General features: G+C 44.6%; 2 protein-coding genes across 2 annotated transcripts; one reads left to right on the forward strand and one right to left on the reverse strand.

Annotated features, from left to right (window-relative positions):
* Nucleotides 1–75,989: 75,989 nt before the first annotated feature.
* LOC132821192 (ATP-binding cassette sub-family G member 1) lies at nt 75,990–142,416 on the forward strand. The gene is made up of 14 exons (XM_060833836.1): nt 75,990–76,225; nt 103,954–104,071; nt 109,601–109,733; nt 112,425–112,475; nt 114,468–114,613; nt 117,311–117,434; nt 124,782–124,896; nt 126,355–126,503; nt 128,306–128,407; nt 130,769–130,937; nt 134,420–134,520; nt 135,549–135,707; nt 138,838–138,956; nt 141,776–142,416. The coding sequence occupies exons 1-14, from the start codon at nt 76,006–76,008 to the stop codon at nt 142,002–142,004; spliced, it is 1,935 nt and encodes a 644-aa protein (XP_060689819.1). The 5' UTR covers nt 75,990–76,005; the 3' UTR covers nt 142,005–142,416.
* Nucleotides 142,417–145,502: 3,086 nt separating this feature from the next.
* tmprss3a (transmembrane serine protease 3a) lies at nt 145,503–209,308 on the reverse strand. Its single transcript, XM_060832829.1, has 13 exons — nt 209,294–209,308; nt 206,344–206,482; nt 201,851–201,967; nt 187,479–187,595; nt 185,286–185,409; nt 181,139–181,264; nt 178,905–178,948; nt 175,439–175,604; nt 171,143–171,312; nt 169,369–169,464; nt 165,565–165,707; nt 162,168–162,320; nt 145,503–145,589 (listed from the first exon to the last, which is right to left on the reverse strand). Exons 1-13 carry the CDS (start codon nt 209,306–209,308, stop codon nt 145,503–145,505), a joined length of 1,497 nt encoding a protein of 498 aa, XP_060688812.1.
* Between the last annotated feature and the right edge of the window lie 79,050 nt (nt 209,309–288,358).

Below are 288,358 nucleotides of genomic sequence, written 5' to 3' on the forward strand. Positions count from 1 at the left end.
GTGTGTACGAGTGTGTATAGAAGTGTGTATGTGTGTGTGTAGGAATGTGTATGTGTGTACGGACGTGTGTGTAGGAGTGCGTATGTGAGTAGGAGAGTTGTGTGTGTGTGTGTGTGTGTGTGTGTGTATGTGTGTAGGAATGCCTGTAGAGATGGGACTACGTATGTGTGTAGGAGACTGTATCTGTGTGTGTAGGAGTGCATATGTGTGTAGGAGAGTGTGTGTGTGTGTTTGTGAGTGTGTATGCGAGCATGGGTGTGTGTGTAGGAATGCGTATGTGCGTAGGAGAGTGTGTGTGTGTGTAGGAGTGTGTATATGTGTAGGAGAGTGTGTGTGTATGTGTGTGTGAGTGTGTGTGTATGGGTGTGTAGGAGTACGTATATGTGTAGGAGAGTGTGTTTGTAGGAGAGTTTGTGTGTGTGAGTGTGTGCGTATGTAGAAGTGCGTATGTGTTAGGAAAGTGTGTGTGTGTATGAGTGCCTGTGTGTGTAGTCCGGAGCAGGGGTCTCAATTTCTGCCCCACCACCAAAATGAACCCCTTAGTTCTTGCAGCAGACACAGAGGAATTCGTCAGACAAATGAGACTCTGGGAATTCTTTCACGGTGCCAGCAGTGACCCTAACGAGCCAACCAACAAGCCAGAACAGTCATCACAGGGATCCGTAGAGAAAAGCAACCTAAGGGGGAGTCAAGATGGACCCCACCAGAGGGCCACTGTCCTGGGTTTGACATGTATGCTCAAACCGTCAGGAAATACATAAATGCCAGGTTCATCAGCCGTACCCACAAGGTAGAGCAAAATGTCACCTGTTCACAACGCAATGCCATCCAGGCTCTCAAAACCAATCACAACATTGTCATCAAACCAGCAGATAAAGAAGGAGCCATCGTCATTCAGAATAGATTACTGCAAGGAAGTGTACCCACAACTGAACAACCAGGAACAGTACAGGCAACTACTGGCTGATCTGACCAAAGAGCACACCCATGAATTAAACACATTGATCAAGTCTTTGGATCCAATCCTTCAGAGTTCCCTACGTTCCTTCATCCCACGTACATCTCACGTAGGCCACTTCTACTGCCTTCCAAAGATACACAAAGCCAACACACCAGGATGTCCCATTGTATCAGGAAAAGGGACCCTTGTGAGAACCTTTCTGGCTATGTGGAAGGCATCTTGAAACCCACTGTATGGGGGACCCCCAGCTTCTGTCACGACACTATGGATTGCTTACAGAAACTCAGCACCCACGGACCAATCAAACTGAGAACATTGCTCATCACAATGGACATTTCCGTACTCTACACCAGCATCCCACACAATGACGGCATAGCAGCAACAGCCTCAGTACTCAACACCAACAACTGCCAATCTCCGAACACCATCCTACAACTCATCTGCTTTATCCTTGACCACAGCGTCTTCAGCTTTGACAAACAGTTCTTCATCCAGACACATGGAACAGCCATGGGGACCAAATGTGCACCCCAATATGCCAACATCTTCATGCACAGGTTTGAACAAGACCTCTTCTCTATGCAGGACCTCCAACCAACATTATACATCAGGTACATTGTTGACATTTTCTTCCTCTGGACCCATGGTGAGGAATCACTGATAAAACTACACAAAGATATCAACAAGTTTCATTCCACTATCAAACTCACCATGGACTACTCTCGACTACCTGTCACATTCTTGGACACATACATCTTCATCAAGGATGGAACCTCATCACCACACTCTACCGCAAACCCACAGACAACCTCACAATGCTACACTTCTCCAGCTTCCACCCAAAACATATTAAAACAGCTATCCCCTATGGACAAGCCCTACGCATACACCGGATCTGCTCAGATGAGGAGGAACGTGACGAACACCTGAAAGTACTCAAGGATGCTCTCATAAGAACGGGGTATGATGCTCAAGTCATCGACCGCCAGTTCCGAAATGCCACAGCAAGGAACTGTAATGACCTCCTCAGGAGACAGATACGTAATGCAAGTGACATGGTACACTTCATTGTCCAGTATTTCCTAGGAGCTTAAAAACTACGCCATGTTCTTCGTGACCTGCAACACATTATCAATGAGGATGAGCACCTCGCCAAGACCTTCCCCACACCTCCACTGCTCACCTTTAAACAAACCTCAAACAGATCATTGTTCTTAGCAAGCTGTCCAACTCTCAGGACAACTCCATACAACCCTGTCACGGTGGACACTGCAAGACGTGTCAGAGTGTGGACATGGATACCACCATTACACGTGGGGACACCTCCCACCATATATGTGACTCAGCCAACGTTGTCTATCTCATACGCTGCAGGCAAGGATGCCCTAAGGCATGTTATGTTGGTGAAACCGAGCAAAGGCTATGGCAATGGATGAATGGGCACTGCACAACAATCAACAGACAGGAGTGTTCCCTCCCAGTTGGAGAACACTTCAGTGGTCCAGGACATTCAACCTCAGACCTTCGAGTGACCATCCTCCAAGGCAGACTTCGGGACAGGCAGCAGAGGAAAGTGGCCGAGCAGAGGCTGATAAGTACCCATAGGGAGGGCCTCAACCGGGACCTTGGGTTCATGTCACAATACAGGTGACCACCATTGCACTATACACACACTCCTACATGCACACACACACACACACACACACGCACACACACACACACACAGACATTCCTACACACACACACACACACACACACTCCTACAGACACACTCACTCGCACACTTACACATGCACCCTCTCACAGACTTAGGCCCCTTTCCACTCACAACACACAGAGTTACACTCTCACAGATACTCACAACCCCCGCACCACACACACACACATGCACACATATGTTTGTGGGGTGAATTTGTACTTGCAGAGTTGCATTGTACTTTACTCAAAAACTGTATGATTCTGTTAATGCATTTTTTTTTACATTAGGATCAGTCTAAACATTATGGCACAGACACAGGGGACTAACACCTTCCACACATTATCTAGGCTGACACCAATTGTTAAAGTTCACCTGAGAATGTAACTTTTAAGAAAAGTTTTGCGATTTATATATAAAAGAAGTGAAACTAACACGGTCATTCTAACAAACAATCAAGCTATTTTTCCATGTATAATTTCAGTTACATCACACTGTAAATGTTTGCTATGAAGTGTGGGCCTTACATTTGTATATTCCACAACTACCTGATGAAGGAGCAGTGCTCCCTAAGCTAGTGCTTCCAATTAAACCTGTTGGACTATAACCTGGTGTTGTGTGATTTTTAACTAATACATGAATACATGTATGATGATCAGGGTGGTTGAGAGAGGGAAATGTGGAATGGAATAGATGGAATGAATTTTTCTGCATCAGTTTAAAATAATGAGCTGTGAGTTGCTCAATGGCTACAAAGAAATGTTGTAAATATGTAGATGCGGAGTGTATTTGACACAAATTCAGCCAGGGATAACAAAGGTTGCATTGTGTTTCACTAAGGAATGGGTGTCTTTCTTCATTTACTGCTAAAAATGCCCTGAGGTGTGATTCAACATATCACTCAGCACATCATCTGATCCACAAGAAATGCCAACAGCAACAGAGACTTTTCAATCACCCTGTCAATTTTTAAAAGTTTTCAGCTCAGTCACTGTAATGAAAGCAAAACTCACTTTTGCTTCAATAATCTATTTTTACTCTTTGCTACTAAAAAAAACAGCTAGATTAAAAATTTTATTTGCTTAGGTGTATCTGTTTCTCATTATTTTTCTGTTGTGAATTTCTTATTATTTGATCTTTACTAAAACATCCGAATTCCAATTCCTCTTTCTCAACTCTTTCTCTTGCTCCATACAATTGCTGGCAAATGAGACTACACAAATTTAGGATATCTGGTCAGCATGGACAGGTTGGACCGAAGGGTCTCCTTCCATGCTGTACATCTCTATGACTCTAAGTCTGCTCCACTATTCAATGAGATCATGGTTGATCTGATAATTGTCCTTTTCACCATACACCTTGTTTCCCTTACTGATTAAAAATCTTTCTCAGCCTTGAATGTTCTTAATGACCTATAACTCTGTCAATTGGATGAGATAATAGGATATAGCTAATGATGCAATCTCAATACCCCTCTGCAGTAAAGAGTTCTACAGACTCACTACCAGCTGAGTTACTAAGTTCCTTGTCACCTCTTTCGTAAATGACAAATTCCAATGTTTCATTGGTATGGATTTTGATTCCGCAAACTCACCTCAAATACAATCTGATTACACATTTGCTCTGGAATCTAGTTTTGAATGTGGCTGACATAGAACATAGAAAAGTACAGCACAGAACAGGCCCTTTGGCCCTCGATGTTGTGCTGAAGATTATTCCTAATCTAAAATAAAATAATCTAACCTACGCACCCCTCAATTCACTGCTGTCCATGTGCATGTCCAGCAGTCGCTTAAATGTCCCGAATGACTCTGCTTCCACCACCACAGCTGGCAACGCATTCCATGCATTCACAACTCTCTGCGCAAAGAACCTACCTCTGACGTCTCCTCTATACCTTCCTCCTAATATGTTAAAACTATGACCCCTCGTCCCAGTCAATCAGCATGAGGAAAGTCTCCAGAAATTTCCAGGTGCAATTTGACACTGAGCTGAAAGTGAGGGTGTTGGGATGAATGATATGTATAGGCAGGTGTGATTAATTTAGAAAGAAACCATCACTGGCACAAACATGATGGGCTGAAGGGCCTGTACCTGTGCTGGACTATTCTGTGTTCAATGACATAGCTGCTAAACTGACTTCTTTTTAGGTGGCTAGTGAACAAGCAAGGGAGGATAAACCTACTTGATATCATTCTCACCAAACTGCCTGACATTGGTATATTTTCCCCTGGAAGTATTGGTTGAAGTAGCCACCAGTGAAGAGACAAGGTCCCATCTTCACATATAGGATAGTGTCCACAGTGAAACATGACACCATTACAGTGCTAAAACTGATAGGCTTCAAAACAATTGATCAACACAAGACTGGCCATCTATGAGGCATGTGGGCCATCAGGTGTAGAAAAATTGTACTTCAACACAGGTTTAAATCTCATCACTGATAATAGTACCCATGCCACCATTAATCGTCAAGCTAAGGGATCAAACTTAACTGAATGGAAAGGACAGAAGGGTCTGCTAGGGCTTGGCACCCGGTACACCTGAAAATGAGGTGCCAATCTGGTGAATCTGCAACACCGGACTACATGCAAACCCACCAGCAGAAACTTTGTGATGGATCAATTTAATTGCCGTAGTTCTGTAACATTCAGTTACAGCATTTCGACAACTAATGTGGGAGGGAGGGGTGCTCCACAAACATCCAATCCTCAATGAAGAGAGAGCTTGGCACATCAGGGTGAAAGGCTCAAACCTTTGCATCGAGCTTCAGCCAGAAGGTTCAAGTGGATGGTCCATCTCACCCTCTGTTGGAATTCCTGAGCCATACTAATGCCAGTCTTTAACTCCATTTACGATCAATTCAGTCCATTTAATATCAAGATACGACAGAAAGTGCTGGATAAGAGCATAAGACATTGGAGTGGAAATTAGGCCTATCAAGTCTGCTTCACCATTCAATCGTGACTGATATGTTTCTCACCCCCATTCTCCTGCTTTCTCCACGTAACTCTTGATCCCCTTGATACTCAGGAACCTATCTATCTCCATCTTAAATATACACAATGACCTGACCCCCACAGCCTTCGGTGGCAATGAATTCCATAGATTCCCCACTCTCTGGCTGAGGAAGTATCTTCTTATCTCCGGTTAAAAGGTCTTCCCTTTACACTAAGGCTGTGCACTCGGGTCCTCGTCTCTCCTACCAATGGCCATTCAGTATTCTGTATGTTCCAATTAGATTCTTCCCTCATCTCTCTAACCTCCATCGAGTACAGACCCAGAATCTTGCAAAGGCTATGGACCCTGATGACATTCTGACTTTTGTGACAAATACCTTTGTACTCGAACATGCTGCACCCCAAGCAAATTTGTTTCAGTACAGTCACAACGTTGACATGTACCTAAACATGTAGCAGATTGGTCAGGGGTGTCCTGACACAAAGGCAGAACAAATCCGACTTAGCCAATTGCAGCCCCATCAGTCTACTTTCAAACATCACGCATTGAAAGGGACATTGACTGTGCTACTAAGTAAGACTTGCTCAGTAATGACCTGCTCAATGATGCCCTGACAGTGATGACCTGCTCAGTGATGTCCAGTTTGGGTTTCGCCACGGCCACTCAGCTCCTGACCTCATTGTAGCTTTTGCCAAACTTGGTCAAAAGAGCTGAAGTTTGGAGTTAACATCAGTGACTGCACTTGACATTAAGGCAACATCTGACCAAATGTGGCATCAGTGAGCCCCAGGAAAACCGATTCATTGGGAATCGGGGATAACACATTGCTGGTTGGAGTCATGCCTGATGCAAAGAAAGATAGTTGCTGTTATTGTTGGAGGTCAGTCATCTCAGTGCCAGACATCTCTGTAGGAATTCCTCAAGGTAATGTCCTTGGCCCAACCATCTTCAGCTGCTTCATCAATGACCTTACCTCCATCGTGAGGTCAAAAGTGATGGATGCTCACTGAATTTTACACAATGGTCAGTAGAAACAACACCTCAGATATGGAAACAGTCCATGTCCATATACAGTCAAACCTGGACAACATCTAGGATTGGGTGGAAAAGTGGTAAGTAGCTTTGATGCCACGCTGGTGCCAGGCAATGATCATCTCGAATAAAAGAGAATCTTACCATCATCTATTGGCATGACTCAATCCCCCATTAATAACATTTGGCAGGTTAACATTGCCTAGTAATTGAACTGGACTAACTCTGTGTGAAACTAGAGAATTGATTGTGGGCCTCTTGCTGAGATATTTGTACCATTGACAGTCACAGGTGAGGTGCCTGAAGACTGGAGGTTGGCAAACATGGTGCCACTGTTTAAGAAGGGTGGCAAAGACAAGCCAGGGAACTATAGACTGGTGGGCCTGACCTCAGTGATGGGCAAGTTGTTAAAGGGAATCCTGAGGGACAGGATGTACATTATTTGGAAAGGCAAAGACTGATTAGGGATAGTCAACATGGCTTTGTGTGTGGGAAATCATGTCTCATAAACTTGATGGAGTTTTTTGAAGAAGTAACAAAGAAGATTGATAAGGGCAGAGCAGTAGATGTGATCTATATAGACTTCAGTAAGGCGTTCTACAAGGTTCCCCATGAGAGGCTAATTAGCAAGGTTAGATCTCATGGAATACAGGGAGAACTAGCCATTTGGATACAGAACGGGCTCAAAGGTAGAAGAGAGAGGGTGATGGTGGAAGGTTATTTTTCAGATTGGAGGCCTTTAACCAGTGGAGTGCCACAAGGATCGGTGCTGGGTCCTCTACTTTTTGTCATAAATGATTTAGATGCGAGCATAAGAGATACAGTTAGTAAGTTGCATATGACACCAAAATTGGAGGTGTAGTGGACAGCGAAGAGGGTTACCTCAGATTACAACAGGATCTGGAGCAGATGAGCCAATGGGCTGAGAAGTGGCAGATGGAGTTTAATTCAGATAAATGCGAGGTGCTGCATTTTGGGAAAGCAAATCTTAGCAGGACTTATACACATAATAGTAAGGTCCTAGGGAGTGTTGTTGAACAAAGAGACCTTGGAGTGCAGGTTCATAGCTCCTGAAAGTGCAGTCACAGGTAGATAGGATAGTGAAGAAGGTGTTTGGCATGCTTTCATTTATTGGTCAGAGTATTGAGTACAGGAGTTGGGAGGTTATGTTAAGGCTGTACAGGACATTGGTTAGGCATGCAATTCTGGTCTCCACCCTATCAGAAAGGATTCAGAAAAGATTTACAAGGATGTTGCCAGGGTTGGAGGATTTGAGCTATAGGGAGAGGCTGAACAGGCTGGGACTGTTTTCCCTGGAGCATCAGAGGTTATAGAGGTTTACAAAATTATGAGGAGCATGGATGGGGTAAATTGGCAAAGTCTTTTCCTTGGGGTCAGGGAGTCCAGAACTAGAGGGCATAGGTTTAGGGTGAGAGGGGAAAGATATAAAAGAGACCTAAGGGGCAACATTTTCAGGCAGAGGGTGGTACGTGTATGGAATGAGCTTCCAGAGGATGTGGTGGAGGCTGGTACAATTGCAATATTTAGGAGGCATTTGGATGGGTATATGAATAGGAAGAGTTTGGAGGGATATGGGCCGGGTGCTGGTAGATGGGACTAGATTGGGTTGGGATATCTGGTTGGTATGGATGAGTTGGACCGAAGGGTCTGTTTCCATGCTGTACATCTCTATGACTCTATATAAATATGATAGTTGCAAAAGCAGGTCAGAGGCTAGGAATCTTGTAACAACTAACTCAACTCCTGAAATCTGTCTACCATCATCAAGATACAAGTCAGGAATATGATGGAATACTCCCCACTTGCCTGAATGTGTGTAGCTCCAACAAACACTCAAGATGTTTGACATAAAGTGTCCCATTTAGTTGGCATCCCATTCACCATCAGCAATATTTACTCTATTCATCATTGGCACTTTGTAGCAGCAGTGTGTACCATTCTCAAGATGCACTGCAGTACTCCACTGAGGCTACCTTCTCAGCATCTTCCAAATCCGCGACCCCTACCACCTAGGTGGACAAGGACACTGCCACCTGCAATGTCCCCTCCAAGAAACTTACCCTCTTGACTTGGAACTACATCGCTATCCCTTGATGGTTGCTTGGTCAGAATCCTGGAAGTCAGTTCTTAAGGACATGTCCCCTTGCTGCAAGGCCTGCAATGGTTTAAGAAGGCAGTTCACCACCACGGTGGCACAGTGGTTAGCACTGCTGTCTCACAGCGCCTGAGACCCGGGTTCAATTCCCGACTCAGGCGACAGACTGTGTGGAGTTTGCATGTTCTCCCCGTGTCTGCGTGGGTTTCCTCCGGGTGCTCCGGTTTCCTCCCACAGTCCAAAGATGTGCGGGTCAGGTGAATTGGCCATGCTAAATTGCCCGTAGTGTTAGGTAAGGGGTAAATGTAGGGGTATGGGTGGGTTGCGCTTCGGCGGGTCGGTGTGGATTTGTTGGGCCGAAGGGCCTGTTTCCACACTGTAAATCTAATCTAATCTAATCTAATCTAAAAAAAACCACCTTCTCAAAGGCAACCATAGTTAGGCAGTAAATGCAGGCCCAGCCTTGGATGCCTGTGTCGCATGGATGAATTAAAATAGAAAAGAGAAACTAGCCTCTCACACTGCACAATATGTCACACCCATCACTGAGCTGCTAACAATCTCTATCAATCAGATCTCACGTTGAACCCTCACATCCCTCACCCTTGTTATCTCACACATATAGTATTGTTGCACACTTCACACCCAGACTTACAGATTGAATACACAGCAAGTAGATTGTGAAAGGCATATTATTTAAACACATTGTTGTGATATTACTTTCATGAAATATACAAACACGGGAGGAAATTGTCATTACAGGTTATGAGCAATAGCTGTGTGTTGATTTGCAGCTGAGATGCATGATTAAGAGTCGACTTGTAGCATTGTGAGACTTCAATAAAAGGAATTGAAAATATGTGTTATCATTGAAATGTTTGTGATTGATAAGCTGATGTGAAGAATCTGGCAACACCCCAAGAACCATTCCCGTTGGTACTAACTTGCAATGTATCCCAATGAGGCGAAAGTAAGGACTGCAGATGTTGGAGATCAGAGTCGAGAATGTGGCGCTGGAAAAGCACAACGGGTCAGGCAGCATCTGAGGAGCAGGAGAATCGACATTTCGGGCAAAAGCCCTTCATTAGGAATGAGGCCCAATGCATCCTTATGATCCTTATCGTGATGGTCTCTCCATTGAGTGATCAGTCCTGGAACCAGCAGTGGGACTGAAAGTGTGGAAGCTGATGGTATGTACTGACCAATTCCTTTTCACATTCCATTCCTCGTCAACTGGCAATCTTCTGATTTCCAGCTGCATTGCTGGTGTGAGTTGCACCACTAATCTCCCAGTTCCTCCCCTCACCACAAGCCAGCTATGTGTCAGATACCCATGAGCCAACCAGCCCAAAGGGCAAAACCATAACCTGCTTTGACACCAAGAGCCAGCTGTGTATTCTCTTTCACGCGTCTCTCACTCGATCTTTCGGGGAGATCTTAAAGTTGCGGTTAACACACAGTCAAAGATTTACACAGCACAGAAAGAGACCCTTTGGTCAAATTCATCCATTCTGACCAGATATCCTAAACTGATTCAGTCCCATTTGCTAGCATTTGTCCCATATGCCTCTAAACCCTTCCTATTCATACACCCATCCAGTCTCCTTTTAAATCTTGTAATTGTACCTACCTCCACCACCTATTCTGGGAGCTCACTCTATAAACGCACTACCCATGAAAACCTTGCCCTCAGGTCCCTTTTAAATCTGGCCCCTCTCACCTTAAACCTATCCCCTCTAGTTTTGGACTCCCCTACCCTGGGCAAAAGGACTTGGCTATTCACCTTGTCCGTGTACCTCATGATTTCATAAACCTCTATAAAGTCACCTCTCAGTCTCCAACGCTCCAGGGAAAACAGCTCAAACCTACTCAACCTCTCACCAAAGCTCAAACCCTCTAATCTCAGCAACAGCCTTGTAAATCTTTAAGGAAGAGCAGGGACAGTATTATATATTCTTTCAATCATGAGGCCACATGTTGGGATGCTTGATGACAACGACACAGTATGCAGTACCATTTGTGATTCCTCAGATACTGGAGCTCCCCATGTCCAAATGCAGCAATGATTTGGGGTGGACAAAGTTAAAAATCACACACCAGGTTATAGTCCAACAGGTTTATTAGGAAGCACTAGCTTTCAGAGCGCTGCTCCTTCAACAGGTGGTTCGAGAGCATTGTAAGACACAGAATTTATAGCAAACGTTTGCAGTGTGATACAACTGAAATGACAAATTGAAAAAGACCTGGTTTGTTAAGTCTCTCACCTTTTAGAATTACCATGTTGGGTTCAGTTCTTCCATATGTAAATCCCAGAACTTTTTTTAAAGTTACATTCTCAAGTGAACTTTAACAATAGGTGCCATGTCAGCTCAGTAATGCATCAAGTTGTGAGGTTAAAGTCTGTATAGTCTGTATGTCTGAGTGCCAATGTTCAGACTGATTCTATTTTTAAAAAGGAGATTTATAGAATCTTACATGGATTCATGCAGTTTCTGAGCAAAATAAAATGTATTTCTGCGTGACATTGACAGAGGGTGTGTGACAGAGGGTGTGGTGCATGGGGTCACCTGTAGTGTGAAATGAACTCAAGGTCCCAGTTGAGGCCAGCCCCATGAGCACTGAGTTTGGCGATCAGCCTCTCCTTGGCCACTCTGTGTTGTTGCCTGTCCAGAAGTCCGTCTTGTAAGACAGTCACCCGAAGGTCCGAGGCTGAATGTCCCAGACCACTGAAGTGTCCCCCACTGGGAGGGAACACTCCTGACAAGTGATTGTCGTGGGGTGTCCATTCACCCATTTGCCTCACAATGTTACACTTCTCCAGCTTCCACCCGAAACATATTAATGCAGCCATCCCCTACAGACAAGCCCTACGCATACACAGGATCTGTTCAGATGAGGAGAAACATGATGGGCACTCGGAAGTACTCAAGGATGCCCTGATAAGAACGAGGTACGATGCTCAACTCCTTGCCCGCCAATTCCAACGTGCCACAGCGAGAAACCGTAATGACGTCCTCAGGAGACAGACATAAGCTACAGCTGACAGGGTACCCTTCATTGTCCAGAACTTCCCAGGATCTGAGAAACTACGCCAAGTTCATCACAGCCTGCAACACATTATCGATGAGGATGAGCACCTCGCCAAGACCTTCCCCACGCTTCTACTTCTCGCCTTTAAACAACCATCAAACCTTAAACGGATCATTGTTCTTAGCAAACTGCCTGGCTTCCAGGACAACACCACACAATCCTGTCACGGTAGATGCTGCAAGACATGTCAGACTGTCAACACAGATACCACCATTACACGTGGGGACACCTCCCACCATGTATGCAGCAGGTACTCGTGTGACTCGGCCAACATTGTCTGTCTCATACGCCGCAGGCAAGGATGCCCTGCGACATGGTGCATTGGTAAGACTGAGCAGATGCTATGACAGCAGATAAATGGACACCACACAACAAACAATCACCAGGCAGGAGTGTTCCCTCCCAGTCGGTGAAAACCTCAGCGGTCGGGGACATTCTGCCTCGGACCTTTGGTGACCATCCTCCAAGGCTGACTTCTGGACAGGCAACAACGAAAAGTGGCCAAGCAGAGGCTGATAGCCAAATTCAGTACCCATGGGGATGGCCTCAACTGGGACCTTGGGTTCATGTCACACTACACCACTGCAACACACACACACACACAGACCCATACACTCATACAGACTCTCTCTCACACACAAACTCTCATATGCTCACACATACACACCTCCCACACTCACACCCACACATGCATCCTCTCACAGACTTACATCCCTTTACACTCACAGTCACACACAAACACACACTCTCTCACAGACACTCATAACCTACCCCCCTGACTCAACAAACACCCCCACCCCCACACACACACACACACACACACACACACATAAGTTTGTAGGGTGAATTTGTACTTGCAGAATTACACTTTGTTTTTGCTCAGAAACTGCATGAATCCATGTAAGATTCTGTAAATCCCTTTTTTAGAAACAGAATCAGTCTGAACATTGGGACACAGACAGGCAGACTGTAACCTCACACCTTCAATACGTTATCTGAGCTGACATGGCACCGATTGTTAAAGTTCATTTGAGAATGTAACTTTAAAAAAAGTTCTGGGATTTACATATGAAATAACTGAAACCAACATAGTCATTCTAAAAGACGAGGGACTTAACAAGCAATCCAGGTCTTTTTCAATTTGTCATTTCAGTTACATCACACTGTAATCTTTTGCTAAAAATTCTGTGTCTTATGATTCTGCTCCACAACCACCTGATGAAGGAGCAGCGCTCCGAATGTTAGTGCTTCCAAATAAACCTGTTGGACTATAACCTGGAAATTTGTAAGTTTTCACCAAATGCCGCAAGATGTGGCTAAATCCAGGCCTGGGTTGACAAGGGGCAACATGACACACAAGCATGAATCTTTAAAATTAATGAAACAAAGGCCAGTTTCATAGGTGTAAAGAGAGAGTCAGTGGATAGACTTAAAGATATGGTGTTAAGGAAATAGTGTGAAATATTTAAAGAAACAACTTAAAATTGTTTACCAACAACACATCCCATTGAAAAGCAAAAGGTCAGCAAGTTAGATTAAATCTTTGTGGGAAAAGAAAATTATAGATAACTATATGATGGAACAAGGAGCCTTATAATGCTTGCAAACAATAATACTAAGACAGAATTGGAAGTGCTTTCAAAACCAACAACGGGTAATCAAAAAGTCGGAAAAGTACAGAAATGGTAAGGTCCGAGGGAGTGTTGCTGAACAAAGAGATCTTGGAGTGCAGGTTCATAGCTCCTTGAAAGTAAGTCGCAGATAGATAGGAGAGTGAAGAAGGCGTTTGGTATGCTTTTCTTTATTGGTCAGAGTATTGAGTACAGGAGTTGGGAGGTCATGTTGAGGCTGTCCAGGACATTGGTTAGGTCACTGGTGGAATATTGCATGTAGATTAGATTACTTACAGTGTGGAAACAGGCCCTTCGTCCCAACAAGTCCACACCGACCCGCCGAAGCGCAACCCACCCATACCCCTACAGTTACCCCTTACCTAACACTATGGGCAATTTAGCATGGCCAATTCACCTGACCCGCACATCTTTGGACTGTGGGAGGAGTCCGGAGCACCCGGAGGAAACCCACGCAGACACAGGGAGAACGTGCAAACTCCACACAGTCAGTCGCCTGAGTCGGGAATTGAACCCGGGTCTCAGGCGCTGTGAGGCAGCAGTGCTAGCCACTGTGCCACCGTGCCGCCCGTGTAATTCTGGTCTCCTTCCCATTGGAAAGATGTTGTGAAACTTGAAAGGGTTCAGAAAAAATTTACAAGGATGTTGCCAGGGTTGGGGGATCTGAGCTATAGGGAGAGGCTGAACAGGCTGGGGCTGTTTTCCCTGGAGCATCGGAGGCTGAGGGGTGACCTTATAGAGGTTTATAAAATCATGAGGGACATGGATATGATAAATAGACAAATTATTTTCCCTAGGATGAGGGAATCCAGAACTAGAGTGCATAAGTTTAGGGTGAGAAGTGAAAGATATAAAAGGGACCTAAGGGGCAACTATTTCATGCCAAAGGTGGTATGTGTATGGAATGAGCTGCCATAGGATGTGGTGGCAGTTGGTACAATTGCAACATTTAACAGGCATCTGAATGGGTATATGAAAAGAGATATGGGCCAAGTGCTGGCAAATGGGACTACATTAGGTTAGAATATCTGGTCGGTATGGACCGAAGCGTCTATTTCTGTTGTACATCTGTATGACTCTATGAAAGGCATCAATCTATGAGAAATGCTGGCATCTATTATCAAGAAAGTTTCTTTTAACAATGCACCATGAAAGTCATTGTCTGATCAGGCAATGTCAGTATGGTTTTACAGAAAGTAAATCATGATTGACAAATTTACTGCAGTTTCCAGGAGGTGTAACCAGTCGAGTAAATAAATGGGAACCAGTAGATCTGCTTTAATTCTGCTAGACATGAAAGAGAGACATGCAGATGCGATAAATTTGTTGCAAACGCAGAAATTGCCAGAGAAACGCAGCAGGTCTAGTACCATCTGCAGAGAGAAAGCAGAGTCAGCGTTTTGGGTCCAATGACTGTTTTGCTGTCCAGGCAAGTTAACAAGAAGCAAGTGGAACATAATGTGGGGAAGTATGAGGTCATTCATTTAGGTCCAGACAATAGAAAAGCAGAACATTTCTCGTAAAAGGTGTGTAACACAGATATGTTGATATTCACAAGAACTTGGGTGTACTCAGGCATGGAACACAAAGTTTGCAGGGCGGTTATGCAAACAAACACCAAGGTACAGAACATATTTGCTTTTCTTGCAAAAGGCCCAAATTATAAGACTAGAGTCTTTCTATTCCTTATTATGGCTTTTGTGAAACTGCACCTGGAATACAGGGTGCATCTTTGTTCCTGGCAGTTGAACAAAATATTGGTATTGGAGGCAGCACCGCAAAGTAATTCTGTCTCTGGCGTTGAACAGTTGTTCCATGATGAGTAAATTGAGTTCATATGCTCTGGGGTTTACGGGAACAAGAAGTGGTTTCATTGAATAATGGAGAATTCTGAAGGGATTTGATTGAACGGGTATTGAGAAGTTGTTCCCCAAAACTGCAGAATCTACAGATGACAGGGGCCGTAGCCTCAGGATGAGGCCGGTCAGTTAGGACTGAAATAAGGGCCAATAGATGTCAGGCTGGGAGAGCACAGCAGGTCAGACGACATCCAAAGAGTAGGAAAGTCAACGTTCCACTCTGAAACCCCGAAACATTGACTTTCCTGCTCCTCGGGTGCTGTCTGACCTGCTGTGCTTTTCCAGCCACACACCTATTAATTCTGGCTTCCAGCATCTGTAGTCCTTACTGTCTCCAAGGACGGAGGTAAAAGTGTATTTTTAAAAATTTCAAAGTATTGAGAATATTGTCAATTCTATACTACCGAGCCTCCAACAAGAATATACTTTAGACAGATACTTAGTCTCTGAAGGGATCAAGGGATGTGGGGAGTGTGCAGGAAAAGTGACATTCAGTCAAAGATCAACTCTAAGACCTTAAAACAAAGCAGCAGAATAAGGCCATTCAGCCCATTGAGTTTAATCCACCATTTGATCATTCCTGATGTATTTCTCCATTCCATTCTCCTGCCTTCTACCCATCACCCTCGATCCTCTTATTAATCAAGAGCTTCTCTCCTTGGGATTGTTTGGAATAAAGGAGCAAGCTTGAGGGGTTGGATAGTCTCCTCCTACACTGATTTCCCATGCTCCTACAGTCCAGCGTTCAGGGTGATTCCAGCAGGACTATCTAACAAAGCTTGTGAATGGGTCATACTGGTCCAAATGGAGCCCCAAGACAACCATTATGCTCATTTCCAAGTATAACTCATTAATTACAGGTATATCCCCTTGAGGTGCATTCTGAGTGAATCACAGATGACACATACTGTTGTTCTTTGTTCTGTGGTAGGAGGATTGTTACCTGAAGATTCTGTGAACCCTTCTCTCCCTCGTCCTCTCTCTCTGCTGTAGGCCAAGGTCGGGGCAAACTACTGCATCACTCTCCAGGAGACTGCAACTCATGCAAAGTCCTTGAGAGTTAGGAAAGGTTCAACGGCAAGTGTCACTCTCTGCAAGGAACTTTTTGCTACTTGAAAGCATTGAAAGCACCAGCAAACATTTTGACGAACTCAACAACTAATCAAAGCGGATGGTTGAAACTCACTTTAAACAGTCCCGGTGTGGATCCTTCCCACTGCTGGATTTGTGTTGATGTGAACAGGATGTTCGGTTAGAGTTTACAATTGTGGTACCCATTGACTAACTTACTCCCTATGTTTCTTCAGTCTGGCTTCTGCCCTGCATGAGATGGTATACACCAGACGTGTGCTCGTGGATAGTGGAGAAGACACTGGAGCCATAACTGCACCCATTGAGGCGAAAAGAAAACAGATGCTAAGTGCCTCGATGTCGGCGTTTCCCATAAACTTGTGCCAAGGTTTTGGGAGGACACAACTGATGCTTTATTGTAACAACAGTGCCATCTAGTGGCCAAAATGGAGATGACAAGACCGTAACCCATAGAAATACAAAATCTGGACTAGCTTCATAGAATTAGAGGATCAGAGAACTTTATTGTACAGAAGGAAGTGATTAGATCCATCTTGCCTGTACTGGCTCCCAAAAGAGCTACCCAGCTAGCCCCATTCTCCAGCCCTATCTCCGTAACCCTTTAAATTCATCACTAAAAACTGGAAATGCTGGAAATACTCAACAGCTCAGGCAACAGCTATGGCCAAAGATATATAGCTAACGCTTCAGGGATGTAACTTTTTCACGCATGATGTCTGACCTGCTGAGGTCACCTTCCAAGAGTGAAAAGCTGCTGTGTTTTATCCCGAATGCAAGGCAGTTGTGAGTAACCGAAGGACAAGGCTGCAGCCTTGACACCCAGTCAGCAGTGACCCATGCCTGGAAATTCAATCATCCTTAGCATAGTGGTTAGTTTGCCATAGTCATATGACATCTATCTCTGCTGTAAGTGCCTTTGTATGGAGCCTGTGACAGCCATTAAACAAATCACTTGAAACAACAAATCACAGAATCCCAATATTATTATAGCATAGAAAGAGGCCATTCAGTCCATCGTGTCTGCATCAGTTCTACTACCTAGTGCCTTTACCCATATCCCTGCACACCAAATAATCAACCAATACTCTCCTGAATGAGTTAATTGAACTCCACCAAGTTCAGTTATTTCTTGGATTCTGGATAATCCAAGATGGAGGACGGGAAAAATTTCTGGCTGTAACAGCTGCTCCTGTTTTGAGGTATTTTAGGTGCTGGAGGTGATTTCCTCAAATTCCAGGAGCAGCAAATACTGTTTTATATACTGTTGCATTGTTTTGGAACTTTGGAAAAAAAAGTCAAAACAGCAGCAGTTTTAAGAAGAGAAGAACAGACAAAGGAAGACATGGTGAGGTCACTGCAGGAGAGAGAGAGAGAAAGAAACTGACACCACAGTGTATCTGCACAGTTACCGCCTTTGCTGTTTGAATTCATGAATCGCTGGACATCGGAGTGCACCTGGGAAAATTAACAAACAGTGAAATTCACAACTGATCTTGGAGGAACTGTTTGGGTGAAGTTCACAGCATAGAATCAGATAAGTTAATTGTCTTAAGAGTGGCCTACAGAAAGTCTGCAGTAGTGAGTAGAGTGGGCTCTTTCTTGATGTTTTTGGAGATATGTCTCTTGATTAAACTTAAAATATAAGCTATAACTATTAATTTAAACTGGGGCAGTGTTTGTAGAGGAACAAGACAATGTTATTTTCTGGGTCTGTAGATTATGAAGGAGCAAAAATGGCCTTTAGTACAGTGATATGTACTTCTTGTCAGATGTGGGAGTTTAAAGAGAGTTTAAGGGTTACAGCGGATTATATCTGCAATAAATGCTGTTGGTTGCAAATCATATCAGATCGAATGGATCGATTGGAGAGACAGTTCGAAGCAATAAGGAATTTGCAACAGCAACAGTATGTGATGGATAGCAGTTACAGGAAGGGGGGGAGGGGGGAAGTCTCAGATACAGTCACATAGATGGGTTAACTCCAGGAAAGGTAAGAGAGGTCGGCAGCTAGTGCAGGAGTCTTTTGTGGATATACCCATTTCAAACAAGTATGCGGTTTTGGAAAATGTTCGGGGGTGGGGGTGGGGGGGGGGGGGGGGTGAAGTGGTGATGGATTCTTAGGGGAACGTAGCACGAACAGCCAAGTTTTTGGCATTAAGACCGGCTCTAATGCAGTGAGGGGTATGTCGGGTTCTAAGAGATCAGTTGTGTTAGGGGATTCCCTAGTCCGAGTTATAGACAGATGCTTCTGTGGCCAGCAGAGAAAAAGCAGAATGGTGTGTTGTTTCCCTGGTGCCAGGATCAAGGATGTCGCAGAGAGGGTGCAGAATGTTCTCACGGGGGAGAGGGGCCAGCAGGAGGTCATTGTCCACATTGGAACCAATGACATAGGAAAAGAAAAGGTTGAGATTCTCAAGGGAGATTACAGAGAGTTAGGCAGAAATTTAAAAAGGAGGTCCTTGAAAGTAGTAAATCTGGATTACTCCCAGTGCTATGAGCTAGTGAGGGCAGGAATAGGAGGATAGAGCAGATGAATGCATGACTGAGGAGCTGGTGTATGGGAGAAGGATTCACATTTTTGGATCATTGGAATCTCTTTTTTTGGGGGTAGAAGTGACCTGTACAAGAAGAACGGATTGCACCTAAATTGGAAGGGGAGTAATATATTGGCAGGGAGAGTTGCTAGAGCTGCTTGGGAGGATTTAAACTAGTAAGGTGGGTGGGGCCCAGGGAGATAGTGAGGAAAGTGATCAATCTGAGACTGATACAGTTGAGAACAGAAGAGAGTCAAACAGTCAGGGCAGGCAGGGACAAGGTAGGACTAATAAACTAAACTGCATTTATTTCAATGCAAGGGGCCTAACAGGGAAGGGAGATGAACTTAGGGCATGGTTAGAAACATGGGATTGGGATATCATAGCAATTACAGAAAAATGGCTCAGGGATGGGCAGGACTGGCAGCTTAATGTTCCTGGATACAAATGCTACAGGAAGGATAGAAAGGGAGGCAAGAGAGAAGGGGGAGCGGCATTACAGCTGTGCTGAGGGAGGATATTCCTGGAAATACATCCAGGGAAGTTATTTGGGTGGAACTGAGAAATAAGAAAGGGGTGATCACCTTATTGGGATTGTATTATAGACCCTTAATAGTCAGAGGGAATTTGAGAAACAAACTTGGAAGGAGATCTCAACTATCTGTAACAATAATAGGGTGGTTATGGTAGGGGATTTTAACTTTCCAAACATAGACCGGGACTGCCATAATGTTAAGGGTTTAGATGGAGAGGAATTTGTTACGTGTGTACAAGACTTGTCTTGTGGATGTACCAACGAGAGAAGGTGCAAAACTTGACTTACTCTTAAGAAATAAGGCAGGGCATGTGACTGAGGTGTCAGTGGGGGAGCATTTTGGGGCCACTGACCATAATTCTATTAGATTTAAAATAATGATGGAAAAGGATAGACCAGATGTAAAAGTTGAAGTTCTAAATTGGAGAAAGGCAAGAACTTTCGATAGCTGATTGGGGGCAATGTTCGCAGGTGAAGGGACGGCTGGAAATTGAGAAGCCTTCAGAAATGAAGAGAGTCCAGGGAAAGTAAGTTCCTGTCAGGGTGAATGGAAAGGCTGTTAGGTATAGGGAAAGCTGGATGACTAAATAAATTGAGAGTTTGGTTAAGAAAAAGAAGGAAGCATATGTCAGGTACAGACAGGATAGATCGAGTGAATCCTTAGAAGAGTATACTTATGAGGGAAATCAGGAGGGCAGAAAGGGGACATGAGATAACTATGGCAAATAGAATTAAGGAGAATCCAAAGTGTTTTTACAAATATAATAAACAAATATAATAAGGACAAAAGGGTAACTAGGGAGAGAATAGGGCCCAAAGCATCCAAGGAACAGGACCTGACCTGCTGTGCTTTAACCAGCAACACATTTTCAGCTCTGATCTCCAGCATCTGCAGACCTCACTTTTTACTAGAGAATAGGGCCCATCAAAGATCAGCAAGGAGGCCTTTGTGTGGAGCCACAGAAAATGGGGGAGATATTAAATGAGTATTTTGCATCAGTATTTACTGTGGAAAAGGAAATGGAAGACATAGAATGTAGGGAAATAGATGGTGACATCTTGCAAAATGTCCATATTACAGAGGAGGAAGTGCTGAATGTCTTGGAATGGGTAAATCCCCAGGACCTGATCAGGTGTACCTGAGAACTCTGCGGGAAGCTAGAAAAGTGATTGCTGGGCCTCTTGCTGAGATAGTTGTATCATCGATAGTCACAGGTGAGGTGCCGGAAGACTGGAGGTTGGCTAATGTGATGTCACTTTTTAAGAAGGGTAGTAAAGACAAGCCAGGGAACTATAGCCCAGTGAGCCTGACATTGGTGGGCGGACAAGTTGTTGGAGGGAATTCTGAGGGTCAGGATGTACATGCATTTGGAAAGGCAAGAACTTATTAGGGATAGTCAACATGGCTTTGTGCGTGGGAAATCAGGTCTCACAAACTTGGTTGAGTTTTTGAAGAAATAACAAAGAAAATTGATGAGGGCAGAGCGGTAGATATGATCTAAATGGACTTCAGTAAGGCATTCGACAAGGTTCCCCATGGGAGACTGATTAGCAAGGATAGATCTCATGGAATACAGGGAAAACTCGCCATTTGGATACAGAACTGGCTCAAAGGTAGAAGACAGCGGGTGGTGGTAGTGGGTTGTTTTCAGACTGGAGGCCTGTGTCCAGTGGAGTGCTATAAGGATCAGTGCTGAGTCCTATACTTTTTGTGTCATTTACATAAATGTTTTAGATGAGAGCATAAGAGGTATAGTTAGTAAGTTTGCAGATGACACCCAAATTGGAGGTGTAGTGGACAGCAAAGAGGGTTACCTCAGATTACAACAGGATCTTGACCAGATGAGCCAATGGGCTGAGAAGTGGCAGATGGAGTTTAATTTAGATAAATGCGAGGTGCTGCATTTTGGGAAAGCAAATCTTATTTGGAGTTATATACTTCCTGATAAGGTCCTAGGGAGTGTTGCTGAACAAAGAGACTTTGGAGTGCAGGTTCATAGCTCCTTGAAAGTGGAGTCACAAGTAGATAGGATAGTGAAGAAGGTGTTTGGTATGCTTTCTTTTATTGGTCAGAGCATTGAGTACAGGAGTTGGGAGGTCATGCTGCGGCTGTACAGGACATTGGTTGGGTCACTGTTAGAAAATTGTGTGCAATTCTAGTCTCCTTCCTATTGGAAAGATGTTGAGAAACTTGAAAGGGTTCAGAAAAGATTTACAAGGATGTTGCCAGGGTTGGAGGATTTCAGCTATAGGGAGAGGCTGAACAGGCTGGGGCTGTTTTCCCTGGATTATCAGAGGCTGAGTGACCTTATAGAGGTTTACAAAATTATGAGGGGCATGGATAGGATAAATAGACAAGGTCTATTCCCTGGGGTTGGGGAGTCCAGAACTAGAGGGCATAGGTTTAGGGTGAGAGGGGAAAGATATAAAAGAGACCTAAGGGGCAACTTTTTCATGCAGAGGGTGGTACATGTATGGAATGAGCTGCCAGAGGAAGTGGTGGAGGCTGGTACAATTGCAACATTTAAGAGGCATTTGGATGGATATATGAATAGGAAGGGTTTGGAGAGATATGGGTCAGGTACTGGCAAGTGGGACGAGATTGGGTTGGGATATCTGGTCAGCATGGACGGATTGGACCGAAGGGTCTGTTTCCATGCTGTACACCTCTATGACTCTATGACTCTATCGCCTAACTACTCGCTGCATGACAAAAGTTTTTCTTTCACATTATTATTCTTGCTTTATTTCACAAATCATTTTAAATCTATTCCTTCTTGTTCTGTTTTTTATGTGCAGGACAGAATGTTGCTGGGTATGGAGGGTTTGAGTTTTAAGGAGAGGCTGGATAGACTGGGACCTTTTCACTCGGGCGTAGGAGATTGAGGGGTGACCGTATAGAGGTTTATAAAATCATGAGGGGTTTGTATAAGGTGAAAGGCATGAGTCTTTTCTCTCGGGTGGGAGAGTTCAAAAGTAAGGGGTTTATTTTTAAGGCTAGAGGATAAAAATTTCAAAAGGACATGACGGGCAACTTTTTAACACAGAGTGGTTAGTGTGTGGAAGTGGTGGATGCAGGTACAATTATAAAATTTAAAAGGCATTTGTATAAGTACATGAATAGGGAAGGTTTAGAGGGTATTTGCCAAACGACCAGGCTGGTGGGGCTAGTTTCGTTTGGGAACATGGTTGAGGTGGACTGATTGGATCAAAGGGTCTGTTTCCATGCTGTGCAACTCTATGACTCTCTCTAGCCCACTCAAGAATTTGGAAATCTCTGTCACATCTCCCTTTCAGTCGCCTTCACTCCAAGGTGAATCATTTCACATTCTTGAATCTATCTTCATAACTGACGTTTTTCATTCCTGGAATGATTATTGTGCATCGCTTTCACACTCTGTCTCCAAAGCATTCCCGTCCCTGCTGTAATGTCGTACCCAGAACTATACACAATACTCCAGCTGAGGTCTAGCAAATGTCTCACAAAAGTTCAGCATTACCTCCTTGCTCTTGTACTCTAAGCCCCTATTCAAGTCACAGTACCAGACCATAGGGCTCAAGAGTGTGGCACTGGAAAAGCACAGCAACATCCAAGGAGCAGGACAATCGACGTTTCAGGCATAAGCCCAGGCCTGCTCCTCAGATGCTGCCTGACCTGCTGTGCTTTTCCAGCGCCACACTCCTGACTCTGTTTTCCAGCATCTGTAGTCCTCACTTTCTCCCAGACCATAGGGCTGCTCTCTCAACAGAGAAAGACGAACGATGGTGATTTAATCGGAGGGCCACCGTACCTCAGGCGAGGGGAGAGGTTGAGAAGGAGAGCCTGGTGCAGGGATTACATACTGTTGGCATTACATTGCTTTACAAACCAACCATCCAGCCAACTGAGTTAAACTGACTCCCATGCTCCTATTAATAAAGATGTTGTGGAGGTAGTGGGGTGCACAAGGTCAGAAGTCACACGATACCAGGTTATAATCCAACAGGTTTATTTGAAATCATAAGTTTTCGGAGCACTGTTCCTTCATCGGGTGAAGTGAAGAAAGCTGCACAGGCACAGAATTTATCAGCAGAGAGAGATAGGCCGATTATGTTATTGCAGCCTTTTGGTTTGTCTCCAGCACCACCTTTTAAAAACATTTTGTAATTATCTCTCTGCCTCAATTAATTGGATCCAAGGTCACCCCCTCACTTGTTATTCAGCTCCTGACACTTTACTCACTGTCTGACGCTTTTGACTACTTGCAGAGATTTGTTACTCACTCCACTCACATCATTTGTATGATCTTTTGATCCCCTGCCTCGAAATTCTGCGCCTTTGTGCTTTCCTTCTCTTCACCTGATGAAGGAGCAGCGCTCCAAAAGCTTGTGATTTTAAATAAACCTGTTGGGCTATCACCTAATGTTGTGATTTCTGACCAATTAATAAAAGTCAGGATATTATACTCTGTTTACCTGTCCTGTTATCTTCAATATTCTGTGTGCACATACACCCAGATTCCTCTGATCTTGTATCTTAGAGTCATAGAGTCATATAGCACGGAAACAGATCCTTTGGTCCAACCCATCCATGCCAATCAGATATCCCAACCCAATCTAGTCCCACCTGCCAGCACCCAGCCCATATCCCTCCAAACCCTTCCTAATCATAAACCCATCCAAATGCCTCTTAAATGTTCCACCCTCTGTGTGAAAAGGTTGCCCCTTAGGTCTCTTTTATATCTTTCCCCCCTCACCCTAAAGCTATGCCCTCTAGGTCTCGACTCTCTGACCCCAGGGAAAAAACTTTGCCTTGAATGTCCTAGGTAAAAAGAAAGCAATGAGAGATACCTGAAGTCAGGTCTATTCATCATTCAGAGAGCAGAAAGACTTCATCCAGGTCCAGACAAAGTGAGGGATGTGGGAGCAACCAGTGGATGTGAAAGCAGTGCGTTCTTGTGGTACACACTAAATTGACACTATGCCAGTGCTCGAGGGATAGAATGTGGAAGATGATGGATGGGGTGTAAATAAAGGTGGCTGCTTTGTCCTTGATAATGTGGCGCATCTTGAGTGTTGTTGGAGCTGCACTCATCCAGGCAAATGTAGAGCGTTCCATCACACTTTTGAATTGTGCCTTGTGTGTGCTGGACAGGCACTGGGAGACAGGAGGTTACTTACTTGCTGCAGTTTGCCCAATATCTGATATTCCCTTGCAGCCACTACATTTATCTGGCTGTTTTGATTTTGTTTCTGGTCAATGGTAATTTCCAGGATATTGATCATGAGGGATTCAGCATTGGTAATGCCACTTAGAGTTAAAGACAAATGGCTCAATCCTTTTGGTGGAGGTGGTTAAGAGTGAAGTTGTACGTGTGCATGCAGACACATCAGTTCGAAGCGTTCAGTCCCTCCAGCTTGCTCTGCTATTGAATCAGATCCTGCATGATCTAATCGCAACTTCAACATGACATTCTTGTCTGCACCTGATAATCTTTCGTGGCCTTGCTTGACAAGAATCTACCCAGCTCTGTGTTAAAAATATTCCAGATTCTAATTCCACCAACTTTTCAGGACGAGAATTCCACAGACTTTGGGACCTTTTAAGAGAAAATATTTCACCTAATTGACGTCTTAACTGATGGTTTTTAAATACTGACAATTAGTTCCAGTTTCGCCCATAGAGAAAAACATCCCCCGAACGTGTGCCTTGTCAGAATCCCTCAGGTTCTTATCTTTCTCAATCAGCTCTTAATCCTCTAAACTTCAATAGGTACGAGTCTACCATGGTGAAAGTGAGGACTGCAGATGCTGGAAATCAGAGTCAAGATTAGAGCAGTGCTGGAAAAGCACTGCAGGTCAGGCAGCATCCGAGGAGCAGGAAAATCGACGATTCGAGCAAAAGCCCTTCATCAGGAATGAACCTACCATGTCCAACATTTCCTTTTAAGACAACCTGCCATTTCCAGATATGAGTCTAGCAAACCTTCTCTGAAGTGCTTTCAATGCATTTACATTTTCCTTTAAATAAAGTAACCAGTACTGTACACAGTACTCCACGCGTGGTCTTGCCAGTGGTCTGAATGACTGAAGGATATATTCCCTACCTTTGTATTCAGTTCTCCTCGTGATAAATGATAACATTCTGTTAGCTTTCCTAACTACTTGCTTTACCGATGCACTGAGACTTTGCAATTCATGGGTGAGAATATCCAGGTGCTTCTGCATCTCAGGGGTAAGCAATCTCTCTATGCAGATGATATGCTTTTTAAAAATTCTTCCCGCCAAATTGGACAACTTGACACATTTCTACTTAATATTTGCCACATCTTTGCTCACTCAATCTAACTATCTCTTTTTGTAACCTCTTCATAATTTACTTTCTTTATGTCATCGGCAAATTTGGCAACTGTACCGTCCATTCCCTCATCTAAGTTTATCATTATTTATTGATGTTTCTGTGTGTAATCTGCCAACAGTTGAAGTCCCAGCACACCATTTGTTACATTTTGACAATGTGGAAAAGGTCCATTTACAGAACCATTGGATCAGATCTACGTTTGTGTAGTCCTGCCACATTCCAGTCGTGAGTGATGGTGGACGGTTTAACAACTCACTGAATGGAGAGACTCCACAAATGTCTCCATCTTCAATGATGGAAGAGATCAACACTTCGATGCAAAAGGTAAGGCTGAAGCTTTCGCAGCAAACTTCAGCCAGAAGTGCCGAGTGGATGATCCAGCTCGGCCTCCACTAACGTTTCCCAGCGTTACAGATACCAGTCTTCAGCCTATTCAATTCACTCCATCTGATATTAAGAAATAGTTGGAGCTGTTGGATATTGTAAAGGCTACAGGCTCTGATAACATTCTGGCAATAGGGCCAAAGACTTGTGCTCCAGAAATTGCCATCCCCGAGTCAAACTGTTCCAGAAAATATATCTGACAATATGGAAAATTTCCCAAGTATGTCCTGTACACAATAAGCAAGAGAAATCACCTTCCCATCAGTTCATTCTCAATCATTAGTAAAGTGATGGAAGGTGTCATCAATAATGCTATCATCAGCACCTGCTTAGCGATAACCTGCTCAGTGACACCCAATTTGAGTCCTGCTGGTTCTCCTGCCCTCATTACAGCCTTGGTTTAAGCATGAACTAAAGAGCTGAATTCCAGAGGTAAGTTGAGGGTGACAGTCCTTGACATCAAGGCCTCATTTGACTGTATGTAGCATCAAGGAGTCCTAGCAGAACTGGAATCAATGGGTATTGGGGGCAAACTATCCGCTGGTTGGTGTTATACCTGGCACATAGGAAGATGGTCGTGGTTGTTGGAACTGAAAATGTGTTGCTGGTTAAAGCACAGCAGGTTAGGCAGCATCCAAGGAACAGGAAATTCGACGTTTCGGGCCAGAGCGCTTCATCAAGCTCTGGCCCGAAATGTCGAATTTCCTGTTTCTTGGATGCTGCCTAACCTGCTGTGCTTTAACCAGCAACACATTTTCAGCTCTGATCTCCAGCATCTGCAGACCTCACTTTTTACTCGTGGTTGTTGGAAGTCAGTCATCTCTGCAGGAGTTCCTTAGGGTAATGTCGTTGGCTCCTTCATCAATGACCTTCCCTCCATCATAGTGATAGTGACCACAATTCAGTTATATTTACTTTAGCAATGGAAAGTGATAGGTATATACTGCAGGACAAAAGTTATAGCTGGGGGAAGGGCAATTATGATGCAATTAGGCAAGATTTAGGATGCATAGGTTGGGGAAGGAAACTGCACGGGATGGGCACAATTGAAATGTGGAGTGTATTCAAGGACCAGCTGCTGTGGGTCCTTGGTAAGTGTGTACCTGTCAGGCAGGGAGGAAGCTGTAGAGCGCGGGAGCCGTGGTTCACTAAAGAGGTTGAACCTCTTGTCAAGAGGAAGAAGAAGGCTTATGTTAAAATGAGATGCAAAGGCTCAGTTAGGCACCTGAGATTAACAAGTTAGCCAGGAAAGACCTAAAGAGAGAGCTAAGAGAGGCAGGAGGGGACATGAGAAGTCGCTGGTGGATAGGATCAAGGAAAACCCAAAGGCTTTCTATAGATATATCAGGAATAGAAGAATGACTGGAGTAAGATTAAGACCAATCAAGCATAGTAGCGGGAAGTTGTGCTTGGAGTCAGAGGATATAGGGGAAGTGTTAAATGAATACATTTTGTCAGTATTCACACTAGAGAAAGACAATGTGGTCGAGGACAATACTGAGATACAGGCTATTAGACTAGATGGGATTGAGGTGCAGAAGGAGGAGGTGTTAGCAATTCTGGAAAGTGTAAAAATAGATAAGTCCCCTGGGCTGGATGGGATTTATTCTAGGAATCTCTGGAAAGCCGGGGGGGGGGAGATTGTAGAGCCTTTGGCTTTGATCTTTATGCCATCATTGTCGACAGGGATAGTAACAGAAAACTGAAGGATAACAAATGTTGTCCCCTTGTTCAAGAAGGGAAGTAGAGACAACCCTGGTAATTATAGACCTGTGAGCTTTACTTCAGTTGTGGGTAAAGTGTTGGAAAGGGTTATAAGAGAAAGGATTTATAATCATCTCGAAAGAAATATGTTGAATAGGGATAGTCAACAGGGTTTTGTGAAGGGTTGGTCATGCCTCACAAACCTTATTGAGTTCTTTGAGAAGGTGCCCAAACAGCTGGATGAGGGTAAAGCAGTTGATGTGGTGTATATGAATTTCAGTAAGGCATTTGATAAGGTTCCCCATGATAGGCTATTGCACAAAATGTGATGACATGGGACTGAGGTGATTTAGTGGTGTGAATCAGAAATTGGCTGGCTGAAAGAAGACAGAGGGTGGTGGTTAATGGGAAATAACCATCCTGGAGTTCAGTTACCAGTGGGGTACTGCAAGGATCTGGTTTGGGTCCACTGTTTTAGGTTAGATTAGATTACTTACAGCATGGAAACAGGCCCTTCAGCCCAACAAGTCCACACCGATCTGCCGAAGCGTATACCACCTAGACCCATACTCCAATATTTACCCCTTCACCTAACACTATGGGCAATTTAGCATGGCCAATTCACCTAATGTTTTTGGATTGTGGGAGGAAACCGGAGCACCCGGAGGAAACCCACCCAGACACGGGGAGAATGTGCAAACTCCACACAGAGGCGAGAATTGAACCTGGGTCTCAGGCGCTGTGAGGCAGCAGTGCTAACCACTGTGCCACCATGCCGTCCATATTTGTCATTTTTATAAATTACCTAGATGAGAGCATAGAAGGAAGTAAATTTGTAGATGACACTAAGGTCGGTAGAGTTCTGGATAGTGATGAAGGATGTTGTAGTTTATAAAGGAACATAGATAAGCTGCAGAGCTGGGCTGAGTGGTGGCAAATGGTGTTTAATGCAGAAAAGTGTGAGGTGATTCACTTTGGAAGGAGTAACAGGAATGCCGAATACTGGGCTAATGATCAGATTGTTGGTAGTGTGGATGAGCCTAGAGATCTCTGTGTCCAGGTACATAGATCCTTGAAAGTTGACACCCAGGTTGGTAGGGTTGTTAAGAAGGCATAGGGTTTGTTAGCTTTTATTGGTAGAGGGATTGAATTTTGGAACCATGAGATCATGCTGTAGCTGTACAAAACTCTGGTGCGGCCATATTTGGAGTATTATATACAGTTCTGATCATCGCATTATAGGAAGGATGTATAAACTTTGGAAAGGGTTTAGAGGAGATTTAAGTGGATGTTGCCTGGCATAGAGGGTAGGTCTTAAGAGGAGAGGCTGAGGGAATTGATGCAGTTTTCATTAGAGAAAAAAAAATTGAGAGATGACTTAATTGAGACATATAAGATAATCAGAGGGTTAGATAGGGTGGACAGTGAGAACCTTTTTCCTCAGATTACTATGGCTAACACGAGGGGACATAGCTTTAAATTGAGGGATGATAGATATAGGACAGATGTCAGAGATAGTTTCTTTACTCAGAGTAGTAGGTATGTGGAACGTACTGCCTGCAACAGTAGTAGACTCGTCAACTTTAAAGGCATTTAAATGGTGGTTGGATAGGTATATGAATGAGAATGGAATAGTGTAGGTTAGATGGGCTTCAGATTGGTTTCACAGGTTGGTGCAACATCGAGGGCCAAAGGGCCTGTTCTGATCTATGTTCTGTGAGGTCAGGAGTGGGGACATTCAGTGATGATTGCACAATGTTCAGCATCATTCACGACTCCTCAGATACTAAAGCAGTCCATGTGCAAATGCAACAAGATCTGGATAATACCCAGGCATGGGCTGATAAGTGACAAGTAACACTAATGCCACACAAATCCCAAATAATGACCATCTCCATTAAGAGACAGTCTAACTACTACCCCTTGACATTCAAGGATATCGCCATCACTGAATCGCCCACTTTCAACTCCTTTTGGCAACAAGAGCAGGTCAAAGGCTTGGAATATTGGAATATTGAAATCATCTTCTGACTCCCCCAAAGCCTGACCACCATCTGCAAAGCACAAGTCAGGAATGTGATGGAATACTCCCCATTTGTATGGATGAGTGCAGCTTCAAGAACACTTAAGAATTTTGACACCATCCAGGTCAAAGCAAGCCACTTGATTGGTACCACATCCACTCCCTCCACTACCAACACTCAGGAGCAGCAGTGTGTGCTATCTCGAAGATGGATTGCAGAAAATCATCAAAGATCTTTAGGCATCTTCCATGCCCATGACCACTTCCAACTAGAAGGACAAGGGCAGCAGATCATGGGATCACCACCACCTGCAAGTTCACTGCTAAGCCCCTCGCCATCCTGCCTTGAAAATGTATCATTGTTCCTTCAGTGTTGCTAGTTCAAAAACCTGGAATTCCCTCCTGAGGGAAATTGTGGGTCAGCCCAGAGCATGTGGACTGCAGCAGTTCAAGAAGGCAGCACCCTACCATAAGAGTAACTAGGGATGGGAAATAAATTCTGACCAGCCAGCGAGGCCCATGTCCTATCAGTGAATATTAAAAAAAACTCTTAAGTCCAATATATCCAGTGATTTCTTTCGACCCACAGCAGCCATTAAATGAACTTCAGTAGATTGGTCAACATCATCTGCCTTTCACAAAACTGTATTTACTCTGTCTGAATATCTGGAACTTATCCAAGTTCTCTATTTTAACTCCTTTAATAACAGCTGGTAACATTTTCTCTATGACAGATGTTAGGTTAATGACATGTTTTCTCCTACATTCTGTATCTCTCTCTCTCTTTAAAATAAAGAAGTCACATTTGCTTTCTTCTGATTTGGGATTTTGAAGAAGATTTGTAGCTCACATTGTGGATCAGGCTGGAAGTTTGCTCTCAGAATTGTTCTCACACCTTTCATCACCTTGCTGGATAATATCATCAGTGAGCCTCTGACGAAGCATTGGTGTTCTGTCCTGCTTGCTATTTATGTGCCGTGGTCTGTTGTGGTGGGTGATATCACTTCCAGTTCTGTTTCTAAGAGGTCGGTAAATGGCATCCAAATTAATATATTTGTTAATGGAGTTCCGGTTTGAATGCCAGGCCTCGAGGAATTCCCATGTGTGTCTTTCTTTAGCCTGTCCCAGGATGGATGTATAGTCCCAGTCAAACTGATGTCCCTCGTTGTCTGTGTGTAAGGAGACCATAAGACATAGGAGTGGAAGTAAGGCTATTCGGCCCATCGAGTCCACCCCGCCATTCAATCATGGCTGATGGGCATTTCAACTCCACTTACCCGCATTCTCCCCGTGTGAGACCTGTGATAGTTGGTCATGTCTTTTGGTGGCTAGTTGGTGCTCATGTATTCTGGTAGCTAGTTTCCTGCCCGTCTGTCCAACGTAATGTTTGTTGCAGTCCTTGCAGGGTATTTTGTATATAAAGTTCGTTCTGCTGGTTGATGGTACGGGATCCTATAAATTCATTAGGAGCTGCTTCAGTGTGGTGGTAGATTTGTGGCTGCAAATGTGTTGCTGGTCAAAGCACAGCAGGTTAGGCAGCATCTCAGGAATAGAGAATTCGACGTTTCGAGCATAAGCCCTTCTGAGATGCTGCCTAACCTGCTGTGCTTTGACCAGCAACACATTTGCAGCTGTGATCTCCAGCATCTGCAGACCTCATTTTTTACTCGATAGATTTGTGGGCCCACATGATGTCAAGGGGCCGGAATAGTTTGGTCATCATTTCTGAAATGTCATTAATGCCTGGTAGGGTGGCTAAAGTCCGTGGGTGTGTTGTCTTCTTGTTTGTGTCTGTTGTGTAGGAATTGGCAGACTGCACTTATCGAGTATCCGTTGTTCCTGAAAACATTGTATAAGTGTTTTTTCTTGGTTTCTCATAGTTCCTGGATGCTGCATTGTGTTGTGTCTCATTTAAACAATGTCCTGATGCAGCTCTGTTTGTGGGTGTTGGGATGATTGCTCCTGTAGTTGAGTATCTGGTCAGTGTGTGTGGCTTTCCTGTAAACCCTGGCCTGCAGCTCTCCATTTGCTTTTCATTCTACTGTGATGTCTATGAAGGGAGTCTGTTGTTGTTCTCTTCTTCTTTGGTGAACTTTATATCGATTAAGGATGTTGCTTATGTGTTTGTGGGGTTCTTCTAATTTGTTGCATTTCATGATGACAAAGGTGTCATCCACATAGCAGACCCAAAGCTTGGTCCAGATCATGGGAAGGGCTATTCATTCTAACTCCTCCCTAATGGCTTCTGCTAAGCATCCTGATGTTGGTGATCCCATAGGTGTCTTGTTGATTTGTTTGTAGGTCTTGTTGTTGAAGGTGAAGTGGGTTGTGAGGCACAGGTCTACTAGTTTGAGGATGCTGTGTTTGCTGATGGAGTTGGTACTGCCAGGTGTTTATGTCCTTGGTTTGTCTAGCAGTGAGGCCAGTGTTTCTTTGGCCAGGGTGACGTTTATTGATGTGAACAAGGCCGTCACATCAAAGGAAACCATGACCACATTGTTCTCTATCTTGGTGACATTGGTAATGTAAAGGAATTCCTGGGTGGTGTGGATGGAGTGGCTTCAGTCTTCTACTAGGTGTGCCAATTTGTGATGAAATACCATTGCTAGTCTGTATGTTGGTGTACTGGGAAGTGAGACTATGGTCTGAAGTGGCCCTCTGGCTTTTGTACATTTGGTAATCTGTAGAAATAGGGTGTGTTGGATCCTTCAGGTTTCATTCTATCTTGTTAATTTCAGCTGTCTTGTGAAGTTTCCTCAGGATTTTAATAGAGTTCCGGTTTGAATGCCAGACATGGGAATTCCGAGAGGCCTGGCATTTAAACCAGAACTCCATCAACAAACACATCAATCTGGACCCCATTTACCAATCTCTCAGAAAAAGAACAAGAAATGACATTACCCACCACAACAGACTAAGACAGATAAATAACAAGTGGGACAGAACACCAGCACTTCAACGAAGGCTCAGTGAAACGTCTGAGAACAAATCTACCAGCTCAGTGAGTAAACATACAACCTGATCTTCTGATTTATTGGGACCATCCTTGTAGATCAAGGGTGTTTTGGAAATTTAAAACTCATGCACGGACTTCTCACTACTTACTTCTTTCAAGATCCTAGGATAAAGTCAATCAGAAACTCGGCACTTGCAGCTCCAACAATTTACTCAGTACCATTTCTCTGGTGAATTTAAATTTCCTGAGTTCATCCCTTCCTTCTATATTTGGATTTATCACTTCTTCTGGGATATTCCTTGCATCCTAAATGCTAATGACTGATGCAAAACATCTGCTCATCTGCGATTTCCTTATTTTTAGTGTTAATTTTCCAATCTCACTTTATTAACTTCTCTTTATATATTCATAGAAATTCATACTTTTTTTTAAATTTCAAGCTAGCTTTCTCTTTTACTCTAACCTCTCCTAATTTTTTGGTCATGTGTTTGCTTTTTTATATTGTCCATTCTTCTGATGTAAATGTGTTGCTGGTCAAAGCACAGCAGGCCAGGCAGCATCTCAGGAATAGAGAATTCGACGTTTCGAGCATAAGCCCTTCATCATTCTTCTGATGTGCCAATTACTTTAAAAGTCATAGAAATGTATAGCACAGAAACAGACACTTCAATCCAATTCTTCTATGCTGGCCCGGATATTCTAAATTAATCTAGTCCCATTTGCCAGCACCATATGGCCCAAATTCCTTCCTATTCATGCCTGTTAAATGTAGTTGTACCAGCCTCCACCACTTCCTCTGACAGCTCATTCCATACACGAACTGCCCAATATATGGAAAAATTGCTCCTTCAGTCCTTTTTAAATCTTTCCCTGCTCACCTTAAACCTATGCCCTCTCGTTCTGGACTCCCCCACACTGGGGAAAAGACTGTGGTAATTCACCCTATCCATACCCCTCATAATTTTATAAACCTCTATAAGGTCAGCCCTCAGCCTCCGATACTCCAGGGAAAATAGCCCCAGCCGATTCAGCCTCTCCCTTTAGCTCAAATCCTCCAACCCTGGCAACTTCCTTGTAAATCTCTTCTGAAACCTTTCAAGTTTCACAACATCCTTCCTATAGCAGGGAAAACAGAACTGCACACAGTATTCCAAAAGTGGCCTAATGAATGTCCTGTACAGCTGCAAAATAATCTCCCAAATCCCGTACTTAATGTTCTGACCAATAAAGGCAAGCATATTTCACTATCCTATCTACCTGTGACTCCACTTTCAAGGAATAATGAACCAGCACTCCAAGGTTCGTTTGTTCAGCAACACTTTCCAGGGTCTTACCATTAAATGTATAAGTCCTGACCAGATTTGCCTTTCCAAAATGCAGCACCTCACATTTATCTAAATTAAACTCCTTCTGGTACTCCTCAGCCTATAGACAACAACATAATTTTTATCTTAGCATGATTCTATCTTTAACATTTCTAGTTAACCACAAATAGTGAGTCCATCCATTGGAATTTTTCTTATGTATTGAAATACATCCGGATTACTTTTGGAATGTGCGTGGAATGTACTTACATTTCAATTAAAACTGGTAGTTTGGAATCCAAAATGAGGGCTTTGTTAATAAGGAATAAGGCAGGACAACATTGGTCAAAATATTGAAGAGGCAATTCCAGGGCAAGATTTTTAGGTGTGAATATAAGAAATGGAGCAGAAATCAGCCACTCAGCCCTTCAAGAGAGTCCTATCACTTGATACAATCATGATGGATCTGTTTGTGGTCTCAGTTCTGTATATCCATCCAACCCCAGTAAACTTTGATTCCATTGTCTAACAAAAACCTATCCACCAAACAAAAAAAACTTTGGATGCTGGAAATCAGAAACTAAATAATTAATTGCTGGAAAAGCTCAGCAGAACTGAAGAAAGATCACTGGACCCAAAACATTAACTCTGTATTTTCTCTACAGGTGGCACCTGAGCTGCTGAATTTTTCCAGCAATTTCTGATTTTGCTTTTAAAAGCCGAACCACCTCTGCTTGAACAATATTCAATGACCCTGCCGACATAAAGGTCTGATGCAGTGAGTTCCAAAGTCACGCAATATATTCAGCTTCTTTCTGAAAAGCTCTGACTATGCCTGTAGAGTAAATGGACATCCAGATGTACGAATGCCTCTCTACAAGACCTGCTGAACAGTCTTCAGTTCAAAGGGTCAGTGCCGGTGATCTGGATGCCGACCCCAGCTATCTGCACATAGCTGAAGTTCAATTCCAGACTGGGAGACAGCACCATCCTTCATGGATCTTTTAAAGGAATGTGAACTGTTAAATATTCTGCTGCTTTTGACACTTATAGAAGTGTATGACATTAATTTAATTTCGGTGTGTGCTGTGTGATTCATGTAGTGCCAGACTTTCCAGGGTAAGTGTATGACTAAATAATTTTCCTTGTTTAATCCCATGCTTCTATTAAATGGACTTTTAATGTGAAGTGCTGCATTTTGGAAAGGCAAATCAGGGCAGGACTTACACACTTAATGGTAAGGTCCTGGGGAGTGTCACTGAACAAAGAGACCGTGGAGTGCAGGTTCATAGTTCCTTGAAAGTGGAGTTACAGGTAGACAGGATAGTGAAGAAAGCATTTGGTATGCTTGTCTTTATTGGTCAGAGCATTGAGTATAGGAGTTGGGAGGTCATATTGTAGCTGTACAGGACATTGGTGAGGCCACTTTTAGAATACTGCATTCAATTCGGGTCTGAAAATATGTTGCTGGTTAAAGCATCAGGAATGATGAAGGGCTCTGGCCCGAAACGTCGAATTTCCTGTTCCTAGGATGCTGCCTAACCTGCTGTGCTTTAACCAGCAACACATTTTCAGCTCTGATCTCCAGCATCTGCAGACCTCACTTTTTATTCAATTCGGGTCTCCCTGTTATCGGAAGGACGTTGTTAAACTTGAAAGGGTTCAGAAAAGATTTGCAAGGATGTTGCCAGGGTTGGAGGGTTTGAGCTATAGGGAAAGACTGAATAGGCTGGGGCTATTTTCCCTGGAATCACGGAGGCTGAGGGGTGATGTAGTAGAAGTTTATGAAATCATGAGGGACATGGATAGGGTGAATTGCCAAGGTCTTTTCTCTGGGCTGAGGGAGTCTAAAACTAGAGGACATAGACTTAAGGTGAAAGGAGAAGGATATAAGAGGGATCATAGCAGCATTTTTTTCACAAAGTAGTTGGTGCAAGTATGGAATGAGCTGGCAGAGGAAATGGTGGAGGCTGGTACAATACAACATTTAAAAGGCACCTGAATTTGTACATGAATAGGGTGGTTTTGGAGGGATATGGGCCAGATGCTGGCAAATGGACTAGATCAATTTAGGATATCTGGTTGGCATGGATGAGTTGGACCGAAGGGTCTGTTTCCATGTTGTACATCTCTATGACTCTATGACACATAATCAGAATTTCTGGAGCATACAGATCAACCTTTTCAAAATTGAACGACACGATTATGGACAGCAGTGAAAGGGAATTGAGTGTTTCAGTTTATCTCTCTTCCATCTCTAACACTAATGTTCAAATCATCTCGTGAATATCCTCTCAATCAGTGGTTTCTCTTCCTGGTCCCAGGCTGTTACCTCTGGTGATCTTCACGGACATATCCAAGGCCATTTCCTCTTTGTCATTCATATACTTTTGCTTGCATCATCATTTAAAAGCACAGTGCTAACATTCACCAGTAATTTGTTTGTTTTCACCTGTAGGCTGATGATACCCAGTTCAACATCACCACCACTCACCTCGACTTCTCCACTATCATTAGATTATCTGACTGCTAATCCAACATTCAAACATTACTTCCAATTAACTATTCAGAAGACTGAAGCTATTGTTTCAAGACCCTGATGGAAACTCTGTTTCCTAACGACCAACTCTATCTCTTGCCCTGGCAACAGTCTGAGTTTAAGCCACAGCTTCAAGTCACATTTGATCTCAAATTGAGCTCCTTACCTCTTGTTCATCCCATCACTAAGGCCACTAATTTCAACATTCATAATATCTCATAGCTGTATCCCTTCCCAGCTCACGACTCAACCAAATCCTCACTCAGGCCTTTGCTCCCTCTGGACTAGCCTGTGCCAACACAGTCCTTGCTGATTTTCCACATTGTATCATCCATCACTCAAAGTCACCCTAAGCCTCATCACCTCACAGCATTACATATCCCTGTCAACAGCTTGCTCTGCTTTGGCTCCTGCTCAAACAGAACCTCGACTTGAAATTCTCATCCTGCTTTTCAAATAGTTCTGAGCTGGCCCTTCCCCTACCTCTGTCATCTCCTCCAGCCCAGCAAGCTTCCAAGGTATCCTTGCCCTACTTATTTGGGCCACGTTGTGCTTTCCTGATTTTAGTTACATTGCCATCGCTGTAGCTCCTAAGGTGTAATCTTGTTGCTCTTCTCCTCCTCACTTTCTTCCTTTTAAGAAACTTCTTAAAACCTATCTCTTTGATCAAGCTTCAGTCATATATTCTATCCCAATAACGGGCTCAGAGATAGACCTTGTATTATAATGCACCTATGAAGCAGCTGGGGGTGTAATGTTGTGCTCATAGAAATATCGAAATGTAAATTATTATTATTATTATTATTATTTATTATTATTATTATTATCCATATTTGGCCCTAAAACGTGGTGGTAAGTTGTCATCTTAAATATAGCAGTGTGCTTTGCTCTGCCATCTAAAAGAATGGATAAACGTCAACCATAAAACATGTGACCTGAGGTCACAAGTATAGAATTGTAGAATGCCAACAGTGTGAAAGCAGGCCATTCAGCCCGTCAAGTTGACACGCCCCTCCAAACAGCATCCCACCCAGACCTAGTCTCCAGCGTATCCCTTTGACCCTGCATTTTCCATCCCTCATCCACCTGGTGTGCACAACTCTGGACATTACAAGACAATTTTCCATGGCCAGTCCACCCAATGTGCACACCTTTTGATGGTGGAAGGAAACCAGAGCACCTGGAGGAAATCCATGCAGGCATGGGGAGAATGCATAACTCCACACAGACAAAGGGTGGAATCGAACCCGGGTCCCTGTCACTGTGAGACAACAGCGAGCCACCATGCCTGAAGTAGGCCAGAGTGGATAAAGATGGCCGATTTCCTTCCTAGATGGACATTAATGAACCAGATGAAATTTTACAACAATCTGGTTGTTTCATGATTCTCATTAATGATGTCCTTTCTTTCCTTCCAGTTTTAATTATTGAGTGCATTTAAACTCCCCAATGCTGGGGGGAGGCATGACTTTGTATTACTGATATTTTTGCCAAGTCCAGTAGTGTATCAGTGAATTAGCAGGCCAATGTTTCCAATGACAGGTACTGTCCTTGTGTGGCTGAGTGTAAACTGAAATGGGGAGAGATCCATGCTATCAGAAGCTATGGGAAACATAAGCAAAAGAAATGATTTGAGTTCGACAAAGAAGTGGCTCCTCAATGGTGCAGAAGTCAGCACAACAAATTTATCATTCCATCTTTCTCATAAACCTGTGTAGCAGATGGAATATTTCAAATAGATATATTTTCTTGACAAACTTCAATTACAGAGAAAATGTGGCATAATTTATCAGGTATAAATATCAGGGCTCAAGGGCCTACTATTTCTTTGAACTTGTAGGGCTAATGCTCAGGCTTTGTGCTTATCATCAATGTGGGGGTAATGCCCTCATATTGACATTGACTTTACTACCTCGTGATGAGATGGAAACAGGCCTATCACCCAAAGAGCAAAGCATTTGCCTGTTTCAGGGTGTCTGCCTGTTTTGATACATAAATCAAGATCCTTCTTCTTTAGTTCTTGGCCTGAAAACTGTTCCAATTCGCAACACTTCAACATCAACCACAGGTAAGTCAAGGAGACAGGTCTCAAATCCACCCCAGTCTCAGAACAGATATTGAACCCCATGCGGTGGCATTAATTTAATCCATACCATTCAACTGAGCCAACCAGGTCCCTAAGGAGTCAAAATTGCCAAATTGATTGTTGACATCTGGAGCTTGGGATACTGATGGTAGAGGGTCCAAGTTCTTCCAGTAATATTGTTGACCAAAAATATCTCCCACACTTATTACCTCCTGTTGATGTGCTTTGAAAGGATTTATTAATTTATATTCAATCCGTTTATGAATGCATCTCCGTTGGCCATTAAGTCCAAGAGTGGGACTTGAACATGGATCTTCTGGACTTTGGACAAGGACACCACAAGATGACACAGGATTGGACACCTTATTGTCATTTTAAATGACAAATGGTCAGAATGTGTGCCATGCAAACTGCCTCAATCAGCCCGGTAACTCAAGCAGGACTACAGAGTTAGTGTGGAGTTATAGAGTCATGGAGATGTACAGCATGGAAACAGACCCTTTGTTCCAACTCATCCATGCTGATCAGATACCCTAACCTAATCTAGTCCCATTTGTCAACACTTGGTTCATATTCCTCTAAATTCTTTCTATTCACAGACACATTCAGATGCGTTTAAATGTTGTCATTGTACCAGCCTCCACCACTTCCTCTGACAGCTCATTCCATAAAAGTACCACGTTCTGCACGATAAAGCTGCCCCTTAGGTCTCTTTTAAATGCTTCTCCTCTCACCCTAAACCTATGCCCCCTAGCTTTAGGTTACCTACCGTGAGGAAAAGAACATTGCTTTTTATTCTATCCATATCCCTCATGATTATTTAAACATTTATAAGGTCACCTTTCAGCCTCTGACACTCCCAGCCTATTCAGCCCCTCCCTATAGTTCAAACTCTCCAACCCTGGCAACATCCTTGTAAATCTTTTCTGAACCTTTTCAAGTTTTACAACATCCTTCCTATAGGAGGGAGACTGGAATTGAATGCAGTATTCCAATTGTGCTATAACTAATGTCATATATAGTGGCAACAGGATCTCCCAATTCCTATACTCAGTGCACTGACCAATAAAGGAAAGCATACCAAACACCTCCTTCACTATCCTATCGGCCTGTAACTCCACTTTCAAGGAACTATGAACCTGCACTCCAAGGTCTCTTTGTTCAGCAACACTCCACAGGACATGATCATTAAGTGTAGAAGATCTGCCCTGCTTTGCCTTTCCGAAATGCAGCACTTTACATTTATCTAAATTAACCTCCATCTGCCACTCCTCGGCCCATTGGCCCATCTGATCAAGATCCTGTTGTAATCTGAGGTAACCTTCTTTGCTGTCCACTACAACTCCAATTTTGGTGTCATCTACAAAGTTACTAACCATACCTCCTATCTTCACATCCAGATAATTTATATGAATGACAGACTCCACAACAGGACTCAATATTAGGGTGGGCCTTAAACCAATGTGCTGAGTCAATATGACCCTTTGACATTGCAGCTCTCAAGCTTAATTTAACCGAATCCAGAGCCTCAAATCTTGGTTTCACCTTAGATCTGTTGACTGAAATTTGGGAATTAATCCTGTTTCTTGAACATATTGGCTAAATAAGTCATTTTGAGCAAGTAAAATGACAACGTGTGAGTCACCACGCACTAAGCTGAAGACTGCAGTGTTAATTTTTCAGGCTTGAATTGTCTTCAGTACGACTGTGCAGACATTACTGGTTGGAATTCTGTGCTGACAATGTACACTCATCAAGGAATGACAGGAATGCAGATTGCTGCAATGCTCTTCATAATTATATTTGACAGCTTAATAAGATTTGAGTCAAAAAAGGGTTTCGATCACAGTGGAGTCCACTTTTCTGTTCTGTTTCACTGTTCAATAATAAACTTCCATTCAGCTTGTTATTCTATCATGTGATGCAGGCATCACTGACCATTGCCAATTCCTAATTGCCCTTGAATAGAAGGTCTGGCAAAGCCATTTCAGAAGGCATCTAAGGTTGCTGTAGGTTTGGAGTTACATGTGGACAGAGACAAAGTGAAGACGACAGATTGCTTTCACCCAAGGGCATTTGTGAAGTTGGTGGGAAAGGTGGTGGTGAGCTGCCTTCTCAAACAGTCCATGTGCTGTGGGTAAACCCACTGAGCTGTAAAAGAGAGAGTTCCAGGATTTTAACCCAGCAACACAGAAGGAGTAGCAATAGATTTCCAAGTCAGGATGGTCAGTGGCTTGAAGGGGAATGTACAAGTAGTGGTGTTCTCAAATATTTTTCAGTTCTCAGCTCCTTGCAAAGTCAGTGAATGTAAATTCCACCAGCAGATCCAGTAGGAATTGAACCTATATTCTCAGATCCGGTGGGAATTAAACTCATGCTCCCAGACCATTGACTAAGACCTCTGAATTACTGCCTTAATGGCATCATCATAAAGTAACCATCTTCCTCTATCTCTTGCTCTCTCTCACACGCACTCTGTTACCTTGACTTGGAGCTGCCAGTGTTGGACAACAGTGGACAATGTTAAAATCATACAACACCAAGTTATAGTCCTTCAGGTTTATTTGGAAGCACTAGTTTTTGGAGCGAAGGAGCGATAGCTCATGAAGGAACAGTGTTCCAAAAGCGAGTCCTTCCAAACAAACCTGTTGGACTGTAACCTGGTGTTGTGTGATTGTTAACTCGGTTACCTGGCACTGTTGATCCATTTGATCTGGTCGCTTACTCGGTACTATTCAAATTCAGTATTGCTGCCATCTGAATCCAGGGACTTCGCTTTATGTTATTCCTGAGGATGACGCATTGAAAATGAATTCCCTTGAGGAAGAGGGAGTGACTAATCTCCGTGGAAAAAGAGGACACGGGACAAAGGAGAAGGAAGAATGATGAAAAGTCACCTCAATCTGAGCTTTATTTCTCTCCACAGATACAATGCAGTTTAATACAGCACAAGAATAGGCCTTCAGCCCACCCAGCCTGCACTGGTTTTAATCCTTATTTGGTCCCACTACTTATTGCCCATGTCCAGTTGCTGTCCAACTGTTCGCCTCCCTCTCATGTATCTATTGAGACATATCTGAAGCATTGCTAATGTGCCTGCTTCCACTGGCAGTGCATTCCAAGCACCCACCACCTTATGTGTGGAAAATCTTCCCCATACCTCTCCCCGAAAATTTCCCCCTCTCTCCTCAAACCTGTTCCCTCTTGTCATTGACCTTTCCACCCTGGGGAAAAAGAAACCTTAGACAATTCACCCATCTATGCCACTCACAATTTTGTACACTTTTATTAGATCATCCCTCAGCCTCCATTTTACCAATGAAAACAATCTAAGTTGATCCAGCATCTCCTCATAACTAAACCTCCCCAGACCGGGCAACATCCTGGTAAACCTTATGTGTACCCTCTCCAAAACATGCAAGTCCTTCCAGTAATATGGTGACCAGAATTGCATGCAATATTCCAAATGGGGCCTAAGTAGAATTTTGTATACCTGTAAACATAACTTGCCAACTTTTATATTCAATGCCCTGCTGAGTGAAGACAAATGCCTTCTTGACCACCTGCCTGACTGTCTGAGTATTGCCAACATTTATTTTGTTTTTATCCCTTCAGGTTGCATCGTGCAACATTAGGAAAGCCTTCACAAGCACAAGAAATTGAAATCCCCCCCATCTACTGTTTTGACGAAAGGTCCAAACCTATGTTTAAAATAAACATTATTTATGAGTGCTGGTGCTCTATATTTATCCATTGTTCTCGCCACTCCCTCAAATAATAGGTAAAATCTGAGAGGAAGTTGTAGGAGGAGAGGGGGAACAGAGGCGCGGAAGGAGCAGAAGGGGCAAGTGCTGAAAGAGAAGGGTGAGAAATGAATGGTATTGCTCATCTTATCATGCACTCCATCTGCCATTCTATCCCACTGATCGCACAGTTTTGCCTATCTGCTGTAAAGTCAGTAACCTCTTCTTTCCAAACAATGTTATGTTTTTGACGATAAAATCATTCCTAGATCGACTTAGCAAATGCAATAAAGATGGCGAGCCTGCTTCAGTCTGTATAATATTACTGTTTTTCTTGTTTGTAATTCAGATACTAGCAAAATTTTCACATAGCCAACTTCCACAAACAAATAAGATTGTGATGACTAATCTCTTCAAATGGTGCATGCATCAATATTAGCCAGGCCACTCAGGTAGCAATGTGATCCTCTGCCTGGAAATAGAATCATAGAACCACTTATGATCAACTAGCAGGGCAAACACAGCCTCGGTTTAATTATCCATTTGTAAAACAGCACTGTTCTCCCACAGTGCTGTACTCTGACAGTACACACAGTCCCTGGTTTTGAAAAGGTGTAACTCCTGAATCAGCATGCAAGTGGATTTGTGCACAAGTTGGAACACAATGCAGGACAATTTAAAGCAGCCATTCCTAATTATTGGAAATGTTCATATGTCGGACATTTGAAATTAGATCTCTATTTGGGACCATGTTCATAAAAACAGACATTGGTAAGTCAGACATTCGTAAATCAGGGACCTCCAATGTTTCACTAGAATGTTAAAACATGGGTTTGTGCTCAGGTCTCCTGTTAGTGATTGAACCAACAACAAATTTACTCCAAAGTAAACGACACTGGGGCATCAATGAGGAAGCCACTCCTTTCTATCTAGTGACCAGGCTTCTTTCTAACCCAAACAATGAAACTCCAGGCAATCGATAGCAATAAATGCAAGTCTTGGACAGGACTGGGGAAGAAAGTGGTCACTGGATTAGTAAGCGGGTAAAAACAATGATGGCAGATGCTGGAAATCAGATTCTGGATTAGTGGTGCTAGAAGAGCACAGCAGTTCAGGCAGCATCCAAGGAGCAGCAACTTGACGTTTCGGGCAAAAGCCCTTCATCAGGAATAAAGTCAGAGCCTGAAGGATGGAGAGATGAGCTAGAGGAGAGTGGTGGGTGGGGGGGTGGAAAGTAGCAGAGAGTACAATAGGTGAGTGGGGGAGGGGATGAAGGTGATATGTCAGGGAGGAGAGGGTGGAGTGGATAGGTGGAAAAGGAGATAGGCAGGTAGGACAAGTCCCGGACAAGTCATGGGGACAGTGCTGAGCTGGAAGTTTGGAACTAGGGTGAGGTGGGGGAAGGGGAAATGAGGAAACTGTTGAAGTCCACATTGATGCCCTGGGGTTGAAGTGTTTCGAGGCGAAAGATGAGGCGTTCTTCCTCCAGGCGTCTGGTGATGAGGGAGCGGCGGTGAAGGAGGCCCAGGACCTCCATGTCCTCGGCAGAGTGGGAGGGTGAGTTGAAATGTTGGGCCACGGGTGGTGTGGTTGATTGGTGCGGGTGTCCCAGAGATGTTCCCTAAAGCGCTCTGCTAGGAGGCGCCCAGTCTCCCCAATGTAGAGGAGACCGCATCGGGAGCAACGGATACAATATATGATATTAGTGGATGTGCAGGTAAAACTTTGATGGATGTGGAAGGCTCCTTTAAGGCCTTGGAGAGAGGTCGGCGGATGATTTGGTTTATGCGAAGGTTGGCAGGGTGGAAGGTGAGCACCAGGGGGGGTTCTGTCCTTGTTACGGTTGGAGGGGTGGGGTCTGAGGGTGGAGGTGTGGGATGTGGATGAGATGCGTTGGAGGGCATCTTTAACCCCGTGGGAAGGGAAATTGCGGTCTCTAAAGAAGGAGGCCATCTGGTGTGTTCTGTGATGGAACTGGTCCTCCTGGGAGCAGATATGGTGCAGGTGGAGGAATTGGGAATACGGGATGGCATTTTTGCAAAAGGTAGGGTGAGAAGTGGTGTAATCCAGGTAGCTGTGGGAGTCGGTGGGTTTGTAAAAAATGTCAGTGTCAAGTCGGTCGTCATTGATGGACATGGAGAGGTCCAGGAAGGGGAGGGAGGTGTCAGAGATGGCCCAGGTAAATTTAAGGTCAGGGTGGAATGTGTTGGTGAAGTTGATGAATTGCTCAACCTCCTCACGGGAGCACGAGGTGGCGCCAATGCAGTCATCAATGTAGCAGAGGAAGAGGCGGGGAGTGGTGCCAGTGTAATTATGGAAGATCAACTGTTCTACGTCGCCAACAAAGAGACAGGCATAGCTGGGGCCCATATGTGTGCCCATGGCTATCCTCTTTGGTCTGGAGGAAGTGGGAGGATTCGAAGGAGAAATTGTTAACGGTGAGGACCAGTTTGGCCAAACAAATGAGAGTGTCGGTGGACGGGTACTGTTGGGCACTTCTGGAGAGGAATAAAACGGAGGGCTTGGAGGCCCTGGTCAGAGTGGAAGGAGGTGTAGAAGGATTGGATATCCATGGTGAAGATGAGGCATTGGGGAACGGGGAAACTGAAGTCTTGGAGGAGATGGAGGGCATGGGTGGTGTCTTGAACGTATGTGGGGAGTTCCTGGACTAGGGGGGTAGGACAGTGTCGAGGTAGGTGGAGATGAGCCCTCAGACCCCACCCCTCCAACTGTACCTCCGCCCTCAGACCCCACCCCTCCAACCGTAACAAGGACAGAATGCCACTGGTGCTCACCTTCCACCCTGCCAACCTTTGCATAAACCAAATCATCCACCGACATTTCCGCCACCTCCAAAAAGACACCATCACCAAGGAAATATTTCCCTCCCCATCCCTTTCCACCTTCCACAAAGACCGTTCCCTCCGTGACTACCTGGTCAGGTCCACGTCCCCCTTCAACCGACCATCCCATCCTGGCACTTTCCCCTGCCACCACAGAAACTGTAAAACCTGTGCCCACACCTCCTCCTTCACCTCTATCCAAGGCCCTAAAGGAGCCTTCCACATCCATCAAAGTTTTACCTGCACATCCACTAACATCATTTATTGTATCCGTTACTCCCGATGCGGTCTCCTCTACATTGGGGAGACTGGGCGCCTCCTAGCAGATCACTTTAGGGAACATCTCTGGGACACCCGCACCAATCAACCACACCGCCCCGTGGCCCAACATCTCAACTCACCCTCCCACTCTGCCGAGGACATGGAGGTCCTGTGCCTCCTTCACCGCCGCTCCCTCACCACCAGACGCCTGGAGGAAGAACGCCTCATCTTTCGCCTCGGAACACTTCAACCCCAGGGCATCAATGTGGACTTCAACAGTTTCCTCATTTCCCCTTCCCCCACCTCACCCTAGTTCCAAACTTCCAGCCCAGCACTGTCCCCATGATTTGTCCGGGATTTGTCCTACCTGCCTATCTCCTTTTCCACCTATCCACTCCACCCTCTCCTCCCTGACCTATCACTTTCATCCCCTCCCCCACTCACAATTGTACTCTATGCTACTTTCTCCCCACCCCCACCCTCCTCTAGCTTATCTCTCCCTCCTTCAGGCTCTCTGCCTTTATACCTGATGAAGGGCTTTTGCTGCGTTTGCTGTTGATTTCGCTGCACTTTGGATGCTGCCTGAACTGCTGTGCTCTTCCAGCACCACTAATTCAGAAACTAGATTATTGATGCAGGGACCAAGTCTGAGAGCATGGAATAAAGTCCAACCACAGCAGCTGGAATTGAAATACAATTAATGAATCTTCTGGGTATGGCATAAAGGTGGTCTTTGTAATGGTGACCATAAAATATTATAGAATGCTAAGTAAATGGAAAGTTTCTGCTTCTATATCTTATGGTCTAATGACGTAAGGAACAAGATTCACAGACCTGTACAGGGTTACATATTAGCTTTGATAGGGTAGGGAGAATGGGGGGGTGGTGGGGACTATCTTTCTTCATAGCACTCAGTTCCCTAAACAAGAGGCCCAGGATCAGGAAGGGTGGAGGGTCCAGTGAGAGACATTCACCAATCTTGCTGCCATCTCCCTTCCTCACTCCCACTCCCAACACAAGCCTCTTACGGTGACTCCCTCTTGCTATTCATCACCTGTGTCCTGGGATCTGTGATGTTAACAATCTCAAGGCAGGTGCCTCCCCAGCAGCGTGGTCAGTCCCTGACATCATCTTTTCTAACCTATTCCTGGATCTGTCTAAAAGGCATCCTATCTCTCCAATTAACTCTGACAGCTTCAAACTTCTTGTGAAAAGTTTAAAACACATAAGTTTATGTTCTGAATCCTATTTGTGAAAACTAGATCGAATGGAGGACATTTCCACTTTAACACATATAACCGCCTCCATGAATCAAAAGGATACTCGCCCTGGGCAAAATGGGTCAGTGCTGGACCACCAGCTCTCTGTAGATGGGACTGATATCCTCAGCTCCTTGATCCCAGGGATGGCCGACCTGTGCCCAGTTAAGTGCCCAAGTGGAGATCTCTTCAGCTTTGGGCAAGATCTCAATGCTACCGTCAAATACTACCCAATGTGTCAACACATTTTGGGGGGAAAAGAGAAAAATGTAAACTCTCAAGAATTTACATCCCTCACATCCAACTCAGTTAACATTCTCCACTACAGAAAACTCTAATTTCTGCATTTTTTAAAAAGAAATAAGGGCTCTTTAGATCTGCAGCTGCGTCAAGCTGCACGTACACCTGCCTCTCTGCATTCACAAGGCCTAAGGCCTACATTCAAGGCCACCTTTTATAGTGGACAGCTTTTCCCAATATACTAAACAAATAGTACGAAGGTTTTACCGGGGCAAATTATACGATCCACAAAATCTGATGGAGCTGCAGAAATACATTTGCATTTGGCACAGTCCACAAGTTTGATACTGTCTGATAATTTCTCAGGGAACCAGCTTTCAATTCAAGCTTGTGTATTGAATCAACTCTCGTGCTTTATCCACTGTGTTCCATCTCTCCTATTTATCTCCATCCTGCCAAATCTCCTTGGCAACTCCAGCCAAAGGCATGTCGAGCCAGCTTGGATTAAGAAGCCCAGGGTAAATTGTTCAACTTGTACTTCTATCTTCTTAGAGAAGGAAATCTAGCTGATAATTACCTGCAAACTTGCAGGAATTTACTTGGCTTTTAATTACCCTCTGAAAGGATTTAGCAGTCCATTCAATTCAAGGGTAATTAGGGATAAACAGAAGATGCCAGCCTTGTCAGTATTGCCCCTGTCACAGAGTCTGGTGCTCAAAAAGATCAAGCTTCAAAGGTAACCCGTGTGGCAAGGAAAACAACGATAATTCAGTGTTGTATTCATAAACTCAAGTGACTGATTGCTCAACCTATTTCTGATTAACCGAACATGTACAAACCTGCTCATTATAAATGATTCAGGGTGCAATTCATTTCCTAAGTGATTTGAGGAAACAATTCATGTTCACTTTGTCAGAACGTGTCACGCAGAAGAGGTTATGAAAAAGGCGCAGTGTGTTCATACAAAATGGTCCCTCAGGACATAAATATCATAACCACCAAAGTTTCCGAACTGGCATATCGGGTTTTTCTAGAAAACAGATTAGTGAATTTACCACTTTCTACATAAACTCTTTCGAAATAAAACTAGAGACTCTTTGACAGCGCTACCAGGGTAGGGAGAGGGTGGTGGTTACTATTAGAATGGGGGCCAGGTTGGGACAAGTGTGAGGGGATGCATACTCATAGATGAAAAAGGCAAAAAGAATCCCCTTTGAGACATAGAATCATAAAGATGTACATCATGGAAACAGACACTTCGGTACAACTCGTCTGTGCTGACCAGATATCTGAAAGTAATCTCATCCTATTTGCCTGCATTTGGCCCATATCCCTCTAAACTCTTCCTATTCATGTTCCATCCAGATGCCTTTTAAATGTTGTCATTGTACCAGCGTTCACTACGTCTTCTGGCAGCTAATTCTATACACGCACCTCCCTCTGTGTGAGAAAGTCATCCCTCAGGTTCCATTTAAATCTTTCCCCTCTCATAGTAAACCTATGCCCTCTAGTTTTGGAATTCCCTGTCCTGGGGATAAGACCTTGACTATTCACCCTATCCATGATTTCATAAACCTCTATTTGGTCACCCCTCGGCCTCTGATGCTCCTGGGTCAGTCTTAAGGGACAAGTAATGCGCTGATTATGGTCAATCCCTTGAAATATGGAATAGTTGCTCACCTTGCTTTAAACAGTCTGATTTCATTCCAAGCACAGGCAAACCCCTCTATTGTGTGACATTTTCCATTCATTACTCAAGCTTTGGCTTTTGATTAAGTTAACCATTGCACTGCTAACATATCTACAGTTAATCGCAGTCTTGGGCATTAGGGTATCCCAAACACTTTATTTGATTTCATTGAGGACTCCAACATTTGGGAAATTGAGGAGTCTGCCTTAGGACAATGAATTAGGACTTAAATTGGCTATCCAGCCAATCCCAAAAACCTAATCCTCTGCTCCCTCAAAAATCTGTCCATTGCTTAATTATTCCATGTACATCACTCTATTGCTTCTCTGGATTGTCCATTCCCAATGTTCAATGCCCTCGTGTAGTTTTTTTTCCTATTCTCCCATGTTGTGAGATTAGCTAGGCCTCCATTTATTGCCCATTCCTAATTGGTTTTGAGAAGGTGATGATGACCCATGGCTTTGAATTGCTACAGTCCAGATGGGGTGGGTACACACATACAATTGCTGGAAGATGAGTTCCAAGATTTGGACCCAGCGAGAGTAAAGGATCAGTGATATGGTTCTAAGACAGAATGATCTGAGACTCGGAGGGGAGTTTGCAGGTAGTGAAGTTACTGTGTGCCTGCTGCCATTGTCTTGTTAGGTGGCAGAGGTAAGAAGGGACATTTTCCCACTGTTGTTCAGCCATCTTGGTCAGCAGTCCCCAACATCTTGGAGCAATCTCCATGAATAGTGACTAGCTTCACCATAACCTCTTAGTACATTGCCAACTCAGGATACACTTATCCATTCCAGTGCTGCACACTGGAGTGTGCAGTCTTCCTTTATGTTGTTCTCACTGCCAGGCTGCTTTGCATGTCAGGATAGGCACCCCTCACATGATTTGGTGCACGATCTACCTCTCCTGTTTTCTTCGCACTCACTCACTCATTTCCCACCTCGCACACAGTCTCCCCACCATGCCTTTGCCATCTCATTCAGAACCTACAGCCTTTTCTGGTCCTGCCTTTCTGTACAGGCACAAAGTCAGGCAGCTGGTCATGTTTGATTGCAGTGGTCAGTAAAGGGGGGGGGGGGGTACGCATGTTGCATCATGCTACGTCAATGTCACATGCACGGCATGACCTAGGAGCTACACGGCTAACACATTGCTTGTACTTCAGCCAAATGGCCAAGGCTACAAGTCTAAAGGGAGTAGTCCCCAGTCAATTCAAGGAGGGTGGCTGTCATCAGTCAGCTAATGTCACTTCAGTCAGTCAAGATCAGGGTCCAACCTCAAGCCAGAGACTTGAACGTGGTCAGTCAGCCATTTGGAACTGTCAGAGGGTCCATGACGCTACAATCTGAGGAAAGGCCCATGGTCATTCCTGCGGGTCCAGACATGGAGATTAATGGTAAAGCAGTCAGTGAGTTGGACAGAAATCAGTCAAGGTTGTCCTTCCAAGTCTCTCAGGGGGTGGGCCACAATCAGGATTGTGGGTCTGTTCTTTGAGATTCAAAGTAGGTTATCAAGGGTTGGAGGGAGTTGGGGAAATCAATTGTGGAGGGTCAGGCACTGGATAGTGGGATGAAGAGGGGAACAAACCCTTGTGACACGGGCCAACTTGACATGTACAGAGGAGAGTTGATATTGCAGTCCAGTACAGTACAGACACGGTGTTATCAATTCTAGAAGGAGTGAAAGTATACAAATCCCCTGGGAGGGATGGGATTTATCCGAGGATTCTCTGGGAAGCTAGGGAGGAGATAGCAGAGCCTTTAGCTTTGATATTTGAGTCGTCATTGTCTATGAGTTTAGTACCTGAGGACTGGAGGATTGCAAATGTTATGCCCTTGTTCAAGAAGGGCAGCAGAGATGACCCAGGTAATTATACACCAGTGAGCCCTACTTCTGTTGTAGGAAAGGTTTTGGAAAGGATCATAAGAATTATAATAATCTAGCAAGCAACAATTTGATTTCATATAGTCAACATGGTTTCGTCAAGGGCAGGTCATGTCTCACAAACCTTATTGAGGTTTTTGAGAAGGTGACCAAGCACGTAGATGAGGGTAGGGCAGTTGACGTGGTACACTTGGACTTCAGTAAAGCCTTTGATAAGGTTCCACATGGTAGGCTAATGGAGAAAATGCAGAGGCATGGAATTGAGGGTGATTTGGAAGTTTGGATTAGAAACTGGCTTTCTGGAAGTTGGCAGAAAGTGGTGGTTGATGGAAAATATTCAGTCTGAAGTCCAGTTACTAGTGGTTTTCCACAAGGATCTGTTTTGGGACCACTGCTGTTTGTCATTTTTATAAATGACTGAGACGCAGGCATGGGTGGATGGATTAGTAAATTTGCAGATGACACTAAAGTCAGTGGAGTAGTGGACAGTTTGGAAGAATGTTACAGGTTGCAGGGGGATTTGGATAAACTGCAGAATTGGGCTGAGAGGTAGCAAATGGAGTTCAATGCAGCTAAATGCGAGGTGATGTACTTTGGGAAGAATAATAGGAAAGCAGACTAATGGGTCAATGGAAAGATTCTTGGTAGTGTGGATGTGCAGAGGATTTTGGAGTCCATGTGCATCAATCCCTGAAAGTTGCCACCCAGGTGGATAGAGCTGTTAAGAAGGCATATTGTGTGTTAGGTTTCATTTGTAGAGGGATTGAGTTCCAGAACCGTAATATCATGCTGCAAATATACAAAACGCTGGGTGCGGCCACACTTGGAATATTGTGTATGATTCTGATCGCCCCATTACAAAAATGATGTGGAAGGATCGGAAAAGGTGCAGAGGAGATTTACCAGGATGTTGCCTGGTCTGGAGGGAAGGTCTTATGAGGAAATGCTGAGAGACTTGGGTCTTTTCTCATTGGAAAGAGGAAGGCTAAGGGGGGATTTGATAGAGACATAAAAGATGATCAGAGGATTAGATAGGGTAGACAGAGAAAGTCTTTTTCCTAGGATGATGACGTCAGCTTGTACGAGAGGGCATAACTACAAATTGAGGGATGATAGATTTAAGACAAATGTCAGAGGCAAGTTCTTTACACAGAGAGTGGTGAGGGCATGGACTGCTAAAGTAGTCAACTCAGCCACATTAGGGAGATTTAAACAATCCTTAGATAAGCACATGGATGATTTTGGGATAGTGTAGGGGAACGAGCTAAGAAAAGTCTACAGGTCGGTGCAACATCGAGGGCCGAAGGGCCCGTTCTGCACTGTATTGTTTTATATTGTATGTTCTATGTTCTATGAGTTGAATGGCTGCCTTCTGTACACTGTTATTCTCTGATTCTATGCATTGGAGGCAATAGCCTTATTGTGAGGGTGGGGGCTGGTGTCATCCACAATTCCCACTATCCTGCTCAGGTTCCCGTTCCCCTGAGGCTCCAGTTTAACCTCTGCTACCATATAGTAACAAAGACCACAGTGAAGATATTGATCCAAGTCCTACTGGGTGGGGTAAACCCCCCAGCCTGTACAGGTCCCATCTTCTCTAGAATTGATAGCTGGGGAGCCGGGACATTATGACGGTTGGCGTGGCTCAGCTGTAGGCCTGGAATTCAGTGGGTAATGAAAAATTCTATCACATTATAGTCACTTTCTCCTCAAGGACCTCTCATTAACAAAATTAATAATTAACCTCTTCTCATTGCAGAAAACCAAATCTCAGTTAGCCTGCCCCTGAAATAGTTCCTCGTCGTAGTGCTCTAAAACCACATCTTGTACACAGTCTAGGAACCAATCCACCACTATATGTTTGCTCATGTGGTTTCTCCAGCAGATATATACATTAACATTGCCTATGTTTATTGTAGTACTCCTGGTGTATACATCTCTAATTTCCTGCTTAATTCCACGGCCAATCTTCAGCTAATGTTCAGAGATCTGGACATAATTCCGTTCTGAGGAAGGATCACTGGACCCAAAATGTTAACTTTCATTTTTTATTTACATAACCCCCACTAATACTTTTCACCACTTGTTGCTTCTTAGCTCCACCCACACTATCTGCACGTCTGGTTCCTGCAGCAATACTCTTTTCCACTGCTGCTCTGGTTTCACCTTTCATAAATAAAGCCATCCCACCTCATTTTTCCTTTCTGCTTTCCTTCCATCAATTGAATATCCTTGGATGCTCAGTTCCCGGCCTTGGTCACTGTGCAGCCATGTCTCCATCATTGCAATCATATCAGATCTGTTTTCAACTATTTGCACTTTTAATTTGCTTTCTTTACAGTGAATACATTCAGGTATTATAACTTTACACTTATCCTTTTGACTTTTTAGATATTCCATTTTGTTCTCCATCCCTATTTGTTGTGAGCTCTTGTTTCCTCTGCCTTCCACTTTTGTTTTCTACTTTTCTTTGTTCCATTTCCATCTTTGTTTGCCTCACGTTTGTCCCCCTGCTCAGGTTCCCATTCCTCTGCGGCTCCAGTTTAAATTCTGCTATAATATCGTAGCAAACGCCCCTGTGAGGCTATTGATCCAGGTCCTAGTGGGTGGGGCAAACCAGCCAGCCTGTACAGGTCCCATCTTCCCCCAAATCAATCCAATCCCTCAAGAACTCCCTCCTACACCTTTCACCATTCATTCATTCATTGTTCTGTTTTTCTATGGCAGTCAATCAAACATGTAAAGATGTAAAGTAGCAAGATGCTTATGAGAGTAAGTTTCTGTTTCCAATGAAATGTCATCTTGCCACCGATGTGTCCTCAGAAGGTTTGCTTTTTTGTTTCCCTCACTCTATATGCTCCGGGAAGGACTATTTCTGGCTGGCAGTGATTGACCTGGTGTGGAGTTGACCTTTATATATATGGATTCAGTGGCAGAAACATCTGTACTGGAAATCCCTGGCAGGTGAGCACAAGATGACACCAGTGCAGCGCAATAGAGGTGTAGTGCATGCAGGATAATGTGAGCAGTGAAGGGTAGCATGAAATAACTTGGCAAAGGCTACTGAGGGAAACCTTTTGCAAAACTCACCGAAAGGGAGACCTAGCCAATTTTTTGGTAAACTTAAGAGCATAGGAACAAGAATAGACCATTGAGCCCCTTAACCCTGTTCTGCCATTTCACATGATCATGGAAGATCTGTGGTAAAAACAATGACTGCAGATGCTGGAAACCAGATTCTGGATTCGTGGTGCTGGAAGAGCACAGCAGGTCAGGCAGCATCTGAGGAGCAGTTTCGGGCAAAAGCCCTTCATTAGGAATAAAGGCAGAGAGCCTGAAGCGTGGAGAGATAAGCTAGAGGAGGGTGGGGGTGGGGAGCTTGTAGAGAGAGGAGGAAAACTTCTTCAAGGCAGGCATCCTTGCAAGAGGATTCGCAGTAGGGTTAAAATCAACGAGGTAAAAACAATGACTGCAGATGCTGGAAACCAGATTCTGGATTCGTGGAGCTGGAAGAGCACAGCAGTTCAGGCAACATCTGTAGTCTAACCGCACAAATATTGTGAATATCATGTCGCTAATGTCTTTCCACAAGTGAAGGTCAATTCAATGCTGTCATTAACCTTCCTCAAAACACAGAGGAACATTATTTACTTTGTCAAGACTTTCCCCTTGGTTTTACACCAAGCCCCGGGAGACACTAATTTCCATAATCTAGACATAATTTGCACAGTAATTAAGCATATTATACACTAAGCATAAGGGACCTTATTAAAGGCACAAAGGAACAGGAATGGGCTGCTCATCCCCCTCTCAAACCTGTACATCAGATAAGCAGATCACAACTAGGGCTCAGCTGGATGGGTGCCTCATGAGCAATTCACAGTCGTGCCAACTGTGTGGGTTCAATTCCTGTACCAGCTGAGGTTACCATATCTTCTCAACCTCACTCTTCACCTGAGGTGTGGTGACCTGTAAGTTAAACTCACCATCAGTCATCTCTATCTGTGTTTGACTATCTGTCATGGGAGAAAGCAGTCCTCTGGGACTCCAGTGATTTTACATTTATTGATCTGCGCCTCAACCCTAATTGCCTGGCTCTGATCCACTTGCTTAATGCATTTTAATCTAACAAAAAATTATCAAACTCCACTTAATTGATTCAGTTCCATTTTTGGAAGAGATTTCAGACCTTTTTATATCTTTGTTGCAAAGCAGCTGCTTTTAGATGTCCACCTTGAATGGCCAAGTTCTAACCTTGATAATTTAGCCTCCCCTCCTCATCTTGGATCTGCTCCCATTCCCTTTCCCAAGGAAAAAGTTTTGTTTTGTCTTTTTCCTAGATTCTTTCCTTGATATTAAACAAGTTTGATAGGTTGGTGCAAAGTGGTTTTGGCTTTGCATTGATGCACATTGCATTATGTAAATCAGGGATTGAGTGATTCAAGTTCAAATCTGGCAAACTATATAAGACTGCTGATAAGTGATACAGTCTTCTGCCAGTTCAGCTTTGCAGAAATTGCAAATAACGTCAGTCATCTGCAGAACAAAATTTTGAAATTCCAAATGGACATTAATAAAATGCATTGCAAAATTTCAATATTCCTATGTTTGAGTTGAGCTCTTCCAGACTCATATCACTCTCAGCAATTCCTGAATCTGATGCTTCAAGTATAAGAACCAAGAACAGATTAGACCATTCAACCCCTTGAGTCTGTACTGCTCCCATTCAATAAGATTATGGCTGATCTGTGACTTAACTCCATTTTCCTGCCTTTGGTCCATATCCCTTAAGTACATTGATGAACTAAAATTTATTGACCTCAGTTTTAAAAATTAACAACTGATGTAGAATCCACTGCCATTTGTGGAAGAGAGTTTCAAACCTCTCCCACAATTTGTGTGTAGAAATGTTTCCTAACATCTCTCCTGAATGGTCTGGCCCTAATTCTCAGACTACGCCCCCTATTTCTACAATATCCAACCAGTGGAAATAGTTTATTTATATCTACCCTGTATTTTCCTGTTAATATCCGGAAGACATTGATCAGATCAACTCTCAACTTTTAAACTCTAGAGAAAACAGGCCTAATTTGTGTAATATCAATTCATAACTTAACCCCTGAAGTCCAAGTACCATTCTTATAAACCTATGCTGTACTCTCTCCAAGGCCAGTAAGGTGTAGTAGGTATTGTGCCCAGATCTGCTCACAATCCTCCAAGTGGGGTCTAGCCAGGATTCTGTATAACTGCAGCAAAACATCTGCATCCATATACCTCAGTGACCGAGTGATAAAGGCCAGTATTCCATTAACTTCCTTGATTATTTTATGTCCCTGTTCATGGCATTTTAAACATCGAGATGCCTGAACCCCTAAGGCACTTTGGCCATCCACTGTAATTAACTTCATAGCATGTAGAGAGTAGGTTTTGGGAATGTTGCTATGATAATTTTACAAATATGCGCAGGATCAGCAGCAAGTCCCAAAGCCAAAACTCTCATAATACCAACAGCGTATCCAATGGTATCTGTGAGTGCAGGTTTCCCCTTCATTGAGATGGTGGGAAGGAAGAATAATGAGGCTGCTTCATTCTAAAGAGAAACTCACCTCCTTTTATCAATTCAGAAATTGAGTGCTGTGCGAGATGATCCAATGAGGATTTTCTTAACTTGCGTGCAATTAGAGCCCTTTAAGTTGTAAATTAATTCATACTTGAGGACCTCAGCACTCCCTGAATACTTTCCACTCTGGCAGGTGAGAGAAGTGGCTAGTTTTCTGATAAGGAAACCACAATAATTTGCCTGTTGGTTCAAGGGTTCTCCAGTTGCCACAATCTGGGAGCATGGATGGGATAGCTTAGGGGGGGTCTGCTGAAAGGAAAGAACAGCCCCTACCTTTGCCCCTGACACCTCAATCTGTTCTCCATGAACAGCTCCCCCTGAAGATAACAGTGGCTCAACATCACAACCTGGACCTTCAAGGAGGAGGTCTCAACTGGCAGGTACCAGGACCCAGAAGGCCAGCAGAGTCTGGCACTCAGATAGCCAGGGTCGAATACTGAGATAGGGTAAAACATTCATCCTTGTTTGCCTGTCTGCTTTTAATGAGCTGATTGGTGGGCGATACAGTAATTCTCTCACTAGTATGGACTATGAGTGTTGGGTGGTATGTGTTGGCTGCTATCTAACATGCTTGTCTTTATACTTCTAAAAAAAAGTGGAAAAATTCAGGCCCTTATGTCTAACAGCTGTAATAATCAGAGCTCTGTCATTGTTAATGACTTCTAGGTTCAAGCTCCACTGCAAGAACTCATGCACAAATTCTGGGGTAATGTTCCACTGGAGTGCAAAGGGAGCGCTGGACTGTCAATAGCACTATGTTTTGGATGAGATTTTAAACTGGTGAATGTGAGTACAAAATATCTCTTCCTGAAAATGAGAAGGAGCGATTTCCCTGGTGCCGTATAAGATTATCGATCACTCAATTAACAGGCAATCATATGATTTGATTAGATTTCCTACAGTGTGGAAACAGGCCCTTCAGCCCAACCGGTCCACACCGATCCTCCGAAGAGTAACCCACCCAGATCCATTTCCCTCTGACTAATGCACTTAACACTAATTCAGATTTCTCCAGTTTCCTCATCTCCCCTCCCCCCACCTTGTCTCAGTCGGTTTCCTCTAACTCAGCACCGCCCTCCTAATCTGCAATCCTCTTCCTGACCTCTCCGCCCCCCCCCCCCCACTCCGGCCTATCACCCTCACCTTGACCTCCTTCCACCTATCCCACCTCCATCGCCCCTCCTCCTAGTCCCTCCTCCCTACCTTTTATCTTAGCCTGCTTGGCTCTCTCTCTCTTATTCCTGATGAAGGGCTTATGCTCGAAACGTCGAATTCTCTATTCCTGAGATGCTGCCTGGCCTGCTGTGCTTTGACCAGCAACACATTTGCAGCACTTAACACTATGGGCAATATAGCATGGCCAATTCACCTGACCTGCACATCTTTGGACTGTGGGAGGAAACCGGAGCACCCGGAAGAAACGCAGACACGAGGAGAATGTGCAAACTCCACACAGACAGTTGCCCGAGGCTGGAGTTGAACCTGGGACCCTGGCTGTGAGGCAGCAGTGCTTCTTTTTCATTAAGACTGAACACATCAAACCAGTTAGTTTGGAGGCTGAATTCAAGGAATATATGTATTACAGTTCTCCAAAATGTTGAGTGGGAAGCTGGTTACTTTATGTTCTGTGCAATGAAACAGATTAATCAATAATCTCCCAGTAAAGGATTCTCTCGGAAAGAGTGATCTCAATTTATTTAATTTCACATTGATTTTGAGAGTGACGCACATAAAATATGAAACTGGAGTAATGAACATTAATAAAGCAGATTACATCGGTATAAGGAATGACTTGTTTATGGTAGATTGGGAAATTGGATAAGGGCATAACTGTCGTTGAGCAATGGGAAACAATTAAATAAATATTCCAAAATTCCTTATAAATCCATCTTCGATTGAGAAATAGAAATGAGTTGGCATGATCTAATAGCCCTTACAGAGATACAGCTTCAGGATGACATATTGAGAGTAATCTGGATTTTGCAGCTGCCCCAGGGATTGCAGGCTTACTTCTAGATTTCTTATAGTTATTGCATATCACAGGTGTAAGGTTTTTTTATTTTGAATTATTTTGAATCTTTTACATGAATAAGAAATGTTTAGAGGGATATGGGCCAAGCGCAGGCAGGTGGGACTAGTTTAGGTTGCAATTAAGGTTAGCATAGACTGGTTGGACCGAAGGGTCTGTTTCCGTGCTCTATGACTGAATGGTTCTATTTGGATCTGTCACTGGTGAGGTCACATCTCCTTCATTGTTTTCCATGAGACGTGGATAATGATAGATATACCAGCCTTTGCTTCCCTTCCCATGAACTGAGTGGATTGCTTGAACATTTCAGAGGGCATTCAAGAGTCTACCACTGTGAGTCTGGAGACACATGTAGAACAGACTGTGTAAAGGTTAAAGGTTTTCTTCCGTGCAGGATATAAGTAGACCAGACAGGTTTTTCTAAAATCCAATGGCCATTCAGCCATCAGTAACACAGAGATTAGATTTCAATGGCCAATTGTATTATAGTTTCAGCATCCTTTTATTACTGGGATTTGAACCTGCGTTCTTAAAGCACTAGGCTGGGCTGTTGAATTTTGGGCCACCTGACCTGCTGTGCTTTTCCAGCACCACACGTTTTGATCTCCAGCATCTGCAGTCCTCACTTTCTCCCTGTTGGATTGCTGGTCTAATGATATCACCATGATACTACTACAGCACCTCGTTAAAGCACTTTGGACTACTTCATACAATACTGGTCTCCTGTTTTAAATCTGGAATGGATAGGTTGTCTTATGAGGAAATTTTTCCAGATTAGGCTTGTATCTGCTGAAGTCTGGAAGAGCTTTCCACTATGGGAGAATTTCGGACCAGGTGGTCACCATTTAAAAATAACGGGACACTCACTCAGCGCAGAGATAAAGAGGGGTTTTGTTTTCTGTCAGAGATTGATGCGTCTTTGGAATTCAGAGGTTCAGAGGCCATGGGAGCAGAGGTTTTGAACATTTTTTTTAAGACAGAAGGAGATAGATTCTTGTTAAGCTAAGGGTTGAAACGTTATATGCTGTAGTTAAATGAAGTCTTGCAACTTCAGTCTAGCCTGAAAGGACAAAATGCCTCTTTCCTTTGAAGTTGAAGAAATGTGCTGCTAGCCTTCCTCGAGGCTTCATTGGAAAATTTTGAGAAAATAACTGAATCTTTTGGCACTTGACCCTTTATCACGTATGTTTGATTCAGATGAAATTTTCTATTACTTTCCTAATGCCTGGCCAGCATACTGCATATTCAACTCTCGCTTTGCATTTTGCGATGTATACGTGTCCCTCAGTGAGTCCCTCTAAATCCCTTTTCCATTGATTTCAGTATAATTCAACTCCACTTTCGCCACAATGGATCTTCCACGGTTGTTAAATGCTGGTATTGCCCGTGATATCTTTTGAATACTTAATCTGCTGGTATTTTGACTAACATTGCAGGTGAAAATATCTGTCATTTCTGCTTTCCTTATCCATTTTCTGAGCTGAGCAATTTGCACAGAGCTTTTCCTCAGTTGTTAGTCGTGAACCGACAAACGCAATAGACTACAACTCCACATCTTCGATAAGAACTAAACGATCTTCGTCTGCTTGATCCACTGCTGTCCTTGCAAGACCATTAGTCATTACTTATGCCTTGTTGGAACATAGAGTATTATGTAATAATGCCTCATCAATCTAAGTCTGAATATTTGTATCTGCAATAGCACCATTTTGCAAACGCCATTAATCCTACTAATGTTGCTAATGACATATATTGTGGTTTGAGTTGGAATTTCAATGCCAGGACACCTTGTTCCATCAATTTGCAAAGCTATACACAGCAAAGGCAATGGTACAGTGCGACATAGTTGAGAGGGAGCTGCCCTAGGATTCCTCAACATTGATTCTGGAAACCATTAAATCTTCTGGCATTAGGTCAAACTAATGAGGAAACTTTCTGCTCATTGCAATGTGCTAAAAATGGCTCAGCAGCACTCCACTGACCGAGCTGGTCAGGTCCTCAAGGATATAGCTGCTAGTCTTAGGAAAGTGGTGAGGGAACCAATGAAGGGGAAAAGCAAACTTGAACTCATCATCACCAATCTGCCTGCTGCATCAATCCATGACTGTATCAGCAAGAAAAGTTCTGCCTTCAAATTGCGAATACCCTCCATCATGTTGTATATCCGTGTTAAACTTAACAGACCCAGAAGCTCAGGTAATGGCATCCATGAGGTGCTGTGGGTCATCAAAGCAGCAAAATTGTACTTCAACACAATCTACCACCTCAAGATCTTACATATCCCCCACTTAACCATGACCATCAAGCCCAGGGGATCAGGGCCAAGAGTATGGTGCTGGAAAAGCACAGCAAGTCAGGCAGCATCCGAGAAGCAGGAGAATCAACGTTTTGGAAAGACCTCACTTGTTCCAAGCCTGGGGGATCAACGCTGGCTCAATGGAGAGTGCACTAGAGCATGCCAGGAGCAGCACCAGGCATACCGAAAAATGAGGCATCAACCTGGTGAAGTTACCAAACAGGATTACTTGCATGAGCTGAAAATGTGTTGCTGGAAAAGCGCAGCATGTCAGGCAGCATTCAAGGAGTAGGAGTATCGATGTTTCGGGCATAAGCCCTTCTTCAGGAAGGCTCATGCCTGAAACATCGATTCTCCTGCTCCTTGGATGCTGCCTGACCTGCTGCGCTTTTCCAGCAACACATTTGCAGCTCTGATCTCCAGCATCTGAAGTCCTCACTTTCTCCTAAAATTACTTGCATACCAAACAGCAAAAGCAGCAAGCAGTAGACAAAATGAAGCAATTCTGTACCATTGGATTAGATCAAAGTTTACTAGGCCTGCTAATCCTGTTTGATGATGGACAGTTAAACAACTCACTGGAGGGAGAGGACACTCCACAAATATCCCCTAAATTAATGACAGGGAGAGCCCAGCACAGAAGATGGGCAAGAGATAAGGCTGATGCTTTTACAACTTCCTTCAGCCAGTAGTGCCAACTGGATGATACATCTCGGTCTCCTCCAGTGGGCCCCAGCAGCACAGATGGTAATCTTCAGCCAATTCAATTCGCCCACGAAATGGTTGGAGGCACTGGATACTTCAAAGGTTCTCACCCCTGGGAACCCACCGGCAGTAGTACTAGAGTGTTCCAGAAATTGTTACACCGCACCCTGAGCAAAGTTGTTCCAGCACAGCTACATCACTGGCATCTACCCACCCATGTGAAACATTGCCTAGGTATGCTCTCTATGTAAAAAAAACAGCAAAAATCCTAAACTGGCCAATTACTGCCCTAGTGGTCTACTCTCGATCATCAGTTAAGTGATGGTAGGTGTCATTAACAGTGCTATCAAGCAGCATCTGCTCAGCAATAACCCATTCAGTAATCCTCTGTTCGGGTTCCGCCAGGATCACTCAGCTCCTGATCTCATTACAGCCTTGGCTGAAACATGGATGAAAGAGCTGAATTCCAAAGTGTGAGGTGAGAGTGACAGTCACTTCCCCTGGCAGCTCATTCCATACACGCACAAGCCTCTGCGTGCAAAGGTTGCTCCTTAGGTCCCTTTAAAAGAGCAACAAATACATGAAACACCGCCTCCAGTAATTTCCCATCCACACCATTCAGCATCCTGACTTGAATTATAGAATTCCCTTCAGTGTGAAAGCAGGCCATTTGGCCCATCGAGTCCACACCAGCCCTCCAAAGCGCATTCCACCCAAAATCCCACCCCAGCTTAGCCCTGCATTTCCCATGGCTAATCCACCTAACCTGCACATTTTTGACTGTGGGAGGAAACCGGAGCACCCAGAGGAAACCCACATATACATGGGGAGAATGTGCAAACTCCACACAGACAGTTGCCTGAGGCTGGAATCAAACCCGGGTCCCTGGTGCTGTGAGGCAGCAGTGCTAACCACTGAGCCACATAAATTATTGGACTCTGGTAGCATGGAAGCAGACCTTTGGCCCATACCCCACCTCAGAGGAAGCCCACGAAGGGAATGTGCAAACTCTACACAGACAGAACCTGCCTGGGTGGACACAGCAAACCCAGCTGGAATTGAACCAGGATCCCTGGCACTCTGAGAGAGCAGTGCTAACCACTAGGCCACCATGCCACCCTACCCTGGTGTGGCTCTGTTTACATATCACAGACTGGTTGGCACTGCTGATGAGACGGTGGTCAAGTGTGCCACCCAACCAAGTTCCTCTTTCGCAGAAGACAGAATGAACTCACCCACCTGCCTGGGTGGACACAGCAAGCGGAGATTTTGTTTTGTGTCGGATGAAACCTCCTGCCTGTGCAGGTAGGTGCCCGGTGGGGGAGGGAGGGTGCAGAGACCAAGGCTCCATGGCCTTCTCCCCTGCCAGTGCTCCTACTGACCATCCCGATGCACTGAGGCTCAACAGATGGATTGGAAAGGAGGTACCCCAGGCCGATAGTGCTCCTTCTGCAGGTTCACCTTGTTACAACTTCCAGTAGATAGTCAAGTTTGATCATCTCCTCAGCACTGTGTCAGGGCCATGTCTGCCTCTGGCTGGGCCAACCCACGGACTTCATGAAGCCAGCCAATCTGTAGTAGCAACGGGTAGTGTACAAAGGGCAAGGACTTAATCAATGCTAGGTTGTGACCTGCACTTACTGATAATTGGAACATAGAAAAGTACAGCACAGAACAGGCCCTTCGGCCCATGATGTTGCGGCAAGGAATAATCGTAATCTAAAATAAAACAACCTAACCAACGCACTCTCAATTCAATGCTATCCATTTGCATGTCCAATAGTCGCTTAAATGTCCCTAACAATTCTGCTTCCACCACCACCACTGGCAACGCATTCCATGCATTCACAACTCTCTGCATAAAGAACCCTCCTCCGACGTCCCTTCTATACATTTCTCCTAATATCTTAAAACTATGATCCCTCGTACCAGTCAATCCTGCCCTGGGGAAAAGTCTCTGGCTATTGACTCTATCCATTCCTCTCATTATCTTGTATACCTTGATCAGGTCACCTCTCTTCTTCCTTCTCTCCAGAGAGAAAAGTCCGAGCTTAGTCAATCTCTCTTCATAAGACAAGCCCTCCAGCCCATGCAGCATCCTGGTAAACCTTCTTTGCACCCTCTCTAAAGCCTCCACATCTTTCCTATAATAGGGCGACCAGAATTGAACACAAAATTTCATGTGTGGCTTCACCAGGCTTTTGTAGAGCTGCAGCAAAACCTCAAGACCCTTAAACTCTCTGTTAATGAAAGTCAAAACACCATATGCTTTCTTCACAATCCTATCCACTTAGGTGGCAACTTTGAGGGATCTATGCACTTGAGCACCAAGATCCCACTGATCCTCCACAATGCCAAGATTCCTATCTTTAATCCTATATTCAGCATTCAAGTTTGACCGTCCAAAATGCATCAATTCACATTTAACCAGGTTGAACTCCATTTGCCATTTCTCAGCCCATCTCTGCATCCTGTCTATATTGCGCTACACCTTGCAATAGCCCTTGATACTATTGACGACACCTCCAAACTTTGTGTCATCAACAAATTTACTAACCTACACCTCAACGTCCTCATCCAAGTCATTTCTAAAAACTACAAAGAGCAGAGGCCCAAGAACAGAGCCCTGTGGGACACCACTCATCACTGACCTCCAGGCAGAATACTTTCCATCTACAACCACTCTCTGCCTTCTGTCAGCCAACCAATTCTGAATCCAGAGAGTCCAAATCTCCCTGTATCCCATACCTCCTGACTTTATGAATGAGCCTACCGTGGGGAACCTATCAAATGCCTTGCTGAAGTCCATATGCACCACATCCACTGCCTGACCTTCAGCAAACTGTCTCGTCACCTCTTCAAAGAACGCAATAAGATTTGTGAGGCATGACCTGCCCCTCACATAGCCATGCTGACTGTTTTTAATCGTGCTATGCTTTTTCAAATAATTCACAGAAAATAATTGCAATTCTCAATCCACATCATGAATGGGTTTAAATAAGTTATCCACACCATAGGGTTGATACAGGCTGATCCATTCAGTAGCTCACGTGCAGCCCTGGACATCTAAGGGCATCACAGACCTGTCATTGCTCATTCTCGTGTGGCTGTATGCCACTTGTCCCTCTAAAATGTTGGATGCGGACTGCTCGGAAGTTGTGTAACTAGTTGGCATCAGAGAGTCTCGTTTGTTATTGGAATTTACCAGACAAATCGCTCCACCAACTAAGCACCAGCACCCACAGAATCGAGAGAGAGCTATCGATCTGTCAAACCTTTCCGTGTCCGGGCCGGCTGAGGTTTCCCGTGTTGAGTCAAATTAAGCTGCAAGCTCCGATCCTGGTGATGCCCTTCCGTCAATTCCTTTAAGATTCAGCTTTGCAAACTATGCGCCCCCCCGAAATGCAAAGACTTTAGATGACTTGAAGTTGCTCAGCGGGTCATGGGAATAACGCCGCTGCATCACTAGTCGGCATCATTTATGGTCAGAACTACAATGGTATCTGATCATCCTCAAAGCTCCAGCTTTCATTCTTGGTGAATGGAAACATTCTTGGCAAATGTTTTCATTTTCATTTATCCTGCGTCGGTCTGAGAATTTCACCTCCAGCTGCATAATACGAATGCCCGTGGGCATCCCTCTTAATCACGGCCCCAGTTCTGAAAACCAGCAAAACAGACTGGGGCAGCACTGTGGCTCATTGGTCAGCACTGCTGCCTCGCAGTGTCAGGGTCCCAAGTCCAATTCCAGCCTCGGGTGGCTGTCTGTGTGGAGTTTGCACATTCTCCCCGTGTCTGCGTGGGTTTCCTCTGGAGTATAGAGGCAATCAGGCTGCTTTGAACACTAACTTTTCACAGTAAACGCTGCGGGCTGCCAGAACACTCAGCTAAGAGCATAAAAGGGAGCACCGAAAGGCAGGGGCTGGGACAGGTGGTAGCTCACCTCGCGGTGGACCACCAACCCCATCCCAAGATCCAACTACGAGCTTTATATGCTACTGGAGCTGGAATTACCACGGCTGCTGGCACCAGACTTGCCCGCCAATAGATCCTCATTAAAGGATTTAAGGCGCACTCATTCCAATTCCCGGCCCTCGAAGGAGTCCTGTACTGTTATTTTTCGTCACTACTTCCCCGAGTGGGGGGTGGGTAATTTGCGCGCCTGCTGCCTTCCTTGGATGTGGTAGCCGTTTCTCAGGCTCCTTCTCCAGAATCGAGCCCTGATTCCCCGTGGTCACCATGGTAGGCACAGAAAGTCCCATCGAAAGTTGATCGGAGCTTTGGCAGGCAGAGGGAGACATGCAGCATGTTCTGACCTAGCACACAACGCACAGTTTCGCCCCAATCATACCACAATACACACAACCGACAGCTCCCTTTTGTAAAGAAAGATGGGAATATGGAAGGCTTGGCTTGACCTACTGTTGGAACAGAGGGTGGAGTGCAGGGATGCGTGCGGAGTGTGTACGTTTGTGTGTGTGTATGTGTGAGACAGATTATGCGAGCCACCTCTCTGGCTCTCTCCCCGGCTTTCGTCAGCCACAGTGCCTGGGAAATGACGATCGAGGGTCAAGCCGCAAGGAACTAGAGACAGCAAGAGCTGTGCACCTGCCTCACTCAAGAAGCAAGGACGGTGAGTAGGGAACATTAAGGAGACCCACTCCCATGGTTTGATAATGGACCACTGCCTCTACAAGAGGCGGCTTCTCAGTCTCACTAGAAGAGGAAGGAAGGGACACCAGCCCGGCCGACCCTGCCGTAAATGTGACCCATAAAGGCACGTGTCCACCAGCGGAGCTGAAACAACGGGGGAGGAACTGCTCAGTTTGAAACGCTGGCCCTCATGAAGAAGCCGGCCCACCAAGCGCCCTCCCAAGGAATTGCCAATTCGAACATGGAGACCGACAGTAAAGTCACACGCCCACAACACTTGCAGGTCCGGACAGAAACCTGGGTGATCAGCACCGCAGGGGTGGGGCAGAGCTATCAAGCGGCCAGTTGGCAATGTGAACGAGGAGGGAGTCACATGGGGATGGCCACCCACCACCAGAATCGGGGATGTGGCACACAAGGCCTGCACGGATGGGCAAGCACAGGACGAAGGGTCAGCCTGCCACCTTCCACGTATCGCCCAAGGGAATCAGGCACTGAACTTTGTCTTTTATTTTGCTGGTGGCTGTGGAGGTACGATGGTCTCTGAGGTGGTTTTGCTGAGAAAATAGGTTGCCTGCCCTCCGGAAGTGTCGAGGGGCCTAGGCACAGCTCTCTGACTGATTTTTCTAAAGGTGTAAAAGAATTCAAAAAGTCAAAAAAAAATTTGACCAAGTGTCAGAACTTGACTTCCAAAGCTCTTGGGAATGCCTGAGAGCTCAGAATTGAAGTGCATTTCCCCCTTGATGTCAAGGTCACATTCAACCAAGTGCAGCATTAAGGAGCTCTGGCAAAACTGGAGTCAATGGGAAATAGGAGGAACATTCTCTGCTGTTTGGAGTCATATCAGACACATAGGAAGATGGTGATAGTTGTTGGAGGTCAGTCATCTCATAACAGAAGAACTAAAAGCAGGAGTAGGTCATCTGGCCCTTCAAGCCTGCTCTGCCATTCAATAAGATCATGGCTGATCTTTTCATGACCTCAGCTCCAATTACCCACCTTCTCACCGTAACATAGAGGCACAACTCTCTGGGTGAAGAAATTCCTTCTCAATTCAGTCCTAAATCTGCTCCCTCTAATTTTGAGACTATGCCCTCTTGTCCTAGTTTCATCTGCCAGTTGCAACAGCATCTCTACTTTTATCTTGTTTATTCCCTTGATAATTTTATATATCTCTATAGGATTCCCCCTCATTCTTCTAAATTCCAATGATTATAATCCCAGTCTGCTGAGTCCTTCCTCATAAGCCAACCCCCTCAACTCCAGAATCAACCTAGTGAACCTCCTCTGCACCCCCTCCAGTGACAGTACATCCTTTCTCAAGTAAGGAGACCAAAACTGTATGCAGTACTCCAGGTGTGGCCTCCCCAGCACTCTGTACAGCTGCAACATAACCTCCCAGCTTTTAGCTTTTAACTTTTTTTAGCAATGAAGGACAAAATTCCATTTGTGTTCTTAATTACCTGATGTAGCTGCAGAGCAACCCTTTGTGATTCATGGATAAGGACACTTGGTCCCTCTGCATAGCAGCATGCTGCAACCTTTTACAATTCAAGTAATAGTCATTTTTAGATTAGATTAGATTAGATTACTTACAGTGTGGAAACAGGCCCTTCGGCCCAACATGTTCACGCCGACCGCCGAAGCGCAACCCACCCAGACCCATTCCCCTACATTTACCCCTTCACCTAACACTACGGGCAATTTAGTATGGCTAATTCACTTAACCTGCACATTTTTGGACTGTGGGAGGAAACCGGAGCACCCGGAGGAAACCCACGCAGACACGGGGAGAATGTGCAAACTCCACACAGTCAGTTGCCTGAGGTGGGAATTGAACCCGGGTCTCTGGCGCTGTGAGGCACTGTTACTCCTACCAAAATGGATGACTTCACATTTATTAACAGGCATGTTCTTTGACTTCAGCCAATGGGGTCATAAGGCAGGGGTTACAGCACCCTTTGAAGTTTGGCCAGATCATCTGAAGCATACGCAATAGTCTTTTCAAGGTTTGGTTACTGGCAAATACACAAACAAAAACTCTCTCTTTTGTTCTGGTTGAGTACCACTTAACAAGTTAATGACTCTCCCATTGTTCAATATACAATCCAGGTCTGGGAATTCTTGTTTGCTTTTGACCTGTGGTAACTTTGGACTCTTTGATCTCCATCAAACCTTGCTTGCAGACTCTGTTTAGCCAGTTTTACATTGGGTCGAGTTACTTAGGCTGTTGACTACTTGACCATAATCGTTGATCAGAAACTGAACTGGATGAGTCACATAAACACAGTAGCTACAAGGCCTGGTCAGAGGCTAGGAATCTTGCAGCATTTAACTCACCTCCTGACTCCCCAAACCTGTTCACTATTCAACAAGACTCAAATCAGGAGTGTCATGGAGCACTCCCCACTTGTCTGGATTGATGTCACTCCAACAGCACTAACTCAAGAAGCTAGACACCATTCCCAACAATGCAACCCATTTGACTGGTACCACAAAAACAAACATTCCGTCCTTCCACCACCAACACCCATTTAACAACAAGGTGTACCATCTGTAAGATGTACAGCAGAAATTCAGCAAGGCTACTAAGATAGCATTTTTCAAGCCCATAACCAATACCATCTAGAAGGACAAGGGGGGGCAGCAGACCCATGGCAATGCCACCACCTTCATGTTCCCTTCCAAGACACTCAGCATCCTGGCTTGAAAATATGTCGCAGTTCCTTCAGTATCACTGGGTCAAAATCCTCGAACTCCCTCATGAATGGAGGATTGTAGGATTACCTACAGCAAGTGGACTGCAGTGGTTCAAGTACAGCAGCTCACCATCACCTTCCTAAAGGCAAGTAGGGACTGCAATAAAGGTTGACTCCAGGTAATGATGCCGACGTCCTAAGAGTGAATTTAAAAAGGATAAATTTTAGAGTCAGGATCAGCTACGATCTTATTAAATGAAAGAATGAGCTCAAGAGGCTGAATCACTTTTCCTAACTTCATTTTTTGCCTATAAACAAACATCTGAAACACTTTAATTCCTATCTTTTTTAATTTCAAAAATATATTTTATTATTAAAAAAAAGTTCATGCATATAAACATTGTCACAAAAGCAGTTCAGTTCTGCACAATTGCATATCAAGTAAACACACAAAACATTGGACTTTAACTACAGACAAAACCAAAGACCTCTCTTACACATACAATACTAATATTTACATGCATTTGACGCAGTAGGAGGGTCTGATAACTGAACGGACCCCCATTTGCTTTCAGCAGGTAGACCTCAGACTATGGTCTTTCTCCACTGCGTTTAGTGGTGGACACTTTAACTCCTATCCCTGACCTGAAAGATATCAGGAACAATTGTGAATGGACATTCAGTCCATCTTGGTGACACTGGAGCATTTGTATCTTTTTCCCTTTAAGGTGATAGGTGCTAGTAGACCCATTTATCACTTAACTTAAAATGTAAAACAATATTTTTCTCACATCCATTTGGAACATGTTTGCTATGTCCAGTAAAGGCATGTCACCTTGCTAACTTTGGGGAAATTGGTTGAGTGGCAGATGACAGTAAGTAGGGATAAGGGGAAGTTACTCAGATTGGCAGGATGTGACCAGTGATCATGCATACAGATGTACAGCGGAAACAGACCCTTCGGTCCAACTCATCCATCTCCCACAAGGATCTGTGTTCAGGCCTCAATTATTCACTTTAAGTTCTTGATTGCCAAGAGGATCAAAGGTTATGTGGAGAAAGCCGAAAAATGGGGTTGAAAAACTTACCAGCTTTGACAGAGCAGACTCGATGGGCTGAATGGCCTAATTTCAGCTCCTGTGTCTTATGGTCTTATTATTTATCAATGACTTGGATAATGGAGTACAAAGCCATAGCCAAAATTTTGATGATATAAAGTTAGATGGCATTGCAGACAGTTAGACGCGAGCATAAAATTACAAAGTGATATGGATAAACTAAAAACTGTGAGTCAAATTGTGGAAGATGGTGTTCAATGTAAGGAAATTTGAGGTTATCCATTTTGGACTAAAAAAGAGATAATCAGGGTACTTTCTAGATGGTATGAAGTTAAATACAGAGGATGTCCAAAGATAATTGATGGTTTAGAGACATAGAAGTTTAAAATGTCACATGCAAAAAATAATTAAGAAAGCTAATGGAATGCTGTCCTTTATAGCTAGAGGACTAGAGTACAAGTACAAAGAAATTACACTGCAGTTATACAAAACTCTGATTAGACCTCACTTGGAAATTCCTCTTGCTATAAACAACAATATTCCATTTACCTTCGCAGTCACTTGCTGCACCTATACACTAACTCTTTGTAATTCATCTACCATGACACCCAGTTGCCTTTGTACTACCAAATTCTGCAATTTCTCTCCATTTAAATAATTTTATTCTTCCTGATAAATTTTTGCTCACTCACTTAAACAGTGATATTCTTTTCCAGACTTGCTATTTCCTCTTAACTTACTTTCCTACCTATTTTGGTGTCACCAGTATATTGATATTGATTGTAAATATTTGAGGACCCAACACTGGTAATCCTCTAAATGACAACTTGCGAACCAGAAAAGGATCTATTTATGCTGACCCTCTAAACGAAAACAGAGAACTGTGGATGCTGAATACCTGCAATAAAATCTATAAAAGTAACCCTGAGCTTCAACTTACCTGCCATTTCAACACACCACATTGTTCCCTGGCCATCACATCTGTTTCAGTCTTGCTTCAGTGCTCCAGTGAAGTTCCGTCCAAGCTGGATGAACAACATCTCATTTTCCACTTGGGGACCATACAGCCTCAAGACTCAATACTGACTTCAATAGTATTAGAATCTGAACACTCTCCATGTCTTTTATCCATTCCCAAACCCAAGGTCCAATCATGATATGGGCTGCTTCAACACAGCCAAAGCATCTTTGGCTACTTAATGTACCCATTATCAGTTTTTCTCCTTCAACCATCCCTTTTTCTGCTTAACTTCCTGTTTCTCTGGGCTCCAACTCCACCCATCCATTTACTCCTTTTTCTACACACCCCCTTTCATCAGCATATAACTACCTTTTCTAGCTACTGTAAGGTCTGAAGAAGGGTCACTATACTCAAAATGTTAACTTTGCTTTCTTTCCACAGAAATTGCCAAGTTTAGGTTCGATTCCCTACAGTGTGGAAACAGGCCATTCCGCCCAACAAGTTGACAATGACCCTCCAAAGAACCACCCAGAGCCATTTCCCTCTGACTAATGTACCTAACACTACGAGCAATTTAGCACAGCCAATTCACCTGACCGGCACATCTTTGTACTGTCCAAAGAGGACCCAGAGGAAACCCACACAGACGCGGGGAGAATGTGCAAACGCCACACAGACAGTCACCCAAGGCTGGAATCGAACCTGGGACCCTAGTGCTGTGAGGCAGCAGTGCTAACCAATGAGCCACTGTGCCAACCTAATGTAAAGAGAAAAGCTAAGCTTCAGCGAGCCTGACGCAATTCGATCACACAACCGTCTCATCTGCAGTCAGATGCACTAACGTTGCGCCACAGGCCCACTGTTTCACCTGCTGTTTCTGTATTTGTTTATGTTTACTAGCTATCATCGAGTCATCGAATCATACAGCATAGAAACAGACTCTTCGGTTCAACCAGCCCATGTCAACCAAAATCCCAATGAAACTAATCCCATCTGCCTGGCCACTTGATACACATCCCTCCAAACATTTTCCATTCATGTACTTATCTAAATGTTTTTTAAACATTATAAATGTAGCCACATCCACCACTTCCCTTGGAAGTTCATCCCACACATGAACTATTCTCTGTGTAAAAGAAATTGCCCCTCTTGGCTATATTACTCCCCTCACCTTAAAAATAGTCTTTAAATCCACTACCATAGGGAAAAGACACCTGCCATTCATCCCATCAATACTCCTCAAGATTTTACAAAACTCCATAAGATCAAGTCTCAACCTCCTACATTGCAGTGAAAAAAGTCCCAGCCTATCCAGCCTCTCCCTTTACCTCAAACCCTCCATTCCTGGCAACATCCAGGCAATTCTCTTCTGAACCCTCTTCAGTAATTTACCAATCCCTTCTCTGTGCTAACATATTACCTCCTGCACCATGTTTTCTCATCTTGTGTAGCAACCTTTCATGAGGCATCTTATCAAATTACTTTTGGAAATTAAAGTGTGTCGCATTTGCCATTCCTCTCTATTTACTATGAGTGCTACCTACTGAGTTAAAAAAAACTCAGAGATTAAATATACGTTTAATTTTTTTCAGCTCTATTCAAAATGTTCTTTTAAGAAGAGTTTTGTGTTTAATAACCTTTTACCCATGATCACTGGCACATTGCCTTGGAAATTAATCTGTGATTCATAGATTGATAGAGTCATAGAGATGTAGAGCACGGAAACTGACTCTTTGGTCCAACTTGCCCATGCTGATCAGCCATCCTAAATCAATCCAGTCTCATTTGCCAGCATTTGGTCCATATCTGCCTACGGTACTCCCTTCCTATTCGTGCTCCTATTCAGATGCCCTTTCAATGTTGTCATTGTACCAGCCTCCACCTTTTCCTCTGGCAGCTCATTCCATACACACTCCACCCTCTGCGTGAAAAAGTTCCCCCTCAGGTCCCTTTTAAATCTTCCCCTCTCAAACCTCTCCTTTTAGACTCCCTGACCCCAGGGAAAAGACCTTGACTATTCACCTGTGGCACGTTGGCTCATTGGTCAGCATTGCTACGTCACAATACCAGGTACCTGGGTTTGATTCTAGCCTCGGGTGACTGTCTGTGTGGGGTTTGCACATTCTCCCTGTGTCTGCGTAGGTTTCCTCCGGACGTTCCAGTTTCCTCCCACAATCCAAAGATGTGCAGGTTAGGTGACATGGCCATTAAAATTGTCCATAATGTTCAGGGATGTGTAGGTTAGGTGCACTAGTCAGGGGCAAATGGGTCTGGATGGGTTACTCTTTGGAGGGTTGGTATGGACTTATTGGGCTGAAGGGTCTGTTTCCACACTGTAGGGATTCTATGATTTTATAAGCCTTTATAAATTCACCCCTCAGCCTCCAACACACCAGGGAAATAGCCTCAATTCATCTTGAGCAATATAAGCATTATGACATGTACTTTTTAATATATAAAATTACAGAAGAAGGAAACAGCCCTGGAAGATATAGGGGGAGAAACAAAGAAAATCCAACCAAAACAAACCTGGGAAAGATGGAGGGACAGTAATAGGAACATGGAATGAGAGAGATAAAGAGAGAGAGGAGACAAGGAGAAGAGAGGAAGGAGGGAAGAAGTGAATACTTTAGAGGAGAAAAGAAAGGAGGGATTGGAGATGAATAAAAGTTCGGGGTGAGTGGGGAGAGACAAGGAGGCAGGACAGTAGTTAGGAGGTGGTTTGTTACCGCCCCTTTTGGCTGGTGTTCAGAGTGTGTGTGTGTCTTGCAGAGAAAGACAGATAGGAGAGGGATTCAGGCACACATACACACAGCTCCTGCTCTCTCTGGGTACCACTCCCAATCCTCTCCTCCCTGCATCCCAGACGCAGCGCCAGTCACATCTTTCCTGAACAAGGCGAAGCGAGCGGTCAGCGGCAGAAAAAACAAAACAAAACATCTCGTTTAAACACCTCAGCTTTTCACTTGATCGCTGATAAAAGATAACAACGGTTTGGCAGAGAATAGTGAACGGTTCCGAGAGGGTAAGTTGTGTGTTTTTTTTGCAACGTGTGCACGAGTATTAACTCGTAAAGACTCAGATTTTTGTTTAACCCCCATTAAATAATTGTGTAATATTGACATTGCATGAACCAAAGTATTTGTCGGGAGACAGTCAATTCAAGCGCCGGGATGGTTTGGAAATGTTGCAAATGGCAATTTTCAATGTTTTAATAATGACGCATCCTGAAGGCAGTGGTTGCAATTTAATTCCTGGTCGAAACTACGGAGTGAAATATTGCTAAAAGTTCCCTACAATGGTGAACTAGCAAGGTGAAACAAAAAAAAATGCATATTTTAATAAACTCAGGTTGCCAACGAGAGAGAGAAAGATGATCCCTCTTTATCTCCTGTATGGAAACAGACCTGGAATGGATTTGCAAACATTACCTGTTTAGTTAATCAACCATGATTGCTTGTTTTATTTTTGTTGAGTTGTGTGTTTTGTGTGTGCGCTATTTTTAGCTTTGAAACATGGATATGGGCTCTGCTGTTTTACCCCACGTTTAATGCAGAATAATTGAATGCATTACTGTATATATTTAAACCTTTTGGGGTGGTTGGTAATTGGATAGCCTGCTCCCTCTGGTATTATGCTGCTGTCTATCATCTCGACTGTTTATGTATCCTGTGGAGATTCATCCTGAGCTGCTTTTGACCGAGAGTAACCTCGCTCTTGTTTGATTTCTGGTTGAAGGAGAGGATGGTCGTTGCTGCTTTTCTCTCAATAGGAGGCAGAAGCGGGGAGTTTGTGATTCGCTGAAAGTGTAAACTCTTAACAGTTTTTTGAACAGTCACATCGTTTCAGACATGTCTCATTACATGGAGAGTAATGTTGCAGGGGTGTGTTTGTTTGTCTGTGTGTTGAACTCCCTTTAAAGAGATTGAGAAAACACACCACAGAAAAGCAAGCCCATTAGATAAAGGACACTTCCCCCGGTGCATTTATTATTATTGTTAAATAAACTTTTTTTAAAAAACATGATTCTAACGTGTGCAATGAATTGCTCCAGAGCAATGTTTTGTAGGCGGGACCTTTGAAGGTTTTCTAAAAGACAAGTGGACAGCAGAAGGAGATTGCCTGAGGCAGGTTGTAGATGCTGGAGCATCTGTAGAGTAGGCTACTGCCAGAATAAACTGGGTAGTGACACACCCCTCCCCCAACCCCACCCCATCCCATTCCACCCACAGAATGGGATGCCATTAGCAGCCAAGGTACCTTTAGGGACGGGAGAATTGGAGGGGTAGAAAGGACTGGAAGGTAGGAGGGGCAATCGAGATTCTTGCCTCCTTGTTCCGGAGTGTGCCTGCTTTCATGTGTCCAGATGAATTAAGATGTTCCAAGATCCACAAAAGGATTACTTACTGGAGCAGTAACCTGGAGCCCCAGAGCAGTAAATCGGAGGCACAGGTTCAGAGCTGAAAATGTGTTGCTGGAAAAGCGCAGCAGGTCAGGCAGCATCCAAGGAACAGGAGATTCGACGTTTCGGGCATAAGCCCTTCTTCAGGAAGGGCTTATGCCCGAAACGTCGAATCTCCTGTTCCTTGGATGCTGCCTGACCTGCTGCGCTTTTCCAGCAACACATTTTCAGCTCTGATCTCCAGCATCTGCAGACCTCACTTTCTCCTCGGCACAGGTTCAGATCCCTGGCTAGGGAATGCCAATTCAGGTAATTCACTAAATATGGGATACGTTGACCATGAGACTACCTGACCAATGTCCTCTCATTTCCATTGGGAAAGGAAACCATGATCTTTATCTGGTCTGTCCTACATGTGACTCCAGACCCACAGAATTGTGGTTGACTCTTAACTGCCCTCTTGGTAACTAGGAATGGGCAATTACTGCTGGCCTAGCCAGCTGCATCCTGTGAATGAATAGAAAAAAATTCCACTGAGTTAGTAATGCCCATCCAGGAATGAAATAATCTGATTTCGCCAATGTATGATTCCAGACCCTTGGCAATGTGTTCACTCTTAATTGTCCTTTGAAATGCCTGAACAAGTCACTGCCATTGTTAGGTATTAAAGATAGGCACTAAATTCTTGCCAACCTGTGAATAAAGAACAATGCAGTCAATGGAAAATTTATTTTAAAAACATCAATCACATTTTCTGAAGTGTTGACTCTGATCAAGCCTCTTTGCCTGTTGTTACAGAACAGTGCCTGGACAGAACTAATGACGGACCCCAAGTCAGTCTGTGTCTCAGTAGATGAAGTGGTCTCAAATGGAATGGCCACCCGACAAGCCCCCATCTTCCAGATGCGTTTAAAGAAAGTGGAGAATGGGGTGACAGAGGCCCACCGTTTCTCGTACTTACCACGGCGGCTTGCAGTCACTATTGAGTTCAAAAACCTCTCCTACTCCGTCTCTGAGGGCCCATGGTGGAGGAAGAAGGGTAAGGAAGTACATTGCCTTGAAACATTTAGTGAAAGTTCCATGTTGGGTAAACGCTATGCACCAATGGTGATCAAACATTGTTGGTGATACTGAATTAGAATGAGCCTGTACAATTATAATGCAGCGTTTATGTATAGTATGGGTGTGCTTACATATATTGTTTATACATTCATTGCAGTGCTGACTCAAATATGCAGACTGTTACCCAATTTTATGACTGGGTTTGAAGGCACTTGCAATTATCCTGTCACACCCACAGGACTTTCCAAAAAACACCTCACCAAGGTTCATTACTCCTGAGGTGCAGTGATTGCTGTTATGTAGCCTCATAGACAGCAAAGCAACATTAATGAGAATGATGACTAACGTTAACATGGCTTTGATTGCGAAGAACCGGTGCTGGCCAGCAAGCTCGCAACTCTCCGTCAATGAGTAACAAGGGATTATTTGTCTTTTGCACACCTCCAAATTAATAGTCAAAAAGAGTCACTGGTGCTCGGGAGTGTCAGCTAGATGATGGGTAAGAGATACCCCTCTTGCATATAAGTTTGGCATTTTTGTTTTGAGGATTGTTGGCTGGCTGCAATGTCCTCTAAAGGGAGGGGGTTAGGTCCTGCAAAGATCGACAAGGAATTGCTCAGGTAGTGGGGAGCAAGGGAGAGCCCCTGCCTAAGGGAATGTGGAGGCAAAGCAAGGGAAAGGCCCCACAGTATCGTGTGGTACACCTTCTGGCCTACAAAAATAATCAGTTTGACTTTTACTTTTTCTCTGGCCATTTCCTGATTCCGGAGCATCCCGCATGCGGTGTGTAAAATTATGATCAGTATCCGAACAGGCGCTAATTTGACTGCAGCAGTAGTCATTATTAAAGGAATCAGCTTTGCTACTTTCTCGGGTACAGAATTTCAGAACTGGATAGCTTGAGTGAAAATATTCTCATCTTCCTGCTCAACCATTTCTCAGTGATTTTAAATCTCTGATTCTGGTTATTGACCCACTCACCAAAAAGAATAAGTTTCCTCTAATTACGCTATCAAAACCTCACCTCCTCCTGACAACCTGCACTATGTGACCTTCTATGCGGAATAACTTTTCCAAAGCTATAACAGATGTAGCTGATCCTTAGTACCCCTTGTTTTGACGCTTACTAAACACTTTACATCTTTCTTGAATCACTTTTATTCATGAGATCAGGGCATTACTATCCAGACCAGCATTTATTGCCCATCCCTAATTACCCAGAGGACAGTTCAGGTTCAACCACTTTGCTATGGGTCTAGAGCAACATAATGGCAGATGCCCTTTGCTAAAGGACATTAGTGAACAAAATGGACTTTTCTGAATCAATTGGTTACATGGTCACCATTAGGCTAGCTTTCTATTCTAGATTTGCACTGAATTCAAATCTCAGTACCTACCATGGTATGACTTGAACCCCTTTCCTCAGAACATTAACCTAGGCGCCCTGGATACTAGCCCAGCACTTCACCATACCTGACCAGTGGTTTACAATGTCCTAAAACAACATCTTTAGTTTTATAAAACAGATAACTTCTGCAACAAACCATGACAGAAATTGTTGGAGAAACTCAGCCAGTCTGGCAGCATCACTGGAGAGAAAGTACAATTAATGTTTCACGTTCAGTGACCCTTCTAGAGAAGGGCTGATTCTGGTTTCTTTCCACAGATGCTGCCAGAGTTGAGCAATTTTATTGGTGTGTTTTTTTTCTTTACATTTATGCATAATTGCTTGATTTATCAGGCCAATGAACCAATATGTTTTTTTTAAACACACTATCGATCTGCTGTATCACCTTGAAGGATTTGTGTGAATATCCTTTTCCCTACGACGAAACAATTGTGCTTGACCCAGTGAGGTTTTATTTGTATTTACAGCTATTTATGATTTTTTTTTTAAAAAAAGAACCTGCGAAAATAAAGCGTCTTCTAAAATACAGGGGAGAATTTGAGTCAGAACCAGGTGCAATGCACCATAATGTAACACAGCAGCTTCAGTCTCCGGTTACTGCTGGTCATTGTCTGATAGTAACCTCCAGCTGAAGCTTGGCAAGCACTCAGGAGCTGATTGGTTCTCGCTGCGTTGTTGCCGGGGGGAAAGAATAGCAAGGATATGTATTGAGAGGGATGCCATTTCCTAAATAAACGATAGCGTAGATTTGTGAGCTGATGTTTTCATTTTATTTCTCGAAAGGAATAAGATTAAGCAAGGCAGCGTTAAAAAAAACACAAGTCTATTGTGATGGACTCATAATCGCAAGGTAAAGGGAAACGTATCTCTACGGTACTTTCTCCCCACCCCCACCCTCCTCTAGTTTATTTCTCCACGCTTCAGGCTCTCTGCCTTTATTCCTGATGAAGGGCTTCTGCCCGAAACATCGATTTTACTGCTCTTTGGATGCTGCCTGAACTGCTGTGCTCTTCCAGCACCACTAATCCAGAATCTGGTTTCCAGCATCTGCAGTCATTGTTTTTACCATATTGCTTTATAGCAAGAAGGAGAAAGAGGGATAAACAGAGAGAGAGATGTAGAGGGAGACAGACACTGAGACACAGAAACAGACAGAAAGACACAAAGAGAGAGAGAGAGAGAGAGAGACATGGTGAGAGACACAGAGAGACAGATAGAGGCAGAGAGACAGAGAAATGCAGGGACAGACAGAGAGACAGAGGGAGAGAGATACACGGAGAGAGCCAGGGAGAGAGAGAGAGACAGAGGGAGAGAGAGAGACAGGGAGAGAGATACAGAGAGACAGGTAAAGGCAGAGAGACAGAGAGATACAGGGACAGACAGAGAGACAGAGACACACACACACACACACACACACACACACACACACACACACACACACACACACACACACACACACACACAGCCAGGGAGAGAGACAGAGGAGGGGAGAGAGAGAGAGAGAGAGAGAAGAGGGAGAGAGACAGACACAGGGACCGAGAGAGATAGATGGGGAGAGCCTGGGAGAGAGAGAGAGGCAGAGAAAGAGAGAGAGACAGAGACAGAGACAGAGAAACAGAGAGACAGAGAGAGTGTGAGCAACATGCTATGTTTGGCTTTCAGAATCAGTGGGACTCGGTACCTGTCAAAGGTAGCAGCAGCTCCATTTTCAGAATAGTGACTGAAGTCAGGCACATCGTCAGTTCATTTTAGCTCACTATTGTGCTCAGCTTTTCTCTTGACTACATTATTTCTGCCAGGGTGAATGGCAGTCTGAATTAATTCTGGCATGATGAAGAATGTCACAAAGCAGTTGTCGCACTCCTACCCTTCATGTTGACTTCCTCAATTTTGGACTATATATTTTGTTCTGTTACTAAATTCCCACTTCATGTACAGAGTCCACCTTTGAATCGCTAATGATTGATTCACTTTGGTTGTAAGGAAAATCGGACATTGAATTTTGATTCAACATTCTAATTGTTCCAAAAAAGCACATGTTATTGCTGCATCATTTCATACTATTAGAAGAAGAGAAATGGAACAGTCTCGCTGGATCTTCCCAAAGTTATTCTGCTTCCAGCTTTTTTTGGAACCAAATGAATATTTGATTGTCAGAGATAAAAAGGCAGATAGAAAGATGCATATGTCATGATACTGATTTCACTTTACTTCATTGATACCCTTTAGATCTGCACTTCATTTCTCTGGAACTTTTTTCTCATTTTATCCCGAGCGTCCTCTGCGGACTCCTTATTATGTCCCAGGACCCCTTTAGTTTGCTGGACTTTGCATTTCTTTATTTTTCCAATTTTTTTCCTAAGAATTTGCTCTTAAAAATCTGTACCCAGTGCCTTTGTACCCAAGATGAAGCTGTAATGTGGCAACTTGTAAACTTTTCATTGAACTCATTTGAGTACAATGACAATAAAGCACATTCAATTCAATTCAATTTCTTACCCAAGTAGCCATTCTTTAGACATGAACTGAGATAGTGAATGCTGGGAAGAGAGGGTGGAGGGGGCAGGTACAAAGGAAACATCAGAGTCAAGCATGATCCTATCCTCCTGCACACAGTCACACACAATTACAATCATGCCTACTTGCCACGCCATACACGCATTGTTCCCATGTGAGTGTGGAGAAAGTGAGGACTGCAGATACTGGAGAGTCAGAGTCGAAAAGTGTGGCGCTGGAAAAACGCAGCAGGTCAGGCAGCGACCAAGGAGCAGGAGGATTGACATTTCGGGCATAAGCCCTTCATCAGGAATATGCAAACCTGACCTCACTCATGCTTACAGACATCACCAACACACCTGTTCTTGCGGTATATGAAACTATTAATCTGTGAAACATTTGCTATTGAGCTTGGTCAAAGATTAATAGTCAGGTGGCCAAAAGTTTGAGAAAGTGAGGATTGTTTGGTCAAAGAGGTAGGTTTAAGGAGCACCTTAAAGGGGGAAGGGGAAGTGGAGGAGTGGAGAGGTTTAGGGAAGGGATTCTTGTGTGTATGGCACCAGCAGTGGCAAGTTACATCCACCAATGGTCACATTGGAGGAGTGCAGGGATGTCAAAGGCTAGAGAAGGTGACAGACACAGGGAGGAGTGAGCGCACGGAGTCATTGAAAACCGGAGTTGGAATTTTTTAAATTCAAGGAATATGGAACAAAAACAATGAATGATGAAGGTGATCCACAACTCAGTTGTGACCTAATTGAACAACAGATAATGACTTACTTCTTGTCTGATATCTTTCATAATTATTCATGAAGTTCCTGTATCCCAAAAGCAAACACGGGTGCACACAGTACAGGTGATGGAGGTGGGATAGGTGGAAGGAGGTCAAGGTGAGGGTGATAGGCCGGAGTGGGGTGGGGGCGGAGAGGTCAGGAAGAGGATTGCAGGTTAGGAGGGCGGTGCTGAGTTGAGGGAACCGACTGAGACAAGGTGGGGGGAGGGGAGGGAACCCTTCAACCACAAGGTATGACCGCCTGGGAACCCTTCAACCACAAGGTATGACCGCCTGGGAACCCTTCAACCACAAGGTATGACCTCCACCCCCGGCACCTTCCCCTGCAACCGCAGGAAATGTAAAACTTGCGCCCACACCTCCACACTCACTTCCCTCCAAGGCCCCAAGGGATCCTTCCATATCCGCCACAAGTTCACCTGTACCTCCACACACATCATCTATTGCATCCGCTGCACCCGATGTGGCCTCCTCTATATTGGGGAGACAGGCCGCTTACTTGCGGAACGCTTCAGAGAACACCTCCGGGCCGCCCGAACCAACCAACCCAATCACCCCGTGGCTCAACACTTTAACTCTCCCTCCCACTCCACCGAGGACATGCAGGTCCTTGGACTCCTCCACCGGCAGAACACAACAACACGACGGCTGGAGGAGGAGCGCCTCATCTTCCGCCTGGGAACCCTTCAACCACAAGGTATGAATTCAGATTTCTCCAGTGTCCTCATTTCCCCTCCCCCCACCTTGTCTCAGTCGGTTCCCTCAACTCAGCACCGCCCTCCTAACCTGCAATCCTCTTCCTGACCTCTCCGCCCCCCCCCCACGCCGGCCTATCACCCTCACCTTGACCTCCTTCCACCTATCCCACCTCCATCGCCCCTCCCCCTAGTCCCTCCTCCCTACCTTTTATCTCAGCCTGCTTGGCTCTCTCTCTCTCTTATTCCTGATGAAGGGCTTATGCTCGAAACAGTAATATACACTAAACCATGTTTCCTGTGACTTTTAAGCCATTGTAATTTGGGAGATTCCTGATGTTCTTCCTTTGCATAAGGAATGAAAATATATATTTTACTGCTGTCACTTAGTTATTAAAACAGATTGTGACAACCATATCCTTTAATTTTAGATAGAAAAGAAAGTACACCCCTTTGTTCAGAACCTTTAAATTATAATCTTTAAAAGCCAGCAGACAAGACTCAGTTTCTTAATTTTCAAATTAACATCTAGGACTTTATTTTGCAGACGGAACAATCAAATTAAATTTGCTTTATAGTGCAGATCATAATATTCTGAAAGAAAACCACAAAATTTGTGGAAATTTGAAGTTGAAAACTAGACATTTCGAATGTGGTAACTCTTTCTTGAGAATGGCAATGTTAATTGAATCCCTGAGTAGGGATAAATACAGGAAGTTAGCATAGAAATACAGATGGGAGAGATATAGTGTTTTGGCTTCAGGTGACATGGTGGCTCAGTACTGCTGCCTCATAGTACTAGGGGCCTGGTTCAATTCCACTCCTTGGGCAACTGCCTGGGCTTGTATATTTCCCTCTTTATCTGTGTGCGTTTCCTTCAGGTGCTGCAGTTTTCTTCCTCAGTCTAAAGGATGTGTAGTTTAGATAGATTAGCCATGGGAAATGCAGGGTTACAGGGATAGGGTAGGGTGGTACGTCTGGTTGTGATGCTCTTCAGAGGATCTGTGTGGACTTGATCATCCAATTGACCTTCTTCCACACTGTAGGGAGGCCCAAGAGATTGTGAAAGGGATATGTTTATTTGGGCAGTGTGCTTTCCAAAGTTCCTGTCTCAGCAACATGTATGTTAGGTTCCTCGCTTTAACTTTTCAACCATGAGCCGGTGAGGTTGGACTCTCACGAAACGTATAGATAGACTAGAGCGAGCGATCTCACTCTCGCCTCGGAATCCCTTATGGAGAATCAATGTCCTTCTTGCCAGAAACAAAAACAGAAAGTGCTGGAAGAACTCAGCAGGTCTGGTAGCATCTGTCGAGAAAGCAGAGTTAACATTTCAGGTCGAGTGACCCTTCTTCAGAACAGCCTTTCACCAGGTCTGGTGAAAATCCAGGAGCGGGTACCCCTCCCCCCAACCAGCTGCGATTGTGGCAGATTGAGGGACTGCACTGGGTGTTGGCAACACTTAGCTGATGCATTCTGATCTAAACAGAGGGTGCAATGACCCATTATAGAGGCTGGGGAGTCAGTCCTCAAAGTTGATGGAGTCAACAGGAGACCCTACAGAAGAGTAGCCTATACAGACTGCCATTTTGGTGAGCTGGAGAAAGAAAGAGAGAGAGACAGATAAAAAGAATCTGACCCTCTCTCCCAGCACTGTTTGTAGTGAAACTGAAGAAAAGAAGAGGTTACCACTGCTGGACTCCCATAGCAGTGCTGGAAAGAAGTGGTTACCACTGCTGGACTCCCATAGCAGTCAAGGTCAGTTAGCTAAAGCAGTTGCATGCCCATCCTCTGGCTGATCCAGGGCCATTACCACCCTCTTAAGCCTGGCCTACAACTTGGGAGAACATATCTGGGCACTGACTGTGCCCCTCTTGCTGGTGAGTGATGGGGAACTGAGGAGGCCTCCTGGAATTTTCCAATGTCTTATCAGCCTGGATTGACAGCTTCATCAAGTTAACAAGCCACCCTGCCATTTTTTGGGTGGTGGGCATGGGCTAAATGTTATTTGCGGGGGGGAGGGCATCAGTATTCCATGCCCAATATAGTTTCCAGAAAAATATTAAAGATCACACAACACCAGGTTATAGTCCAATAGGTTTATTTGGAAGTACAAGCTTTTGGAGTGCTGCTTCTCCATCAGGTGGCTGTGGAGCAGGACCATAAGACAGAATTTATAGCAAATGATTACGTGTTATGCAGCTGAAATGATATATTGAACAAACCTAGATTGATGAAAGACTTAACAACAATCTAGGTTTGTTCAATATATCATTTCAGTTGCATACACTGTAATCTTTTGCTATAAATTCTGTATCTTACAGTCCTGCTCCACAACCACCTGATGAAGGAGCAGCGTTCCGAAAGCTAGTGTGCTTCCAATTAAACCTGTTGGACTATAACCTGATGTTGTGTGATTTTTAACTTTGTCCACCCCAGTCCAACACCGGCTCCTCCACACCTAGAAAAACAGACAGCTTGAATTCCAAATGGCAGGCAGAGTCAAGGATTTGACTCCAGCTTACCCCTATACTGACCTATAATTATAGCCCTGGGAGTTAAAGTTCAAGCTTGAGTGTCTGGGATACTTGCCTTGAAATTGCTGTCTGTGGGTGTCCAATTCTTATGACTTCTCAAACACCATGGCCACCTTAGAGACCTTAGCAATATTCACACTCAGTTGGCCTGCACGCCTGTATAATAAAGCAAACCTACATTTGAACTGTGCTAAGTGTAATCATTATTAAAACCATAGCATTGCAAATGAGAGGGATCGGTGAAATGGGATGTTAGCCTTCTGTGTGTGATGGGTGTCTGCACATGGTGCTGTAAAGCATCTGCCTTCACTTTCTCCCAGAGTCGGGGCTCCTGAGATGTCAGCCTATTCATTATCCCTTATCTCTTCCCATTCTGTCCCAGCGAGTATTGTCACCATAAATTACCCTGAGCTCAGAGAAGACATGGCACCTGGCAGACAGACAAGCACGTTCTGTTAACATAGCTACAGCTATTCCGCTCTTCAAGTCTGTTCCACTGTTCTGTTAGATCATGACTTGTCCTTTTAGAGCCTCCATTTCACCATATCTCTTCAACTCTTACTGAACCAAGGACTGATCAACCGTGTTCTTGGAAGCCCCAGTGAGAGCCACACCCTCCTTTCAAAGTTCATTGCTCTCTGTGGGAGTGATTTACTGATTTCTCTTGGTCTTGACATGGAGAAGGTACTTCTCAATTTCCCTCTTAAATTGTTTGACTCTAATATTTTTTCTCCTTGTTTTGATCCCCCCGCCTACAGTGGAAGAACCTTTCAGTTGGCTGGATGGCTGGTTTGATGCAGAGTAATGCCAACAGCTCAGGTTCAATCCCTGCAACAGCTGAGGTTATCATGAAGGACTCTCCTTCTCAGCCTCTCACCTTGCCTGAGGTCTGGTGACCCTCAAGTTAAATTACCACCAGCTGTCTCTCTCTCTCTTTCTCTCTCTCTCAATGAGAGAGTGGCCCTCTGGGACTATGGCAACTGAACCTTTCACTTTCTGTATTCACTCTAGCATTATCAACACAGAAACCGAAGAAATAGCTGCAAGAATAGGCCATTTGGCCCTTAGAGCTTGTACCACCATTCAATATGAACATGACTGATCATGCAATCTCAGGAGCGCACTCTTACTTTGTCTCTGTATTCCTTGATCCCTTCAGCCACAGGGGCCACATCCAGCTCCCTCTTGAATATATGTAATGAATTGTTCCCAACAGCTTTTTTTGGTGGAGAATTTCATAGGTATACAATCTCTGGGTGAAGAAATTCTTCCTTATCTCAGTCCTGAATGGCTTCGCCCTTATTCTTAGACTGCATTAGGAGAGGTTTGTACATGCAGAGCCTAAGTGCATCATTTCCCTTTGATTCTGGAAGCCAAGCGGAAAGGCACAAAGGTGCGGGTGCATCATTAACAGTCGTGCTCCCGCAATGCCCAGGGCATGCCCTGAAGGCCATTCTTTCTTCCTACCCTTTGACCAACTTTGGTGAGAGTACAGCCAGTCTCGTCTCACTTATTTCCTGATGCCCAGCACTGGCAGTTAGCAGTGGAGGTCAACTGAGGTCTCTTATTGCCACATCAGTATGTTAAGTGCCTCAATAAACCTTGGGGTGTTGGCAACCCACCACCCTAACCTTGCCCCATGGATTATAGCTCTGGTGTGGTCAGAGCTGTGGAGGGTGTGGGGTGGATGGGAAAATGGTGGGTTAGCCATCTGAACCACTTACTTGTCCCCTCACTGTAAGCATATTTTCCTGGGTCAGTGTGGGCATGCTGGGTGCTGTAAAATTCCCTCCTGAATTACATGCCGGAAACAGGCCATTTGACACTATCACTTAATTCCAATATTTATCCTCCACTCGAGCACTGCCCCAATCCCAAGTGTCCACCTAGTTCCTGTGTTCCTTTATTCTCCTTCACATATTTGTATTACCTTTTACATCATATTGTCCTGGCCTTTGTTTTAATCTGAGCCCCTGCTATTGCTATTCTTGTAGCCTCATCACTTTATCCCTAAACCACTTACGTTTAATTTTGTACCTGTGCATTCCCTTGCTTGAGCTCCTTAGTCTTGGAAATAATAGCCAGAAGCAGGATTTGAATGAGGTTGTGGTGCTGTGCAGGGAGGGTTTCAAACTCTCTAACCTTAGCAATGGAAAGCCCGGGAGGGGTTTATTTAATATGTCAACTTCAAAAGACAGCTGTTCTGAACAGAGATAAGGCTGTGGGTAAATGTATCAGAGATTAGCTCGTCATAAGCGCCTCAGTGGCATGGAGAATAGGAATCTCTCTGCCAGGCTCTCATGTGATACAAAAATATGTTAAAGAAAGGGTAGGAAGGTTGCAGAATTGTGTGGGTGATAATGATTTCTTTTGGGGCACTTTAATCATCACTGACCCAACAGACTTCCAGATCCCCTTTCTGTTGGTTTCAAAGTCACATTGAGGTTTCAGCTCAGCACAAGTAAAAATTGGAATTGGGATGTTGAAGGGCGTGTCTGGGGGTAGTGAGAGTGACGTTGGTTAATGATGAAGATGCCATTCCACCCTGAACTGCAACATTTCAAGAAAAACTCATTTTGTAAACATAGTCTAAACTAATAAAACTGTTAGTGCCACAAGGAGTGTTTAGAATAGAAATGCAATTACTCACGAGACAGCCATCTTATCGCCAGTTCAAGGAAGACATACTATAAGCAAGTCTGTTTTCCTGTGAGCACCTGCCATGGTATCAGAATGAGATGTGATTGATTACTGAAGAACTATTTAGAAGCACAGCTACTAAAGGTGATATACAGGAATGTTCATAGCCTCCAAAATCTGTTAAAAACCACAGGAAATTGCACAAAGTGAACAAAGAAGCAGAACATTGAGTAAACTCTTTTTAATTAGATCATCTCTGAGTGAGAAATATGGCTGCAAATTTTATTCTCCTAACTCCAGTCAAAATGACAGAAGATGTGAAGCAGAGCTAGCAACATTTCCATTCATAAAGACAAAATTATGATCATATAAGAGATTTAACAACAAATCAGGACAGCTATAAGTAGCTACACTATTATCACTATCTTATGTGGGGAGCTGGTGGTGTTTGGGATAGACTGTTACAAATGGCATTCCAGCCCAAATGCCCCAAGGGCAAACAAAATGGAAAGCAGAACTTTTGAAACTCCTGAAGGCATATTTTGATCCCAAAAGGAGCATAGCTTTTGAATGCTGCATGTTCAACAATAGGCTCCAAGGTAAGAAAGAGGCCATTGATAACTGTGTAGCACAAGTGCTGAACCCTATGAATTTGTTCCACTAGACGATGACCTAATTAAAGACAGGATTGCATTTGGGATAGGAAATCCTGCAGTGTGAGCACGTCTACTGAAAGAAGAGAAATCTATTCTCAGGAGAATGATAAATGTGTGCAGAAGCATTGAGAAGCATTTAAATCATCAGCTACAGTATATTCACAGCAAAGCAGATCAGGTTGATAGCCATTCCAGACCAAAAGGGCAGAACTATCATAGACGAACGACAGGATGCAAATACTGTGGAAGATATCTCCCAAAGAATCAAAGGGGACAAATTGTTTGTGAATGTCAGAATGATGAGTGTAAAATTAGAATAACAATGAAGTGTTACAGACACTGCATTGTCACGTAACATCACAGCTTTCACAGCTCTCTGCAAAATAGATCGAAATCCAAATATGAAGCCCTCAAAAATAATGTTGAGGCCACGTGACAGCTCAGTGCTCATGTCAAGAGGACAGATTACTCTGAAAGTTCATTGCAAATGACAAACATTTGAAGCTCTGGAGTTCTAAATCATAAATGACACACAAAAACCATTCATTTCAGCTGGGACTCATCTAAAGCTGGGACTGGGAACCCTTGATGTTCCAAAATAAATTTGGCGTGTATCTCAGCACAGTAACTTCTGAATGCAAAGCAGACCCTGGAAGAGCAAAATTATATGCTTGCAGCTTTAGGATGGCTTCCTGGACAGTATCATCTTGATGTACAGATCGTTCTGCTGTAACGTGCGGTTTGTCAGCACGAATTGGTTATAACACAATTGATTAAATGTGGACTGTGTTTGGATAACATGAACTTTTGACTGAACGGGTATAGCAATTTTTTTATAGTGCCATTTTCTGTAACAGTTTTCCAGACCACAATTTTCTATCGTGCAAGCTTGCAAGGGAACATAACTGTCGCGTTATTGCAGAATGATCTGTAAATGAAAGTGTGAGAACAAATTTCCAACTCCCTCAAAGCCCATCCGAAAGAAAAGATAGAAGAGCTGGAAAAAAGTGGAGTAATCAAAAAAGTGACAACTCCTACAGAATGGATCAGCAGCACAGTAGAAATGAAATAACCGGGTAAACTGAGACTATGCAATGGTGCACAGGATATAAATAAAGCCCTGAAGAGTTTGCATTATCCCATTCCAATTATTAAAGGAATTTTTTTCACAACTTGCAAAGAACAATTGGGTGGCACTGTGGCTCAGTGGTTAGCACTGCTGTCTCACAGCACCAGGGGCCCGGGTTTGATCCCTACATTGGGCGACTCTCTGTGTGAAGTTTGCACATTCGCCCCGTGTCTGCGTGGGTTTCCTCCTGGTGCTCCGGTTTCCTCCCACAATCTAAAAGATGTGCAGGCTGAGTGAATTGGCCATGCTAAATTGCCCAGGTCAGGGGTAAATATAGAGTGGGGAATGGGTCTGGGTGGGTTACTGTTTGAAGGGTCAGTGTGGACTTGTTGGGCCAAAGGGCCTGTTTCCATACAATAGGGAGTCTAATCTAAAAAGCAATCTTAACTATGTTAGATTTGAAGGATGGTTGCTGGCAAATAAATGTTGTGAAAGCAGCAGCTTTCTTACCGCATTTTGGATGTAGTTCAAGAAATCCTCATGACTGTGCGTGCAGCTTAGCATTTCCACAGCTTCAGAGGAGTATCAACAAACAATGTGCAAAAGTGATCTTTACAGGGGTGAGGCTATTGTGGATGACCAGGTAGTTTAAGGGTGTGGAGCTGACTGTGAACAAAATATAGTGTGACTGCTCAAAACAGCTTGCCAGATGAATCTGAAGCTGAACAAAAATAAGACATTGAAAGGTGTCCAAAGTACATAGGCCATATACTGACAGCAAAAGGTTTTTGCCCAGATCTCAACAAGGTGAGAATTGTAGCAATGACTCCCTGACTAACAGAGGTGAAAGCAGTGTCACATTTTGTTGGATTTGTTAACTATCTAGAAACAGTCTTGGCCATTTTGTTGTAGGAGTGCACACTGTTACTCTAATGCACTGCCAAGGAGATGCAGCAGTATTGAGGCGCAGAACAAGAAGCAACATGTATTAAAATCATTAATTAAAACCTTCTCATGGCAATGATAGAGCTGAAAGTAAAGCTGATGAAAAGGACGAAGTCACCCTATAGTGTGATGCCTGTGAGGTAGGACATGGAGCAACATGAATACAGCAAGGATAACTAGCTGTATCTGCATCCAAGACATTAACACAATCACAACAAGGTGGTGTGTTCAAGTGGCAGGCGGACCGTAGGCGTCCTGCAAAGCGATCGCCCAGTTTGCCGTTCATTTCCCCAACGCGGAGGAGACCACATTGAGAGCAGCAAGTACAATTCACCTACATGGAGTGAAGTGCAGGTAAAGCACTGCTTCACTTGGAAGTGAGCAGGGAGGAAGGATTAGATGGACGAGTTGGGTGGGGACGTGGGGATGTGCAAAACCAATTAGGGTTGATGGGGAGAGCTATCAGCAAGATGGGGGCTCATCAAACCGGTGAGGTTGGGCCTGTTTGGGGAGCGAACATCATTGCCTTTTATTATTCCGTAAACAGCAAGTGGCAGGTGTGGGTGTGTGTTGCTAGTGTGTGGTCTCCTCTGGCTGGGTACTTCCTGGAACTGCCCTGTCCCTCTGGAGTCAGGTAAAGTTCCCTCATCCTCCTGTAGCCTTGCTGTTGGTGAGCACCATTGTCTGTGGTGATGGTGTGTAGGTCTGTGTTCACATCCAGCTGACCGTGAGACTACTGGACTTGGATCTCCATGACAACTGCCAGCCTGTCCAATGAGACAGCTGGAAGCTCACATGCCTGAGGCCACAAAGTCCCAAGCACATTGCTGCAGTCCTGCAGACTTTGTATCGCTTGCTCTGTGCCACGGACAAACCTACCTACTGCTCATGAATCTGTTTATACATTTGTATACTGCCCCTAAGCGCCAACAGCATGGGATGCTCTCCTGCTGGGTGCCTGGTCTCCTGCCATCCTCTGAGTGCCAGCAATCTGGGGCATCTCTCCAATGACCAGCCGCTGAGATATGCCAACTTGCAATGAAGTGTTCTGACTGTAAAGTAGATTATATAGCCATCGAGATGTCACCTGTGCTGATGGGGAGGTAGGAGGCAACTTTGCCTGTTCTCCCCTGAGGCGGTATTACTAAGGTGTCACTTTCTCGGAGAGCTGGAGAAGGGTGTGTCTACTGACTGACCCCTTACAGAAGACAAAGGAGAGAAAATACTATGACCTGGGGGTAGAAGTTGTTGCATGTTACTTATTTGCGGGGACATTGGGGTTTCTGCATCGCTACAGGACCAGTCCTAGTGTTTGTTTGCCAGCTATGTAGTAGTTCAGTGGAAGGATAATGTATGCTAGCCCTGTTAAACTATCCGAAATACAGCTTTAATTGCCATCTGTTCGACCCTGGCTCTAAACCATGTCATGCAGCCAAGTTGCTAGGCAGAGTGTGAAATCTGATTAATTAAATCTACAGAAGCAATTCAGACCAGTTGCAGGCCCGACAACACAATAAGCTTAGAAGCAGCACGTGGGGGTCACAGAATGAATATATAAAGCATCAACAGTGACCTGAAGCAGCTGGGGAAACAAAATGAAAAGGACATTCAGCCTATTTTGTGTTTGTGAAATGCGCATTGTTTACAATCAAGAGGCAGACTGATAACAGGCTCAGGAAGCTCAGATACCTCAGGGGGATGACGTGTTTACTTCACTCCTGCTTTCTTCAAGTGATATGCTCATTCTTGGTCAATGCCATTGTGTAACTGATCCTGATTGACTAGCTGGTCCCACTGCCTGGCCTGAGTTAGTCGTTTTTAACTGAATGGTTGGCCACAGAATCTGAAGAGATCAGTTTAAGATTCCTCCTCCTGATCCCTGCTTCCAACTGGAAAAAGATTCTCAAATGAACGTAGGTTCTGAGTGGACCTAGACTGGCGTTCAATATCCCCTCAAAGGGTTGGATAGTGTGCTGGCTGGGTTTCTAGTTGAAGAAAGATTACTCAGTCAGATACTGGAAGGAGACCATTTCTTGGGCAGTGAGCAAAGGTAGAGGTGAAAGGGGAGTGAACCACTGTCCTTACAAAAATACATCTTTTCACCACTGCTAATTGAAGACTTAATGTTTATATAGTGCCTCCTGCAATCTCAGGACTCAAAATGTTTTCCAGCAAATGAAATACTTTTGAAATGTAGTCACCGAGGTAATGCTATAAGCCTGTCATTCAGATGAGACATTACCTGAAACTTTATCGTTTCTTTTACAAAGGGTCCAACTTTGGAAAAGAGCATCAGAGTTTTTTTGATATCTTGGACAAAATTCCTCATTCAATATTCCTCAAAACCCAGATAATCTTGTCATAACCATTGTGCTATCTGTTGGAGCTTGCTGTTTGCAAATTGGCTGTTCTTTCCCATATTGAATAGAGGCAATTGTAATACTCTATAGTCTGCTGTCTGAAACATCACTGATTAGCAATACTGACAGCTTCATTTACAAATAATAGAAGTTGGAACATACATAGGAAAGGTTCAGAGGGATATGGACCAATTACAGGCAAATGGGACTAGTTCCGTTGAGGAAACCTGGTCAGTATGGATGAGTTGGGCCAGGGGGTCCGCTTTCCTGCTGTATGACTCTATGACTATGACTCTGATAACACATGAGAACAAAGTAATCCATTGTTATAAATCACTTTGATTTGGGGTTGTGAAAGTTCCTATATAAATACAGCTTCTTCTTTTCTCAAGGAACTGATTACACGAGCCAGTATTGTTTGGTGGCCATTTTGAAATCTCAGACATTCAGAGCACTGCAAGTTCTGATATCCAGTGATAGCCAGTGCTCTGCTGTCCAAATCATAGGCTGAATTCTCAGTGAATGAAATTAGAACAGCATCATGCTATTTTTTTCCATTGGCTAAAAGGACAATAATGCATTCAAGTGCCTTTTCAAGAAAGGCCTGCCTTGCTACCACTGCGACTATCACTTTTTCAACTGTAGTTTAAGCCTCTGCTCCTCTCCATTAATTGATATGCACTCTGATCTGAAATTAGGAACATTATTTTCTGTCACGTTCAGAACATATCTTTTTAGATTAGATTACTTACAGTGTGGAAGCAGGACCTTCAGCCCAACATGTCCACACTGATCTGCCGAAGCGCAACCCACCCAGACCCATTCCCCTAACACTACGGGCAATTTAGCACTGCCAATTCACCTAACCTGCACATCTTTAGGACTGTGGGAGGAAACCGGAGCACCCCCACGCAGACACGGGGAGAACATGCAAACTCCACACAGAGAGTTGCCTGAGTTGGGAATTGAACCTGGGTCTCTGGCGCTGTGAGGCAGCAGTGCTAACCACTGTGCCGCCGTTCTGACAGGTGCGGCCTGTAGCCAGGGTTGAAGACACCAATGTAACCTGAAGACACATGAGGTAGCATAGGTGGTAGGTGGGCTGAAGGCCCTGCACTGGGACTCTACTTGAGCTTTCATGCCCTGCAGTGAAATTTCTGCTTCACTGAACACATGGTATTTCTGCCAATAACAAGGCGACATATTTTCACTCTTGCATGCTGAATTCTGTATGTTGACTAAATTAATGGGCATTTTTTTAAAAAGCCTACATTTGAATCGACCTGCTCACAGGTGTTATTACACACCTTTGGGATGGGTGGGACTTGAATTCAGGCCTCCTGGCTCAGAGATTGGGACATTACCACAAGATCCGTAAACAAATGAGCATTGAGAATGATCCAGGGTTTATGCAGTTCACGCACAGATGTCAATAGTGGAGCGACTTTGAAAGTAACACTATTACTGCAGAGAGGTGAGGTTCATTTTAAATATCTACATTATGGGCTGACAATGCTACTTTACCTTGTTCACTTTGAACATGTGAAGAAGGCAGAGAACGATATGTGCAGGGAAATGGGGTTAACCTTGATGAGCATTTCATTTTGGGCCAAAGAGCCTGTCTCCCTGCTCCATGATTCTGTGACTCTCTGACTGTATGTGCGTTGGTCTGTCCTTGTCATCTCAATCTTTCATCTTTCAGCGCTGCGCCACATTGACTTACCAGCTGTGATTGTTTTCAGTGCCCCACTTCTCTCATGTATCCTGTCAGTGAAGCATTTGGGGTGGGACCCTGAAGTGGTCTGACCCTCCCTATTGCCCTGCTGATGTTTGTCGTCTTTCTTGATGGAATCCAACAGGAGTTAGGGTTGGGTGAGATTGCTCGAAGGTGTTGATTCCTCGCTGGGACAGCATGATGGTCTTGCCCCATGAGAGAGTCTTGACCACAGGAGATCAGCTGTTTGTCTAGTGGGGGTAGCATCATGGCACAACTGAATCTTCACCCCCTGCTCACATCTACACATCTACCCACCAAGACAGAGGGAGCTGAGCTCCGTTTGATTCCTGAGGTGACTATTTTCTGCATCCTCATTGTTGCCCACAGCCACAAGCGCATAACTAACACAAACAGGAGGATCAATTCTGGAACTTTCTTGAATGATATGAGGTGAAAACACACAGTTAACACCGAATGTTTTACTGAGTCCTTCCTTTCTACCATACAGCATGGGGAAGCTAGAATTCAGCCTGTGCTGAAAAGAACCAGGTCAATGAACTGCAGTGAACCTGAATCTCCCTGACTGAGGCCTGTAGGGATTAAAGGAACTATGGATTAATTGAATTTTTCAGTATAATCTCTAGCCGACAATGTAAACGGCTGAGCATCACTGACTGCGCAAATTTAGGGCATTTTTATTTTCCCACAAGGCTGCCAAGATTGTGCTACCTCGTGCTCCCACGAGGAGGTTGAACAGTTCATCCACTTTACTAACACCTTCCACCCCGACCTCAAATTTACCTGGACCGACTCAGACTCCCCCCCTCTCCTTCCTAGACCTCTCCAATTCTATCTCGGATGACCAACTCAACACGGAGGTTTTCTGTAAACCGACTGACTCCCACAGCTACTTAGATTACACCTCCTCCCACCCTGCCCCCTGTAAAAATGCCGTCCCATATTCCCAATTCCTTTGCCTCCACCGCATCTGCTCCCAGGAGGACCAATACCAATACCGAACAACCCAGATGGCCTCCTTCTTCAAAGACCACAACTTCCCCTCAGATGTGGTTGACGATGCTCTCCACCGCATCTCCTCCACTTCCCACCCTTGATCCCCGCCCCTCAAATCGCCACCAGGACAGAACCCCACTGGTCCTCACCCATCAACCCACCAACCTCCAGATACATCGTATCATCCTTCGTCATTTCTGCCACCTCCAAACAGACCCCACCACCAAGGATATATTTCCCTCCCCATCCTATCAGTGTTCCAGAAAGACCACACCCTCTGCGACTCCCTCTTTTCAGGTCCACACGCCCCCACCAACCCAACCTCCACTCCCGGCACCTTCTCCTGCAACCGAAAGAAATTTAAAACTTGCGCCCACACCTCCTCCCTCACTTCCCTCCAAGGCCCCAAGGGATCCTTCCATATCCGTCAGAAATTCACCTGCACCTTCACACACATCATTTACTGCATCTGCTGCACCCGATGTGACCTCCTCTACATTGGGGAGACAGGCCGCCTACTTGCGGAAAGTTTCAGAGAACACCTCTGGGATACCCGCACCAACCAACCCAAGTGCCCCGTGGCTGAAAACTTTAACTCCCCCTCCCACTCCGCCAAGGACATGCAGGTCCTTGGCCTCCTCCATTGCCAGACCATGGCAACACGACGCCTGGAGGAAGAGCGCCTCATGTTCCGCCGAGGAACCCTCCAACCACAAGGGATAAATGCAGATTTCTCCAGCTTTCTCATTTCTCCTCCCTCCCACCTTTTCTCAGTCCCAACCCTCAGACTCAGCACCGCCTTCTTGACCTGCAATCTTCTTCCCGACCTCTCCGCCCCCACCCCTTCTCCGGCCTATCACCCTCACCTTAACCTCCTTCCTCCTATCGCGTTCCCAATGCCCCTCCCCCAAGTCCCTCCTCCCTACCTTTTATCTTAGCTGGCTTGGCACACACTCCTCATTCCTGAAGAAGGGCTTATGCCCGAACGTTGATTCTCCTGCTCCTTGGATGCTGCCTGACCTGCTGCGCTTTTCCAGCAACACATTTTTAAGCTCTGATCTCCAGCATCTGCAGTCCTGACTTTCTCCAAGATTGTGCCTGTAACTCCTTCATATTCCTCACACTTCTCATTAAGTATCAGATGTCCTTCCAGACATTTTGACCATGGAAAACCAGTGTTTTTTATTTTTTTCTTGCCCTCTCACTTCCAGATGAGTACTGTATTGGGACATGTTTTAAAGATGCTGAATTGTTCTGGCAGTGTCAAAGAGTCTTGGTTTATGACATCAGACATTCAATTATATAGAGAGAAAGTGAGGACTGCAGATGCTGGAGAAACCAGAGTCCAAAAGTGTGGTGCTGGAAGAGCACAGGCAGCATCCGAGGGTCAATGTTTCGAGCATAAGTCCTTCATCAGGAATTATGTAGACCGAGGCCTTTAAAGAACTCAGCATATCCCAAAAATGCATTACAACCAAATCAGGTACTTTCAGAGCATGGTCACTCTTGGGAGTTTAGAAAACATAGCACCCAAGTAGAACACAGTAAGATCCCACAAAACAGCAATGTTAACAATCGATCAGTTTGCCTGAATATATTAACAAACAATCCAGGTCTTTTTCAACATATAATTTCAGTTACATCACATTGTAAACATTTGCTATAAATTCTGTGTCTTACAAACTTATTCTCCACAACCCACCTGATGAAGGAGCAGCGCTCTGAAAGCTAGTGCTTCCAAATAAACCTGTTGGACTGTAACCTAGGGTTGTGTGATTTTTAATGAATATCAGTGTTAGTTGAAAGACCTTCCAGGATAATGGGGTGCATCTGCCCTGCTGCATTTCCAAAAAAAGTATCACCAGACCTTTTATGTCTGCCTAAACAAGTGACCAGGGCGTCGGTTTTGGTGTCACCCTTGAAAGACAGTGCAGCACTCACCCAGTGTTACACTGACCTGCCAGCCTGGAAATGTGCCCAGATTTCTGGAGTGGGACTTGAACCATCAGCTGTTTTGATTTGAAGGCAAGCGTATTGTTAATCCAACCACAGCTGATACAAACAAATACAGCTTTGTTCCTTTAAACCCAAAATGTGGGACATTATTGGTGAGGGTGGGGTGACTGGTGGGAGGAGGTAGTGTTTGGGTGAGGTTGAGTCTGCTCAACCAGGCAGGAATCAATATCAGCCTGGAAATTTACACAACAACCATCTACCATTTTCTATTTTAATCTGACCTTGTCGGCCCGCATGCCAAATGGGTTTCTTCTTTAAATAGAGACTGAAATCTGACAGTGTCATAGAATCTCAACAGTGTGGAAGCAGCCATTCTGCCCACCGAGTCCACACCAACCCCTCTCTAAAGAGCATCCAACTCCTACCCACCTCCCTACCATAACCCTGTAACCTTGCATTTCCCATGGCTAATCCACCTAGCCTGCACACTATGGAGCAATACAGATGGCCAATCCACCCAACCTGCACATCTTTGGACTATGGGAGGAAACGGGATCACCTGGAGGAAACCTACCCAGAAAGGGGGAGAATGTGCAACCGCTACGCGGTCCCCCGAAGCTGGAATCGAACCCAGGTCCCTGGTACTGTGAGGCAGCAGAGCTAGCCACTGAGCTACGATGCTGTCTCCAGACCATCTTCAGAGGTGCAGCTTGGAAATTACTGCTGATCCCAATGGGCAAAAACCGAATGCATTCATATATAATCTGGCCCAGTCAGCATCTTTACTGTGAGCTTTAACCTGGGGCTAGAGTTACGCTGCCGAGGGGAGAGACCTGTGTGGAGGTACGTTTCCCAGTTTGTCGGACCTACCTCAATAAAAAGGCCAATGAGTGTCACAGACGTCACTTTGGGGATGAATGTGTGGGATAGACCTGCCGATCCAGAATCTAAACTGAAGTGGCCCTGGGCATAACTCCACAGTTAGGCAGACTGGTTAATAGGCCAGCGATTGGTTCTTTAGGACTTTATCCCAGTTTTGTGAAAGTCTATTAGGGTTTCTATCTCCCCCCACCAGCCCCTACTCTCCACATCCTCCATGGCAATCCATACTGATTCATACTCCCCAGCCACTCATCTCCCCTATACAGCCCCCATGCTAATTCATTGTCCCTCGTACACCAATGACAACTCATGGCTCTTCCATGTCCAGTCAGCTAATTTTCAATTCACTTCTGGGGTGTGAGTATCACTGTCTGGGCAAGTATTTATTGTCTATCCCTAGTTGCCCTTGAGAAGGTGGTGGTGAGCTGCCATCTTGAATCACTACAGTTCATGTGCTAAGAGTTGACCCTCAATGCCATTAGGGAGGAAATTCCAGGACAGTGAAGGAACGGTGATATGTTTCCAAATCAGGATGGCGAGTGGCTTGGAGGGGAACTTGCAAGTGGTGCTGTTCCCATGTATCTGTCCGTCCAGATGGAAGTGGTTGTGGGTTTGGAACATACTGTTGAAGGATCTTTGGTGAATTTCGGCACTGCATCTTGTCGACAGTTCACACTGCTGCTACTGAGCGTCGGCGGTGGGAGGGAGTGGATTCTTGTGGATGTGGTGCCAATAATTTAGGATGCGTTGTACTAGATGGTGTCAAGCTTTGGGAGTGTTGTTAGAGCAGCATCCATCCAGGCAAGTGGGGAGTATTTTGTCACACTCCTGACTTGTGCCTTGTAGATGGTGGACAGGTTGGTGGACGGTGACATCACTTCCTCCCCCACTGCTGCACGGACAACAGCCACCACCGGCCATACAGCCTCCGCATTCGCTGCCCAGATAGCCGCCTCCACAATTGCCAGGAAGATCATCGCCAACAGATATGTGGCCGTTACGGGATCCACGGCCACCGGGACCAGCGTCGTTTCTGCCCGATGCGCCACTTCCGCCCCCAGAGTGGCCGTCGTCACAGCCACTTCTGCCCCCAGTGACGTCACTCACATGTTCAAGGACCACGCCGCCCCCAAGTCAATCTCCGCCCCCATGTTGATCTCCACCCATACGACCAACTCCGCCCCATGACTAACTCCGCCCCCACTCCCAGCTCCAGCCCCACACCAGGTCCTAGCTCCCAGCCCTGCCGTATTTTCACTATCCCTCCAGACCTCCCTCTCTCCGAGGATGAACGATCAGTCCTCTGCAGAGGCCTCACCTTCATCCCTACACTCACGGATCAATGAGTTCGACACACGGCTAGATATCGAGCATTTCTTCCGCCACCTTCGCCGCCGCGCCTACTTCTTCAACCAGGATTCTCACCCACCCTCTGACAACCCCTTCTCCCGTCTCCAACACACCCCATCCACCTGGACACCCCGTGCTGGACCCTTACCCACCCTCGATCTCTTCATATCCAGCTGCCACCCTGACATTGACCACCTCAATCTGTCCAGCCCTCTCACCCACTCCAACCTCTCACCCTCACAACGTGCAGCCCTCCACTCCCTCCGCTCCAACCCCAACCTCACCATCAAACCCGCAGACAAGGGAGGCGCAGTGGTAGTTTGGCGCACTGATCTTTACACTGCTGAGGCTAAACGCCAGCTCACGGACATCTCCTCCTACTGCCCCCTTGACCATGACCCCACCTCACACCACCAAACCATCATCTCCCAGACCATCCATAACCTCATCACCTCAGGGGACCTCCCATCCACCGCCTCCACCTCATAGTCCCAGAACCCCCCACCGCCCGTTTCTACCTCCTGCCCAAAATCCAAAAACCCGACTGCCCCAGCCGACCCATTGTCTCAGTCTGCTCCTGCCCCACCGAACTCATCTCTGCATACCTCGACACTGTCCTGTCCTCCTTAGTCCAAGAACTCGCCACCTACATTTGGGACACCACCCACGCCCTCCACCTCCTCCATGATTTTTGCTTCCCCTGCCCCCAACGCCTTATCTTCACGATGGACATCCAGTCCCTGTACACTTCCATCCCCCATCACGAAGGCCTCCAAGCCCTCCGCTTCTTCCTCTCCCGCCGACCCAACCAGTACCCTTTCACTGACACCCTCCTTCGACTGACTGAACTGGTCCTCACTCTGAACAACTTCTCCTTCCAATCCTCCCACTTCCTCCAAACCAAAAGAGTAGTCATGGGCACCCGCATGGGCCCCAGCTATGCCTGCCTCTTTGTCGGATATGTGGAACAGTCCATCTTCCGCAGCTACACTGGCACCACCCCCATTTTTCCTCTGCTACATCGATGACTGTATCGGCGATTCCTTGTGCTTCCACGAGGAGGTTAAACAGTTCACCCACTTTTCCAACACCTTCCACCCCGACCTCAAATTTACCTGGACCGTCTCAGACTCCTCCCTCCCCTTCCTAGATCTCTCCATTTCTATCTCGGGCATCCGACTCAACACAGGCATTTACTACAAACCGACTGACTCCCACAGCTACCTAGACTACACCTCTTCCACCCTGCTCCCTGTAAAAATGCCATCCCATATTCCCAATTCCTTCGCTTCCGCCGCATCTGCTCCCAGGACAACCAATTCCACTACCGAGCAACTCAAATGTCCTCCTTCTTCAAAGACCGCAATTTCCCCTCCGACGTGGTCGACGACGCTCTCCACTACATCTCCTCCACTTCTCGCACCTCCGTCTTTGAACCCCGCCCCTCCAATCACCACCAGGTCAGAACCCCACTGGTCCTCACCTACCACCCCACCAACCTCCAGATGCATCGTATCATCCTCCGTCATTTCTGCCACCTCCAAACAGACCCCACCACCAATGATATATTTCCCTCCCCTCCCCTATCTGCATTCAGGAAAGACCACTCCCTCCGTGACTCCATCATCAGGTCCACACCCCGCACCAACCCAACCTCCACTCCCGGCACCTTCCCCTGCAACCGCAAGAAATGCAAAACTTGCGCCCACACCTCCGCCCTCACCTCTCTCCAAGGCCACAATGGATCCTTCTATATCCGTTGCAAATTTATCTGCACCTCCACACGCATCATTTGCTGTATCCGCTGCACCCGATGTGTCCTCCTCTACACTGGGGAGACAGGCCGCCTACTTGCGGAACATTTCACGGAACACCTCTGGGCCACCCGCAACAACCAACCCAACTGCCCCATGGCTGAACACTTGAACTCCCCCTCCCACTCCGCCAATGACATGCAGGTCCTTGGCCTCCCCCATCGCCAGACCCTGGCCACATGACGCCTGGAGGAAGAACGCCTCGTCTTCCGCCTAGAAACCCTCCAACCACACGGGATGAATGTAGATTTCTCCAACTTCCCAATTTCTCCTCCCCCCACCTTATCTCAGTCCCAACCCTCGGATTCAACACCGCCCTTTTGACCTGCAATCTTCTTCCTGACCTCTCTGTCCCCACCCCCTCTCCGGCCAATCACCCTCACCCTCACCTCCTTCCACCTATCGTATTTCCAGTGCCCCTCCCCAAAATTCTGTCCCCCCCTGCCTTTTATCTCAGCCCGCTTGGCACACCAGCTTCATTCCTGAAGAAGGGCTTATGCCCGAAACGTCGATTCTCCTGCTCCTCGGATGCTGCCTGGCCTGCTGTGTTTTTCCAGCACCACATTTTCCAACTCTGGTACTCCAGCATCTGCAGTCCTCACTTTCTCCAGGGTTGGTGGAGTCAGGATGTGAGTTAGTCACTGCAGTATTCCTAGCCTCTGACCTGCTATAAGCATTAAAAGTACTAAATACAAAACCAATGGTTCTTAGAATAGCATGTGTGGAATTTCTCATGAAAAAAAACACCCATTCACAAATCCTGTTTCTCCAACTATAGAAAATTATCAATCAGACACACCATGACATTATCAATAATGGAGCTTTAAATACTTCCACACGCCTTATTCTTGTACAAGTCAAACATTGTGGCATTGGCAAAAGAGAAAGGAACAGCTCTCTCATCCATCCAGATCTACTGCCCTTGCCCTCATTATACCTACCTGGCTCAGAGCCGAGACCCAGTCAAAGATTATCTCTGTGAGGTTGTTCTGTTTTGACAGCTGGCGAGAATCATTAACTTTGTTTGATTATGTTTTTCTGTGGTTATACGAAGGTGTTGTCAGATGTGCTGAAATTGTTCCAGTATCCATGGTATCAGAGTGATGTTATGGTTTTGCTACATATAGCATACTCTTGTGCTCTATTGGTGTTGGAGAAAGGGTAACTGTCCCTTCTGATGGCTTGTGGACTCTCCAAGGTTTTTAGCCTTGGAGGGGTAGTCTCCCCTCTTAACTATGAAAGACTTTATCTGTTTATATGCTTCTGCTAGAAGATTCTATTACACCAAGCAGTGAGCCTTGTAAGACTCCATTCCGATGTACCAGGCATCAGGAGTGCAGGTGTTGGTCTATAGAGCAAATATTCTGTTGGTACCTGCCGCTTTCCTGTATGTGTAGTTGACCCCTTCTCAAAATTGACTCGGAAAGGCTAGAGAGTGAGAGCTTTCAGCTCCACCGAGGAGCGAGCCTGAAATTGGAGGTGTGCCCATGCACAAATGGTGCCTCAGTCCCAATCCTAGCACCCTGCACTTCTCCATAGGGGGTTTTCCCAGAGGCTGGGAATCACAATTAGCAGAACTACCCAGCTGAAAAGGGTGGGCTGCCCATTAAGGACATGGGCAGCATGGTGGCTCAGTGGTTAACGCTGCTGCCTCATCACATCTGGGACTCAGGTTCAACTCCAACCTTGGGTGACTGTGTGGAGTTTGCACATTCTCCCCGTGTCTGTGGGGGTTTCTGCTGGGTGCTCTGGTTTCCTCCCACAGTCCAAAGCCATGAAGGTTAGATAGATTGGCTGTGGTGTAGTGTCCAGGGATGTGCAGGTTAGGTGGATACGCCATGGTAAATGCAGGCTATGGAGATAGGTTGGGGGTAGGATCTGGGTGGGATGCTCTTTGAAGGGTCAGTGCAGATTTGATAGGCTGATTGGCCTCTTTCAGTACTATAGGGATTCTATGATATCTAAAGGCCTATTGCACACCATTGAGGCTTCAGAGCTTGGGGCAACTGCCTGGAGGCAGTCTCTAGATCTTTCAGTCCGAGTCCAGAATGTCTCCTTTTCAGAACCTGACTCAGTCTGACAGGGCTTCCATTGGAGCTGAAACAGAAATCACTGGGAAAATTCAGCAGGTCTGGCAGCCTCTGAGGAGAGAGAAACTGAGTTAACATTCTGGGTCCAGTGACCCTTCCTCAGAACTGAAGTTCTATTGGAGTTACAGGTCCTGAAGGAGCCTTCACTGGATAATGATTCCACCTGTATTTGTTATCACCCAGCGACCTCTTTCTTACCTCTGACCTTCATCGATCCTGACCATTTAGTTGCTTACTATTTCAGCTCACTGTCTCGCTGTCAAGCTGACACCCTTCCTGCAGCGCTCCAGTGAAGCCCAATATAAACTGGCGCAACAGCACCTCATTTTCCATTTAGACAATTAAAACCTTCAGGACTCAGCATTGAGTTCAACAACTTCACAGCCACAAACAGTCTTCTGTCTTGATTAACCGCCAGCACAAAGTGTTGCGTTGACGTGGTTTTGCTCTCAACAGAGCTGACCAATTTTCAACTATTCACACCTACCATTAACACCTATTCTGCATCTGTATATCTCCTCCACCATTGCTAGCACTCCCTTTTGCATGGTGGCTCAGTGGTTAGCACTGCTGCTTCACAGCGCCAGGGACCCAGGTTCAATTCCCACCTCGGGCAACTGTCTGTGTAGAGTTTGCACATTCTCCCAGTGTCCTCGTGGGTTTCCTCCAGGTGCTCCGGTTTCCTACCACAGTCCAAAGATGTGCAGGTCAGGTGAATTGGCCACGCCAAATTGCCCGTAGGGTTAGGTGCATTAGTCAGGGGTGAATGTAGGGGAATGGGTCTGGGTGGGCTGCTCTTCGGAGGGTCGGTGTGGACTTGTTGGCCTGAAGGGCCTGTTTCCACACTGCAGTGAATCTAATCTAATCACCATCTCGCTCCTTTTCGTCACAGCATTTCCCAGCCCACTTTAGTCCTGAGTAAAGGGTCATATTGGACTCGAAATGTTTCTCTCTCCAAAGGTGCTGCTAGACCTGCTTAGCTTCTCTAGCACTTCCTGTTTTATTTTAGAAAATCTCCAGTATCTGCAGTTCTGTGTTTTTATTTAAGATAACCCCTTGCTGCATGGGTCCTTCCTACACAGTGTTGGCTTGTGACTAACATTCTCCCAGCCTTTAAACCTGACGTCAGAGTCCCAATAACAAAAGGGCAAACTCCTGTAGCTAACTGAGAAAAGTGTCCCATTTGCCAGCCCGAACATTGGCTAATAAATGACTGAGTTATGTTTTCAGCAAAGTATTCATATTAACATTCATGTTCCATATGTTTTTGTTCGCCTCAATAGGTTACAAGACTTTACTGAAGGGTATCTCAGGCAAATTTAGCAGTGGAGAGCTCATCGCTATCTTAGGTCCCTCAGGAGCTGGGAAATCAACGCTCATGAATATTCTGGCAGGTTACAGGTAAGAGGAAATTAGTCCAGCTGCTGAAAAGACCAGCAACCATCTCAACATTACAAATAACAGACTTCCCATGAAACCCATACCTTGGTGACCAGTCAGTTTCCTTTTTGGGAAGTACGTAGATTACAGGACAGGCACGTGATACTCTCAGATAATATGCTCACCCTCGCTCTGGACACACACATCAGGACGAACCACTTGGCTGAGGGTGGTCAGTCCCAGAGTGGACTGCACAGAGGAAGGGCACGAGGGCGTTTAAAAGGGGGGAAGAAATGGGGCGAGTGATGCCCCCAGTTGTCGTACAGACCCTGGCGTACATTACATTACAGCCACCAAGTGTGTAAAACAAAAGGGTCTGAAATGAAAGCATGCAGTAATTTGGCTTGCAGTGGAAAACTTTGTTTTAATTCCTCTTCCAATGGCATCTCTATATTTATAAAAGAATATATGAGTTAAGTATAGAATTGTGACTTATAAACTCTGTACTGTCTGTGCTGATATAATGTGATAGTTCCTTTTCCGTGCTATTCCATGTTATAACAAAATCACGTAATATCCACATCATTTAAACTAATGGGACTGGAATCACATTATAGCCAATACAGGCAAGGAATGTCCGTGTTTTACAACTAATGGTCTATATCCTCCAATCGCATTATAGCCAGTACACGTTGAAGAAATGTGCATTATAGCAGAACCGATTGTTTGACATTCGATATATCTGTGTTACTGGTTAGTGAATGTGTTATGGTACATAGTGTGTTGAACTATACCACTGGTCCTTCACTTCTGGGATAGGCCTCCTAGTCTCCGCTAGCTGGAAAGGTCTTAACCTGGAATGAGATTGGCGATACTCAGCCTGTTTCCAATGGGCTTAGCTCCAAACTTTGAGTTTTCTTCAAGAAAAAGGACAGGCTGTCAAAGCTGTCCATCAGGACACACTCAAGAATGACAAATTTTGAAGGGAGCAACAAATTTCTACTGCATGAACAAAGTGGTCTGATCAGATTCTGTTTGGTTGAAGCATTGCCATGGAGAATGCACCAAGAAACAATTGCCCCCAGTGCTTCTCTTTAATTTAAAACAGGCACAATGCTTGAACTTCTTTCTGTTCCTCTGCAGAGAACAGATTTCTTACATCCTTCAATATAAGCATATGTACCTTTGAGCAAGTGTGATTGAGATAGGTTGAGAGCCTGACTGATAAAGAACCCAGAATTAGTATCCAAAACAGAAATTGCTGGAAAGTCGCAGCAGGTCAGGCAGGATGTGTGGAGAGCTGAATCAGAGTTGAACTCAATATTGAGTCCAGAAAGCTGTAGGGTTCCCAGGCAGAAATGAGTTGCTGTTCTTCCAACTTGTGCTGAGCTTCACTGGAGCACTGCAGCAAGCCTGAAACAGAGATGTTGGCCAGGGATCAGGGTGGGGTGTTGAAGTAGCAGGCAACTGGAGGCTCAGGGCCTTTCTTGCAGACAGAACATAGGTGTTCTGCAAAGTGATCAGCCAGTCAACGTTTTGTTTCCTCAATGAAGAGGAGACCATATTACGAGCAGCGAACGCAGTAGACTAGATTGAGTGAACTGTAGTAAAGCGCTGTTTCACCTGGAAGGTATATTTAGGCCATTGGATACTGAGGAGGGAGAGGATAAATGGAATGGGTGTTACACCTTGAGTGATTGCAGGGGAAGGTACCAGAGGGCTAAGGGCGGTCGGGGAGCTGGGTTGCTGGAGTGGAGGGAGTGAAGGAGGAGTGGACCAGGGTTTCCCAGAGGGAGTGGACCCTGTGGAAGGCTGACAAGGGAAGGGAGAGGAATATGTGTCTGGTGGTGGCAGCAATAACGGGGCTAATGATTTTCTGGTTGTGGATGCAGATGGGATGGACAAGGGGGACCCAGTTGCTGCTGTGGGAGGGAAGAGAGGGGGTGAGGACTGAACTGCGGGAGATGGATCAGACCCAGTTGAGGACCCAGTCAACAATGGTGCTTGGGAATCCTTGGTTGAGGAACAAGATGGACATTTTGGAGGTTCCCTTTTTCGACATTTGCATCATGAGAACATAACAGAGTGGCGCAGCGGGAGCGTGCTGGGCCCATAACCCAGAGGTCGATGGATCGAAACCATCCTCTGCTATTATTCAATGTTACCTCGAACTGATTTCCTTTGGATCGGTGCTCTCTTCTGCCAGCTGCATATCGATGCACTCGCCAAATCCACTCCATGCAAAGTGCGTGGTTTTAGAGGTCTCAGTGACATTCTGTTGTTCGGCGGTTTTGATAGTTAGTGGGTGGCACAGTGGTTAGCACTGCTGCTTCACAGCGCCAGAGACCCGAGTTCAAATCCCGCCTCTGGCGACTCTGTGTGTTAGGTGAATGGGTAAATGCAGGAGAATGTTTCTGGGTGCGTTAGGCTTCGGCGGTCGGTGTGGACTTGTTGGGCCGAAGGGCCTGTTTCCACACTGTAAGTAATCTAATCTAATTACAGAGGCCACATATTCCCCTCTAACAGTGTCAACTGCTATTCTGGCCCTCGGGTTAGCTACTCGTCACTTTTAGTGGGCGGCACGGTGGCACAGTGGTTAGCACTGCTGCCTCACAGCGCCTGTAGACCCGGGTTCAATTCCCGACTCAGGCGACTGACTGTGTGGAGTTTGCACGTTCTCCCCGTGTCTGCGTGGGTTTCCTCCGGGTGCTCCGGTTTCCTCCCACAGTCACAAAGATGTGCGGGTCAGGTGAATTGGTCAAGCTAAATTGCCCGTAGTGTTAGGTAAGGGGTAAATGTAGGGGTATGGGTGGGTTGCGCTTCGGCGGGTCGGTGTGGGCTTGTTGGGCCGAAGGGCCTGTTTCCACACTGTAAGTCTAATCTAATCTAAAAAAAATGTGACAGACAGAGGAACTGTGAGAATAGCATAAAGTCTTGACAGGAAGTAGACTGTGAGGATGCATGGTCGAGGTAACTGGGAATCAGTGGATTTGCAATGGATTTTGGTGGTCAACCTAGGCCCAGAAATGGAAACAGAGAAAAACAAAGGAGTAGTTGGAGATGGACCAGGTGAAGGTGAGAACATGGTGGAAATTTGAAGCGAAATTGATAAACTTTTTCAATTCTGGAGGAGAGAGGGAATCGGCACCAATGATAACTTTGATATACTAGAGATAGAGCTGCGGGTGGAGGCCAGAATAAGACTGGAACAAAAAGACAAGCATCACTGAGGCCCATGGTCACCCTCTGACCTGAAGAACATGAGAGGAGTTAAAGGGCAAGTTGTTCAGAGTGAGAATGGGCTCGGCCAGGCGAAGGAGGAGGCTGTTAGGGGGTGGGGACAGTTCAGGCCTTTGTTCCAGGAAGAAGCAGAGAGCCCTGAGACCTTCCTGGTGGCGGATGGACCTGTAAAGGGATTGTATGTCCATGGTAAGGAGATGGCTGGAGCCTGTGAACTGGAAAGTCTGAAGCTGACAGAAAGCGTCAGAGAAATCGTGGATGTAAATGGGAAGGGACTGGAGAAGGAGAGAGGAAGAAAAAAATCGAGGTAGGAAAAGGTGAGTGCTGTGGGGCAGGAGCAGGTAGAAACAAAGGGTCTGCCCAGGCAGTCCTATTTGTGGATTTTAGGAGGAGCAGTGTGGGTTTGGGATCTATGAGCCTGGATATGCTGTGGGGAAGGGGTGGGGCAGATCACCCAGATGAAATGAGGTTATGACCATTGAGGATAAACTAGCCTGATGTTCCACGGTAGGCTCATGGTCCAGGGGGAGTTAGGAGGAGGTATCTGAGAGCTGGCGCTCAGCCTTCACAAGGTCAGAGTGAGTCCACCACACAACAAAGACCGCACTTATCAGTAGGCTGAATTACAAAGTCAGGGTTGGATCTGAGTGCAGCCAGGTCAGTTGGAACCGGTTAGGGGGGGTGGGGGGGGGGGGCGGAGGGGAACGTAGAGAGATTGAGGCGGCAAATGCCACATCGACAGCTCTCGATGAACAGGTTGGATGCACGTGAGGCCCGAAAGGGGTGTCCAGATGGAGTGTTGGAGGTGAACAAAGGACAGGGAAAGGACTCTTGTCCAAAGAAATAGGCACAGAGGCAAAGGTGAGGGAAGAAGAGTTCAAAGTCATAATTGGTATCGATAAGGTGAGAGGAGAAGAATTGAGAAAGGACACGAAGGGCAACTCTTTTGCATAGAGGGGTTCAAATGTGGAATGAACTGCCAGAGAAAGTGATGTATGCAGGTACAGTTACAATGATTAAAAGACGTTTGGATAAAGTCATGAATAGGAAAGGTTTGGAGGGATATGGGCCAAGTGCAGGCAGGTGGGAGTAGTTTAGTTTGCGATTATGGACTGGTTGGACTGAAGGATCTGTTTCTGTGCTGTGTAACTGGATGACCAAGAGACGGCACAATGCTGACCAAAGTAGGGAGTGTAGAAGTGTTGGCAGCACAATTGCCAAATCAGGAGATTTCCAGGAGGTTTCATCATATGATGTACCTTCTCCAACATCCTTTCTAATTCTCACAATCTGTCCGCAATAAGTCAGTCCCTATGGTGTTTTGCAAACCGTTAACGTATGAAAAAAATTCTTCGCTAGCCATTTGGATAAGCCTTTTCCCCCATCAGCTATAATTTTAGACCTGAATTGCACAAACAATATATTCTATTGCTCGCCAACAAAATCAGAAATTGCTGGAAAGACTCAATAAGTCAGGCAGCATCCATGAAGAGGAAGCTGAACTAACATTTTAGGTTAATTTATTGCTCCTTTCGTATAATTTACCTCTTGATATTGTTCAGGCGATCAGCCTTTAAATTTAGCAATGTCAGAAAATTGACAGCCCTAGATTTGACAGGGAACCTCAGGGGTGATACAGATATATCTACTGCTGCCTGTTCAGGCATGAAGTTACTAAAGCAGGTGCCTTATTGGAAGCAGGTGGAGAGAGTTTAATTTTGCATTTCATTGCTGCTATTCCTGACCTGTGCAAAACAGCATTTTGAAGACCCCGCAAGAGTTGATATTTATTTTAAGTTGTTTGGTGGCATGGTGCCTCAGTGGTTAGCATTGCTGCCTCACAGCACCAGGCACCTGAGCTCATTTCCAGCCTTGGGTAACTGTCTATGTAGAGTTTGCACATTCTCCCCGTGTCTGCATGAGTTTCCTCCGGGTGCTCCGGTTTCCTCCCATAGTCCAAAAATGTGCAGGTTAAATGGATTGGCTGTCCTGACTTGCTCATAGTGTCCAGGGATGTGCAGGCTGGGTAAGTTAGCCATGGTCAGAAAGTGTGCTGGAAAAGCACAGCCGATCAGACAGCATCGGAGGAGCCAAAGAGTCAACATTTCGAACATAAGCTCTTCATCAGGAATGCCGTTCCCACAGGAATGTGTTAGCAGTGGGAAATGGAGGGGGTTACAGGGATAAGGTGGGTCTGGATGGGATGCTCTTCGGACTCAGTGTAAACTCAAAGGATTGAATAGCTTGCTTCTGCACTGTAGGGATTCTGTGATAGTACCTCCTCTATCTTGTTTTTGTGATTAATTCCAGGGAAAGTGGAATGAAAGGTGAGCTCCTGATTAATGGACACCCACGAGATCTCCGATCCTTCCGGAAAGTGTCATGTTACATCATGCAGGATGACATGCTGCTCCCTCACCTCACTGTTCATGAGGCGATGATGGTAGGTCTGCGCTGCTGTGCTACAATAAAGGCAACAAGAGCCCCTCATATTCATTGCATTGAAGTCACTCTGAAAAATATCTCAAGGCACTCTGTGGGTATATTGTTGGCCAACTGAGTCACATGAAATATTAGCGAGTTTGGTCAAGGAGGGCATGTTAAAGGAGGAGAAAAAGAAACAGAGAGGTAAAGAAATTTAGTGAGTAGTGCAGGAATATCAGAGGGAGCTTGGACGGGAGGAAATTACAGACGGTAGTGAGGATAGGTTCCATATAGAAGCAGAGGGAGGTCAGAATGGGAAAAGATACTTCAGCTCGGTCAGCTCCATCCATTAGCCTCCTCCATTTCTTTTTTATTTTCACACTCCAAGGTAGGTAGGCTTTATTTCCTTGTTCCCTACTGACTGGGAATTGTAATTATTGCCCATTTTCACAGAATTAGTCAAACATTCTTTCACTTTAATTGAGACCCTGAAAGAAAGAAATGAAGTCCAAAGTTCAGATTCTTCTCATGGTGCAGGATGTAGCTGGATCCTCATTCAGCCCCTCTATCCTGTACTAAAAGGCAATCCCTCCCTGATGTCACTGCTCTCTAACTGTAAGGTCCTTTACCCCTACTACAATTGCGCGTACCTGATTCTGATTACTCCACCTTTGGCCATGTCTCCAATTGCCTTAGCCCAAAGCAGCATGGTGGATCTGGATGTCCATTCCTTGTGGCCGTAGTGGCTGTGGTTTTATCAAAGGCTTCATCAGCGATGCGTCTGGCCCGTTGCACTGGGCGGCATTGCCGCGGTTTCAGCGGTGGCTATAGCGGTGGTGGCATGGCGGTTCTGGTTCGTTCCTTGTGGCTATGGCGGCAACATGGCGGCTTCAGATGGTGACTTGAGCAATGGCGACTTGGTGGGTCTGGTCTGTCCCCCCTTGCTATGGTGGTGACACGGTAGCTTCAGAGTTGGCTTCAGCGTTGGCAGCGCGGTGGGTGGGTCTGGGAATCCTTGCTTAGGCAGCTTCAGAGTGCTTTCGGCAGCAGCATCCCATCGCATCTCCATAAACCCAGATTGCTGCGGAGGGAAAATAAATGATGAACTTTGTCCGAACTTAGTCTCATTTATTTATTTTTATAATTTCTGTAATTAAAGTGGAGCAGAACTGTGGTGACTTATACACATCTCACTGTATTTTCATAAGTAAAAGTGACAATAAGTTAATATTATAGTCCCCAGTAACATCATCTCTATCACCCTTCTCTCGATCTGCTTTAAAATCTGTCTCCTTGACCAAGTTTTTGTTTACCTGTTCTAAGTTCTGTCAATTTACTCACAGTGTGTGATCGCTGTTAGTTTTATGTTTACCTCATAATCATGAGATTTAGCTTTACATTTTATCTGACAATGCACTTGCAAAATGTCTTATTCAAAGTGCTATACAAGTCAGTTGACTAGAGCAGATCTAAACCTCAACTTCTCCTTCATGCCTTTAATTTTATATCTACATACCCTACAGAAACAATTCTATCCATATCCATGTCACTCGCGTTAAGTGCTTGCTCATAATAAGTTAAAGTATTTTTGTTGACAGAGCAGCATAGTGGCTCAGTGGTTAGCACTGCTGCCTCACAGCACAAGGGTTGCAGGTTCAATTCCAGCCTCAGGCAACTGTCTGTGTGAAGTTTGCACATCCTCCCCCTGTCTGTGTGGGTTTCCTCCCGCAGGCCAGATGAATTGGCTGTGCTAAATTGCTCGTAGTGTTAGGTGCATTAGTCAGAGGGAAATGGGTCTGGGTGGGTTGCTCTTTAGAGGGTTGGTGTGGACTTGTTGGGCCGAAGGGCCTGTTTCCACACTGTAGGGAATCTAATCAAACTTGATGGGCTGAATAGTCTCTTCTGTGCTGTGTGAGTCTGTAATCCACATACATGTGGGGAGAGAGCTCTTTCTGATTTCAGTTCTGAAGTGCCCGATTTTGAGAATATACCTTCGTATTCTGGATTCTCCCAGAATTTATGGAGGGATACAATTGAGCCACATTGCACTGATTTTTCAAAGATCATCCAATTTTGAACAGCAAGAGAAGTATAATCATTTAAAAGCACTAGTGTACCAGCTGGCCTGGCAAACAAGAGGCATTCTTTACACATGCCTAAGGTAGGGATGAAGCTGTTTGCAAATGAGTATAATGATTTTTGTGATGAAGTGTTAGTATTGCTACGTCTGAGCTCTGGGTCCTGCCAATTGCAGAGGTGTGATCCCATCTCTGAGCAGGTTGATTTGAAAATAGCTCTTGAAGGGTTAAAGCCCGATTCAGGTTCTTCCTGAAGTACAAACAGTTCTCAGGTTCTGTTCCTCAGTCTGTGCGGACATTGGTTTTCTACATTGAAGCCACTGTTCAATCTGTTGGGTCTAATTCATGCAACTTTTCTTCATATTACATTGTTTCAACAGCGGGGATTATACTGCCACATTTGCACTCGTGTGGGTATTAATCTGATGTGAATTGGTAGAGCTGAATTTGCTAGTGATAAGCCTTGTGAGGATGCTTCTGGTGGCTAATTTATACTGGGCTGAGTTTCCATCTCCTGCCATATAGCTTCCTCCTCCTAGCATGATGCTGCTCTTTGTGGATGTTGATGGCAAGACTGAAGCTCTTGTCTCAGTTTTACTACAATTTTATGTTCTTTATTTGTTGTCTTTCAGGTTTCAGCTAACCTGAAGCTCCAGGAGAAAGATGAAGGTCGAAAAGAAATGGTGAGTCCCTGTCTCAGAGTTTGAGGTATTTTCTCCGACTGCTTCCACTTTCAAGTTATTTTGCTGATCTTGCCAAGGAGGTGCCAAAATCCAATCAATAAAGCAACAGATTCATTGTGATGGTGAAAGAATCGCAGAAAAAAGTCAAGCATGAAAGAAGGACCTTTGGCCAAAGTTTACAAACTTAGTTTGGATGGATAGATCGAATAGTTGGAGTCTTTTTCCCAGGGTAGAAATGTCAACTACGAGGGGACGTAGGTTTAAGGTAAAAGGGGGAAAGTTTAAAGGAGATGTGGTGGCAGGTTTTTTACACAGAGGATGGTGAGTGCCTGGAATGTGCTGCCAGAGGAGGAGACAGATACAATAGCAATGTTAAAGAGGCAGGGAGACAGATACATGAATAGGAAGGGAGTAGAGGGATATGGATTGTGTAGAGGCAAAAAGTTTTTAGTTTAGAAAGGCTTCATATGTCAGTGTTCCTGACGAAGGGTTTATGCCTGAAACATTGACTCTCCTGCTCCTCAGACGCTACCTGACCGGCTGTGCTTTTCCAGTGCCACACTCTTTGACTCTGTTCCTGTGCTGTACTGTTCTTTATTCTCCTTTGTCCTTTGGGTCCGTCATAGCTCCTCTCTGCAGAATTCAAACCATATAGTTCAGTGTCCTGCTGCAAACGAACCAAACTTTCATTTGCCTGTTGAATAGGTTGGTCTGTCATCTCTAGAAAAGAGAGCACTGAGGGCTGACCTACTAGGGGACTTAACGGTTATGTAACACGCTGATACGTTAGATGTGGAAAGGTACCATGGCTTAAATATTAAGTCTTTGGGGAAGTCTATTGGTAATAAGTTCAAAACAATCTTTCATGGGGATGAGGGTGTCACTGGTGAGGCCAGCATTTCTTACCTATCCCCAATTACCAAAGTCCGAACCAGCCAATCCACAGGGCAGCTAAAGTCAACCACATTTATCTGAGTCTGGATTCAGCAGGTAAGAATTTTTTTTATATTCATTAATGGGATGAGGGCATCACAGTTCTTCCCTAATTACCCAGAAGGTAGTTCAGAATCAACCACAATGCTGTGGAACGGGAGTCACATGTAGACCAGACTGAGTAAGGATGGCAGTTTCCTTCCCTCAGGGACATTAATGAATCGGGTGGGTTTTTCCCGACAATTGATTGATGGTCATCATTCGATTCTTAATTTTTAAGACTTTTTAAAATTGAATTCAAATACCGCAACGTGGTGTTGCAGGATTCAAAGGTGGGTCTCCAGAGCGTTATCTGGGTCTCAGGATTAACAGCCCTAATAATAATATCGCTAGGCCATTGTGGATGACTGAGTTCCTTCGCTGAAGAACGTTAGTGAACCAGATGGATTTTTTTAACAACAAAGCATGTGGTTGTTAAATTCCAGATTTATTTATTGTAAGCAATTTTCACCATCTGCAATAGTTCAATTTACTTGATGCCACAGCACTGGCCTGGCTGTCTGGATTACTATGCAAGTGACATCACCCCCACATCCCTTATGGGAAAGTCAGATGAAATTTGGTTACACCAATTACGTTTACTATGTGATGTACCTGGGTTGTGAAGCACAGAATGAATTAAGTATGGGCTGTATATGCATAGAATAGAATAAAAGATAATGTTGATATGATTAGATTGAGAAGGCTGGAAGGAGGCTTGTGTGGCACATAAACACAAAGTAGCATGGACCATTTGGGCTGAATGGCCTGCTTATGTGCTGTAATTTGATGCAATTTTGTGCCACTACCTTATGTGTCACATTCTGGAACAATTTCAGTTCAAAGTCTCAGTTTACAGGGAGTTCTCTGTGCACCACCTGGTCCGGCTGAGACCGGCCTTCCGAATTTCATCCTTTTTTTGTGACGTTCTTTTCAAAACCAATGCGAAAGACGTGTTATAAGCCTGGCAGCTGCCCTTCTGAGCTGATCTGTTGTGATATCACATGTGTTCCCCGATAGGTGAAGGAGATTCTAACAGCACTTGGCCTCTTAGAATGTGCCAACACTCGGACTGGCAGCCTTTCTGGAGGGCAGAGAAAGCGTCTTGCCATTGCTCTAGAGCTGGTGAACAACCCTCCGGTCATGTTTTTTGATGAGCCTACCAGGTACTTTATTTTTCTTCACATTTCAGTACAAGCTTCATAAATTGTGGATGGAGCAGGCAGTTTTAGACTGGTGTTAATACACAGCCATCGGAACGAACATTGATGCTGAAAATCTAAGCTGTGCTCCAAATACAACCATGAGGCTGGTACACATTGAGGGGGAGAAACATTTAAAATTGAATGGTGCTTCCTCCAGTCACCAGTACTTTGCTCAGTGTTTCGCAAACAGTAATTTACCTCTCTGATCATTCAGTTCATTTCTATCCATGAGTTTTTATACTATGTGACATACCTGCTGTGAATAGCAATTAAAAATTCACTTGAATGAAAAGTGTTCCTGAGAAAAGTTGTTAGAAACATAGAAAATAGCAGCAGGGGAAGGCCATTCTTTCTACCACAGAATGCTGATGGGCCCCGTTCATTAGATATAGTCAAGAGGGAGCTGGATGTGGCCCTTGCAGCTAAAGGGATCAAGGGGGATGGAGAGAAAGCGGAAGTGGAATTGCATGATCAGCCATGATTATGTTGAATGGTGATGCAGGCTCAAAGGGCTGAATGGCCTACTCCAGCACTTATTTTCTTTGTTTCTATTCAGCCCTTCGAGCCTGCTATGCCATTCGTGAGTTTTGAGAAGATTTGTTGCTCAAGTTGAGGCTCAGGATGTAGGTTTGCTCGCTGAACTGGAAGGTTCGTTTCTCAGGCATTTCGTCACCATATTAGGTAACAGGTTCAGTGAGCCTCCAAATGAAACACTGGTGGTGTAGCCCACTTTCTGTTGATATGTTTGTATTTCCATGGGTTGGCGATGTCATTTTTTATGGTGACATCATTTCCTATGGTGATATCATTTCTTGTTTTTTTCTCGGGGGTGGTAAATGGGATCCAAGTCAATGTGTTTGTTGATAGAGTTCCGGTTGGAATGTCATGTTTCTAGGAATTCTCGTGTGTGTCTCTGTTTGGCTTGTCCTAGGATACATGTATTATCCCTGTTGAAGTAGTGTCCTTCCTTCTCTGTATGTAAGGATACTAGTGAAAGTGGGTTATGTTGTTTTGTGGCTAGTTGATGTTCGTGTATCCTGGTGGTAGGTTTCTGCCTGTTTGTCCAATGTAGTGTTTGTTACAGTCCTTGCATGGTATTTTGTAAATGGCATTACTTTTGCTTGTCTGTATAGAGTCTTTCAAGTTCACTAGCTGCTGTTTTAGTGTGTTGGTGGGTTTGTGGGCTACCATGATGCCAAGGGGTCTGAGTAATCTGGCAGACATTCCCAAGATGTTTTTGATGTAGGGGAGAGTGGCTAGGGTTTCTGGACGCATTTTGTCTGCTTGTTTGGGTTTGTTGCTTAGAAATCGGTGGACTGTTTCATTGCGTGCCTGTTCTTTTTGAATACTCAGCAGAGGAAAATCACCCATACAGTGTATTAAAAAAGAACGGGTACCCAATGAACACAGTCCACTGATTTCTGGCAACAAACTCAAATGAGCAGACGAAACTCATCCAGAAACACTAGCCACTCTCCCTTACATCAAAGGCATCTCGGAAAATACTGCCAGACTACTCAGATCCCTTGGCAGCATGGTAGCCTACAAACCCACCAACACACTAAACCAGCAGCTAATGAACTTGAAAGACTTGATACAGACAAGCAAAACTAATGCCATTTAGAAAATACCATGCAAGGACTGTAACAAACACTATATTGAACAAACAGGCAGAAAACTAGCCACCAGGATACATGAACATCAACTAGCCACAAAACAACATGACTCACTCTCATTAGTATCCTGACATACAGATGAGGAAGGACACCACTTCGACTAGGACAATACATCCATCCTAGGACAAGCCAAACAGAGATACACATGAAAATTCCTTGAAGCATGGCATTCCAACCGAAACTTTATCAACGAGCACATTGACCTGGATCCTATTTACCACCCCCTGAGAAAAACAACAGAAAATGACATCACCATAGGAAATTATGTAACACAGGAAATGGTGTCACCACAGGAAATGACATCACCAACCCAAGTAAACCCATACATATAAATAGAAAGCGGGCTACACCATCAGTGTTTCATTTGGAGGCTCACTGAAGATGTTACCTAGCAGGTGACGAAACGTCTGAAAAACGAACCTTCCAGCTCAGCAAGCAAACCTTCATCCTGCTATGCCATTTGTGGCTGATCATCCTGAATACCCTGTTCCTGCTTTCTCCCCATACCCTTTAATCCCTTTATCTCTAAGAACTGTAGCTAACTCCTTGAAAACATTCAATATTTTGGCCTCCAGCACTTCTGTGTGGCAGAGAAGTCCACTTGCTCAGCACTTTCTTCTCTGTCCTAAATGGCCGACACCATATTCTTAAATTGGGACTCCTAGTCAATAGGAAAATTCTTCCTGCCCAGTCCTGTTCGAATGCATCCAGGACTAAATTATTTCATTTACAATTTAAATATAGAGGAATGATCATCAAGTGAAATTCTTCGAGCTGTTAAATGTGAAGATGAGACTGTTTATAGATTTATAGAAAGCAGACTTGTTGAACACTCCCCGTGATTTGTTAGGTAGCTTGGTGGAATGGTGCATCGTAGGTTTGTACTGGAGCGTTGTCACACTGGGCACGGTACTATTGTAGTGACAGTCTAATCTTTACAATTTCCCTTGTCCCACTTTACCATCCATTCCTTTGTTTGCAGTGGTCTGGACAGTTCTTCCTGTTTCCAGGTTGTTTCTCAAATGAAATCCTTGGCTCAAGGTGGGAGAACTGTCATCTGCACCATACATCAGCCCAGCGCCAAACTCTTTGAACTCTTTGACAAGGTAAGAGATGTGTTTTCACTCTTTTATTTGACATAGGAATTCCAGGGAAGATGTCTCTACGGGTAGGAGTGACCAAGACTGAAGGACTGAGCCTCAGAGTGAAGAGTTGCTTAGAACTGAGATGAGGAGTATGTTCTTCAGCCAGAGGGTGGTGAATCTGTGGAAAGTACTGGCCACAGAAAGCTGTGGAGGCTAAGTCATTGAATGGATTTAAGATAGAGATAGGGCGGGTCTTGACTCACAAGGATAACAAGGGTTACAGGGAAAAAAGAGGTTGAGAAACGTTTTAGTCATGATGGATCATAAGATCATAGAAGTTCTGCAGTGTGGAAGCAGGCCATTCAGCCTAGCAAGTCCACACTGACTCACCCAGGCAAATCCCCAGCTTCCCATAGCTAAGCCTCATTGCCTGCACATCCTGGAAAACTGCGGGCAACTTAACATGGCCAATCCACCTAACCTGTACACCTTTGGACTGTGGGAGGAAACCAGAGCACCCAGAGAAAACGCACACAGACATGAGGAGACTGTGCAAACTCTGCACAGTCAATTTAGATTCGAACCTGGGTTCCTGGTACTATGAGGCAGCAGTGCTAACCACTGAGCCACTGTGCCACCCAAATTGTGGGCCAAATGGTCTACTTCTGCTCCTACGTCTAACTGTTGATGACCTTTCTGCACCTTTTTTTTGTGACTAATTAACTGACAAAATATAACTGTGAATGGGCTGTCTGTGGTCCAATTTACATTAAAAGAAAGCGATCATGATTCTCTCAATGACTGTCTTGGAAGTATTGATTCAGATTGTAGTGTTCAATAAAATGTCCACTTTTCTACTGCAGTGGGAACTGGCTGTTCAATCATGTGGCTCACTGTAGTGTGCAGTCAAGCATCCAGTTAGCTAGAGTAAGGGCTCTTGTAGCACAATGGTAGTTTCCCAACCTATAAGCCAGGTGGAGTTCACACTCCCACCTGCTGCAGAGGTGTATCATAACATTTGTGAACAGGTTGGTAAAAATATCGACAGTCAGCAAGAGCCACTCGAGGAATGAGAACCCTGGCTGATTGCTAATGCATCTAATTCAGTCCTTTTCAGGAAGAACTTTCGAGAATTGCTTGGGGCAGCTAAAAATAAAATTCCTAGACCAAAGACAAAAATCTCTGAAAGAGCTCAGCAGGTCTGGCAGCATCTGAGGAGAGAGAAAGCAGAGTTAATGCTTTGGGTCCAATGACATTCTTCAGGTGCTGCCAGATCATGGTGGGAGATAAAAATTCAAAAATAAAATAACGCAAAGAACTGGGGAAGCTGAAGATCCGATACACAGATGGAAATTGCTGAAGAAACTCAGCAGGTTTGGCAGCGTTTGAGGAGAGAGAAAGCAGAGTTAATGCTTTGGGTCCAATGACGCTCTTCAAGTGCTGCCAGATCTGCTGAATTTCTTCAGCAATTTCCATCTTTGTATCGGATCTTCAGCTTCCCCAGTTCTTTGTGTTATTTTATTCTTGAATTTTTATCTCCCGCCATGATTTCTTTTCCAAATTGTCTCAGATCTGGGTCGTCAGCTTACTAAATGGCCCTGTGGGTAGAGGCAGTTTACTGGCTCTCTGTTTTATCACAGCTATTCATAAATTGTAGCCCCTTAACCATAGCTGTTTGAAATACAACAATCCCAGCTTGTGATCTTGAGATTAGCAAATTTGATGAGCTAGGTACTAAGTGTTTTCAGTGCAGTTCCTGTTCTGATTATCTGGTTCATTGCCAGGGATGATGCCAGCAAAAGATAACTGATGCTGTTTTTGCAGGTGATAGCTACTGCTTGGCAGCTGAATCCTATAGCAGTGCCACACTTCAGTGATTCATACCTTGTTGGCATAAGATACACTTCAGAACAAGTCATTACAATTAGGTAGTAATTTCTCAGTAATGGAGAAGCCTTGATGAAGACTCAACGCTCTGTGTGATGGAACCTCGGTGGTTTGACCACAGAGGGGAAGGGATCAAGAAAATCAAAAAGTAGATCCCTGGCTTGGATTTTCAAGGATCTCAATGTCATAGAAAGTAGAGGCAGGAAGGATCTCCACTAGGCTGAGGGTGCAGGAAAGAATGAGTTAACTGAAGATGGGTACCACTTCTTTGAATCCCCCAAATAAAACAAAGAACTGGAAATCTGAAACACAAACAGAAATTGCTGGAGAAATTCAGCAGGTCTGAGATGGCTTTGTGCGTGGGGAATCATGTCTCACAAACTTGATTGAGTTTTTTGAAGAAGCAACAAAGAGGATTGATGAGGGCAGAGCGGTAGACGTGATCTATATAGACTCCAGTAAGACATTCGACAACGTTCCCCATGGGAGACTGGTTAGGAAAGTTTGCTTTCATGAAATACAGGGAGAGCTAGCCACTTGGATACAGAACTGGCTCAAAGATAGAACACAGAAGGTGGTGGTGGAGGGTTGTTTTTCAGACTGGAGGCCTGTGACCAATGGAATGCCACAAGGATCGGTGCTGGGTCCTCTACTTTTTATCATTTATAAATGATTTAGATGTGAACATAAGAGGTATAGTTAGTAAGATTGGAGATGGTACCAAAATTGGAGGTGTAGTGGACAGCAAAGAAGGTTATCTCAGATTACCATAAGACCATAAGACATAGGAGTGGAAGTAAGGCCATTCGGCCCATCAAGTCCACTCCGCCATTTAATCATGGCTGATGGGCATTTCAACTCCACTTACCAGCATTCTCCCCGTAGCCCTTCCTCGAGACAACAAGAATCTATCAATCTCTGCCTTGAAGACATTTAGCGTCCCGGCCTCCACTGCACTCTGTGGCAATGAATTACACAAGCCCACCACTCTCTGGCTGAAGAAGTGTCTCTGCATTTCTGTTCTGAATTTACCCCCTCTAATTCTAAGGCTGTGTCCACGGGTCCTAGTCTCCTCGCCTAATGGAAACAATTTCCTAGCGTCCACCCTTTCCAAGCCATGTATTATCTTGTACATCTCTATTAAGTCTCCCCTTAATCTTTTAAACTCCAATGAATACAATCCCAGGATCTTCAGCCATTCCTCATATGTTAGACCAACAATTCCAGGGATCATCCGCGTGAATCTCCGCTGGACACGTTCCAGTGTCAGTATGTCCTTCCTGAGGTGTGGGGTCCAAAACTGGACACAGTACTCCAAATGGGGCCTAACCAGAGCTTTATAAAGTCTCAGTAGCACATCGCTGCTTTTATATTCCAACCCTCTTGAGATAAGTGACAACATTGCATTCGCTTTCTTAATCACGGACTCAACCTGCATGTTTACCTTTAGAGAATCCTTGACTAGCACTCCCAGATCCCTTTGTACTTTGGCTTTACGAATTTTCTCACCATTTAGAAAGTAGTCTATACTTTTATTCTTTTTGCCAAAGTGCAAGACCTCGCATTTGCTCACGTTGAATTCCATCAGCCATTTCCTGGACCACTCTCCCAAACTGTCTAGATCCTTCTGTAGCCTCCCCACTTCCTCAGTACTACCTGCCTGTCCATCTAACTTCGTAACTTACAACAAGATCTTGATCAGATGGGCCAATAGGCTGAGAAGTGGCAGATAGAGTTTAATTTAGCTAAATGCGAGGTGCTGCATCTTAGGAGGACGTATACAATTAATGGTAAGGTTCCCGGAAGTGTTGCTGAACAAAGAGACCTTGGAGTGCAGGTTCATAGCTCCTTGAAAGTGGAGTCACAGGTAAATAGGATAGTGAAGAAGGCATTTGGTATGCTTTCCTTTATTAGTCAGAGTATTGAGTACAGGAGTTGGGAGGTCATGTTGCAGCTGTACAGGACATTGGTTAGGCCACTGTTGGAATATTGTGTGCAATTCTGGTCTCCATCCTATCAAAAGGATGTTGTGAAATTTGAAAGGGTTCAGGAAAGATTGACAAGGATGTTGCCAGGGTTGGAGGATTTGAGCTATAGGGAGATGCTGAACAGACTGGGGCTGTTTCCCCTGGAGCATCGAAGGCTGAGGGGTGACCTGATAGAGCTTTATGAAACCATGAGGGGCATGGATAGGGTAAATAGATAAGGTATTTTTCATGGGATCAGGGAGTCCAGAACTAGAGGGCATAGGTTTAGGGTGAGAGGGGAAAGATGTAAAAGAAATCTAAGGGGCAACTTTTTCACACAGAGGGTGGTACATTATAGAATGAGTGCCAGAGGAAGTGGTGCTGGCTGGTACAATTGCAACATTTAAAAGGCATTTGGATGGGTATATGAATAGGAGAAAGTGAGGACTGCAGATGCTGGAGATCAGAGCTAAAATATGTGTTGGAGATTATGGGCCAGGTGCTGGCAGGTGGGACTAGATTGGGTTGGGATATCTGCTCGGCGTGGACGGGTTGGACCGAAGGGTCTGATTCTATGCTGTACATCTCTATGACTCTATGACTCAATGGCAGCATCTATGGAGAGAAAGCAGAGTTAATGTTTCAGGTGCAGTGACCATTCTTTTGAATTCCCACCCTGCCCCAGTGTTTGGAGCACTAAGGACAGCATTAAATGGGAACTGTACCAAGTGGAGACATTTAAATGCTGGGTAAATAACATTGTGATGCCTTGAGCCTCATTATTGTGATGGGTATCACTGAGTGAAATCTTGCTTCCAAAACTAGCTGGCTGGTAGGAGCTATCAGAGAGTGCTGTCAGATCGGAAGAACTGGATATGTAGAGCTAACGGCATTTATCACCCACTGTCGTAATTGGAAGTTAAAACTCACACAACACCAGATTGTAGTCCAACAGGTTTGGAAGCAGTAGCTTTCAGAGTGCTGCTCCTTCATCAAGTGGTTGTAAAGCAGCACCCGAAGACAGAATTTATAGCAAAAGCTTACAGTGAACAAACATAGATTGTTGAATGTATCATTGTATCTCTATAATCGTTTGCTATAAATTCTGTGTATTATCTTCCTGCTTCACAACCACCTGATGAAGGAGCATCACTCTGAAAGCTAGTGCTTCCAAATAAACCTGTTGGATTACAATCTGGTGTTGTGTGAGTTTTAATTTTGTCCACCCGAGTCCAACACCAGCTCCTCCAAGTTGCAATTGGAAGTAATTTGTCTTTTTTTAAGAAGGCAGTCATCAGACCAGAAGTCAGGATGAGTTTACTCTTTTGTTACTCGGTAGTTTGCGATGTGATCGTCAATTCTTCATGTAAGCTCAAAGCAGACTTCCAGTTGACTTTACCACCACATTTATTCCTATTATGAACATGATGGTACGACTACAGATTATACTGCTGTACAAGTTCTAATCTTCTAGAGGCTAAATACATGTCTACAGTTCCCTCAGAGACTCCACTAGATATTAGTTAAAAGAATCTCTACACTGTGTATTAAAACTGATGGAAATGATCCCATTCTTGCCCTCCTCCCCACATTCTAACAAGAGCCACCGACCCTACCAAATGTGTCCAACTGGAGTCCATTCGGTATACGTGGAAAGAGTGCACACTCTGAATTACATTAAAGTGAGAAAGATTGTTGAGGGAAAGGTGTTTTGTAGCCACCCTCAGCTGCTGCTTCTTCTTGGCTAAGAGTTTATTTACGGTGGAACTCCCAACTTGTGCTCCATTATAAACCACTAAAACCAACTTAGATATTATAGCATTGAGGCATCGAGAGCAGAAAAGCCAGGAGGTTTTGTTAAACCTGTACAAACTATTGCTACAGCCTGGCTGCAGTATTGTATTCAGTTTTGGGCGCTGCACTCCAGGGAGGCTGCGAGGGCAGTTACGAAGGGTTCGAGAGAATAGTTCCAGATTTCAACTATGTGTACGGGTTGGACAAGCTGTGCTTTTCTACTGAGAGAAGAGAGTTCTGAGAGGAGATTTGATTGAGGTATTCAAAATCCTGAGGGGTCTGCACAGATAGGGCGATGCCTTTTTCACACAGAAGGTGGTGGGGATCTGGAATATACTACCTGGGCAGAATAATTGAGGCAGGAAATTTTTAAAAAGTACTCGGGTAAACATTTGAAGTGTCATAACTGTCGAATCCCAAGTGTGGGAAAGTGGGTCTAGTCTGGGTGGTGGTACATTTTTGTTGAGAAGTTTAGGTTACTTACAGTGTGGAAACAGGCCCTTCGGCCCAACAAGTCTACACTGACCTACAACCCACCCATACCCCTACATTTGCCCCTTACCTAATACTACGGGCAGTTTAGCATGGCCAATTCACCTGACCCGCACATCTTTGGACTGTGGGAGGAAACCAGAGCACCCGGAGGAAACCCACGCAGACACAGGGAGAACGTGCAAACTCCACACAGTCAGTTGCCTGAGGCAGGAATTGAACCCGGGTCTCAGGCGCTGTGAGGCAGCAGTGCTAACTGCTGTGCCACCATGCCACCCACCAAGTATGCCTCTGGAAAGGCACAGCAGGTCAGGCAGCATCCAAGGAACAGGAGAATTGATGTTTTGGGCATCATTCCTGATGAAGGGCCTATGCCTGAAGCGTCGACTGTCTATTTCTTCGGTTGCTGCCTAATCTGCTGTGCTTTTCCAGCACCACACTCCCGACCCTAATGTCCAGCAGCTGCAGTCCTCACTTTCTCCTAGTTTTACATTTTTAGTGGGCAGATTCAATGGGTCAAAGGCTGTACGATTCTATGATTCAGTGATTCTGTGATTTAGTGATTCTATGATTCTGTGATTCAGTGATTCTATGATTCTCTCAGTGATTATGTGATTCTATGATTCAATAATTCTATAATTCAGTGATTCTATGATTTAGTGATTCTCTCAGTGATTCTGTGATTCACTGATTCTATGATTCAGCGATTCTATGATTCAACAATTCTGTGATTCAGCGATTCTATAATTCAGTGATTCTGTGATTCAGTGATTCAGTAAAAATTCTGCGATTCAAGATCCAAGATTCAGTGATTCTATAAAACTGTTCCTGTTAGTGGAAGAGTTCAAGAAACTGAGGGCTTGCTTCAGGGTGATTGGCAAAAGATGCGATGGCAACTTGAGCGAGTGGTTAGGATCTTGAGTTTTGGGGCCTTTTGGTGATAGATCCAGTTGTTGCCGTCAAAACAAAAGTTAGATAATTCTCCAAAAAGTGAAGCATTACAGGAAAAAGGGAAAGGATGAGGAGTGGAACAAAGTGATGTGTTCTTGTAAAGAATGATGGACTGAATGGCCTCCTCCTGTGCTATTCGATGATTCTGAGATTCGCAGAGTAAGATGGAGCAGAATAGCCTTTAATGTTTAGACCACACCGAGTAATAGGGGCTGAGACATGACCCAGTGGATGTCTGCTGTTATTTACATATGTGTTCCCCTTTTGTCTTAATCAGCTCTATGTCCTCAGCGAAGGGCAGTGCATCTACCGTGGAAATGTTTGCAGCCTTGTCCCATATCTGAGGGAAATCGGTCTGCACTGTCCCACCTACCACAACCCTGCTGACTTCGGTATGAACTGACATTATCACGGAGAGTGTTGATTTTCTTCACAATAGTACTGTAGAATATTCCACAACTGCCCTGAGAGGTCAGGTGAAGCCTTGGTTTACATTTTGCTTGAATAGGTGTCACCACTGTGCACCACTAAAGATGGGTGGGTGAGGGTCGGACCTGAGGAAACTTGGAACAGTTAAATATGTGGAACCTGACTCCAATATGTCAGATTTCAATATGCTCAAGGGTCCTATCGCTCCATTGTGGAATGAACAGACTCAAATTAGGCTCTCTTATTACTGAAGGGACTCAGATTAAAATGGATAATTATCACACTCATCACCCAGTGCCTGACTATGCCCGTCCCCAATCTGTGACCACTCTGCTCAGCCTAATCAATGCCAGAGGTGCTAGTGTAGTGATAATGCCACTGGGACTGGCTACCTGAACCCCAGAGCAGTCTCCTGGGCTCATGGAATTGAAATCCACCATGGCAGTTGGCACAAGTTGAAATCAATAAAAGCAAACTGGAATTTCTAAAGAAACTAGCCAAAGGATGGCAATGCAACCACTGTTGATTGTCATCGATAACTGTAGCGTCACTAATGTCCTTTAGAGAACTTCAGGGGTAGAGGATCTGTCCTACATTTGACTCCAGATCCACAGCAACATGGCTGATTCTTAACTGCCCTTATGGTGATTAGGGATGGGAAATAAATGTGATCCAAGCCCCGACACCCACGTCCCTTGAGCGAATAAAGGAAAGAATGTCCCTGCCCAGCCCCAACATCTGATCACCCACATCATTTCCACCCCTGCACTTCAAACACAGCCTCTCTCCTGACTGCTTGCTGATCACAGCCTCCCATGTGTTGTCTCTTCTCTCTCTCGTGATTGTGACCTCTCTGCGTCTCTCAGCATCCCCATCATGGCCTCTCTCTCTCTCTCTCTCTCTCTTCCCTCCCAACCTTCACTTTCTGATGGGGGTCTCCCTTCTCCTTGCCTCCCCCAGCCTACTGCACTCTCTGTCCACCTTTTTTCCCCACCAGCCAGGTTGTCCCTTTGACCAGTGCTGCTGAGCAGGGAAAGATACCAAAGGTTGTTGCTTTTAAGATTCCCTTGTCCCCTTCCCCACTGAGTTCCTCATCTGATTATGTTCTTTCCACCCCTACTCTTCGATAATGTAATTATCAGGACTATAAGATGCTGGAGTGAGATTTTGGGTTTACTCCTTAAGCAAGAGAGATCTGAGCAAACTCAGCTCAGCCAGACTTGGGAAATAATTCCCACTTGGTACTTCAGATGGCTTTGTATTTTGCTGAACTTATTAATGGGAAGAGTTTAACCTTTGGAGAAATAAAATCATTCGGATAGCAACAGTAGCTTCCCAGCAGTCTCTCTGTAAATCTAATCACTTCTGTCACTTGAGATTTGATGGCGACACTTGCTAACACATCATGCTTGTTTCCATAGTGATGGAAATCGCATCCGGTGAGTACGGTGAGCAGAACCCTCGGCTGGTGAAAGCGGTGCAGGATGGGAAGTGTGATACTGACTGTAAGCCGCACGAAAACAAGGACAAGGATCTCAACCCTTACCTCTGGCATCGGCCATCTGTTGAGGTACAGTAACCCCTGACAGTGAGGGCAGATCACATCCCTGAATAGGAACACAGCCTGCTAAAACATTTCGCCCAGCCCTCGCTAGGGTGAACCAAATTTCACACAGCCCTTACCACTTATGCCACGGGAGAGAAGAGTGGTGAATGATTGGCGGGTTGACTGTGGGGTGAGGTGTTGTCGTGGCAACAGGGCCTTTATTTTCCCTTAATTTCAATTCCTCTGCCAATGAATTAAGTATTTATTACCAAAAGGGTTTCACCACCTTTGTAACTCTATACTTGACTGTTCCCCCCGCATCCCATCAATTGACATTTCAGTTATTTCTTGCCTTTGCTGATACTTCCATTCAGTATTGTTTAATGATGATGCAGGAGAGGAGGTAGCAACTATTTCCTGTGCTTTCATTTATCCAGGCAAGAACAATGTCCACACCATGTTGGTAATTACATTTCCATGTAAAATAACATGGAGTCCCCGTGATGACTCACTGCCACACGATATTGGTGCATTAAGGTGCCAACGTCCATGTGACTTAACCTCAGAGGAGCATGATGCCCCATGTTGAGTCCTCGATCTTGAATGAGGAGGTGGATTGGGTGGCGGGGAGAGCTCAGGGACTAATAATTCTGCTGCTGCTGCTGCTCAGCCTTGCTCCGTGAAGGAATTTGATTGGCTGCGATTTCGTTCTGAATGGGAAGGAGTGATCACAACGTAAAACTAATCACTCCAGCTCACACTGAATCATAGGCTCAAACAGAGGGGCTGGTCTGTATCCTTATCTTCCATGGTGGATTTGGTTATGAGGGGGGCATTTAATTGGGGGCGATGGTGGCAGGTGGCATGTTCCTGCCTTCACTTGATTACATCTGTGGCCAGGAAGGTATTGTCACGCTGTCAATAATTTAGGCCCCTTCGCTGGCAGTGGGTGGGCCTGTCATTGCACAGGGGGCGTTTATGCATGCTGGGTTGTTTGTGTCTCCCAGAGAGGGAGGCTGGATGTGGCCAGACTCCATGTTAAAAGGCAGCCAGAGCTCAATTGTGGGAGACGGAGTCAGGAAGAAGCTGAAAGCCAATCCCCCTGTGCTCCCTGCTGAGCTCCCATTCCCTATTTCCTGTGGACCCTACCTCAGAAAGGGCCTCCTGCCATCACTTTCTGCTGGCCTGACCATTCCATGATTCTGGACGTCCTCAGTCACCACTCCTCTGTGGCTTCGGATTGGCTGCAGCTCCTGGCAGGCTCCTAGTCACGGGTCCTGATCCTGTGGAAGACCCTGCAGATGACCCATTATTTGCCCAATTGGCTATTAATTTTTCTCAGGCCTTCTCCAAGGAAGGTGACAACTCTCCAGCCAGAGAGATCCCTGGGGCCTGCATAAAATTCCACCGCTTTTGAGGTGATTGAGAAGTATTGTTAATGTAGAGGAATTCATCCTCGTATTGAGTCTGAGGTCTTTTTGAGAAGCAGAACAGAGGCAACATTTCCGCTATAATCAACTCGCTCAGAGAAAGTGAGAGATTTATTTGTTGCTCAGAACCTGATGTTTTAATCATGTGTTAGACGCAGGTGCAAACAACCTTGCATTAAGAGTAGAAGTCAGTGACACATAGCATGGTAGTACTATTCTGAATCAGAAGGCCTACATCTGTACCTGTAGATGTTTAGTGTGAAACTGAAAGGGAGGTCAACCTTGAGACGTGTCATCTCCTGTCTTGGCCCTTTTCTAACTCAAGAGCGATACCAAAGATCATGTGACAGCCAGTAATAATTAAACAGGGCTGAGGTTCTTCTTTCTGTTGTGCAGGACCCATCTCCCTCAGAGGGTTGTCACAGTTTCTCTGCCAGCTGCCTCACCCAGTTCTGCATTCTCTTCAAAAGGACCTTCCTCAGCATCATGAGAGACTCAGTAAGTACAGTGCTTTCATTTACTGGACTAGAAACAGTGCTCAAAGTTACTGTGTAGTAGCTGTGTCCAGGCTGCAAGGAACAATCATACCCTCTCATATTCGGTCATGATACTGGGGAATACCAGCAGCCTTGTTTCCTTAATTGACTTATCAGTCAATGACAGCATTCTCATTTACTCACATTTCGTCCCTTGGGTCTGTTTCCCCATTCAATTGTGTCACGACTTATCTAAATCTTACCTCCACTTTTAATATCTTTGCCAACAGAATCCATCAAAACATGTTGACAATATGATGACCTGTTCCATCTTCTTCCTCTTGATTGCAGCTTACATCCTCTGTTCCCTTAAGTACACCTGCTCCTCCCTCCACTCCACTATCAGTTAGAAAACCTCCAGCCATTGCAGTGCCTCACCCTCTCAGGTTTGGTTGCATTCAAACAGTTATCCCAACTTCAAACAAGACAAAACACTAGAGTGCATCCAAATGTGTGGGCTGCTGGAAAAATGCAAAGTCATTGTGTCTAGCCCAGGGGATACAATCTTGTCACAATAATTAATTATCAAGGTGACACAGAAGACATGCCAAGGTTCTACATGAGCAAATGTTTGTAATAGAAAATGTTGGCTCCCATTATAAAAGTGTCATTCCAGACAGCAACCAGATATCCTCAATGTAGGACACACAGCCATCCATTACAACAGATTGCATCCCATAAAGTGAAGCTATGCAACTGTGTTATGATATTGTTGTAAGGACTAGATCATGGTGCATATCCACCAACTGTTACCTTAATGTAAAAAGACAATGTACTTATATATGTTCATCAGAACTGGTTTCTTATTCTTTATATGAATAAAGAGGCATGTATTATACAGGTAGCAGAAAAGCAGAATACCTTTAAGACAGCTGATAACAACACTAAATGTGACACTTTGGTATGAGAGGTGTCCATCTTCCTGTCTGTGCTTTCAGTTAGTCAGCAGGTTGCCAGTCTGATAGCTAGTTAGCTATGCATGTATTGTAACATTAATCCAAGTCTGTAGAAACCTCAACAATATATGTAAAACTGAGGTTGCATCTTAGTGTGCAGGCATAATTGTGAATAAGTGTACAGATATCTGACTCAGTTCTAAGGATTAGAACAAGTATACACTATTTCAAATAGGAGGAAAGCCCTTTAGGACTGAGATAAGGAGAAACTATTTTACTCGGAGTTGTGAATCTTTTGGATTTTCTGATCCAGATATTTGTGGAAGCCCAGTCACTTGAGTATGTTTAAAGCAGTGATTGACAGATTTCTGATCATCAGTTAGGTAAAGGGATAGTATGGAAAATTGCATTGAAGTGAGTGATCAGCCCATGAATGACAGGACAGGTTGGATGTGTTGAATGACCTGCTGCTCCTGCACCTCTGCTGTCATGTTACTCATTTCCCTGGAGCGACGGAGGCTGAGGGGTGACCTTATAGAGATTTATAAATTGATGAGGGGCATGGATAGGGTAAATAGACAAAGTCTCTTCCCTGGGGTGGGGGAGTGCAGAACTAGAGGGCATTGGTTTAGGGTGAGAGGGAAAATATATGAAAGAGACCTAAGGGGCAACGTTTTCACACAGAGGGTGGTACGTGTATGGAATGAGCTGCCAGAGGAAGTGGTGGAGGCTTGTACATTTGCAACATTTAAGAGGCATCTGGATGGGTATATGAATAGGAAGGGTTTGGAGGGACATGGGCAGGGAGCTGGCACGTGGGACTAGATTGGATTGGGATATCTGGTGGGCATGGATGAGTTGAACCAAAGGGTCTGTTTCCGTGCTGTACATCTCTATGACTCTAAGTGCCTCACGCTGTAGTAACTGATTGTCTAAATAAACTAAATATGATCAGTTAGTTGGCATCTTGGAAGAACAGACAACAATCACTTTCCAGCTCAGGGGTGCCTTAGATTGTGAGTATGTGGTGTTTGTAATTTATCGATGTTATGGCATCATGACCAATTGTATAACTTGAACAATAGATTGTAGATTTTGAATTTGGTGTAAGGAATACCTTATACTGTATATATAAGATCTCTGCCTGGCATTACCTTTGTCAATAAGGAGGAAAATAGCTGAGAGTAGAGAGGAGAAGGTGAAGAGGATATGTGCTGTCATAAGTTAGGAATTCTTTCCATCGGGATACACCTTAAGCAGTGATTTAAGTCGCACATGGTCTTTTGATGATCATAATCTCAAAATTGGGACTGGATCTCTTATACAGCTCATGAAAACTGTTCAAATTTTTTACTACGATCTGATCAATCTCAAGTCTGACTTTTTTCTTCAAAATGGGTTGATACCACATTCTTTATCATCACCAGGTTCTGACTCACCTCCGCATCACCTCACATATTGGGATTGGTTTGTTGATCGGTTTGCTGTATCTGGGCATCGGTAATGAGGCAAAGAAGGTGCTGAGCAATTCGGGATTTCTCTTCTTCTCCATGCTCTTCCTGATGTTTGCTGCGCTAATGCCCACTGTCCTCACCTGTGAGTATCTTTTCACTCGAGCAGTCGACTGAGTGAGAATTTCTGGGGCAGCTGCTATCTTTCTGTTCAATCCTTCACAGAATGGGGGCATTCCTGACAATTTAGTGCCAATCCCCTTCCAACTGAGTGGCTCCACTAAGGCATTTTAGAGGGAGTCTAGAGAGTCAACTGTGGGCCTGAAGCCACATCACCGGACCAAAGAGGGATAGGTTGACATATTTCCTTAAACTGTATTAACAAATCATCTCCTCTCTTAACGAATCTTATGATTACACATGTCGGTCTTTAAGTCCAGATTCCTTCAATTTAATTCCCCAGATGCTGTGCTGGGTTCGAAACTCATGGGGCTGAATTGTTTTTGGTGGGTGTTAGGACCCTGATATTGGACGTCCCCACCCCGATGGCGTCCGGGTCCTTCCCACCTGTACGAATTTGCCACAGACAACCAATTACTGGGTAAATCTCCCTTTAAACGCAGAACCACCTTCCTTTCAGTTTTCAAATGATCCATTGCCTCCACTGTTTCCGTTTTCAGTCATATTTTTTCAGGTCCTCCTTCCTTGGTAAATATTGATGTAAAAAAAAAACTCATTGGAACATAGGATTTGGGGCAGGATTAGCCCATTTCATCTTTTGAAGTTGCTTTGCCATTTGTTAAGATCTGGTGTAGTCTCGATCCCACTTTCTGATCTGCATCCACGTCCCCCATGACCCTTAACTCCATTATCCATCAAATATTTATCGAAATCAGCTTTGAATAAAACCCTGCCTCCCCCCATTCCTGGGGAATCAAGTTCCACAGACTAATAACCCTCACAAACAAATGATTTCTCCATTTCAAAAGGTAGATCTCTTAGTCTAAAACATTGTTCGAGTTAGTTGAAGGGGTAAATGTCGAGGAATGGGTCTGGGGTGGGTTGCTCCTTGGAGGCTCGATGTGGACTTCTTGGGCTGAAGGGCTTGTTTCCACACTGTAACTAATCTAATCTAGTCTCTTCCACAAGCTGAAAAGTTCTTCAAGTATTCATCTGATCAAATAACTTGTTAAGGAGGGCAGAGTGGTGGACATGATCTGTATGGACTTCAGTAAGACGTTCGACAAGGTTCCCCATGGGAGTCTGGTTAGTAAGGTTAGATCTCATGGAATACAGGGAGAACGAACCATTTGGATACAGAACTAGCTCAAAGGTAGAAGATAGGGTGATGGTGGTGGAGGGTTGTTTTTCAGACTGGAGGCCTGTGACCAATGGAGTGTCACAAGGATCGGTGCTAGGACCACCACTTTTCATCATATATATAAATGGTTTGGATGTGAGCATGAGGTATAATTAGTAAGTTTGCAGATGACACCAAAATTGGAGGTGCAGTGGACAGCGATGAGGGTTACCTCAGATTACAACAGGATCTGGACCAGATGGGCCAATGGGCTGAGCAGTGGCAGATAGAGTTTAATTCAGATAAATGCGAGGTGCTGTATTTTGGAAAAGCAAATCTTAGCAGGACTTATACACTTAATGATAAGGTCCTAGGGAGTGTTGCTGAACAAAAAGACCTTGGAGTATAGGCTGAAAGTGGAGTCGCAGATAGATAGGGTAGTGAAGAAGGCCTCTGGTATGCTTTCCTTTATTGGTCAGAGTATTGAGTACAGGAGTTGGAAGGTCATGCTGTACAGGACATTGTTAGGCCAGCTTTGGAATATTGAATGCAGTTCTGGTCTCCTTCCTATCGGAAAGATGTTGTGAATCTTGAAAGGGTTCAGAAAATATTTACAAGGATGTTGCCAGGGTTGGAGGATTTGAGCTGTAGGGAGAGGCTGAATGGGCTGGGGTTGTTTTCCCTGGAGTGTCGGGGGGTAAGGGGTGACCTTATAGAAACTTATAAAGTCATGAGGGGCATGGATAGGATAAATAGACAAAGTATCTTCCCTGGGGTCAAGGAGTCCAGAACTAGAGGGCATAGGTTTAGGCTGAGAGGGGAAAGATATAAGAGAGACCTAAGGGGCAACTTTTTCACGCAGAGGGTGGTGCGTGTATGGAATGAGCTGCCAGAGGAAGTGGTGGAGGCTGGTACAATTGCAACATTTAAAAGGCATTTGGATGAGTATGTGAATAGGAAGGGTTTGGAGGGATATGGGCTGGGTGCTGGCAGGTGGGACTAGATTGGGTTGAGATATCTGGTCGGCATGGACCAAAGGGACTGTTTCCATGCTGTACATCTCTATGACTCTATGTCTTGCTGTGGATGTTTCTCAACCTCTCTGTCCCAGCCAGATCCATTACTATCTACTTACAGTTTACAAGCAGTATAAGATCGTTGGAATCTTTCTCTTAAGTGGCTGCCACTATATTGTTATACTTTCTTTATCACATGATTCCTACACTGCAAATAGAAGATAACTAGCCCATCAAATCTGCACTGACCCTCTGAAGAGCCACCCAGATCCACCTCACCCTCAATCCATCCCCGTAAGCCCACATTCATCATGACTAATCCATATCCATGGACACTACCAGACAATTTACCACAGCCAATCCACCTAAACTGCACATTTTTGTGGGAGGGAAGCAGACCAGACACAGGGAGAATATTAAAACTCGACATAGACTCCACTCCACCTATGACTGGAATCGAACCTGAGTCCCTGGCATTGTAAAGCAGCAGTGCTAACCACTGAGACACTGTGCCGTCCCACTTTGACAACCTTTCCTCCTCAATGCTACTCTCAACCTATTGTATTTGATCCATTGTATCAGTGAGGAATCACCTGATATGCAGCACTCACCCTCCCCTTGTATTGGATTAATTACGAGACTCATTGTTTTTCAACTGCTTCCCTCTAGGGAAGTCTCCTTCCCAAGACCCTGCTGCGGAACATTTTCTGGGCATAGCAACGTGTTTGGAACAGCATACCACATTCCTGAGTAGAATCCCTGACCCATCAACCTTCAAACTCAGCTCTGTGGCAAAATCTGGCCCCATCTTACAAACTCTATCACAGGACTTTCCACTGCCCTATCAAACCTGCTGCCCTTCCATTCCCTATATCTCTTGATTAGCTGTGACGTACACACCAATTTGAAAACAACTTGTAAAATGATTGCAACCTTTCTGGAAGGGGAATTTGGACTGAGGGTTGAATTATCTTTAACCACATTCGCACGATTCAGCACTTGAATGCTGTTAAGTTGCATCGTCAAAAAACAGTTTGCCCTGGGGAGAGGGATTTGTTGAAATTCCTTTTGCAGCTACCATTGCAGTTCCTCACTGATTAGTGTTTTGTGAATGAAATCATCAAGATGTGCTTCTTAGTGCATCATTATGAAGTAAGACCCTCCTCGACCATTTCTGTTACAAAATGGTTGGTCCTGAACCCTGTCATTAACAATCCTGGGAAACGCAGGGGTTGCAGGTCAGTAACTGAAACCTGAACTAACATGTGGCATTGGGATCAATCTGACTGGGTTGCTTTCTCTTTTTTACAGTTCCACTGGAGATGGGAGTTTTCCTTCGGGAGCATCTAAACTACTGGTACAGCCTAAAGGCCTACTACCTGGCAAAGACAATGGCAGATGTTCCCTTTCAGGTGAGGCCTTGGTGAAAACTACTTATCCGATGGCCTGAAGATTTACTGGTTTGTCACTCCAGTTAGTTACTGTTGTAACTCCTGCTCACATGTACTTCTCTTATCCCGTCATGATTCTAAACACCTCAATGATCAGCCCTCTTCTAATGATTTTGTTTATTCATTCATATGATGTGGCATCACTGACTGGGCTTATATTTATTACCTGTCCCTCATTAGAATTTGAATGGTGATGGTGACACTCCTGACTTCAGTTACTACAGCCCTTGATGTATGTACACACACACACACACACACACACACACACACACACACACACACACACACACACACACACACACACACACACACACACACACACACACACTGATTCATCAGAAAAAGGCCCTATCATATGTGACTACAAAAAGACCAATAGCCCAGATCAGACCATGACAGGGTGTGAGGCTCACACACACTATCAGAGGCCACAGAGGAAGAAGCATGACCACTGAATCTCCTCGTTTTCAAAGCACAGGACTAATAAATAAATGAGTACTTGGCTCATCTTTGCTCATAGAGTGAGCGTCTCACCACAGCTGCCAGCTATTTCTTAAAATAAACCCGACTGAACTATGCCAGAGACATTTTGCATAATTATAATTCCTTGTTGAGAAACATCCAAATTTCACTGTCGACTTTACCTTTCTCTTCATTCGAACCTACTCCCCTCTCATTCTGGTCAGTCTGATTTGAAGCAGATATCATGGACACGGATATGCACTCATATCCTTTCAAGACTGAACAGGCCACATTTATCCCGTTTGTTCTTGTAAATCACTCCTGCTTCTTCCCATGTTCCTTACCTGCTTGATCTCAGCTGGAATAATGCCAGATCTCATGGGATGGGAAGAGAAGGGAAGAACAGGAATGGTGGGGTGGTGGAATTGGGTGGAGCTCTTATCTGTATCTAAAAGCACGGGACAGAAGGGTTAACACATGTGGATGGAATTCTGTTGAGAATTGATTGCTGTGATTTGGTTTTTTAGGTGATGTTTCCTGTGGCTTACTGCAGCATCGTATACTGGATGACATCACAACCATGCGATGCTCTGCGTTTTGTTCTGTTCGCAGCTTTGGGGACTATGACATCATTGGTGGCGCAGTCTTTGGGTCTCCTGATTGGAGCAGCATCTACATCCCTGCAGGTCAGAGGTCCTAGGTTGATACTTTGCAACTGACAATTACTTCTCAGCTGTTCACTGGTGTTCCAGCTTTGGCCCACTGGTTACCGGGGTCCCCACTTTGGCCCACTGGTTACCGGTGTCCCATCTTTGGCCCACTCGTTACCGGTGTCCCCGCTTTGGCCCACTGGATACCGGTGTCCCCACTTGAGCCCGCTGGTTACCGGTGTCCCATCTATGGCCCACTGGTTACCAGTGTCCCTGCTTTGGACAATTGTTTACCTGTGTTCCTGCTTTGGCCCACTGGTTACCGGTGTTCTCGCTTTGGCCCACAGTTACCGGCGTCCCTGCTTTGGGCGATTGTTTATCTGTGTCCCGGCTTTGGCCCACTGGTTACCAACATCCCCACTTTAGCCCACTGGTTACCGGTGACCCTACTTTAGCCCACTGGTTATCGGTGTCCATGCTTTGGCCCACTGGTTACTGGAGTCCCCGCTATAGACCACTGGTTACCAGTGTCCCCGCTTAGGCCCACTAGTTACCGGTGTCCCGACTTTAACCCACTGGTTACCGGTGTCCCAACCTTAGCCCACTGGTTACCGGTGTACCCGCTTTGGCCCACTGCTTACCAGTGTCACTGCTTTAGCCCACCGATTACCGGTGCCCCCGTTTTGGCAATCTCGTTGCCGGTCCCTGCTTTAGCCCACTGGTTACTGGTGTCCCCGCTTTTGCCCACTGGTTACCTGTGTCCCTGCTTTAGCCCACTGGTTATTAGTCTTGTGGCGTTAGCTCACTGGTTACCGGTGTCCTGGCTTTGGCCCACTGTTTATTGGTCTTGTGGCGTTGGCCCACTGGTTACCGGGGTCCCTGCTTTGGCCCACTGGTTACCGGTGTCCCTGTTTTGACCCACTGGTTACCGGGGTCCCCACTTTGGCCCACTGGTTACCAGGGTCCCCGCTTTGGCCCACTGCTTACCGGGGTCCCCACTTTGGCCCACTGGTTACCAGGGTCCCCGCTTTGGCCCACTGGTTACCGGGGTCCCCACTTTGGCCCACTGGTTACCAGGGTCCCCGCTTTGGCCCACTGCTTACCGGGGTCCCCACTTTGGCCCACTGGTTACCAGGGTCCCCGCTTTGGCCCACTGGTTACCGGTGTCCCCACTTTGGCCCACTGGTTACCAGGGTCCCCGCTTTGGCCCACTGGTTACTGGTGTCCCTGCTTTGACCCACTGGTTACCAGGGTCCCCGCTTTGGCCCACTGGTTACCGGTGTCCCTGCTTTGACCCACTGGTTACCAGGGTCCCCGCTTTGGCCCACTGGTTACCGGTCTCCCCGCTTTGGCCCACTGGTTACCGGTGTCCCTGCTTTGACCCACTGGTTACTGGGGTCCCCACTTTGGCCCACTGGTTACCAGGGTCCCCGCTTTGGCCCACTGGTTACCAGGGTCCCCGCTTTGGCCCACTGGTTACCGGTGTCCCCGCTTTGGCCCACTGGTTACCAGGGTCCCCACTTTGGCCCACTGGTTACCGGTGTACCCGCTTTGGCCCACTGGTTACCTGGGTCTCCGCTTTGGCCCACTGGTTACCAGGGTCCCCGCTTTGGCCCACTCGTTACCGGTGTGCCTGCTTTGACCCACTGGTTACCAGGGTCCCCGCTTTGGCCCACTGGTTACCTGGGTCCCCACTTTGGCCCACTCGTTACCGGTGTGCCTGCTTTGACCCACTGGTTACCAGGGTCCCCGCTTTGGCCCACTGGTTACCTGGGTCCCCGCTTTAGCCCACTGGTTACCTGGGTCCCCGCTTTAGCCCACTGGTTACCGGGGTCCCCGCTTTAGCCCACTGGTATCTCTGCCGATCGCCGTCCCTGCTTCAGAGGCCCGGTGTCCAATGCCGAGGGAAGTGAGGAGAGTGGGGGAAGAAAACTGAAGAAAAGGACTGGGCGGAGCAGAGGTGATCCGGGTGGAGTATCCCACTCTGCCACCATCTTTCCGGAAATGCCCTGACTGATTCCTTTTGATTTCAGAAGTCTCTTTCTCTCCCCACCTCACTTCATCTCACCAGCTCTTTTTCTCCATCTCTTTCTGTTTCCTTTTCTTGCTATAATTTTCTCTGTCTCTCCCCATCCCTCTCTTTCTCCCCAACTTTGTTTTCTCTCTTTCTCTCTCTCTCTCTCTGTCTCTCTGTTTCTCTCTTTCTCTCTCTCTCCAACACATCTCAATGTCCTTCATTTGGAATTGTATGTGAAGGTTGTAATGTTGTGGTATTACCATTGGGCTAGTTATCCAGAGCTCCCAAGTTAACATTGTGGGGACATAATGAATCCCGTCGTGACAGATTGTGAAATTTGAATTCAATATCCACAAAGAATCTGGAATTGAACGCTAGTCTAATGAACGACTTGTGACCTTTGTCATAAAAACCCATCTGTTTCGCAAATGTTCCTTAGGGACGGAAACCTGTTGCCCTTATCTGGTCTGTCCTACATATGATCCCAGGCCTCAGCAATATTGACTCTTCACTGCCCTCTGAAATGGTTGTGGCCAGTCATTCAGATCAGTGGGCAATAAATATTGGCACTGTCTGTGACACCAAACACCAAGAACAAATTTTCCATGGATCTGTCAGAAGTTATGCTTCTGGGCTCACAGCATAGATGTAACATCCCCAGTCAGCCACATTTCAAAGGGTTATATTGTTAGAGATTTAAGATTAGATTAGATTCCCTACAGTATGGAAACAGGCCCTTCGGTCTAACAAGTCTACACTGACCCTCCGAAGAGTAACCCATCCAGACCCATTCTCCTAACCTATACTTGCCCCTGACTAATGCACCGAGCACTATGGGCAACTTAGCACGGCCAATTCATCTAACCTGCACATCTTTGGACTGTGGGAGGAAACCGGAGCAGCCAGAGGAAACCCACGCAGGGCTATGGGGGAAGCATGGGATGAACTAGCGAGCTCTTGTGAAGGGCCGAAAAGCCTCATTCTGTATTCTGTTATAATAAATAGCATTCCTTGCCTCGTCATCTCCATCATGTTTCCACTTGTCACCAAAATACTCTTTTTGACCCCTTTTGTTCATGGCAAATACTGCCCCAAATTTAGCCATCAGTTGGTCTCATCATGAATCAACTCGTTTCCTTCTGTCTGCAGGTGGCAACGTTTGTGGGTCCCGTCACTGCCATTCCTGTGCTGCTCTTCTCTGGATTCTTCGTTAGTTTTGACACCATTCCCAAGTACCTCCAGTGGATGTCATACATTTCTTACGTCAGGTAACCCGAACATATTGGGTTTTTTTTTACAAAACATGAAGGGGTATCACCATTGACACCCAAAACTAACGGCTTAGATGGAGTTGGTCTGTTTAAAAACCTTCTGTAAAGTTGGGATGATTGAGTTTGCTCATTTTGAACAGCAAGGTTGCCTCTGGTGGAGAGGCCTAGGCAATAATATACAAGCGCTAAAGATGAGGCTATAAAATGGGCACTAGTTCTGAAATTGTTGAAAGGCTGTTGGGGGGAGGGGGGTGGTGAGATGTTGCCTATAAGTATTTGTTAGAAAGGGACTATTGTTTATCGGTGCAGATGGAGTTTTAAATAATTAACTGCCTGACAGGATCAAGTGATTCCTGTGTTGATTGAGCATGAGTCTAAAGTTGAACAAGGGAGATGCAAAGATACATCAATTATCATTCAGTTATATTCCATTCCCTTTGTGATCAGGAGACTTTGATTGGCTACACAAGGGCTCCTTAGCAATTGGTAGGATCCATTATGTGCCACGATAAAGCATCAGTTAAGTCATAGCAACTCACCACCTAATTGGAAGGTTCTGAATTCAAGTCCCATTCCAGAGACATGGGCATGTACTCTAAGCTGACACTCCCAGTGTATGACTGAGTTCCAGTGTTGGCTGCAATCTCTTAGATGAGATATTAAACCAAAGCTCATTTGCCATCTTCGGTGAAGGTAAGAGTCCCCATGGCATGATTTCAAAGAGCAGGGGAGTCCTCCCTATGGTGTGCAAACACTTCCAGAGGAGGTCACTTCTTGATCAGGAAACAGTGAGAGAGCTAGGGGGCAAGTGGAGAGGGATGCAATTTTTCAATTTAAAGTTGAAAGGCCATAATGTAGTGACTTCTTGGTGTTGCTCTCGTTAGACCCCAGTGTTCTTAACAACTCAAAGTCTCCCTTTTGAACTACTGGGTGATCACTTAACCGTGACTGAGTAGTATTATCTTTACTTTCTGAAACATTTCAGTAGCATTTGATATTTATCCCTTACTCAACATCAATAAGGCACACGCATGGGCCCCAGCTATGCCTTTTCTCACTTGGCTACGTAGAACAGTTGATCTTCCGTAATTACACCGGCACCACTCCCCACCTCTTCCTCCGCTACATTGATGACTGCATTGGCACCACCTCGTGCTCTCGCGAGGAGGTTGAGCAATTCCTCAATTTCACCAACACATTCCACCCTGACCTTAAATTTACCTGAACCATCTCTGACACCTCCCTCCCCTTCCTGGACCTCTCCATCTCCATTAATGACGACCAACTTGACACTGACAATTTTTACAAACCCACCGACTCCCACAGTTACCTGGATTACACCTCTTCCCACCCTACCTCTTGCAAAAATGCCATCCCGTATTCCCAATTCCTCCGCCTCCGCCATATCTGCTCCCAGGAGGACCAGTTCCACCACAGAACACACCAGATGGCCTCCTTCTTTAGAGACCGCAATTTTCCTTCCCACGTGGTTAAAGATGCCCTCCAACACATCTCGTCCACATCCCACGCCTCTGCCCTCAGACCCCACCCCTCCAACCGTAACAAGGACAGAACCCCCCTGGTGCTCACCTTCCACCCTGCCAACCTTTGCATAAACCAAATCATCCGCCGGCACTTCTGTCACCTCCAAGAAGACCCCACCACCAGGGATATATTTCCCTCCTCACCCCTTTCCGCCTTCCGCAAAGACTGTTCCCTCCGTGCTACCTGGTCAGGTCTACAACCCACCCTCCCATCCTGGCACCTTCCCCTGCCACCACAGGAACTGCAAAACCTGCGCCCACACCTCCTCCCTCACCTCTATCCAAGGCCCTAAAGGAGCCTTCCACATCCATCAAAGTTTTACCTGCATATTCACTAATATCATTTATTGTATCCATTGCTCCCGATGCAGTCTCCTCTACATTGGGGAGACTGGACGCCTCCTAGCAGAGCACTTTAAGGAACATCTCCGGGATACCCGCACCAATCAACCACACCGCCCTGTGCCCAACATTTCAACTCCCCCTCCCACTCTGCCGAGGACATGGAGGTCCTGGGCCTCCTTCACCACCGCTCCCTCACCATCAGATGCCTGGAGGAAGAACACCTCATCTTCCACCTTGGAACACTTCAACCCCAGGGCATCAATGTGGACTTCAACAGTTTCCTCATTACCCCTTCCCCCAACTCACCCTAATTCCAAACTTCCAGCTCAGCACTGTCCCCATGACTTGTCCTACCTGCCTATCTCCTTTTCCACCTACACACTCCACCCTCCCCCTGCTCCCGACCTATTACCTTCATCCTCTCCCCCGCTCACCCATTATACTCTATGCTACTTTCTCCCAACCCCCACCCTCCTCTCACTTATCTCTCCACACTTCAGGCTATCTGCCTTTATTCCTGATGAAGGGCTTTTGCCTGAAAGTTTGATTTTACTGCTCCTCGGAGGCTGCCTGAACTGCTGTGCTCTTCCAGCACCACTGATCCAGAATCTGGTTTCCAGCATCTGCAGTCATTGATTTTACCCAAATCATACATTGTTATCTGGGAGAGCTTTCTACGTGCAAACTGGCTGTCACTTTTCCAACATTACAACATTGACCGCTCTTTGAAATGTACTTCACTGACTGTAAAGTGAATTGGGACTTGCTGAGATTGAGGAGGTAGCTGTGTAGGTCAAAGTCTTCCAAAGCTGTAGAAGGAGTGAACTTGATGGGCGAAATGGCCACGTTCCATCCCTGTTGTTTTCGCTAAGTTCTTGCATTGCTGTTCTTCATTCAAACACTGACCTGACCTTTGCCCTCTGATAGATATGGCTTTGAAGGGGTCATCCTCTCCATCTACGGTCTTGACCGTGAAGATCTCCACTGCGAGAAAGACGAGACGTGCCACTTCCAAAAGTCACAGGCAATTTTGAAAGAGCTCGATGTCGAACATGGCAAACTCTACCTGGACTTCATCGTCCTGGGAATCTTCTTTGTCACCTTGCGCCTCATAGCCTACTTTGTCCTGAGGTATAAGATCCGGGCTGAGAGGTAAATCAGGCAGATACCTCTGGACACCAGTGTTAAACAGGTTGGGTTTGTCTCACTACAGTGACATTGCACCTCAGGGAATTTCCGCCATAGATATAAAATGTCTAAACCCCCTCTGGTATCGAGTTCTAGGCAGACCCCAGCTTTGACTCTAATTACCTGGTCATTTCCGCAGTCACAGGACAAGAAACAACTGATGACTGAGGGCCTAGTTCCAAGCATCTGAATTTTGACATGGTGCCAAATGTTCTTGCCACATGTGATATGCTCTGTCAGTTGACTTCTCCAGCAAGTCAGGGCAACTGGAGCTGCATAAGAGCACCCAAGCATTTCGCAATATATTTCTGGCTCTCGAGAGCAAAGTTGTCTATCCTTTTGCTGTCCTGTGCGGGAGAAAGCTCGGATCAAGAGCAGTGGTGGGACAAAGCTGCTGGTCAGCTTTGCTTCAGGGTAATGGGGGGGAGAGGGGTGTGTTGTTGGGAGTGGGAGAGGGAAGACAGGAGATGTTCCTTTTATAAGCCGCACAGTGCTCTCAACCCTGAGTCAGGTCTCTTCATAACTTTCTGGTGCATCTGCCATCTTGAACTTGGCCATCACTGGTGAGCTGATGCAGAAAGAGCAGAGATCCAACTCATTCCCTGAGAGAGCGAGAGAGTCAGTTCTCTGTTTAAATTTCACAATGTGCAGAGACAGGATTTGAAATCTGAGGAATATTAAACTGGGTTGCCAATCCAGTGCTTACAGTTTCCCACTGTGTTAAAATTACCCGTTGGATCTCACCTCTTTGAAGGAGGATTGTGACTAAGTGAGCATTGGTTTCAGCAGCTATTTAATTTCCCCTTTGTCCCATCTGTATTTAAAAGACCTTGCACAATGGGCAATGTTGGAGATGTTTTATAGTCTCCACATGGATTTCATGACCATTGCACTTCCTACCAGACAATGAGCTAAAAATATCGAGTATCTGGTGGATGGGTCGGACAGCCACACTCACTCTGAGTTCGACAAAATCGCGATGTGTGGGGAAGGTTGGGTCCTCTGTATTCTGCCTTTTATTCCGTCTTTCTATTTTGTTAATTGGACAAGCCAAGTCATTCGTCATCTTGGGGCCTGAGAGGGTTTCAGCGAGTAACCTGCGATAGGGCAGATTTAGAGCTGTACAAATGGCCTCTGTTGAAACAAACTTTGTTTAGCTCACAAGCCAGTCTCCTAGTTGGGAAGGTATTATCCAGCATGAGTAAACAGTGGGAGATTCGGAAAGATTCTGAGGTGGTGAATGACATCAACTTTAAGGGTAACTACCTGGTACACATTTGGATATCCTTAAGCAAATTTTCACTGATAGTCCTCAATGCAGGTATGTGTACTCCTCGAGAGGAGGCAATTTCTGGATCTGGAAGCGGTGAGGGAGCTTGGCAGTAAGTAGGAGAGGGGTGAAGTTTTTCAATTAAAAGGTGAAAGACTCACAGTGTAGCTACCTTCCTGGTTTTGCCCTCATTACCCTCTAATTGCTGTTAAAAACCCATAACAGGTATAATATCGATTTTGAGTCACTGACTGCTCACTTATCCACGACCGAGCCATGTTGTCTTTGCTTTTTGAAGCATTTCAGTGGCATTTGACCCAACTGAGTCTATTTTAACTCAGCTTCCAGGTAAAATAGGCTCATGGACACACACCACCCCCTATCCTTACCTACACCGATTGTCATTCCAATCAAAGAACAACTGTTGAGGAGTTCCTGGACTCCTTCTGAATTATTCCAGCCTATTTGAGTACTGCCGAGTATAGTGCAAATTTGCAATCTGTTTCTCAACACTGAGGTGCTTCTGTTTAAAATGTGCTATGTGTTGAAAATGATCATTCTCTATCAAATAGCAGTGATGATGCTCTGACTGGAAGAAGACATCTTGAATTTGGACACGGTTTCTAGATTCTGTGTTTATTTGTGGATAATGGGACCTGGAACAAAAGGATTTAAGACACAGATCTGCAGTGGTCTCACTGGATGTTATAACAGAATGGAGTTGGGGGAGACGTAGAACTACCTAATCCTGCAGGATTCATAGGGAAGGGGAAGGTTCTTCAGCATTAGGCTTTTTTCTTCCGTAACATGGAAGCATCTGGAGTCTGTTATTGTACACTGATAAATAGAAACAGACGTGAAATTTATCCAGTAAAGTGGCCACCATATTTTCTGTCCTTATGTCTAGCAACACTATTTCTGTGAATATCTCAAGAACTTTTTGAAAGAATTTCATTCACAGGATATGGGCATTGCTAGCTGGGCCAGCACTCATTATCCATCCCCAGAACGTTGCTCTGGGTCTGGGGTCTTCATTAGGCGAGATAAGGGCAGCAGTTACCTTTGCGACAGGGCATTAGTGAAGCAGATGAGAATTTCCCGACAATTCCATCAGCATTAGATACTTAATTCCAGACTATTTTTGTGTGTAAAATTGAGTTCAGGTTCCCCTGTGCTGGAATTCAAACCCAGGTCCCTAGAATATTAACTGGGTGTCAATAATGATAATACCACGAGGTCACTGTCTCCCTTCTGGGAAGGCTTTGACGAGCAGTGAACTGTGTTCTTCTGTACCAGGCTGACCAACAAAGGGATGTGTACTTGGAGGTATTCTCTGAATCCACCACTTGGAGTAACTCAGGGTGATATTGATAGTGCTGCTATGTTGCATTTCGAATTGACTGTGTCTCTGTGTTAAAGCAGGGAACCGTGTGAGCTGGGTTCTGTTGCCAACACAAGAGAAAGGAGAGTCAGTGGAATTTTACTTCTTGTCCGGTCACAAGGACCTGTGTGCAAAAAGTGGAATTACAGCCTGCCCCTTTAACATTGGCCCGGTTGGCTGGAATGAAAATCACTTCCTCTTCCTCAGCACTAACGTTAATCTCTGCAGCACAAGACGGAGGAGCTAAATGCAGCATTTCACTCAGGGAGATTGTAATAAAAACAAAAAAAGTGGTGTTTCTGAACAAAACACGGAAAATGTTGGAAATCCTGTTCAGCATTGCAAAGGTAAAGAGCCACCTTATTGTTTTGGGTACAGTATCATTTGTTTGAGTCAGAAGGCTACCCTGCTTCTGTCGTACCCTGGACTAATTAAAGAGGCACAACTAACCCAACGCAACAAAACCTAACAGAACATCAAAGAAAACAAAGTATTATTTCTGGGTCAGTGACGAACTCCAATCTCTCCTGTGCTCTCAGGCTGGGTAAACTTTGTCCAGGGACACCCCCCCAGGCACAGACAGAGCTGCGGAGGGGATGCAACCAGTCAGGCTGAACAAACCCCTCAAAAGGCTGATGCAGCTCCTTACTTTGGCCAGGCCCTGGAGCAGTGAGTCAGGAGGTCTCCTGATCTGTCTGCTCCCCTCTGCACTGGATCTGAAGTATGGGAACAAAGTGCAACTGGAAATGAAGGAGCTGGCCCCTGTATGAAGGCTGTAGGCTCAAGGCTTGCTCCAGGTTGTGATCGCATCACTTTCACTGTTGCTTCAGTGTTGCACGGTTGGAGGGGTGCTTTGTTGAAGGTTTAAACTGGCGTTTGTTCAGCTTGATGCTGATGTTCCTCTGGCAAAAAAAACCAAAGAACAGTACGGCACAGGAACAGGCCGTCCAGCCCACTGAGCCCACACCGACACATGACACCTTTTGAAATTAAAAGCCTTTTGCCTTTATATGAAAAGCAGGAGAAATTCACCCAGTATCCTCAGCGCCCATTCCCCCATTAACCAATTTCAACAACTGCTCTCCTAGAATCATAAGAATCCCTCCAGTGAGGAAAGAGGCCATTCAGCCCATCGAGTTAGCACTGACCCTCCAAAAGGCATCCCCCCCATTTGTATAACATGGCCAACCCACTTTGCCTATACATCACTAGACACCACTGGGCAATTTAGCATTGCCAATCTACCTAACCTACACATCTTTAGACTCCTCGCTAGTAAATTTATGCAAGATAGCTGCTTAATCTGATTGGCTCCAGGTATTGTGCGTATACATAAATTATTTCTTTGGACCTTTGACAAAGGGTATATATGAATTTCCAACATCTGCCGTGTTTCTCTTTGCTGTTTTCACCTGGAAAGGCCCGGGGATCAATTGGTACCTGAAATGGAAGGTCACTGTGCATTGCTGTTGATGTAGTGTTAAGGTTTACTCCAGAACTAACTCACTCCACATTTATCTCAGCTGTAGAAATGATTAAATCTGACATTGAGTGCCAAGCATTCCAATACTGACCTCTTTCACTTCAAAGGCAGCTAAGAGTGGAATAGTGAGGATTTTTTTTCTGGATTACTGTAGCAAAGGATGGGCACAGTCTTCTGTTTATGGTGAAAACTAGTGTGATTCTTGAAAAGTATTAGTCTTTAAAATGTACACCACAGAAACCGGCCATTCAGCCCAACCAGTCTGTGCTGATATTTAGGCTTGACAGCCCTGTCCTACGCGGCCTCACTGAACATCTTTATTGTATCCTATTGTTTCTTTCTCCTTTATTGGGCTCAATCTTGACAAATGAGCAGTAGAAATAAGAATTTGAAAACCTAGTGGACGAATAGATTAACAAAGTTTCTTAGTGTGCTAAGAAAGGGCCAGTTGCAATATTCTAGGGAAAGTGACAGCGGGAAGTTCACCTGTTCCATGGAATTGGGAATGACAATACAGCATACACAAAATACGAAGTGACCATACTCAGTATGGCTCCAGTCTGTCGTCACTGCTAATACAGAACATTGTCGGAGAATGGACAATGCTGAGAACAAGCAAAAATCAATGCAAGTAAAACATTTAATCAAGGCAAAATGTGTAAATACTTTGTATTTTTCTCGACTAGAATGGCATTATTCAAATATTACTTATCATGTCCCTCTGCTTTTGGGGAGAGGATCTCTATTGCATTACTGTAAATAGTTTAGGCACTTAGAATGCAACATACGTTACTTGAATCTCTTTGCACGTTACAATGCAGTCGTGTCATTGTAAACAGAGGGGCTTGCTGCCTTGTCAGGGGCTTGCTGCCTTGTCAGGGGCTTGAGGCCTTGTCAGGGACTTGTTGCCTTGTCAGGGGCTTGCTGCCTTGTCAGGGGCGTGAGGCTTTGTCAGAGGCTTGCTGCCTTGTCAGGGGCTTGTTGCCTTGTCTCATGATAAAGCTGTACCTGCTCGGTTTGATTGTGAGACCAGTTTGAGAGAAGAAGTCCAGCAAAAGTTCTACTGGTGCAACCTTTTTGGCATTCACCAGAAAAACTATAAATATTGACAACTAAAAGGTGATACTTAAAATATCATTTGCATTACCCTATTCTGGAGGACAGGAAGCCATCAGGAATTCCATAAATTGTATGGGCTCACTGTATTAAAGTTTATACATGATAAAAATGTTGATGGGAGGAATGTATTCATGTCACTAGCTTCTAGCAATGGTCTAGCAACATCAGGATAAAGCCTTCGTGAAAATTACTGTCATCGCCATGTGAAAATATGAGTTCATAGGGCTTTCAAAGGATTTTATCAAGGAGAGGTTGGTAAAGAGCTTTTGTGGTTACTTTGAGTATTGTGTGAAAAAAGGACTTCCTGTTAAAGGTTTTCACCTTGCACTCATCAGGACAAATGCAAGAATGCCAAATTTCAGAGGGAGCAACAATTTATACTAATGAGCAAATTACTTCAGATGCTGATATGAAAACAACAAATGCTGGAGATCACAGCGAGTCAGACAGCATCCATGGAGAGAGGACAAGCTAATATTTCAACTCTAGATGACTCTTCAGGTAGACACACCATTGTTCTGCCATTCTCACATTCCAGTCACTTAATCTGAACTATCAACATCTTTTCTGTACCACTACCCTACACCCACCACCACCCACTCCCCCACACTTCACTTCAGCTCTGATAAAGAGTCACCTAGGCTTGAAACATTAGGTGGCTCTCCCTCCACAATGCTGTCTGACCCGCTGTGATCTCCAGCAATTGTTATTTTCAGAACAATTTATACGATAGGAGAACCAATGTCTAACATTAGATATGATTCTGGGATTGATAGCACCTGTTCACTGACACTGAGTGTGTACAGAATTACACCTGCAACCAATTTCAGAATATTAGCCATGGTCACGATGTGGCTTACTAATGCTTGATAGAAGCTGATATATTGATCCACAAGAACATGCCTGTGCAGGAAAGGGAACATTGTGCCTTCTTTGAAGTCAGTTAAAGCATGGGCTACAGTCTCCAGAACTTTACCTCAATAAATCACGTTAAAAATCACACAATACCAGGTTATATTCCAACAGGTTTATTTGGCAGCATTAGTTTTCGAAGTGCTGCCTCCTCATCAAGAACTAGTGCTTCCAAATAAACCTGTTGGACTATAATCTGGTGTTGTGTGATTTTTAACTTTGTCCACCCCAGTCAAACACCAGTACGTTTAAATCAATGAATTAAAGTCAACCTACCATTCAATCAACACTCTTTTCTCATGTTGCTCCCTTTGAAATTTGAAACTCTTGCATGTTTTCTGACGAGTTTAATACAAATTGGCAATTTGTCTCTTTTTTCAACACTGTACAGGTTTTTCTGCTACATGATGATTAAATATCATGCAAACATATTCAGCCCTTCCTCCTGGTGCCACAGTGCTCAGTTAAATCTTTGGACCATAGACTATGAGTGTCCTGAAAATTGATCTTTTATCTCTGGAGATTTCTGGAGCATTGCTGACCCGAGAGATACACATGTGCTCAAATCCTTTATTTGGGCCTCATGTTTTTTGGCCAATGTAGGCCCCAAGTGTTGTCACAGCAACAACGTAAGTCGATGAAAATTATTATTCCTTTGCTGGATCTTCAATTTTAGACGCCAAAAAAAATCTTCATTCATAGAATCTACTGAAGTGACTGAGAGTATTTGTTGAGATGTTGAAGTAAGACTCAAGGAGGCCATTTTGGCCATTTGTGAAGCATGTGCTTGCTTCTTTCAATGCTCTTATTTACCCAGGATCTCTGGAATGTTCCAGCAACTTAGACATCATATCTGTTCACTTTAAGATTCGCATTGTTTTGCCAAACAGCTAGAACAAACCTGGTGACAGAACAGTCTCTATTTTAGACACTTGTGTGAATAATTAATGTACAAAATGTGTTTTTTGAGATGTCAAGTGTATCTCAGTATGTAATTTATATGTCTGGTCAGGGTGGGGGTATTGAATAGATGTACTTATGTTGGCCAGTGATATATTCTGTTTGCTTAAAATGGGAGCAATTAAAAAAAAATCAATGTTTTTAAGAAACTTGTGGCATTTATTTCAAACAATGCTTCTTTTTTATGTTGTTCTTCAGACTACTCACTCGTCATAAAACCTATTGCACCAAAGACCAAGATCAAATGGATATGTTTAACAACACGAACATCTGATTACAATCTGTTCTGATATAACACGTGTTTCTCCAACGCAAGCTGTCTTTAATGTGATTGAAGAATTTAGAATTTGCAGAATATAAACTTTCCTTACCTGTATCGGCTATAATACGATTCTGGCTCCATTAGTTTAAATGGCGCAGATATTGCGCGATTTCCTTATAATGCGAGACTGCACGACAGTTGACTATCATGCCATATCAGAACCGACTCTATTAACATTATCATTCTCTTTTTCCAAGTGCACTCATCATTTAGAGTTTTGCAGCATTTTTACGTTTTATTTCCCTCTCTGTCTCAGGAACTCTTCATTGTGCAGTCTCAGCCAATATGATGTATCCAAACCCTCAGCATATTTTCATTCTATTTACCAGAGATATTACTGGAATATTTTTCTTCAAATCTCCAGAATTTTCAGCATAGTTGCTTTGTTCGAGTCAAGTTTATGCTTTTTTTTAAAGGGGGGACAGCATTGAGAAATTGGGATTCAGCTCTGTGGGAATATTAGAAAAACTGTGATAATTCTCTTCAGAACAGCTTGAGGTGAGGTTTAATAGCAGTTTTCAACATCATGAAGCATGTTGATAGAGAAAGTAAGATGTGGCCAGTACCCCGCCCAGACCCAACCCCCAATGCTATATTTACTGACTAATACACCTAACAATTTAGCATGGCCAATTCACCTCGAACACCTTACTGAAGTCCATAAAAATCACATCTACTGCTCTGCCCTCATCAATCTTCTTTGTTACTTCTTCAAAAATCTCAATCACGTTTGTGAGACATGTTTTCCCATGCACAAAGCCATGTTGACTATTCCGAATCAGTCCTTAGTAATGGCAATGTAATTGTGAGGATGTTGTGTGGCTTGGAGGGGAACTTGTAAGCACAATTTTTCCACATGTCCACTCCCCTTTTTCCTCTAAGTGAGTACAATTCTTCAGTTTGGAAGGCGCTATCAAATGAGCCTTGGGGAGTTAAATTAGATTCCCTACAGTATGGAAACAGGCCCTTCAGCCCAACAAGTTCACACCGAGCCTCCGAACAGTACCCCGCCCAGACCCAACCCCCAATGCTATATTTACTGACTAATACACCTAACAATTTAGCATGGCCAATTCACCTGGCCTACACATTTTTGGATTGTGAGAGGAAACCCACACAGATACAGGGAGAATGTGCAAACTCCACACAGTCACCCTGACAATCAAACCCAGGTCCCTGGCGCTGAGAGGCAGCAGTGCTAACCACTGAGCCAACGTGCCACCTGGTTGTTGCAGTGCACCTTATAGATGCCATGTCTATGTGTACCATGTGGAAGGAATAATACTCTAAGGTGGATGGGCTGGCAATCAGGTAGGTTGCTTTATTTTGGATGACATGGGAGCTACATTCACCCAAACAAGTGGAGTGTGTTCCTTCACTACAGATGGTGGGCAATCTTTGAGGAGTCAGGATGTGAATCACTTGCACCAGAACTCCTTGCTCAGTTACATTTCCGCTGAGTGACGATAATGTTGCTGAATGCCAAAGGAAGATGGTTCGAGATGGTTTCTTGCCTGTTGCTTTTGTGACATGTCTGTAACTTGTCTGTACTGCATGATGTCGATGTGTGAGTGTGCATGTGTGTGTCTCTGAGACAGAGAAAGAGAGAGAAGTAAAATGACCACTGACTACACACTTGTCGTTTTTGCTTTTTGACTATGTTGAAACAATGATAGCATATCTTTCCTTATCCCAAATTCTTTGGCTCACCTGATGAAAATCTTATAATGTATAACATAATATTGCATGGTAATTACATCTTATTTAGAGTTAAAGTGTACCCACGGCTGCCTGTTCAGCTTTCAAAGACGTCTTCCTCCAAGTCTTTTATTGACATTAAATTTGAATGTGTTTCAATGGTGTAAGCTAGAAATATCTGGAGCCCCGAAATCAACCCCCAAATCACTCCACTAATCAGTCCTTCAGTCCTGTGGTAAAAACAAGGGCTGTAGATGCTGGAAACCAGAGTCTAGATTAGAGTGGTGCTAGAAAAGCACAGCAGGTCAGGCAGCATCCAAGGAGCAGGAAAATCGTCATTTCGGGCAAAAGCCCTTCATTGTAATAGAGGCTGAGTGCATGCAAAATGGAGAGATAAATGAGAGGAGGGTGGAGGTGGGGAGAAAATAGCATAGAGTACAATGGGTGAATGGGGGTGGGGATGGAGGTGATAGGTCAGAGAGGAGGGTGGAGTGGATAGGTGGAAAGGAAGATAGGCAGGTAGGACAGGTCATGGGGATGATGCTGAGCTGGAAGGTTGGAACTGGGGTAAGGTGAGGGGAGAGAAAATGAGGAAACTGGTGAAATCCACATTGATGCCATGGGGTTGAAGTGTTCCAAGGCGGAAGATGAGGCGTTCTTCCTCCAGGCGTTTGGTGGTGAGGGAGAGGCAGTGGAAGAGGCCCAGGGCCTGCATGTTCTTGGCAGAGTGGGAGGGGAAGTTGAAATGTTGGGCCACGGGACGGTGTGGTTGATTGGTGCGGGTGTCCCAGAGATGTTCCCTAAAGCGCTTTAATAGGAGGCGTCCAGTCTCCCCAATGTGGAGGAGACCGCATCGGGAGCAACTGTACAATAAATGATAATAGTGATGTGTAGATAAAACTTTGATGGATGTGGAAGGCTCCATTGGGGCCTTGGATGGAGGTGAGGGAGGAGGTGTGGGCGCATGTTTTGCAATTCCTGCGGTGGCATGGGAAGGTGCCAGGATGGGAGGGTAGGTTGTTGGGGAGCATGGACATGACCAGGTAGTCACGGAGGGAACGGTCTTTGCGGAAGGCGGAAAGGGGTGGGGAGGGAAATATATCCCTGGTGGTGGGGTTTGTTTGGAGGTGGCAGAAATGCCGTCGGATGATACAGTTTATGCAAAGGTTGGTATGGTGGAAGGTGAGCACCAGGGGTGTTCTGTCCTTGTTACGGGTGGAGGGGTGGGGTTTGAGGGCGGAGGGGCGGGATGTGGATGAGATGCGTTGGAGGGCATCTTTAACCACGTGGGAAGGGAAATGGCGGTCTCTAAAGAAGGAGGCCATCTATTGTGTTCTGGGGTGGAACTGGCCCTGTCATTAGCGCTTACTGCTACCTCATCTTCAGCCCATTTTCACATGTTTTCCAATTTGACCTTAACATAGCTCACTGAAATTTAGAAACAGAATTTCATTTGAAATAAGCATAGTTCTGACTGAAGCTGAATCTTGAACATGATATGGTGGAGCTGGTGTTGGATTAAGGTGGACGAAGTTAAAAATCACACAACACCAGGTTATAGTCCAACAGTCATGATTTGGAGGTGCTGGTGTTGGACTGGGCTGTACAAATTTAACAATCTCACAACACCGGGTTATAGTGCAACAGGTTTATTTGGAAGCACTAGCTTTCAGAGCACTGCTCCTTCATCAGGTGGTTGTGGAGTATAAGATCATAAGACACAGAATTTATAGCAAAAGATTACAGTGTCTTGCAACTGAAATGATATATTGAACAAACCTGTGATTTTTAACTGAGTTTCGAAGCAATATGCTAACTATAAATTAATAACTATGTAATATCAAATCAAATATTCAAAACAATTCTGAAGATTATCACTTGGTGAGTTTTAACGGTGACTCATCAGGAACCCGTGAAATAGTAGGCATGCAATGTGATGTTGCTAACTATTAGGAAAATGTAAAACTTGCAAATCAAACTAGGTCAGTGTACCTTAATTTGCATCAACAAAACATCTATCACAACTCAGCAAAAGGATTTTTAAATGAGGCAAAAGTGTAGGAACTTTGCTTTGTCAGCAGTATCAAAACGTCAAGTCAGAGATTTAGCACTATGCCTTGGCATGCACTTTGATGTTGAAATTCATTTCCCTAGTTCTGTTCCAGGCAGCAAGTAGACGCTGAATATTTCAACATGGCATACACTGGTAATGGAAGAGCACAGACCCAAGCATTTAATTGATTGAACATTCAGTCGGGATGGCAGATGAGGCCTCTGTTTACCAATTCACCCGAAGGACAGGAACACTAACTGTGTAGCATTCCCACATTAATGTATTGAAGGATTGGTCGCAGTAGTAGAGACTGAATGTTGACCTCTTGATTCAGACGCGTGCGAGGTATGCTCACACAAGGCTAATTCCAATACTTAGGAAGTTGTTTAAAAAATATTTCTTTCAAAAATGTTAACGTCATTGACCAGGCCAACATTTCTTACCCATCCTTAATTGCAGTTGAGAATATGGTGGTGAAAGTGAGGACTACAGATGCTGAAAATCAGAGTCGAGAGTGTGGTGCTGGAAAAACGCGGCAGGTTAGGTAGCATCCGAGGAGCAGGAGAGTCAACGTTTCGGGCATTAGCCTTTCATCAGAAATACGGTGGTGAGCTGATTTCTTAAAGCTCTTCAATTTAGTAGGTAGATCCACATTGCCATTAGAACGCAAATTCTCTAACTTTGACCTAGTCACAGTGAAGAAACAGTAATATAGTTCCAAGTCAGGATGGTGTGTGTGACTTGATTTGGTGGTTCCCATGCATCATGTGCTTTCGACCTTCTTGATGTGGGAGGACAGGCGTTTGGAAGGTGCTGTTGAAGAAGCCTTAGTGTGTTGCTACATTATTTCTTATACATGGTACTCATTGTTAAAAATTACACAGCACCAGGTTATAGTCCAACAGATTTATTTCCAAATGTGTGAGTTTTTAACTTTGTTCACCCTAGTCCAACACTGGCACCTCCATATGATGGTACACATTGCCGCTGTGTATCAGTGATGAAGGGACTGATTGTGGTAAATGAGATGCCAATTGAGCATCCCTATTGGTACTGGGTGGTGACGGAACTGCACTCTGCTAGGCAAGTTTAGAATGCGTCATCACATTCAGGAATTGTGCCTTTACATGATGGCCAGGTTTCTGGGAGTCAGGAGGCAAGTTATCATAGAGTTCCCAGCCTCTGACCTGGTCTTGTCGCCATGGTATTTATGTGGCTGGTTTAGTTCAGTTGGTGGTCAATGGTAATCCCTAGTTTGTTGATGAGTGGGGGATTCAGCATTGGTAATGTTATTGAATGTTAAGATAGTTAAGATCTCAGATTCACATCAACGTCCTTTCATTAGAACTGAAGAGAAATAGGAATATAAGAGTTTTTAAGACTCAGGAAGGAGGAACATGACAGGAAGAACAAAGAAGACTTATGGTACAGTGAAGGCTGACGTCAATTAAGAAACTAGATATTCATGATACTCCAGCCAAGGAGGGTGGTAATGGGTGTAGTGAAGGTTGTGTCAAAATAAGATGCGAATTCCTACATTTAAAAAAAGCTGAGTGCAGCATGAAGAGCTAAGACATAAGAGAATACAACCCGGAAGAATTGAGGATGCTGTAAATCAGAAACAGAAACACAAGTTACTGGAAAAGCTCAGCAAGTCTGGCAGCATCTGTGAAGAGAAATCAGAGTTAATGTTTTGGGTCCAGTGACCCTTGCTCAGAACCACTTTTACTTTGATCCTAGTCAACTGTATGAGATGCCTTGACTTCATAGAAGGACTATTTTTCAGTGTTCCTCTATTAACTATGACACGAACCCGTGGTGGACAGCTAGATGAACCCCCTCTGGGAGATGGATAGGAGTAAGCTGCACAACACAAGATGGTGATAAATTTGTTTTCTGACCTACCATCCTCAACGAGGGTCATTGAGGGTATGCGGGAGTTTTATTAAAAAGGTCAGTCATAGAATATGGATGTTGCTGGATAGGCCAGTTTTTATTGTCTATCGTTAGTTGTCCAGAGGGTAGTTAAAAACGTTGCTGTGGGTTGGGAGTCATATGTCAGTCAGAATAGGTAAACACAACACATTTCCTTCCTTAGCAGACATTAATTAACCAGATGGCTTTTAACAACCAACAATGGTTGCATAGTCTACTTTCATTGAAGTTAAATTTCACCATCTGGTGGGCATTGAACCCATATGCCCAGAACATAAGCCTGGGGTTACTAGAATTTTAGTATAGTGACTTAACTACTGTGCCACTGCCTCCCCATAACTACTAATAGTGAATCCATAACCCAGTTAGTATTCATAGGGTCCCTACAGAATCAAAACAAGCCATTCAGCCCATCAAGTTCTCACCAACCCTCTCACCGACCCCATCCCTATAACCCTCCATTTCCTATGGCCAATTCACCTAACCTGTCCATCTTTGGACTATACCAGAGCAAACCCATGCAGACATGGGAAGAATGTGGAAACCCCACCCAGACAGTCAACTCCAAGGCTGGAATTGAACCCAGGTTCTTGGTGCTGTGAGGCAGCAATGCTAACCACTCAACCACCGTGCCACCCCTTCTGAGCCAAAGGAAAGAAGGAATTATGAAAGGTCTGGATCGGGTGAACAGCTGGGGTCTTTTCCCCAGGGTAGTGGTTCCAAACTAGAGGGCACAGTTTAAGGTGAGAGGGAAAAGAATTAAAAGGGCAACTTTTTCACACAAAGGGTTGTGCATGTATGGAATGAGCTACCAGAAGAAATGATGGAGGCTGGTACAATTACAACATTTAAAATGAATCTGGATAGGTATATGAATAGGAAGGGTTTAGAGGGAAATGGGCCAAATGTTGGGAGATGGGACGAGATTAATTAAAAATATCTGGTCGGCATGGACGAGTTTGACCGAAGGGTCTATTTCCGTGCTGTACATCTCTATGACTCTAAGCCATTTGTCGAGACAATAATAGCAGGAAGGTAGAGAGAAAAGCATTCTGATCAAAGACCTCATATCACAGAGTTGATGCGAGGATGTTGGTGACATTTCCTGCTTGCTTTCTGTCTGTCAGAAGCAGCTAGGACACCAACAGAGATAGTAATAAAATACCTCAAAATGGAACGAAACACAATGGAGTTGTTGTCAATTGCTGTGTGCTAACCAGCGTGTTTTGCTGCCATGACAACCCTCCAATCTCCAGTTGGACTACAATTGTATAACTGAAGAGAGCTTTAAAAGCACAGTTCTTGGAAAGATAATGAGAACATGAATGCAATGCATTTCCAGAGGTGAAGGTTACCACCCAATCACCAGTACCTGATGAAAGCACATGGATTGACTCAGACAGAATGACTACCATTGCTATCATCATTGCCAGTGGAACAAACCATTGGATAACTGACAGAAAACAGTGGTTCTTAGATCTCAAACACTCAAATCTTCTCTAGATTTCATATAGAGAAGCTTCCCAACATCAGTAAAAGCACAAATGGACAACACAAATATCTAAGTTGGATTTATTCCACTTTGGTTTTTTAGCAATGGAAAATTATACCCTTTTGTCAATTTTGAAATGAAATATTACAGATGTGAAATTATTCTGCTTATCTTAGTCAAACTGCGTTTCAACACCGGGAGTATCAATTGACCTCTAATTTGTTGGTCTATTTCTGATGTGCTTCTCTTTAAATACATTATGCAAAAAAACATTGTTATGGTCTCCATGTCAATGCTCAGTTGTAGCTTTTTAAATACATGCCATAATAAGGCATTGGAGAGGAACTCAGTTATCTCAAACACCAGCGAAGGTTATAGAAGCTAGAGAGCTTGGAGAAATAAATGGTGATAACTTGAAAAGTGCCCATATTACAGAAGAGGAGGTGCTGGATGTCTTAAAATGCACGAAGGTGGATAAATCCCTGAGACCTGACCAGGTGTACCCAAGAACATTGTCGGAAGCTGCAGAAGTGATAGCTGGGCCCCTTGCGGAGATATCTATATAATTGATGACTACAGGTGAGCCCTTGACAAGATGGTGAGCTGCCTTTTTGAACTGCTGCAGTCATGTGCTCGAGATAGACCCACAATGCTGTTAGGGATGGACTGTCAGGATTTTGACCCAGAGACACTGAAGGAACAGTGATATATTTCCAAGTCATAATGGTGCGTGACTTTGAGGGGAAACTTGCAATGGTTCCAACATTGCCATTGCCCTTCTCTTTCTGGATGGAAGTTTTAAAGTGTTAAGATTGTGCTGTCTGAGGATCCATGGTGAATTGTTGCAATGCATCTTGTAGATGCTGCACACTTCTGCTACAGAGTGTCAGTAGTGTATGCTTATAGATATAGTACCAATCGAGCTGGCTGCTTTGTCTTGGATGGTGTCAAGCCTTTGAGAGGTGTTGAAGCTGTACCCATCCAGACAAGTGGGGAATATTCCATTGTACTCCTGACTTGTGCCTTGCAGATGGTGGACAGGCTTTGGGGAGTCAGACTGTGAATTACTTGCTTCAGGATTCCTAACCTCTGACCTGCTCTTGTAGCCATAGTATTTGTAGATTAGATTCCCTACAGTGTGGAAATAGGCCATTCGGCCCAACAAGTCCACACCAACCCTCCAAAGAGTAACCCATCCAGACCCATTCCCCCTATTTACCCCTGACTAATGCACTTAACACTATGGGCAATTTACCATGGCCAATTCACCTGGCCTGTACATCTTTGGAATGTGGGAGGAAGGCAGAGTATCCCGAGGAAACCCACACAGATACAGGGACAATGTGCAAACTCCACACAGACAGTCGCTCGAGGCTGGAATTGAACCCAGGTCCCTGGTGCTGTGAGGCAGCAATGCTAGCCACTGAGCCACTGTGCTGTCCATATATGACTAAATCCGTTTAGTTCTGGGTTATGGTGACACTCAGAACGTTGAGATTTTCTTTTAATCTCACTAATGGACATCATTTGTTGCACCAGCATTTACTGCCCATAACTAGTTACTCTTGAGAAGGTAATGGTGAGCTACCATCTTAAATCACTGCAGTCCATACAACTGAATGGCTTGTTAGGCCATTTGAGAGTCACCCACATTGCTGTGGTTCTGGACTCACATGTAGACAAGGCCAGCAGTCTCCTTCCTTAAATGACATTAGTGAACCAGATGGATTGGTACAACAATTGACAATTGTTTCATGGTCATCCTTACACTTCAAATCCAGGGTTTTTTAGACTGAATTCAAACTCCCCATCTGCAGTGGTGGGATTTGAACCCAGGGTTCCCCAGGATATTACCTAGGTGTCTGGATTTTGAGGCCAGTGACAATACGATGAGGCCATCACCTTCCCCATGTAACGACAACATCATAATGAAACGTTAATGTTTGCTCAATGTAAATAGCTCTCTCGCTGCTCACTAGTGAGAATCCCCCCTCACCATTCAATAATTAGTTGGAAAATGGCACCTTCTTGTCCTCAATATTGGGAAGCTCCCAACTATTGATCTCACGCAATTCTCCCAACGTTTTCACCACAGCCCAGGTCACTCAGGAGCTGGGAAGATTCCTGTCTCGCTCATCAAATGCATTATCTGTTTAGCAAGGGGTCAATAATTCCCTTCAATCCTCAGTAGTATGTCATCTTTTGAATGGCGTTTAGATTAGAGTGGTGCTGGAAAAGCACAGCAGTTCAGGCAGCATCCAAGGAGCAGTAAACTCGATGTTTCGGGCAAAAGCCCTTCATCAGGAATACAGGCAGAGTGCCTGAAGGGTGGAAAGATAATCTTTCACTTATCTTTCCACCCTTCAGGCACTCTGCCTGTATTCCTGATGAAGGGCTTTTGCCTGAAACGTCGAGTTTACTGCTCCTTGGATGCTGCCTGAACTGGTGTGCTTTTCCAGCATCACTCTAATCTAAACTCTGATTTCCAGCATCTGCAGTCATTGGTTTTACCATCTTTTGAATGGAAAATGTTCCCATCTCACTGTGGATTGACATCAGAGGCAAATTTAGCTTAAGAAAGCACTTTAAATGCTTGAGTTTTAGTTAACATTCATAGAACAATACAGCACAGGATTAGGCCCTTCGGCCCACAATGTCATGTCGAACATGGCACTAATTTAAACTACTCCTTTCTGCATGCCATTGGTCCATATCCCACTATTACTTGCCTTTTCAAACGTTTATCCAAAAGCCCCTTAAACACCCCATCACATCCGTCTCTACCACCATCCTTGGCAGCCCATTCCAGAGGAGAAAGTGAGGACTGCAGATGCTGGAGATCAGAGCCTAAAATGTGTTGCTGGAAAAGCGCAGCAGGTCAGGCAGTATCAAAGGAGCAGGAGAATCGACATTTCAGGCATGAGCCTTCCTGAAGAAGGGCTCATGCCCGAGATGTCGATTCTCCTGCTCTTTGGATGCTGCCTGACCTGCTGCGCTTTTCCAGCAACACATTTTCAGCCCATTCCAGAGTCCCACCACTGTGTAAAAAAACTTGCCCCTCACATCTCCTTGAACTTACCCCCTCTCACCTTAAATGCACGCCATCTAGTATTAGACATTGCAACTCTGGGAAAAAGATTCTGACTGTCAGCTGAGGTTAGGATGGTTTGTGGCCTTGGGAAGTCTGTTCATCTCACAATCTGATGTGAACACTTGAAATCCTTCCACGATATGATACCAGTCTCCAAAGAAAGAGAATGAAGGCATGAGAAAAGAAAATTCAGAAAATACCGATGTGCGACCTCAAAAGATACAATAATGTTGAGAATTAAGCTTAAAGCATCGGCATCAATTTATTAAAATATTTTTCATTTCTTATTGTCTTCAGGCATTTGACTCTTCCCTCTGTGAAATAAAAATAAATTGGACACACCATTAGCTTCAACAACTTGCCTTTATAACGAGACTCCTCAGAAAAAGAGAAAGAGGGAGAGAGGAGGGGACAGGTATGGGGTGGGGAACGTAGGGTTAGAGGGGCTAGGTTGAGTGAGAGTGGAGACCACAATTGGATAGAGAAAGGACTGCGGTTACAAAACAGGTATCAATCATCATTGGGTTTGGAGGGACCCAAAGCACAAAGAAAGGAAGTTCAGGAAGTGTTTTCAATGGTAGTAGTGGGTAGGAAGAGGAATTAAGCTGGGAAGAACCACAGAACAAGTGTTAATGCTTATTGAGGCGGCCATTAATGGTGGCGTGGTGTGATTCTATGACTTTAAGATACATATTTTGCCCTGTTCTATTTTTGTGAAGGAAGATTGAGACAGAGGCTCCAAGCAGTCTGCTTAAAGCTAATGAAGTAAACAGCTTGTGTGGCCTTGGGATTTTTTTTAAGTTGGAACAATAGAAGCTGCCTGAATGGGTGGGGTCAAGCTCCCACAGAGCCAGAATGTTTAGTTTTAGCTTTCTGCAGTTGCTGGGTCTTGAAGCTGGATGGAGAAGCTCTTTATCCCCTCTCTGTTTCCGGTAAAAGCTGGAGTTCTCTTCCTGCTGCTGGAATTGCATAGGAGAGTATCTGTTTTACTGAATTTGCCTTTGTCAAGGGTGTGTTTATGGTTGTTATGATATCGCAACAATTAATTAGTAGTAATTAATACACATATTATTTTGTTAAGCATTTCTATAGAGTTACAATTCAGCCAATTTTTGGCTTCATCTTACACTTTTCTTAAGAAAAAGTTACACCTTAGGTATCTTCTTAATATTTTTGAGGAGGGTTGGTCTGGTCTATCACAATGGAAGGATCAGTCTTCTATCAGAAAAGCAAAGAGTGAATCTGGAGGACTTGGAGGTTTGTGTGTAAGCTAAACCTTGTAGGGCCTGTCTATTTTCTCAGTGGGGCAGACTGACTGCGTGGGTTTCCTCCGGGTGCTCCGGTTTCCTCCCACAGTCCAAAGATGTGTGGGTCAGGAGAATTGGCCATGCAAAATTGCCCGTAGTGTTAGGTAAGGAGTAAATGTATGGGTATGGGTGGGTTGCGCTTCGGCGGGTCGGTATGGACTTGTTGGGCCGAAGGGCCTGTTTCAACACTGTAAGTAATCTAATCTAATCTTTAGACATGAACAACATAAATACTAGGCAAGTTTTTAACCCAAGGGTAAACATGCCAAGCTTGCCAACATTACCAAGCAAGGGAAGGCTTTAAAAGCTTGGCCATCCATGCAAGATGGAAGATAGTTGCATCTCCAAGGCTGTGTTACGCAGGGAGGTTGCCTGTGACAAGGCACAAACAGATTGCCGAAGATTATAATCAAAAGGGAAAGGAAGGTCCTCAATAACAATGTTAAGTGGGAAGCTTTAACTGGCCACTGAAGTGGATGCAATGCTAACTTAAACAGGGGTTGCCACTAACTCGATATGCAGATATAGAATCTCCAAAGCCAATGCCAACCCTGCACCATCAACTTGCATCACCAGCAAGTGATAACTTCACATGAGGCACTGGTGGTAGCCTGTACCTTGACAGAACCAGCTTGTTCAGTCACTGAAAGAAGTGCAGCAGATGATCGGTAAAACCCTGAGGCTGCACTCTCCACATCCCTCACAGAGGGCAGCATGCTCGCTGCATCATTTGAATTCCATTGTCTGAGCAGGAACCTAGCTAACGTAAAACCACAGGTTGTAGATCCTGCCCTAACATGTAGCTTCAATTACAAGGCAGAAAGCTAAGCCAGCTAAAAAGCATAGACTTTGCTAACCAGACCCTCTGTTATCCAAAAGTCCTGACATCTGGTATGGAAAAATTATCCGGATCTAAGTCCAGCAACTATAATATACTGACGTCTTAATGTCAAAGTGATTGCAGGTGGAAGTGGTAGAGGCCAGATGGCAGCCTAGCATTTTGCTCATTACGTCAGAGAAATGGGACTGATGCAGTGGGAGAGAAAAAAACGGGAACGCAAAGCAACTGAACGTTGTGAGCACAGAGCCCCAGCTCCTCAGTGTGTACCTCCATTTGTTTGTGGATCCAGTCTAGGTATTCGGTGACCCGAGCATAGACTCCAGGTTTGTTCTGATTTGCGCAGCCCGCTCCCCAGCTTGTAATTCCGACTAACTTCCAAACGCTGTTCTCCTTGCAGGCGAGGGGACCTCCGCTGTCTCCCTGTTTTGCATCCAAGAGAAAAATTAAAAGATGAACAATAAGTTATGGAGAAATCCTCCTTGAAGGACATACATCCACATCACAAGAACGCAAGAGGTGGCATCCACAGGGTTTTAGTTTTCAGGTTAGGATTCCAGCCTTGTAGACACTCAGGGGTCTCCGTGTATGTGAAACAGTCTTCGGGCAGTGGTTTCAGTCCAATAGTGGCCAAACTGTGGACTCTTTGTCCAAGTGGGTAATGTTCAATGGAAAGCTTACAGCTCAGTTTAGGATGAGAGAGGGTACCTGAATCCTGTTCATATTCATCCTTCAGAGGCAAAATTCAGCTCATAATCTCAACAAACCAAGATATGTGTCTTTATTTCTTATGTTCTTATGATGTACACAAAGATTTATATACAATACATGGACATGATTAATTATGTGAGGTTTGAGAAGCAGAGTTCTTAAACAACCTCCAGTGAAAGGGCTATTTTGATGAATGTTGATCTATTGAACAAGAGGAATTAGAAGCTTCTTAAAATACCGACATTGAAATGAATTGAATTGAATTTATTGTCACGTGTACCAAGACACAGTGAAAAGCTTTGTCTTGCAAGTAATGCGGGAAGAAAGTAAATAATAAGTAAACAGCGGCAAAAACAAAAACACACGTACAGGCAAATGTTAATTTTGTGAGTCCATACAATAATTTAACAACAGTAGGGTAGAAACCGTTACAAAACCAGCTGGTGCATGTGTTCAGACTTCTGTACCTTATCCCTGATGGCGGACATTGTAGAAAAAAAATGCCAGGGTGGGATGGATCTTTGAGAATGCTGGCGGCCTTTCCTTGACAGTGGGCTGGTAGATGGGTTTTATAGATGGGAGGTTGGCCTTTGTGATGGAAGCAATCTTAAAAAAAATCAATTCTACGGCAAGGCTTGAGAACCTGGGATGTTACTTTCAGAAAAAGAGGGTAGATTTAACAGAGATGTTCATAATTTTACAGGGTTTTGATAGCATAAATAGGGAAAGTATTGGTTTGAGTTGCAATAAAATCAGAAATCAGAGAAGACCTTTTAGAAAGGAAATAAGGAGAAACTTCTTCAGCCCGAGAGTGGTGGATCTGTGGAATTCACTGCCACTAAAGGCTGTGGAGGCCAGATCATTGAGTATATTTAAGACTGAGATAGATAGGTTCTTGATTGTCAATGAAATTAAGAATTACAGGATAATAAGGTTGAGAAACGTATCAGCCATGATTGAATAGTAGAGCAGACTCGATGGGCTGATTGGCCTACTTTCTGTTCCAATGTCTTATGGTCTTACAGCACAGAGTTAAGATATTACTAGGTAAACCTAATGATGGGAATTTATTTCTATAGTTCTAACACTTAGGATTGAAGAGCTCCCCTTTTATCTCTCTTCTATGACTGCTCCAGGGTTTTACTTTTTTTGGATGAAGATGGTCCTGTAACTTTTAAAGTGCACGTATCTGCTAACATCCGATGAAGAATTTCTCAGACTGGTTTTCATAAAGCGGATAAAATAAAGAATTAGGTTTACTGCATTATAGACCAACCTGGGTAAAACATTGAAATACCTTCTGACTTCCATAAACGAATGTACATAAACACACTCCTATCTTGAAATGCACATTAAATACAGATTGCAGAGTAGAGAAGATAAATTTGGCCAAAGAAGAGTTTTAAAATAATGAAACAAGTTCACAGTTTGTTGTCTTTGGGTACAATTACAGTGTAAAAAAGCCATTTGGATAAGTACATGAATAGGAAAGGTTTTGAGGGATATGGGCCAGGAGCAGGCAGGTGGACCTAGTTTAGTTTGGGATTATGTTCAGCATGGACTGGGTGGACTGAAGGGGTGTGTTTCCATGCTGTATGACTTTATGACTCTAAGACTCGCTTCTATCACTGAGTTGGTTTGAAGTTGTAGCTGGTATTTCCATCATCTCTGAAGATTCTGATGTGAATTTGTAGTCGTTCTTTTACAAACTGTCCATTGCAGAATGGAGACACAGTTAAATTAGTAGACAGTGATTTCCTTTTAGGTAGAGAAAAAGAGAGAATTGCAGTAGTTCTTTTTTCCATTGTTTAATTGCTGCTGACATTCCTATATCAGGACGACAATAATTAAATTTTTCCATTAGCTGGGAAGCACATTGCGTGGCACTGAATTCACCTCGGGCTCCATTGGTGTGTACTCATTCTGATCATTGAAAGTGAAACTTGAATCCACAAGCTCTGGATTCAGAGGGAGAGGTGCTCCCCACAGGGTCATGACGAAACCAAATGAGATACCAGCACGTTATGGTATCCAGTTTATGGAACCAGGTGAGGTTGGGAGGGCGTTGGGGGCGAGCAAATATACAGAGAAATTACAGCAGGCCGTCAGTGCAATTTTAGGAAATTGTGGAAATCCCTAATGAATATTGCATTCAGTTCTGGTCATCGTGCTATAAGAGAGATGTTTAAGTTGAAAGAGGTCAGCAAATATTTACAAAGGTTGTTGCTGAAATTGGAGGATTTAAGCAATAGGGAGAAACTAAGTAGGTTGGGAGCATTTTCCCTGGAGTGTCAGAGGCTGAGGCATGACCTTATAGAGTTTTATAAAGTCACGAGGGGTATGGATAGGGTGAATTGACAAGATATTTTGTCCAGGATAGGAGAGTCCAGACCTACAGGGCATAGATTTAAGGTGAGAGAGAAAAGAGTTAAAAGGGGCTAAGGGGCAATTTTTTTGTACAGAGGTTGGTGTGTGTATGGAATGAGCTGCCAGAGGACGTGGTGGAGGCTGGTACAATTACAACATTTAAAGGGTATCTGGATGGGTACATGAATAGAAAATGTTTCAAAGGATATGAGCCAAGTGCTGGCAAATGGGACTAGATTGGTTTAGGATATCCCATGGGCAGGTTGGACTGAAGGGTCTGTCTCCAGGCTGTATACCTCTATGACTCTACCGTCATCAAGATCTACAACACAGAAAGAAGCCCCATTAAGACTGTGCCAGTTAAAACAGACACCTACCTATTCTAATGCCATTTTCCAGCGCTTGGCCCATCGTCACAAGTGCATTCTACATTGTTCTGAGCAAAATAGTTATTTATAAGTAATGGACGTTTTTATCAACAATGGAATATATCAATGGAACGAATCAAAACAGGGAAGGGGTGCCCTGTTAGTCAGTGGCCCTCATGGGTGACCAGTTCCCAAGAATTATATGCATCTTTGAACATTACCTGGCAGGAATCGACCCCTCCCTGAAGATAGCCAGCACAAATCATTCTGGAACTTATCCTCTTGTAGTATATTTCTGGGCGGCTGCACAAGCGATTGGATATTAGGGGAACCTGGGCCTCCATTAGACTGATCGAAATTTCATCTGCTGAATAACAAATCACATAATTTCGTCTGTTTCACTCAATGGAATAATAGGTTTGATTAAAAAAAGGAGACATTGTCCCAGGTTTACCTGGCTAAGTAACGTTGAGTTTGAGGGTGTTTAGCTATTAGCGTTTACATCACCCAACAGCCTGTTCTAAGGGAGAGTTGGCCAGTACGTTAGAAATCACCAAATTGTTGGGTGATTTGTGCCAAACTACATTTAACCTCAGAAAAATGTCAACTTGTGGTGCCCTTCCTGGGAGGATGGTGAAGTCACTGTTGGTCACACATTAATCACCTATTAACCTCTTTGGAAAGTTACTGCTGGAATTTAACACCGTAAGCAATTCTCCAAAGAGAAGAAGATGTATGTCATTTCCAGCTCTCTGACCCAGAAAGAAAACAATTTAAAGCATGAATTTTAATTCCCAAAGGACAAAATTGCCACTAGTCAATTTTAAAGTTGGGAATTCAACATTTTTGTTCCTTGTCTTTCTTTCTCCCTTTGCAATCCAATCTTTTACTTCTCTGCCTGACTTGACACTAATCCATTGTATTTCCTTCTTTACATTTATATCATGTTGCATAATGTCTGATTGTTCACCATCAACTTACACTTCTAGTAAAGGAACAGGTAAAGTCACTATAGTTCCATGGGGCTGCTGTCTCATTACAGAGAGATAACTGGTGATGAATTTAACCCAAGGGCAAAGGGTAAAGGAGCAAGGTGGAGAAGGCAAGACCTGCAAGGCAACCTTAGTTGATGTGGGAATTGAAGCCACACTGTTGGCATCCCTTTGCATTGTACACTTGTCATCCAGTCAACTGAACTGACTGACACTTACTTCCAATAATGTACCAAAATATATTTCTCAAGGTGATGGATGAGGGAAAAATCCCAACTAATGGAATCATTTACTCTGTTCCTGCAAAATCTGAACTCTTACATTTCGCTTACGAAGGATTGGAAAAGCTCATTCCAGTCAGTCAGGCTGGTCCAAAAAAATCTAAAGGTATAATGTAAGCTTATCTCTTGTACCCTTCCTCCCTCTTAGCTGTCCAGACATTCACTATCATCATTGTGAAGCTGTTGAATGTAAACTGTTTACTGGCCTTCCCTTGCCCCATTGTGCGTCTAGTTACGGAGCTTATGCTAACATTGAATAATTTATTAATGCTTTGTTTATCAACATCAATTGGAAACAGACTATGGTTTGAGCCTCCCTAATCTCTCCCAGACCCCTCAACTCCCTTCACGGAGATGATAGAGGATACTCTGACTTTTTTAGATTAGACTTACAGTGTGGAAACAGGCCCTTCGGCCCAACAAGTCCACACCGACCCGCCGAAGCGCAACCCACCCATACCCCTACATTTACCCCTTACCTAACACTACGGGCAATTTAGCTTGGCCAATTCACCTGACCTGCACATCTTTGGACTGTGGGAGGAAACCGGAGCACCCGGAGGAAACCCACGCAGACACGGGGAGAACGTGCAAACTCCACACAGTCAGTCACCTGAGTCGGGAATTGAACCCAGGTCTACAGGTGCTGTGAGGCAGCAGTGCTAACCACTGTGCCACCGTGACTTTGTGTGAAATGGCCAATGATACACATCACTAACATGACATGAATAACCAAACACAACCCACTTCATATATAGGAGCAGAAGTAGGCCATTTGGCCCATCGTGCCTGCTCCACCATTCAATACGATCAAGGCTGATCAGACAACTCAGTACCCTATTCACGATTTCACTCCATATATTTTATACATTGAGCCCTAGGAACTAGAGGACACAGGCTCAAGGGGAGAGGATAAAGACTTAAAAAGGACTAACCTCTCCTCGCAGAGCAATTATTAGTGGAATTAGTGATGGTGAGTACAATTACAACATTTAAAAGGCATTTGGATAGGATTATGAATAGGAAGGGTTTAAATGCTGGCAAATGGGACTAGGTCATATTGGGATGTCTGGACAGCATGGACAAGTTGGACCAAAGGGTCTGTTTCCATGTTGTATGATTTTATGACTCAAAAACTATATCTATAACTCCCCATACCTCCACATGCCTTCAGAAACTAGAAATTTAACTATATTCAATGACTGGGCCCCCATAGCCTTCTATTGTAGAGAATTTCACAGGCTCATCATCTGTCTGACTGAAAAACTTCTCATCTCAGACTGAAATGGCCTACCCCGTATAGTGAGATTGTGATTTTTTGTTCTGGACTCATTGGAGCATATTTTTCCTCCCAAGTTCTTATGTGAAAATGATTCCTTGATGTACTGCAGTTCCATAGGTAACAGTCTATCAAGGATACCTTACTCAAGTGAGCACTACCTACATGTAAGCCTGGGTGATAAGTACACCATCACACAGTAAATACTGTCTTAGTCAGGCTCCAACTGTACAGCAGGGATAACAGTGTGGAATCTACATACAAACTAGGAACTTGAGCAGGCCAATCACCCCTTTGAGTCTGGTCCACCATTTGATAGGATCATGGTTGATCTGATTGTGATCTCAACACTACTTTCCTATCTATTCCCAATAACTTGGAATCCCTTATTTATCAAGATCTATCTATCTATCTCAGGCCTCAAAATATTCAACAACCCTAACTCTTGTCTCTTTGGAGAAGAGGATGAGGAATGACAAGCTTGATGGACTTTCCCTCTCTCTTATTAAGACTGACCAATTAAATATGAAGTTACAAGACAATCCCATGACTCACATTACGCTGACAATGTATGCGTGTGCATTGGTATATGGTGACACTACACTGTTCCCCAGTAGGACATTATTTTCTTTTGTCAAACATAAATTGCTCTCCATTTGGAAGTTTTGATTCTTTCTGCAGGGTCACTCTATGGATAGAGCTGCCTATCAACATTTCATGTGATACACCATTCCTTGCACATAACAAGTAAAGCTGGGATGACATGTTGGCTCAGTAGTTGGCACTGCTGCCTCATTGTGCCAGGGACCTGGGTTCAACTCCAGCCTTGGGTCACGGTCTGTGTGGAGTCTGCATGTGTCTGCATGACTTCCTTCCATGTGCTCCAGGTTCCTCCCACAGTCCAAAGCTGTGTAGGTTTGGTGGATTGGCCATGCTGAATTACCCCATAGTGTACTAGGATGTGCAGGCTAGGTGGGTGAACCATAGCAAATGTGCAGTTATGAGGTTAGAGTGGGGGGACTGGGTCTGGCTGGGATGCTGTTTGGAGAGTCAGTGCAGACTTGATAGGCCAAAGAGCCTTTTCCGTGCTGCAGGGATTCTATGACAAAGTTGCCATAGACCCATTGGACCATAAAGCTGCTTTCTAATTAGACAGAGAGAGATGACTGGTGGTGAGTTTAACTTGAGGGTCATCAGGCCTCAGATGAGGGTAAGGTCGAGAAGCCATCCATGGTAACCCCAAATCAGCCATCCAGCCATTTGAGCTGACTGATCCTCTTGTATGTATGTCTCAGTGGGATGTTTGGATTGGAGGGTGGGTAGATTTTATCTAAAGTTTACACCATTTTCATTTTTCAGTGGGGATCATTTCAAAGGCATTTCAAAGGCTGACCAGTCATCTCTTGGCCCAAGCAACATTAAGTCCAGATGTCCTGGTTGAGATAAGGTGATGAGTTTTCAAATCAGTTTTACCTCCTTCAGCAGTCAGGCCCCATCCTGAAATCCAGCAGGCTGTACCTTCTGCAAACTCTTGTCCTGAATTGGGAAGGCAGATAGGCTGAATCCAATCTGTGTTATGTTAAAAAAAATGTACAAGACATTTCCTGTAAGCTCACAGCAAAATTACAATTTCAAGACAGAATCCCAAAGTCGCTGGGAATACAAGAAAATTGAGCCTTTAATTCTCTTGAGCTGATGCACTCTGTTTTTAAGGGTGAAAGGATTCTGAGAGAGACTGTGGATATATTACCTTCTTGTTATAGACCATAAGAAATAGGAATAGAGGAGGACCATTCCACCCCTCAAGCCTGCTCTACCATTCAAAGGATCTCGGCTGATCTGAAACTCCCAGGTCCATTTTCCTCTGTTTTCTCTGCAACCCTCAATTCCCCTACTGATCAATCTATCAATCTCACAAGGACTCTAGCCCCAAAGCTCTCTGTGGGGAGGCGTTTCAAACACTCTCTGAGAGAAGAAATTCCTCCTCATCTCTGTCTTAAACTGATGTCCTTTTACTTTGAGACAATGCCCACTGTTTCTAGGCTCTCCCATCTCTCTTGCCAGTTAAAGCTTTGGACTCAAGCAGCTAATGGTCCAATCATCAAGGTTGCATTAATGAAAATTGGCAAGGTGGATGGGCACTGAGTTGGGTGAATGCAGCGGTTTCAGAGGATGTAGATCTGATGGAGATGACAGCGATAGCAATGCTATGACTGATGATGAAAACAATGAATGAGAATTTTAATGTTGAGGCATTATTGGACTTGAGTCCAAGTCAATCTCTCTTCACCAAATTAACAAATTATCTAGGTCTTTTATGATCCAGATAGGTTAGGGTTAGGGTTACAGTCACGAACCTTCCTTGAATCATTCTGACAGTCTTCAGTCTGCGTACTGCATAGTCAGACAGATCAAGAGTCTGATCAGAATAAAGCTCTCTCTACTCTGACTACAACTCAATACTACCTTTTGAAGGCAAAACCATGCTGAGTCAGATATATCCCTGAATCAGCAAACCCGTTAATCCCTACAGTAAACCTGGATTTAGTTGGATTGTGGTAGTTAACCTTCAAGAAGTGTTATCCTCAGCAGAAGGATATTGTGAAATACCAATTTACAACACTTGCCTTTTGTGTAGTCACTGAGTCCAGTGTCAGTGTGAACTAAGTTGTAATTATGGACAGTCACTCTACTGGGGGCTCAGCTTCCGCGAGAACTGCATTGAAAGTAGGCCTAGCTTCCTTCTCAGGTGGCAATGCTCTAGTTTAGCAAAAGGAAGAGGCTTTTACCTAAGCAATTGGACTATGTAGAATGGTGGCACAGTGGTTAGCACTGCTACCCCACAGCGCTAGCAACCAGGGTTCATTTTCCAGCCTTAGGTAACTGTTTTATGTGGGATTTGCCCATTCTCCCTGTGTCTGTGTGGTCTTCCTCCCATAATCCAAAGATATGCAGGTTAGGTGGATTGGCCATGCTAAATTACCCATAATGTCCAATGATGTGCAGGTTACTGGATTAGCTATGGGAAATATTGGGTGGGCTGGTCTTCAGAGAGTTGGTGTGGACTTGATGGGCCAAATGGCCTGTTTCCAAACTGTAGGGATTCTTTATCTTGATCAAGTGCCTGAATAAAAAGGTAGCTAATGTTCCTCATAGACAATTGTCATTTCGTTTCATTTTTAGAATGGGTCCAAAGAACAAAATTAAGGATCTTTTCATGAGCTCACAAAATCAGTGATAAAGTTACCATTAAACATCAATGGCCTTGCCAGTTTGATGAGTGCAATGTCATAATCATAAGTCCTTCCTTTGTATTTCTTGTGATATATGATCTTCTCCACAATGTAGGATGCGCTATCAGTTAGTGGCTGTTCTGCAATTCCAACATAGACCTTCCACGAGGAGAGAAACATAAATCTGAAACCAGAACGGACAGCACTAATTAGACTACACATTATTGAAATGCTGGTTCAGAGATATGCCCTTCCCCTCCCAAATAAGAAGTCACACTTTAGGGTAAGATTTAAATATTATTCACGTAAAGTTAGAATCTCAATGTGAGAGATAGTTTTTAATGGTTATTTTAGCTTGCTGTCCTCTACCCTTTCAAATGCTAATGCAGGCACATCCTTCCCATGCGCTCTCTGTCTTTCATTACCAAGGCAATTTGCTAATTGTCCTCCCTAAGCTCAGGTTGGACATTTCTAACCCTCTCACTTGTCACCACCTGGAAATGTGCTCTGGCACCACATCCTGTTTCATACCATGCTTTTTAAAATATATTTGTGGGGTGTGGGTATTGCTGGCCCTTGAGAAGGTGGTGATGAGCTGCCTTCTTGAACTGCTGCAGTCCACCTGCTGTGGGTTGACTCACAATGCCACGAGGGAGGAATTTCCAGGATTTTGTCCCAATGACAGTGAAGGAACAGTGATATATTTTAAAGTCAGGATGGTAAGTGTCTTGGAGGGGAACTTGCAGGTGGTGGTGTTCCTTTGAATGTGCTACCCTTATCCTTCAAGGTGGAAGTGGCTGTGAGCTTGGAAAGTGTTGTGTGAGGATCTTAGGTGAATTTCTGCAGTGCATCTTGTAAATGGTACACACTGCTGCTATTAAGCATCAGTGTTGAAGGGAGTGGATGCTTGTGGATGTGGTGCCAATCAACCGGGCTGCTACATCCTGAGTAGTATCAAGCTTCTTGAGTGTTGTTGGGGTTGTGCTTATCCAGGCATTGATGGATAAATGTCCCATTTACCCATTGCCTGTGTGCATTTATTAAGGTGTATTGGCACCCTGTTGAATAAGGGCTGAAAATGTGTTGCTGGAAAAGTGCAGCAGGTTAGGTAGCATCCAAGGAACAGGAAATTCGACGTTTCGGGCATAAGCCCTTCATCAGGAGTGAGGAAAGTGTGTCCAGCAGGCTAAGATAAAAGGTTGGGAGGAGGGACTTGGGGGACGGGCGATGGAGATGTGATAGGTGGAAGGAGGTCAAGGTGAGGGTGATAGGCCGGAGTGGGGGTGGGGGCGGAGAGGTCAGGAAGAAGATTGCAGGTTAGGAGGGCGGTGCTGAGTTCGAGGGATTCAACTGAGACAAGGTGGGGGGAGGGGAAATGAGGAAACTGGAGAAATCTGAGTTCATCCCTTGTGGTTGGAGGGTTCCAAGGCGGAAGATGAGGCGCTTTTCCTCCAACCGTCGTTTTGTTAAGGTCTGGCGATGGAGGAGTCCAAAGACCTGCATGTCCTGGGTGGAGTGGGAGAGGGAGTTAAAGTGTTGAGCCACGGGGTGGTTGGGTTGGTTGGTCTGGGTGTCCCAGAGGTGTTCTCTGAAACGTTCTGCAAGTAGGCGGCCTGTCTCCCCAATGTAGAGGAGGCCACATCGGGTGCAGCGGATGCAATAGATGATGTGTGTGGAGGTGCAGGTGAATTTGTGGCGGATATGGAAGGATCCCTTGGGGCCCTGGAGAGAAGTAAGGGAGGAGGTGTGGGCGCAAGTTTTGCATTTCTTGCGGTTGCAGAGGAAGGTGCCGGGGGTGGAGGTTGGGTTGGTGGGGGGTGTGGACCTGACGAGGGAATCACGGAGGGAGTGGTCTTTTTTGGAACGCTGATAGGGGAGGGGAGGGAAACATATCCCTGGTGGTGGGGTCCGTTTGGAGGTGGCGGAAATGACGGCGGATGATACGCTGTATATGGAGGTTGGTGGGGTGGTATTTTACCAGTGGGGTTCTGTCCTGGTGGCGGTTGGAGGAATAAGGAGATAAGGAGAGAATTTTAAATTCTCGTTATTGTGTTCAAATCGCTCCATGCCCTCCCTAAGTCTGTTACTTCCTCCAAGCCCACATGTGCCTGAGATTAGGAAGCTTCTCCAACCCTGATCTCTGGAGCAATCCTCAATTTCCATAACTCCAGCATTGTTTGCCATGATTTCAACTGCCCAAGCTCCACGTTCAGAAATCCCTTCCAAAAACCTCACTCTCTTTCTCAGAGAGAGTCGCGGTATTGTTACGGTGGAAAGGGAGCCCACTGTGCCTGCATCGATCTGATTACCTTGTCCCAGTCTCCTTCCTTTTTCCCAAACACCTTGCAAACCATTTCAATCCGAACAATTATCCTGCACCCTGTCGCATGCCTTAGTTGAACCTGCCTCCACCACATTTCAGGGCGGCGCATTCCATGTGCATTCCCTTTCTGTTCAGTGTCTAGCTCTACCCAGAAATCTCAGATTGGTTAGTTAGAGCGATTTAGAGTTAGAGGGATAGACTACTGGACCTTCACAATCAGCAGGTCCCAGATTCGCTGTTGACTGTCAGCAGCTGACATTTCAAACAAGTAAACAGCACCAAAATAGTATGATCTTTGATGATTCAGCAAACAAGTCAACTTCATAGCCCTTAGTAAGGGATGATTTGGAGGTGCTGATGTAAGATTGGGGTGGACAAAGTTAAAATCGCACAATACCAGGTTATAGTCCAACAGGTTTGTTTGGAAGCACTAGCTTTCGGAGTGCCTCTCCTTCATCAGGTGGCTGTGGAGCAGGGCAGAAAACACAAAATTTATAGCAAAAGGGTTAGAGTGTTACAGAGTTGTAATGATATCTGAAACAAACTTAGATCAAGTCTTGCATTTTTTAGGATGGGATCTGCTGGTTAGGCTCTTTAATATGTAAATTTGAGAACTCCTTTTAAGTTACATTCTCAAGTTGGCTTCAGTTTATCTAACAATAGGTGCTATCTTAGCTCAGACAATGTATTAAAGGTGTGAACTTCGAGTCTGACCCAATGTTGAGTCAGTTTTACTTCTAAAGCGAGACTTACAGAATGTAAGGGAGGTATGTTGGCAAGACGGAGGTAATAACTATGTCAAACCCATATAAAGTTCTGGAGTGTTGTGTCCAGTTCTGTGCAAGACATTTTCGGAGGTGTGTGAAGGCATTGGAGAGACACACAGGAATGGAAACAATGATAAGAAACTTTGGCTACCTAGATAGATTGGAAAAATTAGGATGACTTTCCTTGCAGAAGAGAAGATTGAGAGGGGGTTTGTTAGACATATTCACAATCAAAAGGGGTCTATAGAGTCATAGAGTTATAAAGTTGGACAGCAAGGAAATAGACCTTCCAGTCCAACTTGTTCATGCCAACTAGACATCCTAAATTAATTTAGTCCTTAATTAAATAAAGTAAAGCTGTTCCTATTGGGGAAGGCTTGATAATGAGAGGGCAACAGATGTAAGGCAAGACAAACGGTGGAGACTTGAGGAGGAAACTCTTCAAGTAGAAGGAGTGACTAAAATCTTGAATGGAGCACCTGAGAATATGATGAAAGTGGGGTCACCTGAGGTGTTCAAGAGGAAATTGGATTAGCATCTGAAGAGGAACAAAGTGCAGGGCTACTTGGAGAAATTGGGGCAGAGGAACCAGGCAAATTGCTCACTGGGAGAGTCAGAGTAGACGCACTGTATTAAATGGCCTCCTTCTGTGCTGTCATTCAGCGATTCCATGGAGGTTTGTCACCAGATAGTTCAAAAATGGATCGAGTTGCAGCATGGAACTGGGAAAGAAACTGGGGAATGATTTAAGAAATAGTTAGACCTGGGGATGGAGCGAATGCTGGATCGATGGGCTTGAGAATCATATTCACCGCGATCGAATGGTGGAGAAGATCCAATGAGCCAAATGGCCTGATTCTGCTCCTATGTCTTATGGTTCTTTGTCCTATTGATACAAATAGGCTGGGAAGAGGTTGAATGATCTGCTCTCCATGTCTACCTTCTACCATTGGCCTGAGAGAGGTATATTGAGTGGGATAAAGAATGGGAGTCATAGAAAGTACCAGAAAGGAAGGAATTCAAAGGATTTATCTTGTAGTTGAGTGCAGGAGGGGGAATTTATATTTTAGTCAGGAATGACTACTGCCCTGTGATTTGATGAGAGAACAATGTCTTTCTTGGTAGCCCAAAGCCATCAATCTAACCCATACCCTAATTATCTGATACGTTTGGTACTTGTTATCACGATATTTGATTCAAGTCATGAGGCAATGACTTACTCAACGACACAATGTGCAGCCGTCGCTATCCATTGGGAAGCGATGATGGAGCCCCCACACAGATGCTGTCCATCGAAGTGAAGGCTTGCCTGCCATGGCCAATGACCAACCACTGAGACATTCCCACCAACTATCCGAGATGTGTATTGAGGCCTGGAGCCACACTCTGCAGAAGGGAAATGACACAGATTTTAGGGCAAACTACAGGTTTGAGATTTTTTTTTCTTAAGCTGTCCTCACTGTGTGTTCCTTCCTCCTTTCTAGAGTCAGAGAGTCAGATTCAGTGCATTTGGAGGCCATTTGACCCATCGAGATTATGCCAGCTCTCTGCAGAACAACCAAGTCAGTCCCATTTTCCTGCCATCTCAACTTTGCAAGTCTATTTCCTTCACGTTTCATTCTAACATCCTTTTGAAATCATTAATCTCTGCTTTCACCACCCTCACAGGAAATGAGCTCCATAAAAAAGGTTCTTCCCTGCATTTCCCTGACAATCCATGCCCAAAGTCTTAAGTCTGTTTTCTCTATTTCTTACATCATCAATGGATCAGAAGAGTTTCCTTATCTACCTTATCTAATCCTGCCACAATCATGTACAACTTGTTCACTGGTTCAATCTCTTCGCTCCAAGAAGATCAACCCTAGCTTCTTCAACCCTACCTTCTAGGGAAAATCTCACATCCCAGGAACCATAGAGTAATAGAGGTAGACAGCATGGGGACAGACCCTTCCATCTAACTCATCCATGCTGACCAGATATCCGAAACTAATCTCGTTCCCTTTGCCAGCTTTTGGCTCATATCCTTCTAAACCCTTCCTATTCATAAACTCACCCAGCGTCTTTTTGGCAACTCTCAACTGCTCGCTCTCAAGGACTGTCACATCCTTCCTGAAGTGTGGCGACCAGGCCTGCATGCAATTCTCCAGGTGTGGAGAATCTTTGTAAAGATTTTCCTATTTTGCACTCAAAAGTGAGCTTTGTTCTTCAAAGCCAAGATTCCATTTGCTTTCCAACCATTCGCTCAATATTCAAATGTCAATAAAATGCAACCTCCAACCACTTTATCATAAAGTCATGGAAAACAGATGGAAACAAACCCTTCAGTCCAGCTTTCCCAAACTAAACCAGTCCCATTTGCCTGCACTTTGCCTATATTGCTCGAAATCTTTCCTATTCATGTACCCGTCCAAATGTCTTTTAAACGATGTAACTGTACCCGCATCCAAATTACTTCTGACAGTTCATTCCACATATGAACTACCTTCTGTGTGAAAATATTGCCCCTTAGGTCCTTTTTAAATCTTTCTTCTTTCACTTTAAAAATATGCCCTCTAGTTTTGAACTCATCCGAGGGAAAAGGCCTTTGGTATTCACCTTATCTATATCTTTCATGATTTTATCAATCTCTGTAAGGTCATCCATCAATCTCCTAGACTCCAGTGAAAAAATAACCCAGCCTATATACCCTCTCAAAGCCTCCAGCGCTGGCAACATCCTCGTAACTCTCCTCTTGACTCTCTCAAATTGCTCATTCTTTAAAAGTGTTCCATTAATCCTTCATTGCCTTGTGCTCAATCCTTTCTGTCACACCTTTCTGTCTCTACCTTCTCACAGGAACACCTTCACTCACACCCTGCCCCTTCACCCCCATCTTGCTCACATGATTCCATGCCTGTTCAAAAGTTGCGTGTAGCCCCCTGCAGACTATTGCATTTTTCAGCTAGCTGCTTTAATGAAACAACGATGAAAATGACCCATTTGTAAATGCACTCATTTAACCCAATTCTGCAAAAAAAGGACAGTGCTTACACCATTGTCTCAGCAGTGCCACCTAAAGGCAATGAATGGTATTGCAGCCCAATTGTCTTATAAATTTAATTTACCTAAGTTAAAAATCACACAACATCAGGTTATAGTCCAACAGGTGTATTTTGAAGCACTAGCTTTCGGAGCATTGCTCCTTTATCAGGTGGTTGTGCAGTATGAGATCGTAAGACATAATTTATAGCAAAAGTTTAGTGTGATGTAACTTAAATTATATGTTGTAAAAGACACCACTAATTGCCAAATTTACCAAAAGCATGTGTAAGATGTTTATATTTCCATTTGTCAATCACTTTCCCATGTTAATATTTTGTTCATTAATCTCCTGAACTTAAATTAATATCCTATATGCTCTCCAATAACACTGCAACTCTTCACCTGATCAGATTGCTAGATAAGTGCAGTTTGTCCTTGACATTTCTAAAAGGAATTTCAGTACTGGGTAGTGGGTAAAAGTGTGCTGAGTAATTTTTTTTTGATGAGTTCACATTGACATACTCTGCTATTTCCAAATAGAAAACTCACAGGAGTTTTTTTTAAATTAAATCATTGCTTCAATAATGTCAAAGATTCCATTTGCTTTCCAAACATTCTCTCTACATGTCCATCAATTTCAAATACATTGGACATGCACCCCCTCACTTCCCCCAGCACTTTTGTCATACAGTCATAGGGAACAGAAGGAAACAGACCCTTCAGTCCATGCCAACCAGGTTTCCCCAACTAAACTATTTCCATTTTCCTGCATTTGACCCATACCCCTCTAAACCTTCCCTATTCATGTAGCTGTACAAATATCTTTTAAATGTTGTAACTGTACCTGCATCTATGCAGCCTCTGGCAGTTCATTCCATGTACGAACCACCCTTTGTGTGAAGAATATTTTCTATGTTGGGCTCCCATTGCCAGTCTCTCCTGTTTGGCCTTACCTTGTTTTGGAGTGACACCAGAGGTCAGGAGAGTTTTTGAGACTTGTTGAGATCCACTTGACAATTCCTGCATGTTCTTGGTGCACCATAGGTGCTGTATCACAGAACTAGATCCATCTTGTCCTACGTTTCTGCTGTTTCTTTAAAATGTACCATTGAATGAGGAAGATTATTAATCCTCAACTAATTCAGATTTCTGCCAATTGTCTCCTATTCCATTGCAAAGTCTAGCTACTCCTATCGCCCCTACCCTCCCTCATCTATCTTGACTACAGAGACGTCTTCAATCCAAAATTCTCTCCCTTTAGATCCCTTCTGACCTCTAACAACCCCAAAGTTTCACCCCCCGGACTCTCCGTTCCTTCAACTCTGGCATTCCTCAACCCGAGCATCATTTCAGTACTGCTGGACATGCATTCAATCACCGCTCTGAAATTTCACCCCTAAACCATTCTGTTTCCTTCCCTCCTCACCTTTCAGATCTGCATTAAAACCTTCATCTTTAAACAAGCTTATGTTCACCTGTCCTAATACTATCCATGTTGGACTCCAATCCTAACCCTAATAAAATTAGGTATTATTATGACCTATTGTGCAAAATGCTGAGGGAATGCAAGTCTGTGTTGAAGGAGCTATGTAAACTGTTGTTAACGATGACTCATGCCTTTGGTAACTTCAACAGAACAATCACTCCATGTTCCTATGAACTTACCTAAACATTTTAGCGAGGTCACCTTGCCTGAACTACACTCAGTGCTGCAAAAAGAGGAAAATCAGAAAACAGTTCAAAATAAAACAAAATTATTTACTCTAAATTATTAAAATGATGAACAACAATATGATTACTGAGTTCTACCAAAGTTAAACTTTTAGTTTTATTTCAATTGAAATGAACTTCGAACAATTTGTAATCATTCCCGTCTGCTCATATACTGTCCACATCCTCAATATGGTTTTACAATAGAACCTATTATTGTTTCAGATCTCAATATAATTTATTCAGTTCATCTCCAAACTCAAATTTAAATCCCCACCATCCCTACCAAAGCATCTAACAACTAGCTTCTTACTGAAATGTTCTGATGTCTGGCCAACTTAAGATCAAATGGGCTGTAGAGATTTCTCCATTCAAACTTTCAGACCGTACTAATGCCACAGTGACTTCAGACCCCTCTCTGCTTTCCCGACTCGTATTAACTCTCTCCTGTAGAAAACTGGAAAATCAACTCTCAAACATTTTTTTTGCACAGGACATGAGTGTTCCTGACTAGGTCAGCATTTATTACCCATCCTTAATTACCCAGAGGGAATTAAGAATCAGCTACATTGCTGTGGGTCTGGAGTCACATGTAGGCCTAATCAAAAAAGGATGACAAGTTTCCTCCTATAAAGGACATTAATGAAACAGATGAATTTCTATTTAAGACAACAATCAATAATGTTCAATGTGGTCTCCATTGAATTCAAACTTCACCACCTGACATGGTGGTATTCAAACCCATGTCTCTAAAGCAATTCCCTGGGATTCTGAATTCCTAGTCCAGTGACATTGCCATTATAACCAAAGCAAACTGCAATGGATTAGAATAAAGCATTATGACCAGGTCTGACAAACAGGAATACCACCAGATGTTCAATAGATAATTGAATTGCAAACATTCTGTTCTCGTGATAATTGCAACTACGTGTGCTGGGACAGATCACTGAAGTTGAAATGAATGTTTACAATGTGGTCTCTCGACATTGGGGTAACAGAGCGCTGACTGGGTGATTGCTTCACAGGACACCTACGTTCTGTCCATAAAAGAGACCCTGGGCTTCCAGCTGCTTGCCGCTACAACACACCATCCTGTCCTTTTTTGTGTGGATACATTTTTGTGCGATGTGGGTGTCACTGGCTGGGCCAGCATTTATTGCCCATCCCCAGTTGCCCTTGAGAAGATGATGGTGAGCTGCCTTCTTGAACCACTGCAGTTCACCTGCTGTGGGTTGTCCTACAATGCCCTTCAGAAGGGAATTCCAGGATTTTGACCCAAAGACAGGGAAGGAATGGTTCCCAGGCCAAAACCTCTGTCTCAGGCTTGCTGCACTGCTCCAGCCAAGCTCAGCTCAAACTGGAAAACAGCACCTCATTTTCTGCTTGGGAACTCGACAGCTTTCTAGAGTTAATACCGAATTCAACAACTTTAGGGCTTGAGAACCTTCCCCTAATCCCCACACACCCGGCCTTGTTATCATATGGCATACGGGCTGCTACCACATATAACCCATTGTCAGCCTCTATTGATCCCCATTAGCAGCGATTCATTCTCCCAGACTGGCCTTCACCGAGCCCTTTAGGCAAAAGTGAGGACTCCAGATGCTGGAGATCAGAGTCCGGATTAGAGTGGTGCTTTTGCCCGAAACGTTGATTTTCCTGCTTCTTGGATGCTGCCTGACCTGCTGTGCTTTTCCAGCATCACACTAATCCTTTACCTTCTTTATCTTTGGGCTCTATCTCCACCTATCATTTACAGAGGACTTCGATTATCCGAAGAACACGGGCGGGGAGCATTTAATTCGGTTAATCGAATTCTGGATATCCGAATGCCGGATAACAGTTTAGCCGAGCATCGGGATCTTGTCGGAAAATCCGATATTCAGATAACCGAATGCAGGATAATTGAGGTTCTTTTGCATTCCCCTCCCTCCACCCCATCTTCTGCATAAAAGCCAACCTTTTCCCAGCAGGCATCAGTTCTGAAGAAGGGTCAGTGGGCCCGAAATGCTAAGTCTGCTTCCTTCCCACTGATGCTGCCAGAGGTTTCTTAAGCAATTTCTGTTTTTGTTTCTGACTTCCAGCATCTGCGGTTGTTGCGTGTTTTTTGTTACAATGAGTGGACTTGCCAGATCAAGTCAGAGCAATTAAAACACAGCAGAACGACAGGGTCTTAATGGTTGAGATACCTCAGCGGGACCACCGTTTGTATCCTGGGGCCGTCGGTTCTGTGCTGACTAAAATTTACTTCCACAAAGTTGTGCTTCAGTTGCTCCTCAATGGAAGCGATGGGAAGTTCCGTGGAGTTGATGTAACTGCGAACACAAAGCAAAGATACAAGGATAAGATCCCACTCCTCATAAGGACAAAATTGAAAACACGCCACTACCATCCAAATGCTGTGTAAGCAATATACTAAATTGTCTGAGCAGCTTTGGATGGCATGTCTTAGATAAGTGATCAGCATCCTGTGACATTCTAGGCCAAATCCAGGGATTTTCCCAAGTTTTTGCTTGTACTAATGCAGCAATGATTTGGGATAAGGATAGGCACGCTGCTACATCCTGGGTGTCCCACACAATTGTGGTACTTTGTGTGTGGCAACATACTGTGACCTCACTGTTTGCAAACACCAGCTGTAAGGAAATCATTTGAACAGACTCCGATTACCTGAAACATCATTTAATTACAGTACTTTGAGAGCGGAACATGGAAGATGCAGTATTCAGACGAGCAAAGCAACTTTTATTGCTTCTTCATAATATTTTACCAAATATTTGATGGTTTAAAATAAATATTCACATCCACATTGCTTTCCAAGTCACATGCACATTATTCAGGCATTCTAACATCATTCTGAAATCCGGAAAACTCTGAGATCCAGGAGTGCCTTGATCTTCGGCAGTTGGATTGGAGAAGTTACAAAGCATTTGCACTCCCCACTCCATTTAAAATCATGTGACCTCCAACAAAAGAAATAAAATAAATCAAAGTCTAACATGGTTAGGGATAAGATGTTCTGCTGCCACTTATTTCCTCTCCCAAGTTTACAAAATCAACCTGGTCCTGGTAATGTCACATCAGATATTTCACTTTTTCTTTTATTTGTCTGTGGGATGTGGGCATCGCTGACTGGCCAGCGTTGATAGCCCATAGTGAGCTTTGAGAAGATTTGTAGCTCAGGTTGAGGTTTTGGATGTAGGTTTGCTCACTGAGCTGAAAGGTTCATTTCCAGACATTTCGTTACCTTTCTATGAAGCATCTTCAGTGGACTTTATGCAAAACAATGCAGAAACTTCCTGCTTTCTATTTATATTTTTGGGTTTCTTTGGGTTGGTGATGTCATTTCCTTTGGTGATGTTATTTCCTGTGGTGAAGTCACTTCCTGTTCTTTTTTCAGGGGGGTGGTAGATGGGGTCTAACTCGACGTGTTTGTTGATATCAGGAAGTGATTTCACCACAGGAAATGACATCACCAACCCAAAGAGACCAAACATATAAATAGAAAGCAGGAAGTTTCAGCATTGCTTTGCATAAGGTCCACTGAAGATGTTACCTAGTAAGGTAATGAAACATCTGCAAATGAACCTTTCAGCTTAGCAAGCAAACCTACATCCAAAATTGATAGCCCATCCCTAGTTGCCCTTGAGAAGGTGGTGGTGAGTTGCCTTCTTGAACCACTGTAGTCGACCTGCTGTGCGTTGACCCACAATGCCCTTAGGCAGGGAATTGCAGGATTTTAACCCAGTGGCAGTGTGCGTAATAGAACTTCTGGGTGGAAAAAAAAGGTCTTTGAATTTGGGATTCTTGTGGCACAGTAGTACTGTCCATGCCTCTGAGCCAGGAGGCATGGCTACTTGTGCCAAAGCTGTGTCATATTATCCCTGAGCAGATTGGTTTAGTGTTTTAAAAAAAAAGCTGTTGGTTCTGAATTACAACATATCACGCCATCTGGATTGGAGACTTCCCAGGCTGGTGCTGTGGCTCATAGCCTTGACTCTCCAGCTCAGTTCCTGTGTATTGTCTACTGGAACAATTGCACATGCAATTGCCGGCTGGTCTGTTAGTTCCAAGCTCTTGACAGACAAAACAGGATGAGAATGCTGAGTGCTTTGAATCTGCTCTCCAGCCAGTTAGATCACGGTTGATTTAAATCTTGATTCTAATTAACCACCTAGGTATCATTTATACAGCAATAAGTAAGCAACCTCAGTCTTGATAGTTTCAATGACTTGGATGTATACAATACAGGCTACATGTTGACAACTACCTTAGACTTCAAGACATCTGTTGTGTTCCTTTTTTGAACGTTACTTCTTCCAATCACTTTTTACTGCGAGTTTGCCTGTGCCATATAGTTAGTTCTGTAGAGCTATAGAGTTATCGTAAATCATGGCACAGAAAGAGGCCATTTGGCCCATTGTATCTGCAACAGGTGAAACAAGATAAAAGCATAACCATCCATTCTAATCTGACCTCCCAGATCCTAGTCCAAAACTGTACAGATTACGGCACTTTTAGGTCCAGAGTCTAGGTGCTTTCCAAATCAACCCTCAACTTCTTCTGTTTGAAGAAAACCACCACCAACTGGGCAGTGAATTCCTGACCTACCAACTTCTGGCTGACAAAGATTTCCTTCATGTCCCCTCTAATCCTTCAACCAATCAGAGTAAATCTGTCTCCCTTGATAACTGAGCTCTCTGCTAGGGAAAATAGGCCTTCTCTGTCCACTCTATTCAGGGCCCACATTATTTTGCGCACCTCGGGTTAAATCAACCCTCAACTTCTTCTATTTGAAGAAAACCAGCCCCTAGCTTTTCTATCTTTCCTCATAGCTTCTCCAGCTATTCCTCAATATTCCTGTATTGCAGGCAGTTGGGAATGGGAATCAATGCTGGTCTTACCAGCAACACTCAACAACAGCAAATGGGAAAATAGCTCAAGGAACATTGGTTGGTCTTTGGAGAATGTGGAGCTGAGGCTTATAGACCAGTGTTCACTCTTCCTCTTGTCTAGAACTCATCGAAGTCATTAGCAATGGTACTCACACCAGCACCAGTAGTCTCATCATCCCTTATCCAGAGAAGGGGAGAATTTAATTGAATTCCCTCTCCCAGATTGCTAGCCCATTTGAAGTTTTTAGGGATCATGATGGTGATGGATAGTAGCATTTACAGGCCAGGATAAACCTGGTGTGACTGAAATAATAATTGGAAAAGGTATTCATGGGCTCCAGATCTAATATAGCCCACTGTCAAGTTGCCATAGTCTTACCACACCATAGGGGCTGCTGTCTCACTAGACAGAGATAACTGGTGGTGATTTAACTTGAGGGTGACCATATCTCAGGTGAGGAGAGAGGTTGCAAAGAAGAGTCTTTCATTGTAACCTCAGCTGGTGATGGGAACTGAATCCACACTGTTGACATCACACTGCTCTGCAAACCAGTCATCCAGCCAGCTGAGCTAAACTGACCCCCATAACCCATTGCAAATTGTCAACCAAAACTGTAATTACCCCCACCGATTAATAAAATGGACAGGTATGAGAATGCTTTGATCTTTCAGGGCTTCACTTATTGAATTGCACCTAGTTATCGTTGTCAAGTCTCTCAAAACTATTAAGGCTGGCGAAAAACACACAGAATGTTGTCCTGCCAGGAGAAATAACGCAAAATATGCTGTCAGAGTTTTCACTTCACCCACTCAACACCTCCCCAAATTTTTCCCAGCAAACTCAGTCCTGTTCGCTGCTGTGTTGAAATGTGATTTGATAATGCAAGCTCCAACAAGCAGTAGGGACTCTTGTGGTAGTGTCCCTGCCTCTGAGCCAGAGCAAAGTGAGAAGTCACATTTCACCAGGCTATAGTCCCACAGGTTTATTTGAAACCATAAGCTTTTGGAGCGCTATTCCTTCATCAGGTGAAGGAGCAGCGCTCCGGAGCTTGTGATTTCAAATAAACCTGTGGAACTATAATGTGGTCTTGTGTGATTTCTGACTTTGTCACCCCAGTCTAACACCGTCACCTCCACATCTAAGCCAGGAGACATTGCTAAAATTCCCATTTGCTCCAGAGGTGTGCTATGATGTCTGTAAAATGGTTGACTCAGGAAATAATTCAAACAGCAATGAGATCATTTGCTTCAATAAAGTTGGTTTGAGGATAAATATTGGTCAAGACACTCTTCGTTGAAATAATCCCATGGGATCTGTCCCTGGGTGAGACAGGTCTGATTGGAAGCTCTGACGCTGGAGCAGTCAAGAGTATTGCGGTCCTGAGGAGGAAAAGCTAGGGGAAGATCAAAAATATAAAGGAAAGAATGAGCTTGAATTTACCTGCTGTATCCGAGTTGCATACAAGCTGCTGTTCCGTGCACTGCATTCCATCCATCCCAGCACACGGTTCTCCAGGTACCACCAGAGTATATTTGCACCACTGAACTCTTCCCACTGACTCGCACTGGCAAAGCCCAAGCAGAGGGAAGGAAAGACAGCAGGGTTATAGTTGGCCCTCATTATTCCCCAAACCCTGACACCCCCTGCCCACCTCCCCCCCCCCAACCTTGAACCGACAGGATAAGCAATCGGCAGGAGCTGTTCTCCTGCAAAGATCTTCAACCCAAGCAGGTGTAAGAGGATCCTGGGGAACTGTTGTTCATCTATCGTGTGAGTGGGCTCACTCATTGTTTAAATTGCAAACATGTTCCATTCTCCAGCAGTGATAACCCCCACTGAAAAAAGAAACACAAACATTCATTGGATCGATTGTGGGCAGCACTGTGGCTCAGTGGACAGGACAGGCCTCACAGCACCAGAGACTCAGGTTCTATTCAAGTCTCAGGTGACTGTCCGGGTGGAGTTTGCATATTCCTCCCACGTTTGCACGGATTTCCTCCTGCAGTCCAAAGATGTGCAGGTTAGGTGGATTGGCCATGCTGAATTGCCACGTAGTGTCCAGGGATGTGCAGGTTAGGTGGGTTAGCCATGGGAAATGGGTGGAGGGGCTGGGTCTGGGGATGGGGGGATGCTCTTTGAAGGATTAGTGCAGACTTGATGAGCTGACTGGCCTCTTTCTGCACTTTAGGAATTCAAATCTTTGGTCCATATCCCTCTAAACTCTACCTACTTATGTACCTTTCCAAATGTCAAAACTGTATCTGCATCTACCACATCTTCTGACACTTCATTCCACATACGAACCACCCTCTGTATGAAAATGATGCCTCTCAGGTCCCTTTTACATCTTTCTTCTGTCACCTTAAACATATGCCCTCTATTTTTAAAATCCCCTACATTAGGGAAAGATGTTTGTTATTCACCTCATGTATGTTCTTCATGATTTAATAAATCTCTACAAGGTCACCCCTCAACCTCCTATGTGCTCATAAAAAAATATCCCAGCCAATCCAGCCCCTCCTAATAATTCCAAATTTCCCATCTGAGAGACTTTCTTGAAAACCATTTCTATTTAATAATATCCTTCCAATAGCAGGGTGACCAGAACTGCATATAGTATTCCAACAGTGACCTCATCAACATCCTGTACCTCCACAACATAACACCCCAACTCCCCTATTCAACAGCCTGAGCAATGAAGGCAAGTGTGCTAAATACCTTGTTAACCAACCTGTCTACATGTGATGCAACTTGCAAAGATCTATGTGTCTCTCTGTTCGACAACACCTTTCAATGTGTTAACTGGCTGTACAGGATATTGGTTAGGCTACTTTTAGAATATCATGTCCATTCCAGTGTCTCTCCTACAGGAAGGAGTTTGTGAAACTTGAAAGGATCCAGAAAAGATGTACAAGGATGTTGCCAGGGTTGGAGGATTTGAGCTATACGGTGAGGCTGGGGCTGTTTTCCATGGGGTGTCGGAGGCTGAGGAGCGACCTTATAGAGGTCTATAAAATCATGAGGGGCACAGATAGGGTGGATAGCGAATGTCTTTTCCATGGGGTGAGGGAATTGAGAACTAGAGCGCAGAGGTTTAGGGTGAGAGGGGAAAGATTTAAAAGGGACCTAAGGGGGCAACGTTTTCACGTGGAGCGTGGGCGTGTATGAAATGAGTTGCCAGAGGAGGTTGGTACAATTACATCATTTAAAAGGCAACTGGATGGATATATGAATCGGAAGGGTTTAAAGGGATATGGGGCAAGTGCTGGCAAATAGGACTAGATTCGGTTAGGAAATCTGGTCGGCATGGATGAATTGGACTGCTGTTTCTGTGCTGTACATCTCTATGTCTCTATGACACTCGCTGATTCTTTCTTCTGCCTAGAGTAATCATTGCATAATTCACATCATTAAGTTATTCCTTGATTATTTTTATTTCTTTGTGAAATGTAGGCATTGCTGGTTAGGACAGTGTTTACTGTCTGTCCCTAGCTGCCCCGAGGAGGTGGAGATTAGCAACTTCTAGTCATGCAAATCTAACGGCTGATGCGCGCATGAACACACCATTATTTCTTCATCGAAATTTGACACATTCAGGAAAGACCATTTTGAGAATTTAATTTACTACTTTACCACATCCCAGCTCATCTTCTCCAGAAGGGCAATCTTTCGTACCATCACATCGAGCTTTGTGCCATATACAAGATGAGGATGTATGACACTGGAACTTCCCAATGCAACTGTGTGTAACTGCGAGAATTTAAATGAATGAAAGATTATTCTCAGCTTCTATCAGTTAGTGTCACAGTGTAAAGAATAAACATAAAATAAAAGTTGGATTGATCTTCCATTCCCAAACGTTAGTTAAACCGCTTTTGCTTCCAGCAGTTTTTCCTCGTGGAAAAAATGACTTAGATAAATTTTACATGATAATGTAAGAAGGCAGTTTATTTTAGGTTGTGGGAGATGCCAGACAATTCAATTCAAATCCAAATAATGCTGTATGATTCGTTCAGACATGTACAACATTTTCAGTTCAGCGGATAGCTATTTACAGTTAGTTCGTAGCAATTGCCATTTCAGTAGAATTGAAAATGGAATGGTGTGTTTAAAAGGGAAACGTCAATTTTCCTGCTCCTTGGATGCTGCCTGACCTGCTGTGCTTTTCCAGCAACACTCTAATCCAGACCCTGTTTAAAAGGGAAGCTGATCCTTTTCTGTTCATTTCATGTCCCTTTCAAAACTGAAGGTTGTACTTTAGAACATTACAGTGCAGTACATGCCCTTCAACCCCCGATATAGAACATAGAAAATTACAGCACAAATGTGTAATCTGTGTCTCCATGGTTGAAGAACATTACTTCTGAATAGCACTATGTTAATTTTATTAACTTCTTACTGTTTGTACAATAAGAACTTAAGAAGTTAAGAGAGGAAAACACCCTTGAACCTGTAACACCATTCAATATGATCATGACTGATCCTTGGCTTTAATTGTACTTTCCTGCCTTTTCCCCAAATTGCTTCCTTTCTTGGGCAAGTTAAAAACAAAACAGTCTACCCAAATGTGAATGGTAGAACATCCATGATGCTCTGGGGCAGAGAATTCCAAAGGTTCCCACACATTTGAGTCACAAAATCTCTCATTGTTCCAGTCACAAATTACCACCTCTTGTCTTGATACTGTGCCCCACATTATAGATTCCCCAGCCAAACAGAAATAAGCTTTCAGTAATGACCCTGTCAAGCCCTTTCAGTAATATCTCGTCCTCTAACTTCCTTTGTTCATTGGTGGGATAAGGGCATCACTAACAAGGCCAGCATTGTTGACCATCCTTAATGGCTGTTGAGAGCATTTATGAATTGAAGGTTAAGAAACAGTACACCTCCCTACATTGAAGGAGTGTGTTAGCTGAATCCTGCTTCAGGATTAATGTGGAGATGAGTAACAATTAGACAAATGCCACAATCTGCCTGCAATTATGAGCCACATTCAATCCCTGTCAAGGATGGATGGAACATGAATGTTGGGGTAAATTACACCATTGTTCTGTTGTGTAAACAGCAGGGGAAGAGGTAAGGAATTGTCTTTAGTGTTGCAGTTTTCTCAATATATTGATTGACACACCAAGATAAAGAGACGTGTAATGTGAGGCAATCCAGCTGCTCCTACATGAATCTATGCCTGAGACCCACATGTGTGATAGTGTGACTGGGACATGATAAAACAGATATCTTCTGAGCATGGTCATTGCAGTTAGGTAAAGAAGGATAGGGACCAGTCATGTCTAGTTCCAGGCTGACAATCAATATCTTTACGACCCAGGAATAGTAAGCTAAACCAAATCAAACTTGCGAACACTGGATTTACAACACAGTGAAATTAAAATATTTGATGATCTTCAAAATTGCTCAATTGTTCCTAACCAGCATTTACAAGTAATGGAATACCATGTGGGGAAGTGTGAGTTCATGCACTTTGATGGGAAGAATAGAGGCAAAGACTACTTTCTAAAAAGAGGAAAGTTCAGAAATCTGAACTGCAAAGGGACTTGGGTTTCTAGTCCAGGATTCTCTTAAGGTTCACTTGCAGGTTGAGTCAGGAGCTAGGAAGGCAAATACAATGTTGGTATCTATTTTGAGAGGACTAGCATATGCAAATAGGGGTGTACTTCTGAGCTTTTACAAGGATCTAGTCAGACCACATTTAGAATATTGTGAGCAATTTCGGGCCCCATATCTCAAAAGGTCCAGAGGAGGTTCACAAGAACAATCCCAGGAATGACTTGGTTAACATATGAGGAATGTTTGAGAACTCTGGGTCTATACTCAGTGGAGTTTAGAAGAGTAAGAGGAGATCTAATTAAAACTTACAGAATACTGAAAGACTTGGAGAGAATGGACATTGGGAAGATATTTCCATTAACAGGAGAGACTAGGACCTGAGGGCACAACTTAAGAGTAAAGGGAAGACCTTTTAGGACAGAGGTATGGAGAAACTTCTTCAGCCCGAGAGTGGTGAATCTATGGAATTCACTTCCACAGAAGGCTGTGGAGACCAGGTCATTAAGTATATTTAAGACTGCCATAGATGGGTTCTTGATTGTTAAGACTATTAAAGAGAAAGTGGAGAATGGGGTTGAGAAACTTATCAGCTATGACTGAATGGCCTAATTTCTGCTCCTATGTCTTATGGTCTTATATCTGATCCTTGACAACAAGTTTATAACTTTAACAAAAATTAATAATTTATTGTTAATAATTAATTTTAGCTGAACACAAATAAACAAGGCAATCTCATTAATATCCACGATCTTAATACAATCTTCTTCGGCTACGAAACCCCACTCATACATAGCCAGAGAGACAGACACAGTTAAGGCATACATATCAAAATAATAAAGGAACTGGAAATTGCCAGTTCAATAACCATTTCAGTGATGAATATGAAGCCTTCATGAAATCTGATCAGTTGCATTACAGGTATTAGGATTGTATGTTGTTTGAATTTCAAAATCACCAGCCGATGCAAACAGCTTCCACAGATTTCCAAGACATTTCCTTATTTCTTATAGACGTTTCTCAGAATTTTCAACAAATCAATAACTAGAGAATAACTTTAGAGACTAGAAAAGCCCAGTCCTGCAGTTTACACAGTAGGAAGAGCTGTTGGCCTTGTGGCTTTTAATCCAGAAGGCAGAAGTGGGTACTGCAGATGCTGGAGATTAGAGTCAAGATTACAGTGTTGCTGGAAAAGCACAGAAGCATCCAAGGAGCAGGAAAATCAACATTTCTGATGCATTAATTTGGAAATCCAGGTAAAGTTCTAAGGACCTGAATTTGAATTTCGCTATTATGGATGGTAAAGTTTAAATTTAATACAAAATTAGAATTAAGAGTCATGAAACCATTGCCAATTGTCAGGAAACACCCATCTAGTTCACTAACATCCTTTAGAGAAGAAAAATGCCATCCTTACCTGGTCTGGCCTATATAGGATTCCAGATCCACTACAATGTGGTTGACTCTCAACTGCCTTGTGGGCAATTAGGGATAGGTAATAAGTGCGGGTCTAGCCAGTGATGTAAATGAATAAGGAAAACACTCTGTCCTTCTCAAAAGCCCCAGTCAGAGCCAGTTCATCCTCTGAGGTCTCTTCTATTTTCAACATTATCTGTGGTTGACTCTCCCGAACTAATTCTCCCTTCATTGACCAATTCAACATCCAACGAGCCAGCAATCCTGAGCAGGATATCTCAGTGCTGGTTCATTATGATTAAGGATAAGATTGCAGAGTACTTGGAGGTGCATGGTAAGATAGAATTGAGTCAGTGCAGCCTCATCAAGGGGAGATCAGACCTGACAAATCTGTTAGAATTCATTGAGGAGATAATGAGCAAGTGAGACAAAGGAGAGTCAGTGGATGTGATCTATTTGGATTTGTAGAAGGCCTTTGACAAGGTGCCACACAGGAGGCTGCTGAAAAAGATAAGAGCCCATGGTGTTCGGGAATAGGTGCTGACATGGATAGAGGATTGGCTGACTGACAGAAAGCAGAGAGTGGGGATGAAGGGGTCTTTTACAGGATAGCAGCTGGTAAACAGTGGAGTTCTATACTTCTACAGTGTCTGGACCACACTGTTTATATGTTAACCATCTGGACAAATGAACTGAAGTCATTGTTGCTAAGTTTGCAGATGACATAAAGATTGGTGGATGGACAGGTAGTGCTGTGGAAGTGGGGAGGCTGCAGAGAGACTTGGACAGGCTAGTAGACGGGCAAAATGTGGAACATGGAATATGATGTGGGAAAGTTTAAAGTTGTGCACTTTGTTTGGAAGGATACAAGCATAGATTATTTTTCAAACAGGGAAAGGATTCAGAGATCCGAAGCGCAAAGGGACCACACTTTGAATATTGTGAGCAATTTTGGGCCATGTATCCAAGGAAGGGTGAGTTGGTATTGGATTTGGACCAGAGGATATTTTACTAGAATAATCTCGAGGATGAAGAGCTTGTCAATATGATGAGCGGTTGAGGACTCTGGATCATGCTTGATGGAGACCAAATCACTGAGTGGGTTTAAGACAGAGATAGTTAGGTTCTTGTTTAGTAAAATACAAGTAGTTGTTATAGGGGATTCTATAATTAGGGGGACAGATAGTATCCTTTGCAAGCCGGATCGGGAGTCTCGCATGGTGTATTGCCTGCCCGGTGCCAGGGTGCGGGACATCTCTGACCGGCTTGAAAGGATATTGGAGCGGAAGATGGAGGATCCAGTTGTTGTGGTCCACGTTGGTACTAACAACATAGGCAAAGCTAGGGTGGAGGACCTGTTTGGGGATTATGAAGCACTAGGAAGGAAATTGAAGTACAGGTCCTCAAGGGTCATAATCTCCGGATTACTGCCTGAGCCACATGTCAATTGGCAAAGGGATAAGAAAATTAGGGAAGTAAACACGTGGCTAAGGGATTGGTGTGGGAAAGAGGGATTCCACTTCATGGGGCATTGGCATCAGTTTTGGAACCGGGAGGATCTGTACCGTTGGGACGGTTTCCACCTGAACCAATCCGGTACCAATGTTCTAGCGAAGAGGATAAATAGGGTGGTCAGTAGGACTTTAAACTTCTGAGTTGGGGGAAGGGAAAGTGAAAGCAACAGGGAGTATGGCGTTAAATGGAAAGATAAGCAGCAGGATAGCATGTGTGCAGTGGATTTAAACTTGAGGCAGACTGGGAATGCAGCAAAAAGGAAGGATAACTTAGGACATCTTATGACTTCCAATATCTCTAATGATAAAGTTAGCATTAAGGCACTTTACCTGAATGCTCGTAGCATTCGTAACAAAGCAGATGAACTAATGGCACAGATATAGTGAATAATTATGATGTGGTAGGCATCACAGAGACGTGGTTACAGAGGGGTCAGGACTGACAGTTAAACCTCCAAGGATTTTCAACTTATCAAAAAGACAGGGAGGTGGGCAGAGGGGGTGGGGTTGCCTTGTTAGTTAAGAACAAAATTAAATCTATGGCACTGAATGACATAGCGTTGGATGATGTGGAGTCTGTGTGGGTGGAATTGAGGAACCACAAAGGCAAAAAAACTATAATGGGAGTTGTGTACAGACCTCCTAACAGTGGTCAGGACCAGGGGCGCAACATGTACGGGGAAATAGAGAAGGCATGTCAGAAAGGCAAGGTCACGGTGATCATGGGAGACATCAATATGCAGGTGTAATGATGGTACAGTTAAATAAAGGTAATTATGTGGGCATGAGAGAGGAACTGACAAAAATAGACTGGAAGCAGAGCCTAGCTGGGAAGACAATAGAGCAAAAATGGCAGGAGTTTGTGGGTATAATTGAGGACACTGTACAGAGGTTCATCCCCAAGTAAAGAAAGATTATCCGGGGAGAGATTAGACAACCATGGCTGACAAAGGAAGTCAGGAAATGTATTAAAGAAAAAGAGAGAGCCTATAAAGTGGCCAAGAGCAGTGGTAAATCAGAAGATTGGGAAGGCTACAAAAACAGAGGATAACAAAGAGAAAATAAGGAAGGAGAGGATCAAACATGAAGGTAGGCTAGCCAGTAATATTAGAAATGATAGTAAAAGTTTCTTTCAATAGATAAGAAACAAACGACAGGCAAAAGTAGACATTGGGCCACTTCAAACTGATGCTGGAAGCCTGGTGATGGGAGATAAGGAAATATCAGGAGAACTTAACAAGTACTTTGTGTCAGTTTTCACAGTGGAAGACATGAATAATATCCCAACAATTAAAGGGAGTCAGGGGCTGAGTTGAGTAAGGTTGCCATTACAAAAGAGAAAGTGCTAGAAAAGCTAAAATGTCTTAAAATTGATAAATCTCCTGACCCCGATGGAATACATCCTAGAGTTCTGAGAGAGGTGGCTGAGGAAATAGTGGAGGCATTGATTGAGATCTTTCAAAAGTCACTGGAGTCAGGGAAAGTCCCAGATGATTGGAAGATCGCTGTTGTAACCCCCTTGTTCAAGAAAGGATCAAGACAAAAGATGGAAAATTATAGGCCAATTAGCCTAATCTTGGTTGTTGGTAAAATTCTAGAATCCATCATTAAGGATGAGGTTTCTAAATTCTTGGAAGAGCAGAGTCAGATTAGAACAAGTCAACATGGATTTAGTAAGGGGAGGTCATGTCTGACAAACCTGTTGGAATTCTTTGAAACGGTGGCAAGTAGGTTAGACCAGGGAAACCCAGTGGATGTGGTCTATCTAGACTTCCAAAAGGCCTTTGATAAGGTGCCACATGGGAGGCTGCTGAGAAAGGTGAGGGCCCATGGTGTTCGAGCTGAGCTACTGGTATGGATTGAGGATTGGCTGTCTGACAGAAGGCAGAGAGTTGGGATAAACGGTTCTTTTTCTGAATGGCAGCCAGTGACAAGCGGTGTCCCGCAGGGTTCAGTGTTAGGGCCGCAGCTGTTCACATTATATATTAATGATCTGGATGAATGGACTGGGGGCATTCTAGCGAAGTTTGCCGATGATACGAAGTTAGGTGGACAGGCAGGTAGTACTGAGGAAGTGAGGAGATTGCAGAAGGATCTAGACAGTTTGGGAGAGTGGTCCAGGAAATGGCTGATGGAATTCAACGTGAGCAAATGTGAGGTCTTGCACTTTGGAAAAAAGAATAAAAGCATAGACTACTTTCTAAACGGTGAGAAAATTCGTAAAGCCAAAGTAAAAAAGGACCTGGGAGTGCTAGTCGAGGATTCTGTAAAGGTAAACATGCAGGTTGAGTCCATGATTAAGAAAGCGAATGCAATGTTGTCATTTATCTCAAGAGGGTTGGAATATAAAAGCACCATTGTGCTACTGAGACTTTATAAAGCTCTGGTTAGGCCCCATTTGGAGTACTGTGTCCAGTTTTGGTCCCCACACCTCAGGAAGGACATACTGGCACTGGAGCGTGTTCAGCGGAGTTTCACACGGATAATCCCTGGAATGGTAGGTCTAACATACGAGGAATGGCTGAGGATCCTGGGATTGTATTCATTGGAGTTTAGAAGATTAAGGGGAGATTTAATAGAAACTTGCAAGATAATATGTGGCTTGGAAAGGGTGGACGCTAGGAAATTGTTTCCGTTAGGCGAGGAGACTAGGACCCATGGACACAGCCTTAGAATTAGAGGGGGTCAATTCAGAACAGAAATGCGGAGACATTTCTTCAGCCAGAGAGTGGCGGGCTTGTGGAATTCATTGCTGCAGAGTGTAGTGGAGGCCGGGACGCTAAATGTCTTCAAGGCAGAGATTGATAATTTCTTGATGTCACAAGGAATTAAGGGCTCGGGGAGAATGCTGGTAAGTGGAGTTGAAATGCCCATCAGACATGATTGAATGGCGGAGAGGACTCGATGGGCCAAATGGCCTTACTTCCATTCCTATGTCTTATGGTCTTAAGATTCTGCCTCAGGCAATAGGCTTTCAAGTTTTTTGTAAGCAGGAAAACTTGTACAATGAAAGGGGAGTGGCCAGTTCTCCCAGCTCAGCTCTTGTCTGGTTTGGTTTGGCTTTTAGCTGTAGTGTTGTGAAAGCTGCGGGACCCAAAGAAGCAGATTCAGGATGATTCCTCTTTGCCTTCTTGCCTGTAAGACCCTGTGTTTGATTTTCCCTTTTGTACCAAGGGGTGTTTATGGGAATTGGTGTAAGTGCTGGGAACAGCATCATTAAGTAGGGATTACCTGTCGTGTTTTCAGATAGCTTAAGTTATTTGGTATTCTATTCTCTTTTGTTTGTGTTTTATTCGGAAATCTTGTAAATAAATTTTGTTTTGTTTAAAGCTAAGTGGGTTGATCAGTCGCATTTCTCCTGGAATATCCACATTATACCTGCTTAAAACAACTAGCGAGATTAGGGTCTGTGTTACCTTCTTGAAATGTTTCGAAGGGTCTGGCCTGGTCAGTAACAGTCTGGAGTCATATTTAGGCCAGACCAATAGACCAAACAAATAAAATTTGCCCATGACACATTCCGGTCTGATGTGTTTTGTATACTTCAGGAACAGTGCTCCAGTATGACCAGGACATTCATTTCTACATATTACAGCCTTCTTTTCAAGCTGACTTTTCCCTCTGAGAGGAGAAAGTGAGGACTGCAGATGCTGGAGATCCAAGCTGAAAATGTGTTGCTGGAAAAGCACAGCAGGTCAGGCAGCATCCAAGGAACAGGAGATTCGACGTTTCAGGCATAAGCCGTTCCCGAAGAAGGGCTTATGTCCGAAACATCGAATCTCCTGCTCCTTGGATGCTGCCTGACCTGCTGCGCTTTTCCAGCAACACATTTTCAGCTTTTCCCTCTGAGAGACCAGGTAGAAAAGCATTAGTGAACCGAATAAGTTTTTAATGACATGCACAGTGCACAATGGTTACTATATTAGATCAGCTGTTCATTCCAGATTTTATTTACATGACATTTCTCCATCTGCTGCTGTGAGATTTGAACCCATATCCCCAGAGCATTGAACTAAGGTTCTGAATTGCTAGTTCAGGGGAATTATTATGGATGCTTTGAAGACTGTGAGAAAGATACACTGGATTCTAGGCTTTACAATTTGAACACTTGAGTACTAAGGTAATGAAGTCTTTCTGTAATTGGTTCTGAAGAAGACTCGTGGTGGACTCAAAGCATTAACCATGTTTCTTTCTCCACAGACACTGCCAGACCTGCTGAGTTTCTCCAGTATTGTCTGTGTTTGTTTTAGGCTGTTCTAACCCATTATGGAGCTACTGCTTTACGCTCAGCTACAGAGTTGTGATCAATCATGGGTGCTACAGTTTGGGAAAGATGCCTGAACAAAGATGCAAAACGGATGAATGAGCGGACAGGCTGGAGAGCTGTGATTTTGTTGCAAATGTGTTGCTGGTCAAAGCACAGCAGGCCAGGCAGCATCTCAGGAATAGAGAATTCGACGTTTCGAGCATAAGCCCTTCATCAGGAATAGATGCTGTGATTTTGTTTCCTTTTGAGCAGAGAAAGTTAAGAGGTTGAGTGATAAAGATGTTCAAAGTAATTCATGCTTTTGATAAATAAGGGACAATTGCTTCAAGTAGCAGAAAGATCAGTGACTAAAAGACATGGATCTATGGTGACAGGCAAAAGACTGGAGAAATTTTAGTTTTAAACAATGAATTGTTATGAGTCTGTGCATTGACTGATAGGGTGATAGAAACAAATCCAACAGTAATTCTCAGTACAGTATGATATAATGCGACAGTTCTGTTCCCATGTGATCTTGCGTTTTAAGAAAATGGTGCAAAATCTACGTCATTTAAGCCAGGAATCATGTCACAGCCAATACAGGTAGGGAAAGTTTGTTCTACAAATAATGGTCTAAATTTTTTGATCGCGTTATAGCCAATTCGCAATAAAGAAATGTGTGTTATAGCAGAACTGACTGTATGGAATTGGATAAGTGTTTGCAAAGGGAAAAACAATTACAGGAATTTGGAGAAGGAACTGGATCAATCCTCTAAAGAGATGGAGTGAATGTTGTCCGTCTGTCCCCGTGGGAGCCTATAATTCTTTCAGCTGATTTCTCAACTATTGCTGCTTCTTTAAAGACACACTGTTGAAACCGCTGGGATTTAACTGCCGTTCTGTAAACTGTAAGTAATATGAGAGAGGCAAAAGGTTAAATTCTTACAAAGTTCCAGACCCTGTATTGTGTTAGCTTGCCTCTTCACGCCTTACACTTAACCAATGTTTCCCTCACAACCTCATGTGATATAATTCATTTTGTGAGTGTGGCCTCTTTTTAAATATTGCCATAGCAATACATATATTCAGTTTAGAGTTCACTTAGTAACTATCCATTTCAGTGAACAGGTAACTACTTTCACCCCACAGATATATTTCCCAAATGCAACATGGAGTCAATTGCTTTGCTGATGGACAATTCTAAACCATCCACACCATCTCCCTGCAACCTCTTCTTTAATCTCTCCATCCATCACTCCTTCACATGGGGTGCCCTCCACCCTTATGGAGGTAACCACCCTGTCCCCTGTGGTCAACAGGGAGGCTGAGGAGAAGGAGGGGAGCATATCTTCAGATCCAAGGTCCCATACTTCATTGAGTGGGCAGCAAGACATTCCCACTCCCCCCCCCCCCCCCCCCACCCCCACCCCCAGCGCTAGCCGGTGCTGTTTCCCCAGCAGGTGGGGTGCAGTCCCCCTGACCCATTCTGAAGTTTGCCTTTAAGGCCTCTGGTTTGAGATGCCCTTGAGGTCAAATGTCAAAGAACAGTACAGCACAAGAACAGGCCTTTCAGTCCACCAAGAGTCTGCCAACACCTGACGACTTTCTAAACTAAAAACCTATTGCATCCACCCAGTCCGTATCCCATTATCCCCCACCTTTTCATCTATCTGTCAAGATTCCTCTTAAATGTTGCCATTGTACCTGCCTCCACCGCCTCCTTTGGCAATGTATTCCAGGCACTTACCATTCTCTGAGTAAACAATGTGCCTCTCACATTTCTTTTAAACTTTCCCCCATTTACCTTCAACTTACATCCCCCAGTAATTGACCTTTCCACCCATCCATTCTATCCTTGCCTCTCATAATTCTGTAAACTTCTATCAGGTCCCACTCAGTCTCTGATGATCAAAGGAAACCAAATGTGTCTCATCTCTCCTCATAGCTAATACCCTCCAAACCAGATTTACCTCCTGGTAAACCTTTCCTGTACTGTCTCCAATGCCTCCGCATCCTTCTGGTAGTGTGATGACCAGAACTGTGTGCAATATTCCAAATGTGGCCAATCTAAAGATCTATACAGCTACAACATAACTTGTCAATTTTTATACTCTATGCCCTGACTGATGAAAGCAAGCATGCCATATGCCTTTTGACCACCACATCCACTTGTCCTGCCCCTTTCAAGGAACTGTATATGCCTAGATCCCTCTATATATTGATACTTCTAAAGGTCTACCATTTACTGTATACTTCCCTCCTGCATTAGATTCCCCAAAATGCATCACCAGGCATTTGTCTGAATTAAACTCCATCTACCTCTGCTCAGCTGAAGTGTCCAGCCTATCTACGTCCTGCTGTATCCTCTGGCAATTCTCCTCACTGTCTGCAGCTCCCCTAATTTCTGTGTCATCCACAATGTCCTTAACTCCTTTGGCAGTGTCTCCTGGTGGGGCTGTTAACGTTTCAGAGTAGCTGGCCCATCTGATGGGCTGACACTGCTTTATGGAACCATCCTGATGGCTTCCCCTGGCCGCTGGGCTGCTTGAAGTCTGTAGTGAACGTCAATATTGTGAGAAAACCTGACTCATCAAATGAGTTGATGAAGTCTGAGCAGCTGAATGAACAACTGAATCACAGTATCATCCATTCTGAGACATGATTTCAAGGGAAGACCTCAATATATGTATGAGCTGCCTCTGGAATTGAAAGGTTACAGGAAATCTCTTCTCTCTGCATTCTTTTGGTTAACTGACCCAGAAAGTGCTGATTCTCTATGAAGAGAAATACATCCTGACAACAAGCATAACATTTTACTGAGAAATCTCATTTGAATAGGCATCACCCATTCCCTTCATTATTTTATTCATGTCTGTTCTAAGGTAATTGTGTCCTCATTCCCACTTCCATCCCAGAAGGAAAACTTTTTCACGCAGAGGGTGGTATGTGTATGGAATGAGCTGCCAGAGGATGTGGTGGAGGCTGGTACAATTGCAATATTTAAGAGGTATTTGGATGGGTATATGCATAGGAAGGGTTTGGAGGGATATGGGCCGGGTGCTGGCAGGTGGGACTAGATTGGGTTGGGATATCTGGTCGGCATGGATAGGTTGGACTGAAGGGTCTGTTTCCATGCTGTACATCTCTATGACTCTATGACTCTATCAGTAAAAACCCATTCATATTTGGAAATGATAACGCTCGTCTGAGCTAGTCTATTTTCAGCTCTTCAAGATGAGTTTCAGCCAGTTATATCATTTCTAAGTTACTGGTCTTTCCTTTCCTGCCTTCCCCCCCACCATCTCCCCCACTCCATGATGGACTGAATGGCCTGAGGTTTCTGCTGTGAAATTCAATGTAACAACAGCATGTGTCAATATAAACCCATACAGGAATAAATGACGCCTTCAATTGGACAGTATCTTCAATTTAGAAGGAGACATTCAAATGGATTTCAGAAAGAAACATCTCTGTGTGGAGACATTTAAAAATAAAACTTCCGTTCACATGTAAAGGAGACACCAATTGGAGTCCATGGCCGGGGAAAGAACTAATGAGCCTATTCTTCCATCCGAGCTATTGTCACACAGCTCGTAGCAAAGTTTAAAATCACACAACACCAGGTTATAGGCCAATTCGGATGACACTAGCTTTATTCGGGCGCACTAGCTTTCGGAACACTGCTCCTTCTTCAGGCGGTTGAAAAATATAAGATTCTATGCGTAAGATCGTATGCTCCTAGCAACTTATGCATAGCTGCGATAACAGGGAGTTAGGAAACAAGCAACCAGCCTGGGTAGGCAGTGCTGGAACAAGGCGGCACGGTGGCACAGTGGGCGGCACGGTGGCACAGTGGTTAGCACTGCTGCCTCACAGCGCCTGTAGACCCGGGTTCAATTCCCGACTCAGGCGACTGACTGTGTGGAGTTTGCACGTTCTCCCCGTGTCTGCGTGGGTTTCCTCCGGGTGCTCCGGTTTCCTCCCACAGTCCAAAGATGTGCGGGTCAGGTGAATTGGCCAAGCTAAATTGCCCGTAGTGTTAGGTAAGGGGTAAATGTAGGGGTATGGGTGGGTTGCGCTTCGGCGGGTCGGTGTGGACTTGTTGGGCCGAAGGGCCTGTTTCCACACTGTAAGTCTAATCTAAAAAAAAGGCAACAATCATCTACTCTGATGAGGAAATTCAGGTTTGACATTGCACATTGGTTTTCTGGATTGTTGGCTCTAACCTTGACACAGAATTTGTGCAAACCCCTGAGAAATGATGAATGCATTCCCGCAGACTTCCTGCCCAATGGAATGGTTCGGGGATTCCTGCTCAAGATTCAGCCCCCATTTGTCTTTCAAAGTGAGAAAAGAATAATAGCTCCTTTAATTCTCACAGGACATGGCAAAGAAATTCCCAGACAATGAAGTACGCTGTGAAGTGCAGTTACTATTGTAATATAAGAAAAAAATGACAACCAATTTGCACGCAGCAACTTCCTGCAGTAGGAATTTGGGAACCTATTTGATGCTGTTCTTTTGGGGGGGGGGAATATTATCTAGAACACAACTGGAAAATTAAATGACTGTTCTGCCAGTTAATCTGATTATTTATTTACAGGATATGGGCATCACTGGGTAGGCATCATTTATTGCTTACTCCTAACAGTCCTGCAAAAGTGGTAGCAATCTGCCTTCGTGAACCATTGCAGTCCATTTGGGCTGAAAGGATATTTCATATTTTGTATTCATTGTGCATCAAGAGATATTTTATGTCCATTTGAGGAAACAGATTGAGCTTTGCTTGAATTTATTAAGTGAAAAATGTCACAGCGTGTCATATGTGTCCCTTGCATTTGAGAGAATTCACCTTTAAGGACTCCATATGTTGCTTGGATACACGGTTGTGACTCTCCCTGTCTGTTATTCTCCTGCGGATTTGCAAGTTTCACTCAGAGAAATCTGTGAGCTGCTTTAATGTCAGCTTCATAACCTATGACATGCTTTACTGTTTTACGTGGTTTGCAGTTCACTGAGCCAGATAAACAAAATGCCCTTAGCCATCTCACTCAAGGAGTCAACAGAATAATAGTGTACACATTATTGCAAAGACTTCATGAACAGATAGTGTTGTTGGACATTTCTCCCCCCAATCCACCTCCAAACTCAAACTCCAAACTGTAAAGAGAATCAAAACAAGAAGAAAGAAAAGCATACTTTCAATTCTGAAGAGTGCACCAAAAGTGAACAGCTCAAAAGCTGAAGAATGTATCCATTGTACTCACCACCCACAGAGATGGCAATTGTAACTAACACTGCACCAATTAGACCCACTGCCACCAAAATTAGGAACTTCTTTGATGTCAGAGTATGGCACTTCGAAGAGGTTATGTCCTGGTTTCCTGAAAAGTTCAGGAACAGTTAAGCAATCAGAATATTGCATTTTATTTAATTATCACCTTTAAGCAGGTGAGACTTGAACCCACACCTTCTGGCTCAGAGATGGGGCACAAACCACTGCACCACAAGGGCCTTACTAGTTATCAGTGCTCAAAGCCCATGAATATCTACTACCTCGACCTCTTAACCTTTAAAAAAGGTGTTTAAAAAACATTAAGCTCTTGATCATCCAGTAGTCTTATTTGGAACTAGCTCTAAGATTAGATTTTTTAAAATTAGATTCCCTACAGTGTGGAAACAGGCCCTTTGGCCCAACAAGTCCATACCAACCCTCCGAAGAGTAACTCATCTAGACCCATTCCCCTCTGACTAATGTATCTAATGCTATGGGCAATTTAGCATGGCTAATTCACCTGACCTGCACATCTTTGGACAATGGGAGGAAACCCATGCAGACACAGAGAGAATGTGCAAACTCTGTACAGACAGTTGCCCGAGGCAGGAATCAAACCCAGGTCTCTGGTGCTGTGAGGCAACAGTGTTAGCTACTGAGCCACCGTGCTATCCAACTTAAAGGCACTTGATTATATCTGTATGTCTATCACCTCAACATTAATGGTCTCCCATCTCTGTCAAAGGGCTTTTGAATTGTCCTAGCTGGCCACTCCTGGGCTACGGCTGAGCACTTAACAAGAAGATTTGTTAAACTGAACTTTATTTCTTTAATTTTCTGCTTTTATATTCTGGGTTTTGGTTTATTTTTCTGTGTTTTAAGATGGCACTGGAGGGTGACATCATGATACAACATGTCTCACTGAATTTTGCAACACTATGACAATAAATAAATCAAAAGTGCAATCGAATGAATGGTTTAACCTGGGTTTCCATGGATCGCTCATAGATATTATGGCATATCTTAGGAGAACTCCCATAAAAGTTCATCCTTTCCTACAACACCCCCGTGCCCCCCGCCCCCCCCCCCCCCCCCCCCCCCCCCACTCCACTATTGATATTGAAGAATATGTTTGACTGACAAATTAAGGAAAGTGCACAAAGGAACCTGACCCTGTGGTGAGGAGTGCCATTCCTGTGGAAGACGCTAAGATAAAGGTAAAGTTGCCATGTTCTTACCAGACCATAGGGCTCTCCCTAGAGAGAAATGATTGCCATGATTTAATCTGAGGGTCACCAAACCTCAAGCGAAGGGAGAGGTTGAGAAGGAGAGTCCTTCAGGGTAACCTCAGCTAATGTGGGAATTAGACCCATGCTGTTGGTGCCTCTCTGCAGTACAGACCAGCTGTCCGCCTAAATCAGTGTTACCTCCTGACAATGGATGGATGACAGTACATCTATTTTCTTTTAAAGTTATATTTTCATGAGATGTGCATGTGTGGCTGGCAAGGCCAACATTTCTTTCCCATCCTTAATTTTTATCTTTCGTAATTCCTGGGGTGTAGATGTTGCTGGCTGGGCCAGCATTTATTGCTCGTCCCTAGCTGCCCTTCAGAGGGTGGGGGTGAGCTACCTTCTTGAACTGCTGCAGTCCACCTGTTGTGGGCTGACTCACAATGCCATGAGGGAGGGAATTCCAGGATTTTGACCCAGTGATGATATATTTTCAAGTCAGGATGATAAGTGGCTTGGAGGGGAACTCGCAAGTGGTGGTGTAACCATGTCCTTGCCCTTTGAGATGGAAGTGGTTATGGGTTTGAAAAGTGTTTACTGAGGATCTTTGGTGAATTTCTGTGGTGCATCTTGTAGATAGCACACACTGCTGCTTCTGTCGTGAGGGATATTTGTGGATATGTTTCAAATCAAGCGAGCTGCTTTGTCCTGGATGGTGTTAAGCTTCTAGAGTGTTGTTGGAGCTGCACCCATCCAGGCAAGTGGGGAGTATTCCATCACACTCCACACTCCTTGTAGATAATGGGAATGCTTTAGGGAGTCAGGAGGTGAGTTACATTCCACAGTGTTCCTAGCCTCTGACCTGTCCTTGTAGCCACTATGTTTATATGTTGATTCTAATTGATTTTATAGTCAATGGTAACCTCTGGGATGCTGATATTGGGGAATTCAGTGATGGTAACACTATTGAATGACAAGGTTGGATTGTCTGTTAGTGGTGATGGCCATAGCCTGGAATTTGTGTAGCACAAATATTATTTGCCACTTGTCAGCCCAAACCTAGATATTGTCCAGATCTTGTTGCATTTGAACATGCTCTGCGTTAGTATCTGAGGAATTGCGAATGGTGTTGAACATTGTGCAATCATCAGTGAACATTTCCACTTCTAACCTTAAGATGGAGGGATGGTCATTGATGAAGCAGCTGAAGAAGGTTGGGCCTAAGGCACTACCCTGAGGAACTCCTGCAGAGATGTCCTGGAGCTGAGATTACTGACCTCCAGCAACCATAAGCATCTTCATATATATCAAGTTTGACCCAATTAGTGGAGAACTTGCCCCCTGGTACCCATGAATTCCAGTTTTGCTAGGACTCAATTGACTGTCGCCTTGATGTCAAGGGCTGTCACTCTCACCTCCCTTCTGGAATTCAGCTCTTTTGTTCATAATTAAACCAAGGCTCTAATGAGATCAGGAGTTGAGTGATCCTGGCGGGACCCAAACTGGGCGTCACTGAGCAGGTCACTGCTTGATAGCACTGTTGAGGACACCTTCCATCACTTTACTGATGATTGAGAGTAGACTGATTGGGAGGTAATTGACTGGGTTGGATTTGTCTTGCTTTTTGTGTACTGGACGTACCTGGACAATTTTTCACAAGCTGGGTGGATGCTATGTTTTAAATGTACTGGAGCAGCTTGGCTAGGGGAGCGGCAAGTCCTGGAGCACAAGTCTTCAGTGCTATTGCCGGGATGTTGTCAAGGGCCATAACGTTAACAATCCAGTGCCTCCAACCATATCTTGCTATCATGTGAAGTAATCTAGTTGGCTGAAAACTGGTATCTGTGATGCTGAGAACCAGTGGAGAAGGCCAAGATGGATGATCCACTTGGCATTTCTGGCTGAACATTACTGCAAATGCTTCAACCTTATATTTTGCACTGATGTGCTGGGCTTTTCCATCATTGAAGATAACGATATTTATCGTTTGTGAATGGAATGGTTTGCTGGACCATTTCAGGGTCGGTTCAGAGTCAATCACATTATTGTGGATATGGAGTCAGATATGGACCAGACCAAAGAGGCCAGTAGTCCTGAAGGACATTAGTGATCCTGATGGATATTTGTAACACTCAATTATAAGTTCATAGTCACTGTGACTGAATTGTGCATTATATTCCATTTCTTTATTGTAGTTAAATTCTATCTGTTGCCATGGTGGGATTTGAACCCATGGCCCAGAGGATTAGCTCAGTGTGACAATTCTGCTCCTTTAACAAGGTTATTTTGTCCTTGGTATTTTTCAAGAGGGGTTGTAAAGGCAGTGGTGCTGAAATGGCTAACAGACACTGCCTAAGTCAACAATCAGAGGAAGTCCTTAGGTTATTTTTAACACAGTTGGACAATAGCAGGGGAGTGGCCAGTTCTCCTAGTTCAGGTTTTTTTCCAGTTTGGTTTACAGTTAGAAAACCATTGTGGACTGAGAGAAACAGCTACAGTGAAGGATGGTTCCTGCTTCAACAGATGTTTCTTGTCTGACTCTTCCCTCTGCAATTTCTCCTTCCTGTAAGAACCTGAGTTTCAATTTACCATTTACCAAAGGGTGTGTTTTTGGGATGTTACGTGTATTGGAACAGCTCCTTTTGCTAAGTTGAGATTTTGAGTCGGTTGTAATTCCAAATAGTTGTTATTCTAAATTCTATTTTCTTTTGTTCATGTTTCAACCATAGTGTGTAAATAAATTCTGTTTTGTTTAAAGCCACGTGGTTTACCAGCTGCATCACTTCTGGAACATCAATTTTTCACCTGCCTTTAAAATAAGAACAAGTTAGGGTCTGGGCTACCTTCTTAAAATGTTTGGAGGTCTGGCCTGGTCCATAACATCAGGCATGCATACTTAGACATTACCATTATTTCTCCAAATCAGAGTGATGTATTATTCAGAGGGGAAGTTGAAATTGGATGCAGTGTTATTCCTGTTCATCTGCTATCCTTTTCCTGGTGGTGAGCTTGGTCATTGTTTTGTTTGAGGGTTAAGTAATCAACTGCAAGATGGCCAATTACTGAAGGTGGGAATGAATGGGCTGTTCAAAAGATGAACGATTCATGTCTTTCAGAAGTGTGTTCTGTGACGGAAACAATTTGCTGCAAACAGTCCCTTTCTACTTTGATTCTGCAGTGTAACCTTCTGAAAAAAATGACTAAAGTCAAGCCAAAATTCACATGAACAGAGACAGAAGAATAAGATCATTACCTGCCTCAACTGGCAATACCTTTGCTTCAAGAATGTTGGGGATTCTTTGCGTGGTGTGGGGGAGTTCAATTGTAGGCAGCTCATCCTCTGTGACTGATATTATTTCTAAGTTTGTATGATTTGGTTTCTCTGGTTGTGCCTGCAGACCGTTAACAAACAAAAATGTAATTAGAATACATGCCACTGCTCAGCAATAGAGTTGAGGTGTATCAAATATTGATCTTAATGTATCTTTATACATAGATTTAGATTTTATTGTCATGTGTACTCAAGAACAGAAGTCCGGGAGTAAATGAAAAGTGTATAATATGACTACACATAGCGCCACACCTAGCGCCATAAAGGTACCCAGGTACAAAATATTAGGCACAAAGCAGTAAAGAAATAAAGTTTAAAAAATTAAGCAACACATTAATAGAATGAGTAGAAAAATAAAGAACTAAGGTCATAGTTAACATTAAATTTCTTCTTAATATAAGATAGAAAAATAAATAATATCTTGTACAGCGTCACGTTCAGAGTTTGAGTTCAGGCTCAATAAATGTAGTGCTGATTCTCCAATGTGTGATTTCAACCTATTTGAGACTTTCAGTACCCAGATGAGTGTAGGAGTAAATTGGGAAATGATACGGAAGGATTTGTAAACATGGACAATGATGGTGAATTCAGAGCTGTGAGCAATAGGCAGCTCTTGATGGTTCTGTAGGAGAGTCGTATCGGACTTGAAATTGACCTCTGTTTCTCTCTACGCAAATGATGTAGACTTTCAGCATTCCCTGTGTTTGTGTCAGCCATTATGTGTTGACAGGAATGAAGATCTTGGAGGTGGCGGCAACAGCATTTAAGTGGTGGGAGATACAGCCAGATAGCTTTTGTGGGATTGACAGCAACAATGGCAATTTGCCAACTACCAGGATGTTACCTGGTATGGAAGGTGCTATCCATGAAGAGAGGTTGAGTAGGTTAAGGATTGTTTTCATTAGAAAAAAAAGAGATCGAGGGGGGACCTGATTGAGGTCTCCAAAATAATGAAGGGTATAGACAGGATGGATAGAGACAAGCTTTTTCCGAAGGTCAGGGATTCAATAACGAGAGGTCACGCTTTCAAGGTGAGAAGAGAAAGGTTTAAGGAGGTTAAAATGCAGAAAGTACTTTACACAGAGGGTGGTGTGTACCTGGAATGCGTTGCCAGCAGAGGTAGTAGAGGCAGGCACGGTAGATTCATTTAAGCTGCGTCTGGGGAGCAGAGGGATACAGATCCTTAGGAATTGGACGATAGGTTTAGACAGTGGATTTGTTCGACTCAGGCTTGGAGGGCCAAAGAGCCTGATCCTGGGCTGTAAATTTTCTTTGTTCTTTGTTTTTTGTTCTTTAACTCCTCAAGCACTTTAATTATTCTTAAACTTCAGTATTTCTCTCTCCCTCACACCTTCATGTTAAGAGTCATCCTTGGTTTTTTTGCTAGTACAAGACTTGTGGTTTGGGTTCTATTCTGCACATCGGAGAAATGGATAGGCACGTCCCTGTAGTTTGTGACCTATAATTTCTGTGTACTTAAAATTGATTACTGTCTGACACTGGTACGTTTTGACCAACTCTTTAATTTATATCACTATTGTTTTTGAGATGTATCAATAGAGAACATTCCTCTACTGTGTTTCAAAATAATGCATCAGATTGTTTTTCCGATTACCTCCATATGCGAAGGGTTGGCATGGCCTTGGTTTGACCCTACATCTGAAAGATGAATCCTCGATCAGAGCAGCACTTCTTTGGCAAGGTGATGGCAATGATCTTGGCAATGGTAAGAGGTATTAAATCCTTAAGAAACCTAAAGGTAAAGCCATTTTCAGTCACCACCTAGGGTGATAGGGTTTTAAATTTCTACATTATAGGGTGTGGGTGCTACTGGTGAGGCCATGATTTATTGCACATTACGAGTTGCCTTGGAGAGGATGATAATGAACTGCCTTTTAAAATTGCTGCTGTACATGGGGTATAGGGATACCCACAGCGCTATTAGGAAGGGAGTCCCAACATTTTGACCCAGTGACTGTCAAGAAACAAGAATGTCATTCCAAATCAAACATTTAAAAGGCATTTGGATGGGTATATGAATAGGAAGGATTTGGAGGGATATGGGCTGGGTGCTGGCAGGTGGGACTAGATTGGGTTGGGATATCTGGTCAGCATGGATGGGTTGGACTGAAGGGTCTGTTTCCATGCTGTACTTCTCTATGACTCTATGACTCTAAGTCAAGATTGAGGGTGAATCAAAAAATGTTAGTTAGATATCATTAAGACATGGTTTTAGACTGATGGAGGAGATTTAAATTTTAGGAAGATCAACTGTTCCATTTTTGAAGTCTTGGGAAAGAAAGACAATGACATGATTGCAGTATAGACAAAATGAAAAAGATAACATTGCATGATGTTATAGCACTGGCAACAGTGCTGCACAGAAGACTGTGAAGAAATGGGTGGAATAACATGTTTCCTTCATAGGCACATGGAAGATAGTACAATGAAGGGTACATAAGTTAGTCTGATCTCAGAGTAGGAAAAAAGTTTGGCACAACATCAAAGGCTGAAGGGCCTGTTCAGTGCTGCACTGTTCTATGTTCAGTTAGATATGTCCTCAAAAGCAATGTCACTGAAATAAGTTATTGTCACATTGCTGTTTGTGGGAACACAAATTAATCACTGAGGTTCTGATGTTAAAACAGTGGTCATATTTCAAATGTGTTTTATTACCTGTAAAGCACTTCTGGACTTCCTGTCCCATGATAGGTCTTATTACAAAGGCAAGTCTTCTTTCTCTCTAATAATTCCATCCCTACTTGGCTATGCCAGTCAATCTACATTTCTTCAATGTCGAAAATCTCAAACCTATAAATGATTGAGCCATGGCCCCTAATTTGAAGCCCCTAATTATTTCACTTTGACTTACCTCTGCTGCAGACATTTCTCATCTGGGTTATGTGAAAACCTCAGGGCGAGTACATGACTGAATCCAACAGGATCCACTTGTGTTAGCGAAATCGCGGTGAAATGTGCAGTTGCCAAAGGTGGTAGTTTGATCATTCCTGTGTCAGGAACAATGATAGTGGAGAGAGCCAGCGAACAGCTCTAACAGTGACTATCATGTTGCTTCTCCAGTGAGCAGGTGGCTATGGATACCAGGCAGGATTGCGCTGCTCCTCATTATGATAAGAGTCATATGGTAAACCAACACCACTTCATAGGCGACATATAAGTTTAACACCATGCAGACTGCAGTTTGCCTGTGAAAAGCTCCATTTCCAATGCCCATGTCGCTCTCAATTGTTCCCAAATCTCACACCCTGTTTTCTTATATTGCTTTCAAATTTTCTGAAAATGTTTTAATATGAATAACAGTTGTAAGTGAAAATACATCCTGAGACTGAATTAATGAGATAAGGCAAAATGGCATAAGGCAGGTGAGATATCTATCAAATCATTTTGAAATGTGATTCACAAATAAAGAAAGATTGATATTGACCTAAAAAATTGCTAAACTAAGCTGTCATTAATGGCACTGGTCAACATTTAAGTCCAAATAACACACACACACACCTAGGTAAAGGCAGGTGTGTTACCAACATGGAAGCCAAGAGTCGGCTTGTGATTATCCACTCTACTATTGTTGCATAAAAATGTAATCTGTGTTTTTTTCTGGCTCCCCATTCGATTAATTAAGGGACTAAGTTTCTATAAACACAAAATCACTATGAAATAAACTCACTGCAGCAATTTAATTGAAGCCATTTTATAATAAAACACATTTGTAGTGGCAGTGAGGTATTTGCTGCAAAAGGTCTTTATTGGCATTGAAAATAAAGTATTGAATTTCATCTATTGAAGATGGAAAGTAATTTTTCCGTCTCCTAATGACGCACTTTTCCATCTTTTAGTCCAGTCTTTCTTTATTTCACTATTTCACTTTCTTGACATGATTTTGATATTGATGTTGTTCGGCTTAATTTATAGCTTCAGATTCAGACTTTGTGCAGCTTATGTCACAATCCATCAAACTGACTATGAAGAAGGTAGACAGTTTATTCTGGTTGCAGATTTCCTACAGAAGGTGCATGAAAGTTGACAACTCTAATGAGGTTAGAGACAAAAAGACTGCAGATGCTGGAGTCCAAAGTAGACAGGCAGGAGGCTGGAAGAACATATCAAGCCAGTATCAGAAGGTGGAGTAGTCAATGTTTTGTGTGTAATCCTTCCTCAGGACTGTCTGAAGAAAGATTACAACCAAAAACGTTGTCTTCTCCACTTCCTGACGCTGCCTAGCTTGCTATGTTCTTCCAGCCTCCTGCCTGTCTACTCTATTGCATAGGTAGGCGAATGAACACATCGGTGATTGCTCCATAGACAAGACACAGGCAGATTTTAGGAAGTTAGGTTGGACATTCAAAGGCAGGTCTTCAAAGGTAATAATTTCTGAATTACTCCTGGTACCACTTGCTGTAGAGCCAAAGAGTCATACAGCATGGAAACAGACCATGCTAATCATAATCCCAAACTAAACTAGTCCCACTTGCTTGCTCCTGGCCCATATCCCTCTAAACATTTCTTATCCATGTATTTATCTAAGTGTCTTTTAAATGTTGTAACTGTGCCCACATTCAACACTTCCTCATGAAGTTTATTCCACAGGCTAACCACTCTCTGTGTAAAAGATTTCCCCCTCATGCCTTTTTTAAATCTCTCTCCTCTCACCTCAAAATTATGTTGACTTATCCTGGGAAAAAAGCACTTGATATAAAACGTATCTACACAAAGAACAAGGAAGAAAGAACAACACAACACAGGAACAGGCTCTTTAGCCCTCCAAGCCTGTGCTGACACATTTTACCCTTCCATACACAAACTGTCTTCACTTACAGGATCCATATCCCTCTATTCCCTTCCTAATAATGTACTTGTCCAGGTGCTTCTTGAATGCTGCTATTGTGTCTGCTTCCACCACCTCCTCTGGCAGCATATTCCAGCCGCTCACCACCCTTTGTGTGAAAAATATGCCTTGCACATCTCATTTAAACTTCCTGCCTTGCATCTTGAACCTGTGTCCCCTCGTAATTGACCCTCCACCCTGGGAAAAAGCCTCACACTTTCCACTCTATCCATGCCATTCACAATCTTATAAACATCTTTCAGGTTACCCCTGAAACTCCTGATTTCCAGTGAAAACAAACCCAGTCTATCCAACCTTTCTCCGTAGCTAAAATCCCCCATACCAGGCAACATCCTGGTAAATCTTCCAGTACCCTCTCCAAAACATCCACATCCTCTGGTAGTGTGGTGGCCAGAACTGTATGCAATATTCCAAGTGCGGCCTAACTAAAGTTCTACAAAGCTGCAGCGTAATTTGCCAATCCTTATACTCAATGCCCCTTCCAATTAAGACAAACATACAGACAGCCTGATGAAAGAGATGGCAGTTCTGGAGCTAATATGGTAAGGTCCTCGGGAGTGTTGCTGAACAAAGAGACCTTGGAGTGAAGGTTCATAGCTCCTTGAAAGTGGAGTCACAGGTAGATAGGGTAGTGAAGAAGGCGTTTGATATGCTTTCCTTTATTGGACAGAGTATTGAGTACAGGAATTGGGAGGTCATGTTGCGGCTGTACAGGACATTGGTTAGGCCATTGTTGGAATATTATGTGCAATTTTGGTCTCCTTCCTATCAGAAGGATGTTGTGAAAGTTGAAAGGGTTCAAAAAATATTTATCAGGATGCTGCCAGGGTTGGAGATTTGAGCTATAGGGAGAGGCTGAACAGGCTGGGGCTGTTTTCCCTGGAGCGTCGGAGGCTGAGGGGTGACCTCATAGAGATTTATAAAATCATGAGGGGCATGGATAGAATAAATAGACAAGGTCTTTTCTCAGCAGTGGGGGAGTCCAGAACTCGAGAGCATAGTTTTAGGGTGAGAGGGGAAAGATATAAAAGGGACCTAAGGAGCAACTTTTTCACACAGAGGATGGTGCGTGTGTGGAATGAGCTGCCAGAGGAAGTGGTGGAAGCTAGTCCAGTTGCAGGATTTAAAATACATCTGGATGGGTGCATGAATAAGAAGGGGTTGAAGGGATATGGGCCAGGTGCTGGCAGGTGGGACTAGATTAGGTTGGAATATCTGGTCGGCACAGAACAGTTGGACCGAAGGGTCTGTTTCCGGGCTCTACATTTCTCTGATTTCATGACTCTATAGTATTTGTATGTGGGTCCAGGCAGATGAAAGGCCTATCAGTCAGATATTCCCGCCTCAGACAACTGTCTGTGTGGAGTTTGCACATTCTCCCCATGTCTGTGTAGGTTTCCTCTGGATTCTCCAATTTCCTCCCACAGTCCAAAGATGTGTAGGTTAGGTGAATTGGCCATGCTAAATTGCCCGTAGTATTAGATGAAGGGGTAAATGTAGGGGAATGGATATGGGTGGGTTGCTCTTCGGAAGGTTGGTGTGGACTTGTTGGGCCACTGTAGGTAATCTAAGTAAGGTAGCGTTCTGGAAATAGTGACCATACCTCAGTTGGATGCAACAGCTCAGAGACACCCATGACCACCTTCCTCCCCTCCCCTTCCCTCTGATTCCATCCCCTCTCCTAACCTACACCAACTCCTGATGTGTATTACTGTCCCTTTTGACTTCCTGCTTTCGGATACTGAGCGTTCTTTACTCAGCAAAGGTCTAAGTGCCATCTTTCTGCGTCTCCACTTTAATGGGTTTTGGGCACGTCATGTCATTGAACTCTTCTTCCATTACCTTTGCCTTCATGCCCATTTATAGAGTCATAGAGTCATAGAGATGTACAGCATGGAAACAGACCCTTCGGTCCAACCCGTCCATGGCGACCAGATATCCCAACCCAATCTAGTCCCACCTGCCAGCACCCGGCCCATATCCCTCCAAACCCTTCCTATTCATATACCCATCCAAATGCCTCTTAAATGTTGCAACTGTACCAGCCTCCACCACTTCCTCTGGCAGCTCATTCCACACATGCACCACCCTCTGTGTGAAAAAGTTGCCCCTTAGATCCCTTTTATATCTTTCCTCTCTCACCCTAAACCTACGCCCTCTAGTTCTGGGCTTCCTGACCCCAGGGAAAAGACTTTGTCTATTTACCCTATCCATGCCCCTCATGATTTTATAAACCTCTATAAGGTGATGAGACGGAAACCGTATGGTCTCGTCTCCACGTGTTCGTTGGAAGGAGAGATCAAACCGGCTAGAGTTTGGAGCAAAAAACACCGTTTATTACAGAATCAAGACTGGCAAACTATACAACGAATTCAAAAGCATGCAAATTCGTTGGAGAAGGCGTTCTGTCTTTCCCTTCGGATCTGGTGCAGTTATACTTCGCGCTTCCTCAAGTTCCTGGTCAGTTTTCCCTCGTTCGGTCTTCTCATTGGTCGGTTCACCTGTCTGTGAAGGGATTAGTGTCTCTATTGGCTGCCCCAAGATACCTGTCCAGCTCCTGCTGTGCCGAACAATGGGCAGACATCCTGGGTTCAGCTGTTTCCGATCTTGTAAATTAAAAGTTTATTGTTTGGAAGGGTTTCCTCATTGCCATGCGTCTGGCTGTCTGGGCGCTCACAATAGTTCTCCATAGCTGAATATACAGGTATTATCATTTAACACAGGACCCGAATGAGTTTGACGTCAGCGGAGGCATTAGCAAGTACTTTATCAATCAAGTGTAGTATCGGTGCGATTTACACTATCCGATAGTTACCGGTTTCCTTTATTAACAATGAGATTGTAACAGGATGATCTGAAACTGACGGACATGTTCTAATCCCCAAGGAATGTGGCCTGCAGTGGCTGGGTTTACTTTACATGGCTGTGTTTTAGCTGGTACCTGACAGTGTCTGCTTTAATAATGATGCTCCCCTCCCTAGCCCCAATGTAGGTACCCCGATAGCAGATTCTCCCCAACATTCCCTCCCTTGGCCTCGAAAGAGGCCACACCCCCTTATCCCGTAAGGAACGCAACCCCACGAGGCGACCGGTGTCCGGTGTTGTATCGACCGGACTCACCGGTTCTAAGGAGACAGTCATATGGGGATGAAGGTTGCCCTGAAAAACGCGCCGCTACACAATTAGGCAATAGATAGTTACAGCTGCATGCTAAGCTAAACTAATAGTTGAAGTAATTGAGGCAGTGTCTGCAGAAATAACGAAAAGCACAGGATTAGACAAGCATTGCAATAAGTCATTCAGAGCTGGCGAAATGTACGCGAGTGCGTTAGAATGAGTAACTCATTTAATAAACGCAAGTCTGTGGTCCAAAAAGCCGGCAAATGTAAATAGGCGTTGTAAGTTTGGAAAGGGAGTGGGAACAGCCTGGTACCAGCAGTTAGGTACCCGCTAGAGATGTGAAACCCAGTGTGAAACTGTACTGTGCCCCGGTGGTCCCGTAGATCAGTATGCTCCAGAGAGCAGCAGTGCTGTCCAACCGTCCGACACGGATGCAAGCAGACAGAAATCTCATCAAATGGAGACGAACAGAGGCCACCCGTTCCGATGTCAATGCGCGACTGTGCCTGTCTTAGGTTGTCCCTCGCCCGAGGGATCTTACCCGTCATTGGCTAACCAGTCATGCTGCATTGAGTAATAGATGGCGACATCCATTTCACCGCCACAAGGACAGACGTGGGCAGCTCAGTAGCATGGTCAGTGGCCTCCGAGAGTGGCTGAGGCCAGTCCGGAATACTGGACAGTCCGCAAAGGCCGCTTGCGAGAACAGCAGTGTCTCGATTGCCAGGGCACACAGTACATCTCACCCACCCGCTGTTATGGAAGGATCAATTCACATATCCCCAATTTAGACGAGCAAAATAAATGAGTTGGGGCTCTTTGGACAACCAGGCTTCATTCAATGTACATGAAGATGAAAATTTAGTCATGATCACAACAGGATGCACAACAGGATCATATGAATTGGAAAGAAAACCATTGAGGGAGCTGAGACGCACCGGTGAGATAGAATTTACTACGTCCAACCCGCGAGCTCATGCAACGGCGGTAATATGCCAATGGGGAAAAGAACTGGGAGGTCCCCACTTGCCAGCCCTTATCGCAACCAGCCGTAAGCAAGAAACCCGGTATCATGGCTCACGAGCGGAAGTCGCATTACAACATGTATTGGATATGTCCCTGTCCGTTTGTAGGAGGTCACACACAGGCTGTCGTGTTGTTGGAGTTGGTGGCAGCGGCGTCTCCTGGTGGAGCTCAACGTATGGGGGTCCGGTTGAAAAGTAATGATACCTCATCCCCTTTAAAGCAGTGAGATGGGGCTGTGGGAATGCAGTAAAAAGGAGTTCCTGCATCACCAGGGTGATATATGGCGGGGTCAGTCAGGAACTATGTGACTACTATGGGAAATAAAGTGTTGTGTTGTATGGGGTCTTTGGGGTGGCATGTCTGGGAGACCGGAATGGACGGGAAGTAGTCCCCAAATTCTCCAGTCAGTACTCCTGAACATAAGGTCTGTGCTCATGTGGACTGTCAAATGCAACCAGGAAAAGTGTACTCAACCATTTGTGTAAGAGGAATGGGGGGGCAGATATAAAAAGACAATGGTGAAAATAATGAAGGTAGTGTGAAACCCTTAACCATGCTTATGAGTTGCGGACCTGTACGTGGCAGTATTTCAATGAAAAATATCCACAAAAGGAGTCACATAAAAATAGAGTGAACTCTGTGTGAGGTAGAAGGAGTGGTTTCATGTAAGGGAAAGGGTACAACTTTACACAAAGGAAGCCAGAGGAATTTGTGATCTCCAATCAGAGAAAAAGGCCCCCGACCACGGGCTGCCACAAAAAGGCAGTCGAGGCAGGGGTAGCCAGATTATACTATAGGTGTTTTAATGTTCGTCGAATTACGAAGAGGCAGAGGAAAAATGTAAAAAACGTACTCATGACACTGGTCCAGTGTCGGTGAGGTAATTGCGGGGAGCAGTCACGCAAACGGTGTCAAGTCGTAATATTCTGACAAAGTTAAAATCAAGTGTGCGCAGACTGTGGAAGACAATTAGTAGGATAATCCGTGTCCATTTGAGCAGCAGCACTACATGGGGGAGATGAAAGTCGGGACACTGATACAAATGCAAGATAGTACGAGTGGCAGTTATGACTCGGTAGGAATGTATACTAGCAGCTGCAGGAGCACAGACGCCTGTGTGTATTAAAATTGCAATGTTTGAAGAGTAAAAAACATTTGGCCAAGAGTTGTGTCGAAAAAATAGAGTAAGTCCCTCGAGAGGGAAGTGGGATTGGTAATAGTGAGAAGGGGACCACAGTAGACTGCATAGGGGAAGGCAAACGGTACGCTTTGATAATGAACGGTAAGGGGCACAAGTAGAATCGAGTTGTACCCCGGGGAACTGCCCGTGCTCGGGGTGCACAACCAGTGGGGCTGTCGTAGGACAATTGTTTGATGAGCCACCCATGGAGACCGTTTAGGATAAGGGTCATTTATGTGGAAATGATGAGGATCCCCATCAACTCTGTGGTAATAGGACAATAGAGCAGGTGAAATTCCAGTGTGTGGTTAGGGAAGACAAAGCGCAGGAGATGCCCCTAGCCTCACAGGGCGCGCAGAATAAGCGGCAAGGTAGCCGGGAACCCCCTTTAGCAAGCAGGGCGGGATTGTCGCCCCCAGACACTTGGGTAGGATATTGGAGCGATCCGCGACTGTGATTCGGAAAGTATGGGTAACATCAGAAAAAGGCACCTACACAAGGGATAAAGACAAATGTAGACAAAAAGGAGGTTGAAGCACCAACTAAAGGGCACAATCCTATCCTGATGGCTATTTGCCCGCTCGCAGCGGAGTCCATGATAAACAAGGTGGATCTCTTAAGATAAGGCTGAATGAAGAGTTTAGACAGCGAAATAAAGTACAAGAAGAGCAAAGATATCAGTGAAATGGACCCATGTCGAGCCGTGTCAAGGTGGGGCTGCATGTTCCCATCTCAGCCTGCACCTCCCCGCGAGGTCCTGTCTCATCGAGTGATTTTAGGGATATATTAGGTTGTGCTGACCTGGAGCAAGGAGAGAAGTGGTGCGTGTAGTGGCCTATGTGTTTCCAGCCAGCTCAGTATAAGATATGATGATGATGATTATGGAGAGGGGGCCTTTCTCACCGCGACCCTGATGAGTAAAGCAAAACTCTGGGCAATTAGGAGATTTGCGGCGGAACGAAGTTGGACTGTTTGCCTGAGGGGGCTTGTTTCCCTGAATGAGGTACAGAACGAGAGTTGCAAGTACAATCCTTGTATATGCAAGAACCTGCTTGTGTGAGGGGCCGTGTGCCCTAGCCGAAAGAGTGTGCGCAGGTGCTGCGGGCATGTTGGAAAGGAGAGAGAGAGAGAGAGAGAATTACAAAAGGCTGGTCAGACAGGTCAGGACAGAAATTGTCTGTGTAGCACTTTCCTCCGTTTAATACTTGAGGATTTGATCAGTTTGAGGGAAGTAACAGTCTTTAAAAGATACCCCGGGAAAAGGATCATAAAGGAACCTGGTGACCCTGCTGTTCTCAGCGCGAACGTGCGCCTTGCAAAAGATACGAACAGATGAAGTGGAGAGGACTACTCGCAGTTGAAGAGACTGAAGGATCTGGGCAGGAGCTGGGCAGCGATCCCTGTGGGAGGCGATTGTATGTGTAATGCCTTCAAGCAGAAAGCGACGGCAAAGTGCTGTCGACACTGTAGGTGCGGTGGAGGGCAAAAGAGCGTATTGGCCAGGAGTGTAACGGAGGAGAATGTTAGGCCGGCGTGAGCGCCCACAGTGCAACAGAGGGGTCGGGAACCTTCAAGTTTGCAGTGGCGGTGGCACCATTTATTATTTGGAGATGGCGTGACGAATCCTGGTAGCAAACCTCAGGGAGCATGAGAGTGGGGAAAGTCCTGGTAGGAAACCTCAGGGAGCATGAGACTTTGGAAAGAAGATGGGGCGCAGAGCATGGCAGCAGAAACATAGTGAGTGAAATGCCCTAATGGAGAGATGAGGCCAGAAGATGAGTTACTGTGTCCTGGTAGAAAACCTCAGGGAGCTTAAAACCTCAAAAAGAGATGGAGCGTAGGGATCAGCAGATCCTCAATTCAGTGAGAACCAGGTGAATTCAATGCAGGCTGAGTGAAAGACAAAGCTAAGACGACCTCAGATCCGGCGGTGAACATAAAGTGTGTAGGTTTGGGAGGAGACGATGAAGGGGCGTGACCACGGCGTGGGGAATGGAGAGCGGGGTGTAGGATAGGGCAGCACAATCGGCAAGAGGAATCTGTACTAGATTTCACTGGGGAAGGTTTGGTAGTGTCTGGCAGTTACAGGTTGCATATTCAAAGCATTGGAGAGTGTAGCCTCAGACAGGTAGACTGGCTGGCATCTTCACCCCGCATGGTTGCCAATACCCGCTTTAGGGACTGGAAATGGCCGTGTCTGTGGCAGCAGCAGCTCAACCCTCCCTAGCCGCAAACTTGAGGAGGGGGGGGACAAGTAGCAGGAGGAAATTGCTTTAAAATGAGCGTCCATAATGCTTTAGCGAAAGAAAAAGTCTGTGGACTCGGGAGAAAAGATAAAAATGGGTTCGTGAGAGGGGGCAGAAAAATTTGGAGGGCAAAGACAGAAGAAGGAGTAGGTGGGCCCCCCCTCGTTCTTGGCACTTTGTGAACACAAGGGGAAAAGGGATGGCCTAAACACCCATGTCGGCGGACAAAAAGATGAGTGAGCGGCCGCGAGGAAGAGAGATGGGCCAAGCACCCTGCTGTGTGCTGAGTAGCACGTCCTAGTTGGAGGCCTGAGGCGTGTGACCAGCGGGGGAAAAAGAGAGAGAGACAAAAATAAGTGGGTTGGGGGATATTTGGGCAGTGGGATGGCCAAACACTGGACATACAAAACATTGTAAATGAAAACGCACAGTATGGTGATACGGCAATGCACATGTTGTTGGTTGGGACGTTATAGTTAAAAGTAAAAGGTACAACCTGTCAAACAAGATGTGGTTAGAGGCATGATTCATATCAACATCCCAGTAACTGAAGGGGACCTGTTCATCGAGTAATCCCATGGAGTAGGGCAATGACGCTTGAGAGACCCATTGGTGTAGTGGTGGCGCGGTAGTTGAGCTAATAGGGTGGCGGAACGTCCGCAGGCGAGCAGCCCCTTCTAGACTGTGCAATCCTACCAAGAGTGAGCGTTCGTGCCAAAAGTCAGCTGGCCCCGCCCAACCTGAGCCTTCGCGCCAAAAACAAGAAGGCCCGCCAAGAACTAAGGTGACCCGCCCAGAGAAGGGTGACCCGCCAAAACTAGGGTGAGCACGGGACACCCCGGGATTTACCGTCTTAGGATTCCACAAGCGTAGTGTTATTAAAATAAAAAGCTCCACCATCCCTTCCTGCGCCCCCTCCCTACATCCAGGTATTCCTTTCTAAGTATAAGAGTAATTAAAAGTGATAGTGGGGGGACAAGCGGTATTTAATCCTAAAAATCAAGACGAGAGTATGGAGAAAAATCACAGACTGTTAAGTGATCAATCCCAAACCGCTAAGTGTAGAGAACAACACTCACGTACTCCTACACCAGTAAAACTTGTTTTCGGCTGCCGGGCGGCTTCCCACGGTCCGTCTCCGTCACTCAGGCTGTCGGTGCCGGTCCACTGTACACCGAGACCTGGGGTGAAACATTTGCTGCGACACCTCCGTTCGCCACGTCTGTTAAAAATCACTGCACTCACTCACTCACTCCCTCTCTCACTGGGCCGGCCCCACACTGGTTTTCATCCACATACATGCCAACCCACGCATACTGTCGGTGTGTCCGTACTCTCGTCTCAGCCTGTCGCAGTCCCTTGTCCCCAGTTTTAGTGACATGTTTCGGGGCATTACATCCTCGCAGAAACTGACAATCTGTGTGAAATCGTAGCCTGATACCGGTTTCTATTGCTTGCCGCACTGAATATTGCGGCGAGAGTAGGAGACCGTTTAAAATTTTGGTCATTAGCGCCGTATCTGTGAAGGTCTCTTTTAGTCTCGTCAATATCCGGTCTTTTTGGGCGGGCGCTTAGTTAAACACTTGATCCAGTGCTGTCTTGTGCACTGTTACACTGTCCAGTAATAAATGGGCATGCCAAGTTACGTCTGTGCCAACCGTGAGGTGCCACCAGGGCACTCCAGGGCGTAATGGTCGAAAGTGGGTCATTTTTGGTGGTCCAAAGTTCAAGTCCCCCATGACGGATCTCACCTGGTGGGTACCGCTTTAAATACAGTGCGTTTTTCAAAAGCCTGACCTTCGCATGGCAGATTTCTGCTCTTAACAACCGGTCTAAGGCAAACGCCTGTGCAGGTAAACCCTATCCAGGAGATGAGATCCGCCCTCTGTCCCCTTAGGATGCTAGCAGCGAGTGTGTCTATCGATAGTTGTCAGAGCTAAAGTGCTTATTAAAAGAGAAAGGATCCAATCAGTCAAGTGCGGTCAGCGCTGTATTAGTTAATTTCAAAAAGCGTCCAGGCTCCGTAAGCCACGCTTTACCTTAACTCAGAAAGCTGCGTCCAGGATCCGAAATCCACGCATTAACTTAACTCAAAAACCGCGTCCAGGATCTGAAATCCACGCGTAAAACTCAACTCAGAAAACTGCGTCCAGGATCCGAAATCCACGCATTAACTTAACTCAAAAACCGCGTCCAGGATCCGAAATCCACGCGTAAAACTCAACTCAAAAAACTGCGTCCAGGATCCGAAATCCACGCATTAACTTAACTCAAAAACCGCGTCCAGGATCCGAAATCCATGCGTAAAACTCAACTCAAAAACTGCGTCCAGGATCCGAAATCCACGCATTAACTTAATTCAAAAACCGCGTCCAGGATCCGAAATCCACGCGTAACCTCAACTCAAAAAACTGCGTCCAGGATCCAAAATCCACGCATTAACTTAACTCAAAAACGGCGTCCAGGATCCGAAATCCACGCGTAAAACTCAACTCAAAAAACTGCGTCCAGGATCCGAAATCCACACATTAACTTAACTCAAAAACCGCGTCCAGGATCCGAAATCCACGCGTAAAACTCAACTCAAAAACTACGCATTAACTTAAGGCTAGCCATGGATCAATTAGTCACTTCAGTACCGCGAGAACCGGCAGGTATTAGTGAAGAAGTGAGAAAATAGCTTACCAGTATGGACTCTGCAACGTTGCTGCCAAACTGATTTAAAAGTACTGTTTGTGTTGGTGAGGATCAGGGAGCAGACAAAGACAGACTAACTAAAAAATTTACCTACTGGAAGTCTTTGCTTTAACAGGCGCTTCCTCACCTTTTAAAAGTTCGGCCGAAAGTTTGTCTGCCCTCCGGTCCGCCAACGTGGCCAACTTGCGGTCGTCTCTTTCCCTTCCCAAGTTCAGGCTCACCATCTGTTGAGACGGAAACCGTATGGTCTCGTCTCCACGTGTTCGTTGGAAGGAGAGATCAAACCGGCTAGAGTTTGGAGCAAAAAACACCGTTTATTACAGAATCAAGACTGGCAAACTATACAACGAATTCAAAAGCATGCAAATTCGTTGGAGAAGGCGTTCTGTCTTTCCCTTCGGATCTGGTGCAGTTATACTTCGCGCTTCCTCAAGTTCCTGGTCAGTTTTCCCTCGTTCGGTCTTCTCATTGGTTGGTTCACCTGTCTGTGAAGGGATTAGTGTCTCTATTGGCTGCCCCGAGATACCTGTCCAGCTCCTGCTGTGCCGAACAATGGGCAGACATCCTGGGTTCAGCAGTTTCCGATCTTGTAAATTAAAAGTTTATTGTTTGGAAGGGTTTCCTCATTGCCATGCGTCTGGCTGTCTGGGCGCTCACAATAGTTCTCCATAGCTGAATATACAGGTATTATCATTTAACACAGGACCCGAATGAGTTTGACATCAGCGGAGGCATTAGCAAGTACTTTATCAATCAAGTGTAGTATCGGTGCGATTTACACTATCCGATAGTTACCGGTTTCCTTTTTTAACAATGAGATTGTAACAGGATGATCTGAAACTGACGGACATGTTCTAATCCCTAAGGAATGTGGCCTGCAGTGGCTGGGTTTACTTTACATGGCTGTGTTTTAGCTGGCACCTGACAGTGTCTGCTTTAATAATGGTGCTCCCCTCCCTAGCCCCAATGTAGGTACCCCGATAGCAGATTCTCCCCAACAAAGGTCACCCCTCAGCCTCCGACGCTCCAGGGAAAACAGCCCCAGCCTGTTCAACCTCTCCCTATAGTTCAAATCCTCCAATCTTGGCAGCATCCTTGTAGGTCTTTTCTGAACCCTTTCAAGTTTCACAACATCTTTCTAATTCTTTGAACAAGAGTCCCCTCCCAAACCCACAGACCCCTTCGCCCACCTCCAACACTCTCCCTCCACCTAGACCCCTCCCTCTGGCACTTTAGTTGCACTTGTTCTATTTATTGAGAACTGTTGATGTGACATTGGTCGCCTCAATCTCTCTGCCCTCCTCACCCAATCCAACCAACCTCCACCAAAACTGACTGCATTCCATGCTCTCAGATCTAAGCCTGACTCTGTCAGTAAACCCGCTGATAAGGGTGGTGCTATTGTAGTCTGGCTATCTGATCTCTACATGGCAGAGGTTGAATGCTAGCTCTCAGATACCTCCTCCTATCTTCCCATGGACCATGATCTCATGATGGAACATCAGGCCATTGTGTCCACCATGGGCTCTAACCTCATTTCACCTGGTGATCTCTCCCCCCCACTCCCGCCACTGCCATATGCTGTAGGTAGATCGAGAATGGCCTTAGGAAGGGAATGACCCAGGGACAATGAAGGCATGGCAATCTGTTTCCAAATCAGGATGGTGGGTGACTTTGAGGGGAAGGGTGATGTTCCATGTAATTGCTGCTCTTATCCTTTTAGATGGAAGTTATCACCAGTTTGGAAGATGCTGTCCAAGAAGCCTTGGTGAATACATATTGTAGATAGCATGCACTGCCGCTATTGAGTATCGGTGGTGGAGGGAGTGGATGCTTGAAGATGTGGTGCCAATCAATCTTGATTGTCTTAGATAGTGTCAAATTTCTTTGGAAAGTGTTGTTGAACTACACTCATCTGGGCAAGTAGGGAGCATTCCATCACACTCCTGACTTGTCCCTTTAGGAAGGCAAGAGGTGAGTCACTTGCTGCAGGATTCCTAGCTTCTGATTTCCTCCTGTAGCCAGTTGTCCAGTTGAGTTTCTGGTAAATGGTGGCCCCAGGATATTAATAGTGGGGGATTCTGCAGTGGTAATGCTGTTGAGTGTCAAGGGGTGATGATTGCCGAGCACTTGTGTGGTTACTAAGTCAGAAACTCTTGTAACATTTAATCAGTATTGAGATAGTCACTTGCATGCTACAACTTCCAGGATGGGTGGACAAAGGACTGGAAAGTGAGGTGAATGTAGATAGACCTCCGTTGACCAGTTTGGACATGATGGGTTGAATGGCCTCATGTGCTGGAAACACATATGAATCAATGAGAAATACACAAGCCACTGCAGGAACAACTCAATTTGCTCCAGTGTTGAGTCACAAGAAGCTGCCAGACTAGAATTAGTATGTAAATGAAAACAAAAAACGCTGGTGATCACAGCGGGTCAAAGACTCGGAACATTGACTTGCTGCCTAACCTGCTGTGATCATCAGCATTTTTTTGTTTTCATAGACTATGAATATATGTATTATGAATGGGAAATTATTAGTTATACGCTGAATTACATTTGTATATATCTGATAGACTTGTTAGCCAAAGCTGTTAATTTGTCAGCTTTATGCTAATTCTCAGAGCAAATTACTTCAGATGCTTGAATCTGTACTGTAAACAAAAGAATTGCTGGAGATCACAGCGGGTCAGAGATTCGAAATGTTAGCTTGCTCTCTCTCCATGAACGCTGCTTGACCTGATGTGATTGCCAGCATTTTTATTAGCCAATAGCCAGTCAGATATAAACAAACGTAGTTCAGTGTATAACTAATAACTTCACAACCATTCACAATGCAAATATTGACAAGATCATTTACTGTTAATGGGAATAAACACTCCCCTAAGGCACTGACACAAGGTTCATTTAGATAATACTGCACATTCTGGTTTGGTTCTGTTGGCATCACTGACTAAAATCCCAATTGCACCAATATTCCTTCCCACATTAGGAATGTGGTTAACAATGTGACACAAACCAGATAACCCCTTTTGTGTTGTTAACGGGGAATAGGTATCAGCTCAGGTCACCCAGCCACAATTCTCCTGCTCTTCGTTGAGAAAGTATATGGGAGTTTTTTCCAACAGATGGATAGGGATCCTCATCGTTTAATTTAGACTCAAAGGATTTGACTGCTCTGAAGGAGGCCATTTGACCCATTGTGTCTGTACTGTCTCTCCAAAGAGCTAGTCAGCTAGCCCCATTCTCTAAACGTATGTCCATAACCCTCTAAATTCATGACTTTGTTCATTCACGGGATGTGGCTGTGGCTGGATGGCCAGCATTTATTGTCCATCCCAAGTTGTCCTTGAGAATTTGGTGGTGAGCTGCCTTCTGCAATCCATGCACTGATCCACAATGCCCTTAAGGAGGGAATTCCAGGATTTTGATCCAGCTCTCTTTGAAACCCTCTTATGGAATCTGCCTCCACCACTCTCCCTGGCAGCACATTCCAAATCCTAATAGCTCTCTGAGAAGTTTCTCCTCATCTCACTCTTAGCTCACTTGCTGACAGTCTTGGAATTGTGACCCCTAGTTACTAACATACCAACTAATGGAAACAGGATATCCTTCTTTACCCTGTCAAAACACCGTTTAGGATTTGAGCAGCTTGATCAATAGTGGTATGGCTGAGCTAATATAGTTGATGATCATTGAAGTCTCCACTTAACCAGTTCTCCCTCAGTATCAGGTCAGGCAGCATCCAAGGAACAGGAAATTCGACGTTTCGGGCATAAGCCCTTCATCCTGAAGAAAGGCTCATGCCCGAAATGTCGAATTTCCTGTTCCTTGGATGCTGCCTGACCTGCTGCGCTTTTCCAGCAACACGTTTTCAGCTCTGATCTCCAGCATCTGCAGACCTCACTTTCTCCTCCCTCAGTATCAGAAGAAATTGAGGACTGCAGATGCTGGAGATCAGAATCAAGAGCGTGGTGCTGGAAAAACACAGTAGGTCAGGCAGCATCCGAGGAGCAGGAGCGTTGATGTTTTGGGCGTAAGTCCTTCATCAGGAATTCCCGATGATGGGTTTATGCCCAAAATGTCGATTCTCCTGCTGTGGTTTCCCAGTGCCACAGTCTCGACTCCCTCAGTATCACACTGGATAACCAGCCTTTGCTTTGGTTTGGTTAAGAGCTGTAGTGGGACTTGAATGAAATACTTTAGAGTATCAGAGGCAAGAATTTTTTTTTAAATTCAAATTTAGGATATCTGGTCAGTATGGACAAGTGGACTGAAGGGTCTGTTTCCATGCTGTACAGCTCTATGACTCTATAACAAGTTCAACAAAGCTCAATGTGACAAAGTTCCATCTTTGACGACATTGCCTCTGTCCAGGTCCCTGAGGAAGGTTCTCATGTGTGTTAAATGCAGCAGATAGTTAAACTTTCATATATTGATGTTACTGAGAAAAGGGCATGATATTGATATATCATGCCCTTTTCTCAGAGTGCAACTGCTTTGACTTACTGTTAACAAAATGAAGCATCAATTTTCAAGTAATATCAAAGAAGATGTGTCTTGTCATTATTAGATTAGGCCACAATGTGGCAGTGGTGCTACATGTAAAATATTTGCTGAGCAATGACTTTATCCCTATTTTGACGAAGAGAATAACATAGACAAGGAACGACAAGCAAATTGTTGCCCTCTCAGTATGGGGGAGGATTTGATTTAATAACTTCTGGATTAAAGTCAGGACTTAAATAACAAACACAGCATCGACTTGATAGAATCGTAGGGTGTTGTAGCACAGAAAGTCTTTTATGCTAATTTTAATTGAGTCCAGGGTTTCAAAATGGCAAAGGTGGAAGGATCATGGCAATGATGTTTATATTGGAAGGGCAGGACCCTGTGTTGTGGGAACAAGGAGCTGACCAATGCCCTCCATCGGTCAATAACTCAGAATGGATCTTGATCTCTGTAGGCTTTATACAAGTCATGTATATACTTTACCCTCCATTCCCACAGAGTTAATCTCAGCAAGCCCTCAATATTCCACTTATAACCGTCTAACTCACTGGAGCTTTGTTTATTTCCTCCTGACAGAGCAGGAGCATTGGAACTCTGAAGGGTAGCTGGACTTGAAATGTTAACTCTGTTTTCTCTTGCCATGGATGCTGCCAGACCTGCTGAGTTTCTCCAGTGATTTCTGTCCCTGTACCAGAATTTTGACGACTTTAACCAGGAGTGAGTGTACATCAGGGATAGGATGAATGATTGAAGTTGATGCAAGTTAGGTCTAAAGCAGCAGACATTTGAATAACCTTGGACAAATTGGACAGCAGAATTTTGAAATGGTTGGATTGACCTTGCTAAAATGTCCACAGTGTTCAGGGATGTGGAGGTCCAAGTGCAGTAGCCATGGGGAATTTAGGGTTACAAGAATAGGGCAGGGGGATGGGTCTAGGTGGGATGCTCTTCCGAGGGTCAGTGTGGACTTGTTGGGCTGAATGGCCTGTTTCTACACTGTGGGGTTTCTATGATTTTAGGGGCAGCACAGTAGATCAGTGGTTAGCACTGCTGCTTCAAAGCGCTAGGGACCCGGGTTCAATTCCTGCTTTGGGAGACTGTCTGTGTGGAGTTTGCATGTTCTCCCTGTGTCTGTGTGGGTTTCCTCCGGTGCTCCAGTTTCCTCCCACAGTCTAAAGATGTGCAGATGAGGTGGATTAGCCATGTTAAATTGCCCGTAGTGTCCAGGCATGTGTAGCTCAGGTGGGTTAGCCATTGCGAATGGGGATAGGGTTGGGTGAGTCTGAGGGTGCTGCTCTTCAGAGAGTCAATGTGGACTTGGTGGGCTGAATGGCCTGTTTACCCATTGTAAGGATTCTATTCTAAATGTGGACATAACCGAGGTCTGAATGAGGGTTTCTGCAGCCAGATGAATGGCTTTGGAGCTGGGTGACGTTATGAAGGTAGATGTAGACAGCGACGGTGCTAGTCAGAATTTTAGATTACTTACAGTGTGGAAACAGGCCCTTCGGCCCAGCAAGTCCACACCGACCCGCTGAAGCTCAACCCACCCATTCCCCTACATTTACCCCTTTACCTAACACTACGGGCAATTTAGCATGGCCAATTCACCTGACCCGCACATCTTTGGACTGTGGGAGGAAACCGGAGCACCCGGAGGAAACCCATGCAGACACGGGGAGAATATGCAAACTCCACACAGACAGTCGCCTGAGTTGGGAATTGAACCCGGGTCTCTGTGAGGCAGCAGTCCTAACCACTGTGCCACAGTGCTGCCCTTTCGGGTTGGATTCGGGTTTGGCATTGAGGTTCTCATTCTTTCAGAATGAGCCCACAGCAGACAGCAACTCCAGGAAACAGTTGGGTACCATCCTCCGGAGTGCAGCTTGAGGTGAGCTATGAAGCTTACATCCAGGTCCCGACGATAAGTGCGTCGATCAGAAATAAAACAAGTGGCACCTAAATTAAGGAGCCCTTGTCGACAAGTCACTCTTCGCTCGAGGGTACAAACCAATCAGGGTCCCATTCTGTGCTGGCCTGCTCCCTGGACCCCCTGTGTGTGTTTACACAGGTCTGCAGTGAGGGATACAAGGAGAGGAAAACCAATGGACTGCTGAGCATGGTGACGTTAATGAGCCAACTGTGGCTCCCAACCAGTTAAAGTCAAACCGCTATTTTGCTTCCTGCATTAACACCAAGTCTATATTTACACAGAGCAACACCCGAGATGCGTGAATAATGCACACAATATCAGAAACATATTTCTCCAGTCTGGTGTTTACTCTTTAATGTGTGAGGCTTTATTAATAACAGAAAGACACTGGAGCCTGAGCGACGCAATTGGTTGGGTCCGAATCCTTTCACCTCTTTGAATCAGGAGATTAATGGGATCATCTTCTGCCCTAAGGCTGAGTTACCAAGTGTCTGTTCCTGGGCCTTAATGTGGTAGTTGTGACTGTGCAGGGGCTTGTGTCAGCACTGCACTGTATAGAGAAACGATCGACTGTCAGAAATTGAGGAAACCTCGTTGAGAATTTGCAAATTGGCGGGGCAATTGGAAGTGATTAAAAACAACCGGCTAAATCTCAGCTAACAGCAAAGATGTTGGGGTCACAGGTGCAGTTCACTGCAGAAGGAATGTATTTTGGAAATCAGCACAGGCCAAGAAAGGTTCCTGTCAATGATCAGATTTTAAACTGAGTGGATGAACAAATAGGCCGTGGTGTACAGATAGACTTGTTACCAAAGGTGCAGCTTTCAAATACTTATCCAGATTAATTTCCAGAAATTCAAACAGAATTTGCTAAGTAGCTGAAAGGGCAAGGTGGAAACAATTGGGGAATGAGATTAACTGACTTACTTTGACAGTATATGAGAATATCCAGTGTTCAAGGATTGCATGAAGGGACCAGTCTCAGATGGTACTAGAAATGGCATAATGTTATCAAGGCTCCTTAGACATTACCTTCTGAAACAATGACCCCTTCCTAGGGTAGCAGATACGTGGAAACACCAAGTTACTCTGCAAGCCTCTCATCATCCTGACCTAGAAATACATTTACTTCCTTCTGTGTTGCTGGGTCAAAAACCTGGAACAGAAATCCTTAACAGCACTGAGGGTCTACCTATGGCACATGGAGCGGTTCAAGAAAGTTCAAAGGTAACTAGGAATGGGCAATAAATGCTTATGACACCCACATTCTGTGAATGAATGAAAAGAAGGATTGGAAAGCCTCCGACTGTACTGTGACTATATTTTGCTTCTGTTGACTATACAGGCCATTAAGTGCAGTACATATTTACCAACCAAGGGTGGTTAGTGCCTCTGACCCCGTTATGTTAGGGGGCTTCGCCAATATCATGCACCCAAAATAATGCTCTTAAATGGGTCTATTTTGTTATTCCAAAAACAGAAATTGCTGGAGAAACTCAGCAGGTCTGACAGCATCTATGGAGAGAAACAAGAGTTGATGTTCTGGGTCCCTGTGATCCTTCCTCAGAAATTAATGAACTGACCACACTGAAGCTCCATGTTCAAACGTACATCTCAGTCTTCTTCCATGAAAAAGACCTGAAACAATAACTCCGCTTTCTCTCTACAGATGCTGCCAAACCTGCTGAGATTTTCCAAGTTCTTCCAATTAAACCTGTTGGACTATAACCTGGTGTGTGATTTTTAACTTTGTACACCCCAATCTCCAAATCGAGATTTTCCAGGAATTCCTGGTGTTGTTTCTGATTCCCAGTATCTGCAGATCTTTCGATATTGTATTAAGTGACCTGCAATTTTAACAGTATCCACTGGAGGACAGCAAAGTACTTCATAGGCAATTGGAACCAGTGGACTAACCCTGGTGCATCTATTTAAACCAACCACCCCCAGCAACTCTCCACTAATTTAAGTTTAAAACTTCCTGCTCTGACATGAGAAAACACACTGCAAGAACATGGAGGATTTGAACTTTGATCACCTGGGCTAGGTGATTCCTGAAGAAGGGCTTATGCCCGAAACGTCGAATCTCCTGTTCCTTGGATGCTATCTAACCTGCTGCGCTTTTCCAGCAACACATTTTCAGCACCTGGGCTAAAGACAGGGTCATTACCTTGTGCCAGAAGAGCTGCTACTGTTTAATACAATCAATGAGAATCCATTTAAATCCCAGATGGAGAGGGACATTAGGGATTGGACTGAGTCATTCAGCCTTTTGCTAGATTTGTAACAGACTTTATCCCATGTTTCCTAATTCGAGTTAGATTAGATTACCTATAGAATGGAAACAGGCCATTCAGCCCAACAAATCCACACTCACCCTTTACCACCCAGACCCATTTCCCTACCCAATATTTACGCCTGACTAATGTATCTAACACTCCGGGCAATTTAGCATGGCCAATTCACCTGACCTGCACATCTTTGGACTGTGGGAGGAAACCGGAGCACCTGGAGGAAGCCCATACAGACACAGGTAGGATGTGCAAACTCCAAACAGACAGTCGACGGAGGCAAGAATCGAACCCTGGTCCCTGGCGCTGTGAGACAGCAGTGCTAAATACTGAGCCACCGTGGGCTCAAACACCAAACATCGAATTATCAATCTCAGCCTCGATTTTGAAAGCTCCCATTGTCACTAGATGTATGGATTCCCGCAACACCATGAGGAGAAGCTTTGGTTTCTCTTGGGAAGATGCCGTGGGGCTGTAGGGGGTATTGGAAGGAGGACTGTATGATGGTGTCCCAGAGGGAACAGTCCCTGTGGAAGGCTGACAAGGGAGTGGAATATGTGCCTGGTGGTGGCATCCTGCTGGAAATCACAGGAATGGCAGCGTGGGATGGTCAGTGCATCGAGTATAGGAGTTGGGAGGTCATGTTGCAGCTGTGCAGTACATTGGTTAGGCCACGGTTGGAATACTGCATGCAATTGTGGTCTCCCTGCTATAGGAAGGATGTTGTGAAACTTGAGAAGGTGCAGAAAAGATTTACAAGGATGTTGTCAGGATTGGAGGGTTTGAGCTATAGGGACAGGCTGAACAGGCTGGGACTGTTTTTCTCAAAGTGTCGGAGGCTGAGGGGTGACCTTATAGGGACATGGTTAGGGTGCACAGGACTTCTTTTCCCCATGGTAGGGGAGTCTAAAACTAGAGGGTTTATGTTTAAGGTGAGAGAAGAAAGATTTAAAAGGGACCCAAAGGGCAAGTTTTTCACACAGAGGGTGGCACGTGTATGAAATGCGCTGCCAGAGGTAGTGGTGGAGGCTGGTACAATTACAGCATTTAAAAGGCATCCAGATGGGTATAAGAATAGGAAGGGTTTAGAGGGATATGTGCCAAATGCTGGCAAATGCGACTAGATTAGGTTAGGATATTTGGTCAGCATGGGCGAGTTGGACTGAAGGGTCTGTTTCTGTGCCGTGCAGCTCTATGACTCTATGGTGGGATGTCAGGTGAAGATAAACAGATTCCTCTTGTTGTTGTGGGAGGGAAGACAGGGAGTGAGGATTGAAAGATGGGAATTGGATCAGACTCAGCTGAAAGTCCTGTTAACCATGGTGCTGGGGAATCCTTGGTTGAGGAAAATAGTGAATATATCTCAGGTAGTGTCTATTTTTATTTCCGATTTCCAGCATCCATCTTTGTTTTTTTTTCTTCCTGCATTACACAAATTCAGCGTAACATCATTGCTCTTTTTGTACGTTTTATTAACTGCTGTGTCTACCTGACCTGTCACCTTTGGTCACTCATTAACATACACAACCAAGTCTCTGCTCCTCAACACTTTTTATGGTAGTATTATTTATTTCATACTGTCTCTCTGGGCTCTTTCTACCTAAATGTATTCATTCACACTTTTACACATTAAACTTCACCTGCCATCTGTGTACCCAATCCACCATCTTGTCAATGTATTTCTGGAGTTTTACACGGCCTTCGTCATAGATTACAATGCGACCAAGGTTTGTAGTATCTGCAAACTTTGAAATAATCCCCTGCACACCGAGAACAACATCATTAATATATGTCTGAGGAAGTAAGAGTCCCAAAACTGATCCTTAGGGAATTCCATCACAAACGTTCCTACAAAACAGTGGTTGAAAAATTAGATTAGATCCCATACAGTGTGGAAACGGGCCCTTTGGCCCAACAAGTCCATACCAACCCTCTGAAGAGCAACCCACCCAGACCCATTCCCCTACACCTAACACTCTGGGCAATTGAGCATGGCCAATTCACCTGACCTGCACATCTTTGGATTGTGGGAGGAAACCACGCAGACATAGGGAGAATGTGTGAACTCCATACAGACAGTTGCCCGGGGCGGGAATTGAACCCAGGTCCCTGGCATTGTGAGACAGTAGTGCTAACCACTGAGCCACTATGCCACCCCTAAAGGAGGTAAAGTAATCACTGAAATTTGTGTAATACTCTCTGATTTTCATTTCATTTCCCTCTCCATGAAGTTTTGCTCACAACAGTGTCTGGGAAACTGCTGTTCAATTCCCTGTGCATTCTGAATGTTTTCGGCAACTAACGTGTTATTCAATGTGCTCATGCTTCTAAAACCTCAGCTGGATCAGCCTGCTAAGGTATAACCCCAGGAAGACTGGTCTTGCTTCCACTGTCGCTCAGATGTCACCCACAGAACTTTCAATGTAAGCAGCAATTCTGCATCTGCCTTGGTCTCTGTGCACATTAAAGTACAGCAAATAAAATCCAGACCCAGGCGGAGGGACTCCATTACTGATTCAGTCTCCTTGTGGAAGCAGAGTTCTGGTAATGAAACTTCCCACACTCTGGCCCCTGGACCCCCTTATTCTTGTACAATAGCAGATGGCTATTCCATATGCCAGTCTTCTGCAGCTAAATCAATAAAGTCAGAATCCCCATTCCCAAAGTTGTTTGAATTTTGTGATTTTAGCTTGCAGAATTGTTCCCTACTGGGGTGTTGTGTGCTTCTGTTTATTGTGAATTGACTAATCATAAAACAACAACTGGCAAAACAATAATTTATGTTTTTGATAATTGTAGCTGAAAAGTTATGGAGACCACAGCTGGTGTGGGGAGCTGCCGTGTGGTTTTGATCTGATTGTAGACTCAATTCTACATCCTTGTAACACTCTTCAACTCCTTTTCATTTGTACAAAATACATGTACCCTATTATCAATTGCATGCCTAAAAAAAAGGTATATCCCATCAGAGATTGGTTTAAGGACCTTTGCCCAGCACCCAATCATTTGTGAATGGCGGAAAGCTGTTTACATTTACCTCCAGAGTCATAGAGTCTTACAGCATGGAAACAGACCCTTTGGTTCAACTAGTCCAAGCCATGCCAATGATTCCATGAAGGATTTTCAGTCTGTTCACCCTGACCTATGTGACCCTCCCGAAACCTTCAATGTAGGAAATCCTCAATTTGGTATTAGGGAGCCACACACTCTTTCCCAGCACCTGTCCTATGGGGACATCTCCAATACCCTTCCCTGACAAGAGGCAAATGCATCTCACAATACGCCACAGTTTCAGCACCATTTGTCCATCAATCAATACATCAGCAGCCCCTTGCCGATTTACCTCCTGGTCACCATGTCTCACTCTCAGGAGTCTCACAGTTCCTGGTGGGAGAGAGAGAAATGTTGGGAAACCTCCTTAGGACAGAAAAGGTTATCCCATTTCCCAGAGGCTATCTTGAGGATCATATCGTCAAAAAAAAGTGCTGAGGGGATTGTTCCAACTCTAGCCCCACCTTAAAAGTATTCAGTGATTCCCCACCTCTCCCATCTTCTGAGACAGAGAGTTTGCAAAGACATTGAGCACCAAATTGTTGTCAATTGTCAAACAAATATATCTCGTTCACTAATACTGTTGAGGGAGGGAAATCTGCTGGTCTGGTCAATGTAGCTGTACAAAACTCTGGTGCGACCGCACTTGGAGTATTGCATGCAGTTCTGGTCACATTATAGGAAGGATGTGGATGCATTGGAAAGGATGAGGAGGACATTTACTTGGATGTTACCTGGTATGGAGGGAAGATCTGATGAGCAAAGGCTGAGGGACTTGAGCTGTTTTCGTTCGTCAGAAGAAGTTTAAGAGGTGACTTAATAGAGACATGCAAGATGATCAGAAGATTAGATAGGGTGACAGTGAGAGCCTTTTTCCTTGGATGGTGATGGCTAGCACAAGTGGACATAACTTTAAATTAAGGGGTTATAGATATAGGACAGATGTCTGACATTTAGTCAGGGAGTAGTAGAGGTGTGGAATGTCCTGCCTGCAACAGTCGTAGACTCACCCACTTTAAGGGCATTTAAATGGTCATTGGATCAGCATATGGATGAAAATGGAATAGTGTAGGTGAGAGGTTTCAGATTGGTTCCACAGGTCAGCACAACACTGCGGGCCGAAGGGCCTGCACTGCACTGTAATGTTCTGTATTCTATGCAAGAGAAAAAAAGTCTGTAATCCATGTTCATTATTTCAGCACCAGCTTTCATTCAGTAATTTTAAATGAATGAATGTCTTCTGCAAGTGTCATGAGAACACTCCAAACCTTCATTGACTGAGAGAGCTGACAGGGGCTTTCCAGGCTGCACTGACTGACTGCTAACCAGTGCTCGTATCTATCCATGTGGGCAGCAATTTCTCTGTAAATGGAATTTATTCTACAGTGGCCAAGGCTATTAGAGAACCACTTCAGTGACATCAAAGTGACCCATGGCCTGTGAAAGGCCTTGTGGATCATTTAAAACTGTGAACTGACAGCAGGATATATTCTACGTTCTTGTCACAGGGAGTGGAAAATGACAAAATTGGCTAGTTCATGGTCCTGAACTTAATCTGAACTTGGAGGAGTGTGGAAAGTTATGCTGAATGCAAAGTGTGGGATATTAAATTCCACATGGAGAAAGTGAGGACTGCAGATGCTGGAGATCAGAACTGAAAATGTGTTGCTGGGCTTATGCCCGAAACGTCGATTCTCCTGTTCCTTGGATGCTGCCTGACCTGCTGCGTTTTTCCAGCAACACATTTTCAGTATTAGATTCCACATGGCATGTTTAAGTTATTTGCCTGAACCTCAGCTCTTTGCTATTCAATCGAGGTGTTGACCCACTTTAAATAATTGAGCCATCACCACTCAAAAGAAAGACTTGCATTTATGTAGTGCCCTTCCTGCCCTCAGGACACCCCCGTGTGTTTTACAGGCAATGGCATATGTCTAAAGCATAGTCACAGTTACAGTGTAAGAAACCTGACTAAACAAAAGCAGTCTCATGAACTCCTTACAAGTTAACAAGTTCCCACAGGTTGATTTCATGGTTTAATGCAACTCACCAATGATTCTTTTCTACCAGTCATCAGGTTAGTTGAAGAGCCACATTTTCAAGTCTTGGCCTCACGTTAACCCCTGAAGTTAGGAAGAACAAGTTGAACCATTTCCTGAAGTTGCTTTCCCCTCTTCTCCAAGAGTCACGGTTGAGAGGAGATGACACCCCCACGCCCAGATGCTGGAAGTGAGGTAGGTAGATGAGGAGCCCCACCTCACTTTGCTGGTACAATGTTCCAGTCCAAAACATCTGGGAATAAAATTGATTTCTGGCCATCTATCCGTTTCACTCATTGTCAAAATCTTTGACAGTCGATTTTCCAAGACGCGCCATTTAATTCCAATTTGGCCATTGAACCAATTCTTGGAATGAAGGAACATCTGACCTTAAGGGAAACATTTCCTTCCCTCCATACAGCCAGCATTCTTACTGTACTATGAGCCTCACCTCCATTCTGAATGACCTCCTGCAGTCATTATTCACATTCTCCCAGGCAGCAGCCATATCGTAGCTGTTGGTTATGATCATTATCTGCAGCTCTGCCTTCTTGACTCTGCCTGAAGACCCATACTCAGTACATTATCAGCTTCACAACTCCAACTGACCCCGTCACTCCCTGTGAGCTGTGACCACCGTCTCAACAACATCACCCAGAATCCCCCCAACCCCATTCAAGTTGGAGTTGTACTGCTATGTCTCCTAGATAGTTTGCAGTGTAGCTGAAGAGATACACTCAGGATATCAGTGCTGTATCACAGCATGATTTTATTTATTATCATCACGGACCAAGGTACAGTGAAAAGCTTTGCTTTGCATGCAGTAAGGGCAGATCATAACATACCAAATGCGTAAAAGTAATAGAACATGAAAGGGTACAAAGGTCTCAGACTCCATTTTAACTGGGGCCTCTTGAAGCATGTCATGCTATTGGAGGCTTGCTATAGATTATAACCAATAATAATCCAGATAGTTAAGTGTCTATCACTTTAATCTGTTATTCCTCACCATGGGGTGGGCTTTTACCTTCATCATGGTACTTACACCTGATGAGACATTATTTACATGAGCTCCAGTAACATGGGGCTCTGAGTCCTGGTTCTTCTAGTCTTGATTCTGTTCCTGAAAGTAGCAGCTGTCTGAACCCCAGAATGTGTCTTTGGTTCCACTAGGTAATCTCCTCTATCCCTATGTAGCGACATAAACTCCTTCCTCATCTCCTTCACGGCCTCTAAAATTGCAAGTTTGGAAGTTGAAATTAATGAAGTGAAATGTACCCTTGCCCTGGGTGTTAGGCCTCTGTCTCTGATGACATCTTGTTTCCCCATTGTGTAATGTCATGCTTGGCTACACAGCAGGGATTTATCCTGGTGGACAACCTGTAACCTCACTGATGGCTGCACGAGTCCGACACTTCATCTGACAATAAGACATAGGAGCAGAATTAGGCCATACAGCCCATCGGGTCTGCTCCACTATTCATTCAAGGCTGATCTGTTTCTCAACCCTATACTGCTGCCTTCTCCCAATAACCTTTGATCCCTTTAATAATCAAGAACCTATCTATTCTGTCTTCAGTGCACTCAAGGACATGGCCTCCACAGTATTCTATGGCAATGAATTCCACAGATTCACCGCCCCCATGCTGAAGGAGTCTCCCCGCATCTCAGTTCAAAAGGATTGTGTCTTCACAGTGAGGCTGTGCCCTCAGGTCCTAGTCTCTCCTACTAGTGGAAACGTCTCTCCATGGCCATGCTATCCAGGCCTCTCAGTATTCTGTCACTTCCAATCAGAATCCCTTCATCCTTCTAAATCCCATCAAATAATATTAGATTACAGTGTGGAAACAGGCCCTTCGGCCCAACAAGATCACACCGACCCACCGAAGCGCAACCCACCCATACCCCTACATTTACCCCTTGCCTAAGGCTACGGGCAATTTAGCATGGCCAATTCACCTAACCTGCACATTTCTTTTTGGACTGTCGGAGGAAACCGGAGCACCCGGAGGAAACCCACGCAGACACAGGGAGAATGTGCAAACTTCACACAGTCAGTCGCCTGAGTCGGGAATTGAGCCTGGGTCTCTGGCGCTGTGAGGCAGCAGTGCTAACCACTGTGCCACCGTGCCGCCCACTACAGATCAACATTGCTCAAATACTTATCATTTGATAAGCCGTTCCATCCCTTGGATCTTTCTCTTAAACCTCCCTGCTCCATCTCCTAGGCCAGCACATCCTTACTTGAATATGAGGCCCAAAACTGCTCACAATATTCCAATGCAGTCCAAACAGAGATCACTGTTCTTGTATTCTAGCTCTCTTGAAATGAATGTTATCATTGCATTTGCCTTTCTAACTGCTAACGGAACCTGTATGTTAATCTTAAGAGAATTCTGAACCACGACTTCCAAATCTCTCAGATTTCCAAAGCCTTTCCCCATTTAGAAAATAGTCAATGCCTTTAATCTTCCTACCAAAGTGCATAACCTCACACTTTCCAAGTTATGTTCCATCTGGCACTTCTTTGCCAACTCTCCTACTGCTCACTGATCTACCTCCTTTCCTACCTGACTGGGTCTAATTGGAGAGGGAACCTATCTCCTCATCAAGTAAAGGCTAATCGCTGTGGAACTTGTAACTGGAACCAATTTCCCACCTGAGACTGGTTTCTGACCCCAAAACAAACCCAGCTCCTGTTTCCCGCCTCAAGTGATGGGAATTTATTCCCATTAATCAGAAAGTGAGAAAAATGAAATTGCTGGGCTGGAAGAACAGCAGGAGATTCGTCATCCCTCATATGTTGGCAGGATAGGCAATAAAAAGGAGGGATCTTGATGGAATCAAATGCACCTTTTGTGTAAAGGGATTTCCCCTTGGCCTGCTGTACTCTTGCTGTCTCCAGCTCAAATTTAAGAACAAACACATACTTCCCTCGCAACTGGAGAAGGAGAAAGATTTGTAGATGTGTTTCTGGGATGAGAAGTCATTTTGCTCTTTGCTCTGAAAAGTCCACCTTCTGCCAAGTCTCTGATCTACTGCGGAAAAGTAATGATCTTCAGGGAAACTGTGGTAGAGTTCCACATTGGAGCCTGACTGACTAATAGGTCTGGGCTGTTTAATAGGCGTGATTGCAAGGATAATACAGCGCAGAGTTTAGATTTTTGCATTCAACTGAGTGGATATTTTAATTAATTGCCCTCCTTTTTTTTTGCCCTGATAATTCATTGATAGGATTCTCAGGGGGCAAGAATTCTCTGCAGTCCTCTGTGATTGTCTGAGGTTGTTTGTCATTGGTAACTATGGAAACAATAAATGTTCTTGCACTCACAAATAATTCAGCAGATTATGACAGCCCTCTGTTTTCTCAATCACTGTATTTTGCATTTTAATAGGTTCCCTCATCTTAACTCCCAAGGCATCACGTCCCTTCATATAGATGTCAAGTTGTATTGTGCCTTTGTTGTGGATTCTGCACTGCTTTCGTTGCCAGTCATTGTGGTTAGATTTTTACATATTAGAACTGAAGGTATGTAACACACTCAGGCTATGTTATGCTCTCAGATTAATGTAAAGAATTGTTTCCTGTGGTTTGTGGCTCATGTACATTTCTGCTGCTGATAATCTGTAATTCATTTCTTTATTAGAAACTATTCATTTTTATTTTTCTCACTCTAGCCTCCTTTTATCTGTCATTGAATTGAGGTTTGCTACTTGTCAGCGAATAGGAGACGAGGCAGAACTAACAAGGGATTGACAGTAAAGAGCCTACCTGTTATTAATCTCTTCCAGCAGTACATTGCAGGAACCTACTTACTACACAGAACCAGCAAACAGATGTTATAACTGAATGTCGTCTCTTTAAAAAAAGACAGGTTGTTTCTGCAACTGAATGCAGTGAGTGGAGGAAAGTTACACTATAAAATAATGAGGGGAAAAATTAATCTTCGACTCTTCCAGCAGAGCAATCTCCTAGTGAGATTGAAGGGAGAAAGCCATCTTCATCCCACCTGTTTCATGATATCAGTGTGTCACAAAGCAGTTTAGCACTTGTTAATAATTTACAGTCAACCAATGTAGCTTAGGAAACACAGAAGTCATTCACAGATAGTAACGTACCGCTCAAAGCAATGTGTTGGAGACCTGATAATCTACTTCAGAGCCATTGGTTGAGGGATAAATATTGTCCAAAACAAAGGGAAGATTTATTAACTCTTCTTTAAAATTGCACTCAGAGATTTTTTGCAAATTATCAGACTTTTTGAAAGGACTTATCAAATTTTAATATGAATCTCTGACTCTGCATCTTCTTTGCAGCTGTAACACTGTATTGCAGGTTCTATTCTCCTTACACACTGTGTACAGTTTGATCTGCCTGTATAGAACATAGAACATAGAACAATACAGCACAGAACAGGCCCTTCGGCCCACGATGTTGTGCCGAACATTTGTCCTAGCTTAAGCACCTATCCATGTACCTATCCAATTGCCGCTTAAAGGTCACAAATGATTCTGACTCTGCCACTCCCACAGGCAGCGCATTCCATGCCCCCACCACTCTCTGGGTAAAGAATCTACCCCTGACATCCCCCCTATACCTTCTACCCTTCACCTTAAATTTATGTCCCCTTGTAACACTCTGTTGTACCCGGGGAAAAAGTCTCTGACTGTCTACTCTATCTATTCCCCTGATCATCTTATAAACCTCTATCAAGTCACCCCTCATTCTTCGTCATTCCAATGAGAAAAGGCCGAGAACTCTCAACCTATCTTCATACGGCCTATTCTCCATTACAGGCAACATCCTGGTAAATCTCCTCTGCACCCTCTCCAAAGCTTCCACATCTTTCCTAAAGTGAGGCGGCCAGAACTGCGCACAGTACTCCAAATGTGGCCTTACCAAAGTCCTGTACAGCTGCAACATCACCTCACGACTCTTGAATTCAATCCTTCTCCTAATGAATGTTAATGCACCGTAGGCCACCTTACAAGCTTTATCCACTTGAGTGGCAACTTTCAAAGAGCTATGAACATAGACCCCAAGATCCCTCTGCTCCTCCACCTGACTAAGAACCCTACTGTTAACCCTGTATTCCGCATTCTTATTTGTCCTTCCAAAATGGACAACCTCACACTTGACAGGGTTGAACTCCATCTGCCACTCCTCAGCCCAGCTCTGCATCATATCTGAGTCCCTTTGCAGCCAACAATAGCCATCCTCACTATCCACAACTCCACCAATCTTCTTATCGTCTGCAAATTTACTGACCCACCCTTCGACTCCCTCTTTCAAGTCATTAATAAAAATTACAAACAGCAGAGAACCTAGAACTGATCCCTGCAGAACTCCACTTGTAACTGGGCTCCAGGTTGAATATTTACCATCTACCACCACTCTCTGACTTCGACCGGTTAGCCAGTTCTCTATCTAACTGGCCAAATTTCCCACTATCACATGCCTCCTGACTTTCCGCATAAGCCTACCATGGGGAACCTTATCAAGTGCCTTACTAAAATCCATGTACACTTCATCCACTGCTCTACCCTCATCCACATGCTTGGTCACCTCCTCAAAGAATTCAATAAGACTTGTAAGGCAAGACCTACCCCTCACAAATCCGTGCAGGCTGTCCCTAATCAAGCAGTGTCTTTCCAGATACTCATAATCCTATCCTACCCTTTCCATTACTTTGCCTACCAGCGAAGTAAGACTAACTGGCCTGTATTTCCCGGGGTTATCCCTATTCCCTTTTTTGAACAGGGGCACAACATTCGCTACTCTCCAGTCCCCTGGAACCACCCCCGTTGACAGTGAAGATGAAAAGATCATTGCCAACAGCTTTGCAATTTCCTCCCTTGCTTCCCACATAATCCTAGGATATATCCCGTCAGGCCCGGGGGACTTGTCTATCCTCAAGTTTGTCAAAATGCCCAACACATCTTCCTTCCTAACAAGTATCTCCTCTAGCTTACCAGTCCGTTTCACACTCTCCTCTTCAATAATACAGTCCCTCTCATTTGTATTTACTGAAGAAAAGTACTCATTCAAGACGTCTCCTATCTCTTCCGACTCAATACACAGTTTCCCACTACTGTCCTCGTTCTCGTCATTCTCATGTTTCTCACATACGCATAAAAGGCCTTGGGGTTATCCTTGATCCTACCCGCCAAAGATTTTTCATGCCCTCTCTTAGCTCTCCTAATCTCTTTCTTCAGCTCCCCCCTGGCTATCCTGTATCACTCCAACGCTCTGTCTGAACCTTGTTTCCTCAACCTTATGTAAGCCTCCTTCTTCCTCTTTACTAGACATTCAACCTCCCTCGTCAACCAAGGTTCCCTCACATGACCATCTCTTTCCTGCCTGACAGGTACATACATATCAAGGACACGTCGTATCTGTTCCTTGAAAAAGTTCCACATTTCAACGACATCCTTCCCTGACAGCCTATGCTCCCAATTATGCTCCTCAGATCCTGTCTTGCAGCATTACATTTACCCTTCCCCCAACTGTAAAGCCTACCCTGCTGCACGCACCTATCTCTCTCCATAACAAAGATGAAAGTTGCAGAATTGTGGTCACCATCACCAAAATGCTCACCCACTAACAAGCCCATCACTTGTCCCGGTTCGTTACCAAGTACCAAAACCAATATGGCCTCCTCTCTGGTCAGACAATCTACATAATGAGTTAGAAAAGCTCCCTGGACACACTGCACAAACACCGCCCAGTCCAATCTACTTGATCTAAAGAGCTTCCAATCAATATTTGGGAAGTTGAAATCACCCATGACTACATATAGCACACAAAACAATACTTTTCACTGCACCTTGATGTATGTGGGGCAATATGTGGGCTCAGTGGTTAGCACTGCTGCCTCACAGCACCAGAGACTGGGTTCAATTCTACCCTTAGGCAATTGTTTGTGCTGAGTTTGCACATTCTCCCCATGTCTGCATCGGTTTCCTCCCTTAGTCCAAAGATATGCAGTGTTGGGATCTGGCCATATTAAATTGACCAATGTGTCAGGGATGTGTAGGTTAGGTGGATTAGCCATGGGGAATGCAGGGTTACGGGGATAGGTTTCATCTAGGAGAGACGCTCTTCAGCAGGTCAGTGTGGACTTGATGGGCTGAATGGCCTGCTTCTACACTGAAGGGGTCTGTCAAGATGTGACAATGATAAGTTATATCCCCTAAGAGGGTAAATGAGGCTCTTGATAAAGAGTGTCATCTAAAAGACAATATTTCATGGGATGTCCACCCAGATTTTGTCTTTAAGTCTCTGGAATGGGTCTTGAACAATGTTCAATGCTGAGAATTGTATGACGGGTTTGCTCCTAAGCTGGCGTTAGCTTCACTGCTGTTATCACAAAGATAACTAGGCTCCTGTTAAAGATAGTTCTCACATGTGTAATGGTCTTGGAAAGCATGAAGTGATAATGCTTTTGCCCAACTGCTCCATTTTCTGCTTTGCTGATAGGATTTGTGCGCATGTTGTTAAGATTCAGAATGCTTTTAAATATAGAATTAGGCAGCTAGCTTCTATTTATTTGCCAACTTTTTTTCTCATTGTTCAAAGCCTTAAGTTTGGGAAACATGGTATTCTGTTACACTTCTGGGTGCAGGAGGAAGTTTATTGATTACTCATTACTAATATATATTGAATTGAATATAATATGTAGCCAAGGTATAACTTTGGGTGAGGGTGAGGGTGTGTTTGAAACAAACACTCAAGAAATAACCTGACAGTTTTCCAGCATTCTAATTGGGATGCAATGCTCCATTGTTAACATCCATTCTGGATGTAGGTTTGCTCGCTGAGCTGTAATGTTCATTTTCAGACGTTTCGTCACCATACTAGGTAACATCTTCAGTGAGCCTCCAGACAAAGCACTACTGATGATTCCTACTTTCTATTTATATATTTGGGTTTCTTTGGGTTGGTGATGTAATTTCCTGTGATGATGTCATTTCCTGTTCTTGACATTTCTCCTCTTTGCTGACTGTTGCCATCAATACTTTTACTCATCCATTACAACTGTTACCAAATATCTGAACTCCTTCCCAACTCAATTTTCTAAAATTCATTGGAATTCATGTCTGTTTTGATCATGTTGTTATAGGAAGGATATTCTTAAATTGGAGAGGGTTCAGAAGAGATTACCAGGATGTTACTGGCTTTGGAAGGTTTGTGCTATAAAGAAAGGCTGGACAGGTTGGGATTTTATTCACTGGAGCATAGCAGGTTGAGAGGTGACCTTGTAGAGATGTATAAAATCATGAGAGGTACAGGTGGAGTTAATAGCAGGTGTCTTTTCCCGAGGGTGGGGGGTTTCAAAACGAGGAGGCATGTTTTTAAGGTGAGAGGAGAGAGACTTAAAAAAGACATAAGGGGAAAATTTTATTTTACACTGAGGGTGGTTCGAGTGTGCAAGGAACTTCCTGAGGAAGAGAGGAGGCGGACTTGGTTACAATGTTTAAAAGACACTTAGATAAATACATGAATAGGGAAGGTTTGAAGGGATATGGACTAGGAGCAGGGAGATAGGACTATTTTAGCTTGGGACTATGTTCGGCATAGGCTGGTTAGACTGAAGGGTCTATTTCCGTGCTGTATGACTATATAACTCTATGTCTTCCCTTTTTGATCGGGATGATATATTGTACAGTGGAAAAAAAAACAGAAATTGCTGGAAAAACTCAGCAGGTGTGGCAGCATCTACGGAGAGAAATCAGAGTTAAGTTTCGGGTCTGGTGACTGTTCTTTAGAACCCGCTGTGCTGCAACTATTGTCTTAAATTTATGATGAAAACGCAGAGGCTAATTCTTACGTATTTATGTACAGACTGATTATTTCAGATGTGTTGTTAAACCAAAACCCTGTCTGTCCAGTCAAAGGCATGCAAAAGATCCAGTGACATGACTTCACAGACAAGTTGGGGAGGTCTCCCTGCTGGCCTGGTTAATATTTATTCCACAATTAACGTTGCTAAAATAAATAATCTTGTCATCATCACATTGACATTTGTGGAAAGTGGTTGTGTGAAAGTTAAGTGTGTTTTTCCTCCAATAAAACAGTGAGCACAGTTCAAAAACGCATCATTCATTGTAATGTACTTTGAGACATTAAATGAAGGGCTTTTTAGTTTACATTTGTCCTTGACAACAGAGGGACTCTAAGTACTTAATAACATGCTAACTTTTAATTACAGTGTAGTCATTTAAAAAAGGACATGTAGCGTAAAACAAAAATGACTGCGGTTGTAAGTTTAGTAGCTATCTAAACAGAGAGAACCTGGAATGTCACACCTGTTGAGGTGTCAAAGAAACTTCAGTGAAGTAGACTGAAAATGGGGAAATGCATGAGAAACTGAATTGTAAACCAATGAGAGTCACCTCAGACTGTGAACGTGATGGAAGAAAAGACACCAGTCTGGACAAGATGTACGATTTATGTCTTCCTCTTTCAAGAATGCATAAGAACAAAAGTTAAAAGCCTTTTCATTCCTATAATGGAAGAAGGTATGTCCATGAGCTGAAGTCCTCATGCATGTTAATTGGCTGAGGTAGTAGCCTGGATTCTATCCCTAGTGTTCTGCTAAGGTCACAGCTGAAGAACCAGACATCACCCTCTCACTTTGAAGGCATCAAGTCAATCAAAAGAAAACTCAACAAACAGAAGGTTAACTTAGTCAAACTGATCTCAGCTAGCCATCGTCAAAGGAAAACAGAACAAAAGGATTTCAACTAATGTACAAAGGCAAGAATCTTGATAGCTTTGCCGATCGATGTTTCACTGTCTGCTCTTCTCAATGATCTATACAGACAGATTTATGTTTCTTTTAATATTTATCTTTTTTGGACTTACTTCTCATGTGTGTTTGTTCTTTTTTAAATCTCTTTTCATATTTAGTAATTTGCTCTTTTGTTATCTTAAGAAAATCCAATTAAACCAACTCTTATGAGGCAGAAATTCATTTGGAATGGAGTAAAAGCATCCACAAAGGTGCGATCCTTGTTCAATGACAAAGCAGGTGAATACTGAAGGGAATCTGTTAATTCCTCCTCATACTGGAACTTGACAATTTGCAGGTATTCCTTCTGGAACTGTAATAAATTTAGCTCTTTTTGGAACAAGATGTTATTAATTGGGACACTTGATGTTAACCTCAAGAAGAATTAAACCAGAAGGTGGAAACTCTAATCTATTCTCTCTCAAACCTATGGAATGTCTTACCTTCTTTAATCAGAATTTGGAATCTTCAACCACAAATTATTGTTGCAGTAAAAAAGGCTGGAAAATTTAAGAAATGGTTCTTATTGCATCAAGAAAAAACTTATTAAAGGAATCCGGAGTGGAGAACAGGATCAGAGCGGATTGCTTTCATTGTCAAAACCATTGATTATAGAGTTAATTCTCCAAATGGTCTCTTTTTAGATTGGAACTGTTTAGAATCTCTCTCGAATAATTTTCCCATTGGTTGCTCCTTCTTACAAGATGATAAGACATAGAATAAAATGTAGGCCGTCAAGCCTACGGTACTATTCCATGAGATCATGACTGACCTGGTAATCATCAATTCCATTTTCTTGGCTTTTCCCCAAAATCCGTAATTGCCTCGCTGATTAATAATCTGTCTATCTCAGCCTTGAATATATTCAATGATCCAGTCTCAACAACCACTGAGGTAAAGAATTTCATAGATTCACTGCCCTTTAAGAGAAGAAATTCCTCCTTATCTCTGTCTTAAATGTGCAACCTTGTATTCTGCGATTATGTCCTCTAGTCCTAGATTGTCCCGCAAGAGATAGTGACCTTTCCAAGTCTTCAAAGAATCTTGCTTGCTTCAGTAAGTTCTCCTATGATTCTTTTATATTCCAATGAGTTGCAGGCCCAATCTACCCAACCTCTTCTCATAAGACATCCCCTCCACAGAGTTATAGAGATCTACAGCACAGAAATAGGCCTTTTGGCCCATCATATCCATGAGGGTCAAATGCAGCTATCTAACTGTGCGGCACAGTGGCTCAGCACTTAATGGTGTTGCCTCACAGCAGCAGGGATCTAGGTTCGATTCTACCCTTGGGTGACTGTCTGTGTGGAGTTTGCATGTTCTCCCTGTTTCTGCACAGGATTATTCTGGGTAGTCCGGATTCCTCCCACAGTCCAAAGATGTGCAGGCTAGTGGACCTGCCCTGGTAAATTGCCCCTATTGTCCAGGGATGTGCAGATTAGGTAGGTTAGCCATGGGAAATGTGAGGTGACATAGATAGGGTAGTGGTGTGGATCTGAGATGCCCTTCAGAGAATCAATGTGGACTCGATGAGTTGAAATGCCTGCTCCCACACTGTAGGGATTCCATGAATTGCTCAAATCCAACTTTCCAATACCTGACTTATAGCTTTGTATGTCTGAGCATGGCAAGTGTCCATCTAAAAACCTCTTAAATGTTATAAGGGTTTCCACATCAATCAGCGAGTTCCAGATTCCCACCAACCTCTGAGTGAAAATGTTTTTCTTGTCAACTTTCTGCCCCCTAAATCTATGCTCCCAAGTCATTGAACCCTCCAGCATAGAGTCATAGAGATGTACAGAATAGAAACAGACCCTTCGGTCCAACTCATCGATGCCGAACAGATATCCCAACCAAATCTAGTCCCACCTGCCATCACCTGGCCCATATCCCTTCCTATTCATATACCCATCCAGATGCCTTTTAAGTGTTGCAATTGTACCAGCCTCCACCACTTCCTCTGGCAGTACCACATATACCACCCTCTGTGTGAAAGATTGTCCCTTAGGTCTCTTTTATATCTTTGCCCTCTGACCCTAAACTATGCCCTCCAGTTGTGGTCTCCCCGACCCCAGGGAAAATACTTTGTCTATTTATCCTATTCATGCTCCTCATGATTTTATAAATCTCTATAAGGTCACCCCTCAGCCTCCGATGCTCCAGGGAAAACAGCCCCAGCCTGTTCAACCTCTCCCTATAGCTCAAATCCTCCAACCCTGACAACTTCCTTGTAAATCTTTCCTGAACCCTTTCAAGTTTCACAACATCTTTCTAATAGGAAGAAGACCAGAATTGGATGCAGTATTTCAACTGTGACCCAACCAATGTCCTGTACAGCCGCAACATGACCTCCCAACTCCTGTACTCAATACTCTGACCAATAAAGGAAAGCACACCAAACACCTTCTTCACTATCCTATCTACCTGTGACTCCACTTTCAAGGAGCTATAAACCTGCAATCCAAGGTCTCTTTGTTCAGCAACACTCCCTAGGACCTTGCCATTAAGTGTGTAAGTCCTGCTAAGATTTGCTTTTCCAAAATGTGGCACCTCACATTTATCTGAATTAAACTCTATCTGCCACTTCTCAGCACATTCTCCCTGTCTCCCGTATCTAGGCCCCTCACCACTTTCTACATCTCACATTCCTTCTCAATCTCTTCCACTCTCAGAAAAACCACTCCAGTCTATACAATCTCTGTTGGTAACTGAAACTCTCCAGTCCAGGCAACATCCTGGTAAATCTCCTCTGCACCCTCTCCAGTGCTATCACATCCCTTCTACAATGTGGATTGCAGAACTGCACACAAAACTCTACCTGTGGTCCAACCAATGCTTTATACAGTTACTGCATAAACTCCTTATTTTTAAACTCTATGCCTTGACTACTAAAGACAAGTACGTAGGGTTCTGGTTTGCAATCAGTAATTTGCTCATTTTTAGATGCTGTGAATCACCCCAGATCCCTGATTCTGACATAGAACTTTTTTAGGGAATGTAAGATAAAGAAGGCAGTTGATAGGTATTTCAGGGCAAAAGAATCTCAGTGTTTATTTAAATACACAAGATAATTACAATACAAGAGATAAAGGCAAATGTATTAAATAGCAAAATTAATACAATCAACTATACAGAGGACAGTAATTAAATACATTATTGAATTCAACACAGACCTGTTAGAACCTGAACTGCAGTTTTAATCAGAGAAACTTTAAGCAGGCTTCCTTCCCTTGGGGTTCCCTGCACTGTCACCATCCACCTTCCCATCCCCGTTAGCGAAATCAGAAATTTTGGGGTCTCGGGAGTTTAAGCTCAGTGCTGAGGAAAACGCCATTTTGAAGTACAGCTGACTGTTGCTGTCGGTTCAGAACAAGCCCGTGTCTGGAAGGTCTTGTTCAGATAGCACTTGGTTGGCATCGCCCCCTCTCAGATGTCCTTGGTTGCGATGATGCTCTTGTTTTGCCTTCCTGAATCAGCTTCTCTGTTCGGCATCTGTGGTTCTTGGTTTGAAGCTGCTTGTTGAGGCGAGAGCCTGTGGGGAAGCTGTTTCTGCAGAAGCTTGATGTTGAAAAGGCTCTCTCCCTTCAGTCAGATCAGGGCTGATTGTTAATACAGCTTGTGTGCTCCATTATCTCCTCTCAAATCTGTCTTGCCCATTGTGTTTTTGGTGTTCCCTTCGGAAGTTAATTGGTTTTCCGATGGTTAGAGTATGTGTGAATGGATCTCCACAGAATGGAGTTTGATTGGGGTTTGATGCCCAGTATCTCTGTAAGCTCCATACTGGCTGTGCTGGGTATCCCAAGGTGGGAAAGTTAGTTTCAGTCCAGGGCATTAGGCTTGGTTGATTGTTTTCATAGAGCGGAGGTGTAAATTGGAAATCCAGCATAAACTATAGTCCCAGACAGAAATCAATCTGGCTCTGTGTGTGTTTATTGCAGCCTAAGCTCAGCATTCTGTCCAGTGTTTTTAGATATTAGAAAAGTCCAGGGTCTTGTCCAATATTTTAGATGATGGTTACAAAATAAAAATTGAAAGAACTGCGCATGCTGTAAATAAGAAGCAAAATCAGAGGTTGCTGGAAAAACTCAGTTTGTCTGGCAGCGTCTGTGAAAAGAAATCAGAGCTAACATTTTGGATTGGTGATCCTTTCTCAGAATGCCGAATAACTCTGATTTCTCTTCACAGATGCTGTTAGACCTGCTGAGCTTTACCAGCTGCTTCTGTTTTGATGTTTTTGCTTTAGAAGGTGGGAGTTTTTGTTCAGTCCTACATCATATTGTTCAATCATATGCTTTCTTAACCAATTTGTCTCCCTGTTCTGTGACCTTAAGCACACCATAATCTCTCCAATCCTCGATTCTTCCCAGAGTCTTATCAGTTAGAGTCATAGAGATGTACAGCCCAGGAAAACAGATCCTTCGGCCCAACTGGTCCATGCTGACCAGATATCCTAATCTAATTTAGTCCCACATGCCAGCACTTGGCCTACATCCCTCTAAACCCTTCCTATTCATATACCCATCCAGATGCCTTTTAAATGTTGTAATTGTACCAGCCTCCACCACTTCCTCTGCAGCTCATTCTATACATGCACTTCCCACTGAATGAAAAAGTTGCCCCTTAGATCCCATTTAAATGTTTCCCCTGTCACCTTAACCCTATGCCCCCACCCTCGAGAAAATACCTTGTCCACTTAGTCTAACGACGCCCCTCACAACTTTATAAACGTCTATAAGGCCACCCCTCATCTCTGGCACTCAAGAGAAAACAGCCCCAGTTTTAAACTAGCCACGTGCATCACTTCATACCTCGGCAGATTGAGTTCCATTTATCCCTGTTATAAAACATACAAAATATCACATATTCTATTCAATATTTCTCTGTGATATTGATGTGACACAACTGTCTTGTATGGCATAAAGAAAATCATTTTACCCTGTGCTACTGCACTGTACATGAGGGATGTTGAGTGTTCCCTTTGGGATGGAATATTACACATCCATTTGGTGGCCTTCTATGAGCTCACTTGACTAATACTAATTGCATTGAAAATGAAATGACAAATTTATTCGTAACTGATATCATGTGGAAGTTAAGTCATAACCTTTCTCTTCCTGTGTAGAGTCCACACGAACAAATCGAAATCAGCAAGTCTTATTCATCAATTTCCCACATTGGTTCGGGAATCATCAGAGTACTAGATCATGTACCGAAAGAGGATGTCACGTAAAAACTGACTGATTGCTGACCAGATCGACCGGACGTTTGTGTTTTCCTTTTATAGGATGTGATAAAAATTGTCAGCAGGTACCTCAGAATGACTCACATTACGCTCAACAAATTCAGGTGGCATCTGATGTGAAGTAAAAGGCAAATTATATCATCTCAGTGCCAAGTTAGTCACATGGATTCCTGAGGGGAGCTTCCCCTGATTACAAACAGCAGACAAATACAATCAGGATGTTGGATCCTAGGCCAGAACATCCTGAAAGAGCGGAGCTTTGATTTGTGGCCCTCAGGAAGTGTTAGGATCTGAGAAACTCAACATGGTTTTTATGCAGATATTTAATAGGGACATCTGGAGCTGATCATGTGGCAATCGATGAAATTAAGAGCAGGACTGCCTTGTGTTAGCTTTGATGGCATCCTTTCAAATAATACTGAGCATTTTCAACCAGCTTTTCACTCACAAAATGAATAATTCAGACAATGTTCCCTTTTTGCTCTCTTGCAGTCTCTCCTCAAGTAAATCTGAACACCTGAACTGTGTGCTATGACTCAGCGACAAGCCCTCTCATTTCTCAGTCAGATGTAGGCTCAAGATCCACTCCAGTAAGGTGAGTGCATAATCTTAGTACAGTACAAGGAAGGATGTGATCTTAAACCTGACTACCCTCTCACGTAAGCCACCATTTTGAAAAAAAAAGAGATCTCCCCTGTGTCCTGATTGTTTTACCTTAAACTTTAAGGTAATACTGCTACCTTCGGATTGAGATACCTTTTGGAGTGTGACAGTCTATACATACACCGTCACTGATGCTGTTTATTTCCTAACTCTGAATAAAATTCTTCAACTCCTTATGTACTGAAACACTCCCTTGTTTATAACTGTACATGGTAGGTAACGTTACCATAGTCCCACAGAATAAATGGGGTGATTTAACCTGAGGGTCACCTTGCCTCAGGCCAGAAGAGAGATTGAGAAGGAGAATCCTCTATGTTAACCTCAGCCAGTGCAGGAATTGAACCCATGCTGTTGGTGTCATTCTGTATTGCAAACCAATACAGACTTTGCTAACCGAACCCCAATTGCATGTGACATGTAATCAAATACTTTAACACAGTGTCTAAAACCTCTCTTCCAGATCCATTCTAGAGTGGCATCTTCTCTTTCCTGATGTATTTAGTCACAGCTTCATGATTTATTTGAATGTCATTCTATCACACTGACCAAAATGAATGCCTCAAATGAAGGAAAGTAATCTTGCTTTTTGTGAGAGCTTGCAGTGTGCAATTTAGTTATAGCCTTTCCTCCGTTACTGAGCATCTATAAATGATGCAAATGTGTTGCTGGTCAAAGCACAGCAGGCCAGGCAGCATCTCAGGAATAGAGAATTCGACGTTTCGAGCATAAGCCCTTCATCAGGATTCCTCATTTTTTACTTACACATCTATAAATGATGTTCAGTGTCACACTTCAACAGGTATCTCAATCCGAAGGTAGCAGTATTACCTTAAAGTTTAAGGTAAAACAATCAGGACACAGGGGAGATCTCTTTTTTTTTCAAAATGGTGGCTTACGTGAGAGGGTAGTCAGGTTTAAGATCACATCCTTCCTTGTACTGTACTAAGATTATGCACTCACCTTACTGGAGTGGATCTTGAGCCTACATCTGACTGAGAAATGAGAGGGCTTGTTCTAGTCCTATCTGCCTCTCTATCTCACTTTTCCCCTTTAAGACATGATTTAAAACGTACCAACATGATCCTTACACATATGTAAAAATCCCTATGTGACGCAGGATCATATCTTGTTCTATAATGCCTCCGTGAAGTGCCCAGGGAATCTTTTTGTGTTTAACCAATTATGTAAATATATGTTGCTTTTATTTTTACAGTACTTTGGAATGTCGTGATAGTTGCTTTTTCTTTCAGCTGGGCTTCATTGTAAAAATCTTGAGCCTTGCAGTGTTTTACCCAAGTACTGCCCTTCGTGGATAAACACCTTGGACAGGAAATGCTGGAAACTTGTTTTCCTGTGTCAGACATCGCAACCCAATCATCTCGACACTTTGCATCCAACATAAAGCTGCAAACTAGAAACTGGCCTGGACTACTCCACATCAGGAACTGCTGTCTCTCACTGGAAAAAAAATCGTTTACAACCCCCCGACTGCTTGATCATCTGAGTGAGCAAAATACATCACAACTAAGGGATCAAACGTGGTTAGGCTCGCCTTTTCTGTTTCTATCCACTATTTGTCCCTTGTGTCTAATGTGCAGAGAATGGTTAGTGTCTGGAATATCCTGCCTCAGTGTGGTAGAGGCAGGGTGAATTGGAATTCCTAAGAGAGTGACACTGTATCTGAATATGTTGGGTTATGGGGTTTGATTGCACAGAGAGATTGGGGGATGGTATAAAGTGAATCACTCATTCAGAGAGCAGGGGGCAGAGGAAAATGGGCTCTTTTGGCACTATAATCAAGTTTCAAGATACAGAAGATATTGACTATCGAAGATCAAGAAGTGATGGAATTGTGATGGTTGATTGAAAGAGTTTGACAGAGTCAATCGAGAAAAACAGTTTCTTCTGGTCAGGGAGGGTAGCTCAGATCAAGGGGACATGAACTTGAAGTTAGAGTTGGACCTTTCTGGAGTGGTGTAAAACATTTCTTCACTTAGCTGGAATCTGGATATGCATCCATGAGAATCACCAGGACGATCCCTGATACGTGAGGATTATTTTATGAGCAAAGATTAAACAGGTTGGGAATCTACTCACTGGAGTTGGGAAAAATGAGAGGTAAGGGTTCATCAGTGCCGAGAGGATGTTTCCCTTCATGGAGAGTCTCGAACCACAAGGCACAGTCTCAGAATAAAGGGGTACCAATTCAAGACTGAGATGGGGAGGAATTTCTTCTTTCAGAATCTTTGGAGCACCTTGCGCCAAACAGCTGTAGGAGCAGAGAGCTTGTGTATATTTAAGGCTGAGGTAGATTGATTCCTGATCAGTCGGAGAATCAAAGGTCACTGGGAAAGGGCAGAAAAGTAGCCGTGAGGAATGTTGGAACATTCCAATTGAATCCTGCACGGACTCCAGGGGCCAAGCAGCCTATCTTTGTTTCTGTTTTTCTGGTCTTACAATACCAAATGACAGAATGCAGACAATGATCAGTGAATATCAGTGGTGTGATTAGGTGAGGGAGCTATATTGACCACTGCATTCTCTGCTTATGAAACAGATGTGGTTATATTTGGAACGTCTGGAACAGGCACATGGGGCTTCACCATATTGCCTGAGCTGTGGATAAATGCCTTTGAAATTTAAATTGCAATCTATAAGCTAACTCAGTGTCATGAGGTACTTTTACTTCAATTTCTGAAAGACTCAATTGTCCTTGCTCCTCTCATGCCTTGTACTCACTAGTCTTATTCCTCAACCCTGGAGCTGTCTGCTCCTCCAGCTTTGACATTCTGTAAGCCCTCTGTCTCCCTTCACCACAACATCATAGTACCTTCATCTATAGAGTCTCATCTTCTAAGAATTTTCCTTACATCCTCTCACTTCTATTTTGTTTAAAATGCCCTGTTCAAAACCCAACACCTTAACCATACTTTTGGTCACCCCTGTTGACATGACCTGAAAGTGACCTCCAAACCTCTATGGCAGTGAATCAGCAGAAAATCCAGAGAAAAGGAGCAATCGATCACCGTCGCCAATGCTTTGGGTTTTCCCACTCATTCCCTGTCAACGATACAATAGACATTTGAGAGGTGCTGAGAAAAATCTCAAACTTCTTGTGTTCACATGACCTGGGAAATCAAGGGCCTTTGAAGCTGAGGTGAGGTGAGGCCTACTTTGATGTTTAAAAGGTTGTAGATGAGAGGGGACAAGCGCAGGGCGGTGTATTGTTTGGAGATCCTAACGAAGAATAAACCAGTGTTGGAGACAACGCTGTGGATGATCGAACGCTGTGTACTTTCTTGAAAAGTCTGGGGCTTGTTTTTTTTTGGTTCACTTCATTCTTGCTTTGTTCCTTTTGTGTTTAGATTCATGCTCAACTTGTGCCTGGCAATTGACTAACATTGCTGGATGGAGAGCAATTTTCATTTATGCATTATTTTCTACTGTTATTTTAAGCCAAAGTATAATAGAATCATTGTGCATGAATTGTCATTATCATACATTGGATTTGGAACTCAGGGCTCCTCCATAATTACATGCACTTCTCACTGAATGAATCCCTAGAGTTTCATAAATCACAGCAGCTACATTTGCAGCAGATTTATGACAATACATGAGGCATTAAACCCTTAATTCAACAATGCCTTAAAGTTCATGTTTATTACTCTCACTTCACAAATAATATTTGGAAATATGAGCTTATTTTAAGCCAGAACACTTCTTTAGATGACTGCAGATTCAAATTCCATGATACAATGTTGGCATATTCGAAAGTGAGATAACTGTGGGAGTACAACATTGTTGGAGGTGCTAAATCGTGAATGAGTCTGCTGTTTCATTGGCCAGTTAGACTTTTAACTTAACCACCTTTGGGTAAGATCAGGGAGATCTCCTGATTTCCCAACCAAACTTTCAATCTCAACCGCTTCACTGGTCATTTCTTACTTTATTGACGTTGGATCTTACTGTGTGAAAAATGACTTCCAATTTCCATATTGGGGCAGCACGGTGGCTCAGTGGTTAGCATTTCTGCCTCACAGTGCCAGGGTCCTAGGTTCGATTCCAGCCTCGGGTGACTGTGTGGAGTTCGCACATTCTCCCTGTGCCTGCGTGGGTTTGCTCTGGTTTCCTCTCACAGTCCAAAGACGTGCAGGTCAGGTGAATCAGCCATGCTAAATTGCCCACAGAGCTAGGTGCATTAGTCAAAGGGTCTGAGTGGGTTACTCTTCGGAGGGTCGGTGTGGACTTGTTGGGCCGGAGGGTCTGTTTCCACACTGTAGGGAATCTAGTCATTCACCAATGAAATTCATTGTTATACTGTAGAGCTGTTAATGAAAGTGTCCTAACATGCCAGTAGATAGTACCAGTCAGGACCTACTTTGATGATTTCTGCTATGCACTTTCCTTAATCATGATGCAATATCGCAGTGCTGTCCATTTGTGAATGGACAAATGATGAGCTAGACTTCGAATATGCTGGAAATCCCAAGCAACTATTTTCTTAAAATTCACTCACAGGATGCGGGCATCTCTGGTTAGGCCAGCAATTCACGGCGGCACGGTGGCACAGTGCCTCACAGCGCCAGAGACCCAGGTTCAATTCCTGACTCAGGCGGCTGACTGTGTGGAGTTTGCACATTCTCCCCGTGTCTGCATGGGTTTCCTCCGGGTGCTCCGGTTTCCTCCCAGAGTCCAAAGATGTGCAGGTTAAGTGAATTGGCCATGCTAAATTGCCCGCAGTGTTAGGTGAAGGGATAAATGTAGGGGAATGGGTGGGTTGCGCTTCGGCGGGTCAGTGTGGACTTGTTGGGCTGAAGGGACTGTTTCCACACTGTAAGTAATCTAATCTAATCAATTATTACCTGTCCCTAATTGCCCAGAGGGCCGTTAAGAGTCAGCCACTTTGCTGTGGGTCTGAAATCATATGTTGGCCAGACTGGGAAAGGATGGCAGTTTCCTTCCCTAAAGGACGTTAGTGAACCAGATGGGGTTTTCCTGACAACTGTCAATGGATTCATGGTCATCAGTAGATTCTTAATTCCAGATTCTTTGTTGAATTCAAGTTCCACCATCTGCTGTGGTGGGATTTGAACCCAGATCACCAAAACATTAGCTGAGATTCTGGATTGAGTACCTCATGATAATACCACTAGGCCATTGCCTTCCCAATTTAGGAGCAGAAACTTAGAGAATGGTTATACCCACTTTACCCAATTGATTCGATTCTATCAAATTATTGCTTGCTTGAAGCAGAAATTCTTTTCACTTATCGAAGCTAACATGAATGCTTATTGTGAATGTTTGGCCTTTGAAATGCTCACATGGATAGCTGGAGGCTCCTGTCTACTGAGTCCGAATAGAGTAGCAATTTATTGTCACTTGTATTTATGAAAATACAGTGAGACGTGTATAAGTTGCCACAATTTGGCACCATTTTAATAACAGAATTTGTTGAAAAGAAGCAAATGAGATTAAGTTCGGACAAAGTTCACCTTTTGTTCCCTCCATGGCTCCTGGATTTCTGAGGAGTGGCTGTGGGACGTGGCCGCCCCGAGGCTGCCAAAGTGAGGATTTCCAGATGGGACCCACCACGCTATCACTGCCGAAGCTGACAGCGAAACCACTGTATCGTCACAGCCAGGAGGGACGGATCGCACCCACCAAGCTACCGACACTGAAGCTGTCTCTCAAGCTATCGCCAGTCCAGTGTAGCCACATTGCCACCATAGCCATGAGGAACAATATTGATAGCATGGTAAACTTATTACAGCACAGCAGACCACTCGGCCCGTTGTTTCTGGGCGAACCCTGCACATGAACATGTCGGCCAGTGCCATTCTCCTGCCTTCTCCCTCTAACCTTGCCCATTTTGTTTATCGATGAGTTGTCTAAATCCCTTATGAAACCAACTGCCTCACAGCGCCAGGTACCCGGGTTTGATTCCAGTCTCGGGCAACAGTCTTTGTGGAGTTAGCACATTCTCCCCTTGCCTGCGTGGGTTTCCCCCGGGTGCTCCGGTTTCCTCCCACAGTCCAAAGATGTGCAGGCCAGGTGAATTGGCTGTGCTAAATTACCCAGAGTGTCCAGGGATGTGTAGGTTAGGTGCACTAGTCAGGGGCAAATGTAAAGTTATAGGATAGAGGAATGCGTCTGGGTGGGTTACTCTTTGGAGGATCAGTGTGGGTTGTTAGGCCAAAGGGCCTGTTTCCACACTGTAGGGATTCTATGATTCTATGACTCCATCACGCTCTCAGGCAGTGCTGTCCTGACTCCAACGATCCAAGGTGTGGGAAAAGCTTCGTTTATGTCAATTTTCCTTCTTTTGCCAATTTCTTTCTTTCTGTGCCCTTTTGTTCTTAATGCTGTCAGAAGTGGAAATGTATTCTCCCCACCTAGTCTGCCCAGATCCCCCACAATTCACAATACCTCTGTCAGCTCACCTTTCAACCTTAAAATCTCTCATCCAAGGAAAACACTCCGAACTTCGCCACTCTAGCCACTGCTCTTTAACTTTAATTTGAACAATTGAAATTATTCATTCTCCCTTCTACCTCATGGGGTGGAATGAAATTATAAAGACTTGCATGACCTGCCCACTGCCTGTGCTGAGTTGGCTGATCTATGAATTAAAATTGGACCAAGTGGCTACTTGGCAAAGGAAGTTTAAAAAAAATATTATCCAGTGCTCTTCCCTCCAATTGCTATCGAGTGACTCCTTCCTGGCATGTGCTCACAATGTGAAGGTTAAACGAGGACAGCGTCAGAGTTACTGTCTCCGACAGTCAAATTGAAAGAAAGGATTTGCATTTATGTAATGCCTTTTACAAGGTCCTGTGGGTCTGCAGAAATGAATCAAGTATTTTGTAGCAATCGTTCCTGTTGTAATGGAGGAAATGCTGCAGCCATTTTGTACCCATCGCTTTCCAACAAGTGATGGTGACTAAAGAGGTAGTTTTCGTGATGGGGAGTAAGGTGAAGGAATTGTGCTCAGGATCCATGAAAACATGCTCCTGTTCAAAATTTCACCACAGAATCTTTAGTCCCTGCGAGGCTAGATGTCATCTTTAACTGGCTTGACCTCTCACCAGGAGGTGAAATCTGCAACATCTGGCACAGCTTGTGTCTATTCTGAGAAAAGGAAGAAATAAAGGAAGACTTGAATTTATTAAGCACCTTTCACAATCTCTGGATATCCCAATGCCCAGTAATGAGTTTTTTTGACATATGGTCACTATCGGGAATGTGGCAGCCATTTTGTACCCATGAAGATCCCACAAACAGCAATGATCAGATTTTTTCTGTCATGATTGAGGGAGAGATATAGGCCAGATCACCAGGAGGGATGTTCCTGTTCTACTAAATAATATTACAACATCTTCTAACTACATCTGAGAGAGAGAGCCAACGCATACCTAGATTCATAACTCCAGGTGACACCTCTGACTGTGCAGCACTCCCTCAGGACTGAACTGAGGTATTAACCTACATTATTCAGGATCTGTGCTTTTTTCTCTACTTATCTTCTGGAGAGAACTCTGTTGTGGAGGGTGCAGCAGTGATGTCAGTGCCTGGGGGTCCAGAGTGGGGACTTTGGCAGTCAGCAATGACGTGCTTGGTGTGCCTGGGCAGAGCCCTGGGTCAGCAGTACTGTGGAAGTGGCTGGGGGCCCAGAGTGGAACTCTCTCGGCCTGTGTTATGGTGGCTGGTGAGCCTGGATGGCAGTCAGCAGAGAGGAGGCAGTGCAGAGGCACGGGGATTGAGAGATCGAGTCCAGTGCAGGGGGAGAAACTGAGCCCACCACAAGGGGAAAGAGATCAAACTCAGAGCAGGGAGAGAGAGAGATCAAGCCCAGTGCTGGGTGGGGGGGGGGAGGAGTGAGATCGAGCTCAGTGCGGGGAGAGAGATCGAGCCCAGTGTGTGGGGAGAGAGATCGAGCCCAGTGCGGGGTGGGGTGGGGGAGTGAGATCGAGCCCAGTGCGGGAGGAGAGAGACCCAGCTCAGTGCTGGGGGGAGAGAGATCGAGCTCAGTGCGGGGTGGGGGAGTGAGATCGAGCCCAGTGCGGGAGGAGAGAGACCCAGCTCAGTGCGGGGGGAGAGAGATCGAGCCCAGTGTGGGGGGAGAGAGATCGAGCCCAGTGCTGGGGGGAGAGAGATCGAGCCCAGTGCGGGGGGAGAGAGATCGAGCCCAGTGCGGGAGGAGAGAGATCGAGCCCAGTGCAGGGGGAGAGAGATCGAGCCCAGTGCAGGGGGAGAGAGATCGAGCCCAGTGCGGGGGGAGAGAGATCGAGCTCAGTGTGGGGAGAGAGATCGAGCCCAGTGCGGGGGGAGAGAGATCGAGCTCAGTGTGGGGGGAGACAGATCGAGCCCAGTGTGGGGGGAGAGAGATCGAGCTCAGTGCGGTGGGGAGAGAGATCAGGCTCAGTGCGGGGGGAGAGAGATCAGGCTCAGTGCGGGGGGAGAGAGATCGAGCCCAGTGCGGGGGGAGAGAGATCGAGCTCAGTGCGGGGGGAGACAGATCGAGCTCAGTGCGGGGGGAGAGAGATCGAGCTCAGTGCGGGGGGAGAGAGATCGAGCCCAGTGCGGGGGGAGAGAGATCGAGCCCAGTGCGGGGGGAGAGAGATCGAGCTCAGTGTGGGGAGAGAGATCGAGCCCAGTGCGGGGGGAGAGAGATCGAGCTCAGTGTGGGGGGAGACAGATCGAGCCCAGTGTGGGGGGAGAGAGATCGAGCTCAGTGCGGTGGGGAGAGAGATCAGGCTCAGTGCGGGGGGAGAGAGATCGAGCTCAGTGCGGGGGGAGACAGATCGAGCCCAGTGTGGGGGGAGAGAGATCGAGCTCAGTGCGGGGGGAGAGAGATCGAGCTCAGTGCGGGGGGAGAGAGATCGAGCCCAGTGTGGGGGGAGACAGATCGAGCCCAGTGCGGGGGGAGACAGATCGAGCCCAGTGCGGGGGGAGAGAGATCGGGTCCAGTGTTGGGGGGAGAGAGATCGAGCCCAATGCGGGGGGAGAGAGATCGAGCTCAGTGCGGGGGGAGAGAGATCGAGCTCAGTGCGGGGGGAGAGAGATCGAGCCCAGTGTGGGGGGAGACAGATCGAGCCCAGTGCGGGGGGAGACAGATCGAGCCCAGTGCGGGGGGAGAGAGATCGGGTCCAGTGTTGGGGGGAGAGAGATCGAGCCCAATGCGGGGGGAGAGAGATCGAGCCCAGTGCGGGGGCGGGGGGAGAGAGATCGAGCTCAGTGAGGGGGGAGAGAGATCGAGCCCAGTGCGGGGGCGGGGGGAGAGAGATCGAGCCCAGTGCGGGGGCGGGGGGAGAGAGATCGAGCTCAGTGCGGGGGGAGAGAGATCAAGCCCAGTGCAGGGGGAGAGAGATCGAGCCCAGTGCAGGGGGAGAGAGATCGAGCCCAGTGCAGGGGGAGAGAGATCGAGCCCAGTGCCGGGGGGGAGAGAACAAGCCCAGTGCAGGGGGAGAGAGAACAAGCCCAGTGCGGGGAGAGAGAGATCGAACCCAGTGTCGAGGGGCGAGATCGACCCCAGAGTGGAGGGGGAGTGGTGGGGTAGAGATCGACCCCACAGCAGGGACCAGTGAGATCCAGCCCAGTGTAAGGAGAGAGATCGAGTTCAGCGTGGGGTAGAGATCCAGCCCAGAGCACCAGAGCAAGGGGAGAGATTGAGCCAACTGTGGGGGAGAGATTGAGGCCAGTGCAGGGGAGAGATTGAGCCAAATGTGAAGGAAGAGATTGACCTCAGTGTAGGGGGAGAGATTGAGCCCAGATGGGGGAGAAATAGAGCACAGGGCGGGGTAGAAATTAGCCCAGTGTAGGGGAATCAATAGACAATGGACAATAGGTGCAGGAGTAGTCCATTCTGCCCTTCGAGCCTACACCACCATTCATTATGATCATGGCTGATCATCCTCAATCAGTATCCTGTTCCTGCCTTATCTCCATAACCCTTGATTCCACCATCCTTGAGAGCTCTATCCAACTCTTTCTTAAACGAATCCAGAGACTGGGCCTCCACTGCCCTCTGGGGCAGAGCATTCCACACAGCCACCACTCTCTGGGTGAAGAAGTTTCTCCTCATCTCTGTCCTAAATGGTCTACCCCTTATTTTTAAGCTGTGTCCTCTGGTTTGGTACTCACCCATCAGCGGAAACATGTTTCCTGCCTCCAGAGTGTCTAATCCTTTAATAATCTTATACGTCTCAATCAGATCCCCTCTCAGTCTTCTAAACTCAAGGGTATACAAGCCCAGTCGCTCCAATCTTACAATATATGATAGTCCTGCCATTCCAGGAATTGACCTCGTGAACCTATGCTGCACTCCCTCAATAGCCAGAATGTCTTTCCTCAAATTTAGAGACCAGAACTGCACACAATATTCCAGGTGTGGTCTCACCTGGGCCCTGTACAGCTGCAGAAGAACCTCTTTCCTTCTATACTCCATCCCTCTTGTTATGAAGGCCAGCATGCTATTAGCTTTCTTCACTATCTGCTGTACCTGCATACTTGCCTTCGTTGACTGGTGTACAAGAACACCCAGATCTCTTTGTACTGCCCCTTTACCTAACTTGACTCCATTTAGGTAGTAATCTGCCTTCCTGCTCTTGCCACCAAAGTGGATAACCATACATTTATCCACATTAAACTGCATCTGCCATGCATCTGACCACTCACCTTTTAACCCTACTGCGAATCCTCTTGCAAGGATGCCTGTCTTGAAGAAGTTTTCCTCCTCTCTCTACAAGAATCTCAGGGGGTCCCTCTCCCACTGCAACTCACAGGTCATTTCCTCTGCTCTGAAGCTCTTCAACCATGTCCTGAAACAAACTCGGTACCACAGCCACATTTGCTTCCTCAGTGCCTGCCTCCGTAACCAACTCTTCCCACACGGACTCCGGACCAACTTTAAACAAGCAGAGTTTGGACCCGAACAGGACAAACACTACAGACTACAGATTCAAAAACACCAGCAACAGTTCTCTTTCAAGATCCTCTGCTCCACACTTGCAGCAATGTGCCGCCACCTAACCTCTCTAGAGTCAGCCCTGCCTCAGCTGAGGGCCACACTCTCTCAGAATTGCAAAGGACCCACTCTGTACTACATCCTCAGGAGAATTCATACTCTCAACAAACAGTATTTCAACTCCATCTCAAACATCAAAAACTGTAAGTACAACACATTATCTACCCACCTCCATAACCAGACTCCTCAAACATTCCAGAAGATTCCCCGGCCTCTGGAACTGTTTGGACACCATTAGCCATGCGGCTGGTGTAGCTGATTTATGATGTCACTTCCACCCCATCATGGCCACGCCCACAACCACTTCCACCCCTCACAATTCCTCATGCATCACACGTGACATAATTTCCACCCATCACATCATCGCTGATGTCACACGCTCAGTGACTTCCGCCACCTTTACTGCCGTGTCTGCTACCACTTCCATCCCCACCAACGCCACTCACCTGCATTCTGCTGACATGCCCCCCCACAGATCCCACTGTCACCTTCCCCATTCCCCAGAACCCTGAGGGGAACACCACCCCTTCTCATGACTCCACCCCCATTCCCCCCACCTCACACCCACTCCAGTTACTGGCTCCAACCCCACTCCCAGCTCCACACCCACACCAGATCTCAGCTCCCAGCCTTGCCGAGTTTTCACCATCCCTCTAGACGAACGATCAGTCCTCAACAAAGGACTCACCTTCATCCCCCTCCACCCACGCATTAATGAATTTAATACATGCCGTGAGGTAGAACACTTCTTCTGCAGCCTCTGCCTCCGAGCTTACTTTCACAATCAGGACTCCCGCTCACTTTCCGAGGACCCCTTCGCCCACCTCCCACACATTGCATCGACCTGGACACCCCGCGCTGGCCTATTACCTGCCCTCAACCTCTTCATTTCCAACTGCAGCCGGGACATTAGCCACCTCAACCTGTCTACGCCCCTCCCCAACTCCAACCTCTCACCCTCACAACGCGCAGTCCTCCAATCCCTCTGCTCCGATCCCAACCTTACCATCAAGCCAGCAGATTAAGGAGGTGGAGTGGTAGTCTGGCGCACTGACCTCTACACCACTGAAGCCAAACGCCAACTCGAGGACACCTCTTCCTACTGCCCCCTCTATCATGACCCCAAACCCTATCACCAAACCCTCATCTCCCAGGCTATACAGAACCTCATCACCTCAGGAGATCTCAAACCCACAGCTTCCAACTTCATTGTCCGGGAACCCCGCACTGCCCAGTTCTACCTCCTTCCCAAGATCCACAAGCCTGACCACCCTGGCCGACCCATTGTCTCAGCATGCACCTGCCCCACTGAACTCATCTCTACCTACTTCGACACTGTCCTATCCCCCCTAGTCCAGGAACTCCCCCCATACTTTTGAGACACCACCCATGTCCTCCACTTCCTCCAAGACTTGCGTTTCCCCGGCCCCCAAATGCCTCATCTTCACCATGGATATCCAATCCCTCTACACCTCCATCCACCATGACCAGGGCCTCCAAGCCCTCCATTTTTTTCTCTCCCGACGTCCCCAACAGTACCCTTCCACCAACACTCTCATTCGTTTGGCCGAACTGGTCCTCACCCTTCACAATTTCTCCTTCGAATCCTTCCACTTCCTCCAGACCAAAGAGGTAGCCATGGGCGCACGTGTGGGCCCCAGCTATGCCTGTCTCTTTGTTGGCTACGTAGAACAATCAATCTTCCGTAATTACACCAGCACCACTCCCCACCTCTTCCTCCGCCACATTGATGACTGCATTGGCGCCACCTCATGCTCCCGCGAGGAGTTTGAGCAATTCACCAAATTCACCAACACATTCCACCCTGATCTTAAATTTACATGGATCATCTCTGACATGTCCCTCCCCTTCCTGGACCTCTCCATCTCCATTAATGACGACCGACTTGACAATGACATTTTTTGCAAACCCACTGACTCCCACAGCTACCTGGATTGCACCTCTTCCCATCCCACCTCTTGCAAAAATGCCATCCACGTATTCCCAATTCCTCCGCCTCTGCCGTATCTGCTCCCAGGAGGACCAGTTCCACTACAGAACACACCAGATGGCCCCCTTCTTTAGAGACCGCAATTTCCTTTCCCATGTGGTTAAAGATGCCCTCCAATGCATCTCATCCACATCCTGCACCTCCACCCTCAGACCCCACCCCTCCAACCATAACTAGGACAGAATGCCCCTGGTGCTCACCTTTCCACCCTACCAACCTTTGCATGAACTAAATCATCTGCCGACATTTCCGCCACCTCCAAAAAGACCCCACCACAAGGCATATATTTCCCTCCCCACCCCTTTCCACCTTCCGCAAAGACCATTCCCACCATGACTACCTGGTCAGGTCCATGCCCCGCTGCAACCCACCCTCCCATCCTGGCACCTTCCCCTGCCCTGCAAGAACTGTAAAACCTGTGCCCACACCTTCTTCCTCACCTCTATACAAGGCCCCAAAGGAGCCTTCCACATCCATCAAAGTTTTACCTGCACATCCACTAATATCATTTATTGTATCCGTTGCTCCCGATGCGGTCTCCTCTACATTGGGGTGACTGGACGCTTCCTAGCAGAGCGCTTTAGGGAACATCTCCGGGACACCCGCACCGATCAACCACACCGCCCTGTGGCCCAACATTTCAACTCCCCCTCCCACTTTACCGAGGACATGGAAGTCCTGAGCCTCCTTCACCACCACTCCCTCACCACCAGACGACTGGAGGAAGAACGCCTCATCTTCCACCTCGGAACACTTCAACCCCAGGGCATCAATGTGGACTTCAACAGTTTCCTCATTTCTCCTTCCCCCACTTCACCCTTGTTCCAAACTTCCAGCTCAGCACTGTCCCCATGACCTGTCCTACCTGCCTATCTTCTTTTCCACCTATCCACTCCACCCTCCTCCCTGACCTATCACCTTCATCCTCTCCCCCACTCACCTATTGTACTCTATGCTACTTTCTCCCTACCTGCACCCTCCTCTAGCTTATCTCTCCATGCTTCAGGCTCACTGCCTTTATTCCTGATGAAGGGCTTTTGCCCGAAATGTCGATTTTACTGCTCCTTGGATGCCGCCTGAACTGCTGTGCTCTTCCAGCACCACTAATCCACTTACCTGACCTATCCAGGTCACCCTGTAATCTCCTAACATCCTCCTCACATTTCACCGAACCACCCAGCTTTGTATCATCAGCAAATTTGCTAAAGTTACAATTAATACCATCTTCTATACCATTAATATATATTATGAAAATCTGCGGTCCCAGCACTGATCCCTGCGGTACCCCACTGTTCACTGCCTGCCATTCTGAAAGGGAGCCGTTTATCATTACTCTTTGTTTCCTGTCAGCCAACCAATTTTCAATCCAAATCAGTACTTTGCCCCCAATACCATGTGCCCTAATTTTGCTCACTAACCTCCTATGTGGGACTTCATCAATGACTTTCTGAAAATCCAGGTACACTACATCCACTGGATCTCCCTTGTCCATCTTCAGAGTTACATCCTCAAAACTTTCCAGAATATTAGTCAAGCATGATTTCCCCTTCATAAATCCATGCTGACTCTGACCTATCCTGTTACTACTATTCAGATGTGTCGTAATTTCATCCTTTATAATTGACTCCAGCATCCTTCCCACCACTGAAGTCAGGCTAACTGGTCTATAATTTCCTGCTTTCTGTCTCGCTCCTTTCTTAAAAAGTGGTACAACATTAGCCACCTCCAATCCGCAGGAACTGATCCTGAATTTATCGAACTCTGGAAAATAATCACCAACGCATCCACGATTTCTCGAGCCAGCTCCTTCAGTACCCTAGGATGTAGACCATCAGGCCCCGGGGACTTATCATCCTTCAGACCTAAACAGTCTCTCCAACACCAATTCCTGGCCAATATGAATTCCCTTCAGTTCAGGTCCTTCAGCCACTGTTACCGCTGGGAGATTGCTTGTGTCTTCCCCAGTGAACACAGATCTGAAGTACCAATTCAATTCTTCTGCCATTTCTTTGTTCCCCGTAATATATTCCCCTGTTTCTGTCTTCAAGGGCCCGATTTTACTCTTAACCATTTCTTTCCCTTTCACATACCTAAAAACCTTTTACTATCCTCCTTTATACTTTTGGCCAGTTTACCTTCGTACCTCATTTTTCATCTGCGTATTTCCTTCTTAGTAATCCTCTGTTGTTCTTTAAAAGCTTCCCAATCCTATGTTTTCCCACTTATCTTTGCTATGTTATACTTTTTCTCTTTTAACTTTATATGTTTCTTAACTTCCCTCGTCAGCCATGGCCACCCATGCCTACTCCTAGGATCTTTCTTCCTTTTTAGAATGAACTGATCCTGCATTTTCTGCATTATACACAGAAATATCCGCCATTGTTCCTCCACTGCCATCCCTGCTAAGGTATTGCACCATTGAACTTTGGCCAGCTTCTCCCTCATAGCTCCATAGTTCCCTTTATTCAACAGAAATATTGTCACTTCTGATTTTACCCTCTCCCTCTCAAATTACAGATTGAAGCTTATTGTATTATGGTCACTAATTCCCAATGGCTCCTTCACTTCGAGGTCCCTGATCAATTCTGGTTTGGTGCACAATACGAGATTCAGAATTGCCTTCTCCCTGGTAAGCTCCAGCACCAGCTGTTCTAAGAATCCATCTCAGAGGCACTCCACAAAGTCTCTTTGTTGGGGTCCAATACCATCCTGATTCTTCCAGTCTACCTGCATGTCGAAATCCCCCATAACAACTGTAGTGACATCTTTGCGACAGGCCAATTTCAGCTCCTTATTCAACTTACACCCTACATCCATACAACTGTTTGGGATCCTGTAGATAACTCCCAAGAGGGTCTTTCTACCCTTAGAATTCCTCAGCTCTATCCATTCTGACTCTACATCCCCTGATTCTAGGTCGCCCCACGCAAGGGACTGAATATCATCCTATACCAACAGGGCCACCCCACCCCCTCTGCCTGTCAGTCTGAGAGATTGAGCCGAGTGTAGGGGGGAGAGATTGACCTCAGTGTGAGGGGAGAGATTGAGCCCAGAGCAGGGGAGAGATTGAGCCCAGTGTCGGGGAGAGAGATCAAGCCCAGTGCGGGGGAGAGAGATCGAGCCCAGAGCGGGGGAGAAATTGAGCCCAGTGTTGGGGAGAGAGATAGACCCTAGTGTAGTGAGGGAGAGAGATTACATCAAATGCAGGGGAGAGAGATCAAGCCCACTGTTGGGATAGAGATTGAGCCTAGAGCGAGGGAGAGATTGACCCAGTGAAGGGGGAGAGATTGAGCCCAGTGTGAGAAAGAGATTGACCCAGTGAAGAGGGAGAGATCGAGCCCAGTGTGGGGAAGAGAGATCAAACCCAGTGTGGGGTGGAGAGAAATCGAGCCCAGTGTGGAGGGAGAGATTGAGTCCAGAGCGGGAGTGGGGGGGGGGGGAGGAGATCAACCCCACGGCAGGAGACAGAGAGATCCAGCCCAATGCAGGGAGAGAGATCGAGTTCAGCGTGGGGAGTGGGGAGAGATCAAGTCTAGGGTGTGGGAGACATCAAGCCCAGAGCACCAGAGTGAGGGGAGAGATTGAGCTAACTATCGGGGAGAGATTGAGCCCAGTCCATGGGAGAGATTGAGCTGAGTGTCGGGCGAGGGATTGACCGCGGTGTGAGGGAAGAGATTGAGCCCAGAGCAGGGGAGAGAGATCGAGCCCAGAGCAGGGGAGAGAGATCGAGCTCAGTGCGGGGGAGAAATTGAGCCAATTGTTGGGGAGAGATTAAGTCCAGTGCAGGGGAAAGAGATCAAACCCACTGTGGGAGAGAGATTGAGCTCAGTGTGGGGAGAGAGATAGAAGAGTGTGGGGGAGAGAGGATTCCTGAAGAAGGGCTCATGCCCGAAACATCGATTCTCTGGTCCTTGGATGCTGCCTGACTTGCTGTGCTTTTCCAGCAACACGTTTTCAACTCCCATCTCCAGCATCTGCAGTCCTCACTTTCTCCGAGAGAGATAGAACCTAGTGTAGTGAGGTAGAGAGATTACATCAAGTGCCAGGGAGAGAGATCAAGCCCAGTGTGGGGATAGAGATTGAGCCCAGAGCGGGGGAGAGATTGACCCAGTGAAGGGGGAGAAATTGATCCCAGTGTGGGAGAGAGATTGACCCAGTGAAGGGGGAGAGATTGAGCCCAGTGTAGTGGGGGAGAGAAATTGAGTCCAGTGCAGGGAGAGATTGAGCCGAGTGTGGGGGAGAGATTGAGTCCAGTGCAGGGGAGAGATCGAGCCCAGAGTGGGGGGAGACATTGAGTCACGTGTGGGAGAGAGATTGAGTCCAGTGCAGGAAAGAGAGATCAAGCCCTCATGGGGAAAGTGTTACAACTGCAGTCCCAGGGCTTAATTTTAAACATTTAACTTTATTTATTACTTTATACTGACAAGACCTTCAATGCTGATCTTTTAACTTATTTCCTTTCTGTTAATTTTAACCTAACATTTTATCCCCAAGACGGAGCCATGAATGGTGTCATTGTAAACCTTTCACTGTGCTCCTGTATCCTTGTACATGTGACCATTAAACCTAATTTTAATTCTAACTTTAATCCCAATTCTAATTAATTTTAATTCTAAGTCTAATTCTAACTCTAACTCTAATTCTAATTTGAAATTCCATAAATAGCTGACTGAGAGGTGCAGGGTAGATTGCTGAGTCAAGGCTACGACATTGTCAGTAATTGCTCATTGCCTCAGTTATCTTGGGTAAGTTTTAGGAAGGTTTGCCAGTGTCAGAGAACTGGACCCAGAAATAAAGTCGAGGCCTTCAGAAGGTAAGGGGTGGATGATTAAAAGAGAAACCTGGAAGCTTCAAGAAGTGACACAGGTTCACCTAAATCATTTATTTCCTGTCTATAGTGACACTGAACAGTCATTAAATTAGCCTGTTCCTTCAAAGCAGCTGGATTTTACAACATATTTTATAGCCCTTGTATAAATACACATGACCATTAGCAATTTGGAGTTTGGCCCACTCATTAACATTAACCCAATTTCAGATCTTTATTCACCCTGTGTTCCTTGTCCATTACACCACAGAAGGCCATATCTTGAATTTCAGTTCTCAAATCATTATTGTAGCTTTTACTGGTTTATGAATCCCTCAAGCTAGGCTATAACTGTGTCTGTCCCACAAGTCATATTTCAACATCTGAGATACCCATTTGATGGTCTGCACAGTTACTGCAATCTGACACCGAGGAGTCAAACAACAGCAAGATGCTTTGGTGGCCAGAATCTGGTCCAGCACTTAAAGTAAATTTTGAAGCAAAAAAAAGTTCAAAGCCTTTACTTTGGCAGTTTTATTTCTTAAGTAATATGTACTTTTTATTTCAGTGGTTTTTCTGGATGTTAGGGCCGTTAGTAGAGCACTTGGCTGCCCCAGCATTGGACTGCACCCAGTTTTTCAGTTGAAAGGCCCCAACTCTCCCACTGCTTCCTGTAGCCACCTCCACTTTTTGGCATCAGTGTTTGTACCACATTGAACAGGCTAGGGCTGTATTTCTCAAACAGAGGAGGCTGAAGGATGACTTAATTGGAGGTGCATAAAATGCTGAGTAGCTTGTTTCTCCTATCTGAGAGGTCAGTTACTGAAGGACAAGGATTTGAGGAGATTGCTGGAGGTCTAGAGTGGTCATAAGGGTGGTCTAGAGTGGTCACTTTTTGGCCAGATGTTGGTGGGTGTCAGGAATTCGTTGCACAGTTTGGTGGTTGAGATGGAAACCCTCAACTCAATGAAAAAGAACAAGAATCTATACCTGGACCAGGCACTGGAAAGTGGGATTAGAATAGACGGCAGGTTTCTTCAGTTGGTACAGAAACTGTGGGCTGAATGGCTTTTCTTTCTGTGCCATAACATTTCTATGGTTCTTTGGTTCTGCTACTACCTCAATCTCAAAGAAACCTGGTTGACATAGAGAAACCACTCCAGTTTTATTTTGTAGCAGCAGTGGTGTTCAATTGTTGTGCATTTGATTATGTGAGTCTGTCTACTGTTGGTGCTTACTGTGCTCATCTTGTTAGGCCTGGATGTCGACTTGGGGAAAATTAAACGTAAATGTGGAGGGAGCTGGGAGTTTGAGCTGGAAGCATAAGCAGGACATTTTAAAGCATGTAGAATAAAATCTCGACCGCACATAGAAATCCCTGTCACCTCTGCATCAAACTGAAAAATAAAATATTCTGTTATTCACAGCATTACACTCTTGGAAAACTTAGCAAATGGCAAAATCACAAATGGTGAGCTTATTTTATAATCAGAGTAAATTGTATAGTTTCAAAACCATCCAAAGATTTGATATGGACAGTGTACATCAGCAAGTAATAGGCAATAAATACAAAGTTTTTAACAAATCGAAAGATGTTCTACAGGAGAAACTGTTTAAAAAATAGAAAATATATAAATAGATTACATTTACCATTATCATAAGGCTGAATTCTATGACTGAAACAACAATGAACACCATTTGCTGATTTTCAAGGGAGAAATAGAGCATACACATGCACAGTATGTACTTAGTGGTCCAGGGAAATAGTGCAGTATACCCATCATTTACAATCATATCTAAGCTTTTTTACATTCATTTTTATTGATAATGCTTTTTTAAAAAAAATCATTCGTGGGATATGGGTAGCGTTGGCTGGGCCAGCGTTTATTACTCATTTCTAGTTGCCCTTGAGAAGGTGATGGTGAGCTGCCTTTTTGAACAGCTACAGTCCACCTGCTATGGGCTGACTCACAATGCCAATAGGGAGGGAATTCCAGGAGTTTGACGCACGACAGTGAAGGAATGCTGATATATTTCCAAGTCAGGATGGTGAGTGGCTTGGAGGAGAACCTAAAGGTGGTGGTATTCCCATGTATATACTGCCTTTGTCCTTCTAGACCTCTTACCAAAGTTTCTTCCAATGTTTTTCGAAAGCTTCAGATAAACAAACATTGGACTCGCTGTAGGCGAAAACTTATACAAAATGTTTTGTGTAAATAAACAAGTTCTCAAATGGCCAGACTTTACTGTACAGCTACACCCACTTGTAGTTCCAGAATCCAGGAAATGGGAAGTGGTAAAGAGCTGCAACAAGTCTACAGTTGTGGATGGTAAATGTTCTGAAAGAGAAAATGTTTAAATTGCATCATGCTCCACACTATCTGATGATGTCACATTGTTATTGGGATAAATCACGCAGTCTAGCGCAAGGTCCTGTCATCTCTGACTTTTGACAATTTTAAGTAATGATTATATTATTGCACAGATATTAGTAAGAAACTAAACCCTTAAGACAGCTAGATGACATCACAATATGTGAGACCCTGGTAAGAAAGATCTGTATGATGCTTTCAGTCTTCACCCAGGCTGGTCAATTGGCACAATTTGTTCACTTAGTTAGCTCTGTGTACAATACACATTAACCTAAATAAGTATTCCACCCTGGCTATACATGTAAGTTTAAGGTATCATATTAATGGACATAGGTAATATCATAAATAAATTTGAAGATATCTGTCTCAACGTGAACACAATCTCTATGATATATATTTATATGGCCAAACAGATGGAAAACCATACCACCTCAATTAAGCCTAGCTAGTCAATGCAACTTATACCTGTTGCTAAAATGCGCTAACCTGGTCTTGCTATGTAAGACAAGTATTTCTTCTTATTAAGATTTACCAGTGGTCATCCCTCTCCTACGGATTAATTATGGAGCATTTAAAGCTCAGCATCGAAAGGACGATTGTTGGCAACAACATTTCCTCATTTCCCCTCCCTGACCTTACCCTAGTTCCAACCTTCCAGCTCAGCACTGTCACGACCTGTCCCATCTGTCCATCTTCCTTCCCACCTCTCCGCTCCACCCTCCCCTCCGACCAATCACCACCACCCCCATCTCCATCCACCTATTGCAATCTCAGCTACCTTCCCCCCTAGTCCCACCCCCTCCCATTTATCTCTCCACCTCCGAGACTCCCCAGCCTCATTCATGATGACGGGCTTTTGCCCGAAACATTGATTTTCCTGCTCCTCGGATGCTGCCTGACCTGCTGTGCTTTTCCAGCACCACACTCTTGACTTTGCTCTACAGCATCTGCAGTGCTCACTTTCGTCGGATTGTTGGCAACATTCTAACTCCAACCACCTGCAGCCAGTAGTTGGCAACCTGGCACCCAATGCACCAGAAACGTCTTTCTTCATTGGTTGAAATGAGCACCTAGTTTCCCTCATCATTAGCCAAAACCTGCCTTGCAGAAGAAACTTCACCCTCAATGCGTTTAGATTTGAAAACATTGGTGCCATTTTCTTTTCCTCAGGGTGTTAATCAGCTGAGTGAAGAGTGACCTGAGCTAAAAGCCCTCATAACATTTTTTTGAGTGTGAACATTTCCTCCCAGTGGTCAGACTTGTTTTAGATTAGATTCCCTACCGTATGGAAACAGGCCCTTCGGCCCAACAAGTCCAAACCAACCCTCCAAAGTGTAACCCATCCAGACCCATTTCCCTCTGCCTAATACACCTAACACTATTGGCAATTTAGCATGGCCGATTCACCTGACCAGTACATCTTTGGACTGTAGGAGGAAACCAGAGCACCCGGAGGAAACCCACGCAGACACGGGGAGAATGTGCAAACTCCACACAGGCAGTCCCCCAAGGCTGGAAACAAACCTGGGTCCCTGGCACTGTGAGGCAACTTTACTAACCACTCAGCCACCATGCTGCTGTTTGTATCCAATTGCTGGGCTGCCCTCCCTGTGGAGGTTGTCAGTTCTGGTTGACACACTCCAGGAGATTACATCACATGACTTAAAATGCCCTGTCCATAATATCATAATAGATAGGAGCAGAAGTAGACCATTCAGCCCACCGTGTCTGCTCTGTCATTCAATGAGATCGTGGCTGATCAGTGGCCTAAACTCCATATACCTGTCTTTGTCTCATATTCCTTAATAACTTTGCTCAACAAACATTTACCTATCTTAGATTTAAAATTAACAATTGATCCAACATCCACTGTCATTTCTGGAAGAGAGTTCCAAACCTCTGTCACCTATTGTGTATAGAAATGTGGAACATTTCTCCCGAATGATCTGGCATGAAGTTTCAGAGTTTGCTCCCTACCTTTAGAATCCACAACCAGTTGAAACAGTTATCTTTTGCTACCCTGTCTTTTCTTGACAACTTTGATCAGATCACCCTTTCATCTTCTCAATTCTGCGGAAAACAAGGTTGATTTATATAATGTCTGGTCATAACCTAACCCCTGAAGTCCAGGTACCATTCTGGTAACCCATGTTGTACTCCCTTCAAGTCAAACACAACCTTATAAAAGTCTAATGCCCAGATCTGCTCATAGTCCTCCAACTAGGGTTTAACCATAGTTTTAGGTGAATGTGAGGACTGCAGATACTGGAGATTAGAGTTGAAAGTGGGATGCTGTCTGACCAGCTGTGCTTTTCCAGCACCACACTCTCAATTATAACCATGGTTTTGTATCACTGCAGTGTGATTTTTGCATCCTTATTCTCCAGCTCTCTGGACAGAAAGGTAGGATTCCATTAGCCTAGAACAAAGAACAAAGAAAATTTACAGCCCAGGAACAGGCCCTTCGGCCCTCCAAGCTGAGCCAATCCAAATGTACTGTCTAATCCTGTCGGTCAATTCCTAAGCAACTGTATCCCTTTGCTCCCCACATACTCACGCTTCTGTCCAGACGCATCTTAAATGAATCTACCATGCCAGCGTCTACCATCTCTGCTGGCAATGCGTTCCAAACGCCCACGACCCTCTGTGTGAAGTACTTGCCACGTTATCCCCCTTAAACTTGCCACCTCTCACCTTGAAAGTGTGACCTCTCATTATTGAATTCTTTACCCTGGGTAAAAGCTTGTCTCTATCCACCCTGTCTATACCCTTCATGATTTTATAAACCTCAATCAGGTCCCCCCTCAATCTCCTTTTTTCTAATGAAAATAAACCTATCCTACTCAACCTCTCTTTGTAGCTAGCACCTTCCATACCAGACAACATCCTCATAAACCTTCTCTGCACCCTCTCCAAAGTGTCCACATCCTTTTGGTAATGTGGCAGCACAGTGGCAGCACAGTGGCACAATGGTTAGCACTGCTGCCTCACAGTGCCAGAGAGCCGCATTCAATTCCCACCTCAAAAGCCCTTCTTTTGCCTGAAACGTCGATTTTACTGTTCCTCGGATGCTGCCTGACCTGCTGTGCTTTTCCAGCACCACTCTAATCTAGACTCTGATTTCCAGTATCTGCAGTCATTGTTTTTACTCCTGATTGTACTGTAATTCACACACATTACAGTAGCCCTATAAAAACTGTCTGTGCCCACTGCCCGAGGAAGAGAACCCTTGGTCTACCTACCTGTACAGACTGTCAGCTCTGTGCCAGCCTAGTCAATTTCACTTCCAGTGACATCGCTTGTAATAAACAGCTTGTCAATTTCAGCCAATCCGCGCCTGTGCGGTTTTTGTTCGATTGGGTATTTTTTCCGACAGGAATAAATGAGAGAATGTAACAAATAAAGCAGCACCCACTTCCCCACATCCCCACCAAACTATTGCATAAATGCTGTCTCCTCCACTTCTCACATCAGCTCTAATGAAGAATCATCTAGACTTGAAATGTTAGCTCTCTCTCCATGGATGCTGCCTGACCCACTGTGATCTCCAGCGTTTGTTGTTTTCAGTACAGATTCCAACATCTGCTGTAATATGCTTCTATATTGTGATGAATCTTAGAATACTGCCCCATCCCCAATACACCAACAAGCATATCCACCGTCTATTGCAGGTGCAGAGGTGTCCATAATCATTTTCCAATTACATTGCCTCTTAGAAACAGAGAAACACAGAAAATAGGAGCAGGAGTAGGCCATTCAACCTTTTGAGCCGACTCCACCATTCATAAGAACAGAAGAACCAGAAGCAGGAGTAGGCCGTCTGGCCCCTCAAGCCTGCTCCGCCATTCAACAAGATCAGGGATGATCTTTTTGTGGCCTCAGCTCCACTTACCCACCCTCTCACCCTTAATTCATTTGCTATTCAAAGCATTATCTACCTTAGGTTTAAAAATGTTGACTGAAGTAACGTCAACAACTTCACTGGGCAGGGAATTCCAGAGATTCACAACCTTCTGGATGAAGAAGTTCCTTCTCAATTCAGTCCTAAATCTGTTCCCCCTAATTTTGAGGCTATGCCCTCTTGTCCTCATCTCACCCGCCAGTGGAAACATCCTTTCAACTTCTCTTACCTATTCCCTTCATCATTTTCTATGTTTCTTCTAAATTCCAATGAATATAAGCCCAGTCTAGATTAGAGTGGTGCTGGAAAAGCACAGCAGGTCAGGTAGCATCCGAGGAGCAGGAAAATCGACATTTCAATTTTCCTGTTGCTCGAATGCTGCCTGACCTGCTGTGCTTTTCCAGCACCACTCTAATCTAGACTCTGGTTTACACCACCTGCAGTCCTTGTTTTTACCCAGTTGATAATCCCAGTCTACTCAGTCTCTCTTCATTAGCCAAACCCCTCAACTCTGGAATCAACTGAATGAACTTCCTCTGCATCCTCTCTCGTGCCAGTATATCATTTCTCAAGTAAGGTAACCAAAACTGCACACAGTACTCCAAGTGTGGCCTCACCTGCACCCTGTAATATAACCTCCCTGCTTTTAAACTCAATCCCTTTAGCAATGAAGGACAAAATTCCATTTGCCTTCCTAATTACCTGTTGTACCTGCAAACCAACCTTCTGTGATTCATGCACAAGACACCCAGGTCCCTCTGCATAGCAGCATGATGCAACTTTTACCATTTAAGTAATGATCATTTTCACTGTTACTCCTACCAAAATGGATGGCCTCACATTTATGAATACTGAATTCCATATGATCTTGGCTGATTGTCCAACTCAGTGTCCTGTTCCTCATATATTTTAATCACTTTCGCCCTCAGAACTATATTTAATTATTTCTTGAAAACATTCAATGCTTTGGTCTCAACTTCTTTCTGTGGCAGAGAATTCTAGAAGCCCACCACTCTGAGGGGGAAGAAGTTTCTCCTCACCTCAGTCCTGAATGGCCTACCCTTTATTCTTACAATGTGCCCCAGGATAAAGCAAAACATGATGCGACTACAGTAAGGTCAGAAAGCTCACGAAGCACGGCAATGCAAAACAAAATGAAAGAGATGAACTGGAAGCTCAACAATCATGTGGCTGAAGTGTTTGGAAACACATTTTCAAACCCAGAGATTAAACTTCTATATCTTTTGAATGCTGACAAAGGAGCTAAAAAGCAAATAAACTCACAGGTCCCTTTTGTGTGACAACAGATATCTTTCACCAACCTGTTCAGATAGGCAGCCTGGTGCCTCAGTGATAACACTGTTGCTTCACACCACCATGGACCTGGGTTCTGTTCCAGCCTCAAGCGACTGTCTGTGTGGAGTTTGTACATTGTCTCCGTGTCTGTGTGGATTTCCTCTGGGTGCTCCGATTTCCTCCCACAATCTAACGATGTTTAGGTTCCGTGAATTGGCCATGCTAAATTGCCTATAGTGTTAAGGGATGTGTTAGGTACATTGGTCAGGGTTAAACGCAGAGTAATAGGGGAGGGGAATTGGTCTGGGTGGGTTACACTTCTAGTGTCGGTGTGGGCTTGTTGAGCCAAAGGGCCTGTTTCCACAGTGTAGAGATTCTGTGATTCTATGCGTTATGACGCAACACTGGAGTAGGTAATACTCAAACCTGGGTCTTCTGCCTTAAACAGAAGGGCACTACCACCTCCCCTCCCAGCACCTTCCCCTGCCACCACAGGAATTGCAAAGCTTGCGCCACACCTCCTCTCTCACCTCCCTCCAAGGCCTCAAAGGAGCCATCCACATCCATCAAAGCTTCGCCTGCAGGACACCTCAGAGAACATCTCTGGGATACCTGCACCAACAAACCCAACTGCCCCGTGGTCGAAAACTTCAACTCTCCCTCCCACTCTGCCGAGGACATGCAGGTCCTGGGCCTCCTCATCACTATTCCCTTACCACCCGACGCCTGGAGGAAGAACGCCTCATCTTCCTCCTCGGAACTTTCCAACCCCAGGGCATCAATGTGGACTTCACCAGTTTCCTCATTTCCTCTCCCCCCACCTTACCCCAGCTCCAACCTTCCAGCTCAGCACTGTCCCCATGACCTGTCCCACCTGCCAATCTCCCTTCCCACCGATCCGCTCCCCTGCTCTCCGATCTATCACCTTCATCCCCACCTCCATCCACCTATTGCACTTTCAGCTACCTTCCCCCTAGCCCCAAACCTCTCCCATTTATCTCTCCACCCCCGAGGCTCCTGATGAAGGGCTTTTGCCCGAAACATCAATTTTCCTGCTCCTTGGATGCTGCCTGACCTGCTGTATTTTTCCAGCACCACACTCTTGACTCTACCACTTTTTCATCCATAAGGCTTCATCTGTGATGCTATCAGAGAAAACAGAAGCTAAAAGCATTCAGAGAAAAAGTCAGCTTCTTGTTGCCGTTTGTGAAAATGAATTTAGTCAATATTAGAAAAAAAGCACTGCTTTGTGAAAAATCCGATGTCCAAGAAAACTTTTTTGCCAGCGAATTTCCTTTCTTTCGTCCCCCAGTGAATTGTAGAATTCCTCTGACATCGCTCCTAGGATGGAGCGGCCATTTTTATTAGTGAAATGATTTGTGTGCATCTGTGGAGGTGTAATACTGGAAGCTCTTAATACTCTGGAGTCCGTGTTAAGGAAATCTGATTTACAGCACTAAGCTGCTGAGCTTCCCCACTGAGGTGTCAGCCCGCTGCTGTGACGGATATCTAGAAATCCTTCGATAGGGCTCCTCTCTGTGAAAGTGTGTGAGTGTGTGTGTGTTCTGTTGAGCGCACTCCATCACCACATGTCCAAAGGCTGGGGAGGAAGATTTATCGCACTACAGACAAAGATATTTTAGGAGAGACCTAAATTTGGGAAATTAGAGAAGTTTTAACCCTTTCCACCTGCTCTGTGTTAGAGGATTTTTATTGGTGAGTTGTAAACTGGACAATGAATTGGACATTGTAGTTTGGATTACAATGGGAGTGTATCACTACCAAACTGCTACCTGTCCAGTGTACTTGTCTGAAACGTTTGGGAAAATCAGGGCCCTGTCTACCTGCTTATAGACAACGTTCACAAATAAACATGACAAACTGTATCAGCATCAGCTGGAAGCTGCTTTTGTCGGTCTAATTTGTAACTTAATATTGGAGTCCACAAGATTCATTTGTAACAACTAAAGAATCAAGTGTTGAGTGATAGAAGTTTTACAGTGTAGAAAGAGGCCATTTGGCCCATTGAGTCAAGCCCAACCCTCTGAAGAGCATGCCACCCAGACCACCCAATACCACCCCCACTCTATCCTCATAACACCATGTTTACCATGGCTAACCCACCTAGCCTGAACATCTTTGGACTGTGGGAGGAAATGGGAGCACTCAGAGGAAACCCATCAGACAAGAGAACAATGTGCAAACTCCACACAAACAGTTGCCTGAGACTAGAATTGAACCTGATCTTCCAGCGCTGTGAGGCAGCAGTGTTAACCACTGAGCCACATGCCACACCAACACTTACAGGACAAATGAGTTTTTGTTCAGGTCTCGGTTCAACTCAAGTACCTCTCACTTCACCAATCAATGTAATGGCAATATACAATCATTTATTCAGAAACCCTTGTACTACTACTACCTGTGATCTCTGAATTTTACACATACTGACCACACTAACATATCCTCCACGACATCAAGTGTCTCAATGATTTTCACTCATCTCCAGATCCTTACGTATTTTATTCATGCATGTCTTTTCTTTTTATTGAGGCACTGGATATGAGCATTTCTGACTGGGTCAGCATTTATTATCCTTGAACCAAGTGATCTTTTCAGCCATTTCAGAGAGTGGATCAGAGCCAACCACATTGCTCTAGGTCTGTGTTCATGTATGGGCCAGACCATGTAAGGATGACAAAGTTGCCTTTCCTAAAGTGAACCAAAAAGATTTCATTTTTGACAACCATTACGTGGCCACCATCAAGCTGCCAATTCCAGGTTTTATTAAAATCAAATTTTGCCATCGTGGGATTTGAACCCTAGTTCCCAGGACATTATACCAAGACTCTGAATCACTAGCTGAATGGTGTTTGCACAATGGTATATCTCCCTCTCCAGCCTTGCTTATCCTTGCTCCACAATAAAATTATGTGCATTAACCTTCCTGATTGCACCCTCCAGCCACCACCCCTCAGATATATCAGCTATCACTTCACTTCCCCTCTACCCCAGCGAACAGCGATTTGCCTCTGACTCTTCACCTGGTGTCTTTCAACTGAGAGTGACTCGCAGATGATATGCACCAGAGATGAATCATTTCCTGTAGTCCTGACACCATTCCAGTTTTTGGATTAGTGGTGCTGGAAGAGCACAGCAGTTCAGGCATCCTTGCAAGAGGATTCGCAGTAGGGTTAAAATTAACTAGGTAAAAACAATGACTGCAGATGCTGGAAACCAGATTCTGGATTAGTGGTGCTGGAAGAGCACAGCAGTTCAGGCAGCATCCAAGGAGCAGCGAAATCGACGTTTTGGGCAAAAGCCCTTCATCAGGAATAGGTTTTCCTCCTCTCTCTATTAACCAAACTATCTTTATGCTACTCTTCCACTGTGGTCATGTGATAGTTGGTTTTTCAGCAGGTATTAATTTAACAATTCATCCATTGGATAAGGCTCCCTAATGCTCTAGCCTGAGGCGCTACCTTATCAGGATTTACAGTAATTAAGTCTTGACCCCTCAGGCCTAGAAACTGGAATGGTAAAAACAATGACTGCAGATCCTGGAAACCAGATTTTGGATTAGTGGTGCTGGAAGAGAACAGCAGTTCAGGCAGCATCTGAGGAGCATCAAAATCGACGTTTTGCGCAAAAGCCCTTCATCAGGAATAGGTTTTCCTCCTCTCTCTACAAGAATCTCAGGGAGTCCTCTCCCACTGAAACTCCCAGGTCATACTCCATGCTACTTTCTCCCCAGCCCCACCCTCTTCTAGTTTATCTCTCCACGCTTCAGGCTCTCTGCCTTTATTCCTGATGAAGGGCTTTTGCGCAAAACGTCGATTTTGATGCTCCTCGGATGCTGCCTGAACTGTTGTGCTCTTCCAGCACCACTAATCCAAAATCTGGTTTCCAGGATCTGCAGTCATTGTTTTTACCATTCCAGTTTCTAGGCCTGAGGGGTCAAGACTTAATTACTGTAAATCCTGATAAGGTAGCGCCTCAGGCTAGAGCATTAGGGAGCCTTATCCAATGGATGAATTGTTAAATTAATACCTGCCGAAAAACCAACTATCACATGACCACAGTGGAAGAGTAGCATAAAGATAGTTTGGTTAATGTTCCTCCACCAACTTAAAGCAACATAACTAAATTCATTTTTAAACACCTCAGTGCTGTTTGGGGAATCTGTACAGGAAAAGGTTTGAAATACACATTCAACCTCACATAAGCGAGAGGAACAGGAGCTTTAGTATGCGATTCAAGCTCTTCAACTCTCCCATCAACTAGATAACTAAAATGTAACCCCCTATTTTGGTTCCATAACACCCTGTGTCCTTACTAAATGTCAATGCAATTTTCTGTATGCAATGTTTTGCAAAATATTTCAGAGTGATTTGTTGAGGTGTGATCCATTTGCTCATCCTTTCCTTTTAAATATGGATTTCTCAGTGATTGAGTTCAAGATATGGCAGGTCATGTGACAGTTGTTTGGTTTGGCCACATTTGGAATACTGCGTACAGTTCTGGTTGCCACATTACCAAAAGGATGTGGATGCTTTGGATAAGGTGCCGAGGAGGTTCATCTGGATGCTGCCAGGTATGCAAGGCACTAGCTATGAAGTGAAGTTGAGTAGATTAGAATTATTTTCAATCAAAAGATTGAGGTTGAGGGAGGATCTGATTGAGGCCTACAAAATCATGAGAGATATAGACAGCGTGGATAGCAAGAAACTTTTCCCAAAGTGGGGTGCTCAGGGTCGCAAGTTCAAGGTTAGAGGGGAAAACTTTAAGGGAGCTATGCTTGGAAACGTCTTCACGCAGAGGGTGGTGGGTGCTTGGAACGTGTTGCCAGCAGAGTAATAGCATCATTTAAGATGTATCGAGACAGATACATGAATGGGCAGGGAGCAGAGGGATACAGGTTTTTCTATTTTCCTTGGAAAATAGGCAATAGGTTTAGATAGAAGATCTGGATCGGCGCAGGCTTGAAAGGCCAAAGGGCCTGTTCCTCTGCTGGAATTTCCTTTGTTCTTTGTTCTTTGATTTTATGCACATCAGTAAAACTAAATTGAAAGCTAAATGCTCAAAGTTTATATCACTGGAAAATGCAGGTCCCTGCTTTGTAATCAAGGGATTGCAGTAACTGTTTGAGTGTGGGTGGATGTCAATGGGCAGGCTGAAGGGTGGAGAGGCCACGTTGCTGTGGTCTTTCTGGTACAGCAATCTACACTGAGAAATATGACAGGGGAAAAATAAAGTTAACTTTCAATCCAAGAGGAAATCCTGTCAGACTGTGGCTGATCTAAACCTAGAAGTAATGGTTAATACATACTTCCTTCCTGCCCTGTGGTGAGGGTATTTTCATAATTTTCCTGAGTTTCATCAGTCATTTCCCCGTGACAACGAGTGGATGGGCTGCACAGCTATAACCTCACAGTGCAGATGGTTAATGTGTCCAAACAGACGCTATGTGTCGGAATAATCGCAGCTCAAGGGAAGGGAAGCAGGAAGTCACAGCTAGGAGCTCAGAGAGGGTGGCAAGTTTATCCTGGATTACTAATTACAAGTGTTAAGGATCTCACTGGGAATTCAAACTGGGAGTAGATTTTTTTTCTCAAAACAGGTACCGGAAATTCAGAAGAATCGGATTCACAATTTCCAAAAGACTTGCTCCCAGTTTGTGACATTTTATTTTCCAAACTGTTAAGCTTGATAACATTTTTCAAGCTGTTCAATTTGTATTGATTCATTACTGCTAACACAATTATCCACACACGTGGATACATTCACAGATTGGCTTCGTTATCCCCCAAATTTCACTCCCTTCTTGCAGAAATGCCGATTCTCACTTCCTCCATATTCAGGCTTGTAACTGTATTTCCATCTAGTTCATTGAGCAGCCGTGGTATTGATTATGAAAGCAGGGAGGTTATGCAGGAGCTGTACAACATTTTGACTAGGCTACAGCACACTATCAGAGGGATATGATTATACTGGAGTGCAGAGAAGATTTACCAGGAAGTTGCCTGGGATGGGGAAGTTTAGACATGAAGAGAGCTTGGGTTTCCTTTTTTTGGAGCAAGGAAAGCTGAGGGATGACCTAATTAAGGTGTAGAAGTTATAAATAGCAGGCTGGAAAGCAGCTATTCACCTTAGTTGAAGGGTTAATAACCAAGAAATATAATTTTAAGGTGAAACAGAGAGGGTTTAGAGGGATGTGAGGGCACACCTTTTCACCCAGAGGGTAACAGGAATCTTGAATGCACTGTCTCAGAGAGTAGAAGAAGGAGGAAACTTCACAACTTTTAAAATGTCCATGGATGACCATACAGCATAAAGTCATACAGCATGAAAACAGGCCCTTCAGTCCAACCAGTCCATGCTGAACATAATCCCAAACTAAACTAGTCCCACTTGCCTGCTCCTGGCACATATCCCACCAAACATTTCCTATTCATATCCTTATCCAAATGTCTTTTAAATATTGTAATTGTATCCACGTCTACCACTTGCTCTGGAAGTTCATTCCACATGTGAACCACCCATGTCCCTGACTGATCCCACTGCATTTCTGAATCTGCTTGATAAAGGGCTCAGGTGATGAGTTCCAACTGGGCAGGCTGTTACCAAGGGAAATTTGACTCAATGAGTTCCACAAAAAGATTAGTCAGTGATTTCCCATAGGCCTTGTAGGTGTTTGCATAATCAGCTTTCGAGATATTCCTTAATGCAATCTGCAAATTGAGTTATGCATCTGGAAATTATCTGCAGACCACTATCTGCATTATTGCAATCAAGGCAAAGACGGTGCCTGGAGGTTGGTCTGCATTGTGCACGTTGGTTAAGCTGTATATCAACTTCTTAGTGATCTACTATACGGGATCCATGTATCTCATTTGTGTTTCACTTTGGAAAGAAGTAAATATGATTAAATTGTGTACAAATTGATTTCTCTTTTCTTTGAAAAAAAAATCAAATAAATGGGCCCTGAAAACAGATTCTGGACCAGAGTGGTGCTGGAAAAGCACAGCAGTTCAGGTAGCATCTGAGGAGAAGGAAAATCGACATTTGGGCAAAAGCCCTTCATCAGGAGGGCTTTTGCGTGAAATGTTGATTGTCCTGATCCTCGGATGCTGCCTGAACTGCTGTGTTTACCCAGCATCACTCTAGTCTAGAATCTGGTTTCCAGCACCTGCTGCCCTTGTTTTTACATGGGCCCAAAAAAACATAAAGGCCAAGGAGGCCAGCAACAAAGTATGACCACAATTTTGAAGTACCTACAGTACAAATTGCAGAAATAATTAATATATGTCTGCAAATTGAGTATTTCTGAATTAGGATTAGTGGTGCTGAAAGAGCACAGCAGTTCAGGCAGCATCCGAGGAGCAGCGAAATCGACGTTTCAGGCAAAAGCCCTTCATCAGGAATAAAGGCAGTGAGCCTGAAGCGTGGAGAGATAAACTAGAGGAGGGTGGGGGTGGGGAGAAAGTAGCATAGAGTACAATAGGTGAGTGGGGGAGGGGATGAAGGTGATAGGTCAGGAAGGAGAGGGTGGAGTGGATAGGTGGAAAAGGAGCAAGGCAGATAGGGCAAGTCCAGACAAGTCATGGGGACAGTGCTGAACTGGAAGTTTGGAACTAGTGTGAGGTGGGGGAAGGGGAAATGAGGAAACTGTTGAAGTCCACATTGATACCCTGGGGTTGAAGTGTTTCGAGGCAGAAGATGAGATGTTCTTCCTCCAGGCGTCTGGTGGTGAGGGAGCGGTGGTGAAGGAGGCCCAGGACCTCCATGTCTTTGGCAGAGTGGAAGAGGCAGTTGAAATGTTGGGCCACGGAGCGGTGTGGTTGATTAGTGTGGATGTCCCGGAGATGTTCCCTAAATCATTCTGCTAGGAGGCGCCAAGTCTCCCCAGTGTGAAGGAGACCGCATCGGGAGCAACAGATACAATAAATGATATTAGTGGATGTGCAGGTAAAACTTTGGTCGATGTGAAAGGCTCCTTTATGGCCTTGGATAGAGGTGAGGGAGGAGGTGTGGGCGCAGGTTTTACAGTTCCTGCGGTGGCTGGGGAAGGTGCCAGGATGGGAGGGTGGGTCGTGGGCGGGGGGGGGGGACCTGCCCAGGTAGTCACAGAGGGAATGGTCTTTGCGGAAGGCAGAAAGGGGTGGGGAGGGAAATATATCCCTGGTGGTGGGGTCTTTTTGGAGGTGGCAGAAATGTCGGCGGATGATTTGGTTTATGCGAAGGTTTGTAGGGTGGAAGGTGAGCACCAGGGGCGTTCTGTCCTTGTTACGGTTGGAGGGGCGGGGTCTGAGGGCGGAGGTGTGGGATGTGGACGAGATGCATTGGAGGGCATCTCTAACCATGTGGGAAGGGAAATTGAGGTCTCTAAAGAAGGAGGCCATCTGGTGTGTTCTGTGGTGGAACTGGTCCTCCTGGGAGCAGATACGGTGGAGGCAGAGGAATTGGGAATACAGGATGGCACTTTTGCAAGAGGTAGGGTGGGAAGAGGTGTAATCCAGGTAGCTGTGGGAGTCGGTGGGCTTGTAAAAAATGTCAGTGTCAAGTCGGCCGTCATTAATGGAGATAAGGAGGTCCAGGAAGGGGAGGGAGGTGTCAGAGATGGTCCAGGTAAATTTAAGGTCAGGATGGAATGTGTTGGTGAAGTTGATGAATTGCTCAACCTCCTCGCGAGAGCACAAGGTGGCGCCAATGCAGTCATCAATGTAGCAGAGGAAGAGGTGGGGAGTGGTGCCGGTGTAATTAAGGAAGATCAACTGTTCTACATAGCCAACAAAGAGACAGGCATAGCTGGGGCCCATACATGTGCCCATGGCTTCCCCTTTGGTCTGGAGGAAGTGGGAGGATTCGAAGGGGAAATTGTTAAGGGTGAGGACCAGTTTGGCCAAACGAATGAGAGTGTCGGTGGAAGGGTACTGTTGGGGACATCAGGAGAGGAAAAAATAGGGGGCTTGGAGGCCCTGGTCATGGCGGATGGAGGTGTAGAGGGATTGGATATCAATGGTGAAGATGAGGCGTTGGGGGCATGGGAAACGGAAGTCTTGGAGGAGGTGGAGGGTGTGGGTGGTGTCTCGAATGCATGTGGGGAGTTCCTGGACTAGGAGGGATAGGACAGTGTCGAGGTAGGTAGAGATGGGTTCAGAGGGGCAGGAGCATGCTGAGACAATGGGTCGGCCAGGGTGGTCAGGCTTGTGGATCTTGGGAAGGAGGTAGAACCGGGCAGTGCCTTACCTAGTCTGGCCTACTTGTGACTCCAGACCCACAGCAATGTTGCTGATTTTTAACTGCTGTCTGAGCAATTAGAGCTGGGTAATAAATGCTGGCACAGGATACCCTCATCCCCTGAAAGAATTTTAAAACCCCTGGGGGATAAGCACTGGGATCTTTGAAACTCAATGGCACACCAGCTCCAGGTATGTTGGGTAGTCAAAAAGCAAGGCAAATCTAAAATGGCCAATTACTAAGTCATCAGTTTACTTTCAATTATCAGAAAAGTGATGAAGGTATGATCAACAGTGCCATGAAGGGGCACTTGCTCAGCAATAACTTGATCATGAGATTGAAGATGGAGAGGAGTATTTAGTTAGACTAGAGATCTTCCCTACTCTGACCCGATCAAATCTGGGATAGGATGTCTCATGGAGAGCCTTTATGTTCTGATGCCAGTTGAGATCATAAAAACGGGCAACTTCAGGACCTGATCCCTTTGCCAGCAGTATTGAACTGGCAGTGGGTGGGAGTTGTCATCTGGGCAACATGTAAAGCAAACTCTGTGGGCTCAGTTGGGGATCTGTTCAGTGCTCATATTCGAGGGATCTGACAACAGGAAGTGTGAGGGCTTCTGACAGCTGTTTCATTACCAACTCCATCCCATGACTGCCATCCTGTCCAGCAAGGGGCCCATTGCCTGGAGCATCCATCTGCCCTCCATGTGGGTAACGCTAACAGTTCTTGACGGAGCAAAAAGAAAGATCACAAAATATACATTTTAACTTGGAACGGGAATTTTCAACCTCAGGGGAATAAACTGAAACCTTGTTCAGACCATTCCTTCTGAATGTTTTGCTTTGACAAGCTTCATTTTGTCAGAATGTCAAAGCTTTGTAGTTTCCCACTTAGCTCTAATTCACAGTTATCCTTTAAGATGGTTTTGGTTAGAAGCAACAGATGGCATCCATTAGAAAACGGCTTGTGATGATTCCCAAATCCAGCCACATTGCATAAAAATACAGGAAGCGGCAACATCTCTTTCCTCTGTGTATTTGCTGCTTTCAGAGTGATGACGTTCGATGTATAAATGGGAACTTTTCCTACTCTGGGTTGGGCATTTTGCTTGATCTCCGCAATCCCAATGCTTTGGTTGAGTGAAACAAATGAGAGCATTCAATAAATTTCAGATTGGCAATCAAGGCAAGGCACACAGACTGCAGTCACAGACTGTGAGGTAACCAGGACCCGAGGATCACTCACCTTTAAACTCTGCCATGTATTAATAATCATCCTTTTCCTTTATGGGGTAATGGTATTGGTTAATATGAATACTCACTAGAACAAATTCAACGATTTGTGTGAGGTGGGGCTGGGGTGTGAGTAACAGCCTTAGAATTTTCTGTGCTTGGGTCAAGAACCTCTCTCACCAGTGACACTTACCCTCGGTCACAAATAAAATTAGTTTTAATCAATCTTCACAATGTGATAGGCCTCTGGAGTAGGTAGGACTTGAAACTTGACCTTCAACCCCAGTGATAAGGAAATTACCACTGTGCTATAAGCACTCTCCTCCAAGACATTAAGAAAGCACTCTTCAATCGACAAGTTTGGGCACATTGTAAACTTACTTTGAGGATAGGCAGGATGTGAATCCATGTCTGCTGACTAAGAGCCAGGGTCACTACCTCTTTGCCACCACTCCAGGGGTGCAGTCACTTGATGAACATCAGGCGAATTGCCAGGGAGAGGTTTCAGCCCATACAAAAATAACAACAACAAGCACCAATTACAACTTGCAATAATATAGCGCCTTAAACATCCCAAGACAGTTCAGGCAAGTTTTTCCAGTTTAAATTTGACCCTAAACCACACAACAGGTAACAAGATGAATGCAGGAAATCTTGATCAAATAGGTCATTTACTTGAACTTTGCCTCAGAGCTTAACATTGATGACACTCAAGAGACTCTGGATACAGGAGTGTTAGGAACTTGGAGGGTTGAGAGTGTGGTGCTGGAAAAGCACAGCAGGTCAGGCAGTATCCGAGGAGCAGGAAAATCGACATTTTGGGCAAAAACCCTTCATCAGGAACCATTCAGGGCAACTGAGTTTTGAAAGAGAACAACACGTTCTATATTGTCAACTACCCTCCAGTCATAGAGATGTACAGCTTGGAAACAGACCTTTTGGTCCAACCCATTTATGCCGACCAGATATCCCAACACAATCTAGTCTCACCTGCCAGTGCCTGACCCATATCTCTCCAAACCCTTCCCATTCATATACACATCCAAATACCTCTTAAATGTTGCAATTGTACCAGCCTCCTCCACATCCTCTGGCAGCTCATTCCATACACGTACCACCTTCTGCGTGAAAAAGTTGCCCCTTAGATCTCTTTTATATCTTTCCCCTCTCACCCTAAACCTATGCCCTCTAGTTCTGGTCTCACTAACCCCAGGGAAAAGACTTTGCCTAATTTCCCTATCCATGTCCCTCATAATTTTGTAAACCTGTGTAAGGTCACCCCTCAGCCTCTGATGCTCCAGGGTAACATCCCCACCCTGTTCAACCTCTTCCTAAAGCTCAAACCCTCCAACCTTGGCAACATCTTATAAATCTTTTTTGAATCCTTTCAA

The sequence above is a fragment of the Hemiscyllium ocellatum genome, chromosome 12, assembly GCF_020745735.1.
Source record: "Hemiscyllium ocellatum isolate sHemOce1 chromosome 12, sHemOce1.pat.X.cur, whole genome shotgun sequence".
NCBI lineage: Eukaryota > Metazoa > Chordata > Chondrichthyes > Orectolobiformes > Hemiscylliidae > Hemiscyllium > Hemiscyllium ocellatum.

What these genes read in the sequence shown, in the direction of transcription:
- LOC132821192 (XM_060833836.1), top strand. Translation starts at nt 76,006, where the DNA reads ATGACGGACCCCAAGTCAGTCTGTGTCTCAGTAGATGAAGTGGTCTCA. An exon ending in CCACAACCCTGCTGACTTCG is followed by an intron (nt 124,897 to 126,354) that starts GTATGAACTGAC and finishes TTGTTTCCATAG; the next exon opens with TGATGGAAATCGCATCCGGT. An exon ending in GGCATCGGCCATCTGTTGAG is followed by an intron (nt 126,504 to 128,305) that starts GTACAGTAACCC and finishes TCTGTTGTGCAG; the next exon opens with GACCCATCTCCCTCAGAGGG.
- tmprss3a (XM_060832829.1), bottom strand. An exon ending in GCTGCACATTGTGTCGTTGA is followed by an intron (nt 171,313 to 175,438) that starts GTAAGTCATTGC and finishes TTCTGGTTTCAG; the next exon opens with ATTTATGTTTCTCTCCTCGT. An exon ending in AAGGCCATTGATGTTTAATG is followed by an intron (nt 169,465 to 171,142) that starts GTAACTTTATCA and finishes AACATAACACAG; the next exon opens with ATTGGATTCAGCCTATCTGC.